The sequence below is a fragment of the Rhamphochromis longiceps genome, linkage group LG23 (genome assembly GCF_057381845.1).
Source record: "Rhamphochromis longiceps isolate RC_006_pf linkage group LG23, R_longiceps_female_GT1.1, whole genome shotgun sequence".
NCBI lineage: Eukaryota > Metazoa > Chordata > Actinopteri > Cichliformes > Cichlidae > Rhamphochromis > Rhamphochromis longiceps.
In genome coordinates, this window is record NC_140578.1 from 20479858 (window position 1) to 20761856 (window position 281999).

The following is a 281999-nucleotide window of genomic DNA, read 5'->3' on the forward strand; positions in this document are numbered from 1 at the left end:
TTTCCTTCTTGGGCCTGTTTTTGGTCTGGATTTATTCACCTTTAGTCAGACCATGGTGCCGTTATCAGCAGAACTATCAGCTTCTGTTTCTGACGTTGTCTTTGATAGCAAACAGGGTTTCTGTGTACCCCTAAAAAGTCTAAAAAAAGTATCTATTTTGACTTAAAAGGAGCTTTATGTTAGCCAAGAAAACTGAACTACAGTGATCATTCTGCTGACTGTGTTTCCACACAGCTCATGCTTGTACTCTATATTGGCTAAAACTGATGAAATACGCCATCATGCCATCTCTTTCATTTACTATTTACATTTTATTTTGATTTTTAAAGAGAGTTTTATGCTAATGGACAGAATCATTAATATGAATTCTAATCGATCTCATTGAACTGAAGGAAAGTTATTTTTGTCTCTTGCTAAAATTTGGGGGTTTATTAAGAATTTCTCTTGCAATAAAACATGATGAACTTCATAAACTGTCTTTGGAAATTTTGATGTATCATATCAGTGATTACTAACTCCAAAACCCCAAAAAACTTCCCAGCTGTTAGTAAAATAACCAAAGAACCAGAGTAAATTTGGTCCATAGAGACCAAATGGAGATGTGGAGCTCAATGCTTCTTTTTTTTTTTAATTTAAAAAAAAGTGTGGAGCCAGTTCTGCCTTTGCAGCTTTTGAGAACTGGACTAGATTTCAAAATTTGAGAACTGAGTATTCAGTGAGAAAATGGATAAAAGTACTCAGCCACCAACATATTACTGCTCTGCCATGGAAAACCATGCCTGGCACACAGTTATTGTGTTAAAGTTAATGCCAGAGAAGGTTTCACACACTATGTCCCTCTGCACTTGGTGGCCCCACTTTAAATTTTGTGGTTCTTAAATTCTTCCAATTTGTAATAACACCACCAAGAGTTTACCTGGGAATATCTGGGAGGGAATAAATTTCATAAACTGACTTGTTGGAACGGAGGCATCCTAAGGTCCCACACTCAAATTCAGTGAGGTCTCTAAAACAACCCATCCTTTCACAAATGTTGTAAAGGCAACATGGCCAGGTGATTGAGTTTATATATCCGTGTCACCAAATACACCCGAATTCAGAGTTTGAGGCCAATACCTTTGTCCATAAAGTGTAATTATGGTATGGAATCAATGAAACCAGTTCTAGAATGGGCACTGGCACCACATTAAAGATTTTATATTTACATGATTTTATATCATTGGAGCTCCAGTTTATTTCTTAGGTCACCACATGTCAAATATAATCAAAATTTTAAATAATAATTATTAAAATATTTCACTCAACAAAACCACAACCATATATCTTGTGGCAGCACAGATGGTAAATGGCCTGTATTTATATAGCGCTTTACTAGTCCCTAAGGACCCCAAAGCACTTTACATATCCAGTCATCCACCCATTCACACACTGGCCCGACAGCGTCTCTACCACCTCAGACGCTTGAGAGACTTCCAACTGCCCTCCAAGGTGCTCAGGAACTTTTACTCGTGCACCATAGAGAGCATCCTGGCGGGAAACATCTTAACCTGGTTCGGGAACAGCACCATGCAGGACAGACGAGCTCTACAGAGGGTTGTGCGGTCAGCTGAGCGCACCATCCGCTCCGAGCTCCCTGACCTGCACTCAATCTACAGCAGGCGGTGCTGGACCAAGGCCAGGAAGATCGTGAAGGACCTCAGCCATCCCAACAACAGACTGTTCTCTCTGTTGAGGTCAGGAAAGCGATTCCGCTCCCTGAAGACCAACACAGAGAGACTGAGGAGGAGCTTCTTCCCGCAGGCGATACGGTCTCTCAATCACACCACCACACAGTACTGACCCACACATACAGTTCTTACACACACACTGGACTTTCTGGACTTTGGTTTTGCACAACACTGGTCACTATATTCTTCATTTCCGGTTAATACTTGTACAGCTGCTGTTATTGTGTATATATTTATTTATATTTAGATTTCTTCATACATTCTTATATAGTTCTATATTGTGTATTGTGTATTTTGTTGTACAGTTATTTTATTTTCAACTTTAATTTATATATTTATCTTTATCTTATTCTTCCCAGTTAAATTTACCCTTCATTCTAATTTGTGTTGTACAGTTATTTCATTTTTAACCTTAATTTATATTCTATTCCTTCCTAGTTAAATTTACCCTTTTTAATTTTTCATATTTATTTCCTATCTTATTCATAGCCTTTTCCTTTTTTGTTTTCTTTAGGTCACGAGCAGTTGTCCAAGCATTTCACTACATATCGTACTGTGTATGACTGTGTACGTGACAAATAAAATTTGAATTTGAATTTGGTGATGGCAAGCTACATTGTAGCCACAGCCACCCTGGGGCGCACTGACAGAGGCGAGGCTGCCGGACACTGGCGCCACCTGGCCCTCTGACCACCACCAGGCGGCAACGGGTGAAGTGTCTTGCCCAAGGACACAACGATCGAGACTGTCCAAGCCGGGGCTCGAACCGGCAACCTTCCAATTACAAGGCGAACTCCCAAATCTTGAGCCACGATCGCCCAGAGGAATAGTGGGTCATCAAGTTGTATTTTAGTCTGAACAAAATTGGACAAACTGAATGGCTACAAATGTCCTGATAGACTCAAATTTCTTTGTAGTTGCACAACTCAAACAAAACGCACAAAAGAATAAGATTTAAGACCCACAGATTTATGAAATCTATTCTGTTTGTTATCAGCCTCAGTTACATTTCCTGGATCTCAGATAAAGACATGAATAAAGGCTGGCTGTGGGCTGTCAGGTCTTGTTTGTGCGCGTGAAGGCAGCTATGTGAGCAATGACTTGGGCTTCTGTTTTTAGTGAAGGCCATAAATGCACACGTTGTCAACTTAAAATCTCAAACCTTTCTCTGCCCACTGAGGTCTGTGATTAGCCCCCAGCTGCCCTGACCTTCACTTGCTGGGACACCAATTACCTCAAATGCTCCACGCTGTAATTGAGGGGGCAACAGCTGCCTTTTAATGGCACCTTCACCTGTTTTCAGCAGGATTGGTTCTGCAGACTAGTTTCATCTGAAGCAAAGGGTACTTTCTAGCTTTTATGCTTTCTCCACACCAATGCTCGTGATTCTGAAAATTCAGTATTTTTCTCATTGGCACCAACTGGGTAAAAAAGAGTTAGACTTATAAGGTTTACTACTATCTACTACATTATGTTCATCCTAAAGTTGTCATTTGACATAATTGCTTTTGGACTCCACATTTTGAAGAGTGCCATGCTGATTCGTCCATAAAGTGTACAGATGCATCACAAAGACACATATCTCTCAATCACTCATATGTAAAATTCCTAGAACTCAACAAAACATGGCACCACGGTCTTTTTACACACAGCAATCCAAACTACTTATCGCAAAATTGCATAAAAGAAAAAGAGAGACCAACACCCCAAACATTGTTCAGAGTTTTAATTCAGACTACAGTTAGCAGAAGTCTTGCAGAAACACAGCAGAATATTCAAAAGTGAATACTTTAAGCCAGATTATTGTAATTTTGTGAACTATGGAAAGAATATAATAGCATTTTATGTCTGACAATTAAAAGTCCATTCATAAGTCAAAGTGGCTTGCAAACAGTCATATCCAGGAAAAATGTAGTTTCACTATAACCTGACCAGTACTATAAAAGAAATACCAATTGTTGTGAATTGTGGAAGGACTGAGGTATAGATGCCAATTAATAAGACTGTTGGTCCTTCTGACACGTGACATAAAATTTATGCTTTTATGTGTTTTAAATTAAACAAACTATGCAAGCTATGTTTATATCAGTCACCTTGAATTAAAAGAATTAAATGCATCAAATAAAAACTGTTCTATATAGTGCTGAAATTTGAGATTGGAGACTTTTTTTCTAAATACAAATAAAATTGTTGTTTTTAAACTAGCCATATAATGCTCATGACCTCTGTCATTAAATATTTACTTCTTTTTTTTTACATGGTAACATGTTTTTAAATGTTGGTTTTCAAATTTTTAAACCAGCTTTAATCTTATCATATCCTCTCAAAGCACCACTGTGATTCTAGAGCTTCCAACAGCATCTCTTCCTGGTTTGATGAGGAGTGGGATGGAGGAGGAGGAGGATCCGCCCCTGCAGGAGCTTCACCTGTCAGATCACCATGTCGTTTAGAGGGAGGGTGGAAGAGAAGGAGTACTCCTCATCTGAATTTCAACACCAAGCTCAGCTAATCCCCAGAGGGGAGCAACATTAGCACATTTACTGGGACAGTAACCTAAGTCGACAATAATAAAGATACAGTGGTTTACATTAAAGACATTATGGCTTAAAATACAAATATGTCTGTTGATGTTTAGTTGCAGCTACTGTGGGACAAATGTTGTTTTTAATATATTGGATTTGATATCTTCACATAAAAAAAGAAAAAAATCCTGCAACATGTTAATGTTTCTTTTACTGCTAGCATGATTACATTTACTGTTTATCAATATATTCAGCTTTTCCCTCCTCCATCAGCCAGCAGGTTAACAGCTCATATTTACACCCAATGAATACAAATCCCTAATTTCTGCATTATCGCACGTCCTATAATAGGCTACGGTGTAATTAAACTGAATTACATGTAGTCCAGATGTTGATGTCTCAGCAGCAGCAGTAGCAGCAGCAGCAGCTCAGAGGAGTTTGTTAAAGCTCCAGATCTGTCCGATTAATCACTCATTACCCGATGCACTAAAGAGTCGTCAACGTAATTAGCGAATGATTAGAGAATGATCTGGAATTGCTGGAAATCTGACTTATTAGCGTAACATTAATTGCTTTGTTTCATAAAAGCCAGCTGGCTAATTGTTCTCTGCTCCCCCGAACGCTAATTGATCCAGAATGAAGGTGTGTGTGTGTGTGTGTGTGTGTGTGTGTGTGTGTGTGTGTGTGTGTGTGTGTGTGTGTGTGTAGGACTATACCGTAAAAACACAAGTCATATGTATACAGAAAACACAAATTAAAGCATATATGCAGCAAGAAACACATACACCAAACTAATTCTTAATATATCCTGTACTACTAAAATATAAATGAAGGATTTTTAGATTGTTTAAATTACAGAATATGCATTTAATAAATAACAGTAATATAGGTGCATTTTTTGAAGTCCATAAATTCTCAACAAGTTGTGAGAAATGTCTTTAACGCCTGAATTTACTCAAATTCTATCCAGTCAGTTCAGTATTTCATTGATTATGATTTTATAGGAGAAACAACTAATTAAATCTAGTAGATATTCTATTATTCCTATTCATATTACTGCTACTAAAGGTTAAGCTGTTATGGAGGCCTGGTCCTGCCTCCTGTCGTCAGCTCTGGCCTTGACCCCGCCTTCCTTCTCCTGCCTGCTTGATAAGGCGACCAATCGCCTCCCTGACCTTGCCACCTGCGACCATTACATGTCTCTGCCCCCCTGTCACTCAGGTGACACCCATGAGCACATCAAACACACTGACAGCATCCCTGTGTCATTTTTAACACACAAAATCGAGGTGCTGTGGCTTTGACCTTTGACCTTTCTGAGGATCATCTGGGGGACAAAACATTCACGTGATATTTGCTCATCTTACACAAAAAAAAAATCTAATTTTGTTTTGTTTCCTTAATGAACCTCACCAGCCCGATAACAGCTGGTCACTGTAATCAAGGAAGCAAAGAATTAACTTAATTATTTTCACTTGCAGCATATGAGACTGGTTTAGCGTGATTGAATCTTACAAAAAGAAACATAATAGTTAGAAAAAACAAAGCTTCATTTATGCAACACACAATGAGACTAAGGAAATGTGGAGCCGTCAGTTTTCTTCATACACAATACTGAGCAGTTGTTAAAATGTACCCTAATATGAGTATTTTTTTTGTTTTGCCGGTGTTCTGAGAATAAAGGTCAATCAAGAATCCCAAAACTCAATTAAAGATGATTCCTGAGCTTTAACCACATGGCTCCAAACACCCGGCACAATAAAAACTAAATCTTATAAAACTCAAACTACAACAAAGATGACAGATAAAACCTTTCTTTTTCTACTCATCATACAGCCACATGACTCCATCATGTTTCCTGTGCTTGAAGATTAAAGAGACTCGGACTCAGATTTGAAGTCTCACACCTGGAGACAGGAATCGGGGGTCTCACCGTGCGTGTCCCAATCCATCCCGCTTTGATTGGAGATGGCAGACGAGGCAGCGATCCAGAGGAGGCCCGAGTCTCTGCGCTGAATGATGATTATGTTTCAAGAGTTTCACGTGGTGAGCTAGAATTCATGTCCAGCCTTTAATAGCGCTCGTTTTCTGCCTTGTTCACTCCATTAGCGGCGAGCAGGGGACCCGAGTGCCGGGCTCGCCGCTAATTACGCCGTGAGGGATGATCGGCGAGGGCTCATTACTGGCAGTGCGGGCCGAAACATACTGTCTCTCTCCGGGCTAATGATGTTGGATCCACGGCGAAGGGAAGCTAGCGCTCACCGCTTCATCAAACATCCAGGGGTTAACGCGGCTGTTGACTTCTCTCTGTCTACCGCTGCAGCGTCTCTTCTCTGAATCCAAACCACCAACGCCACCTCATTAACAGGATATGTACACATTCAGACCATCAGTCACACGACTACAGAAGCTAAGGACGCCACACAACCCAGCAACAGGTTAATCCAAGAAACTAAACCTCTAAAACCTCTGCTGCTTCTTTCAATTTGTTGAAAATGTGATTTTCTCAAGACAAAATGCAGTGCAGGCATGAATTTACAAAATATCTACAGTAGTACAACCTAATACAAAAAAGGCAAATTCATAGAGATACCCTTAAGAACTAACTGGTCCAAAGAACTCGCTCTCCTGCAATGTAAAACAAGACAACATTATTAAATTTAAATTTTTGCATTTAACTTAATATAGTTTCATTATAGTTGTCTTATTTTAATAATTTTTACTAATATAATCGTTCTAAGTTTGAGAACACTCTCGGACAAACAAGGGCAAAGACTCAAGACATGACTCTGAACCTTCAAATCCTTAATTTGGTCACATTGTGATTGTTGTTTCCAGTATAAAGTATTAGCTAATAACATGTCATCAAGACTGCAGTGATATGTCATTTATATGTCCCAGACAGTGCACAGCTAAATACCAGTGTTCCTGTAACTGTGTACAGGACAGTGTAAGGAATGAAGAAATGCTTCACAAATAGATGCATTATGCTTATTTTATTAACACTTGACCAAATGTTAAAATAACTGTGCAGTGCATGTGATACAGAAAGACCTCATACACCATACAGTGTTGTTCAGAGTTAAGCTTGTCAAATAGTGGCAGTCATCACTGATATCACCTTTTCCTTGGATACACAAATAAATGCTGTTAACCAGCCATTAGTGCTACACACCAGTGGAGAGTAAAGGAAAGTTACATCAGCAAGGGAAAAGTTTGGAAGTTAGGAAGGATAAAATCTCCGCCAAATCACAATACGTGGATCAGTGCGCCCCAGGGCAGCTGTGGCTACAATGTAGCATGCCATCGCCAGTAGGGATGGGTACCGGTGTCCGGTGCCATGATGGCACCGGTTCTGACATAAACGGTAGTAACCAGACCGAAAAGCAGCGCACATTTCGGTGCTTTATTTCGGTGCTTTTTTTTCCTGAGCTGTGATACACTTCTAGCCAATCATTTTACGTTTCCGATAATAGTAGGCGGGCCCAGGTACGTACGTTCTGTTAGAGCAGAGCTACAGATTAAAAATGTCCAAGGCGAAGCGGTCAAAAGTCTGGCTGTACTTCACAGCAAAATATGCAAACTCAGCAGCCTGCAACAAGTGCTTTAAGGTGATACTGTGATACTGTCAAAGGAGGTAACACCTCAAATCCGATGAAACACCTGGCGACGCATAGCGTTTTTTTTAAAGCCGAGAAATGCGCCGTATTTGATAGCTTGCTGCGAGACCTCACACCGAGCGCATCTACTGCGGGTGGGTTGCCTGTTATGCAACATCCCCCAAAAACACGAAGAGGAGAGTCCTGGCCCCTAGCCCTGCCAGTGTAGCAGAAATGATGATGGATGATGATGCAGCAGCAGCCGTTCTTCTCTGCGTGAGTAGCTTAATGTTCGTGTGTAATTTACGTTGAGTAGGCTAAACACGTTATTACATTAATGCATGTAAGGTGAACTAGCAAACATCATCATAGCTACATGCGGCTGTCTTCTTGTTTGATGGCAGATACTCCCTTCACCCTGGCCAAAAAGGCTAAAATGACCAAAGAAAAAGTGGAAAACAGTTAAACATGAGAGGTTTTTGGACAAAGTTTGTGTTTTTTCCATTGTTTAAGCACTGCTTCCAGCCAAGAGTGATACCATATATGCCACATAGCTGCAGAAAAGGCTAACATTGTTATATTTTTACAAAAAAACAGCTGAACATGAGAGGTTTTTGGACCAATTTTGTGTTCTCTATTCTTTAAGCACCGGTTTGAGCACCGTTTGAGCACCGGCACCGTTTCAAAAGTACCGATTTGGCACCGGTATCGGATAAAACCTAAACGATACCCATCCCTAATCGCCAGTGTGTGAATGTGTGTGTGAATGGGTGAATGACTGAATGTAGTGTGAAGCGCTTTGGGGTCCTTAGGGACTAGAAAAGCGCTATACAAATGCAGGCCATTTACCATAATAATTGGAACTGGGACTGGGAAAGGCCTGAATGGAGGCAGATGATCCACTGTGGGAACTGCAGAGGGAGTTGGCAAAAATAAGACAACACAAATAACTGTTGTTGTCAAACCTAATTTTTTTCTATTTTGGGTGCACGTGAAGGTGAAGATTTAACAGACTCAAAGAAGAAAACACAACATGAACAATCTTTCCAGTCTGTCCTATCAGGGTCAACATGCAAGGACGACCACACTTCAGCTTCCTCACACTGGCTCTCTGCACTGATTTAGCAGTATCTAAATTGGCACATACTTATTTTCTGATATCTTAACCTTGCACACTCAGACCACAGGTCTAGTGAGGAGAAGCTTCTAGTTGTCCCAGTGTCCAGACAGAAATATCAGGAGGTCCTTTGCAGGAGCTACTCCTAAATTAAAGAAAAAAACTCTTCTTTGTGCAACAATAGATGTTTTTGGTGTTAATACCATGCAGAGTTCTGATATTATGTTCCTTTCCTTTTTAAATATGTTACTCTTTCAGTGGTACAGTGCTTCGGTCAGCATCTGTTTTCACACACTTAATTTCACTACTATCATTTGTATCTATAATCAAGAATAAAAGAACATGTGAGAGAAATATAGTCGCAAATTTCATCTTCATCACCTCTTCCTGTTCTTATTTCTGTACTGAATCTGACAGTGATGGTGCTAATGTTTTTCTTAAACGATGGACTAATCCTTTAATCTGTGCTTAGATAAAATTGTCTGTCTCCATGAGCTTCCGTGTCATTCGCTGCCTTCTGTCTTTCCCAACTCTCATTACAGGCTCTTACCTGACACAACGAAGCAGAACTAAACACTGCCTGATGCTCAGCCAGCGATCTGTCACAGCTCTTTCAGCTCGCCGCTCAGAGAAGAAAACCACAGAGACTCGAGCATGCAGCCAGTTCAACCGGAAATGTTTTACACCTAAACAATCCAACCGCTCGGAGCAGAAAATGGAGCTCTGATTTGAATTCAGCATTTGATGAAATCCAGGGAGACTTTCTAATGAGCCCAGGCTGATTTCATTCACACAGTGACCATTTCAAGCCTGACCTGCTGATGTGTACAGAAACATTTCACAAATAAAACATCAGGATTTTAATGTTTCCAGAAGACTTTTCTTATACTCAGGGGTTATAGATTTACCCGATGTATGCTTTTCTTTTCAAACCTGCTTCAAATCTAACTGCTTTTCCAAGGGAAGCTCAATTTCTCAAAAAAAAAATTTCAGAAAATCCTTTTTTAATCCCAAAGTCCATTTTTTAAACAATGTTTATGGTTGGTAGCCTGATATTTCACCAATCCACCACAGAGACACCCTCCAGTGAAAACTCAAAAGCTTTGCAAATAATAGAATGATTCTCTAGGAGGAGTGTGTAAAAGTACATTACCTAAAAAATACAAAAATCGCACCTGAACTACAAGGTCAGTTCAAAGTGGCAGACTTCCTGTTTGGTTTTGCATACAATTCTTTTTTACATTTGGGGATCTTACACAAGCCGCCCATTTTTGTACATGCATGAAAAGTAGTGCAAGGGCTTCTGCAGTGAAAGCTGTTCTCCTGCACCACCATTTTCGCCACATCTAATGTGAGTGCCTTATTTCATGTACTTATGACCATGACCGACACCTAAACATCAGCCTTCTGTTTCACAGCGATTCAGCACCAGAACGCGGCTTTCAGTAACAACTCGCAATTTTCACAATATAAATATAAAGAATCATGAAGAACTTTCACAACAACTGTGCACAAATGTGATAAATCTGCTACAGGAAGTAAATCAAAGTATTATCGTTGAATACTGGTGTGAAGATGTGTGAAGTCCTGAACTCTTGTCACATGTAAAGTCTGGAGCTGAACACATATGACAGAGTGCATTTGCTGTGTTTCACAAGTTCATGCAATGTCACATTTATTTCCATCCAGAATTTCATTAATATTTTTTTCCCAAGCTCTCGTACTGATGATGGGAGAAACAGAAAACTTTATATAGTCTTCTCCAACATCCCAAAGATTGTCAGTGGGGTTAAGGGCAGGGCTCTGTGGTGGCCAAATCACTTGTGAAAATTATGTCTCATGCCCGATGAATCCTTGCATTGTCATCTTGAAATTAGCCTAATCATTAGAGAAGAAAATAAATCCACTGATGGAAAAACCTGAGCATTCAGTATCTTCAGGTCCCTGCTGACCTCATTTTTATGGGCATGTAATGTTGCTGAAACTAGACTGAACCAACCGAAGTAAGCCCAGATCATAACACTGCCTCCACAGGCTTGTAGAGCAGGCACAAGGCATGCACCATTTCATCCACCTCTTTTCTTACGGTGATGCATCGCTTTGGAAAAGTGTCAACTCAGACCACATGACCTTTATCCATACAGTCCAGTCTGTACGCTCTCTGGCAAACTGAGGCATTTTTTCTAATTAGCCTCATTGATAGGTGGTTTTCTGTAGCCGTCACAGATAGTGTGTATGGAAACGTTCTTACTTCCACTATTAAACGTAGCCGTGACTTCTAATATTGATATTTATGATTTTATTTCACTAAACTTTTAAGTGTTCACAATCATTCAAGGTTTTTTTTTTTCCACAAACACATTTTTTCTTCCAAGATGATGGTTGACAACTATCCTTTCACATTTTAAAATTGCACTGAACAGTTCTCAGTCCAGTTTTAGTAGTTTCAGGACTTTGCTTGTTTTCTTTGCTTGGTAAAGATCGACAATTCGACCTTTTTGAAACAGATTAACAGCTTTTCCATGACCGTGGTCATACAAGTTTAAGAAATCAGAAGCTCACTCATTCACTGCAAATAACCTTCCGAGAAGAAACATATCAATCACCACCATAATGATTTAATGGAAGGACTTACCTGTTTGCTTATTTTCATCTTGGCTGTGCGCTGTATGTCAATTACAACAATATAAAATTTAAAACATTGAAATTCCCCACAGACATGCCTTTCAGTGAAAAGTTAAGAGGTAATAAGACCAACTAAATACGATGATCGTCTGATGAACTTCCAGAGGGAGTTCGTCAAACGTAATGTTGTTTAAATTGTATAAGGGACACTGTTAACCCCCTTTGAACCACCCATGAGAAGGGGACGCTGTGTGAGCTAATTTCTTTATTTTCTTATGTTTTATCCATTTGTTTTTATCCTCGAGCCATCATAGTTTCTTCCTCAGTTTCTGCAATGATGATACTCATGTATATGACTGCAGGACATAAGAAATACTGGAAATAACTAAAACTACTTAAACTCAGTCTTTCTCACGATGAGGCAGAAATCCCTGAGCACAGGCTGACAGGCCCTCTGATTCATATCAGTGACCTCTCAGCATGTCTGTGTTCATCCTGATGAGACAAACGAGGACAATCCAACAAGGAGAAAACACACCACACGCAGGCGATAAAGACGTTAAACCTGCGGGGCTGTGGAGAGGCTAAAATGAGACGTTTCTTGTGAGAAAACCAAAGGAGAGGCGTTTCAGAGACAAGGCGCTCATTCATGATGAGAAGGCGCACGGCGCTCTCACCCTCGTCTTTCCCTCACAGCAGAGCAGACGGGCAGATTTGCAGCGTTCCTTCATGTCACTAATGGAAGCCGACACGGTGAACCCAGAGGAAACCAGAGGCAGCTCTAACCCAATTTTAGTCGCCGTCTCCTCGCATCCTATTTGGGTGATTGTACCAGCAGTAATTAAGGCTGTAATAATTAAATAAGTCTCTTTTAGCCCGAGTGTGGGAGAGGAGGTGAACATCTCGACAGATCTAATTAGCTCGTCTGAAGCCTCTGTTGTTTTTTTCCTTCCTTGAGCGTCTGGATGGTTTGCGGTTGCCTCCGATTCTCTGGGAGTGTATACTTACCTGTGTGTTTGTCTGGGCAGAGGTGAAAGGTCAGGCTGGGTGCCTTCACATGCTTAAAGAGGGGGGACGGCTGCTTTCTGTGGGTAATAACAGTCTTTAGAGGGTGCAAGCACACCTGCTCCGTGCTGCTGCAGTGAGGGTTAGAAAGTTGCTTAAGTTTGACTAAAAACTAAAGCCCACCAGCAGCTGTCACAGACCTCCACATGCATTTTTCTGGAGATCATCGCTCTCCTTTGAAGACGTGCTGACACGCTTATAACCCAGAAAACTAGAACAACGTGAGCTACAATATGTTCAAACATGAACATGCAAAAATCATCTGGTTACTTGAATCTGAAGTTGCTCGTGTCCACCAAAAAAATGAGACACACACTTAGCTGTCCTGTCCACAGTTACGATGCACTATTATATGTCACATATGCTGTGCAACACCTAATAGAGCAGTGTACATAATACATATATACAGACTAAAACCTTAATTTAAACAGGTAGTCTCAATGAGGGTGAGATCTTATTTTCAAGAGAGACAAAAACATATCTAAGAGAAACTCCCCCAGAAGAGCATAGCTACACTAAAACTTTGATGTTTTGTGATATTTTTGTTACAACATGATGATGGGAGCCTGTTATGGCATCATTGTGATGTCATACGGCATTGGATTGAAAAAATAAAAAGTGTGTTGTGTGCAGCTCTCTCCATGTCCTTTCATATGATATGTTACTCAGTATGATTTCTTGAAGTTTCTTTGTCATGGTTAACTTTGACCTTTGGCGCTAACAATGAAGGTTAAGGTGCTTAGCAAGCCTAGGTACACATGTCCCCCAAGGTCTAGCACCTTGCCCAGTTTTCATCAGCTCCAGCTGTTATTGGTATCTACATCACACAAAATTTGAAACTGATATCTAAAAAACTGTGGACGCTAGCAGCACTTGGGTGTTACTTACCCTCTAAATTCTTTTTTGTTTTTCATGTTATTCATAAAACAGCAAAGTGAGATGAGTTTTAAAGTTGGTCTCTATACTCTGGCATCAGCCCAGCCAGTGTAACACATAGCCAGCTAACCCTAGCTTCATTTATCTGCCAGTTTAACCACTTCTGCTCCTTGACTTGTTTTTATGAGTAGGAGATAAACACTGATGTTCTTTCAGTCATTGTTTATGGCAGGGGATGTCTAAACATTTAGTGAAGAGTTCAGCTACAAGTTAGACGTTTTTACATATTTTAGATATTTCAAAAACTTTCTAATTATCCTCAGATTTGTCTTTGTGCTATGCAGATATTTCTTAGGTTTTGCTAAGGGTTTTTTTTTTTTTTACAGCAGGGGGCGCTGCAGCAGAGAGTGGTTTACACTTTGAACAACTGTCACTCATTTCAGGCTTTGGTTTCTCTCAAACTCCCTCAAGAAGTCATTTTGTTCATATTTTCTGCATGTCAAACAGCTCATTGTGGGTAATTAGTTTAAAACGAAGCCAGTTTGTTGCTGCCTCAGGACGAGCACTGAGGTCGAAACAAGACACCCGCTGATCTGGAAATGACTTTCTGCTCCGATTTTGTTCTTAATTTATGCTAAAAGACATTTGGCTGTTTTTATTTACTTGTTTTTTCCTGTTTAAAAGCTAAAATTCAGAATCCAAACAGCTCTTATTTACAGAGATATGTCATCACAAAGACACAAAGCTCCAAACCTTTCTAGAGTTTTTGTCACAATCACAGAGTAAAACAGAAAAATAGAGTCTAAGATCTACTTCAGCACTCCCAGACTCCCAGACCTGTATTTAACCGTCTGCGACCCCCCTGCTTGACTCCTCCGGGCTTCCATATTTAATCTGTCTGCATTTTCGGGTCCAGCTCACTCAAAGCCCCGAAGAGACAGCGAGATGTTTCCCAAACTCCCACAGCTATTACCGAACTGGAACCGCCCTCAGACAGAGGCAGGGAAGTCTGTCTATTTCTCCAAGCTCTCTGTCATCCTACAGGGGGCACTGTGGGTTAATTAGACTTCAATTGGAGCACGTTAAGTTTATTTGGTGGATTTTCTTCCATTTGTGTCAAAGTGTTTCATCATACAATTAATAAAAGTGGCTCGCTGTGTTTTCAAGTTAGAGTTCAATTCAATTTTATTCATACAGTGCAAATTACAACAACAGTTGCCTCGAGGCGCTGTATGTTGTAAGGTAAAGACCCTACAATAACAGAAAGAAAACCGAGGAAATCCCAATAATCACATGACCCCCTATGAGCAAGCGCTTTGGCGACAGTGGGAAGGAAAAACTCCCTTTTAACAAGAAGAAACAGGACTCTTCCAGACAGTGATTATGAGCTTTTAGTCATGAACATAATTATCAAAAAGATTATCAAAGACTCCTGTTGGAAATATCCCCATAAAGCCAGATATTACCACGTCGTCCCCGTATGGAAAGATACTTTTCATGTGATCGTGACGTCAGCTCTGCCACCTCTGAGATGCCTCTGATGATGATATACCAAAAACCAACAACACAACAAACTCACTCTAATCAAAGATATTTGGCCTCTCATTTGTACCACTTTTTTCAAAGACTCTTTACAAAATTAAGAAATACTTTCACCACAAGAGGGCAGCATTTTAGCTGGATCTTTAACTGTATAGTTGTCGACTCCTGTAGGAGTTGTAAAAATATATTGTCTAAGTGTGATGGTAACATGAATTCTGTACGACAGTTCAGCTGACACTAGCTTGAACAATGTTGGGATTTACTGTAATTTCAATCATGGTTTTTGGATTACTGAGCTCAATTTCTAAGCTAATGTCAGCTGTTGTTGCTCACAGTTGATACTGGAAGCCAAAGACACCCCAATTTTGGTGTAAAATTCATCCTGAGTACTTCACATATAAATCAATCCACAGGTTTTCAAAGACATTAATTTGTTACAAACTATTCATATACCAGCTATAAAAAAAATCATCTAAAACAAAAAAAGTTACATAATTTTCACATAAGGATAAATTTGGTTTCAACTTCTTTTCCTGAATAATTACACAGTAAATAAAAAATAGAGGTTATTCCAAGCTGGAAGCATGCACACATCAAAGATAATACTGAGGAAGACTAAAAACGAGGTCGAGAAGATTCAGAGGGCATCATGCGAAGAGGAGTGAGTTAAGAATAATAGTGTTGAGCCAATCCACCAACAGAAACAATCAGCTGTACATCCAAGAAACACAATGTCTGTGTTTCTTCTGAGCTGCTGTTCAAATCGATCCACATGAGAACTGATGAACCAAAAGACTGACCCTCCAAGAACTCCAAATCCTGTTTGACAGCTCTGAACAGCACATCTCTTCTTCTCCTTCTAAATAAATTAATAAATTCGGAGAATTCACCAACAGATACCTGGTGGAGATGTTAAATTATCATTCAGCAGCATTTTTGGTCATTTCCTGTGATTATTTGTTGATTTCCTGTGCATCGAAGAGCTGATTTTCCCTCTGCTCTCTGAGCTCGATACGAATATTAAACAAACGATTTGTTTGGAGGTTTTCTGCAGAGTGACGATCAATACTGACCCTGCTCGCTGCCAGAAGATACTTAAGAAACTCAATCCCCATCAGACCTCCTTCTCATTGGATGAGCCGCCGTCAGGGCAGGGGCGACCTCGGCGACCAATCAATCGAGCCCCTTTCAGCTCTGATAATCAAAAATCCAATCAGTGTCCTAAATGTTAATTGATCTGGGAGTAGAGCAGCTCAGACTCGAGTTTGAATCTCATAAGAGAGATTCTGGTGCTTTTTAGAATAAAAATTAGGCTTTTTTTTCTGTCCGTTGGTGTCGATCACCCCTAAAGTTTAAGCATTTTACTCTCGTTAGCTGTGATGCAGACCACTGAGAGATTCTGGGAGTTCTCCCTTTGTAAAAGTTTTTTTTTTTAAAGGCTGAAAACAGAAACAGTTACTAATCTCATGAACCTGATCATCTAATTTTCTGTGAATGTTCTTCAGTGGGATTTCTGAGGGCAGAGAATTAAACTAAGAACCAACTATTTGTTTTTGTCTGTCCAAAATGACTGAAATTTAAATGTTGAACCCAGTAAGATCCATTATCTTGAATTACCCCATTAATGTTAACCTAATCTTTGAGTGACAGCTCAGTCATGTGGGCAATTTGAAGTTCTGTGCAAATTTACTTTCTTTACATAGTGCCAAATGAAACATCTGCTTCAAGACACTTTATATTGTAAGTTTAAGATCCTACAGAAATACAGAAAAAACCCAACAATCAGACAACCCCCGATGAGTAAGCACTTGTGGGAAGGAAAAACTCCCTTTTAACAGGAAGAAACCTCCGGCAGACCAAGGCTCAGGGACCGGCGACCATCTGCCACAACTGGTTGGGGTTGACAGGAGGAAGACAGTAAAGTGAAGTAAAGCTACATCCACACTGGAAGTGATTCATGAGGTGAGCAGGACCAAAGATCAAGTGTTCTCTACTTCCAGGTGAGTGACTGAACCATCCTATAGTAGGGTCATAATGAAATATTAAGCCTATGAATAATTGGTCGGGTTTTTCTCTTTGATACCTATTTTTGTAAGGCATCACCTAGACTAGGGGTCCCCAATCCCAGTCCACGAGGGCCGGTGTCCCTGCAGGTTTTAGATGTGTCCTTGATCCATCACAGCTGATTTAAATGGATAAATTACCTTCTCAACATGTCTTGAAGTTCTCCAGAGGCCTGGTAATGAACTAACGACTGGGGTGCGACTGTGGCTCAGGGGTTTGGGAAGCGTATCTGTAACCGGAAGGGCTCTCTGTCCTGGTCGTTGTGTCCTTGGGCAAGACACTTTACCCTACTGGTGTTGGCCAGAGGGGCTGATGGCGCGATATGGCAGCCTGGCTTCTGCCAGTCTGCCCCAGGGCAGCTGTGGCTACAACCGTAGCTGCTTCCACCAGTGTGTGAATGCGCGAATGAATGAATAGTGGCATTGTAAAGCGCTTTGGGTGCCTTGAAAAGCGCTATATAAATCCAATCCATTATTATATTATCATTATTAATCATGTGATTCAGGTGTGCTGACCCAGGATGAGATCTAAAACCTGCAGGGACACCGGCCCTCGTGGACTGGGATTGGGGACCCCTGACCTAGACAAATTAACCTTGGTGACAGGAGAAATCAGCATCCAACTCGATCTCTCGAGTATCTCTTCCACCCTAACCACTGTACCACAGCAGGCTAGAAATTGTCAGATTTGGTCATGACAAAAGCCATCCTTTAGAAAAAAGGCACTACAGACTCTAGATGATCTCAGACATTACTAAACTCCAAATTTCTGGTCCTGAAAGCTGCGTTTTGCAGACTCAGGGCTTCACACGGCCTTCACTTCGTCTTCACTCTGCAATTCTCACTCCTGATGGCGTCTCTTTCCTCCTCCACCGTGTGAGGAAATCCGGCCTGGCATTTAGAGTCTGACGAAAAGGTTGATACGGCCACACTGCTCCACTCTGACTGAATGGTGTCGGGCAGCACTTTGGGCGGTGTCCCCCTGCACCCTTCATCTGTGCATCTGCTTCCTCCTCTGCTCTGCTCCTCATTGTAATTGCTTTTCCCGCCACATCCCCTCCACTTTACAACATGTGGCGCTAATATCAGCAACCTCTCTCAGATTGTGCCATTTAGCTTCTATTTAAATGCTGGGGGGAGGCAATGGTGGGTGCAAAGCGTGGAGGGGCTGAGGTCGGCTGTTCTTCTTCTTCTACATCAAACTGGTTTATCTCGGTAAATGCCCGCCGGCCATTCGCAGGTCTATTATCGCTGCTTGTTGCAGCAACTGATGATCCAACCAGGTAAGCAGCTCCTATTAGAGGAAGCTTCATTTACTGCAGTGCCCCCCATTCCCCCCTAAACCCCTGCCTCCTCCACCTTCAACCCCCTCCACCGCCACCACCTCCTCCTCAGGCCCATAATGGATGGTCGTGGTGCTCGACTTGCATGCAGGAGAGGTTTAATTAAATCATAGTCCAATCATAATCCATGTTGTTAATTAAACTGGATAATTTATAAGTACAAAAGAGGGTATTTATTAGCTGCTCTGCGGTGGTGGCAGAGCTGTAACGTGCACGCTCCCCGTGCACGGACACTTACACCTATGCTCCCCGGCCCCCCCTCTCCCTTCCTGCCTTCCAACCTTTTACTATTGATGCCCCCGTGTGATTGATAATGAGACAGAGACTGCTGTACTATTTGTCTAATGGCCGTGCAATTAAATTCCCTTGTAAATGACCCATGCCTCATTTCATCCTAATCTATGGAATTTTGATTGAATTTGTCAGCCCTAATTGAAAAATACTGCTATTTAATGTCTGCATTGCAGTTGCAGATCAGGCCGCCTTTAATGAGATCGTGTCCCAGTGACCCTGAGGAGGAGGAGGAGGAAGGGGAGGGAAGGAGGAAGGAGGAGGAGGGGGAGTGCCCTTGACTCAGCCTAGGAGAAGAGAGGAGGGTCCACTGGGAGATCCGCAGGAGGTCAGGGGTCACCGGGATTCATAAGATGGCCCGTGTGTTCGCCGGCGGCATCGACAAGCTTCGTATTAATTGATGAGGAAGCCATTACAGGATTCATTAGAAGGGAGCTTGATGCCGGCGTGCGAGCAAATATTGTGATTTAGAGCTGTGTTTTGCAGGAGATGGATCGCGGGATAATCACTCCGCCAACGACTTCAGACCTCATCAGGAGCCACGACAACACGAGCCAGAGGACGAGTCAGAAAAAAACAAACTTAAAGCAGATGGAAGAGGCGCTGATGGCAGGATTCAGAGGATTAAAACACAGAAATATGAATTCCCGTGTGCATGCATTACAGTATTTGCAGGCTTTAACATGTCTGTCATTTAAATGCTTAACAGCCTCCCACGCAGACAGCACAGAAGCATCATTAATGGATTAAACTGAATGAGAAACTTGTCTCATTAAATGTATACATTTTGTATGTATTTATTTATTTATTTTACACTGACTCTGCACCTGTGTGAATGGTCAAACTGCCAGATTTCAGGATGATAGGTGAAAGCACTAAATGAAGGCCTGCTTTAGAAGATCCTTCGATTAAATTAACACAACGTCTCATTTCACATATTTGCTTATAAGCTACTAATGTCTGTATAACCAGACTTCAGTTTTTGTAAATGAACAGCTAAACAAACAGCAAGGGCCTTGGGTAGGTTTGGTTAGACTGGTGTTAACCAGTAGGAAGCCCCCAGCTGGTCCAAACTAACTTTAAAGGGTAGATTAATATTGGCTTCATAATGCAGTGCTTTACATACATTTCCTTCACACGTGAAAGATCCCTGGTTTGAGGCCAGTAGGAGATGCAAATCCCTTTGGGGTTGCATCACGAAAAAGCATCCAGAGTAAAAATCTGCCAGATTAAAAATACAGTGAAAACCCTGGTGAATAAGGGATCAGATAGGAATCTTTAACGGGCATATTTAATGTTTCAGCCACTGATGGTGCCATATGTAAACACTGACATCAACATTTACACAAGCACCGGGGGCACGCCAGAACGCCATCTCTGAATGATAGCTGAAAAAAATCTTTGCATCACTGCTGGTACTGAGGAAACAGAAGTCTCATCTTTCCAAGCCGTTGAAGCGTTTCTCTCCTCATAAATCTGAAGTACCACCGAAATGGTGGTAAAAACTACACAATCGCACACTCCTGTCTTCAGCCTGAGAGACGCATGACCCACTGAAACAAAACCAGTGAACGTGAGGTCATGTTTTGCTGCCTGCTACCATTCACAAAGGTGACAACAGCAGGTATCAAGTGGACTTGCGCTAGCAGTGGTTCCTGAAGAATTGTGCACCTTTTGGACTCATACGCCACAAGAGAAATGTCAATTTAGTCAGTTATAACCAAGATTTTAAGGAGAATGTAAATGGACCTTGGTAAAGGTAGCTAAAGGCTTAATCTTAACCATCATTACCCACCCAAAGCTATAAATCAGTTGGCAAACCAAGAGATCATAAAACACAAGCCAAAAACAGAAAGGAGGAAAAATGTCAGTGTCAGTCTAAGTTATGGCTAATGGTTTGGGTGATTCATGTTTTTCTTACGTTTGGAAACATCTGGTTTATGGCATTTATTTTGGTGTCTGCATCATTAACATTTTGGATGATTTACTAGTGATACATTCTCTCAGATAAAGGTAAATGACAACAAACTCTCTGTTGTCTGAGCAGGAACTGACCTTTCTGATTATTAACTAATGACTGCTCAAACCAGAGGTGCCAGACAGGAGGCAGAGCAAACCTGAGTCAGTCTTCATTTAGTTTAAAGACTCACTGAAATGAAAATTGCTCACTCTGAAATTAATTCATGTTTCTTTATGCTAAATATGTGTAAAAAAAAAAAAAATTGTTTCAAGGGTGCAGTAAGTAAGGACGCTGAACACTTATGAGAGATTTTGGAACCAAGTGTGAGACAAACAAAACATTAACTGTGGGGATACATTTAGAAAAACACATTCATCACTAGGAAAATCAATGCCAAGGAGCAGTGAAGCTATTTGGACCTTTCAAAGAGAGTGCTCTTTTTTTTTTCTTTTAACATTTTACCCATCAACCCAATTATTCTTCAAACTTTTTGTCTTTGATGTTGTTCTGCTTTAAAAAAAATCTAAATTATGTGTAACAGTGTCAATTTTAATAAACTGCCCAATAAAAATTATAACTAGAAGTGTCATAATTCAAAGTCTGACCAGATGGTGGCGGAGCTGTCTAGCTGTTCAAACACCTAAACACAATGATACAGAAATGTGTCTGTTTGTATGGACGTTTGTTTCTACACAAGTAATATAATAATATCATAACTACAATTTTAAGTACTTGTACTTAAAATTTGTAGATACAGCATTTCTTTTATTACTTTGCTGAAACTATACAAATAAATGGAAAATGTGTATGAATATAAGTCCTAAAACAGTCCTGTTTGCTCCCACCTGGTGAATCATAAAAAGCTGCTCATTTTAAAAATGAATAAATAAAGTTTAATTGAGCTTTTGTGATTTGTGTTTCTACAAAGTATTTAATCTTTTTTTTTTAAAGACCACAATAATATAAGGACAAATATACTTACAGCAGTTATCATTTATACAGGTCTTATTCACATGAGTGCTGCTACTTTACTCATACTGGGTCACTCACAGCACCACCTACGTGAGCCATGTTCCCACAGCTATGGCCTGAATAAACGAAACAAAATTAGTAGTAGTAGTGCAAAGGACTTGGTTTGTGAGTGATGAGGGTTACTCAGACCATGGCTTAGATTGGTGACATGAGTGGGCGGGTAGTGGGGTGTGGGGGAAATAGTATTTGTTAACAGTCTGAATAGTTCAGGGGAAGAAGCTGTTTGTGATGAGAGGAGAAGAAAGAAAATTAGCTTCTGCCAACACTCAGACCATTTAAAGCAGCACAGCATCAAGATTTATATTCTGTTATTTTTTATTTTACTAAGTGGTGGTGTTCCACAGAGCTCCATATACGATTCTATTTTTGTTTGTTTTTTAAATTGTACAGCCTTCTACGTGGGGGCTTTCTGTGTGAATTAAGGTAAATGTCAGTTTATATGCAGATGATACTCTGATTTATTGAAACGTGTGCAAACATGCAGGATTGTAATTTAAATCATCATCATCTGCATATAACTTGATATTCACCTAATCACCAAGTGGGAACATGGACAATTAAAAACAATTTGTATTCTATGGTTTAACTTTTAAATGAGCTGGTGTTTAAAAAATGGTTCATCCTTATCAGGGGGCTTATGTATATCTTTATTTGCAGAACTGAAAATTTAATTAAAAAGATGTGGACCTAATAGTTATTCAGTTTTCCTCAATTTTGAGTGCATCTGAAACTCTTTGGGATTATTAGCACTACACTGTATGATCGATTTTATGAATACAATGCATCATGTTAAGCTTATTTAGTCGTGAATATATGTACTGCAAATGATGAAAGTTTATGACCTCTTAAAAGATAGAATAAAAAATATTTTAGTCCTAAATATTCTTTCAGTGTGCTTTTCTGTATTAAACCTGGGTGATAAAGTGCTGGAGCATTACAATGTGATATGACAACAAGACAAACAGACAAACTTCTGATTCATAGTGTCTGGATTTAGCTGCTGAAATAACAAGACAAGACTGCCGCCATCGGGTGAAACTACAAATTACAGAATTAATTCTTAGCACGCTTTTACAGAAAACCTTTCTCTATGCCAGCAGTCTGATCTGACCCTCCACAGAAAAAAAGTAAATTCTCTGCCATCTAATGTTTAAAAACAAACATATATGATTTGGTTATGAAAGGATGGATGTCATCACAGATGTAGGTGAATGTCAGGCACCAAAGAGGCTTTTAACTCTCAGCCAGAGAAGGACAAAGAAGCTTTGACTTTAAGCCTGCTGTCCAGCCTTCAAGGAGGAACATGAAGCAGCTACAACACTCTGATGAATGTCCAAGAAAAAAAATGAATTGAACTAAAGCATCTTTCCTCTGTGTCTACAAAAAGGCTCTAAACATCACCGTGCACATAAATCCTGCAGCTCAGGAGCTCCGATTATTTGCCGGATCACTATTACCTGGTGATTTATGCGGATTTTTAAATGATCTGTATCTGTAGCTTATTATTTACAATGATGTGTTTTCTCGGGCCTAAATGGCCCGAGGTTCCACTCAGTGTAATTGCCATTCATCCAGGATACCAAAGCCGCCCTATCGCGTCATCTCAGCCAGCCAATCATCGCGTAGAGCGCGGGGAGTGGGGAGGAGCCCTCTCGGAGAAGGCAGCGCAATTAAACTGAGGGGAGCGCAATTTAAATCCAAAACACTGCTGGACGCGCGCCGAGTGGGTGAAAAAACACACACGCTTACAGACACATACACCGAGGACACACACAAACCCACACCGTGTCAGCGGATGAGTAAGGGAGAAGAGCCCGCTGCTGTGACACCGGGTCCGGTCAAGTTGAAGTGGAGCGGCGCGGGACCCTGAGGTGCGCACTGTGCGTCAGTGCGAGCGGAAACACGCACAGTGGATTCTCTGGTTTTGTTTTTTGTGTGGAAACTAAAATCAGGAGGAAGAAGTGTTGCTCTCTCGGCTCCTCTTAGGGACTCTCTCTCCTCCGCCGCACTGATGGGATGCTCTTCTCTGCTGGGATTATCGCTCCTCTGAGCCTCTGTGGGCTTTCCTCACAACGGCGGTGACCCCCGCGGCTCCTCCGCCCGCAGCGACTCCTATCCGGTCTCCTCCGAGCTCCAGCGGTCGTTCATATGAGCGCAGCGTTCAGTCCGTCCTTCATGGTGATGCAGCGGCCACTCGGAAGCACCACCGCCTTCAGCATTGACTCTCTGATCGGGGGGCCACCTCAGCCCAGCCCGGGACACTTCGTCTACACCGGGTACCCGATGTTCATGCCATACCGGTCGGTGGTGCTCCAGCCGCCCCCACCGCCACCCCCGGGCCTCCAACAGGCGCTCCCCACCGGACATCACCCGCACCCCCAGATCCCGAGCCTGCAGAGCGGCTTCTGCTCCAGCCTGACGCAGGGCCTGACGCAGGGCATGGCGCTCACCTCTACCCTCATGGCCTCGCTCCCCGGCGGCTTCTCCCCGTCCCAGCAGCACCAGGAGGCAGCCAGGAAGTTCGGCTCTCAGGCACTGCATGCGGTCTTCGACAAAGCTCAGGAGCTGCGGCTGGACGCGGAGGACGGAAAGAGCTTCCTGCAGGGGAAGGAGTCTGCGGCGCTGCCGGGTTTCCACGACACGGACACGCCGGTACACGCATCCACAGGTAGGCGGGTTCCTCATCCCGTTTCCCGCTGAAAAATTCATCATTTTATCTGATTTCAGTGAAGGAAAAAAATCCTAATTTTAAAGACTTTAGTTCGTTTGATGAGATGTTATGTTGAGAAATAAATGAAGCTGAAACGCGAGAATATTTCCTCATTGTTTACAGAGTTTCACGTGTTTAAACAAAAACCGTCCAGGTTTGATCTGTTTTATTGAAGCAAGAAATTAACTAAAAAAAATCTGCTTTTTAACGACGATTTTCAAAAAGAAACTGGGACATTTAAATTTGATTTTCTTCAGTGATTTTAAACGTTTTTATTTGCGTTTTCAAAATAAATTATTCGGGAATTATTCGCAGGCCCAGCGCTCATTTTTAATTTCTGTAAATCAACATTTTAAAGCTTTAAAAGAAATACCAATAATAACAATAATTGATTAATTTTAAAAACCAAACTTCACAATTCTCATAAAAGTGGGATCCATGTGGGTCGATTTAATCTCTAATAATCATTGAAATTATTCTGATTGATTTTTGTCTTTGCCGATAAATCATCCTGATTTGAATGTTCACTGACAGGGGAGAAAAAAAATCCTGCGCCACCGCTTTTATTGCTTCCTCATATAAAACAAACACATTTGTTCCCTCTCGGGTCCCTTATTTGTGATGATCTCTGACACATTAGAGTGTCACGCTGAGGGGGAGGTGCGGGGGAAAGGCCGCGCGGAGACACTCCGCGCGTAATTACGCATGAAAATAAAAATCCTCACGGAGCGCGTTCTTTGGAGCCACACTAACCTCATGATGGATATTGACACGAGACACGACAACTGCACCCCTAACCCCACCACGCACATACCTCCACCCCCAACGCAGCCACCGTCCTCCTCACCCCTTCAGCTTCCACACGTCACAGTTTCGCATTAAAAATGTAAATCTAACCTCATATTTAATTATTCTAACAGCATCTCCTCCTAACATATCTCTCACAGAACTTTTCTTCTTAACATATTTAGAAAAATATAAAGTTTTTGGCTTTTACATGTTAATCAATTTCCCCCCAAACACGCGGAGCATTTAAAGAAATCTTAAATGCGCATTTTCGCTCATTTCTTACATGTAATAGCTGTAAATTAAACTTTGCGATTAATAAAAAGTGCAGATTGTGAGAGAAAATTATTTTATTGGGTCGCTTAATTTATTATTCAGAATGAAATAATCAGAAATCTTTTGTAAAGAAGCATCAAAACTGTGAAAATAAGAGGGGAAAACGGAAGAAGCGCGTTTAAATATTTTGGTGACTTTTTGTCACGTTTGTTTCTGCCTTAAACTGATAAAGTTTGTTGGTTTTGTCCTGGTCTCACTGGTGGTGCTGTGTGTCCCTCCTCTTCCTCACAGTCAGAGCACACAGCAAAGAAGACTCCAAGGAGGAGGAGTGCGGCCGAAAGGACGAGAGCTTCTCCATGGACAGCGACCTGGACTATAGCTCGGACGACAACCTCACCTCCATGTGCCACAAAGAGGACGGAGACGGAGGAGGGGGAGGTCTGGATGAAGGCCCGCACCTGCACGGGCCCCCCGGCGGCGGCTCCGGGACGGGAGGAGGAGGCGCGGGGGGCGGAGGCGGTGGGAAGAACCGGCGGAGGAGGACGGCGTTCACCAGCGAGCAGCTGCTGGAGCTGGAGAAGGAGTTCCACTGCAAGAAGTACCTGTCCCTCACCGAGCGCTCCCAGATCGCGCATGCGCTCAAGCTGAGCGAAGTGCAGGTGAAGATCTGGTTCCAGAACCGGCGCGCGAAGTGGAAACGCGTGAAAGCTGGAAACGTGAACAACAAGTCCGGGGAGCCGTCCCGGAACCCCAAAATAGTGGTGCCCATCCCCGTCCACGTGAGCCGCTTCGCAATAAGGAGTCAGCACCAGCAGATGGAGCAGGCAAGACCGTAGAAGAAGAAGCGGGAGGACCGAGGCCGGACTGAGAGGCCGCGAGCCGCGTTTAAGGGGGGAGGGGTTGTTTTATTGTGAAAATATCGGATTCAAGATTTTCAAAAATCGCAGAACTCATTAAAAAAAGGAAAGAAAGAAAAGAAAGAAACGTGAATGAGTTTAATGTGATGGGTTTATTATTTTTTATAGTTTCTATTTTAACAGATTTCTTTCATCGAAGCTTAGAGAAAAGAAAAAATATCAAATGAAGTGAATGAAACTGATCTGAAAATGTGACAAATTCAAACATAAAGGAGGATAATTCAAAATAATCATGTGATTATTTTTCATGAAGTAAAATCTTTAAAAATCTTCTCACTGCAGCGCTATTACTTTCGGGATATCTTTGCGATAATAATTATCTTTATTACATTTCATTTGATTTTTATAAAATAATTTTACATCATTGAATTGAGAAATCAGAAAAAATAAAAAGTAAAATCTGAAAATAATTATTATTCATCACTGTTTAAAGAGGTGCGATTCTTTTCTCTCTTTTTTTTTCTTTTTCAAACTGCGGCACCGATGCAAGAAAATTCCGCTTTTTCTGAACGGAGTTGGTTTGATCATAAAACACTGTGGACATCTCCACAAACTAGGAACCCGACTGACTGCAGAGGCTGACTCCGGACTTCTTCTTCTCTGCAGGAAGTTAAAAAATAAATAAATAAAAGAACACCTGAAGCCTGAGCGCGTGACTGAGCGGCACCAAAAACAAAAAAGAGACAGAGAGAAAATTGCGGCAGGAGGAGGAAGACTCAGACTGACGGGTTGTTTCGGCAACATGTTGATCAACCCACACCCTCTCCCCTCCTACCCCCACATGTACATACTTCCGGGACCAAGCAGAGGAGTCGTGTGTTTTGTTTGGATTGAATGAAGCTGCTAATTTATTTACACAAAACTTGTGACGAGAAACAAAAAAAAGATGAATTAAAGTGTGAATTAAAAGATGATCAGATGTTGAACAGCTGCAGTGTCTCCATTCATGCCCGGAAATCATCTTCATCTTCCTGCCACTTTAGTTAAACTAAATAAATAAAAAACACGGGCATTTTTTTTTTTACCAACATCATCAATGACAGCTAGGCCGGAAGTTTGTATTTTTTTTACAAAATAAATGTCTAGATTATTATTATTTTTTATTCTGAAGGCCTTAAAGCTGATTTCAGACATGAAGGAAACGCAACAAAGCTGAAATGAGTCAGAAAAACTAGGTTAAAGATTAAATTCTAAAACGTTTTATTATATTTATTTATAATTTGCTTTAAACTGCAGTTTGAGTGCACTTTAAATTTTAATTGTTAAAAAAATGAAAACAGTATTACAATGTCGTTAAACTTTGATGTGTATTCAGCCTGTTGCGCGGACTGAATTGCGCATTCTCGTAGCATATTAACAAAGTTTCAGGCAAACGGGAGCGCGCCATGGCGTCTCCACCGAGAGCATTATCCTAAAACATCAGCGGCTAAACAAAAAAAGGAAGAGGAGAAATTCACCTGAACGTGACGTCACCCCCCAGCTGCACGTGCCTGCATGGCGGCGATGGTGGTTGAGGTGGGGGGCGGCATGAGGCCTCACGTTCTCGCCTGATATCAGAAACTGCGTCCTGATTGGCTCTGAAGTTTACCTGAAACAAAATTAAATCCTCAGAGTGAAACCCAGGAGTCAGTTTGGATGAAGATGCGCCTGTGCGCACTGACGCATGCGCTGTTTAGGCCTATTATCACATTAAAAAAATAATCTCACCCTTAAAATATTCCCCTTTTCAGAGTGGCTTGAAGAAAAGGAAACATGTGGATACAGTTGCCCGTGATGTTTTTTGATGTTGAAGCCTTTTCAGGTATTATATTGATAAAATGAAAATTTATTGCACATTTCAGACTCTTAATGAAGAAAATAACAAATGTTCTTCGGGTTGTTTTCACTTGTAAAATTACAGTAATTTAACGTTTACTTAGTCTGTTTTTATACAGAAATGCGGGAAATTTAAAGGTACATTTCCGACACTTTTACTCCTCAAAATACTGGCACCGTCACACTCTATACAAGAAAAAATGTTCTCATGTGCAGCAGCCTGAGTCAAATCCATCATCTCACCCACAATTAGCAATTTGGCCAAATCTAAATGAATGACTGCATCTTTAAATCTAGTTTCTTTCTGCTCTAACGTTAGCTTCCCGCTTAAATTCTACAGTTTCTACATGGACCCTGGTTATAAGCGAGGAAGTAAAGGCTCTGTCTTCACCCGTTGCGTAATTGTGATGATTGTCGTGATGTCAGAGCTGTGGATGAGGAATTCTGAATTAATGTGACTCTAAGTGTCAATAAAAACCAGATGTGAGCTCAGAGTAAGGCGACAGAAACCTAAATCCGGACTGGACCCTGCATAGTGTGAACAGTCAGCGCTGCCTGCGACTCTAATGACTTTTTTTTCTTTTTTTGCAAATTGTAATCAACTCGAGCCGTCGCAGGCGACTGATAAATGAGACCCGGGGGATCAGCCTCAGCCCAGCTACCCCCGCCTCCCTGAATTAACACCAACTCGCCCGGCTGCAGCTCAGCTCCTGCTGATTAATTCTGACGTCAAGGAGGCCAAAACGCATCTTCTCCTTCTTCTTCTTCTGTGGTGGTCACCACAGGGAGATCACTGAGACTCCTGTAATTAAACGATTCCCAGAAGCCCTTGGAAAAGCTGACAGATTCTCTCATTCAAAACTCCCACTGAAAAAATCCCTAATTTTAAATTTTCATCAAGCAATAACTTGTTTGAGTTTGATGTAATAAAAACTTTTTAGGACCTAAAAAAACAACCCCATCCCTTCTCTCATTTTAGATTTCCATCCCACAATAACCGAAAACAAACAAGTGAGTTTCTAATAATGACAAAACAACAAATATATTGATTTCTGAATCTTTAACACTCTGGAAAATGTTAACTTTAGCTTTTCGAAGCTAAAACTTTTAACATGATTGAGTCTCTCAAACTCCAGTTAAAAAAATCCCTAATTTTAAATTTAAATAATTCAAAAATTGTCAGGTTTCTTATAGAATAATAATAATAATTTTGAGTAAAAAATAAACAAAAAGAGACTTTGCTTGAGTGTCACCTGCTGATGAAGATAACATAACAATGGACGAAAGATGCTAAAAATCTAGTAGATACATATCCAACAACTGAAAATTTTCTGCTTTAGTGGTGAGAAGTAAAACCTCATTTTGGTGTAAATCTAACACCGCATTCTGACCCTTCCATCTAAATGTCACAGCAGAAACTGAGGCTCATCAGACCAGGTAAAATTTATTTTTATCTTCTATTGTCAAGTTTTGGTGAGCATGTGTGAATTGTGAGCTGCTTTGGTCTTCTGCTGCTTCTACATGTTGTGTGGTCAGTGATGCTTGTCTACATACTGTGGTTGCAATGAGTGATGATTTTAGTTGCTGTTGCCTTCAAAGAAGTCTGGCCATTCTCCTCTGACCTGGGAAAAGATATTTTCTCCCAAAGAACTGCCACTTACTAGACTAACCCTAACCCTCACTCTTTTGGCCCATTCTCTGCAAACCTCAGAGATGGTTGTGGGGCAAAATCTCAGCCATTCTTAAACTTTGACTTGTTTCATCATTTTAATGATTTGTGGGCTAACCAGAACTAATGAACTTTGTAAAGTACCACATCAGAGTGGTTTATGTGGTTTTATGTATACTTTTACATTATGGTAATACTCGTTCGCCACCTCCTACACCACAAATAGAGAAAACTAATATAAACCAAAGTAAAATTCCCACAGGTGTGACCAGGAAATGAAAGAAAATATGAAATACATGCCTAAATATTGAAGAAATCCACTTCAAAAACACTGACCACACACACACTTCAAGTTATAATAAGAAGCATTATTCTTGTCTTTATTGAAAAGAGACACATTACAGTAGAAGACTCTGTATTAGGTAGAATTTTCATACAACGGTACTGTACATCAAACAAAAATTCAATAACAATAATAACAACAACATCAACAACAATAATAATAATTATTAGATTAACAGTGACAATAAGAACAATAATGTGTCTGGATGATAAATCAGAACAACAATAATAAAAAGTGGATGGAGAAAATTATACAAAAATGTAGGTTTAAGGGGGCCGAGTCTTCCTCGAGGGGTGCATTTATAAATAATGTAGTGGACAGCCCAGTTGGGTGGGGTTAAGGAGGCTACATGAGGTAACACAACTAGACATTGACCATATTATTTCTTCGTTCTGTTGATGTCTATGTACAAGTGTTGGCGGTGGCGAGAGCAGTGCAGACATATTAACGCAGTTACCATGACATAATTTATCTACACGCAGGCGGCTTCAGCCGAAAGATCCTAGGCTAGGAAACATATTGCGCCATGCTACTGGCCACTGAGCTAACTGACCGCTAGCTGGAGCTTCACAGCATGTTTTAGCTTCAAAATATACACAAAAACAGATATTTTCTATGTTTTCTCCTCAATTATGAGACTAAGAAAATGTGAACGGAACAACAGAAACATCTGTGAAGAGTCAAGTCTTCATACTCAAGGAGATACAGCACCCCATATGCTCTGCTAGCAGAGTTTAGCTAGCTGCTCTTCACACCATGTTTCTATTATCCACATATTGTTTTCATGTTCTGCTAAACTTCTAATGGAAAGCAGATGACTGACTTAGATTGTTTACTTGGAAGCTGGGAAAATCTTTTTTAAAACAATGTTTGTCACAGTTTGCATTTTTATGGTGGGAAGTTTAGCTTATGCCCCTCTTCCCCTCACTTAGCTTAGTTCAGTTAACATATCTACAGCTTATGAGCCTCGATGTTTCGATTCTCTATTCCTATTTCACTATTTATTTGATTAATATTTAAAAGGGGAAATGCACTGTTAACCTAAAACAATGCTGGCTTGCTCACTGCTAGGTGTTAGCTTAGGTGACAGATGACTCAGCAATTTTTCGATTTTAGCTTTGAGTCTCAAACCTGAATGAGCATAAATCTGCAGCAAAGTGACAACTAATGTTCACCTCCTCTCTATTAGCTATCACCAGCTAACTGATCTCTAGTTGCATTAACAAGCGCTTGTAAACGGAAACTCTAGCGCAATGCTCTCGTTAGTTTGTTTACTACTATCTACAGTTAGCATTATTATTAATTACAATTCAAATTTTTCTGCTCACACGATTTTAAAATAAAATAAATACAATTTTATTCTAAAGAAAACAACCTGAAGCCGCCACCGCTTAGAAAAAGCCAATGTCAGTTACTGACAGAACATAAAGGAAGATGGTAGAAGAGTTGTGTTTAAGATAGATGAAATAAAGCAGTAAATTAGTGCATTTCTGTCATAAATAAATGGACGTCTTTTTTCCCTGTCCTGTTTCTGGACAGCTGTGGGATGGGTCAGATATGAAAACAAACTAAAATCATCCAATAAAAATAATAGTCTTGGTTTGTCATTTACAGGAAATAGAACGGCGTCTTGAAGATGACTGGTAAGGAAAATGGAGCGTGACACATATAGCAACAACAAAAATTAGGAACATCAAGGCAGGCGTGCAAAAACAAAAAAGGCAAAAGGAGGACAAATGTGTTCATGTTGATAGAAAAACATTTGTTTCTTGCTTTTTGATCCTTCTTCCATTTCTACAGTGTGTTTTTGTGTTTTCATGTGAATATTAAAGCGATGTTAGCATACAAAGTTAGGATGTGAGCGTGAAGGTTTTTATGAATATTGCTTGGATACACAGTCGGGTTGAGAGCTGCTACTCAACCGCTGCAGCAACATTTACATTAGAGGGCGAAACAGGAGAAAGTTGAAGATCTGAGCTGAGGAGCAGCATACTGTCTGAATCATCACATAAATGTTGAGTTTGGGAAACTAGTTCCCCAACTATCTTCACCTGAAGGCCTTCATTCTACACATTTCAACAACCAACGGAAAAATCTATATCACCAGGATTAAGAAAGGTGTTTTTAAAACGCCTGAAATCAACCTGCAACCCTATCATTTAATCCAAATGGACCTTTGTGCCAGTGGTTCCCAACATTTCTAGCTCATGGTGATTTTAAAATATAAGGGCTAGTATGAAGTAAACTTCATCTTGTCTAACAGTTAATGGCCATGCAGACCAATTGGACAAATGTAAACACATCCATAAACATTCAGGGTAGTCTTAATGTATGCTGTCCACTGTCCAGCTTGACTTTGTCCATGTGCTCATTAAATAATCAGATTTGAGCCTGACTCAAACTCAACCACATCTAGTGCTATTGTGGCCCCAAATGCCCCCAAAAGTAAACTCAACACTTTTATACTGCGTCTTAACTTAATTTTTACCACATTTGTTAAAGTCAGGGTAGACCTAAATTTGAGAAGATGTAGACGTTTTATAAGCTTCCCTTTGGGTTTGTTCTTTCTCATTAAAAAAGCAACTTGGATCTGTATTTTCTGATTTCCTTTGCTGTAAACCGTCCGTTGACCCTTTAGTCTGTAAAGATTCTCATGTTGGGAACCACAGGTTTAGACACCTGCAAAAGTTTTTCTTCCTGGTTTCTTCATGGTTCAGCACAGAGCCAAAACCATACCATAACACATTAGAATAAACCACTTCCACTCTGCAACCTCACATACTCTAAGTACTTACTGTGTTCTCTAATTTACATGATGCTTCGAATAAAAGAGAGAAAGCGACAGAGAAAGAGAGGAGGATTATTTACAACAAAGACGTTTTCAGACCAGAGAAGAAGAAAAAGAAGCCCTTCTTAGTGATTCGCTGAGCAGATCAGGGAGACTGCCTGATTGGACGGGATAGATAAAAAAGTGGCGGTGATGGCAGGGGCCACCAACCGTCTCCCCATCATTGTGTCTGGATAGATAGCAAACATTAAAACCCCCCCCCCCCCCCCCCCCCCAAAAAAAAACCAAAACAAAAACACCTGAAGACAATAATTTCCCTTTTTTGCTCCGACAGCTGCTTCTGTATCTTTTCCATTTTTTTCCATTAATAAAATTAACTTCAGGGATAGAGTTCAGATTAAATGCTTTTTCATCAGGATGTAAACCAGGTTTGGGTTTAAGATGCTTACAGTTCACTCAGTTCAGACGATAAAACCTTCAGCATAAGAAAAGGTTTGAAATCCTACATATAGATGCTCATCAGCAGGTTAATTCCCAGCTGAGCCAGGATGTGGATGGCAAACCAAATTTATAAACCAACTTATGCCACAAACTATCGGCAACATACAGAAAAATGTTCAACCGCTCGATCGACCACTTTGCTCTTATGGTGATTAATGAATAATGCAACGAACATGTTTCAAAAAGTGCAACTTTTACGTTGAAGCCGAATGGTCCCCATTTCCAGCTTTTGTCGCACCCTTTGCAGTTTTACTATCGCTTGGGCAAGTAATTGGTCAGTGTTTGCAGACAAGGAGCGTCTTCCAAGCAATTGCAAGAAGGTTTTCAGTACAGTACTGTACACCTCTTTGCAACCACCTAGTGACTGCCAGCAACCTCTAGCGACCAGTTGCCAACCAGTGACCAGTGGCTGCCAGAGGGCCACCAATCGATCTCTTGGTTCGATGCCTTAGGCATCCAACCAATTAAGTGAAGCCAGCAATTTTGAGCAACTTGAGTGCTGAATGTAGTCAGAAGTAAGTGAAGTGAAAACAGGTTGTTTCATCTAAAGAACTCGCTGGGAAAAAAAGACAATGAGCGCTGACGATCGACAGTCCCCAGTCCCTGAGCCTGGCAAGAGCTTCTGTACACTTAATGACTTTATACACCCGATAGCTTAAAAAAAAGGAAAAACAAAAACCCTTCCCCTGTTAGCATTTTTTTACCATTGGTCCAGCAATGCACATCGAGATACAATATACACAGTCGAGAAAAATGCCTTAAATTAAAGTAGAAAAAGTGTCTAGGACATGCGATCTATCACACTTATGTTTTACCTCTAAGCTGATATTTTTTTTTAACATCAAGATTTTTTTCACATTAAAAAAAAAGAACAAAAATGTGTAAAGCCGGTTGGTTTGCAGAAAATTTAAAAAAAATGACAGCTGAAAGAAGGTGAAGAGGTCGTAAAGAATCCTCGAGAGATTTGCAGTGAAGATGATGTTGATGGGTGGCTGCCTCAAAGAAGATACGAAGACTTGAGTTTCCTTCTCATTGATTTGATCTCACAGTTTCAGGTTGTGGACAGAAGATGATATGCTTTGAGTTCAGTTTGTTGTTGAGTCTGAGCGGGAACTGGCCTTTGTAGTGTGAAATCTGAGGCTGTGTGACGAGGTACAATATAACTCATTGACCTGCACAAGTCGTGTGACCATTTCCCAAAATGCTTTGATGATCGTGGGCTATGTTTCCCAACATGCTTTAGACTTCTTCTCCCAAACAGACGCCTGGCCGCAGCGTCACCACTGACCTGTGATCAGTTTACTGGTGGTTGTCAGGTGAAGTGGGCAAAGCTAAAGTAGTGGTTCCCAAAATAAAACGTTCAGGATACTCCCAAATCGAAGTTTGTTTATTTTTCTCAGAGTCATCACAGGAAACTGTCTGGTCATATGAGCGCGGCACTGCCGGCGCTGCTGCAGCTGTTGTTACGATTGGTGTTGCGGCGTGAAAGGTTGGGTGTGGCCATTAGGGGGTTGCGTTCATCTGGGCAGCCATACTGAGCCAGCGTGTCCACACACTCCTGACAGCTGGCCTGGCGAGCATATGCCATTGCACTGTTGCCATGGGCGTCCCTTGCCATCAAGTCCACACCGTACTGCAGAAAGAATCAGAGAGGGATAGTCATCAATCATCTCCTGCCTCTAAAGCCCAGAATTACTGGAATACCAGCACTGTTTTTTCTTACCCAGATAAGGAGCTGCGTGATGACCACGTTGCCCTTGTGGCTGGCCAGGTGCAGCGCGCTGCGTCCATCTCCTTCTCCGCAGGTCTCGTTGACCTGCTGTCGGGACCCGTGAGCAAGCAGGAGCACGACTGCACGTAGATCCTCCTCGGCGGTTGCCCTCAGCAGCTGCTGGCCCAGTGGGAGATCAGTGCAGGGCAGCGACGCCAGAAAGAGACGCTGCTCGTACTTTGCCCGGATCCAGCGCTCACGCTCCTCCCTGATGGAGAAAAGAGAAACAGACACCTTTAAGAACTGACAGCTATCTAATGGCTGTAGCATGAAGTGTCATATTGCTGCCCGAAACATGAAGCTGTAAACAGACTTTTTTGCTTTTGATTTGGACGTAAATTTAGCTTTAATACAACAACTAAACAAGCGTTTTTTGCCCTTAAATGCCCTTAAACTCTTCCTTTGAGTGTAAAATAAGACACAGCGAGAGGCAGAGGGACAGACGTGGTGAAAGGCCAAAGGACGTGGACGCATTGTTCGCCGATCGAGTATCATTAACTGCTGATCTGTCTAATCCACAACTCTGATCGCTCTAATCTCTGCTCTAATCCCTCCGTGTAAACAGCAGCTCATTCAGCCTGCTGGGATTAGTCCAGAGAGAGGACAGAGAGGAGGGAGTGTGTGGGGGCCGAACAGCCCTAGGGGAGAGATATTGAGCTGTCCCCCCTCCTCCCTTGCCCCTCTACTCTATTCTCACCCAGTAACAACACATCCTTCAGGGGTGAGATGGGAGGTTGCAGGAAATGGAGAAAGAGTAGAGGTTAAAAACTCTTCTTACTGCCTCACTCATTTTTTACTGGCACCCAAATAATCGTTCATCTAAATTTGGCTTGACTGTTCTTTAGATTCGATTGGATTCCTTTAGATTATCGTTTGTTTAGGTAGTTTTCAATATCAACAGTGAACTGAACCACAACCATAGTAACATAGTGAAGCCTCGACTTTCTGTGGTTCAGTTTGGGTTTGCACGCTCATCGACTACCAACTTGTAACTGAGAAGTCTTTAGTCAGCAAGGTAAAGGACTGATGTGAATGCCAGCATGAGTGAAGGATGTTGCTTTATTGATAGATGATGGGGCACAAAATATGCAACCAGAGTGTCTACGAGTGATCAGCTGTCAGCTACATGCTATGGGCCTCAAACAAATCTCTTTATACATGGACAGTCATCCAATGCTTACACGTTCAAAGGCACTCTAACAAGTTCAAGGTTCAACCCTCAAGCAACCAACCAAGTTAAAATGACAGAGTATATAAAGGAATACTTTACGCTGATTTAACCCAACTCATCTGTCACTTTGGCCTCTATGTACCTGCTTTTTGAGCAGGAACTCTTGCTGCTTTAGGCCTTTCACTTCAAAACATCACAGATTAGAAAATAGAATCACAATTTCAGTGCCCCTTCTACTTGAGTCAATGTAAAATTACTGCAGACCTCTTGTTGATCTCTTACAAATCACCATTTCTGCACACAATCATGCAAATAAAGCTGTTTTTTTTTGCTTTTCCATTCTTTACCCTTGGACACACAACAGTTCTTGGATCTTAACTGTGATTACGGCACTTTCTACACTTAAGTCACCTGTTAAACTCTGACTCAACCCATCGTCTCCCGATAGAAGAATCTGTGTGATTATGAAATTTGGCGTAGTGTGTGGAGTAAAGTGGGGATGCTGGGAGGCTTGATGGGAGACAAACTGTGGGAACAGTGAGTGTTAAAAGTTTAAAAAAGAAGTTTTCAGTCAGTGTGGGAACCTGCAGAATCTCATTAACTCTCTTCCTGGATACCAGTGTGAGTGTGTGTGCAGGGGTGTGGTGGCGACGGCTAGCATCACGGAATGTCCCGGGGGCTTTCCCTTCCTGCCCCAGCCCAGAGAGAGAGTAGGGAGGCTGGGCTCCAGACTACGGCCGACAGCCCCCGGACAAAGCCTGGAGGTGTCGCTGGGTGTGTGTGTCTGCCTATGTTTGTTGGTGTGTGTGCTCAGCAGGGCTCTGGCCTTCTGTCCTCCAGAGGACAGGGAGGAAATGTGAGGCCACTGGACCCAAGAAACGCATGCCTTCCCCCGCCACCGGAGTTGCTAAGGGGCTGCAGAGAGCCGATGTAAGTCAGAGAAGAAGAGGGCTCAACCCTAGGTGCTCAAAGAGACAAACTGTTCTTTTCTGACTGGCTTCAAGAAGAAGCATGGCAGATTTTGTATTATTGCCATCATATTTAAAGAAGGTCTTCACCAGTATTTTGACCCAATGGTGTCCTTAACATGTCCTGAAATGACATGTCATTTACATTCAAACACATTATATATATCACTGTCCTGCCTTGAAATACCAGCATCACTGCTTTTTTAGATAACCTGTACCTGTTTTTTCACCAACAGAGCTTCAGTTCTGTCTTAGCACCCCCTGAGAACCAAAACAGGTTTGACAACCCAGTGAGGTGTTGGGGTAGAAAGCCCACTCTTGTCAGTGGTGCCAAATTAGGTGCCTGATATCAAAGACAGAATGTGGTCACCTCAGGCACACAGATCTGGATGTGTTTACTGTGTTTGTTTTGGTTCTGAATATAGTTGGTTGCTCGGTAGAAGCTTGAACTTTTAGAATCGATGTTTATTTTGGTACTGCTGTTGATTTTCTTTCTGTCAAAAGGGAGATATTCTTCCCACTGTCACCATATTTTTGCTAATAAGGTCATCTGATTGTTGGGGTTTTCTCTGCATTGTTGTAGGCTCCTTACTTTACAGTATGAAACACCTTGAAGCAACTGCTGGTGTGATTTTAGCACTATATAAATAAGAATTGAATTGTATCTTTCCCTATTTGTTTTTTTTGTTTTTTCTTTAGCATTCTTTTGGTTCTTCAATTTGTTTGGTGGTTTATTTATTTATGTATTTGGAATTTGTTTACTGTATGTTTGAGTGGTTATTGAGGTTTTGTTTGCTGGGTTATTGACAGTGTGTGCGGGTATTTGTTTATGGAGTGTTTAGTAGTTTGTTCACAGTATGTTTATATGAGTTTGGTTATTTGTTGAGCTTCTGTTCTGTGGTTTGTTTACTGCACATTTGATTTTGCATTTTATTCTTCCTGTTCGTTTGTGTTTTGGTTGGAGAGTTTTTAGCGTGTGAGTTTATTGACTTCTTATTTTTTGTACGAGTCGTTTTGTTTTGGTTATTGTTTAGCATATGTGTAGTTGTTTGTTTGGCTGCGTGTTTGGTGTGTGTGTGTGTCGCAGTAAACAGTGACTCTCCTTCATCACAAGCTAACGAGTCTTGAAAACACACAGCTCTGGACAGTGGAGAGGCTAATTGCACTAATTAACCACACAGAGCGTGTGTGTGTGTGTGCGTGTGTGACACTATGTGTTAACATGTGTCTGAATGTACGTGCTCATATTTTGTGTGTTAATCTGTGTGTGTGTGTGTCTCTTTTCACATCCCATTAGACAAAGAGCTGTGCCCCTGCACCAAGGCATGCTGGGTAGATAATTAAACATGAGTCCCGGTGAGATCGCTTGTGACAGGAAAACACACACACACACACACACACACACACACACACACACACACACACACACACACACACACTGCAAGTATGTCAAGCAGAGCCCAGAGGGGTTATAATGTGTGTTTGTGTGTGTCAGTCAGTTAAATTAAATGATAAAAACTGCACCAGCCAGAGGAAACAAGCCTTCATGCATCTACTGTTTCTACTGTCCTCACTGCTCCGTTCACACAAACTCGAGCTCCTCCTGAATGAGCTCATGTCGGACGATTAGTAGGAACACGACTCTGACCTTCAGTTTATGCTGTTTTCACAGGATCTCATGTGGGCTGTCCCTTTGTGTGGTTCATGTTTTCACCGTTTCATTGCTGTAATGCTACTTTAATTTTTATTATGGCTTTGGGCATGGCATCACTGGTCTGTGGTTTGGTCTGCTAATTTGTTCTTAATAAAAGCCGTAGCATCTAAATTTATCCCAGACTTTATTCACCTCAGATGTCCTGTTCTAATAGAATCTGCAGGTTTTTTTCACGAGGTTTTCAAATCTTCTCACAACTAAGATTTTCAGTACAAAGCTACAAACACCAGATACAAGTTTAAAAGCTGGAATTTTCAGTGAGAACGCTCCATCAAGTTGAATTTCCAAATTGGAAAGTTGCAGAAGTCACACCAGACCTGATTTGCAATCCAGCGAGTGTAAACTGGAGTTGTTGTGCATTTGTGACTTGCTAAATAATAGCGCACAACACAGAATAGAAGAGGCTCTGTCTGTCAGCACAGTTTTAAAGTGCAGAAAAACAGGCACTGAGTTGTACTTTAGGTAGTACTGTGGAGTAAAATAAACCTTTTTTTCCTACTACTACTATTGAAATGTGACCAGTGAGGTATGATGTCTTGACCCTCGAGTTAAAAAAATTCATTGTGACTTGGTAACATTAACTCCTTTGACTTTTGGCTTCACTACAGCGGATCATCTGCCTCCATCTCACCCACTTTAACAACATCCATGAATCTTCTCTGAGGTCTTCCTGTTTTCCTCTGGCCTGCCAGTTTCAATTATCCACCCTCCCTCCTCTGCACATGTACAAACCAATTCAGCCTCACCTCTCTAACCTGAGCTGTCCCTCCGATGTACTCGTTTCTAACCCTGTCCATCCTGGTTACTAACAATGACAATGTTAGCACCTTCAACTCTGTCACCTCCTGCTGTCTTTTTGTTCATACCACCTTCTCCAAATCAAAATCAAGCAGGAAGTGTGTAATGTTATCTTCCTGAGTATTTGGCGTCAGTTTTAATTCCAAAATCCAAACAAACTTTATAAATCCAATGTTCTGCTGACGTTAAACATAGTTAGATATTGGTCATACTCCGGTTTGTTCTGATAGAGGATAAAAATGAAAGAATCCCTTTGGCTAAACATGACAATCACAATTACATTATTTAAATAAAACCCTTTAAGTTAGTGTTTTGGATTGTCTTGATGCTAGCAGTGAAAAACAGAAGAATAAAACAGCAGAGTCAACTTTCTTGATGGAAACTGAAAATCTGAAGTTATACGGATGATAATAAACTTTTCAAGAGGCTTTGTGTCTTAGTGTAGCTGCTGCACCCTGTTGAAACATTAGCTGAGTGGACCTGTTGATTGACAGCTCCATCAGCGGCTGTGTTGTGGTGTTGGGTCTCGGTCTCTGTTGGAGACAGTGGGGCATAGTGTGATTTTGTTTGGGGGTCACTCAGGGCGCCACACTGGGCCCACTGTGCTTCTCCGATTTCCTGTCTGTTGTTTGAGCTCTGGAGACCTCTCATTGTGTGTGTGCGTGTATCCAGTGTGTGTGTCAATGTTACCCCTGAGCGGCCGCTTTGTTCCGCTGTGTTTACATACACACCGAGTTTCCTGCCCGGCTAAAGCCAGAGGCCCGGCCGAGTGACCGACCACCGTTGGACGTCCCACCAGCTGCTCCCCCACCGCTCTGTGTGTGTGTGTTTAAGAGGGTCATCTGCCCACGACCCCACAACACAGCATTGACAGAGAGCTGAATACCAGCACACACACCCCGATAATCACACCAGGCTAATTACCATAATTACCACCAAACAAAACCTGAAGAGACCTGACACCAGAAAGAGCCCGATGGATCCTCAACAGCAGAAATGAACACTTTGAATACAGTTTGATGGAAGCAAGAGCAAAGACTTCTACTTAGTAACTCAACAATAATTTCTCAAGTTTTAGGATAAATAAAATGTATCTTATCCTTTTTTATATTTATATTTGTCAGGTATAACAAGTGGAAAATTAATCTGATGACTAATTTTATTTAGAACCTCACAAAACCAGAAATGTGGCCATTTCAACTTAAAAAAAAAAAAAACAACAAAAAACTTTGATACTCAAAGTCAATACTCCTTTCTAATCTGTCTCAAATTCTACCAGCAAGAAAATCACCACAAACACAGTGAGGGCTAAACTGTCGCTGTTTGCTATCTTTTCTTTCACTGTTCTATTGTTCTGGCTTCACTGAGGCCTCCCCTCTGCAAATACACTGTCTGGATGCCAGATGACTAAAATATGCCACTCAGTGTTTCAGGACTCACTCACCAGCCACTTGGTTCGATACACCTGTTCATCAGTTGCTTTTAAAGCAAATATCTAAATCAGACAATCACACAGGAGCAACTCAATGTATTCAGGTAGATATGGTCGAGGGGACATGATGTTCAAACAGGGCATCAGAATGAGAAAAAGATATTATTTCCACCTTGAACACTCCTGGTTCCACCTGGTTGTTGGTCCAAACATTTAATAAACTGCTGAACTACCAGGATTTTATCACACAACCACTTCTAGGGCTCACAGAGAATGATCTGAAAACGAGAAAATACCCAGTGAGCAGCGTTTCTCTGAGAGAAGTCTGAGAATAACTCAAACTTTGAGTAACTCAAATAACCACCGAGCGCATCTCTGAAAGCAGAGCATGTCACACCCTGAAGTGGGTGGAGTACAGAAGTAGAAGACCACACCTGGGTGCCACCTTTGTCAGCTAAACAAAAAGATTGAGGTTAAAATTTAAAAACAGATTGGAAAAACACTAGCTAACCATTTAGGATGTGGTGGATCGGAGGATTCTCATCATGGATGTGCAGCCGATCAGCAGCAGCTGTGTTACGCTATCATGTCAATGTGGACCAAAACCTGTGTTTCCAGCATCTTTGTGAATCTCTACATTGCTGTAAAGCACAAAGAGTCCAACCCAGTAGGGGGTTAAACATATATCTAACAGATTTGGTAATGTCCTGTCTGAGTTTTTCATGCATGAAGTAAAAATAAAGAAAAGTTAAATGCAGATAAAAAGAGTATTCTCCAGCTCAGCTCAGCCTGCAGAGAGAAGCTGAGATGTATGAGCCACCACACTGCTGTTAAAGCCCGTCATTAATTACAGAGTGTGTGTGTGTGTGTGTGTGTGTGTGTGTGTGTGTGTGTGTGTGTGTGTGTGTGTGTGTGTGTGTGTGTGTGTGTGTGGGGTAATGAGCGGTAGGATTCGGGGGTTAAGAGTGACATGGTGTCAGTGGCTTCTCTTCTAGCCTAATTAGCCCTCTAATTAATAGATTAATAGATAGATAGAGAGCGTGGATAAGAGCATCAGCTAGCTGCCTGACCTAATGTGCATTTAAGATAAATCACCGTCAAATGGAGGGGCTTCTAACAAGGTGAGGAGCAAAATGAGCCACTAATTCTGCTTTAAATCCATGCAGAAAACATGCGTGCTTTGTTTTATCTTACAGCAGAAAAGAGAAGATGAGACGAAAGAAGAAGAGAAGAGGCTGAAATCAATTAGCCTTTCTAGCTGGTCGTTAGCTGCCCTTGGATAGGCACAGATAATTAAAGGGAGGGTGGTGGGGTGAGAAAGGTCTCTGTGTGGGGAGGGAGGGGTGAGTTGGGCTGAAGTCAGCCATGAGACTGTATTAGACAGATATGGAGGGGTTAATTCGGACAGGAGAGACAGAGATGATGCAAATGAGGAGAGAAAGAGTGGGAGAAGAGGTGGAGGAGAAATGGAGCAAACCGATGGGAAGCTGATCTCTGGGGTGAAACGCAATGCTCCAGTGATGCTGCACAGATACTGAAGGGGGGAGGAAAGGGGGAGTTTTCATAAAAAGAGGTGGAAAAGGAGAAGCAACCACAGATATAAAGGAAGAGACCCAAGGAGAGAGAGACAGCAGGAAGGTAAAAATATCAGGGGCATCTTCTCTAGTGTAAAAGAAATATCCACTGCATATTGCAATGATAGTAGTCCAGGAATGCATCAACGTTAGCTTGTCATGACCACAACTGGACAATGGAAACAAATCGGTCCAACACCATCTTGGAGGTAGATTATAAATCAGAAACAGGAGGACTCAACAAGAATAAAGTTCTGCTTAATTTGTAGCTGTTGAACAAATCAGGAATGTTAACTCGTTTCCGAACCATGTACGAAACTTTGACATGACCTTCATTTCATTATTCTCAAGAAAACACTCGTCCTATTGGGAAAGTTTCCCAAAGATACCTTTAATCCAAGGAGAAGACACTCCTTACCCTTTAATAGCATATTCAAAGCTGTGAAAGGGTAATTGTCTTGTCCTCAAATATCAGACTTCTCACAATTTTTAAAATGCAATTTCCAGAAAAAAAAAATCGATATCTGGGTTATAACAGCACCTTTTTGGCACTGAAGTCTGGCCCATTTGGTTTAGAGACATCTAAGATCTGACGAGATCACGATGATATGGCCATGAATCACATGTGAAGATGCCTTGAATTTGTCCATACATTTATATTCAGTATTTTTGACAATTAAAGAGCCTACATGTTTTATCTGAATCAAAAGTCTGCAAACAAAGATTAAACCTCTTGATTCTTTCATAAATAAATAATATTTGGATAAGTGGTTCTTTGATCAAGATGTAACAAGCCTGCACACTGTCATATTAACAGGTATACATACTGCTATTGGCTTTTAAAATAGTTCTCCCAAGTCTCAGCTATCAGGATACCACAAAAACAAACTAAACCCCTCCCCCAAAAATAAACCCCCCACTAAGAATAGGGTCACTTTTTATTACTGACTTTGCCCTAACAGGGTTAAACAGGTTACAATTATACCACAACAACAGTATGTAACCAGATGGATGCTCTATTCAATGTTGACTGCTCCTGTTGGGAATAACCTGACTTACTGTCTACATCAAACTGAAAAAGGCTTCCTCTGTGGGAATTTCAGGGCCTCCTGTCACCGGTCCAAAAGAGGAAGTGGCCTCAGCAAAGACAGTGGTGACCCTGAAGGCTTGGGCCTCGTGGCCGGGAAAGCCATTAACATTTGCTACTAGATTAGCTGGATGCAGATGAGTGGACCTGTCTGACCACAAAAGGGCGGGGGGGGGGTTAACGCAGTAACAGGGTTTGGACAGGACAAAGCCAAGAGCCAGATTAATCAGTAGCTCGATTTAAAACACATCAAGGTGAGATTTTATTGTAGCACAGGAGGCAGCGGAGGGGGGGAAAAAAAGGCAGCTAATGATTAAAACAGGGGTTTTACTGCAAATATTACCATTATGTACAAGATAAAAACAATAGCCTGATCTAAAAATACATATATTAAACATTAATAGACATTTAAACGGTGCAACAGCTCAGCTGATGCAACATTTCTGAGGCCGGTGATGTATCTGAAATCATCTGATATGGGTCTGTTTGTATGTGTCAGGCAAAGCTTAATTTTAACTTCTTTCATAAAGTAACACCAACTTGTGCTTTAAATACCTTTGTTTTAAGTGTCCTGTTACTCTGATTGGCAAATGAAAAAATATATTAAGTTTACAGATAATCAAAACTGATGCTACAGCTTCGTAAAACACGTAATTGATAAGTTACTATCAAAACATGTAGTTTCTCTAATGGCCACTAGAGGCAGGCTCCAAAAGTGAGTCCATCCGGTGTGATGAAGGCTTTAAAACAGGACTCTTTAAACCAGTAGGTCAGCGGTCCCCAACCCCTGGGCCAAATCAAATCAAATCACTTTTTATTGTCACATCACATGTGCAGGCACACTGGCACAGCACATGCGAGTGAAATTCTTGTGTGCAAGCTTCACAAGCAACAGAGATGTGCAAACACAACAACACAAACGAGCAAAATACAAGAATGGCCAACCTGAAACTAATAAATATATGTACAATATATAATAGTGTATGCATTTCTGGATGTGTATACTAAATATTTTCCTACGTGTGTGTGTGTGTGTGTGTGTGTGTGTGTGTGTATACACATTTTACAAATTAAATAGTAAAAAAAATAAAAAATAAAAAAAATAAAAATAATAATAATAATAATAATAAAATATATAAAATATACAGAGTTGAATATGTGCAAAACAAGTGGCATTTATATACAGTGTGGAGTGCATAATGTTGAAGTTCCAGTAGTGAAGCTGAGGTGTCTATGACGTGTTCAGCAGTCTGATGGCCTGATGGAAAAAGCTGTCTCTCAGTCTGCTGGTACGGGACCGGATGCTGCAGAACCTCCTTCCTGATGGAAGCAGTCTGAACAGTTTATGGCTGGGGTGACTGGAGTCCTTGATGATCCTCCCCGCTTTCCTCAGGCAGCGCTTCCTGTAGATGTCTTGGAGGGAGGGAAGCTCACCTCCAATTATCCGTTCAGAGCACCGCACTACTCGCTGGAGAGCTTTGCAGTTGTAGGCGGTGCTGTTGCCATACCAGGTGGTGATGCATCCAGTGAGGATGCTCTCAATGGCACAGTGATAGAAGGTCCTGAGGATGCGGGGGCTCATGCCGAATCTTTTCAGTCTCCTGAGAAAGAAGAGGCGCTGCTGCGCCTTCTTCACTGTTTTGTTTGTGTGTACTGACCACGTAAGATCCTCAGCCAAATGTACTCCAAGGAACCGGAAGCTGCTCACTCTCTCCACAGCAGCGCCGTTGATGGTGATGGGGGTGTGTACTTCTCTGCACCTCCGGAAGTCCACTATCAACTCCTTTGTCTTTGCGACGTTGAGGGTGAGATGGTTGTCTTGACACCAGTGGGTCAGGGCGCTGACCTCCTCCCTGTAAGCCGTCTCATCACCGTTGGTGATAAGACCCACCACTGTAGTGTCATCCGCAAACTTCACAATGATGTTGGAGCTGTTAGTGGCTGTGCAGTCGTAGGTGTAGAGTGAGTACAGGAGAGGGCTCAGTACACACCCCTGTGGAGCACCAGTGTTCAGTGTGATGGGGGATGAGGTGATGCTGCCCAGTCTGACCACCTGGCGTCTGTCAGACAGGAAGCTAAGGATCCAGCTGCAGAGGGAGCTGCTCAGTCCTAGATCCTGCAGTTTCCTGTCCAGCTTCGAGGGAACGATGGTATTGAATGCTGAGCTGTAATCTACAAACAGCATTCTCACATACGTGTCTCTCTTCTCCAGGTGTAACAGGGCAGTATGTAGTGTCAGGGCTGTGGCATCATCAGTGGACCTGTTGTGGCGGTATGCAAACTGTAGAGGGTCCAGTGAGTCGGGTAGTGCAGAGCAGATGAAGTCCCTGACCAGCTTCTCGAAGCATTTGCTTACGATGGGGGTCAGGGCTACAGGTCGCCAGTCGTTCAATGAGGAGATGGTGGAGGATTTGGGTACAGGGACGATGGTGGCCATTTTGAAGCAGGCTGGGACTACAGACAGAGAGAGGGAAAGGTTGAAGATGTGTGTGAACACTCCAGCCAGCTGAGCCGCGCATGACTTGAGGACGCGGCCGGGAATCCCGTCCGGACCAGTAGCTTTGCGCGCGTTCACCTTCCTGAAGCACTTCCGCACATCCTCCTCAGACACAGTGTGCGCACTGACGTCATCCGCGGTGCGCACACTGTCCGGTCTCATGGTGTTCGCTGCGTCGAATCTAGTGTAGAATACGTTTAGATCCTCACACAGAGAGGCCGTGGTCTGCGGTGTGCTGGTTTTCCCTCTAAAGTCTGGACCGGTTTGGTACCCAGCCGCGAGATTTTAGGCTCGGGATGAAATTGATGGTGTTCAGGGTTTTTATCGTTAACTCTGTTTCCCTGGGTCTTTTATTTTGAAATAAATATTTAGGCGTTACCAGCGAGCATTAAGGGGCAGAGAGGAGGATGTTACTCTCAATGTTTTTGGTGCATTTCAGGAGGACGCTGCTAATACACTTTTTTATAATACACAATTACACAGTGAATTCGCGTTTATTCTTATATTTACAAAATACGACCAAGACAAAAACTGTGGTATCGTTTTATTTTGTTGTATTTATCCGAGACACCTTAAAGGCCGGTCCATATAAATATTGTCTGACATTAAACCGGTCCGTGGTGCAAAAATGGTTGGGGACCACTGCAGTGGGTGATGTCACAGTAACTGTGTCCAATTTATATTCTTCAGATTTTAATATCTAAGGAATACGGTTGGTCATTTGTCTTTTCAATGTTCTGTTGGTGGGAATACTGATGGAAACAAGTCCTACCATTCTATTATTGAACAAGTCTGTTGTATTTTAATAGATATTTATGAAATCCAAACTCTTTAAAAATACCCTGAGAATTTAACTTCTTGGACAAACATCCAACCCTTTTCCTCACCCGAACAAAGTCCTCTTTTCTGTGCTTTGCTTTCATTTCTGAGGCATAAAACGCGTTCACTAAATGCATGAGTGAAAACCACAAACAAATCACTTCCTTCTAAAAGATGTGAACACAATGTGTGAATTAGCACAAATCACAAATAAAAGAGGACAATTTTTCTTAAGTGTATTGTCATGGCTCAGTGTTTGAAATGTTTACCAGCCGGCCGCAGCTCGCAGTGAACCCATTCAATCCAAACACATTACCGGCCGACGCGAGGAGAACTCTGTCCTCGAGTTTTTCCACCCCCTTTCTCCCTTTTCTTTATTGTATGAGCAATTTGCCGACTGAGCCAATTAGCCAAAGGGAGGAGGGGGAGCGGGGAGGAAGGGGGACTCGTACCGACGGCGCACAGATTCATTTCTGCTCCAGGAGCCAGCCCCCGCTGGCTTACGGCGAGCAGGAGCCCAGAGAATCCGGCGAGCTGAGAGGACGGACCGAGTCACGCATGTGGAGAGCGTTATTTATTTCTTCATTATTAAAATAAGGCAGGGGAGGGAGGGCAGAGGACAGCGAGGTTAATCTGATGACTCAGGCATAAAGAATGTGCATTTAGTTTGTGCTTTTAGCCCGCATTAGCATAACCTCGCCGCGATGACAAACGATGAATGGTCCGGTGATTGGCTCGTGTCAGCAGGCTTAATGTCAATAGTAAATTGGAGGGCTTGTTAGGCGAGTCGGGGGACGCGGTTACGAACAGCGGCGGGGCAGTCATGTACAAAATAATGTCTATTAGGACTAATTTAATCAAGGCCTCCCTTTTACAGATGAATTAGAATGTAGGGGCCAATTATTTTTCAACGTTTGCACTGGCCCTGCCTGTCAGGAGGCTTCCTCTCTGCGAGTGTGTGTGTGTGTGCACGCGCGGGTGTGTGTGTGCTGTTTAAAATGCAGGCCATGGGGCCGCCTCGGATCTGCAAGGGGCTGCAGATAATAACAGAGAGATGATGGTAGGCAGGATCAGCTAGTTATCCGCTGCAGATGAAACAGAGCCCGGCTCGATCTGCACAAATGGATACACGAGCACACATGTATGCAGATAATCCCACGCATGCATACGGATACAGAGTGAGTCCGGCCTCATGGGAGACACGGTGACATCTATTTCAGGCCTGACACTTCTGCCCACATGCATGTTAAATAGGGTGGCTGTAGTTCAGGTGGCAAAGCTGGGTGTTCACTAAATGCAGGGTTGGAGGTGTGATGCCTCATTCTTTAAACACATTTACTCCACTGCCTTTGGTGTCTGGACCTATTCTGCTAATTCACAGCTCTTAGACTAAAGTAGTTTTGATTTAGGGTTCAAAGTACTTCGTACAGCCCATCAGTTCATACTATTACTTACGAAGGGCAGACAAGTAAACTACCTCTCTCCAGGTATTCATACCTGAACACAGTAACAAAAAACTGCAGTAAACGAATTAAATATGATAGAAAATTTGAACTATGGGCAAATGTTTAGGGTTTGGATTGAGTTTGGTTCAGAAAATCGATGCTACATTTCAACTGAAGTCTCATATACTTTGGCCAAAAGTCCACTAACAGAGCAGGCTGTACTCGGCCCTGTTTGGAGCCCCTAAGCTCAACAGCACTCAGTCAGTCAGTCAGCAGTTTCTGTAGCAAAATGAGGCTAACATACAACAAATTAACAAAAATTTCAAACTGCCCCTATTCCTTAAAAAGAGCTGATGAATAATAGAAATATGTGATAATCTTTTGTGTTTTTATGCATGAACCGCCAACATGAATTAAAATGAGGTGGCCGCAAACACCTCTGACACCCGAGGGAGGCTAAGGACCTCCATCAGTGACTGGCTGTAATTAATAACTTCAAATCGTCCTGTATCACCATCTGATCTGCATGTGTCCATCTCAAATCACACCAGTCCAATCTGTGTTATGATCACACAGTAGAGAGGGGGAGGTGTGTGTGTGAGTGGAGGATATCAGTTTGGGTTTTATGGGATATGAAGCAGGGCTGTCCCCTCCTCCCCACCACTGGCTCTGACCCTGGGGGGCAATTATGTTGTGATGTGGCTGCCCCATTCCTCCTGGTCGCCCCATCTGGTCCCCTGAGCCCAATCCTGCTGCCTTGTCGGGCCGCCCGCTGCACCTGCACCCCGGTCCAGATTAAAAGCCCCCGGTCTAATTTTAAATCTGTTAGCGCTGGCCTTTTCTTAGGGGGGAACAAGACTAATCTGTTCCCATAAAGGGCCCTTTTTCTTTCCCCTCTCCTGGCTCCCAGCGCCGACAGACCTGCTGCTGAATTATTACTGGCCACGCATTTGTCATGCAGGCCCCGATGTTAAGTGCGTGGCGGCACCGCGATGCATGGCCCTGCGAGTTCATCCTTTTGCCGACCTCATTCACGCTCATTTTTCTACTGTCTAATTAAGGTGTGGCTCCCCAGCATCTACATACCTCTGCCTCCCCCTGTTGTTCACACTGAAAACTGATGTGACGGCTTTCAGCAGGACGTAAACTCTTTTTTAAAATCTGTTAACGAGCAGTGAATTGATAGTAATAATAAACCTGTTTGAATCCTTGATATCACCATGATTCATGATTCAGAGGCGCATATACTGCTGGTAGTATGGCTGCAGGTAACTGACTGGAAGCACTGGACAGCGTTTGGTTTATCATCTCCATCTCAGCAGAAGATCTCAGTGAAACAATGAACACAGGCTTTGAGCATACTCAGATGTGTGTGTGTGTGTGTGTACATAAACAGGGGAAGACGCTGACCCTCTGCGACAGGTCAGCAGTTGGCGTGAGAGAAGTAACGGTGGAGGGGGAGGGAGGGAGCCGCCAACCATGTTGCCAGCAATCACCTTCCCAGTCCAGTGGCCAGGAGCTTGGATTAGCGGTGCTGTCACTTGCTGTCCGCTCAGGCCTGCTAACACGCTGAGCCCGAGCAGGCCTAAGGTGCTGGTGTTGATGCGCCACTTGACACGTAATTAAAACAATGAGCCGCGGCGCCGAGAACCGGAGACTCGGGGTGTTGCGGCAGCAGTGTCGACGGAGCCTGCGAGGCCCCTGTGGGTGCTCCGGGATGGGCAGAGAGCCCAAACTTAGCAGCCCCTTCAGCGGTGGCCTCAGCTGGGCCGTGGCACCGGGCGACCACGCCAGCTGAGGTGATGACGGCTGACCGCGGGGCAGCCAGAGGTTAATTGGAACGTTTAGAGGACAACGGAGCCTTTTTGTGGTTTGTGAGCAGCAAGAAAATAAATACTTCTAACAGGATCCCTCTGGCGCAGCAGAGCTGGCACAGTTGGTGTTCATCCACACTGTACCCAACCTGCCCTGTTCCCTTCTTTGCCACTGCGAGCGACGCACGTCAACAAGTATCTCCCCTCACTGTGAAGCATTGCAGCGCTGAGCAGGCGTGGCAAGACCTTGCATTCGGCGCGATGAGCTCCAGCCCTAAAACGATTAGCAGCGACAGTACTCGCTCCTCATCCTCACCGCGACTCGCTGATGTTAATGAGACCTGGACCAGCCGTCGCTGTGGGCAGACGCGCGGGGAGGAGGACGAACCGGGGAAGATAAAGAGATGATGACAACAGCTGGAGATGGCGGGGCTCGGCCCTGTCACATATCTCATTGGATGGGGGGGCGACGCCACGGAGGTGAGGCGCGATCTCTCCGAACATAATTCCTCCCTCCGGTCCACCGGGGGAGTTGACAGAGGAGGGGAGGAGAGAAAAAAAATGGAGGAGTTTAATACTGACGGTCATACTAATGCGCCTCCTCTTCTCATCCATCCAACCTCCTCCCAGCATCACTTCTTTTTTCCCTCCAAATTTCTGCCTCCTCTTTGTTTTCTACCTATCTTCCCCTCACCTTTCGTTGTACCTCCCTCTTGTTCTGCCATTCTACACGCTTCCTCTTTCTTCCGTCCATTCCTTTCCTTTCCTCTAATTCTCACTCTTCCTCCTTCTCTCCACCCCCCCCCCCACCAAACCTCCAAACAGGACCTAATTGGGAGGCGAGAGTGGGGGGCCAGACCTTGACAGACAGGAGGTCAGCGTAATTGCTGCTGGCCATATTTAACATTAAGATAATCAGGCCATTAATTACCCTTTGGATCATTAAATCAGCCACTTGCAAAATGAAATTTCGGCCTCTATTACTCACTTGAGAGACCACGAGGGGAGGGCATTTTTCCATCTATCAGCCACCCCTCCCAACCTCCTCTTCCCTTACTCTCCCTCCCATCCCTCCTGCTGCCTGGACAAAGCCTCTGCCGGCCTTGTCTCGTTCCTCAACCAATTCCTCTTCTTTTACACAGGTTTTAGTCACGGTTCTTGTTGAATGTGGAGAGATTTATGATTTGGATGATGTTTTCACATATTTGCAGTAATTTAGTGCACAATGCAAGAGGACGTTAAGCCACTAAATGATGTAAGTAGATGCATTTCCATACCAAAAATGGTAAATATGTCAACAGCAGAGTGGGGCTCCACAACTCCTCATCCTCATGTCGATTTTAGGTTTATTTACTTTTGAGTGTAACTCAAATCTGGCCACATTTACACTATTTTCTGAAGTTACACAGTTTAACTACAACATTTCATTAATCTGATCGACTCTTCCTTCGAAGGCTACAGGACAGGACATGTTGGTCAAGCAATGAAGTTGTTCTTCATAGCACAAATGTTAGAATTTCAGGATTTTTACATGCTTGCTCTTCTCCATGAAGTGAAGTTGTGCCAGAATCGTGTGATCTGAGAAGGCAAATATGTACCAGTCCTCAATAGCTTCTCCCCCATGTTATTGTGGACTTCTATTTAAATCTAACAGTTAAAAATTTTACCTAAATGGGTGCCCAGAGGAATAAAACATAATGTTAAGTGGCTCCAGCAAGACCACCCTTTGACAAATCAAGGTAATTATCAATTTCTACTATATTTATATGCAGCTGATACTCTCTTGAAGGCTAAGAAAATATCATTGATGGTTAGCATAGCATATGATGTTTTTTAACCCCCTCCACACAAGTTTTGTGTTTTTAGTGCGACTGTATTGGTTTGTATTTATCAGCAGTTACATGCCTGTAACCCCAGCGATGGTTTGTAATTTCAGAGGAGCAGTAGGCGTTGAGTGAATGCAACCTCGGTGACACAGCTTCTACATATCATTTCATAGACCGTCACTGGCACTCCATAAAGCTGTCATAAAAGCTCCACGCCTTCCTCCCACTGTGTCTCAGGGAACGTGTGAGAGACCCCTCCATGGATAAATACTACTATGATGAGGGACAAAGGCAGCATTTTAGCACTTCAACTACATCCTGTTATACACATAAGTTTAAAAAAACCTGTGAGAAAATTTAAGAAAAATTCAGGTGTGGATTTGGAAACACAGATGCTGTTAAACAACCTTATAGTAGCCACTATCAGTGTAAAAATTTCACACAACACCCTGACTTATAATTTAGAAAAAGTGTCTTTTCATTTGCTGATTTTGTTTAGACTAATAGTACAATACAATAGGAAAATAAACAATTATTAGGTGAATGTCTTACTAGAGGGTTAATAATTAAATCTTGAGTAATTTTTGAGTGCCCAGAACAAAACAGGTTTCCAGCTTTAACATCGGGAGGGTTAAAATAGCCTTTGTGTAATCTTAGAGGTGAAATGCAGGACTAAAAAAAGCCAGTCACAGAAGGTGTAGAAGTCACAGGGTAAAAAATAGCAGTCAGAGGTGGAGAAACGATGGAAAAATCAGAGGAGGAGGAGTAAAGATAGAAAGAAAACCAGGATTTATGGAGGGGAAACGACAAACAGCGAGCCACTTAAGGAATGGACTGATAAATACTATCGACAGGACAGCGATGGGGGAGAGAGGGGAGGAGAGAGATGGAGCTGCAGTGGAGCGTCGCGGGTTAATTGAGATAATATTGACCTCCTCCTCTAATCTCTTCAGGGGGAAACATGCTTCAGATTCATAAATAAATAGGAACATGAGCAACAATAAAAGCATTAGTGCCCTGATGGAGGAGGGCTAATGGCACGTCGATATCCAAGGATCGCTCAGTGTGAGTGAGTGTGTGTGTTTTTGTGTTGTGTGTATTCAGCTAAGCAGATACAGTCGTAAAGCTGAACTCAAATATATTGACTGTAGGCATCTCCTTGTGTTTTTATGTCCAACTTTAACCTGGATTTTGATTTATTGTATACATATTTTTAAGTGCTGTATTCACTCGCATCACTTTAATTCTTACTGATATTAATTTGGCTTTAATGTAGTTATTTAAAAATTATTGTGAGTACGTTTACATTGTTTTTATACTGAAAATTTGATTTCTCATGCACACTAACCTGAGATTCAAGTCTTATTACTAGGCTGTGAAGATCTTGCATGAATATTTTTGTCTGCTTTTGTTTTTAGCAGAAAAAACCCCCAAACCATAAACTAGTTAAGCATAAATGTAATCAAGAATAAAATCCTTCAAGTTTCTCTGTTAGCTGAAAATATGAAGGACTTTGTAAATTTTGTTACTGTGATTGCATTGCAGTTTCAGCTCAATGTATGTTTAATTGATTAGGATGATGGGTCCACGATCAGGAATTTATATTTTCTCTGAAATTAATACAATTAAGTCTGACACATTTAAACCTTTGTTAAGAGGACGAGTAATAAGTGACACAAGCACTAAATCTCAAAAAAGCACAGCAGAAAGTATAGCTGTGTGTACAGTTTTCATACAGTTGTTGTGCTGCTTGAGTTGGCATGTTGAATATATTTCGGATAGCTGGACTCACTAAAGGAACACTGCTTTTAATATTCATTTGTTTACATGTATTTGTTTTGTCTCGGTGCATGTAGGGTAAAAATGTTTGTGTATATATAAGTGAGTGTGCATCAGTGTGTGTTGGAGGGGAGTAATTATAAAGTGCTTCTGTTGACTAATGAGCGTCAGGGGGGCAAGTGGAGGGGGGGAGGACGGGGAAGTCGATCTTCATGCGGATGGCAGTCAGCTCTAATTTGTTATGATGGCTGCTGGCTTCCCAGGGCTGCAGCATCCGATAATTACACAGCATGCACGCACACACACACACACAAACAAACATGCAGGTACATGCTGATCAACACCAACGTCACGCTGAAGTTCACCGATTTGTTACTATCCCCTGTAGTCTACAAGACAGTGCACACACAGAGGTGGGCTTTTTATTGTGTGACATTTCTGTCAATATCAACACACTCAGTGTGAACCCTGCTGAGCCACACACTGAAACACTGCTCCCTGCCTGCAGCAAGCAGCACTGCACTGATATCCAACTTTCAATATACAAAAAATGAGATCTAAGATCTAGCACAACAATGACTCACTTTATAGGAAGTAAAGTTTTTGCTGAATGTCTTCTCTCTTGGAGACAGTTTTAGAAATGGCGTTCCACAAGGCTCATGTCTGGGTCCTCGTCTATTCACTATTTATTTAAAAACAGTAGTACTTCCAACCAATAAGCAACGTCAGGACTGCTGCCCTGACCTGAGAGATGAGAGATTATGAGAAATTATTCCCTGTAGCTTCGATGTAATCCTGTCACTTCCTGCTGCACCAGAAACAACCACAGTCATCTTTAGAATCTCGTCATTCCTTCAGACTACACTTCCAATTCAAACCTCCCAGTGGAGCCAAACTCTTTTCCTTGGATGTTTTCTACATTTCCTACCTGCTGGCGTCCGGTCCAGGTTTAAGGCGTCCCTGAGCGTTGGCCTCCCACACGCTGTTGGCCAGCTCGTTGCCAATGGCCGACATCACCTTGATGAGCTCCAGCGGCCACTCATCCAGGTCTAGAGAGCGAACCCTGGACAGGTGAGTGCCCAGGTTCCTGTGGATTCCCGAGCACTCAATGCAGATCAGGGCCCCAAGATTCAGACTTGCCCAGTCCGGGTCTGAAGGAGACAAGTTCACTCTATTAAAGACAATATACCCTTTTTGGGGAAAAAAAAAAAAGAACTTCGGTTTAATTGTTTATGTATATAAATATGTATGTAAATATGTTATAACAAACAAAGATTATTAAAAGGGTTCCTAAAAAGTAAGAATTCTGGATAAACAACCTTTATTTTAAAGGTCAATGAGGAAGTTTATCTATTTAAACTGTGTTTACAGAGGAAGATCAAGACATGAAATTTAAACAGTTGGTAAAAGCCAGCACCGGACAATCATTGCTCTTTATTTGTAGGTAGAAGGTGGCTAACAAGGCTAGAAGAATTTTAGACCTTGGTCATCATTACAGACCTTCTTGGTCTGTAATCAATAACTGAAATCCGAAAAAAATCGAATTCGGGAACAAATGGACAAAACTGGAAATGACCTCCGTCATTTTATATCTTAAGTTCTTTCTTTTGGTTTCGGTTTAAATGTGACGTGATAAAGAAAGAATGTAGGCATTACTGTATTCTTCCTTCCTATTGTCTCAAAAATGGGCAAAAAGAGCATTTGTAAGAATTATGATCTGAGAAAAGCTCACAATATTGGCCTGCTTGCTGGGAGAGATTGCATCTCTAAGGCTACGTTCACACTGCAGGCAAAAGCGCATCAAATCCGACTTTTTTGACCCTATGCGACCCATATCCGATCATGGTATGACAGTGTGAACGGCACAAATCCGATATTTTCAAATCGGATCTGGGTCACTTTCATTTGTGGTACTGAATCCGATACATATCTGATGTTTTAGAAAGCGACTGCTGTTTGAACGGTCATGTCGCATTAAATCCGTCTTTTACGTCAGTGACACAAGACAGACGCCAATTATCAGCACCGGAGAAGCGACCGAGAAGACATCGTGAACGCTTCCTGGTCATCCCGTGTAGATGTTAGTGAAAGTGTTGGGAAGACAACGTTGGAGAAACGTGAACATTTTATTTGTACTGTATAAGTACATAGTACATAGATAGTTGCAGATTCTGACAGAAATCAGCAACTATCCTTTGAAGTACCGCTCCTCTCTAAAACAGCAATAAGGATAATTATTAGGCCATATGTAAATAACAAAATAACTTTATAACTTAAAGCAAAATTGGGAAACGTAAAGTCCGAAACAAGTCTTTATATTAACGGCCATCATTCAAATAATACTGTTTGGTTTGGGTCTAAACAGAGTGCGTTGTGTGTGACGTCTTTTTTTTGCGCATGCGTGCCGCTTTGAGCGTTCACACTAGAGCACGTTTGCTGTCACATTTTATTTGTAGTGTGAACAAGCAGACAGAAAAAATTGGATTTGATCAAAAAATCGGAATTGAGCATTAAGACCTGCAGTGTGAACGTAGCCTAAGTTGGACAGTGAGAGGCTGAACATCCTGCACAACAACCTAAAGGATGGACGGAGTTTCAGGAATTGGACTTAAATTATGCAACTCCTTGAAATAACTGGACCCATTCTTGGATGGTGTCACATTTACACATAATTAATCCTTTCAGTCTAGTTTAACTCTGACCATTAAGAAGATACTCAGAAGGCATTCTTGCGTGAACCCTAAGAATCATCTTTCTTGACCTGTCTGATGGTTTATTTTTAGGAAGTAAACTGAAGGGTAATGGTTGTGTTAGTGAAGGTTTTGTTGACACTGTGGGTGGTTTGTACTCACTCGGTGTGTCGCAGTCGGCACAGCGACCGTTCCCTCGAATGCTTCGGATCGACTGCAGAGCCATCGCCTCTGTCTGGCTTGTCAGACGAGACTGAAACAAAGAAGAAGAAAAAAAACAGTTCTGGCTCACGTCTTTTCTTGACTAAATGTTTACTTTACAGTTTGAGGGAGAAAAAAATAGGATTTAAACACTGATCAACCTCTTGTGTTCTTGACAGCGCTGTCTCTCAATTAGGCTAAAAATGTTTAAAACACTGAGCATATGTGAGTCGCTGCTGTTTTGGGTTATGAGCATCAATGTCGGAGAGTGAAGGAACAACACGATACACAAATGGAATTGGTGAAGGGAGGGGGGGCCGGCGTCTTTTTTCTTCTTCTTTCTTTTTGGGTGGGAGGGCAATAAAAAGGCTGAGAGCCTGAGGCGTAAACACATCAGGCCTCGAATGAGACGCAGCCGCCTGCTGCAGGTGGAAAATGGCAATGGCTGAGGCTCAATGTGAGCTACAGTAATTGCTATTTTCTAATTATGTGAGTGAACGCGCGTGTGTGTGTTTGTGTGCATTAAAGGGCGATTTCGCATGTTTGTTGGTCCTGATGTGGACAAATGTGAAAATGGTGCGATGAAGAGACTGAAAGGCTCCAGGAGAACTCTGCTCACCTTGTTCTTGCTGCTCTCGCAGGACTGCAGACTCGCCAGGATCTGGCTCTCGATGACCTGAACCCAGGCATCTCGCTCCTCGTAGGAAGTGGCTTCAAAGTGCCACGTCTGCCCCGTCAGCGACACGATGGTGAACTCAAAGTTCTCCTCTTGTTCTGTCAGAGAGAGAGAGAGGGAGAGATGAAAACACATCCTGACCTTACTCTGACCATTTTGATTCAAAAGCTTCGTCATCAAACAGTCGCCAAGCAGAATTTAAAAATAAGAACAACGTGTGGATGCTCAGCTGAGGGCTGTAACGACCAACTCTCTCTCACATTGTTTGACAGGACACCTGTTCTACTGACCTACATGACCCCGCCCCCTGTAGCCAGGATATCACCCAAATTAGATTAGATTAGATTAGATTAGATAGAACTTTATTAATCCCTTGGGTGGGTTCCTCTGGGAAATTCGATTTCCAAAAAAAGCACAGCACCGACAGAAGTTACAGAGTTATACACACACACATATATATAAATACAGAGACAATATAAATAAAATATACGAAGGGGATAAATAGAATAAATAGGAATAAAAATAAAAATACAAGTGAAAAAACAAAAATACAAGTGAATTGCACATTTCAAGTATTGAGTCTATTGCACCGTTGACTATTTACAAAAGTATTGCACAAAAGGTATTGCACAGTGAGGTGAAGAGGCACTACAGCTTAGTTGTTCCCCCCTCCTTTGTCCTCCTGTTTCCCCTCCCTCTCCCCTCCAGAGAGGAGTTAAACAGTCTGATGGCGTGTGGGACAAAGGAGTTTTTAAGTCTGTTAGTTCTTGTCTTGGGGAGAAGCAACCTGTCACTGAACAGACTCTTCTGGTTGTTAATGGCCGTGTGCAGAGGATGCCTGGCATTGTCCATAATGTCCATCAGTTTCTTTAATGTCCTTTTCTCTGCCACTGTCACCAGAGTGTCCAGCTTCATGCCGACCACAGAGCTAGCCCTCCTGATCAGTTTTTCCAGCCTGGATGAGTCCTTCTTTGCTGTGCTGCTCCCCCAGCACACCACAGCATAGAAAAGTACTCCAGCAACCACCGACTGGTAAAACATCCTCAGGAGCTTCCTGCAGATGTTAAAAGACCTCAGCCTCCTGAGGAAGTACAGTCGGCTTTGGGCTTTTTTATACAGGTGCTCTGTGTTGCATGACCAGTCCAGTTTATTGTCCACCCACAGCCCGAGGTACTTGTACTTGTTGACCACCTCCACCTCCTCCCCCTCTATCTGAACCGGCAGTGGACCTGCTCTAGACCTCCCGAAGTCCACAACCAGTTCCTTAGTCTTTGAGGTGTTGAGTTGCAGGTGGTTTGTGTGACTCCATGCGACAAAGTTCCTCACCAGACTTCTGTACTCCTCTTCCTGATCATCCCAGATACACCCCATGATGGCTGTGTCATCTGCAAACTTCTGAATGTGGCATAATTCAGAGTTGTAGCAGAATTAAGGGTCCCTGGACCATCCTGCCCTCTTCTCTGCAGACATGTCAGCAGGAGAGGCCAGTCATTACAATCAGGGCCAGCTGGAGGGGGGGGGGGGGGGGGGGCATATGGATCTGTTACACAGAACCCCCTCAGAGGTTAATGGGACAATCAGGAGCCAATTACATCAAGTATGTGCGAGCCTGTTGTGTGGATTCAGGGTCGAGGACACTTTTTAAAGCAGCACCAGCGAGGTTTGACAACATGTCTGCAGAGTCACACATCAATGGGACCGTTCACTCAAAATCACATTTTAGTAAATTCAAATAAAGTCTCCACACTGAGACAGTTCTAATGGGATTTACTGCAATAAAATGTATAAAAACCTCAAAAAATGTCACAAAATTAGAAAAGAAATTACAGCTAAACTACATACCAGAAATGAGCAGTAACCAACAGACCTCTCCAGCTGATCTTTAAAACAGTAACTGAGCTAACAGACTGAGCCACATCAATACGTATCGACTGTTAGAATAAACAGGATATTCAGACTAGATTTGAAAACCTTCACCAATTTTCACTTCCTGTTAAATAAACATGAATTAATTCTTGAGTTCAAAGACTAAAAGATCCACTTTTTAGCTCTTCAAAGCTTTTTTCAAACTTCAGATGACTCATGAGGTGAGCTTCCAGCTGCATGCTGGAGTCTTCCTCAGATCTCCATCTTTATGTTTCCAGCTGCAGTTTTTAGCAAACATGAGCAAACACAAAATCCTAAATGTTATGATGAGGTGAGTAGAAACCGTTAGAAAAGTCAGTAATGGGAGCTCGGCGTTACAGGGAGTGCAGAATTATTAGGCAAATGAGTATTTTGTCCACATCATCCTCTTCATGCATGTTGTCTTACTCTAAGCTGTATAGGCTCGAAAGCCTACTACCAATTAAGCATATTAGGTGATGTGCATCTCTGTAATGAGAAGGGGTGTGGTCTAATGACATCAACACCCTATATCAGGTGTGCATAATTATTAGGCAACGTCCTTTCCTTTGGCAAAATGGGTCAAAAGAAGGACTTGACAGGCTCAGAAAAGTCAAAAATAGTGAGATATCTTGCAGAGGGATGCAGCAGTCTCAAAATTGCAAAGCTTCTGAAGCGTGATCATCGAACAATCAAGCGTTTCATTCAAAATAGTCAACAGGGTCACAAGAAGCGTGTGTAAAAACCAAGGCGCCAAATAACTGCCCATGAACTGAGAAAGGCCAAGCGTGCAGCTGCCAAGATGCCACTTGCCACCAGTTTGGCCATAATTCAGAGCTGCAACATCACTGGAGTGCCCAAAAGCACAAGGTGTGCAATACTCAGAGACATGGCCAAGGTAAGAAAGGCTGAAAGACGACCACCACTGAACAAGACACACAAGCTGAAACGTCAAGACTGGGCCAAGAAATATCTCAAGACTGGTTTTTCTAAGGTTTTATGGACTGATGAAATGAGAGTGAGTCTTGATGGGCCAGATGGATGGGCCCGTGGCTGGATTGGTAAAGGGCAGAGAGCTCCAGTCCGACTCAGACGCCAGCAAGGTGGAGGTGGAGTACTGGTTTGGGCTGGTATCATCAAAGATGAGCTTGTGGGGCCTTTTCGGGTTGAGGATGGAGTCAAGCTCAACTCCCAGTCCTACTGCCAGTTTCTGAAAGACACCTTCTTCAAGCAGTGGTACAGGAAGAAGTCTGCATCCTTCAAGAAAAACATGATTTCCATGCAGGACAATGCTCCATCACACGCGTCCAAGTACTCCACAGCGTGGCTGGCAAGAAAGGGTATAAAAGAAGAAAAACTAATGACATGGCCTCCTTGTTCACCTGATCTGAACCCCATTGAGAACCTGTGGTCCATCATCAAATGTGAGATTTACAAGGAGGGAAAACAGTACACCTCTCTGAACAGTGTCTGGGAGGCTGTGGTTGCTGCTGCACGCAATGTTGATGGTGAACAGATCAAAACACTGACAGAATCCATGGATGGCAGGCTTTTGAGTGTCCTTGCAAAGAAAGGTGGCTATATTGGTCGCTGATTTGTTTTTGTTTTGTTTTTGAATGTCAGAAATGTATATTTGTGAATGTGGAGATGTTATATTGGTGTCACTGGTATAAATAAATAATTGAAATGGGTATATATTTGTTTTTTGTTAAGTTGCCTAATAATTATGCACAGTAATAGTCACCTGCACACACAGATATCCCCCTAAAATAGCTAAAACTAAAAACAAACTAAAAACTACTTCCAAAAACATTCAGCTTTGATATTCATGAGTTTTTTGGGTTCATTGAGAACATGGTTGTTGTTCAATAATAAAATTATTCCTCAAAAATACAACTTGCCTAATAATTCTGCACTCCCTGTAAAATTTGATTGGATTTCTGAGTAAACCTCGTGGAGCTGAAAATCCTCTGTGTTTCTGTACGACTGCTTCCATGCCTCACCACAGATGTTCACGTTTGTTCGTTGACATGTCAGCCACATTTGGAAACCGTTAGGGCGCACAGACGGGATGGGAGGGGGGCTGAGTATCATCACCACAGCAGATCAGACTACAAGCAGCTTCTGTTTACAATTAACCCCGATCAGCAGGGAAGAGGAGGCGACACCGGGTAATCACTTAATCAAAGGATGGCCTCCAGCGTGCCTGATAATTCCCAGGATTCCACCGTCTCTGCTGGTGTGACCCGGAAATGCTTTCCTCCATCCAAACCTGCGCAGCGTCGGGCTCAGACAAAATCTCAGCAGTGAGCTCGGTAATCACTCACAACACGGGCGAGGGTTTCTGGAAGCAGCCGTTCATGACGAGCGGCGGCAGCAGAAGAAGAAGATGATGATGATGAGGGGTTTAATCAGTCGGAGAGCGGTCACGGCCGGCCCGCCAGGGAACAACCATTTGCTCCTCCTCAACTCCAGTCATTTGGCTAATTGGGATCGTCTCAGAGCAGCAGAGCCGAAGCTCCCCTCCGGCTCTGCTCTGGATAATCAATGGCCTTGTCCGAGGAGAGGAAGGACGGAAGGTAAGGATGGAAGGAAGCGCCCCGAGGCGAACGGCGGGCTGAGGAAGCCCCGCACTTCCAGATGAAGAGATTGAAAACACCTTTGCTCTCCAAAGTTTCTCTACTAGAGATAACTGAGGATCGTTTTCATCTGTGAGCTGCTGCAGGCAGCTGACGGCCCGAGTCGGATGAGCTCACGTTAATTAAAACTACTGTTTACAAGGGCCGGCTAACGGATCAAGGTTAAACCGATCTGTGCAGTAAACCAGCCGCTGAGCGCAGAGATTCAGAGAAACAATGATGAGACTGAACTTTTCTCATGAAAGCAGTGAAACGAGAGGGACAAACTGTGAAGGAAAATATTTAATAAAAGGTTTTCTCACAGTGGAAAAAAGCTGGACATTTTTACCAAAGTGGAGCTTCAAGCTGCTTTTTTCCAGGTGATGTTTTTGGGAAAGGATCCAGAAATAAGTTTTTAGAGGAAGTGACCGAATTAATCAACATTAACATTAATGAAGCCTAATTAAAACCTGCAGGTCCAAACTGAAAATGAGTTGAGAATAATAAAATGTTCAAAAAGCAGCTAAAGGAAAGAAAAATTCACCCCACAAATGTCTGAAAACTTGTTTGAAAAATATAAATAAAATCTGAAGAAAGCTAGACAAAAAATTCCAGTTACTTTATATTAATAACCATTAATAAACAAAATCTGTAAAATGATATACAAAGAGGAAGAAAACACTGGTCAAACTAATATTTCTAAAAAATATATTTAAAAAAACTTTTTTTAAAATACAAAAAATTGGAAAAATAAAAAAATTTAAAGAATTTAAAAACAAAATGACAGAAAAAGGTGTCAAAAAAACCCTTTTTTACTTTTCTTTAAAAGATACATTAATATAAATACATTTTATGGAAAACATTTATTTTGGTGTCTAAGAAGAAGAATTGTCCCAAAAAGCAGGAAAAAAATAGAAAAAAGGGCCCCAGATTATCACGAGAAATATTGAAGATAAAGCACTTATAATAATTTCACTTAAACTAAATTAAACCTCCAAAAACATAGAAAAACATCCAGAGTTTCACACAGTGCTCGATCCTGATTCATAGCCTGGAGCTTATTGACCTTTGATTATTAACTTGATTGCATAAAAACATGAGTTTTATTTTAGGAGCACCTGTTGCTGTCCTTCATGATTTACGGGGACACTGCGTGACTTCAGAGCGGGTGCTACCATCATCAAACTATCTTCAGACCAGAGGAAGTCGAAGCTCTGCGTATGAACGTGTGTCTGATGAAGGGCAAACTGTACATAATGCAGGGAGGGAGGTGTTCGGAGCTCCTGGGTGAACACCGGGTGCCTCTTCGTTCTAAATGACGGCTCACCCATCAAGCACCGCCTCAGCCCTGCAGGGTCAAGAGCCAGAATCCCATCATAATTAAATTCCCATGATTCTCTGTTTTCAGGGGGAAGGGGAGGGGTGGAGGCTGCTTGACAATTATGGAAACCAACAATCCAGAAAGGCTCTGCCTCTCTGCAGCGTAAATTAAACGGTGTTTCTGGATTTAAATGCTGCATGCTGACCCAGCGCATTAAGCCCGCTAATGAATAAAATCAGGGGGGAAAAGAACCACTCCCACCACCCACTTTTACTATGAAACCCCTGCCTGGACCTCAGTAGCAACACTAATCTTAAAGCATGGTAGAAAAATTACTCTGTGGAGCTTTTTAGTCTCTTTTAGCTCATAGTTTCAGTTCTCTGAGCAGCCAACAGCTAAAAGAAACAGGATGTCAGAGCTCAGGAGGAGGTGGAGACCAAAAGATATTCACTGGATTATATTATGATAGAAACTAGAAATGGAAACTATATTCAATAGGTCAAATATGAAACGTGGAGCTTTTAGCTGCTTTATATCCAGGGTGAGGAGCTAGAAGTAGGGATGGGTATCGAAAACCGGTTCTTGTTGAGAACCGGTTCCCACTGTTTCAATTCCTTGGAATCGTTTGCCACTTTTAAAAACGATTCCCTTATCGATTCCAGTCGCCCCGAATGACGTCATCACGTTGAGTAGCGTCTTTTACCCAGTAGGAAACACGGCGCCTGAGCGGCACAAACGCTCAAAAGTTTGGTTACACTTTATGAGAAAGGATGACAACAGGGCAACGTGCAATACTTGCAAAGTAGAGATTTCATCAAAGGGAGGAAACACTACGAACATGCAAAAGCATTTGCTCAAAAAACACGCGATTGCTTTCAACGAATGTCGTGTTTTTGATCCGCTCCGGACTAGCGAAGCTCAACCCAGCAGCAGCGGTAGCGTTTCCACGTCCTCTCCCGTTAATACTGCAGGTAACTAATCAATTAGCATTGCATATTATGTTAGCGCGATTTACCTTATTACAAAACCTGCTATTACTGTGCGTTGCATTTAGATAACCATGATGAGAGAGACAGAGTCTGGCTGGCTCAGATGCTGGCAGTTGTCGCTGCAGTCTACCGGTAGCGTCTCCTTTCAGGCCAGGATAGACGAATGTCACCCAGCAGTGTCTAAGTTTGTGGTCAAAGGCTTCCACCCATTTGCCACAGCACATGCCCCCGATTTCACTTTGGTAAGTGAATGTGTTTAATTGTAGGCAGGACATTACTGGATATTCTTGTGTAATTGCTACAGAATAATTTATGTTAAACTTTGTTATTGCTACAGGAGAATATTTATTTTATTATTTTACATATACATTTTTTTCCCTGGGGACCCTGTGACACCCCATTGAAGAGCCGTAGGCTGTGGCTCTCTTAAGATCTCACTGTTGGGTTTGTAAGGCCATGTTACTCCTAAATTTCTATCTTGTTCAAAGAGAAGATATAAAACAAAGTTCTGAGCTAATTGACCTTAGTGTTCTCCTTTTAAAAAAAAAAAAAAAAGAATCGATAAGAGAATCGATAAGGAATCGAATCGTTAAACAGAATCGAAAATGGAATCGGAATCGTTAAAATCTTATCAATACCCATCCCTAGCTAGAAGTAAAATGTAAGTGCAAGGACTAAAATTAATTACCTTTAACATTAATGAAGCTTAATTAATGCTGAGAATGTGCAGCTTCAATTTGCAAACGGGCCGAGGGGCAGAGGATAATAAAAGTGTTCAATGTTCACATTGTCTTCTAAAAAAGGAGAAAATATAACAAGTTTTAAAAATATAAGAAAATATCAATAAAATAATAACATTATTTTATATTAGTTTGGAATGAACTCCCTGAGAAATATTTTAGAAAATTATGAAAAAAAGCAATAGGAATAAAATGACAACATAAATTGGAAAAAGATGATAAAAATCTCTGAACTACAACTAAAATTGCTGTAAAATACAAAGAAATTGCTGTTAGTGTTAGTAAATGTTAATAAATATGTAATATTACTTAAGTGTCATAAAAATAACAAAATGTCCAAAAAATTAACACAAAAAGATGCAAGCAATACAGTGGTCCCTCGCTACAACGCGGCTCACCTTTCACGGCCTCTCTGTTTTGTTGAATTTTTTTGGTGCAATTTTGCATGCTTTTTTTTTTTTTTTTTTTAAACAGCGCATTGTGTTCTGCGTCCTGATAGGCTGTAGACCAACGTCAATCAATCTTGTGTCGTGCCTCCTGTACAGTACAGAATGCGTTCAGCTTGTCAAATTTACATCAATCTCGATCGCTAGCAGTGTGACTCTGAAGTGCTGTACTGTGCGTTTGTAAGTTTTCTCCCCAACAAACACAAGAATTTCGACGAAACGCCATCACCTGCAGGTGCCTTTGGTTTCATTCTATAATACTGGACTTATTTTTCTACAAGTTTTAAACTTTGAGAGTGTTTAGACAACAGAGAAAAGTGTGAAAATGTTCATGCCTGACTGAGAAAAGTGTATAAAGTGTGTAGTGAGGGGTTTTACAGCCTTATACATCTATAATAATTATAAAAAATAAAGTTGGCTACTTTGCAGATTTCACTTATTTCACTTATTATCGCGATAAACGAGAGACCACTGTATGACTAGAAAGTGTAAAAAGAGACAAGTAAAGTTGATAAATCTTCACAAAAATAATGCTAAGTGTCTAAAAACAAATCAGGAACAAAATATGTCCAAAGCTGTCGCAGAACATGCAGCATGTTGCAGATAAAAGGCCAGATATTTTCCTCAGGAAGTGGAGGAGACCAAATACGGAGCTAAAAGTAAGAAAATGCCAGATTCACATACGTGATGATCGTGTTGATGAGTAACTGCTGCATGTGGAAACAATTTTTAAGAATTTACTTTCCTCAACTTTATTTCAGACTTTTTACAGTAGTAGTTCATTTCACTAAAAATAACTAAAGCTCTTTCATCGCACGTTCATGGGTAACACTGCTGTACGTGATTAAAATAAACCTCCAAGATCATACTGGATCTTCCAAGCACATTGGATTGGGTAATTTCTCATTTTTCTAACTAATTTAAGGACCATTTAGCTGTCAAAGTTACTTTAAACCCCAAACTTTGAAGGCGAAAACAATCAAGCTTATTTTTTGAAGAACTTTCTAGAAAATCGTGTCTTTGTCTTGACAGTTTAATTTGCTCATTCAGATTGGAAATGAAACAAAATGTGACTTTAAGCTATAAAAAGAGATTTTAAATCCTCTGAGGAAATCTTCAAAAAACTCCCCCTGATTTCTTTTCTTGCCTTGTTCGGCCTGTGTTTTTCTTTCTCCATTCGCTGCTGCGTGTGTCTAAATGTATGCACGAGAGCACAAACACACACAAACTCGGACGCCGACCACGCCGCACTGTGCGGGTAATTACTGCCACCGCTCTCGGCTACTGTGGGTGACATTCGCGCAGAGAGAGGTGGTGCCGAGGCAATTTGTGAACTCTGACACTGGCAACCTTTAACGGCAGAAAAGAACAAACCAAATATACAGCATTTACAAGACGCAGGGAGGAATGGCGGCAGGAAGAGGGGGAGGAGGTGGGGATTGGCAGAGGGTGGGTTGGTGGGGGTGGGGGGCAGGACATGCATACAAGCCTATCATCCATCCGGGGTGTGAGGTGTTGAGGCTCAGCGGGAGGTGTATGTGTGTTTGAGAGTGGAGGACGGGAGGTGCAATGAGAGGGGAGGCGTGAGGGAGACAAAAGGGGGCCTCGGGAAACACAAATTAAAAGCCTTAAATGTCACCGCACACAGTATTGCTTTGCGACACAGGTCATTACTCCCCATATTATTCGCAGCCTTTTACAACATTAATAACCTGGAAAATATTGCAGCCGATTGTTCAGAAGTCGCTCAGAGAAAGAAATATGTGGCTCTGTGTTTTTATTTTTTTTGCTCTTGAGCAGAAGACGGAGAGGAACCGAACCACAGCACATACTTCATGAAGGAGGAAATCACACCAGAAGATGCTCTGGAACACTATCGCACAAAACGCACATCACATTGTGGTGTATCATCACCTGTACAGCCCATGCTTCCAGGGTGGGGGTGTTTGGTTGGCTGTGTCCTCACAGGTGAGGCAGGTGGGGCAAAGAAATACAGGGGAAGGGAAAGACAGATGCTTTCTCCACTGGACCAAACACAGATGGACACACCGAGAAAGAACTGACTGGATGATTTGCAGCAAAAAGACTCTAAGAACTCTTTAGAGGTGAAACACATCCAAACTGCAGGATGAAAATATCCCTGTGTGGTTTATAAAGTTAGAGAAATATTTTTTTTCCCCATGGACAATACTGCATTACTCTCACATTGATTAAGACATATGAGGTGGTGAAAAAGATTTAAAATGGCAATTCCAACATGTTGTACATGGATATAAAGTGGACGGGAAGGTTAACTATGAGTCCAAGTCGGGCAAACATCCCATACTGACTGCAAAAATACCTTAAAACTGACTATGTGAGTCATAAATCCATAAAATTTACAGCAACATATTTAGTTTCTTTTAAAACTATATCAGGGTTTTTTCAGTTTTTCTTTTTTTTCAGAAGTAACCAATCCATGTTCAGTTTACAGCTCAGCTAGCAGCTCACTTTCAAGTTATGGTCCATGATGAGTGTTAAACTCTGTACTGACCTCAATTTTGGTAAAAAAAGAAAAAAAGGTGTATAATTTAATATTACTATATATTATACTACTAATACTATAAATATCACTAATAACTAATTTTCCCTCTTTGATCGAAGTTGATGATTCATTAAAGAATTAGCCTTCATGTTATAAAAGTGTCTCAGTGCTTCTTGCTTAAACATGTAAGTGACTCAAACCCAGTTTCATCATCTTTTTCTGCAAATCACCAACTCATTCATTCCTGGAATCAAAAGCACAAATCTCCAGCACAGGGGACTCCAACCCTGCAGTGGTGGGAGGGTCAGGGTGGAGGTCAGTTGGGGGTCTGTCCGTCCCACCACAGCAGTTTTTTTTTTTTACCTTCTGAGTTCTGCAGACTGTTGGTGTAAATGCTGCGAAGGCTAGAGACGCGATTTAGTTTCCAAGCTTTACGTTTGGCTGCATCCCCCGACGGCAGGAAGAGAGAGAGAAAAGACGGCAGCGAGGAAGGAAACAGGAATAATGTGGGTATGAAGGAAGATCGAATGGGGACCCAAAGGAAGATTGAAGAAGGAATGAAGGAATAACAAAAGCAGGTCAAGCGGGTATGATAGAGGAATGAAGAAGAGATAACAGGCGATCCGAACAGGAACAAAGGAGACAAGGGACAAGAGAAGAGGAATGAATGAGGAATGAAACATGCAGGACCAAAGGAGAGGTGAGGCCAGATTTTAGGAATGAGACAACAAATATAAGACATAGACAGTAAAGGGGAAGAGGGAGAGAAAGAGAGAGACAGGTGTCAAAACCAGCAGTGCAGAGGATGCTATGGAGGGGGTGTGGCTCGGTGCTGAAGTGGGAGGAGCCAATAAGCACAATGAAGGGATGGAAGTCCGTGAAAGATCAACAAAGTACATCTTTAATCCACTACAAATAAAAAAATAGAACTTGGAAAAAATCTAAAGATGTCAATCAAAAAGTTTCTGCTCACATTTATCTGATAAAAAAATAACCAAACTAAAAATATTCATGACACTTTAAACCCACTGAAAGTCAAACAACAAGAGCCTCAAAAAAACCTGCTGTTGAGCTACAACTCAACACTTCCTCGAGATTTTCACATTAAAAGATAACCAAGAAAGTAAGAAAACTTATTTGCGGGCAATTTAGAGCGAAATATCAGTGTGTGATGTGTAAGGTTTGAACTTTTATTTCCTTTTTAGAATTGTGAGCTGCTGGTTGGATAGAATAAAACAAAAGTCAACTTAAACTTTGAAATTGCATTAGACAGTTTTCAGTATAATCTCTTATTTCATAGATATGATTAATTATTTTAATTAATCACCTTTAGCAGAATATAAAGGCAACATTCTTCAAAAAATATGGTCAAAACTGTGATAATGTGATTTTTTTTAAGCATTAAATCAAACCTAAGTGCCAACAAATGATGGGACGATAAAAACGCTGAACTTCTGTAGCTCCTTTGTAGCTCTGATTCTTCCACAGGTTTGAGCTCTGTGACCTTTGACCTCTGCAAACTCTGTAATATTCACTCCCCCCTGGGGCTACTGCGAGCATTTGCCACCAAAGCAACATTTGCAGAGGATGAAATACAGCCGCGGCTGACACTTTAATGTTAGTCCGCTTTGTTTTCCTCGATCTGCCACAGGAGGCGAGGCGAGTGACGGATGGAATGAATCAGGGTGGTGTTAAAAAGGTCACAGGTTGGAGCCCCGAGAGCGCGAGCAGAGAGGCTGAAGCAGAGACCAGAGTCATGGATCTGAGATAAAAAACAAAAGCTAAAAAATGAATCAAGAGGCAGAAGCAGCTTCATGATATAAGACACCACAAAGTGATGGGACTCAGTTAAAACTGTCACTACACTCCACCTACATGAATATCCAGCCTGTTACTCCAGTATGAGCTTTTTTTCAAAGCAGGGGGACGTGAAGTGTTTTTCCTCTCAGTCTAACTCAGATATTATTTGCCTCTAAGTCGACTCATGGTTTAAACCATGTTGTGTAGCCTGCTGGATCATCTCCTCAGGGATCAGGGATCTAAGGAGGAACCAGGAGCAAGAGTTTCTCTGGAGCTCGCTGATATCAAAAATCGTACATTAGTGGAAGTTTGTGAAAGCTTGTTGCTTTCTTTTTCCTCATTTTCTCACTTTCTGATGTTATAATGTACACGGTATGAAGGTATGTTATGAATATAGTATAAGTATGTACAGGCTATAGCTGTAGTGAGTGTACAGGCTATGTCGATGTTTAATTTGATCTTTGAACGCTTTGAAGTTTATTTGAACAGTTTGTTACTCTTCATGTTGTATACTGGAGAAAACGTTAAAACATCAGCAGGTCTATCCAGCACTGACGATAGTCTTTGTATTTTGTGCGTCTCATTTAAAAAATCTTGTAAATGTTTCTCACCAACCTGTCTGAAAAAGCTTAAACATAAGTAAGTAAAGTAAAATTTATTTATATAGCGCTTTTCACAGATAAAAAAAAAAAATCACAAAGTGCTTTACAACACAAGAACATGTTTGTGTAAACTATATAAACTTGTGTCAGAGGGAGAGAGACTAAAACAAAGTGACTGACAGGTAACTGCAGGACCACCTGGTCTTTCCTCCACAGAGGCCCTCTTTGTTTCCCTTCTGTTTGACCCTCTCTGACCCTATTTGACCTGTGACGGAGGGCGGAGCCCACCTTCCTGATTAAGCTGCGACTTTAAAGGAATTCAAGGCCTTGATGAAGCAGTCAGAGAGCGGCGTGCTGCAGGTGCACCGACCACCTGACAACAATGAGGTGAAGCTCTTCAGCTGAGACACCGTCACACACGAATGTGATCTGAGAGGCGCGCACACAACTTAAACATCAGCTGTGAGCAGCTTTCCGTGTGAGGAATCAAAGCCACCGTTTCTCAACTTAAACTTCAGGAATGTGGCCACAGATTCAGCTTCAAACTTTTGAAGCTGAACGAAAGAGACTGAGGTCAACTTTCAAAGCTCAAATGGCAGCCCGGTGTCGAGGCTGCAGATCCACTCATGCTCTCATTATGAGGATGGCCAACTGCCATGACCAGTTGGGGGTGAGGAGAAGAAGATTGGTCAAAGACATGGTGTGGAAGAGAGCCAGAGATTAATAATAACTAATAATTAAATGCTGAGAGGTGTATAAACACATATTGAGTGAAAAAGGTGACTGAAGAAGAAATACTTCACACATCATAGGAATCCCCCAGAAGCCTAGACCTATTACAGCATAATTAAGGGAGGATTCAGGGTCACCTGATCAAACCCTAACTATATGCTTTAGCAAAAAGGAAAGTTTTAAGCCTAATTTAAAAGTAGAGATAGTGTGCGTCTCCTGAATCCAAACTGGAAGCTGGTTCCAAAGAAGAGGGGCCTGAAAACTGAAGGCTCTGCCTCCCATTCTTTTCCCATTCCCCCCACACTTTTAAATACTCTAGGAACAACAAGTAGGCCTGCAATGTGAGAGTGAAGCACTCTATTGGGGTCACACAGTACTATGAAGTCATTAAGATAAGATGAGCCCTGATTATTCAAGACCTTGTGTGTGAGGAGCTTTATGTATGTAAGACATTCTTGCATTTTAACAAATTGCTGTGTGTTATCTGACTTCATGGATAGAAGTTGGGTGTCATCTGCATAGCAGTGAAAATGTGTGCTATGCCTAAGGGAAGCATGTATAATGTAGAGAACTAACTCAAAGACCACCACAAGTAAAAATGAAGAGCTACATTTGAGCTAAAATTTTCAGAATAAAAGTTAAAACCAAAATAAGTCAAAAAATGCCTATAAACTTGACAAACCAAGGATAGAACTAACAAAACTAAGAATGTTTAAAGCTGAAGGCTAAAAGAAGTAATTCGCAATTAACCCCGGTGAAACACATTAAATTGAACTAATCAAACTAGAACTAAACCAAAAAAAACCCCACATATCCAAAAAAATTAAATAAAAAAATCAATAGATGAACAAGAACTCTACCAAAGACAATAAGCCAAAACCAAGTCTGAATCAAAAAAGCATTGTGAAGAACAAAACAAAACAAAGTACTGCTAATGAGCAAGAACGGCACAAAAGAAGTCGTAGTTTGATCCAAAAATCCAAAATATCAGAGTAGAAACACCGACGTGAACTTGGTAAGTCCTTGTCAGTACACCTATAAAACCAACAAAACCAAGACCAAGTTAAAACAGAAAACTGAAACAACTATCATAAATCCTAACCCAATAAACTATGAATGCATTAATTAAACTAAACTAGATCAAATGCTACACACTAAAAAAATGCCCTTAAAAATCAAGATAAGTGAAAATCAAAACCCATTCATGGGTTTATCCCATCCTATCCCATGGGTTTAGTCCAAATGTAAGCGTGACAGAAGTCAGAATCAATGGATGAACCAGAAGTACACCAAAGATGACACGCAAGAATACCTTTAAAAAACATCTTCATGAATCTGACAAGTCCCAGTCAATACACCAATAAAACCAAGACCTGGTCAAAACAGAAAACTGAAATGCATCAGAACGGTAGTAAAACATCCTCATGAGCCATGAAGTCCAAATCCAGGTGAATACGGTGGAGCTGCAGGTCAGTGAGTCATTAAAAAGTCACGCACATTAGTCTGGCCAGAGGTCACAAAAAGCCCCATCTGAAACAAAAGATACTGGTGGGTAGAAGTATCACCATCACCACCAGGAACTTCCACTGGTGCAGCAAACTAAGGGTGAGAATCTCCGAGTGTGTGTGTTGGTGTGGTCCTACCTGGGGGAGCTCGGCCGCAGAGGGCGGTTCCCCCTCATGAATTACGCCAGGCCTCGCTCTGACATGAAGATACTTCACCCGCCCGCCCGGCGTGACAGGCGGTGAGCCAGCGGCCGGCTGAGCACGCTCAGTGCTTAATGGCTAAATTGGGAAGACTGTTACTAATCGCTTATTGAATAATGAAAGTGACACAGCTGATAAAAGATTTCAATACACTGGATTATTTATAATATTTCACTTAAGCCTCTCTGGCTGACTAATGTGGGGGCGAGATGAGGGAGTCGGGAAGCGTCTGATAACGAGTGGCGGTCAGAGGAAGTGATAATAAAACGCTTGCAGAGGGGGAAAAAAAGGAGGAGGAGGAGTAAAGCATAAGGAAAACAGAGTGAAGGAGGAATGAAACAGATGAGACAAAACAACGAGGAACAAGATTAGAGGAGAAGATGGAAATGAGGACAAGAACCAGGAGGGGAGACTGAAAACGAAAAAGGAAGCATTGAGGGTGGATGTGAGGAAATAAAGGAAAATAAAGGGATGGAAATGAGCAGAGATGAAGGCAGATGCAGCGTCAATCTGTCACTCAGACAGCCACTTGTCCTGTCAGCTGCTTGATACCTCACTGATGGAGGGACGAACATTACACATCTGCTGCTGCGCCACATCTGTTCAACGAGCTACTGTGTGTGTGTGTGTGTGATAAAAGATCTCGATAATTATCACAAAAACATCAATAATGGTGATAAACTGAGGAGGAATTTAGGATGGAATCAGCCAATCAGGATACAGCAGCGGGCGGAGGTCATAGATGTGTGGTGCAGAAACAGAACAGAAAGAAACACACAGGTTGATGTTTAGCAGATCTTTCTAATGTATATATTTAAGTTTAATTTGTGGTTTTTATTCATGAATGAATCCATATTTTATTCTTTTTTTTCCTTTACGCCAGCCACTTTATTAATACTAAGAATTTTCTTCTGCTGTGTTTAGTGTGAAACACTTGATATGACGCTGCTAAACAAATTAATATTGGATCCAGTCTCTCAGCAGAAACGATCAGCAACAACCCATTAAACCACAATGTAAAAGGCTTACTTTAGAGTTTTCTTGCATTCAGTTTCCTTGATCAATAAAGAAGACGTATTATTGTTCTTCTTGTCATGAACATAATACTACAGTATATAATATATATATTAAGCATGGCCCAAGTTTCAGATACTGACGTATACAAAGAAAGTCTGTGAGAAAAAGAAAGTGGGCTCGTTTCAGAGTAGAATCAAACTCCAAGGCTTAAAAGTAAAGTACAAAAACCTGCAGTTCCTCTAATGTCCACTTGAGGCCGCCTCCAAAAGTGAATCAGTCTCACATTATAAGATGTCCACATGTTCACAGCAGAATTAAGCATGTTTACAGCCTGCTACAAAAATTGTTTGGGGTTCTATGGCTACATTCCTCCTTCACAATAACTGGATGGTGAATTTTTAAAATAATTTACCGGTTTTAATTGTATTAAGGCTTAAAGTTTGAAAGGTGCAATGCCACTTTGACTGACAGGTGTATAGCAACACATGTGGCTACAACTGCTGAACGGTCCCTGAATGGGACTCAAGCTAATTCAGTTGTTCTACAGACTATTATAAACAAAAGAAAAAACACCCCCCCCCCTACAATAAATCAAAAATCTTTAAACATAATAACAAATTTCAACATCGAATCTAACCCAAGTCCAAACATTCATAAGGAATTGCTCCTCTAACTGTCCAACAATGATCGCCAAATGGCGGATGTCTCCATGCACTTAAATGATGCCAACCTGTCATATAAGCATATATAGAAGCATATACAAAATTAGCCATTAGTTAGTAACCAGGTCTCTAATTGGCTTTTTGTAACTGTCTTTAAGATTTGTTCTGATCAACTTTAGCTTCATCAGGTTATCTGCAGCTGAATTATTACCAAAGACAATGCTTTTCATGTTTAATGTCTGCAGTATTAATATGAAAGCAGGTTTTTCAGCTGTTGTTGGATTCACTAATATGGAGTTACTGCTGTGCATGTACACACTCATTGATCCACAGACTTTACAGAGAAGAGGAAGACCAAACAGGGTGAAGAGATGAAGGGCTGAGAGAATGACAGGATGGAGAGATCCTTTCCTCATTGAGGAGGTCGAAAATCTCAGACAATCACATGACTGCGTTTCCCAGCCTAGGTCCCAAATAATCTACTAATGTCACTATGAACAAAGGTTCAGGGTTTTCTTATACACTCAACAAAAATATAAACGCAACACCTTTGTTACTGCTCCCATTCCCCATGGGATGGACGTAGAGACCTAAAATTCATTCCAGATACACAATATAACCATCCCTCCCAAACAGTGGTCACAAATCAGTCCAAATGTGTGGTAGTGGGCACATCTGCTATATTGAGATAATCCATCCCACCTCACAGGTGTGCCACATCAGGATGCTGATCTGACATCATGAGTAGTGCACAGGTGTACCTCAGACTGCCCACAACAAAAGGCCACCCTGGAATGTGCAGTTTTTTGCGCTATTGGGGGTCTGGGGACCCAGAACCGGTCAGTATCTGGTGTGACCACCATTTGCCTCATGCAGTGCAACACATCGTCGCATGGAGTCTATCAGATTGCCAATTGTGGCCTGTGGAATGTTGGTCCACTCCACTTCAATGGCTGTGCGAGGTTGTTGGATATTCGTGGGAACTGGTACACGCTGTCGTATACGCCGGTCAAGCACATCCCGAACATGCTCAATGGGTGACATGTCCGGTGAGTATGCTGGCCATGCAAGAACTGGGACATTCTCAGCTGCCATCTGCCCTGAACAATGTGAACCATGATTCATCCGTGAAGCGCACACCTCTCCAACGTGCCAGACGCCATCGAATGTGAGCATTTGCCCACACAAGTCTGTTACGGCGACGAGCTGGAGTCAGGTCAAGACCCCGATGAGGACGACGGGCATGCAGTTGAGCGTCCCTGAGACGGTTTCTGACAGTTTGTGCAGAAATTGTTTGGTTGTGCAAACCAATCGTTCCAGCAGCTGTCTGGGTGGCTGGTCTCAGACGATCTTGGAGGTGAACCTGCTGGATGTGGAGGTCCTGGGCTGGTGTGGTTACACGAGGTCTGCGGTTGTGAGGCCGGTTGGATGTGCTGCCATATTCTCTGAAACGCCTGTGGAGACGGCTTATGGTTGAGAAATGAACATTCAATGCACGGGCGACAGATCTGGTTGACATTCCTGCTGTCAGCATGCCAATTGCACGCTCCCTCATTGCTTGTGGCATCTGTGGCATTTTGCTGTGAGACAAAACTGCACATTCCAGGGTGGCCTTTTGTTGTGGGCAGTCTGAGGTACACCTGTGCACTACTCATGATGTCAGATCAGCATCCTGATGTGGCACACCTGTGAGGTGGGATGGATTATCTCAATATGGCAGATGTGCCCACTACCACACATTTGGACTGATTTGTGACCACTGTTTGGGAGGGATGGTTATATTGTGTATCTGGAATGAATTTTAGGTCTCTACGTCCATCCCATGGGGAATGGGAGCAAAAACAAAAGTGTTGCGTTTATATTTTTGTTGAGTGTAGCATCAATACACAAACTTTACAAAGATAGTGGGATTTAAGATTTGAAAACTAGAAAATAAAGGTCGGGTCAGTTTTAAAGATGATGTTTTCATTTGTATTTTTTTAAAGAACTAGGCGGGGAAAGTGCGAGGCGAGGGGGAGGGGAGATGGCGTTACCTTCCGCAGTACCAGAGAGGCCGTCGGCTTTGAAGTTACTGGTGCTCTTCTTCCGCCGGTGCTTCTTGCGGTTGGCGTGCGGCGATGGCGGCGGCTCCATCTTTGGACTGGTGGTGCTGGAGATGCTGGGACTGGAGCAGACGGAGTCTCCCAGGCCTGTGTCTGCAAATTTAACCAAATAAAATCACAAATAGAACTCTACACTGTTGCCATACTGCTCACAAGTGATCAATGGGCTTCTCTCACTATAATACTGCAGGATCTTTACCCATCAGTAAAATAACTGTTGCTGTAGACTGATGCCAAATATAACTAAACAGAACTACTTGGGGGGTTTTGCTTTCTAAAGACCAAAGAGCTTTTTGGTGGGTGGAGGATAGGTCGAGGCACCCATCTTTTTCTGCAGTGTCTTAAAAGGGGAAGTTTATGGTTGTGGAGAAAAACATTCAGAGATAATTTGAGATAGTTGTAAGTTTAATACACAAGTGGCCTTTCTTGTTTTATCTGCTGAGAACTTTGGACAGGTTTTAAGCTGGTTCTGGATTAAGTTTTTGACTAGTTTCATTTTGGTTTGACCTCAGCGTTTTTTGGTTTTTTTAAACCTTTAACATCTTCGAGGGCTTGTCACAGTTCTCTAAATTAGTCTCAGGGTCTTGGTTCCTTCATGTTACACCAGACTTATTTCTTACACTTCATAATGGGATTATTGGGACTTTCTTTTAAACTGGTTTAAAACTGCTTTCAAAATAAATTTTCCATTGGGTTAACTTAGGTTTGGGTATGATTTTAAATTTGGTTTGGTACTGGTTTGGAAGAACTTACAAGTTTTCTGATTTCGTTTTTGAGTACCCTAAAAAAGCTTTTGCGGTTGCTATTTTTAATAACTTCTGGGTTAGTTGTGAGCCTAATTTTGGACTCTGGACCTGGCTTTGTAGTTGACTTACAGGTTATGGAGGAATTGCTTCATCAGTGGGATTAAACTGGAGTCTTTTGTCTCTTCCTGTAATTTCACACTGCTGATATTGCGATCAGGATTGTGTGAAGTCCAGGCCATCAGATACAGGACTCCCTGCTCTTCATTCTGACTCTGGCTTCAGCTCTTGATCCTGCTGCACAGTTACCTTTGATACTTCACTAATGACCTTAATATGCATGGTGGCAAAACTCTTTGGCACAGAACAGAAGCTGAGTAAATCTGAGCGCAAAACCTCACACCTCGACTGCTCTATTTTATAAGCAGAACAGTAAATGTATAAATATGTATATATAATATCCGGAATCACCACTGACGGGGTCCAAATGGATTAAAGTAAACTATACTGAATCCCGTTCCGGTCGACATGCAGGCTCAGACCTGTGGGCGAGCGAGGCTATCAGCACAGTGAGTGGAGTCTCTCTCTCTCTGCCCTCCACTCTTCACGCCGGCTGCTGACAGCTGTGACTAGCGGCGGAATAAAATAACATTCAGCTTCCATCAATATCACGGCGCGGCGGCCACACTGACACGGGCGCGGTGTGTATCTGTGTGTGCAGATGGAAACACGTGTGCACACCACACACACACACACACAAACGTATCTTGTCGAGCGCTTGCTGGCCGGCGCATCCCCGAACGGCAGACAGCCCCAAGGACGGCCATAACTTATTTTACAATCGTTTAGTCTCAGCTCAAGTGGAAAATGTGACAACTTATCTCTGCTGACAAGATGCCATCCCCGAGCGCGCAATTAACCGCCGTGGATTAACGGCCCTCCCATCTGCAAGCCGCGCTCCATCCACGTCAAACCCCACCACCGCTGCCCCCACCCCCACAACCACCTCATCCTGCTGCACTCTCTCTCAGTCCAAACTCTGATTGTTTTTCTGTGGTGTATTTTCTCTCATCAACAGTTTAAACACCAGCTGCTCAGACCACACAAACCACCACAGAAGAAGAAGCAGCTGGTCCAAAGACTACAAACTTTTCTTTGTTTTATGCTCCAGAAGGTGGCGGCAAAGCACCTGTGAGCCTAATAAACCTCAAAGAAGAAGCAGAAACTGAATTTTTTTCATGAGTTTAATCTTAATTTTAGTATTTATTTATTGCAGAATTTTATTTATTTTTGCATCTTTGCACTGTTTAATACAAATGTTTTAAGCAGTTTTGTAGTTATTATTAACTCTGACAGTTGATCTATGGAGGGCAGACCCCACCTAATAAAATATAAACAGGAGTATTTCGGAAATGATTGAATCTGCAGTATTTCCTCCTATTTATTTAACATGCTCAGTTTATTTACTTCTGTTTTTAATTTCCTTTCTGTATTTTTAAGATGTTATATTACTACTTATCTTTTCATTAGCTTATTTAATATGTAATATCTTTGTTTTTCTCATTTTTTTCTTCTCTATAATTATTTCCTATCATTTTGGCCTCGACACTGCTTGAGAACTGAGTGATGAGTTAACACATGTAAGTCTTGACTACTCGTTTGTCCCAATTATTTTTTTAGATTTCAGATATTGCTGTAAGATCTGTAACATTTCTCAGATCTCTGACAAAAGAATTCATGACTTCATCACCATTTTTAAGGTTAATTAATATCTTACTCTTGCATAAAGTACCTTTTAAGGATCCACAGGGACCTTAAAGGAGTGCCCTTACACCTATAGAAACTGTGTGTTTGTGTTGCCCCTGGGAGCCCATTGAGAGCGTTTCACAGCTTTAAACGTTATTTGAGGAAGGCTGGAGGCCCCAAAGAAGGAGCTGCCACTCAAGCTTAACATCAGGCTCATACACAGCCTGACAGCTGTCAGTCTCAGCTTCCTGCTCTGTGTGTGTGTTTGGTTAATACTGGCGCTTTAAGTCCTACACACCTATACACACACACAGACACACACACCAACATACACACACAGACAGTCCATTAGCTTGACAAACAGTTAAGGCAGTATTAGAGGTCTGGCAGCTGGATCAATGGGAGACAAATGATAGTCCCCCTCGCGTAGCTCCACGCTGGGGCCTTCAGTCCCATCTGTGTAGCTTCTCGTGTGACCTGCGGTTTAACTCAGGATCACATGACTCTGCGTGAGCGTGCCGGTCACTGACCTGTGCTGACTCCAGAGTTGGCGATGACGGTGGCCTCGGTCCACTGATCGGCGCTGGAGACGGAGTACGAGCGCTGGTGCATCCCCTCCGTGCCGCGGCTGTTGAAGGACACCAAGCTGACGCCGCTCGCCATCTGCGACACCGACGAGCTGCTAGTCACTGAGCCTGAAACACAAAGTGGAGACGTCAATGCGGCATATAAGGAAGATTCAGATACCTGCAGTGTTCACTTATCACTCATAACTTCTGTGAGAAAAGCTGCGTTAGCTTCTCTTTAAGAAACCTCCTTCCTAACAGCTCTCTTTCCTCTGATTGGACAATGACAGGAAGCCTGACGATAGCACCATACACTGAATATACAAAGATGGACATAGCTGTCCTTTGGTTTGTGGACTCCATCACTGGAGGAAGGTGAGTTTTTGGATTGAATTTGTCACGCTCCCCTCTACAGGCTGGGAGCAGTAACTACGGGCTCCATGTACAGTTAGCTCGGCATTCTGATCATTTTAACCAGCTGACTGAAGAAAACTGACACTTGAGCATGTTTCTTATGACCAGAGAATCACATTTAAAGCCCGTGCTGCTATTTAAGCTTCAAACGTCCCGAGCGTGGCACAGATCATCTGCAGACCTGCTCTTCCTTCCTTGGCGTGCACGCACACTCTCATTTACTTCACACAGAAACACGAGGGAGCCATAAAAGGCAGCCTCTCACGAGCCGGCTGCTTAAATCAAACCCTCGAGTCGGTGAGAGGCTGTGTGGTCCAGCAGCAGGGTGAGTCACCCCCACCCTCCTCCTCCTCATTCTCTCATTACAGCTCATTTCTTGGTGCTGGCTGAATGGAGCCAGGACTCTGATGGCATTAATATTCATGACAATAATTAGTACATGGAGTACAGCTCACTGAATATTCATGCTATTAGCTCGGGCCTCCTGCACGCGCGCATGTGTGTGTGTGTGTTTGTGTGTGAGAGAGAGATTTAAGCCTCATAAGCGCTGCTTTTATGTGTGTGTGTGTGTGTGTGTGACACGCAGGATTACGCTCTACCTTTTGTTTTACGACGTCTTCCTTCAGGTGATAAGACACGTTTGCTTCGAGGCTGAACTGCAGATTTTTCCCCTCCTCCTTTCAATCAATCTTTATTGACTCAGAACGAACAAAACAACGCTCGTGTTTATGATGTCAGAGCGAGAGTGGCGATTAGAAGCACAATTAGGAAACAAGTGTGTTGATGACGGGCTAATCGCTGCTGAGTGGAGGCGAGACTTCATGTTCACTCCTTTATGTTTTCATATTTCAGCTCATTTTTATTACATCATTTCAATAACGCTGATTCAGTTTTTCCGTTATTTAACACAACGCTTTTACCTCCAAACACGTTGTTGGTTTCTACGTGTGAATGCTGACAGTTACATTTAAGCCTTTCAAAGACACTTTTAGAAAATAAATGCAAATTTCTTTTTCTTTATGTTAGTTTGTCTCAATAGAAATCTCAGTTTTAATCATTCTCCCAATAACAGTAGGAGAAATGTGAAAACCTATTGTTGTTATGGTATCATTTTACAAGAAATAGAAGATTTGGATGTTTAAAATAAAATGAGACATCTAAAAGCATGAACATGGAGTTTAAACAGGTATCTTACTTAATTACAGTGATTAATAATAATTTCACAAATTAACCATTAAACCTGGATATCCACATGAAAATTGACGTAAAGACTCGTTACTTTAAACTATAACAAATGGACTTCCTGATTGGATGTTTGATAGCAGGAGTGAATATTTTTGAAAACGTAAGTTGCAATAAACTAAATAGAAAACTTTTATTTAGATTTAAATGCATCCTGGTAAATTCCTTATAAGTAATTATGGCTTTTGTTTTGAAAAATTAGATACGTTAGAGCATGCACTTCTAGATGATGAATTCTGATTATTGTAAACGGGTGTTCAGCAGTAAAAAAAAAAAAGTTGAATTTCAGGTAAATCATTGCCGTCCAATCACAGAGGAGGAGGGGTGTGACAAAGATCTCCCTTATACCTATGGCTGAAAGGTTTGAAGGACTGATACAGACGCTCTCAGGTGTCAGTTTACAGGCCTCACCTGAAGTCTGTCCGAGCTGCAGGCTGCTCATGTCCTTCGTCAGGCCGTTGGTTTTGGGGCTCGGCATGGCGGCGCAGGTGGATACGGCGCGCGGTGGCCTCTTCCCCGGGACCTTCACCGTGGTCCTGAGCAGGTCGATTTCCTTCCCGTGGACGTTCTGCATGTAGTCCTGACAAACAGAAGGCAGCATTCAAACTTTATTGTGTTGAAGTCCCGTAATCTTTAAACCTACATGAATCTCAAACCCATTTTTATTCGTACGAGTATTCAGACATTTTACAACCGTTTAAACCAGAGAAAGCATTTTAAAAATGTAATTACATGCAATCATTGACCAAGCAGGCCCACTGACAGCAAACAAACACATGGGACAACACTTAGAGCACAAAACACAAAGCAAGTAAAATGAAGTGTGCGTGTAAGCGATCTCATCAACACGAGTGGGATTATTTGGGATAATAAACCTCCCAAATCCGTCAAACATACAATGAAAACAAAGCAACACTAATCCCTTAAAGCGGCACTGAAGTGGCCCAACACTCGGACTCTGATTGGCTCTGCCCGTTCGCCAATGTGCCTGAAACAAGAGCGACCACTGTCAGGGGCCTCGGCAGCCCCCCTAGCGAGGAGCCCCCCTCCGGTCCAGACCGGATGGATCAGACAAGAAGTGGTGTTTAATGACGAACGAGAGGCGCTTGTTAAATCCACCCCCACCTCTCTGACGGTGGCAGAGAATCAGTGGTGACCCAAGAGAAGCACGGCACCTTGGGAGGTCGGCCTCCTCTTCAGGATCAAGGTGGTGATGAGAAACAAAGCTTGTGGATTAAAAAGAGAGTCTGATATATATATTTTTAAGACATAGAGAAGGGAAATAAGTGTTGGTTTGGAGAAGAAGGCTATTACAAGTATATATTTTTTTCTATCTGAAGAAAAAATAATTATTTCACATTCTTAACCATTACAAAGAACTATCTAATGGATCCAGATGTTCCATAGCAGGACAATGAGTCGAGAACATCCAGCCAGTGAACCTCTACAAATTTAAAAATGTGTATAAAACCAAGCCCCAACTATAAAACAGGACAAAACAAGTCTAGATCAACCCAAAGCGATTCCCAATCCAAGCTAATAAATGAGTCTAAATGTAGGTCAAAACAGCCACAAAAATGGTTCAAAGCAAACTTTATAAAACCAGTTTAAAATATGTCCAAACCAATCAAGGTCAAAACCAGACAAAAGCAAAGCAATAAAAGCCAAAACAAACTATTTAAAACTAAGATAAAACCAAAGGGAAACACCGAACCTAAAAACACTCCAAAGACGTACCCAAAGCCAAGTACAAAACCAAGTGGGAGTTTGTCTAAATAGTGTCCAAAAACATAACCCAAAATCAGTCCAACGTAACGACTGAAATCCAACCTCAGAGCAGATACCTGATCTAAGCAACATGAAGTTATTTTGATTTACCTGAAAAAAAGAAAAACTGAGCCACAACTTCCTGCATCGCCTCCTTTTCACTATTTATGAATGTCGAAAAATTGTAATAAGCCATAAGACGATAACCTGTTCCAGTGTATTCTGGAAAATACCAAACCCTCTTTCACTTTCCACTTGGATTCCTCACCTAAACTCAACCAAAGCTTGACACCAACTAATAAAGTTTCTTTTTTTCCCCATTTTTGTCAATGTTGTGTTCATCTCTGACACACTACAGCTTTCATTAGAGCTGCGCTGCTCTATACAGTTGAAGTAATTACTGTTAAATGCAAACTGTTCGTGGCATTATTTCAGAAAGCATCCTCGGTTTGCTGTTATTGCACAGACTTGGATAATAATGCACACATTTATAACACACGCACACTCTTTCAGTGTTTCCCGCCTCCCTCTGGCAGCTCGGCTGACAAAAGGCCAATTCAAAGCCAAGTGCTCTCGACGGTGTCTTAACAAGCCACTGGAGAGCCCTCGAGCCAGGGGCCCGCTGGGTAAACCCTCCACACCCACACAAATGCGCACACACTCACATACACACCCCTCCGACAGATTGACCGAGGTAATTGAGTCTCCATTTGCATCTGAGAGCTTTCATCATCGGCCCGATCGTCCACACCACGCAGCGGCGTCCAGGACGGATGTGTGTATCGACCAAACAAACCGACAGCAGGTGGTGACGAGTGTGTGTGTGTGTGAGAGAGGACGAGAACATGTTGTCAGCTTATGAACGCGGAAGAAAGAAAGTGTATTTAAGAGTGTGTGTGTGTTTGCGTGCAGTCAGTATAAATGGACGCATTAACGGCAGCATCAGTGTGAAAAATGCAACATGAACTGAGAGCTGGATACTGCTGACGCCAAAGGAAACATGAATCCATAAAGAGCGAACTACTTCACAACACGATCGATGGGTAAACAGACGACAGCAGATAAATGAGAAGAAGAAGAAGCTCTGCGATCAGACTGAAAATGTGGAGAAAGTGATGAAGGTGCAGAGATGACAGGTACAAAACCTAATTTAATAACAGTTACAAAGACAAGTACAAAGTTGCTCCATAACTAGCCCGAACAGGTCCAAAACCAGGTCAGAACCAAATGCACAACCCAGACTAAACATGTCCAAAACAAAGTCACAAACCAAGCCCAAAACCCAGACTAAACATGTCCAAAATCAGGTCACAAACCAAGTCTAAAAAGTAGGCTGAACAGGTCTAAAACTAGGTCCCAAACAAAATCTAAACATGTCCAAAACCAGGTCAGAAAGAAGTGCAAAGGCTAGCCTAAACATGTCCACGTTGAAACCCATGTATAAAAATCGGTGCAATACCAAGTACAAAGTCAAAAACAAAACCACCTTAAATAAGTTTAAAACTAAGCCTAGGACCTACCTGAACAAGCCCAAAACCAGGTCAGAAACCAGTGTCAAAAAACCTGAAGAGATCTATAATCCATGTTCAAACCTAAAGCCTAAACGAACTTAAACACATTACATAACAGGTTTTTATGGTTTGTGTTATAAATTACATCTGTTGATATGCAAACTGTAAATGTACATTGCTTTTAATGCAAAATTATCTCAATGGACAGAAAACTGTAGTGTCTTCAAGTTATTATCTAAAGACTAAAAACTGAACTTGCATTTAAGATTCACTGAAGTTAGAACTTTCTATTCTAATTCTAATCAATTATTACTTTTACTGCTGGATTTCGTTTTGAACATTTGGATTTGGGATGTTTAAAAATGAATGTTTTAAGACCATCTTGGTTTCTATCTTGTGTTCACTCAGCGTTGGTTAGCTCTTTGCCTTAGTTTCAGGCTTATGAACACAAAAAAAGAAAAGAAAAACTGACTTCTAATCATTCTTTCTTGCACAAGAGTTTCTAAAAAATCTCTGCTCTTAAGTGCTCTTAACAACTCTCACTGCTCAGAGTCACATCGTGACAAGAGGCGATTAATTACTCTCGCCTTTTGTTGGCCTGATCTTCTCCTCTTTAGACTTTTCTTGGCAATTAGGTGGCATCTATTGCCATCCACTTAATTAGCGGCATTAATGTGATTTCTTTGCACATAGTCGGGCAATTAGTGGTGCTGATTGAGTTTCATTCGATTAGCCTCCGCAAACACGTTAATTGACGCCGGAGCTGCAGATGCAAAGCATTCAGGAAAACCTGGCTTTTGGTGCTGGAGGGGGTTTGTGTGTGTTGATGTGTTAAGTGATGAGTTTTAACACTAATTTACTGCATCAGCTGCTCTAATGGCTGATGGACGTGTGCAGTTTGGTGAAGTGTGGATATGTCTGAGCAAATCATTTGTGATTTAATGTTTCTGCAGATAAAACCAATAGTCAATTAGTCAAGAACAGCATAACAATAATCTGCAACTTCTAAAATGCGCTAATCATTGTTCATTTAGGTCATTTTTCAACCTAAAACAAATATTTTCAGGTTCTAAGATACTTTTTTGTCTGTCGGTGGGTTAAAACAAGAAAATCCAGGCAACATGGAGGGGACCTTTCATGCTTTTCTGATCAGCTTTGCACAAAACAAGCCATCCGTTGTCAAACAAAACAATCTGAATCCTGAAGAGATCAAACATGATGTCCAAGCAACCCTGAATCAGTGAAATGAAGGCTAAAACCAGTTCAAATAAGTCCAAAAAACCATCCAAAACACATAATTACTGAGCAGAGACCAACAAGAATGAAAAGAAAGCGAGCATACTCCTAAATTACAATGTTTCTAAATCAGATGTCTATAGAGTCCTTTACTCATTTTTTCCACAGTATTTTTCACTCCCATCTCTTGTAGTGACCCCAGCACTATCAAGTGGTCAATCAACTGTTTTCCAACCGCTCCATCCACCCCAACCTTATCCTGTCACCTCCAGTGCAGTTCATACATGTATTCCTTTATTGATTCAAAGCAAAAATATCGCCGCTTCATAAGAGATACAGTGGTCCCTCGCTATAACGCGGTTCACCTTTCGCAGCATCGCTGTTTCGTGGATTTTTTTTGTGCAATTTTGCATTTTTTTCCTTTTCTTTTTCTTTTTTTTTTACAGCACATTGTGTCCTGATTGGCTGTAGACCATTGTCAATCAATCTCATGCCGTGTCTCCTGTACAGTACAGAATGCGTCCAGCTGGTCAAATTTCTTCGATCACTAGTAGTGTGACTCTGAAGTGCTGTACTGTATGTTTGTAAGTTTTCCCCCAACAAACACAATCATGTTGACAAAACGTTTTGCACCATCAAAAGCAACCGTGGGTGGTTTCATTCTATAATACTGAACGTATTATTCTACGAAGGTTTGAACTTTGAGTGTTTAAATAAGAGAGAAAAGTGTGAAAATATTCGTGCCTGACTGAGAAAAGTGTATAAAGTGTGTAGTGAGGAGTTTTGTAGCCTTAACACATGTATAATAATTGTAAAATAAACTTGGCTACTTCGCGGATTTCACCTTGCGCGGGCTATTTTTAGAACGTAACTCCCGCAATAAACGAGGGACCACTGTAAACAGTATTTTTAAAAAATAATCAATAAATTTCATTTATGTTTAGTTTAGAATTTGCGATTTTTAGCTTCTAAATATGTGAAATTGGCTTCCTTTCTTTGTTATTTAAAACAGTTTCAGAAAATTCTTCCAGTTTTCGACTGATGAACAGATTAATTAAACCACTTTAAAACGCAATCTTGAACTGAAGAATGCCCACATGGAAAATACGATGTAATTAAAGAAAATTATGAATACATTTTCACAACAAGTAAGAAAGAAAACAAAGTAACCGTATTAACACTATTACACACTGAAATGCTTTTTGTGTTCATTTTTATGATCAAATTTGTGATTTTGTAAAGCACCTTTTTGCACAAAACAACTGTATGTCTACATTTTAACATAAAAGAAAAAGAAGTCAAAATAAAACAAACTGATATGCACTCGTGGCCAAAATTCTTTGAAAACAAAAAAAAAAGACAAAAAAACGTTAATTACACAACAAAAATGTGGCAAAAACCTATCAGAGGCAATACATCTAATCTGACTTCAGACTGAGCAAGAGGACAGAGAGAAAACGAGCAGCAGACAGAGTGAAAGACACAAAAAAGTGTGTGTGTGTGTGTGTGTGTGTGTGTGTGTGTGTGTGTGTGTGTGTGTGTGTGTGTGTGTGTGTGTGTGTGTGTGAGAGATAATAAAGCAGCGTCGGGGGCAGGATATTGTGCCAACAGGGCAGAGAGCTGGGGCAATTAGCAGAGACATTACAGATGATATTCACATCATCAGCGCCGACGTGGGCAAACAGATGACGAGTCCTAATTAATACACAAGCCATCAACACACACACACACACACACACACACACACACACACACACACACACACACACACACACACACACACACACACACACACACACACACACACACACACACACTCACACTCGCAGGGGAGAGATGAAGAGCAGCAGATAGATGGAGGTCAGTGCAGGCTGGCAGAGCGCTGCAGTCTAATAAGCATTCACAGTGGCTGTATGTGTTTGTGCAATTGTGTATGTGTCTTACGTGTAGGCTCGGGTGATAGGTGAGCAGACCGTTGTCACACAGCGTCACGTACTTCTTCTTCCACTCCTTGTTGAGGGATTTACCGCTCCTCTTCAGCAGCATGCCCTGCAGAAAACACACAGATAAACACACTGTCAGCACACGCCTTTCAATGCAGCTGTGCACTTTGAACATAAACAGCATCATCATCTGCAAAAGAAATTTCTGAACTCCACTATGATAATCCGCAGCCTCTCCGATAAGTTCCTCGGTATGTAGATGTACTCCATCGTCGCTGTCTTGAACGGCAGCTCTGCAGCGTCGGTGAGCTCGACCAGCTCTGGTTAAAGTGGCCATCAAGCGCCCAAGCACACCGACAGAGCAAAAGTAGAACAGCTGTGGCGCACCATTATGGTCAAGTGGGAGTACATACAGGGCAGATGCCACAATCCAAACAGGCAGTGTATGCTCGCTGTTGTCACCCAAAGTGAGGCCAAAATGGTCATGCAGTGAGCTCTGGTGTCATTTTTGTAACCTGACTAAATCTGTTAATAAAATACTTTGACGACGTCGCTTCTTTTCTTCATTTCTTGACATTAAAAATTTATAATAGCTTTGTAGAGATATTATTGAAGGTAATGAATGTGTTAATGGAAAGGTTGGAACAGCTGAAGGTGAACAGTACAACCATTTTGAGAAATGAACAGATTACCAACTTATTTGATGGTTTCAATGTTAAATTTGGTGATGATACAGAAATTACTGGTTTGATCACAGGAGATTTGACTCTTTACATGGTAGTTTTCTTCAGTTAATGAAAAAAGAATCTTTGATTTCAAAGTGAGCAGGAAGACATCCCAATAGAAAGTTACTGACAGTGAAGTCTTGCTGGAAATGAATGGAAATATTTAGGGACTCATTTAGGAAAACCTAGCTTTTTCGTGCTGGGGGGGATTTGTGTGTATGCTTAAGATCCGACTGTGATCCAGTCTTTGGCAATATCAAACAAACAAAACTATAAGCACACTTTAGCCTCAAATGTCTCTGTGATTTCACATACAGAACCAAAAAGAGAGTAAAAAAAACACAACTCCGTTCAAAAGTGGACAAAAAATATATGGAAATTATTGTCCACTTTTGAGTCCTAATTGTGCATTTTAAAGCCTCTCGATTCCTCGATCTTTGTGCGCGCTGGAGCTAAATGACGTCCAGAATCGGCTGAGTGAAGCTAATGAGCGAAACGAGAGAAACAACATTTAAAAGATCAGAGATGAGAGGAGCTGGATGTGAATAGATGGAAGGAAATCAGCGCTCATTTAATTGTCTGACTATCTTTTTGTTCGCTCTCTCTCCTACGCACATCAGCTGCGGCTGACTGACCGTTTAGGCCAAGCGATCGCCCGCTCACCGCCCACACTTCATTAGGAGAGAGAGAGAGCAGGAAGGTCAAAGAGAAGGCGAGAGAGCGGGATCAAAATAGGAGAAAGAAGCAGAAAAAAAAGAGGAGGCAGAGGGAAGAGGGGGAGGAGGGGGGATAAAACTGTCCGCTGATTAGCAATTACAGCCGCGCTGCCACGCGTGTCACTTCACTGGACCTCTACAACATTAACACTCCGACAGAGGGTATTAATAGAGTCCAGCCGTGAAGGGAGGAAGAGGGGGAGTTAGAGGAAGATGAGGAAGTGGGGAGTGAGACGGACAGGCCAGGCTGATGGACAGAAGCCTGCTCGCCGGCGCCCTGGCCGCTCAGCTTTCATTAAGGCGGTCAGTAGTGGTGGGATAGCGCGGTAGGCCCGGGGTGACCCTCGCCGCCAGTGATGGTGCATTCAGTGTAATTGGCGGTGACATAATGCCATGAAGAAACGTCTCAGAGTGACAGAAGCAGGGGAGGAAAGGACAAGATGGCGAGCTATGAAAGAAAGGAGACCAATTTTTACCCTGGAAGGTCTAAAATACATTTTCAAGAGTAATATATGAGACTGAAATTCGTCTTGTAAGGATGACACCAGAGGCAAAGTAGAAAATAAAAGATTGAATAAACTAGAAATACCCCAGAAAGGCCTTTAGTTTTGTATTAATAAAATAATACACCTCTATTACAGACAGTGAAACACAGAGTAAGGTTGGGTAGGACACCGTTTTACATTTAGAGACTGTTTAAAAAAAGGATATAACCCATTGTTTTCAGAAGATCCAATCTAAATTCTCAAGGCTGGTGTTTTGTCCACAGCCTTATTGGATTTTGGGGCCAGAAGTGAACAAGTTGATAAGTGATAAGTTTAATTTGATCGGCCAACTTCAGGAAACCTGCAAAGGGGTAGGTAGATTCTACAGTTTCCTGCACCAAACCTTGAGCTAACCTTCTAACCTTCTGTTAGTGCCATTAACAACACAAGCCTTTTTGTGTGACAACAACACAGCAAGCCAAATTAGCTACAGTTCCTCTAACGTCCATTTGAGTGAGTCAGCTTCAGACTCTAAGATGACCAACTTTACAGCAGAAATAAATATGTTTATGACATCTTGACATTCTACTTTTGCATCTTTTTGGCTACAAGATACCAAAATGACAATGGACATTAAGCTAAGCTATGTCGATGTCTTATTAACAGTCTGTCTTCAGCTCAGACATCAAGTGATACTTCAAAGCTGTTACTGCTAACAATGAGAATTAACCTACATTTGTCAGGATTATGTTTCATTTAAAATCATATTTAGAGCCCAAAAACACATAATAGAGACAGATAGAAGCATGTCTTGAGTGGAACATTCCTTTAAATTGTATAATTATATCACCATAAAACCCCCCAAAAATACAGTGATATATAATTTAGGTCATATCAGAATAGATGTTCAAATGTCCTGCTGGTATTACAGACAGTGAACTCCCCACAGACACTCGACAGCAGTGATTCCACTAATTTCAGCTCATGTCACGAGGAAGTGAAACAGAGCAGTGTGTATGCGTGTGTGTAACAACAGGGCTTCCCCACGGTGCGCTAAACACGACTTGACGAGCTTCCTGCTGCTCTGAAGTGAAAGCTGCCGGCAGCCGTGCAGCTGTCAGGCCAGCTGATCATCCATTACTGCCTGTTAGTGAGCGAGCGCCAACATGTTTCCCGGCAGAGCCAGCCAGCCAGAGAGGACGTGTGTTTACATGACGACCATCATCCAATAAGACTTCAGGTCAGATAACTGTGGTGCGGGCTTTTCAATTATAATCCATCAGACGGATCATTTAACAGATAAATCTACAGTCTCAACACTCAAGAGGGATTTTTATTGTCAAGGGACGGGTGATTGAAATTAGAGTCACTCATGTAAACTCACCTTGACAAGTAAACACTGGCGATAATCATTTGAAGCAAAGAATACTTTAAGATTGTTAAGAAAATATATTAAGATGCTGAAGGAAAGAAAAGAGGAATAAAGAACCTGTGACAGTAACCAACCAAGAAAAAAAGATAGCACTGACTAAACCTCTGAATTATTAGACACTTTAAGCCTTAAGAAGGCAGTTGGTGGAATTTGGAGTTGGTGCATGCAGCTATTTTCATACAGATGTTAGTTTTTATAAGTAGCTGTATGCTCAAAAAGCTCAGCTGTTTAGTTATTGTTTCTTCAGAACATCAAGCTTGTTGCAAAGGTCAGTGTCCTTTCCTTCAGTTCTTTATTAGAGCTCTGATTTAAAAAATAAAGGATACTATGCGCTGGATCTATTTTGTCTACACTTGTTGGAGATTTTCTGAGCGTTTGAGTCCAAAATGTGAATGTCTGGAAGCTTAAATAAGGTTTTCTTTAATGGTCTTTATATTTGATTCAGTTGAATTTTTCACTCTGAAATAAAAAGTTTTCTGTACATTAAATGGAAGGAAAACAATTTATTAAGCACATAAACTGCTCAGCTGTTTCTTATTTCACTGGCTTGAAAAGTCATGCCCTTCACCTGGATCAAGGATTCGACAGAGACCCTTTGGGCCAACGCCTCTTTAACCATCTGAGACCTGATATGTTGTTGCTAAAGATAACATGATAAAGGTGAAAACTCTATCTAGAATCTCTCCAAAAATGCTAGATCCAGATCAACTCCTAAAATTTATCACGCCTGTGGGGCCAAGTAAACCTTTGTTAAAAGGTTTTTTGTCCATAGCTTTATGAGTATCCCTGCTAACAAAAAAGGAAAGCAATAATAACTTCCACAGCGGATATGATCGTTCAAAATACCCCTGAAAAATATGGTTTAATATGGCAATTACATCTGTACAGACTGTGAAAGCAAATGTGATTAAAAAAAAAAGATACATGATACAAAATACATATATTGCAGAGCAATATTTAATTTTAAAGTGTAAAAGAGTAGGAACAGAAGGATCTAATCCCGCTTTTGAATTTCTGTCCATTTAAACAGACAGAAATTCCCTACAAAGCCCCAGTTTTAGCTTTTAAAGGGTCAAAATTGTTTTCTGCCCTTCAGTCTGTTTTTATCCTTTCTGGCTTAAAGTTAGATCACTACTACCTGAAATAATCCTCTAGCTGTTCTGTATAATTAATTTTACGGATATTTTCCACTAGGGCTGGGTATCGTCACTGATTTCTAGCATCGATTCGATTCCGATTCGATTAGAATTGGGGGAATTTTGCCTCAGACAGTCAGAATATTATAATTCAGATCATGCATCAGTACATTTCCATGTTTTTATATCTACAAAAAGGAAGCTGACACTTGCGAGACTTTATCAAGGGTGTAAGCATCACAGCAGATGCCTTTGTGTCAAAGTAACTGAGGATAAAACACAGAAAAACATGAAGGTGATTTTCCTGGCCTGGGATTTCTAAAAATATTCTGCAGTAGATCAAAAACCATGGATCAACATATGAACATTATGCTGCTGAAGTGAAGCAGAGCAAAGTCACAGAGGTTGGATTAGAGACACGGCCAAGCGTTTTGCAATTTTGCATAATTTAAAGTTTTAATTTGCTCAGTAGCCTTTTGAACAGCAGATATGAGGCTCTCTGTTCGGAAGTAAGTAAAAGGAAAAAAAACAGCAGCCGACATCACTGTAAACAACGGTAGACTTGTGCGTGACAAGCAAGTGAATAATGCAGAAAAAAGATTTTTAGACAGGAAACTGTTCTTGAAGTACACTGAGAGAGAGAGAGAGAGAGAGAGAGAGAGAGAGAGAAGTGTGATTTTATTGTGGTGGAAGCAAAACAGCAAAAGTCAGAGGGAGTCCATGACGATGTGTTTGTGAAGCGTAGTTTGGATCTTCTTTTGCTGCTGGTTCGGTCAATATTGTTTGGAGAGAGATAAAACCTACAGCTTCAGAATCAGCGCAAAAAGGGCGTAAACACAAAATCAGCGAGCTGTCGGCTTTCAGCCCCGACCGTGTCCGTGCCATCGGGTGAGAAAGGCGACATCTCACTGATTTGTGGGTTTTAATAATCGATTCATCGATTAAAAGTGATTCTGGCTTGGATAACGTGATATCGATTCATAAAAATTCTTTTTTATATAAATGTGTTTTTCCTTTTGCTCACTTCCCTGTATCCCCATGTAATGTCTGTGCTATATGTGTAAGGTCGGGGGGGGGGGGGGTCCCATTTCACTGCAGGGCAACCTGCATGTGACGAATAAAGCTTTGATTGATTGACTTCCGAAAAGAAAACCTAATTTCTGCCGTTCAATACTGAACAACTGTAAACTTTTTAAAATTATGCAAAATGCAAAACGCTTAGCCGTGTCTCTAATAAAACCGCTGTAGAATAGAATAGAATAGAATAGAATAGCCTTTATTGTCATTGTACAGAGTACAACGAAATTGGAGTGCCACTCCCTTGGTGCAAGTTTCAATAATAAATATAAATGTAAAATATAAAAAGTACAAAAAAAACAATCGTAAGTACTCAAACAATAGTATGTACAATATATACAGGATAGCAGCATTAATATAATGACAGTATGAATAGCAGCATAATATAATGACAGTGACGGTATGGAATAGGTTCAATTGTTTTTGTGCTTATTTACTACGGTGATAGCTCTGGGAAAGAAGCTATCCCTGAATCTGTTTGTCCTGGTTTTATGTGACCTGTACCGTCGGCCTGATGGTAATAGTTCAAACAGTTGGTTGCTGGGGTGAGAGTGGTCCTTGATGATATTGCCAGCTCTGCTGAGGTACCGAGAGTTTGCAGTGACCTCCAGGCTGGGCAGAGAGCAGCCAGTGATCTTCTGGGCTGTGTTGATGACCCTCTGCAGTACTTTCCTGTCCGCAGCTGAGCACCCTGCATACCATGTTGTTATGCCGTACGTTAGGATGCTCTCTATGGTGGCTCTGTAAAATGTCACCAGCAGCCTCTCCTCCAGGTTGTTCCTCCTGAGCACTCTCAGAAAGTGGAGACGCTGCTGGGCCTTTTTAACCACCGCTGTAGTATTTGCAGTCCAGGAGAGGTCATCAGATATCTGCACGCCCAGAAACCTCATGGAGTGTACCCTCTCCACACAGCTCCCGTGAATGTAAAGTGGGGCCGGGTCTGCTCTGCCCTTCCTGAAGTCCAAGATAAGCTTCTGTAGCTTCAGAGGTAATGTTCATAAATTGATTAATGGTTTTCTTTCGTTTTTGATGTACTGCAGAATATTTTTATAAAATCCCAGGCCAGGAAAATCACCTTCATGTTTTTCTGTGTTTTATCTTCAGCTACTTTGACACAAAGGCATCTGCTGTGACGTTTACACCTTTGATAAAGTCTTGCGTGCTCAGCTTCCTTTTTATAGATACAAATTATAATTATAATATTTCTGACTGTCTGAGGGAAAATTTCCCAGATTCAAATCGAATTGAATCGAATCGAATTGAATCGAATCGATTCAGGACCTTGTGAATCGGAATAGAATCGATTCTAGAATCAGTGACGATACCCAGCCCTAGTCGGCGGGTCCGCGCTGTGTGTTTACGTCTTTGTGCAGAATACCTGCTCTCATTTACTGTTTTAGCTGTTTGGTGGTTGTTGTAAATTGTTTGAGGTTCAACCTGAAATTCTGGCGTTTCGGGCAAAATAAATTTATATTAAAAGATCGATTCAGGATTTTAAAGAATTGATATCACGTTAGCCAAGCTAGAATCAATTTTAATGGATAAATCGATAATCAAAACCCACCCCTAATTTTCACAGCCTGACATCAAAAATGTATTCTGATGTGTTTTGGTTGCATAATAGAAGAAAAGAATTAAAAATCAGTGGGGAAAAAATGTTGCTTTCATCTACATTTTGTGTTAATAGACCTCTCTGCATTGAATCATATCTGTTATTAACCTCTGTCTCTCTTCCACAGCATGTCTTTCATCCTGTCTTCCTTCTCTCACCCCATCCGGTCGCAGCAGATGGCCCCGCCCCTCCCTGAGCCTGGTTCTGCTGGAGGTTTCTTCTTGTTAAAGGGGAGTTTTTCCTTCCCACTGTCGCCAAAGTCCTTGCTCATTGGGGTCATATGATTGTTGGGTTTTTCTCTGTATCTATTATTGTACGATCTACTGTACAATATAAAGCGCCTGGAGGCGACTGCTGTTGTGATTTGGCGCTGTATAAATAAAATTGAATTGAATACATTTTAAGATTTTACCTGAATCCTAAAACAAAAAGTGAAATATTTTTGCACTACAGGATCAAAAGAGAAAGTAAATTGAAACAAGACAATGGAGCATTAAGAGGTGGATGGTTGATCACCACCAAACGAAACTGAGAGATGAACCAACATCTTTCACAGACCTTCACCTAAACCCGGGTTTTGGGGAGGGAGACGTCAGTGGATTAATTTTGTCCATTCATCCTGAGGATGACAAGCGATCAGTTTGTGCGAGAGGAAGGCTAATTGAACGCCACGTTGAAATCCTCATGATGGGTAATATCTTTCATTATTCACCTCCCCGAGCTTAGTGACACACTTATTTTACCTTCAGGAGGAGGAGAGGGGGGAGCAGCTATGACAGCTCACAAGGTCTCCACATTGGAAAATAGATGTGGGGAGATAAATACATCCTCAGATATACTCTCTCCCCTCCGACTGAGGCACTTCTCCGCCCTGGTGAAGTATTGTGGGGTAGTGCTTAGGAAAAGGTCGCTAGCTCCAGGGAGCGGGAAGATGAAGTCATTTGTTAAGCAACAGAAAACGTCCGAGGGCATCAATGAGGATTCTTCTCTGGGGAACAAAACAAAGGGGCATGAAGGGTCTGTGTTGGGTTTCAGTCGGAAAGAAAGCAAACAAGGATGGATAGACAAATAGATGTAGACAGACAACCCCCCAAAAAACAAAACTCCCCGAGACACTCTCTACCTTCACTTCTTTGCCTCGGTTGAAGTATTGTGGGGTAGTGCTTAAGAAAAGGTCGCTAGCTCGGGGGAAGCCAAGAGATGAAGTCATTCGTTAGACGACGCATCGGAAAGGCTCGTACCTGAGGGTCTCTGATTAAAGACCACAGCTGTCACATGTCCGGCATGTTCGAGGACGAACATATTGCACAGAAAATGATTTCTGAGGCGTAAAGGTGTGCTCACAAGACACAACTTTTACCTCTTTGTCTGAAGCTAAAACTGAGGAACATGAACAGTAACATGAACCATAATTCCTTCTTCCATTGTGTGAGTCAAATTAGAAGGAAAACTTTTCTCCTCTTGGAGGCTGCCTGCCTATTGATACAGACTAATCTACTCTCTAATCACTCAATCACCCCCCTATTTTGCTCAGACAATGGACTCTACCGGGGCCTCCTGAGGAGTGTGACAGCGGATCTTGGAGGAGATACGGGGCAGGCAATATCACTGGACAAACCCTCCACAGAACAGGATGATCTCAAAGAAGCTAAGGCCCTTTTGTTCTTCAACGTCCCTCGAGAGCAGGAGGCTAAATTAGAGGTGTCACCCCCCGCCGACAGAGGAGTGCGAGGGGGGTGACGAGAAAGGGATCCCTTCTGTATCGTGGTGGCCATCTGATCCAGCCTGAGCAGCGTCTGCAGGTCATCTATCATCCTCTCAGACAAGAGGACAGAGTGTGAAATGTTCACTCCTCTAATCTCCAAGAAGACAAAAAGAGAAAATAAAGGAAAGGGGCCGATGCTGTCTGACTTACTCCAGGTAAATATCCTCTTTGTGGGAAGCAACTGAAAGCTCTTTGACCCCCTGCTGCAGGTCATAGTAGGTAGATCTTCTTCACAGTGGTTTAGAGTAGACTGGTGCCGTTTGTCACAGATTAGAAAACGAATCAGAAAATCCGGGTGGACTTTTCAAAGGCAGTCCAAAACTAAAGATCATGTCTTTATGGATGACTTGAAAGTGCAATCACTAGGTCCTGGAATTAGGCTCTTTTGAATGTAGGAACTTTTTTGCAGTTTTACTAATTGTTGAAGACAATGTTGCCTTTGAGTTCTTACAACTCAAATCTTTTTTCACCCTCCAAGATATGATGCGACACTGACAACTGTCACTTAAAGTGTAAACAACGACAAAACATCTAAACATCTGTGCTACCAAGATGGAAAATTAAACTGTAAGAACACAAAAAGTAATTTTGCTCTACCAACCACTGAACTTCGTGGCTCCCAATACTATAATTCCTGGAATTCCATATATCCATCGCCTTTGGTTTATCTGAACTTGGGCAGCAAGCTAATCAAAGATTTTTTAGAGATCCTTCTTTCAAGCTTCTCGCTTTCCAGTTCCTTCTGGGAAATTCCATAGCATTCCCAGACCAGAAAAGATATATAAACTCTTCAGCAGGTCGTGGGTTTACCCTGGGGTTTCTTCATATTTGGGCTTGCTTCTAAAACCACCAAAGGGAGCTATCCTAACTATAAACCTGAACTACCTTTCAACATTAACCACTGGCATTCTTATCTGGTAACTGTCTGCGGATGCTTAACCTCCAGGTATTTCCCCGAATGGCTTAGTCTGAACGTCGTCAGGGATTGGTTTTTAGAAAGTGTACAGCTAATGTGAGCATGCTAGCAGGTAGTCTTCCATTACTGTTCTCTTTGTCTCCTTCTCTCATCTTGCAATGTATTAATGTATTTCCGGTTTTCAAACTAAATATGAATCAAACATCACTCATTGATACCTGACAAAAACAAGCCCTTTTTGCTTTTTCTGACAAAAGGTTAAAAATGTGATAATAAAAGTCAAATTATTTATGATGGGTTTTGCTTGAGAATTGACATACAGGGTGTTAAGTGCCTGCATTTAGTGTGGACAAGGTTTTTTTCTTGTGTTGAGAAAGGTTAATGTAATTATTTTTGGGCTTTTATTTGACAGTGAAAAGTGAAATAAAATAAGAAATGTGGGTGGGGAGGCTATTAATGACACCACATGGAGTTTACATCTTGTTACTTTGTTCCCACAGATTCGTCCACAGGTTGGTGTTTTTGCACTTAAAATTGATTGAATATTCATTTTTCAGCCAAGACCCTATTTATGATTATTTCTTCGCAAACTAAGGATTAAAATCAAATTAAACTGTGAGTGTTCTGGATGCAGAGTTATTAAGATTTATTTTCCATGATTAAAACAACAAATAAAGGAAACTGAACGGCCCTGGTGGAGCTCCAGTTCTTTTGATTCATTTCTTTCCATGTGGTTCTTGACCTGATCACTACAAAGGATGACAGGAATTAAAAAAAAACAAGATTTGTTGCCTCGAAGTAAACAGTAAAAATCATTAAAAAACCACCACAGCAGAGGGCAAACCCCATAACTACCATCAAAACACACTGACAGCCACGCAGCAGCTTCAGGCTCCATGACAAGGTCACTGTTGATGAGGCAAGGACAGCGAAGGGCAAGCCCAGGGGAGCAAGACGCAGACCAGATCAAATAAAACACCACAGAAGAAGAGGGGGGCTGAAGAGGGGCTGATTTATCTGATAAGAGTTCTGGGTAATTAATTAGAAACTCAATTATCCAAACCTTACTTCAGCAGTCTCAATTCATTAGTGGATAAAAAACCTCGCCCCTCGCTCGGCTCGACGCTCGGTGAGAGACAGGATGTGAAGGAAACATGACTCCTCTTCCTCTGCGAGAACCCTTCAGGTCACCGCCGGGCACTTTTGTCCAGCTTTTCATCAAATAAGTGTAACAACACACCCAAACACACACACTTTCTCATACGGTGTGAAACAACAAAGCGACCACAGGGACACTTCCAGCGAGCTCAGAGCAACACCTCCGTGCCAAACAAAAACTCGGGATTGCTCCATGGAGACTGCCACGCAGCGGCGTAATGAGCACAGTCTAAAAATGCTCTTTGATTGACGCCTGTGTTCCTTGTTTTAATTATTTCTCAAACTAAAAAGGGAGAGACATCCCTCCAACACATCTTCCACCCACCGCCACCACCCCCCAAAAAATCTCATTTCCAGGGGTTAGTGTGCATGACAAAAATGTCATCATGGCCAAAATGGCTCCGAGCGGTGACAACCTTTCCCAGGGAAATGATATTTTTCCAATCCGGCGGAAGGCGGATCATGTCACCCTCGTTAAAGCCTTGATAGCAGGTCTTTAATATTCACCGTCTTAATTAGGGCTGCAGTTAATTTCATTAAATTCTTTGGCTGCTAAATGAAGCAGATTATGAGACATCTTTTATTGCGAAGCGTGAAATTACAGCCTGCCCGCTGCCAATGGCGGGGCGAAACTAATGAATTACAGGGTAAATAACACCCGAATTAACCATCCAATTTAACTCCTTACAAAGCGCCCAGCGCCGAGGGGGGACGAGTAGACTTGTCAAAACCACCCAGCCCCGTGCTCGTCTGCAACCCCGCGAGAGGCAATTACAAGCACGACACTAATCAGCTCCTCGCAGGAAGAAGGCGACAGCATCCAAAAGCCTTGAGACTTCAGACTCCAAGTGGAGCTCAGGAGGAGATGCAAAATGTTCATTTACAGGAGGAGGTCGTCTCGGTGGAGGTCAGGGAATCTATTAACAGTTCTTCTACAAAGCATCAGCGCTAAAGTAGGGATGTCGGACAGGTCAGAGATCTGTTTGGAGGTTGTAACATTTCTAGCTGCATACTTGGAGCTTAGTTTGAAGTCCTGGTTGGAGAGTTCTGAGGTCTAATATGAGTTTTACACATCTGTTTCCTCTAGGTGGGAAAACAAACAAGCCAGATATCTTAGGAAGTCTGGAAGACTCATCTGCAGATGTGCAAAAAGGTAATCTCAATCAGATAGATGAGGCAACCAACATGACAACAGAGTTACGATTAAAACTACAAAATGCAGCACAAAGGTCAAATACTGATAGACAGACTGCTGGGGAGAGGGATTTCTGTTTACAGGAAGCACATCAAGTAAATGGCAGTGAATCCGCATATTCAACTGACTGGAAGGTAGCTGGCATAAACATAAATGAACGCACAAAGAAAAATGCTATCTGTTGCTTCTAATTTTCTCTCTGAGAGATCATTTTAGATGTTAATACAGTCCACATCACAAATCTTTGTAGCTAGCAATGCAATGCAGAAAAAGAAGAAGCCCTGGGAGTTACAGTTAGTGAACATGTGGTCCTAACAGGCCGCTTTAGAGCCACTAGCAAAAGAACCATGCAAATTAACACGTAGTAATTTGGGAATTCAGCTGAACAAATAATTACTTATTTATCAATTTATTATTTTTTTCAATATCTGTTCAGGCATTTTCCTTATTTTTTTTAATTTCACTTCATTTTACTTTCAGTTTGCTTTTTCTTTGCATGCCCTTATTGTTCCTTAATAACTAGATAAATGACAAAGTAAATAAATAAAGGAATATAAATAAATGTAAAGGCAAATTAAATTAGGATAATCAATTTATCAACTTTTAATTTACATTAATTATTTTGATGCATTTAATAGAGTGATTTTTTATTATTATTTATTATTGATTTTGGCACCTGCAGTCCTCCATACTTTCCTACCTGAAGTTTACATGAGTTTTTAAGCAAGGTAATTATCATACTGATGACAGAGGCCTGTGAAACTCATGAATAAAGTAAGATAAAAAGGATCCAGAGAAATATTCAAAAATCAATTAGATAAAGTTTTAAGAATTTTAAGTTTCTGTTTTGATTTTGGCAGTGTTTGTCCTCCCTATTTCTCAGGTGAGTTCAGTGAACCTTCCCAAAGTAAATAAAGGTTTACAGAAAAAAAGAGGGGAAAAAAAACCCCCAACAACGAGCACCTCTCCAGTGTGTCCGGTCCCAGAGGCTCGGCTGCTGTGTCGAAGGAAATTAATTTGTTAGATTGTTGGTTTTCAAAGCACCTCGGTCAGCCGCTTGACAGAGACATGAGCGAGCCTCTCCCTCTCTCTCCGGTAATTATCGGCTAATTAGTGGCGTGGAGCAGATGTCGGAGGAACCCTGCGCCGTCAACAGCCTCTGTAAACAAAGCTGGACGCATCCGCTCACTTCAAAAAAGAAGAAGAAGAAGAAGAAGAAAAACAAAAAAACGACCAATCGGGTGTTGGTACAGCCAGCATTTCCCCTGTGGCTTCGAGTCGCAGTGGAGCATCTTCGCAGGAGGTTTCAGCTTCAACACCACATGTGTTTCCTGCTTTGGTTCATCGTGCAGGTGGCAGACGTGAATGTAATCCCTCAGAGAGTTCATTAGCATAAACATGTTCATTATTAAATCAAATATTCATTACACAATGGTGAGCGGATGGATTGGAAAATTTCCAGGTTATAATACCACATTTGAACGCACCACTCTGGAGCTTCACTTGCATTTGCAAACATATTTAAGTGGTTTACTCCTCGGTGGTTTAAAGAAGTAAAGAAGTAGGAACAGTTTATATGTCCTCTTGTTCCGGCTTTAGACAGCAGCTCAATAACCCTTCTTGTCCTCACAAACAGCACCGCATGATAAAAGTGATGTCACTTCCGCTGGCACAAGCCGTACTTTCGTGTCATTACAGCCCGTCATGTAGCTCTCAGTTGTTGTAACCTCACACGCTTTACTGTTGCTGCCAAAGAGGTGTACGGAGATCATAAATAAATAAATAAATTGACTGATTAAAAAATAAAATAAAAGCAAAGCTGAAGTGATGCTGTCACCATCTTCCAGTGTGGAAACAACAACATTATATTGTATAACAGGGACATAACACTTATGTGGCTTTGTATCACATTTAGACAGAGATCATGTTAGCAAGCAAGCTACGCTTAAGAAGCTAGCAGCTACAGTACACTTAAACATAGCAGGAAATTTGACTATCCAAGAAAAAACATGTTCAAAATGGGCAATATATTTGATTCATGGAGGGTTTGTTTAGTTTCAGGGATCAATTGCAACCCTGAGTTGTTTTTGTTTACGCTAATGCTAGCATGTCTGTTAAATGAAGCATTTTTAAGCTACGTCACATAACAACACCTCTGAGAGTATAAAACAGAAACCTAAACCTAAAGACCTCTGGTTGTATAGAAGAAAACAGCCCTCGTCTGCCTTGATCTCTGTCCTTTCCTGATCAGTTAAGGGGCTCAGTTTTTATTTTTAAGTTTTACTGAATAAAACATGATGTTCATTAATACATTTTAGTCTAAGTGTCAGAAAGGAGGATAAACTTCTAGAAAGGAAACCGAAGGTCTTAGAATTACTGTGTCCTGATTAACTGACTAATCACTGGATCAATCAGAAAAAAATGGGCCGGTTTTCTTTGTCTCATGAAACCAAACCAAGTGTCTTTACTTTTACTGACAGTCTTTGTGTCATTTTTTTACACTGAAAACCAGACAAGAAAAAGAAAAACTAGAGACAAACCTTCGCTGCTGTGAATGCTACTCATGACCAGCGTGTTTACGTGTTTGTGTGAATTTGTTTTGGCTAATAGTGTCAGAGTCGAGATCCGCCCTGTTCTCATTACAGCCACAGTGACCTGGCCTCTGTCTCTGTGTGTGCGTGTATGTGTGTTGTCTTAATGAGCTCTGGACTCTCTTAACGAAGGCGTTCCCCTTTAAGAAGTGAACCGCCGTCACCTCGAGTTGTCGAGTGTCACGCTAAGAGTCGCTCTAATGAGATCAGGGCGGGCAACAAGTGGCTCAGACACACACACATTCAGGTACAACACATACACAGGTGACACTAATAAACTGGAAAGAAGAAGAAGGTGACTGGTGACAGTGAGAAGACAGCTACTACTCCAGAAATTCTACAGAAACTCTATAGAAGAAGACATTAAAGTCCCCCCCTCTTTCTGTTTGATTGACAGGGCAACAAACATAATAGAGGTTTATTCATTGAAACATTTATTATGAAGCTTCGATTTCAGATTTTCATTGTTTAGTGAGGACCTTGATGCTGCTTTTTAAGGCCAGCTGCCTTCTACCTCGACAGTACAATGTTAATCAGAGGCCAGTTTAGTGGTCATGAGATCAAGATGGGTTTTGCAGAAAGATTTCAGACTGAAAATGTCCCTGACAAATTTAATTTAAAGTAGGAAAAGTTATCACAGCCAGTGAAAGAGATGTTGTATAATTTTTACCAGCAATTTGAATGGTGTGAACTGCTTCTTTCTTAAAGATGAAGCTTAAACCTCCAAAAAAAAAAAAAAAAAAAAAAAAAAAAAAAAAATGAAACTAAGCACCAGAAATTGCCCTTTCCCTAATGTCCACTAGGGGCTGGCTCCAAAACTGAGGCAATCACCATGTTCAAATATCTAACTCGACAGCACAAATAAACATTACAGCTTGTTACAAAAAATGTCTTGTATTCTATTCATAATGGCTGCAAAGGGGGTTAATTTGACTGTGTTTGGATTGTTGTGTGTAGTTTTGTAATACATAGAATTACATCATCAGCATATAGTAATAGCTTATGCTCAGTCTGTACCTTTCAGGAGATTTTTAATGCAGTTATTCGTAGCATTTTAGTAAACAAGTTAATTACTAACAACTCACTAACTATCATCTGTTCCTGTGTCTATATAGTTTATGAATAGAGCTCGCTAATCAGGCATCAACATGGTCATAGTCATAATTGAGGTTTTATAAAGCAATGGGTGAATCCACACCTCTGGGTTATTAAGATAAAAGCTACTGTTTTGTTTTTTTTAATTTAGAAATGTTTTATTTTATTTTTTTTGTCATGAAAATTTGTAGAGTCAGCAAGGCGCCTTCTATGGGTAAAGATGCCAAATTTGAATAGTGGCTTCTACTAGTTACACACAATTTGCCAATTTTTGCACATTTCAGGTCAATAGATGGTAGTTTAATTTAATTTTGTTTTATTTTTAATTTCAGTGCAGTTTAATTTAATGTAGCCTGTTTATTTTCTCTTTTTATGAGCTTTTTTAAATACTGAACATTTCAAGGTGCAAGCAAATAAAATAAGTTTAGTAAAACACCTGGATGAGAAAATAATGGGTTCGTGCTTCGAGACTAAAAGGTGAGGGAGAGAGTCTCATTAAAAACAAGTGTGAGTACGATGCTAATGACACACACACACACACACACACACACACACACACACACACATGCAGACACACATACAGAGAGTAAAATGGAGTGCAAATGGAGCAATAATGGGGAAAAGGTAGTTGAACCTTGAATGTGAAAAGCAGCCTCTTTCCTAACACACACACTGTGCATTTAAAACACACGCGGTGTAATGAGGCAGCAGGTCAGCGGTGTGTTGAGCCAGTGTCGACACTGAGGAGCAGGCAGGACACGAGGCGAGAGCGGCCACAGGGAACCATCAAATCAATTAACGTCCACTTCCAAAAAATACAACAGGAGGAAGCTCTGCGCTCAGCCTCGCAGCGCCTCCTCCTCCTCTTCTCACTCTGCTCTGGAGGAGGCGGAGTCTGCGTCCAGCTTTATTAGCATGAATTTGGATAACGAACAGTGGTCCTCTGACTGTGAGGTTAGGATGTGAGGCGAACAGAAACATTTTTCACCTGATGAAATCTGTAGTTTCATGTGTTCACTACATGTTAATATTTCTGGATCGACATCAAGCATCCAGAAGAAATGAAATAATCTCAAAAAATCTCAATATTCAGATTTTAAATTTCTCTAATGCTTCGAGAGTTATTTTAGTTATTATTATTATTTATTTAAAATAAAAGGGTGCTGGCGACACCTTTTTATTTTTTTATTTCACCAAAAATTATACATTTATACATTTTCTCGCTGACACTTCAATTTTAATTTGAGTAAATTATCTTTTTTTCATGTTTTTGTTCCATAAATTTTTTTAATTTTGAACTGAATTGGAATTAAGTCAAGAGAATATAATTGTTTCCTAAATTTTTAAGATGCTTAAAAAAAGTTGACATAGTGAGAAAATCTAATTTGTTGTTAATCTTTGAGTTTTTGTTTTTTTAATTGAGTTTTTCCCTCACAGTATATAGCCACTATTATGTTTTAAACCAGTTATATGATCCTCTGATAGCACACACATAGTTAGTACTGTTATGATCTCAGATAATTACTGTAGAATAACGTCTTAGTGAGGATACTGGAAACACAACAGCTGATTGACATTAAAATACTGAAAAACCAGAGATAAGTAAAATAAATTTAATTTGGAATGAAGTAACCAGTGATTTAGCAGAAGTCATAATTCCCACATGACCTGAACACAGCATAGACTAAAGCAGCAGAATAATCTGTGTGAACATAATGAGGTGCTCGTTTAAAAATGAAACCTGGCACGTTTCAGCTGAGCTCCATTTTCAGATGATTAACAACATAATGTAACGTCTTTCTGGCGCTCAAACAGCCCGCTGAGATCCACCGCTGCATTACCACCACAGAAGAAGAAAAAGAATAAGACGACGAAAATGCAATTGAAGCCACTGGGAGCTGAAGAGGGATTTTCACACGTTCTGCTGCAATTACTGTCGACGCCGCTGTGCGATCACAGCGGGCTCGTTTCTTAAACGCCGACCCCGAACACAAACAGCAGCCCCTCTCTCGCTCTCTCCTGTCGAGGCGGCGCCTAATCAGAGATGCGATTTGTTCATTAGGAGAGTACAAACGAGGCCGCGGCAGCGACTCGAGAGGCCACGATTAGAGCTCGCTAATTGCCTGATTTGCTCGTCAGGAGACCCCCTCCTCACTCTCTGCTGCTCCACACAAGGGGAGCTTGTTTGCAACAAATTAAGAGCCACTTCAGGTGCTCTCCTCGCTGTCGCAGCAGGGACGTTTCGCAGTGGAGACGGTCGCCTCTTTCCTCTCCTTCTTTCATTCCTTTAAAACGGCGCGATCAAGCAGCTCAGGAAGGAGAAGAAGTCCAGAGAAAAGGAAGCGGCTTTGAAGGGAGAAGAGAAGCGGGAGATGAATGGATGAACAGAGGGAGGGGAGGAAGAAACAGGAGTGACGGCGAATCCGTCCCTCTCCTTCTCCTAATGATCTGGTTGGAGGACCCAGGAGAGCCCCTCACTCTAATTGATGTCAAGTGTGTGATTTCACTGTTAATCAAGGCCGAAGCTTCAAACACACAGAGCGAGCGAGCAGAGTAGACAGGAAGTCTCACCTGTTTGATGGGGATGGCTCGCCCGCTGCCGATGCTGTCGGCTCGAGCCTCCAGGCCCTTCTTGTCCTTGTCCGCCTCGTTCGCCTTTCTCGACTGTGGAGAAGACCAGATAAGAAGAGTTAGTATCAACACATCAGGCAAAAACCACAACATATCAGTTTAGTAAAAGTCAACAGCTACTGCAGACATGTCTGATATGTAGAGTGATTAAATCATCTTTAGTCAAGAAAACTCTAAAAAATCCTGGAAGAGTTCAAAGAGAAGGGACTAACTGATGATTCAGTTACTAAAAATATACTGATTCCAGTTGACTGATTATTCATTTAACATGTCATCAAACAACAAAGGCCAACTTGGGCTTAGACATAAAAGTACCAAAAGCTGCTACTCGATGTCCACTAGAAGCTGGCTCAAAAAGCCAGTCAGTCCCCATAGACTCACATATTAAAATGCCCAACTTTACACCCAAAATATATGATGGCTGTAAAAGCCAGCTACAGAAACTGTTTTGATCTCAAAAAATATATTTCCCCCATCATACAGGATAGGGGGTGAATTTCTTTACAACTTACCTGTTTAAATTGTATTAAGTTGAATTAAAGTGTTTTTTATTAGGTGCAGCTGTAGCTGCAAAGCTTTACCTCAGATAGCTGGAGTCCCTGAAACTGGACTGTGTTTGAACTGATTGAAATTTTATAATAAACAGCATCGCATCATCAGCATACAGTGACAGTTTACTTTCAGTCTGTGACTTTGCTCTTTCAGTTCGTGCTCAGTAAAATGTGGAAGATATTCACACCAGCTATTTTCCAACAGCTGATGAATCTCATGTGCTCAAACTGGAAGCTCTGAAAGATTTTACAGTAGGAAAGAAAAAAAGAATGAAAGAGCGACTTTTTTACACGACTTTAGGGAGTTTTAAAACATGTAAACATGATCATTTATAAGGTCAAGAGGACGTAAAGTTCTTTCTCAATACCACAGACAAAGAAAAAGAAAAGCCATTTGTGCATCAAGCCATCAAGTCACCACGCAAAGCAGTTTGGTTAATCTACAGGTGCTTCCAAGCCTCACGGGTTTATCATGAAAATGTAACAATCAAATGCTTGGGAGGAACAAGAGAGTAGACACACGCACACGTTTCACATTTGATGTCAGAGAAAATAATACTCTTTTGTGACTTTTATACTTTATAGCAGAAGTCATAAAACAACTTTGGATGCAGTCTATGATAATCTTATGCTATATAAAACTAAAACAATTTAGCTTTAACAAAAGACTATGACTAAAACTAACACTAAATTAGCTGTTACAGTTAACATTGCAAAACTGAAACGGGCAGCAAACTGCAATCGTGCTTTATTAAAACTATTTCTGGGACTCCCATATAGCGAAAAATCAGGTATTTCAAAACTGTTCTTGGATTTAAAATCAGGCGTAATAATGAGAACATTGAGTGGGAACGTTTGAACCTGGACAGATTCCTAATATTTAGTCTCTTTTTATAAATTTACACGCAAAAGCTTTGTGATAGATTAGAAATGATGTCCATAACTACAAAACCGGAAGTCTGGTGCAATATTTTTTTCCGTGGCTTCTGTGGGCTGCGTGTTTGATGGCGACTCACGGTGAAGAGGTTGGAGCGGCGTTTAGACTGCTTGCGGACGGGTGTTGGCGTGTTGGTGGTCTGCGGGACGTCGATACGGAGCTCCTTCTGGCTGGTGCTCGGTGTTGACGGCACAGATGACGAGTAGTCGCTCAAACTGCCGCCACCATTACTCGTCTGAAAGGACGGAGGAGCAGAAAAGCAGGAAAAGATCAAAGGAGAGAGAAGGAAGCAGAGTCATATTGTTTTAGGGTGAAATCTGAGAGTGTTTTGAAAATGGGGGGTCATGGCTAAGGTGCAGTTTCCTGGAGTACTTGACAGTAATCAGACAGAGCTGAGAAAGCACAGAGGGCCGTCTGTAAGGACAGCGGAGAGATAAACGCCACTCTCTTGGGGGACGCGGGAGCTGAGCGATGGCTTTTTAATGAGAAATCGATGCAGGACTGAAGGATGAGGATCGAAGTGTTTAACGGCCTGAAGCTCGAGCTGCACACAGTGTGGTTCAGGCAGATGTTGGAGCAGTTTGTTTGTTGTTCATGTTCTCCAGGAATGTGTTTGATTTTTGATATAGGCGTCTTTGCTAAAAGCTATGAACACTGAGTGCAAATGTCTCTTTATTTCAGAAAAATCTGATTGGTTTAATTGATCATTTAGACTAAAGGTCCACTGAGGATTTTTTTTCCAGAGCTTTCAGCTTCATCTCACCATGCTTCAGCAGAGATAGGCTGTGATTTACTGCCAAGACCAAGATTTTATTGCCCTTAGTATCTAGTTAAATCAATTCATTCACAACAACAGTCTCCTCAAGCCAGAGGAAACCCCAACAGTAAGATGGCCCACTTTCAGCAAAAACTTAGTGACGGTGGAAAGGAAAAACTCCATTTTAACAAGAAGAAACCTCCAGCAGAACCAGGCTCGGGTATCTGTTGCGACAGGTTGGGGATGAGAAGAGGGCTCTAACTAAAAAGCCCATTTAGCAGCTGTTCATATCGTCACATGACCTTCATCAGCTCAGACACAGTTCACCAGGTCAGCTAACTCATTCAAACTCTATGGGCTGGTATGGTAACACCTAATGTTACAAATTAACCATCACAAGAAGGATTCATCAGCTCCATTATACTAACTTCTGTATAATGTAATTAGTGCAATGGCACAAAGTGAAGGTGTTCAACTACAATCAAAGAGGCTAGCTGACAACATGTGACATGGTGCCTCTTTAGCTGACTGATGAACCAGCAGTGCTATGTAATGACTGTAAACCAATGTAATGCAAATGTGACTCTGTGTGACCTCTGACCTGGCTGATGTGGACGGCTGACACTTGTGTGGCGCAGACAGACGAGTGACTCGGGGAGTTGGGGAGTGACTTGCAAGGCCCGATGGACAACTGCTGTTTCTTCCTGGTGGCCACGATCTTCTGGGCAACTGCAACACACAAAACACACACAAATCAGACCAAAGTACACCGAAACACTCAGTGAGGTCCAACAACCAGTGAGGTGACTACAAAAAGAAAATATCAGTGCTCAAAGAGGAACATGGTGTCCCCCTTTTAGGTTTTAAAAATCAGCACCACCTACTGCCTGCTGTCATCATCACATCCTCGGGGTGAAGTGTGTTCATGTCTGGCATCATGTAAAAAAGAAAAAAGCGTCTGTGTCTGGTTTTATTGAGCTGTAACCAGCCCCTCTCTCAGTTTGGTGGTTTTATTAAAGTGTATATAAAGCTCAGAGGAGCCGTTTTACAGTCTAAAAGCAGCTAAGGGTTTAACCCAGGAGCCACAAACAAGGCAGTGAAAGTCACCATTTACATTTTCACTTTAATTTAGAAAAAAAAAAAAAAAAAGGGGGGGGGGGGGGGGGGGGGGGGAATCACCTTTTGTCCATTAAAACCCAGAATACGTCTGAAACAAACGTGTCTGTTTGAATTCCTAATTCTTCTGTCATTGTTTTAAATTAGGCATCTTCCACATTATAACCACATGGAGTCTCTTAACATCATTAAGTGTGCCTATGCGAAGGCACACTTATTACTATTGCTCGGATTTATTATTATTATTATTATTATTATTATTCTTTTTCCGCCTGAAATTTTGGACCTTAACTCGCCCCACAGTTTTGAGACAAGGTTCACATATGATATATCATTGTGTGCGGCTGGAGCTGGAATGAGTTGCTATGACTTTTGGTGTTTATTACTTCTATAGTTTTTTAAATATGAATATTTTAATGCAAGTTTTTTCCCATTGAAATGAATGGAGAACAAGAAAACTTCATTTGTGGTGTGCTGGCTCACTCTAGTGGTATGTCGGGAGTAATGCGAGGCGGCCACTGTGTCCCTGTGGACGCTTTTATTTTGTATAACTACCGGAAGTAGTTCCTGTGTACTGACGCTAGCTGGGTAGCTAGCGCCGCGTCGCTTAAAAAGCAGCCGGGCTTGTCTTAAACTTAAGAGGCTGACACTCGCGAAACCACCCGATCGCTCGCCAAGCGACTGTTTCACACTGGACTTATTTTTCGTTTATATGGGCTGATGATGCTGGTCGATGAGGAAAAACTAACTGAGTTGTTTGGTGGTGGCTAACGCGGAGCTACCTAGCCACCGGTATGTGTCTCTTTCCCCTCATATGTGGGGAAAGAAACATGTGAGGCGGCCGCCGATCGACCGGTTTTCAGGTGAGAATGTAGGTGTGTAAACGTCAAATATCTGCTCGTTTTGTCAAAACATCCCATATTAACAACAGATTTCTCACGATGTTGCTGCTAGCCGGCTAGCTAGTTTGGCCGGCCGGCTAGCCGGCTAGCTAGCTCGGCTAGCTAGCGCCGCTTCGCTCAAAAGCACCCAGGCTTGGCTTTCAGTGAGGCGTCTCTAACTCCTTTCACCCCCGATCGCTCCGCAAACAGTCTTTGTCTTAGCTGGACTTATTTTTCGTTTATATGGGCCGATGATGCTGGTCGATGTGGAAAAAATAACTGAGTTGTTCATATACCGGTGGCTAGCTAGCTCCGCGTTAGCCACCGGTATATGTCTCTTCCCCTCGTATGCGGGGAAAGAAACACCGATCGACCGGTGGTGGCTAACGCGGAGCTCAATCGTGGATAAGGGAAACCCAATGCAGGAGAAGCAGGCGGCTGGTGAACTGAATTTCAGGTAAGACGTTATTAACTGCACTCTATTTGGGTCAGATATAAACCGAGTTTAGGTGTAGTTTATTTTCGTTGTGCTGACAGTTACAATAACTGTACTGCGTGCTAGCTGGCACGACGGAGTTTCTATACAGCTGTGCGCGCTAAGTTACTGATTTTGAACTTTATGACAGCCTCCCCTATTTTCAGGCGAGAATGTAGGGGTGTAAACTTCAAATATCTGCTCGTTTTATCAAGAAGTGCCATATTTTATCAAGAAGTCCCATATCTCTCACGATGTTACTGCTAGCGCCGCATGGCAGCTAGCTGGCTAGGGCGGCTTGGCTGACACCTAGGCCGGGCTGACTGATACCCAGGCCGGCTCACGCTCTCGTTTCACCGCCGCATGGCGGCTAGCTGGCTAGCGCGGCTTGGCTGCCACCCAGGTCGGGCTGGCTGACACCCAGGCCCGCTCACGCTGTCGTGTCACCCCTAGTCTTTCGTGATGACTCTTGGTTGGCTGCTGGACTTATTTTTCATTTATATGGGCTGGTGATTCAGTATGAGTGTCCGGTGAACTGAATGTCAGGTAAGACGTTATGTATATGTAAGGTAGTGACTGGAATAAGTCACAAGGTGTCGCTGTTGAGCTGCATATATGTTGTAAATTTTAGCAATTTTGACCATTTGTCCTCTGCAGGACACCGTAGTTCAGATTTCTCGTTCGCGTGGGCGCCATCTTGGTTCAGTGTTTACTGTGATGTGCAAAGGTAAGCACTGTCAGTGGCGAACTGCATTGGTTTTGTTTAAAAATAAGTGTTCCACTGTGTAAAATAGCAGTTTGTCATTTAAGCCGAGCAAATATTTTGTTTATTGAGAGGTTCATGTATTGTCTGATGAGAGTATGAGACAAAGATATACTTTTCTTTCTTACTCTCATATAAAATATTTAGCTTTTATTAAATAGTTATCTGAATCTTACAACCAAAGTTTGTATAATAATACACAAGATTGGCTGTAGACCATTGTTAATCATTCAGAACACTGTGTAAAAATAACAAAAAACAAAAAGTGAATGAAAAGTGCATTAAATATTTATTTTACGTGTTTGATGTGTGTGGCAGGGCGTGGTCTGCAGTGCCGCTGCAGGGGAGGTGGACCCACCTCAGCGGCATCTGCAATCACGCCTCTCAGGTGTAAAGTCTGTGCTCTCTCTGCTTTTTTTTTTTTTTTTTTTTTTTTTTTTTTGTGTATGTGTCGGGCTATGAGATGAAAAGCTACAGCCGGCTGTGTGGGTACAGCATCTATGTGTGAAAAGTGGTCCATAACGTAATGCTTCAAAGTGTGTTCATGCAAACATTGTCGGGTCTGCTTATGAACCTCTGCGCACAGCGTCTACAAATTGGGGCTGTACGAAGTCACCTCATCTTTACACAAAACTGTAAGCTGTCATCTGTGAGGCGCGAGCGGTGTTTGGTTTTACCATAGTTCATGGTGGAGAATGGCTGCTCCGGTGAGTTTTGCTCTCTGTAGCCGTTTGAATGGCAAACTATACTGATTAGCGGCGGCATAGGCACACTTAAAATTTCTTCAGAAATTTTCGCTTTCTAGTTTCTACTGATGTTTTTATGATCCTCAGTACAACTCAAGTCAGGTTGAGGCAGGGAAGATCCAAGCATTCTCTCCTCTGATTGGCTGCTCATAATGGCTGGGGGAGGAGGGTTCTTCATTGACTGACGAGGACCTTTTAGGATATTAATGGGAGAATAATGACTGCTCGGCACTGTTGAGAGTGGTGGAGGGCTTCAATGTCAGATTTATGATTTAAAATCATACAGTGGTCAGACTAAACCGCACTCTTTCACTTATAATGTTGAACGTCTTCACCAACATCAGCTGGTGTCCTGAGCACCACCCTGAGGGGACAAAGTACTGCTACATTATGACAAAAGTTTACCTCTCTTCAATCCAATGAAGTGTTTTTAGCTCAAGAATCAGCAGAAGTTTGATTTACACCACTAAAAGTAAGTTTTTGGAAGGCTAGCAATTTTCAATTTAAACGGTTGTTTTATTTGTTGCAATCTGGTGGTTTTATAGAAGGTGATATAAGTTCAAACACCTACTGAAAGGGGCTAACTGGTGGCAGGCAAAGTATAGCTTATATATAGTCCTAGAGACCGGTAGCTGCTTCCATGTGAACAACTAGTTGCTAAGTTGGCAATTGATTGTTGGCTGTTGCCGGGTGAAATCAGTTTCAAAGAGAGTGCTGCACAAAAAACCTGATTGCGATTGGTTTGGTCACCCGTAGATGCAATTGCAATGCCAGCAACCTCTAGCAACTACTTGCCAACCTGTTGGGGACTGCACAATTTTTTCTAGCCGCCCATGGTCGCCATGGAGCTATTAACTGGTCTCTAGGCTTGTGTGTCTGAGGCTGTATGTGGCTACAGCTGGTTTAGCCCTCAGCAGTATATTTCTCACGTTCTCTTCCTGTTTTTCTAATATGCAGGCTGACAGTAGCAATCTAATGTTGACATATATAATTAGCTCCCAAAATCAATGAAAACGTTAAACATTAAGTTGGAATAAACATAGGATAGCGTAGTACTTATATTATTATATTTCAGAATTTCAGAGATTTCCCCCTAAATATCGTCTATTTGTATCACGTCTTTTTGTTTTTCTAGTATTAATTAAATCTTTCGAAATTTCTTCTGTTTTCTGACAACAGTCCTTTACAACTCCTGGAGGAAAACCTGGTCCTTTCAAACTGAAAACAACAGTAAAGGTCTTTGGTTGAATGGTGTTCACACAGCGCGCTCAGTCAGTCAGTCTCACCAGCCTCCGTAAATAATTACACTAAAATCTGGTCCCAGCAGGTCAGCACCAAAGCTCGGAGCGATCAAACTGTTGTGTCTGTCTGATGATGTGCTGGTGGAGCCGAGTGTTGGACAGGAGACAGGAGAGAGTTAAGACTTTAGTGACTCCATTATCTCTGTTCCAATAAACACTGGCCTGTTTCATGCTCTCGCAGATGAAGCCATTGTTTTAATTGGGCTCGTTAAAGGCCCCGGCTTCGTTAATGAGGACCCAGTCGTAAACATTTACCTCCAGGTGACACGGGGCCGAGCCAAGGGCAGCAAAGAGAGAGAAGAAACTCGGAGGTGTTTAAAAGAAGCCTCTGCGGCACGATGGAGCCATTCAGAACAAAAACAGACGATGAAAGGGAGCGAGTCTGATCAAAAATCGCTGCTTTTAGCTCCACGGGATCAACGTTAATGCTGAGACGGTGATTAGCTTGTTTGATGAAGCTTGGACACATTTGGTCTGACACTGATTGCGGGATTTTTCTACTGAATTCGCACCAACAGTTTCTCCTTGATAAGAACACTTTTGTAATTGTCCTCTGCAAAATTTAACAAACTTTCACCACCAGGGGGCACCCATTTACCAGTGTGTGTATCTTGCATAATAAAGGTTACATATCGTATCAGTTGTTATCTTGTGGTGCAGACTGGAATTACAACAAAGTACAGTCTACATCACATCTGTCATACTCAACGCTTGGGGGCCAAATCCAGCCATGTGGCAGATTTAATCCAGCCTAATGATCAATTTAGGTTTTAAAAAATTGCAGAGTTGCCATTTTTATATTTTATGTCGATTCATGTCATACTAGAGGCCTCATCTGTATGTTGCATGTAGACTACAAAAGGTCAAGATCCTTTTATCTTTACTATTGTATTGAAAATACCCACAGTAATCTGATTTTCATTTTCATGCCTTTAAGAAAAAGAAAATTAAAGATTGATTATGTTGGCAGTAGATTATTGTTTGATTAAATTGTTTAATGGATAAACGACTGTTCGTTTACTGAGGCCCTTTTGGGATATGCAACATCATCCAGGACAGTGGGGATGGACTTGTAGACTCCTGGATGGATGGACGGATCTCCTGCCTTTCAAGTGTGTCCCTTTGTAAAAATGAGCTTGACAGCCCTGGTCTAGCTCAGCTTCAGTTTATCTGATTTTGATCAGTTTCTGGAACGTGTGAAATGATTTTGAAGTTCTCAAATCATCTCATATCACCAGAGATTTTCACTGTTGTCTTTATGTGAATGACTCTTCTTCTTCTTCTTCTTCTTCACCAACACATTTTTGTTTTCTTCTGGTTTCGTATCAGCTGCACAATGAAAACAACATCAACGTGCTAACTAACACTGCAAAATCAGTGGACGAATACTAGCTCTGTTCTCCAGTGGAGTTTGTGCTGACATAAAGGAAGGATAAACACTTTTTTAGCATCCGTTCTAACAAATTTAAACATTTGCACTTCCTTGCTACATAATATTTATAATGGCAAAACACTCATTAGTAATTCCTACTACTTATTTCAGTTATTATTGGTATACAGGGACACGTTCCTGGATGTGGTTTCACTTTTGATAGGCTCATGGCGGCTAAAGATCGTCCAATATTCATGTTCATCTAATTAATAAATCCATCCCAACAGATTTTTTTTTTTGACAAGGGTAAAGTAAATAGATCATTCAAGTGTTGGATCATTTAACATCTTTAAATTTCTTGTTTTGTTTGAGCAACAGTCCAAAAACGAAACATCTCCAGCTTTTACTAACACCATTTTTTGGAGTTTTCGCTGGTAACGATGTACTGATAGTGACCAGTGGTCAGTTAATGTAGCTCCAGTTAGACTTTTGGCCCTGATCAGAACAAAGTTTGAATCCCAGAGTGAGAAAGTCACAGAGGACTGAGCCTCTCACATGCATGTCAGCGTGTCCGTCCTGCACCTGGCAGGCTGTATATTACTTTAAGTGTTAAGAACAGTTATGATAAGGCTGCGCTAAATATTTAAACTGCACGGTTAATGCAATTTAACTTTATCCATCAATCTCAGTTCTGCTCTGAGAAGCTGCCATTTCTTCTAATGGAAACGTCTCCCCTTTGATCAGATTTATGACGGGGCTGCACCGCCAGCTCACACATAAAGATGAAGGGGAGGGGGGCGGAGCTGACTGCAGCGTTTCACTCTTTACATGTTAAAGTCAAACACCGCAGCTGCTGCAGGTGTGCTATCTGAAGGTGTGGTGCTTCAAGGTCACATTAAAAAAAGAAAAAAGAAAATGCTGAGCCAAATGTCACGAAACTTGTTGGAACGGTGGATCATGGTTGGAGGAAAAAGCCAGGAAATTCTAGTATGAATCCAGATCAGTTTTCCTAAAGTATCAAAACAGGAAATTGACTTTGGTTTGATGTTTGTCAAATGACAAAATTATCTGTTCATGTTTATGTGTTTGTTAGAAGTAAAGCTTTATTCAGGAGTACTTTAACTATTTAAGAACAGCCAAAGGAAGAAACCATTAATGTTCAAATCCAGATGACTTGAGCTCGGGTGGGAGACTTTTTTAATGCTGTTTTTGCAAAGGTTTAAATCCATTTGTTTCAAAGGCTGTAAATGTAATTTTTGGTTTACTCTCTACTTTTATAAACCCTGAATTTTCAAATCTGATGTGCAGCACGTCTGCTGTTGTTTGGATGACAGGAGCTGCATAAAGGTCCAGTGTAAGATAAGCTACTCTAGTATAACCCAAAAATAAAAACTGTGCAGTCGGCTATTTGCAGATTAGTGTGTTTGTGGTGTCAGTGTGTGAATATTTACACACTGGATGTGATTTTTATATCGCAGGAATGTTTCTGAGTGACTGTTTGACAGAGCGTGTGTGGTCATTAAAGCTCGTTAGTGAGCGCTAACGAAGCATCCTCAGTCTGCACTCTGACATGGACCAAAAAGAAGAAGAAGGAGAAGAGGAGGAGGAGGACCCGCGCGTGTGTGTGTGTGTGTGTGTTGGGGTTCACATCGGTGTAATTAGGCTAATTAAATTAGTGCGCTGATGGACGAGGGAGTGCAGGGCTGTCACCCTTGTGCTCCTCCCCCCTCGATCCCTCACACAGAGGTCACCCCCCCTTGCCCCGCCCCTCTCTGACTGGACCAGGCTTCACTTCCCATTACAGCAAATTACATGTTAAACATGTTAAACACACACACATGCATATACACACACACTGAAGCCCAGCAGAAAACAAAGACGACTACAGATCACAGCACAGTTGATTCAACATCATTTCAACTCAGATTTGCGCTAAAATTTAACAGTTTTAATTTAAAAAATGCTAAAAATTTTAACCAATTTTATTTTTTTATTAACAGCATCATTTACAAAATCTTATTATATTTAGGAATAGTTTCATCATGCTAGAAAAAACTTGGAGTTTAAAATGGTTTCTTATATGATTAATGTCCAAATGGTTTTGTGTAATTTTTAGAGCTAAAATGCAGAAGCATAAACAGGTTCCAGCAAAGGTGTGAATGTAATTCTGCATTTTATGAAAGTTAAGTAATTCTGGTTAAAAGACGACATGCAGTTTAAACACAAAGGTTTTTAATCTTTTGGCAGGTTTTTCTAGTACTGACTGGTCCAATGTTTCAATATAACCAAACTCAGGAGGTGAAACATCTGAACTAGAGAAGCTGAAATGTCAAAAACTGACAGGTTCTCTCTCAGATGTGAATACTGTTTGGTTTTTAATGAGGGTAAATCAATTTTAGTAGAACAAAATAACCTATTTAAACATACAAACATAGGTTTGCAGCATTTATGAGAAACATTTTAGCTACTTCCTGACATTACTTAGACACTTTGGTCCAATTTTTTAATAAAACCACATCAGGGAACCTAAATGTTTAACTTGAATGTGAAACTTTTGCTACAAAATTGTTAGAATTGATTTTTTTAAATAAAAATATAAAAGCTGTCAAACTGTTAAAAGTAACTTTTTTCAGCTAAAATGCCCAAAATGAACCAGCTACAGTTCACATGTGATTATTATTGGATCTGTTGGATCATTAACTAATTAGATTCTTACAAGTATCCATATATAATCATACACGATGATATTCTTATGTGTTAAAATTTCAGGTTCATCAAAGCTTCGGTGGGTTGAAATAAAGTAAAATGATGGTTTAACGGCATAAAATACAGAATGAAACCTTCCTCCTCCTCTTCCTCACCCCTCCCTAGCTCAAAAAACGTCATTACAACAAGCGGGCCAATTATGTTTAATGCTAAGTGTTGTGGTCATTCATGCAACTTCCTCATCTCGGTGCCGCCGCTGCGACTCATCAAAGCCTCTATTACATTTAACACACACACACACACACACACACACACACACACACACACACACACACACACACACAAATCAAGTCAAATCAGTGCCAATCAGCATTTCTGCACTGCAAGCTTCTGCCTGTCGCCATGACGCCCCAGCTGACTACGAGGCCGAATATGAGCATTGGGTAATTAAAGCCCCGCCCCCATCTCGACCACTGGGCCAACCGGCCGCGATTGATGGCGTCTGAAAGCGCAGCGAAGGTCACTAAAGCACAATCGATACGCTCAGAAACATCAGCTCCATCATAAAGTGTGACCTCACCCTCCATCGACATGCGTGCAAAATGTCATTTAAATCAGAGAACAAGAAGAAAGTTTGCAGAATCGATCAATAAATAAATGCATCGATCAGCCTCCAATAACAGCTATTACACTGCTGTTTTAAATCAATCAATCAATAACAGATATTTCACAAAAGTAAGAATACGGTGAAGAAAAGTGTATGTAGAGCACAAACATCTCCCACCAAAGTCCATTCAAAACCTTCAGCATTTAAGAAAATCTGCTACGTAGGGTTTTTTTATTTAAGGTTTTTAATATAATATATAATGTAAAGTATTTTTCCTGTGTGATTGATTTTTAAATAATGTGTAAATAATTTTGAAGTATTATTTTTGTATAAATGAAACTTCCTGGTGATAAGATGACGTCTCAACTGGTTTAAGTTAACAACTACATTAAAACAAAGCAACAAATAAAATAAAAAACTATACAAATTTAATGCAAGTAGGTTTCAGACATTATTTGTTCACCAACTTCCTGTTTGTGTGCAGGCTTTTATTTTGTAAACAGGTGAACCAACAGGTGATACTGGGAATCAGCTCGACGGCAGCACGATTGTAGCTCACACAATAAGATAAACATTTACATACACACCATAACGTATAGACAGGGGTGTGTCCAAAGACAAGCCAAAAGGTGCCCCTACCCCATATAAACCCATGATAACAACAACGATAATAATAATAATAATAATAATAATAATAATAATAATAATAATAATAATGTTAGAAATAATAGTAATGATAAAGTCCCCATTGCTGTTTCACGCTCCTGTGTCTTCTTCTCTGTCTCTAAATGGTAAATTATACTTATGTTGTGCTTTTCTACTCCTACTACAAGCGTCATTCACACACACACAAACACACACACATTTATATGAGCGCCTTTTTCTTCCCATAAACACGTTTAACATAACATCCACACACTGACACACATCGGGGCTACTCAGGGTTCAGCATCTTGCTCAACAGCCAGGAATCAAACCACCAACCTTCTTAGCTGACAACCCCACTTGAGCCATCTGTCACACATCTGACCGACACACTGCAGTTAAAGCGGACTCAAATTTAAACCCACAAACACACACACACAGTAAAAATATAAATACCCACTAACACAAACACACGCACGTACTCAGAGCTGCAGGCTGCTGCATCGTTCTGCTGGGTGATTAGAAAACTGATTAATTTGGGATAATGACGAGAAGAATACAAGGAGACAGTGTCTCACACACGCACACACACACAGACACACACACACACAGAGTGGAATAATTAAGAGGATAATAAGGCAGCGTTTAGTGTGGAAAGCTTCCTCCTGGGCCGACCGCACACACACACACACACACACACACACACACACACACACACACACACTGCAGCTCTTCTTCTCTTACAATTAAAAGTCTGCAGTGTTTCGCTCCTCTGAGGATTCGACTGTTTCCTGTGCTCGACACAGCGAGCCTCTGCTGCTGCTGCTGCACTGCCCCCTGCAGGACACACTCAGCAATGACTGCCCACAGATGATGGATGAAGACTTGTGTCTGTTCCTTCTCTGGACATGCTGTCTCATCACACACAGACACACACACACGCTGCACTTTACAGGGACTTCATCCGCCACAGAAAGTAGTCCCCATAGATGAACTGCACTGAGCGTTAAACTATTTCAACCTGATTTGAAGAAGAAGCCGATGATACTTTCTTATATCCTTTACAACATTTTTGTCTGTTTTGAGTTTATTTATTAAAAATAAATGCAAAAGCATGAAATTAAGAGATGTAAGAAATACTCTTAGTTCCCCTGAAATGAGGCGACGCTGCACAGAGGGGATCACCTGCCTCTTTTTCAGCTTAACTTCTGTTTCCGTACAGAAAAGTTTATATATGAGCCAAAGATCTGCGGGAGATATGAAACAAGCAGGTTAAGAGGTGATCATGTCACCTGATGTGATGACTACAAGCTAAAATTTACATATGAAATGCCCTTAAATCAGGGGTGGGAAACTCCAGGCCTCGAGGGCCGGTGTCCCTACAGGTTTTAGATGTATCCTTGAACCAACACAGCTGATTTAAATGGCTAAATGAGCTCCTGCAGTTCTCCAGAGGCCTGGTAACGAACTAATCATGTGATTCAGGTGTGTTGACCCAAGGTGAGATCTAAAACCTGCAGGACACTGGCCCTTGGGGCCTGGAATTGCCCACCCCTGCCTTAAATCATTAGCAGGGCTTTTATTGTTAAAATCTGCATCCAGGATCAAAACAAAGCAATCAAACGCCTTATTTCGTCACGTTCATTCCACCTCAAACCATCGTCAGGTTAGCTCTGGATTCAGCCTCATATCACAGCATGGTTGGTCACCTGTGGGCGGGTCAACACTGAAGAGAACGTCTCTGAAATCCAGAATCAGGAGTTTGAAAATGAAGTGTTTAACATCTGGGCTCCATCTCAGTACATGAAGTTTTCTGCACTAACATGCAGTCTATCTACCTCACCTTGACATATTTTTATTTCTGTGACTTTGATTGCTAAATGTCTGCTTCAGGCTTTGGTTAAGCTGTGAATCATTAAACAATCGTAAAGCGGACGACAGATTTCCCAGCTCTTCGTCGTCATCAGTCAGAGAGCAAACCTGTAACCCTGTAAACCGAGCCTGAGCGGCAGAATCTGATCAGACCCACTCAAAGTGAAACTCAGGTGGACGCGAAAGAAGCCAGAGGCCGTCAGAGTCGCTGCTAATTAACCGCTGAGTCCGTGTCATCCATTTCTCTCTCTAATTACAGCCGTTAACCCCGCGCCTGCCGACCGGTCGCCCGCCCGCCGCTTCATTAACGTCTCTGCTGCCTCTCTTCTTATTAATGTGCTCTCAGAGTGTGAAAAATGAGCCGCAGGGTTTACCATTTGCAATAAGAGAGAGAGAAAAAATTTTTTTCTCCTGAAACCTTTCTGCCGCTTTTTTGTTTGCTCCTGTTGATGATTCAGCTTCACAGATTTGTGTCTTTCTGTCCTAAAACTGTTGCATTCAGAGCGATCAAACATTTGAAAATGCTCCTGTTGAATGTCTGAAAGAGGTTCAGCACTGCAGTCACACAGCACAAAGCAGGATGGGTAAAAGAGTAGCAGCTAAAGGCCTTCATCACTCATTGGTGATGTCAGAAAGCCAAACAAACGATCATCTGGGTGATTCAGTCCAATCAACCAAAGACTTCTCAGTCTTAGGCAGGCCTAAGATTTCTGTTTGGTAAAGGTCCACTCTACTACTGCTGCTGCTGGGACGTAACACAAGCAGTGGTGAAACATAACTGGGTACGCATACTCATGTTGTAGGGCCAAGTTCACAGTTTGGTAAATCTTTGTTGGTGCAGCAGAAATAAATTATGACGTCTTTAGACACTTTCACACATGAACTGGTGGTTTCCAGAAATCCTGTCTCGATGCATCCTCACACTGGAAATAGAAATGAACGTGTTACATGTGGAGAGCGTGCAGGAGGCAGGACAAAAAGCTGAAACCACAGGTGCAGGTGGTTTTTCAAAAACAGCCCTCTTGGCTCCTGCCTGGAACGTCCATTATCAAATGATGTAAGACAACTTCACAAACCCAGAACTGAAACTCAGTAATGAGATGATCATAAGTCTGGACCTCCATAGCACGACCTCTGCCGTGCTTCACGTCTGGGTTCATAAGGCTTCAGTCCAAGGAAGTCCCAAACCATATCAAACATCCAGCAAAAATCAACTCGGGAAGAATTCATGGACACAAAAATTAAATGTGGATGAAGGAGCATCACAAATTTGGGCTTTCAGATCCAATGAATCACCAAGAAATTGCCTCAGACAAAATCACAAACACAAAGAAAATCACGGTCAGGACTCGCATCACAGTTTGGGCCCAGAAAGTCTAATACTCAACCAAACATGTAGCACCAAACGACTTAAGATGGTGGAGGTGGCATCGTAAGTTTGGGCCTTCAGACGCAATGAACCTATGAACCAATACGTGAAGAATGGCCGAGGCAACACTGTAAACTGGGGGCTTCAAACCAAGGAAGACGCCAAACATCAGGGGATATACTTCACAAACCTAAAGCTCAGTTACATTGAGGTTTGAGGCTTCTAATTGGGACTTAACTAAAGATACGTCACTTTTTATGGCTTCTTCCCAGTAACTACACCACAGAATGACTTTGAACAGGGGAAATCCACCCTCAGAAATCACAGGTTGCTCTTGTTCAGTAAAGGTTGTTAAACTGTTTGTCAGTTACGTACGTAACACACTGTGTCTTTGTGTCACTGTGACTTAGACACAGATCAGATCACATATTTATTCACTCATTTAATGCAGATGTGCATGCAGTGTCTGGGTCAGTCAGGACCTTGACGGCTCCGGACACTCTCCTGCTCCTCCTCTTTGTCCTTCCTCCCGCTGTAATGTCTGATTCTTTTATTAATCCCGTTGGGGAATTGTCTCTTTTTGTAGCCCCCCACCTTCCTCCCCCCGCTATGATGAAACTTAATTGCTGTTCGGTTTGAGCTAAATAGCTGAGCGGGTCCATTTAAGTCTTAATTGATGTGTGATTAAGAGCGTTCGAATGGCTCCGGCCGGGACGTTGGAGGAGGAGGAGGGAGTGTGCCGGGGAGGAATGTCACCTTCCCAGAGGACTGGACTCTGGTTTCCCGGTCGTGTTGGACACTTTTCCCTGACAGATGGCTGCTTACCATCCTGGAAGACTCGCTCCACGTTGAGGCCGTAGGTGGCGCAGGTTTCATAGTAGGTGCATCGTTTGAGGTCGTTGGAGAGCTTCCTGGCCCGGGTATCGTCGATCACCCTCGGGTTGGTCGAGCTGATGGCGTCTGAGAGGGAAATGACAAAGAAAGAGCTTGAGTCTAACTTTAAATCCACATTTTACAGTAAAAGAAAGAAACTCAAAGGCACCAATCTATTTTTATTCAGGCGTTTACCCTAATGTAGGTATATAAGGTGTCATAAATATAATAAAAGCCGTAAGACTGACTCAGTCATGTATTTTATTAGATTTCTGGCCTGTAGAATCAGAAGGAACGCCTCCACATCAGCGCTGTGGCTCATGAAGGTGAAAAGAAACAAGAGCCCAGACTTTAACTAGGAAAACTTCAGCAGTACTCTGGCGCCATCTGCTGGTTATGAGAGTAATAAGCACGTTTGGATTAAGCTACTTCCAAGTGCAACAAAATAGGTAGTAACAACAGCTCTAGAGAGGACCGGCTCATGCAAAAATCTGCCAAATAACATCTATTAGTAATATTTGTAATTATTTATACGAGAGTATTTCACTTTAAGGAATGAACGCCTCCATGAACAACACTAGAATTACTTTAAAATGACTCAGATGTCACTGGAGGTGACATGAAGAACCTGTCCTGTGTTTAAAGACGTTTCCTCCTGTTTTAATGTTTGAGGGACCACATGTGTCAAAGTAATTGCTCCTGTTATCACTGTACCTGCCTCTGTTTTATTTAACCTATCTGCTAAAGAATGTAGAACCAACTCTTAGATGTGCTGGCTGTTAAACTCAACATGGGTTCATGTTGGTTTTTTCAGGTGAACACCAGGAAAAAAGGATGACAGAGGCAGGCAGATGTTATACAGGTAACTTTAACTGCGGCTGGAAATGAATATCAGAATGTGGAAGCGGCGTCCTGAGATGATTTCAGTGATTACACAAACACTGGGTCTTTATTGTTGCTCGTTTGTGGAGAATATTTGTGCTCTCTGGTGTTTCTCTCCGCCTGCAGCTTACAGGGACAAACTCAGTGAGACTGTAAATACATTCATACATACAAGATTTCAGCTCAGTAACAGCACAGCAGGACTCTGCTTCAAGAGTCAAGAGTCGTCAACACAGCTAGGCTTTCATTGTTTTTTGGCTGACTCAACAAAACCTAAAACCCCAGCAGGAGATAACAGGTATCATGCTGGTGGTTTTCATCTTTCTTTGCTACCTGCTTCAGGCTCTCTTCCTCAGAAAATCATCCCTATGAGTGCCCCTACACCAATCAGACATGTTAAAACTAGAGATGGACCGATCCGATATTACGTATCGTATCGGTCTGATACTGACCTAAATTACTGGATCAGATATCGGAGAGAAATAAAAAATGTAATCCGATCCAAAGTATCACAAAATCACCTCACAAAACACGCTACTTGGCATAACCCAGCTCAGCGCATCGGAGCAGTATGTGTCACGTGATAGAGCGGCTGTTGTCTGCGAGACCTGTCGGTGGTCTGTTGGAGCATTTGGAGCCTCGCTACATGCTTCCTAACCGCGGCATTTCATCTCAGCGAAAACTATCCCAGAGAAGTAAAACAAGTGGGAAGCGATTTGTCTCGTACTTCAGTTAGAATTAAAAAGTAGACACAAAGCTGGAGTTATTCTGTCTTTGCTGCGCAGTTGCATCCACTTCTCTCATTCACTCCCCCTCCCTCTCCTGTTATTACTTCAAACATGAAACTGATCAATGATCAGCTGATCAGCTTTTCTGTCGCAAGTCCCGTCTTTCTTGTTTGTTTATCGACCACTTTGCGCTAGAAAGAGGAGACCAGCGGATAAACAACAGCAGCACGTTTAAGCTTGATCAGCTGTTGTTAGAATGTATTTAATGCTACTTTCTAGTATCAGCTGATGTTTGCTGGAGCCACAGCTGTAAAAGCTGCTGGTCATGATATGTGTTTGTATATGTGGTGAGAGGGAAACATGAAGATGAAACCAGGAGATGTCCTTACTGAATCATCAGCGCTGAACAGGTGATGGAGAAACAGGTTTACCTTTTAGGTGACATGAATGAGTTGAAGGGAAGTTATGAACTGTTTCTGAGAGACAAATAACACCAGGATCCTTTTTTAGGTAGCTGACAGCTGGTAACTGTGCAGGGGCGGCTCTAGCAAAGTTTTGTCGGGGGCCAGGTAGGGCATTAACAGGGAAAGGGGGGCAAAAAGAAATATTTTTCTTTGTTATGTCATTTAAAAACTTTGAATAAATAATTATCTGAATCTTACAACAAAAGTGGTCATCTGATTAAATGTATAGAAATCCATTATTGCATATAGTAACTAATAAGTCTAATACACACCCTAGTAAGCTATAGTATTTTTTCCTTTGGGAAGAGACCATCTGTGTAGTCTGTAATTCTGTTGAAGAAAGATGTTGAATCTATTTAATTATTGTAGAAAAATAATTGATTTCTGTGCATTTGTTTTACACATGCATTAAATTAAAGGTGATTATTAAGGGCGGACGTTGGTTCCCTAATATTTTTGCTGGGAGTTGGCAACCCTATTAGTTAGGTAGGTAAGTACTCTATAAAAAGCCAGAATAGGGAGGATGGTGTAGGTTTAAATTTATTAGATTGATCAGTGTTGCTGAACTATAAAATGTTTTGGGTGCAGTGTATTTTTTGCATACAGGTATAACAGAATAGCTTCAGTCTCTTGTTTTTTAAAACTTGAGTATAAACTTATACAAAATGCAGCAAGATATTTATTAAAAAAAAAACAGTTTTATTCATTACAAAATGCGCTATATCGGATTCATAACGGTATCGGCAGATATCCAAATTTATGATATCGGAATCGGTATCGTGCCATCTCTAGTTAAAACACATTCTTCCAGCAGAGAACTTATCAAGTTTATTAAAATCATGCTGTAAATAAAAATGTGCTGCTTCCAGATTATTTTAAACCCAAACATAAAATCACCAGGTCAGGAGCAGCATCAGTTACCATGGTGAGCTTTGACTCAACTGTTTATTAATCAGATCATTACTTTATTGGATTAACTGATCCATTAAGAGTAAAACAAATGAAAATGCTGCCTTAAAATGTCCAAACAGAGGAATAACTTTCAGTTCAGACTGATAATAAAGACAAAACTGTAACGACAAAGAATTATTCATGTCCTTTGATGCGCGGATTGGCCAGCGTTCAGCCTAAACACTCTACAAATCTACTGATGTTTTCCTGCTGTGTCTTCTCAGTTTTATGGTTCCTATATCTGGATCTATGTAGAATAACGGCAGTTTGCAGGGCAGACATTTTTTCTAATACTTTTATGAGTGCATAAAATACAAATAAAGAAAAGGAGGAATAAACTTAAAATTAACAGCAGCCACAAAATGCTAATCAGAGGCAATGAAGTCAAGTTTACAGCTGCAATTAGGATTGTGCACCACTAGGTGGTAGCAAAGCTCTAGAAAAGCAGACTGTTCAGAGAGAAAGAGAGAGCTTCCTGCTAGGGACTAAAAATAAACCCCTTCAAGTAGAGTTTTAAACAATACAAAGATTTGGTGTCTATACAGAGGCTAGTGTGTGTGTGTGTGTGTGTGTGTGTGTGTGTGTGTGTGTGTGTGTGTGTGTGTGTGTGTGTAGTACCTTGTGTGCCGACAAGCACCAGCGGCAGGTCAGCGGTGTTCCTGTAGTTGGCGAGGCGGCTGAAGTAGTGATAAACAGTCTGAAAGCTGATCTCGTCCTCCAGACTGAAGACAAAGATGACTGCGTCCACCCATAACGCAAACTGCACACACACACACATACACACACAAACAAGGTTGTAAATCCAAACTTTATTTAAAGCATAAAATCATTATTTCTCACAAATATCAGCCTAACAAAAATGCCGGGCTCTCTGGGCTCACAGTGTTCTCACAGTCCAGTCAGAAGGAGGTGCAGTACCCACCTGTGCTTCCGGGGGGCCTCCTTCATCTCTGATGAGCAGCAGGTGACTCTGACCGTCCACTACAATCTCCTTCTTAAAGCGCCCGCCTGCAGAAAAGACACACAGGTTACTAACAGCGATGCCAGCGGTGGGAGGAGGTCTGATCTACAGGGAGGTGGAGCCGATCATCGATTGATCCGGCTGATCGAGTGTGAGATGATGAACGCTACACAGGAGGGAGGTGATTGGACAGGAAAGTAAACTAATACATATGGGGGGCTGACGGAGATAACCAGCAGCTGAGAGCGAAAAACACTAAGGGTTAAAAAAAAAAAAAAAAAAAAAAACACAAAACGGGGTAAGCCATCTTTTATGTACAGTCTGTGGCTGTGACCACATTTAAGCAATACGGAAGCCTCTCAGTGCCTTACACTGCTCTAAAAACCAGCTTCAAACAGGGTCAAAAATCCAGGGGGGGCAGAAGGAGGAGCTTCCTGCTCCCACCTGATGTTCTGCTGTAACAGGTGCCTGCAGATGACTGAGGACCTGGAACATCTCATCAGGAGCACTGATGATCCGACAGCTTCTGCCTCTTTCTACCGTGAACTCGTGCATTTTGTTGTGCTCTGACCGTTCATCTCCGAGCTTGCTGTTGCTTTAAGAAACTCCACTCTGACACAAATATAAACAGCAGTGTGGCAAGTCACTGTGGGAACGAGCGTCTCTTCCTCAGCATTTACAGGAAGTCACCGGTGTTATTTCGGGCTCTCTCTCTCTCTCTCTCAGCTGGATCAGCTGATCTTGGGATGGCGTGGCCGAGCTAGCGCAGCTGCAGTAATAACACAGTAGATGTTTAGAGAGCGGCGAGCACAGGAAGTGGACATGTTTCCATCACTTGCCCTTTTCTTTACCCTGACGTTAAATATTTGCGTCAAGAGGAGCTGATTTTTGTGAGAGGGGCTGCCTTTCACAATAAAAGCCCTCAAAGCTTCTGAGGAGTGCATCAGCACAACTTATGACAGTGGATGTCGATCTTTTATTTACAGTGTGTGTGTCTGTGGTCATTCTGCGATGAGTCCAGCTTGATAAACTGATTAATACCTTTAACATGTAACTAATGTCTTCACTGATCAATACAGCCATCTAGTCATCTTACTTCTGCACCATTATAGGAACAAACGTACGAAACAGGATCATAAACACAGCTGACTGATCCCCACATGCAATTAAAGTCTCCAGTGTTACGATTTTCTCTTTAATCGGTTAATAGAATCACTTATTGATTCTTTAAAGACAAATAAAAAGTCATAAGTTCATCCTTTGGAGTTTAAACAGGCAGAAAAAGGAAAGTGAACACGGATTTATTACTAAACATGAAAAATGGTTCACTAGTGATCTGAAATTAATCTAAGATCGTTCACCTTTTTTGATCAAGATGGAAGAAAATCAGTGAAGCAGGTGAACATGATGAGGATGGAGACGAGAAAAAATATGATTAGATAATGAGGGGGCGGAGCTACACATTCAGTCGCAGCAGCCAATCGAGTTCAGCTTCAGGTTCAGCAGCTGGAAGCATTAAATAATCCAGATGTTTCAAATCTGACTTGATGAAATTATTTGTACAAACATGTAAAAAAACAAAAAACAAAAATGAAAGATGAAGCAGTTAAATCCCTGGAGACGTGCAGCGTGATGTTTGGCGGTTGTTTGATGACGCGGAGATGAGACGCAGTGCTGAACCCGAGCTGATCTCAACGTGCTGCTGTCTGAACCAATGAGGCGATGGATCGAAGGATAGAGGGATGGACAGGTGAAGGAGAGAGGAAGGATAGTTACCTGCATCCACGTCAGCTATTGTACAAGATCAGCCCCGAAGGAAGAAAGAGAGGAAACAAAAAGCAAAACAACAGCCACAGTTAATGCATGCACAGTCCAATCAGGAGACAGCGAGGAAGGTGTTTGAGAGAGGTTCAAAGAGAGGACACGAGAGAGAAGAAGAAGTAGAAAGAGCAGTAAAGAACAGTACACAGTTTCATTTGCAGTCAGCTGGAGGTCAAAGCAGTGAATAAACAAACACGTAAACACGAGAAAAGCTCTGAGAGGAAGAGGAGGACAGAGGTGAGAGGAAGGATGGACCGCTTTCCTTCATGAGTTTGGGTTCATTTATGTCACTGTCACCACCTCGTTACTGCAGATTTATACAAAGACGCTGAGTCATTAGACATTGCTGAGGTCACATTAATCACTTTCAGCAAACTTGGAGCTGAACGAAGACGTTTGGATTTCTTTGCCATTCTGTAACATGCTGAACGTGTTTTCTCTGTATGAGTAATGATGTGGAAGAGCCAGCGGAGTACAAAGCTTTAACATGCTGCCCCGCCCCAGCATTACACTAAAGATACCTAATGGCAGCAGGAAATCAACCTTAGACTGTTTTCATTATCAACTATGTTTTGGGACCATTTCAGAGTTTTTTCTTTATGTTTTTTCCTAAATGTTTTGCATCTGGACTGTTTCAGATTTACAGTTTACTTAGTTTTCAGTTGTTTGAACTCGACTGTATTTAGAAAGTTTGACTTTCTGAGTTGTGGTTTTGGTGAGTAGATTTTTATTTATTTATGTTTACAAAAAAAAAAAAAAAAAAAAAAGCTTTTTCTGGCTTGACTTTAAGCTGCTTTTAGACTCATTTAAAAACCGACTTCATTCTACATTTTGATTATGGACTATTCAGGGACATGGTTTGGAAGATTTTGGACTTTAGTCCTCTGATTTGGGTCTGTGTTTGAACTGTTTTAGACTTACTGGGGACTTAGTTTTGTGCTGTTTGAGTTATTTGGAACTTGATTTAAGACTTTGATTTTGGACTGTGGGTTGAAATTATTATTAAAATTAGTTTGAGGCCCTTTAAAACTTGCACTTGGATTTGAAATTTTCTGGGAGGTGGCTTTGCAGCATTTGAACTTGATTTGTGACTTACAATCATCTGGTTTTGAATTGTTTTAGACTTACTGGAGATTTAGATTTGGGCTGTTTCAGTTACTACGGGACTTTATTCAAGACTTTGATTTTGGACTCTTTAAGAACTTGATTGGAATCATTTTGGACTGTTTTACATTGACTTTGACTTCGTTTTGTTGTAAATTTTGGACATTTTTCAGTTTGGGATTCTGATTTAGTGATCTGGTTTTTGGACTTACTTTTGTGGTGTTTAACCTTGGGACTTGATTCAAGACTGATTTTTAACTCTTTAGGGGTTTGGATGATTCTGAACTGGGTTTTGGTTTGACTTAAACTTAATTCGGGACTTAGTAAGTTTTGGATTCAATTTTGGAATAAGTTTAGGACTTCTTGTAAATTTTTTAGGTTCAGATTTGGAAATTTTGGGAGGTGATTTAATCTTTGCCTTGTGTGGTGGCCACCATACTCACCTGTCACTGCTTAGATTCCAGTCGGAGACACTAATCCCGTTTGAGATTGCGTCAGGAAAGTTGCCCAGCATAACAATCTGCCAAATTAAACATGCAGAGCGATCCACTGTGGTGACCCCTTGTGGCAAGAGAAAAGTTTTTATGGGCAGGATTAAATCTGAGGTTTTTAAATACACGTGTGTCTTCTATGACTCCTTGATGCTGAGACTCTGTTGACTTCTTGTAGCCGCAGATTGTTTTTCGTGACTGGATGTTCAGAGCTGTACTCCTGCTCCTTCTGGTACGATCACTGAAGAATAAATAATAATGAACTAAACTTTTGGGGTGTCACCTTCTTTTCTGACAAATCGCAGACTGAACCAAAGCTTGCCTCTCCACATGTCTGTGTAAACCTGACAAAAATAATAATAATGACTGTTCTGGAAAGATTGGACTGGAGACTTTGTTGATGCCTCCCAGCGTTTCTTTTTCCGTTAAAGCCACGAGAACAATAGAATCTGTGAATGATGTTTGGCTGCTTGTGAGAGCGGCAGCTCCTCAAACCACAGTCAGCAGCATTAGTTTGGTGGCTGTGGGTGATTTCCCAACCATAGCTCCCCTCTCTCTCCCTGTTGTAATGGATCCCATGTGCTGCTGTACAAACAGTCTCAGTCGGACTTTTTCTCAAACTATCAGTGCTGCTTCTGCAGGATTTCACTCTCTGCAAAGTGTCAGAGTCTTTAGAAATAGAAATAAATCTGGGCATTTCTGACAGTCCTTAAACGCACCACAGAGGTAAATCTGGGCAACCTGCATGTTTTTGAGTCAGCGATGAAGCTTTTTTTCCCTCTGCAGCAGCGAGGCTCCAGCCTGCAGCCTCAGAATAGTTCTGGTCGGTGGCTTCATGGCGCTGCGGTCGCCTCGCCGCTCGCAAGCCACCAACTCCGCTTCCAATCAATCGCCATGGGAATCCAGGCAGCCGGCGTATTTTTAGATCCGAGGAATTTCAAAACAGCTTTCCCCCTTGGGCTGCTTTTATTTCTCTGTGGTTATGCAACGATTTCAGAAAAGCTTTTTATCTCCTTTTTTTTTATTTAATTGGACTTGAATCGCCGCTTCCTCGACGGGCAGTGGTGCCAAGTAATTCGATAAGAGATAAGGGGGAGCCGTTGTTTGAATGTGGTATGTGGACCTGCTCGAAAAGCCGTGTCGTGTTGCTTTTGGCAGCACTGCAGTGTAATTAAGGCGGGAGGCCGCCGGGCATTTAGCAGCACGACACTGAGGAGAACGTCACCACCGTGGAAGACTTTCTCATGTTTTAGCGTGAAGTTATCTGCTCTGGGATTCCCCATCGCCACCAACTCTCTTCCCAGCTGTCTTTGCTCTGCTTGTAGTTTTTTTCTTTTTTGTGCTTTAATGTAGTCCCTGGGGTCCCCTCTTATCAGCTGACCTTTGATCGACCTCTCTGCAGGCGTATTAAATTAAAAAAAATAAACCTCCTCCTCTTCCTGCCTCCCACACTTCGAAGTCTCTCCGCAGAGGGACCAGCAGCTAAAATTGGTCTGCGGGCTGATTTCGGGGTGGGTCCCCACATAACAACATAACAAAAGCAGCAAAGGTTTCTTCTCAAATAAACCATGTTTGATGGTTTTCAAGGCTTTAAATACACAAAGAGGTCGGCAGGGGGTAATTAGCTGCAGCTCCACAGCGGACCCTCAAAAGTAGCCAAAGTACTTCTTTGACTCTGTTCCGTCTGAAGACTTCTGGCTGCAGCATTTTTAATTAGACTGAAAAATTCAAAACGTTCTGCAGAGGTTTTAAAGTAACGGAGTTTCATCTGGTCAGCCAACTTAAAGCTTTTAATGTGAAAGGACAGCAAAAAGAAGGGTATTGAGCACTAACGCAACTAAAACCAAAAACAAGGAAATAGTGAAGAAAATAAAACTTTCTTTAAAAATATGTTAACGTTACTGAGCATAGACACGAGTTTTGAAAATATTTATTGAAATATATTAGACTGATTTTTACTGCTTTTAGACTTTGTTTTGGGGTGTTCGGGACTTATTTTGGGTTCATTAAATTGGACCATGTAAGAACTGATTTCAGACGGAGTTTGGTCATCATTTTAGACGTTTTTAGAGTAATTTGATATTGATATTTGATATACAAATTGATGTCAACGAATTTGGGCCTAATTGTAGACTTGTGTTTGGATTGTGGTTCTGACCTGATTTTTGCCATTTTTTGTTAATTTTGGAAAATGGTTTTGGACTAAAATGTACAGTGAAAAGATTAAGAACAAAAAACCCAAAAAACATTTACAACAATAAAACGTTCAGGCAATCATGGTAAGTAAAAGCAACAAAGAAGAAATTAAACAATAAAAGATCTTGTTTTAAATTCTTTTGTGTTTGTTTGGGGACTTTATGGACCTGGTCTGGGTTATTTAGAGTTTATTTTGGACTTTAATTTATATATTTACTAGTTTTAGACTGTTTTCAGACTTGATTTGAAGCTGTTATAAACTTTTGATTTTGATTTAACTATTGGATTTTCATCCTTTGCATATTCTTCTTTTAGCTCTTTTAAAAACTTTTTAAAAACTTGGTGTCAGGCTTCATAAATATATATTTTTAGTTATGCACGAAGGACCAAAACTGCCAAAATTAAAAAAGAAATAAAAAACACTGATGATAAAAATAAATAACTTGCAAAATAAATATAAAGATGAGTAAACATAAAAGCAGCTGCAAGATGAATTTAAAAGTTCTAAACGTAATGACGTACTTATGTATAAATAAAGACAGATAAATTAAAAAAAAAAGGAAAACAGAAAAAAATAATACATAAGAAAAAAACCCATTTATGTCTCATGTGAAAGACGGCAATCATTTTTAATATTTTTATAGGTGCATTTAATGGCATAATTTGTGTTATTGGCTTGCTTATTTTGGCAAGTTTGGTCCTCCATACATGCCATTGATTTCTTTATACAGGCAGAGGTATCGCCCCTGTTAGTTATCAGAAAGATGCAGTTTTTTTGTTGTTTTTTTCTGAGGGAATAAAGAAGCTTTTTTGCTTCAACTAAACAACTCGAGCTTAAAGCTCCTCACCAGTGGTTTGAACTGTGAGTTCGGTGCACCACCTCTCTGGACAGTAGAAGGATGAATGAATGAAAAGTAAAAGCGCTGCAGCGTCTGTCGGTGTGATTGATAAAGGAAAGTGAGCAGAAAGTGCCTTGGCTGTGCGTGCAGGATCCCTGAGAGGAAACAGCTCATGTGCTGAAATATTAAAGCGGGTTTCGTAAAGTGGGTCTGTGCCTGAGGACCCTGCCGTCCTGTACAGTAACAGTGTGTGTGTGGGCAGCTTTAATATTACATGAGGAATATGGCCGTCCCTGCAGGGCGTGTGAGTTGAGACACCGGAGGAAAGTAGGGCTTCATCTTTTCTCTGAGACAAAAAGTCATCTTTAAAGTTTCATAAGTGATTCTGGGTCAGCCAGCAGAGAAGTTTAACCTTTTGGGTGTTCACTGTTTCTCAGATATTAAGAAACTGAGCGCGATGTTATGCTTAAATCACTTCTTCTTCACTTTTTAAATCCACGCTCACGCCCCAAAGAGGTCAAATTTGTTGGTTTTTCAGTAAGCAGAACAAATATCTAATAAAAGTTTGACTTTTTAATGTCACTTTCTGCTGTTTTCATCTCACTCAGTATTCATTTTCAGTCACTCATTGCTTATATTGATATATTTTCCCTCTAACAGGCTGACAGATCGGCATTAAACCAGCAGATCTGATCATTTAAAGCCTCCTGCGGTGATTCAGCTCCATCTCAAACTCTACAAATGTTTATTTGAACCCAAAAAAAAACCACTTCAGCTTTCTCCCAAAAGTGGAGTGAAATCTCTTTTTAATGCGACTTGGAAAGCTTCTGAGCCTGACTGAGGAGCTTTTTTCGCTCTGCTGGTTAGGCTTGTGCTGTAAGGAGGTTGTTAAATGACGTTTAATCCGCTCATTATTTTCTCCTCTGTGTTTTAGACTGATTCAGTCTGAGAAGGCGGACGACTGCTCTGCCATTTTATTAGAAGAAGAAGAAGAAGAAATAGCTGGTCCAGCCAAACAAAGACAGACATGCTATGATGTTCTTACCCTCTGGTGACTCCTCCTGGACATACGTTCCCGTCAGGTATCTGTGGACCAGCGCTGACTTACCACTGGCCAGATTACCCACAATGCCCTGAGGGGGAGACAGAAGGGAAGTTAGCATCTCCTAAAACATTCAGCAGACTGTAATCACTCCATCAACAGGAACTCATACTGGTTTTAAAAGTTTTCTAGTGTTGCTGGTGAAGATGATATAATTCAAGCACATGGAGCTGTTACTGCTTCTGTGAGTGGACAAACAAATGCTTCAGCAGAAATGAAATATGAATCATAGTTACTCGCAATTTTTTATTTGTTAGGCCCATAATAATCTCAACTTAAATTTTAGTTAAATGAAAATATTGATATTTTACTCTTAAAATATTTATACATTATGTGAATATTTAACTTTTATCTTGAAATTTTAATATTGTGCTATAAAAGCTTTTTTTTTTAGTCCCCAAGTTATATCATAATTTTGACATTTTAGACATAAAATGTAATATTTTACTTTTATCTCTGAGCTTAATATTTTGGTCTTATAGTTTTTATACTTAACGTAAATATTTGACTTTATTTTAACATTTTGCTTTTAAAGTTTGCTTCTCATGGTTGTGATGTATTGTTTTAATTTTGATGTTATAATCTCACAACTTTGACATTTTACTTTCATAATTTTGACATGACCTCATAGTTAATCTCATCTAATCATTTTTACTTTTGAATTACATTTTCAACATGTTTTTAAACTTTTATCTCAAAACATTTAACTTATGAAATTTTAATCTCACAATTTTAACATCCATCATTTATTTTATTTTATTTTATTTAATCTTCAAAGTTAAAATGATCAAAATTGTACATCTGTTTGGTTATCTTCGTGTATTCACTTCTTGTAGTGTCCTAAAGCCTGCAAGTCAGGAATCGTGAGACAGAAGTCCAGGTTGGGTTTTTAGAAGTAACTAAATCTTCAAAATAAAATACTTAGAGCACCTTTACATTGAGTTGCTCCCCTGAACAGCAGCCAATCTCGACATTTAAAAAATAAATCTCTTTAATGTTTCTGTTTGTTGTTTGTTTGTTGGGATTTTTGTTAAGTTTTGGCAGGAAATGATCTCCATAGTGGTATGCCATCCCGCTGAAGCTTGACTCTTGGACAGGTGACCCCCTCCCCTTTAACGCTCTGAACTCACCACTTTGAGCTCGGGCACCGTCCGACTCAGCGTCCACTCCTGACTGTTTACAAACGCATCTGGAAGACACAAAGAAAGGAAAAACACACATTATTAAACTGTGAGGAACATGTGATGCCTTCAGGGAAAAAATGGAATTAAAAATGCCTGATGGAGTAACGAGGCAGCCAATCAGCTCCTCCTCAGTGGTGTCAAGGGTGACAAAGAGGAAGAAGAGGCTTGTTAAGGGTGACAAAGAGGAAGAAGAGGCTTGTTAAAGCTGACAGACGACCAACACCAGGCCAAAAGTCACAGCAGACTGAACACGATAACAGGACACGATCAGAAATACCGTCATGGTACAGAAGAACCATGAAGAACCACAGCTGAGAAAATACAAAGGTTAAAAGCAACCAAAAAATAACACTATATAAAAACGTACAAGTCCATTAAGAGGGAGATCAACTTACATTAATCTATATGTTCTTTAAGCACTTTAATCTTAGAATCAATCAATCAAATGTTAGAATCAGGAAATAAAGACAAAATCAGTAGATGAGAAAATATTTGTATTCTAAATTCTTCTAAAGGTTCCCCACAAAATAACTCCTGCAACCATCTGAGGTGCCGAGTGTCAGAGGTCATGGGAAATGAGGAGGGCGGAGGCCAAATGATGTCAAACCACACACACACACTTGCACTGTGTGTGCGTGTGTGCGTGTGTGTGTGTGTGTTATTGGAGTGCGATAATGTTGGTATTATCAGGGAGGTCGTTTCCACTCACACTGCAGAGACGGCTCTCTAACAAAAACACTCTGTGGTTTTAAAAACAAACACACACACACACACACACACACACACACACACACACACACACACACACACACACACACACACACACACACACACACTTCAAACAGGACAAAACACCAGCAGTGAGAAAACACAGGCCCGTGGACCAAATCTGGGCCCTCCTACTGAAAGAATGTGGCCTCTTACAGAGAGCTGGGTTTGTTTGTTTTCTACAGTCAGCTAAAAACCGTACAGTAAAGGTACTCTAACACACCTTTAAAGTATTCAATATGGAGCTGTAGTTCTTTAAGTTCTGTTATCAAGTAAATAGAAAATGTTTCAAAGCCTCAAACAAACTTTACTGGATAAGATACAACAAATAAAATCAAAATATTTAAAGTCACATTTCAACTCATATTGAAATCACAAAATTGGGACATTTTAATTTCATCTATATTGAAACTTAGTCATAATTGGCATTTCAATCTAAAAATATTTCTATTTATACAACTTAATTTCAATACTTTGACATTAACATGTCTGTGGTCACATATGGGGAATCTCTTCAGTCTGCATAGAGATGTGCGACCTTTAACCTCTGAGTTTATCATTAAAGAAGCTGTATTTCAGTAACTGCTGATGAACGCCTTTCATAAAAAAGAAAACGTGAGGCGTCCAGATGTTTTCTGTAGTCGTCATCCCACCGCAGGCTCCTTTAAAACTGCTGGACTCTGAGACACCTCGGGCTTGCCGTTAAGTAGGCCAGTGGGCCAGAGCCACTTAGAGCCTCCAGCCCCTCTTTACTAATTCATCTGCAGCAATCTGTGTCAGCCTGCAGACCCTCAGACTACAAAGTACTGACAGGAAGTGCTAAAAGCCCCATGAAACACTGGTTTTCTAACGCATTGATACCTGAGACTCACACTGACAGTTTTCGTGCAGAGTGTGCGATGCTCCCTATGGAGGAAAAAGACTGACAGAAAACTAATAAATATCTCAATAAATTTATTTTCTTTTGATTCAGCTGGTTTCTGATGTTTTAATGTAGTTTCTTTTTTACATTTTTGTCTCAATTCTGAATTTTAACCTCCTAGGACCTGGCATCCTCCTAGGCCACCTGGCATCCTCCTAGGGCCTTCAAATCCAGAGACAAAGAGGAGTTGAAAAGGGTGCAGAGAGAGCTGAGGGGACTGATAAGGAATGGGAAGGAGAGCTACAGGCAGAAGATGGAGAACCAGCTTCAACAAAACAACGTTGGTGAAGTCTGGAGAGGCCTCAGAACCATCTCGGGCCACAAACAGCAGAACTCTCTGCCTGGGAGGGATGTGAGATGGGCAAATGAACTGAATCATTTCTTCAACAGATTTGATTCAGCCATGAGGCAGTCTGCAACATCGGCTGCAGACTCACCCACCCCCACTGCTGCTGTTCCACCTCAGACACTTCACACCTCCTCTATTCACCCTGCTCACTCCCCCCCACCCCCAACTGTAGCATCCAATACACACTCAACACAAGGCTCCAGCCTGTCTCTCTCAACCACCCAGGTTAGGAGGGAACTGAGGAGGATTAATGGCAAGAAGGCAGCGGGTCCAGATGGCATCAGCTCGAGGGTCGTCAGGTCCTGCGCGGACCAACTGTGTGGGGTGATGGAGCACCTCTTCAACCTGAGCCTGAGGTTGGGAAGAGTCCCACAGCTCTGGAAAACCTCCTGTGTTGTACCAGTGCCAAAGACTTCACGCCCCAAGGACCTCAACAGCTACAGGCCGGTGGCTCTGACATCCCACCTGATGAAGACCCTGGAGCGGTTGGTCCTGGCTCAGCTTCGGCGCCTAATAAGCTCATCACTGGACCCACTTCAGTTTGCCTACCAGCCTGGCATTGGAGCGGATGATGCCGTCATTCACCTCCTACATCGTTCCCTCGCTCACCTGGAGACCGCTGGAAGCACTGTGAGAATCATGTTCTTTGATTTCTCCAGTGCCTTCAACACTATTCTTCCCTCGGTTCTAAAGGACAAGCTGGTGAACTCTGGAGTGGACCATCACCTCACTACCTGGATCCTGGACTACCTCACCGACCGACCACAGTATGTGAGGACTCAGGGCTGTGTGTCGGACAGGGTCGTCTGCAGTACGGGGGCCCCACAGGGAACGGTTCTGGCTCCGTTCCTCTTCACCATCTACACTGCAGACTTCTCCCACAATTCCACCCAGTGCTTCCTGCAGAAGTTCTCTGATGACTCTGCAATAGTCGGCCTCATCACTGATGGGGACGACAAGGAGTACAGAGGTCTGACCCAAGACTTTGTGGACTGGTGCCAGCAGAACTACCTCCAGATCAACGCCAGTAAAACCAAGGAACTGGTGGTAGACTTCCGCAGGCACAAGCATTCTCCACTGCAACCACTGAACATCCAAGGTATGGACATTGAGGCTGTGGACAGCTACAGGTACCTTGGTGTTCATCTGAACAATAGACTGGACTGGACTCATAACTCAGACGCCCTCTACAGGAAAGGGCAGAGCAGGCTGTACCTGCTGCGGAGACTCAGGTCGTTTGGGGTGGAGGGCCCACTCCTGAAGACCTTCTATGACTCTGTTGTGGCTTCTGCTATCTTTTATGGTGTGGTCTGCTAGGGGCGGCAGCATCTCTGCTGGGGACAGGAAGAGACTGAACAGGGTGATCCGAAGGGCCAGCTCTGTTCTAGGATGCCCTCTGGACCCAGTGGAGGTGGTGAGTGACAGGAGAACGGCGGCTAAGCTGTCATCCCTGTTGGACAACATCTCCCACCCCATGCAGCAGACTGTGACAGCACTGAGCAGCTCCTTCAGTGGGAGACTGCGGCACCCACGGTGTGGGACGGAGAGATTTCGCAGGTCTTTCCTCCCCACTGCTGTCAGACTCCATAATAAAGACTAACTGATCAAGCACACACATCCATACATATGCAATAATACTAAGTGCAATAATCCTTTCTGTCATCGTTGTATTTTTACTCAGTTGTATATAGTATTTGTATTTGTATTCTATTTTTATCTTATTGTATATTTATTTTATTTTATTCTACTGTATATAGTATTTTATTCTATTCTGTACAGTTGTGTACTGTATTTATTCTTATTGTATTCTAATTTTTGCCTCATAACTTTTGCACTGTCCACTTCCTGCTGTGACAAAACAAATTTCCCACGTGTGGGACTAATAAAGGTTATCTTATCTTATCTTATCTTATCTTATCCACATATGTGGACAGCACGTTTTCGGTTGTCTAGACCAAAATACTTAATTTTTCTCTACAAGGGCCTGATGTCCACTAACGAGGACATTATACTGCCACTGTTCTAACGAAATTTAAAACTAATGTCCTCATATGTGGATCTCATTTTTCTCAGAAACAAAAATTAGGCAACAAGCAAAAATCTGGTAATTCTTTGTTTTTACATTTATCAGGTCCCAATCAGCCTAAATAGCAAAGAAAAATTAAAAATGCATGCCATGATAGAGTTCGGGTGTTAGGAGGTTAATCTCCTCATTTTAGCTTAAAAACCACTGACTTTCCACCACACAGCATCCTGACTGCTCCTCTTTCCTCCCTTTAATGAGCCCAAACTGCTGCTGCCAACATCTCATCTGTCTGGAAACCATCCAGAGAGGAGCGTCTCGATTGGTTGGCGGGCACACAGAGGGGGACATTGTTCACCCACTCAACAAACGGCGGCCTGTGTCGGGGCCGACCCCTCCCTCCCTGCCAGGCAGGATGTTGACCCAGCTGCTTCCTGTTTTCCATCACAGCCCTCCAGTTCCCCTCTGCTGGTTCCCAGTATGATGCACCAGCAAAGCGAGGAGATGGTTAGCGGCTGACGAAGCATCAGCTGGTGGTTGAACTGGGAGGTGAGGCCGGGTTTAAAGGAAGAAATACGACAGCTTCAGGCTGCACTGATCTACCTTTGGAGCTGATTTGGGACTTTTTTTTATGCCTGAGAAGACCACTGACTAACATCTGCACAGTGATGATGCTTTTTCGTGTTTTGTGATGACCGCCCTTAGCTACGATCTGGTATTTTTAGTCTACTTCCAGGCTGCCGAGGGGTCATCACAGAAACAGAAACACAAATGTCGACTGAAAGAATCTGTGCTGCAAGAAGAGGGAAAGTCCAGATGAGATGAAGCGAAAGCATCTGGGAGCGCGTGGGAGGAACACCTGAACTCAATCAATCCGTCAACGTGTCGTATTTACGAGGCTGAGAGGAAGAGGGAGACAGAGGGCCTGTGGGTGGATGATACGACTCCATCACGGCCTGACTACATGAAGGCGGAATCTCCAAAATTAGGTCATGAGTTAGAAACCCAACACACCTCCTTTCCTCCACTACAGCTTCACGCTCAATAAAAGCAAACATCCACTAAGTGATTTATTGTTTACCCACTTAAAGGCAGAGTGAAAGGTTTATACCACCACAGGACACTTTTTTTTGTTCTTTTTCTGATGTAGCAAGTCGAAATTCTTGATTTCCAAGACTCTCAAACATTCTGAGATTAGAAAGTTAAAATGATCAGATGAAGGTAGAATCATAAGGTAAAGTAAAAAATCTGAGATTAAATTGTCAAAATTATGAGATGGGTTCATCACTTATTCTGATTACTGATTACAAAGTACTCCAGATTATGGAGTATGAAAGACTTCACTCATTTCAAGACCACACTTTAAAAAGGAAAGCCTTTTAACATGTAATGGTAATGTAATGATGGTAATAGGCCTGGGCTATATCATACCGTTCACGGTAATACTGGTGTAATGTTGGAGAAACAATAAGAAAATGAAATATCGCGATAGAATATGGGTAAAGCGCGCATGCACAGTGCCTTTGTTTTCCTAGGCACATGGCGGCGACGCAGAATGAGAAGGGCGAAAGCGGATCGTTGAATGAAACAGATGAACCAGAATTGGTTTGTGAAAATGCTGCAACTTCAGTGGTGCGGAACTGGTTTAGCTTTCATCCATCAGAAAAACAACAAAGCACTATTTTTGGTAGCGCATGCTAGCGGGCCGTCGTTATTACCGTGCTTTTTGGAAAATACGGCACACTTAAAATCAATCCTTTGATTTTTCTGAAAATCGACAGTGTCCCTTATAATCCCGTGTGCCTTATGTATGAAGTCTGGTTGTGTTTACTGACCTCGAAACGATTTTATGTCGTACACGGCGCTCGAAAATCTGTCAGATGTTTTAGTACGACTTTGCTAAGCTACGAAGCCGCACCGCTTGATGGCTTGTCAGAGCATTACGGCTATCGTAGGCAGGAGCCTCGCAGAGTGATCCGTACTGTGCTTCAACATAATATTACCGTATTGTGTGTGTATAACCTCTTTTTAAGTTTTGTGGATAATATACATGGTTATGCTGAGGATATGTCGGACAATTTCCACTGGAAATGCCTTTTGGTTAAACTGTCACATCAGTTATATCGTTATCGCAAATTTTCATATCGTGATAAATATTTTTGGTCATATCGCCCTGCTCTAGATAGTAATAATATGATGTAATAATGGTTAAGTTTTAAAAGCGTGTGTTTTGACCTTGTAAAAACACTAAGATTGGATTATGTGGAAATGCAACACAGGCAGACTTTGCTTTATTTTAAAGTGTCATGGCTGTTTTTTGTTAATAGGATAAAATAGCACAAAGGAAGAGAAAGAAAGGGTGGACCAGATGACAAGGGGGAAATGATTAAATGCTAAATGTGCTGCATGTTTTAACCTAATCACATTTGAAGGATGATTAGAAAAACATGTTATTCTTCCACCTGAAACAAACGGAGGAGAAAAGAAGAGGACAACAGGTGAGATACGAAGGGGAAAAGACAGCAGATGGAGTGAAACAGATGGACGAAGACCATGGGAAAAGGAAATGGAGAGCTCCTCTGCTTCGTCATCACTCAGGGAGGAAAAACTTGGAAATGAGAGCGAGCGTCATGGGACTAAAACTCTCCTCCATCACTCCATCCCTCTGTGCAGAGAAAGAAAGGAAGGAGGCCTTCAAAGTGAGGCATCAGGACTCCTGGCTCTCTCCAGAATAATCTCCTTCATTAATTCTCTTTCATTTCACTCGTTTGTCTCTATTTTTATGCTCCGCTCTCCCTCAGAAAGATGGGGAACATGTATGAGACGACACATCTTTGTTTCTCTTTATAAAGAGGAATTGTTTAACTTCAACATTTACCTTCAGTTCCGACCTTCAACATGAAGAAGCCAAGGTTGTTTAGCTTTCTGGTGATACACTTTCAACACAAAACTCTCAAGAAGCCACGTCTCTTCAATAATTCAAACATCTGAACCCTATTTGAACAACCCTAAATATCAGAGTTTTAAGGAATAAAGCAAGAAAAATTATCTCTAAGAGGTGGCTGTACCTCAGGAACTCTAGAACTAAACCAGAACCAAAGATTTTAGATCCTGAATACAAAGAACTAAAGAGCTTTAAGCTATAATAAATACAAGCTACAGTCCCTTAAACATAAAATTTGCAGACTCCAACAGCTTTCACCTGAAAGAAACTAAACGAAACCATGAAACTGAATCCAAGATCTTTCCCTGGATTCAGATTGATGAAATGATTGGATTGAGTAACGGATTATTTCCTTCTTACTCTAGATTGTATTTAACATCAAACTAAACACGCTGCAGACTTTCGTTCATGTCCATCCTACCAGTTAGTTTTAAAGTAATCTCTGTGAGGCTGATGTTTGAATTCCTATGTAAAGGTCAAGGTGTTTGTAGTTCTAGTATTAAATCACATTTTGAGCATGATTGGGTTACATGCAGGCTAAAATGAGCTAGCCTAAAATCTTTAATCTAGATTTTCAAATAATCTGGACTGGCAAACATTTTCCCTGTAAATTTACGAGGAAAGAAATATGAGAATAAAGCAATAAATTAACAAAAATGAACCTCCAGAAACTGTTTATTACAACTGTATGACTGCAAACTTTTATGAAGTAGAAATAAAATCAAACATTATTTGAATAAAATGGTAAATCTATGAGGAAAAGCTCAAATATTTACAAGAATAAACTCCCAGATTCAGTTGCAAAGAAAAAGTTCTCACCACTTTACAAGATTATAAACTTAAAGATTTTTCCCAATTCTTGATTTTCTAAAGAAAATTTCTGAAAATTAGGTGTACATTTACAAGATTAAACTCACAAATGTACAAAATAAAATTTGTGCTGGTACTGATCCTGAATGTGGCAGTGATTTAGGAGCTACCTTTTAATTCCAAAAAGCTTATGTAAGGACTAGTTTAAACTAAGTTATAAACAGTTGCTAAAACCAGGTCCCGAACCTTAACCTAATGAATAAAAAAATCTTAAAGCTGACTCCACTCTAACTTTATGGACTTTAAAGGCATTTTAACCTGATCCAGAACTCTTTTAATCAATGAAAAATGCAAACCTGAAGGCAAAAAGCAAACAAACTGCTAAACTCAGCCTCGGTTCCTAAATATTCACTCAAACTGAGAGACATATTTGTGCTTTTCAAAGGCCACACCACGTCAGTGTGTTTAGATGAAGGCAGCTGGAAGACAGAAACATGGCGACAAAGACACAACAGCAGAAAACAAGATAACAAAGACAGGTCTCTAAGATCTGAAAACCTGCTCCAACAAGGTCTCCGAGTCGCAGCCGAGGTCAAACTGAGGGTTTCAGACATGCACAGCGAAAAATACGAAAAGGGAAATGTAGAGTTTTAAAAAAAGACAAAATGAGGCAAATAAAAGCAGCTGGGCTTTATTTAATATTTAGACGTTTCGTCTTGGATTTTAACACCAACAGAAGTGCTACGATTACAGCTCAACTTTATCCACAGAGACAGAGATTTTGTGCTTAAATGAACTCTAACAGGACAAACTGAGATCAGCCTGTTGTCAAAACATTGCGATTCCAGACTGAGGCTGACATGGACGAGTTACCTGGAACACAACTGAAACTGAGCGCGCTCCAAATGTCTATAAAAAGGCAGAGATCTGCTCAGAAGGGACAACAAAGCAAGACAGTCGGGTATAAATGAGGTGCGCCTCGGATGGTAATCCATCTGGAATTGATGTTGGCTTCAGTCAACTAAACATTCAGAAGTTTGGACTCAATAAACCAGCAACACAAAAAGAGCCTGGGCCTCTACAAAGACTAAAACCAGCTCTCTGCTGGAGCACTGTACCGTTTTCCAGAAGCAGGTAATACTAATAAATATTACTTCATCATAAATCACAGCGCTGACAGTCTGTCTTTGTTTTGTTCCAGAAACTCTTTGAGGACCTTCTTTTAACCCTGATCTCTTCCTTTTATTAGTTTGTGGAGAACATCAGCCAAAGATTTGGGGATTGGAGCCAGAAATATGCAGGCCAATGAGCTTCAACCAGCAGATTAATTAGTAATTATTAGCTGCAGCTTAACTAAAGTGCTTAACTATATCTATAAAGTTTCAACGAATAGTGAAAACAATCATTTTTAAAACTTCTCATATATCAAGCAGGCTGAAAACTACAAACAGAACCCCAGGTCAAGGTGCCAATACCTGCAGTTTCTCTGATGTCCATTTGAGGTTGACTCTAAAAGTGAGTCAATCCCCACAGACTCCAGTGTTAAAAATATCCAATTATAGAAAAGCAGAAATAAACATGTTGCTGTGTGACTAATTGTACTAAAAGACTGTTTAAGTAGCCTGTGCTCCACTTTTGAAGAGTGAAATTTCAGTATAGCAGAGTATTTATTTATGCTATTGTATAAGGAGGCTAAATAACAAAAATATGCAAGTGATTCAATCAATTTTACATAATTAAGACAAAATCATTTCCTTTCAGTAAATTTCTTTTGTTTTAGGGTCTAAAAGTTCTAAAACTTAACCTTAAATGCAAAACATCCAACGACTAAACCGAACCATGGATTTGGTGACTTCTGAGACTCCTACTTTACACTCTGTGTTGTTTGCTTTCATCTCAAACTAAATCAGCTTACATGATTTAGAAAAACAAGACAGCTGCTGCAGCACAGCTGGAAGCAGGCCAGAGGGATGGAGGGTTAGAGGATGGATGGACAGACGGAGACATGAGAAGAGAGTGTAAATGAAGAGACAGATGATGTAACAACAGGAAAAATGCAGTGACTGATGTAGAGGAGGGCACAGAGGTTAGGGAGGGGAGGCCGCTTCAAACAGATGAAGAATGCAAGAAGATGAGGGAGCATCGAAGAGGACGGATAAAAGAGCAAAGAGGCAATAAACAGCAGCTGGCAACCGGCCAACACACTTCTCTCTAACACACACACACACACACACACACACACACACACACACACACACCACACAGAACTGCTCTGTGTGTGTGTTTCAACACGCGATGCTGCTACTTCAGGCCTGTCGTGTGCCGCCGCCGCCACAATGATGACGTTTTTGTTGTTACACAGATGCAGCTTGTTTCCTCATCAAGAATCAGAGGTGAAAAAAAAAACCAAACAAAAAATCCCCCAAAACAAATACTAAGTCAGACAATATGGAAACCCATCAGTGCCAATCATATAACAAAAGAAGGTTAAAAAAAAAAAAAAAAAAAAAAAGGTACTCATACTGAGTCAACATTTTTATGTTTGAAATGATCATATTTCTTAATGATCCACTTTTTTTCCATTTTAAATTATACATTTGAAATTTATTTGGCTGTTGGGATGACTGTTTTCCCTTATTTATACCCTACTTTGTATTTTTTTTTTTATAACTGACACTTTATTTGCAGATGATACTTACAAATCTGGAGTTTTAACATCATAATTTGTATTCTCTATGCTCTTTACCTAACAACCTATCAAATCACAAAAACCATATGTAACAAATTGATGCAATACCCAAGTACCAAATCAGATATCCCAACATCTAGTGCAATATAAATAAAACTCTATTACACTGAACAATTTTAATGACAAAAATGTTACATTTGTCGTTTTTTTTGTTTGTTGTAGGAACTGATTTCTCTACTGATTTCCAACTAAAAGATGTGTGTACTGACATTATTTATTTTATTTTACTTTTCACTTTTTCTCATAAATGTCCTGCCTTTAGATGAACGTGTATAAATAGACTTAAAGAATGAGGTAAAACATTATCTCATTTTTCATTGTGTCTCACTATAATTTTCCCTTTATTTTACTTAACGCAATTTTTCCTTTATGTCACATTAAATGTTTTTGCTCCTAATGCTGACAGTGAAATATGAAATGAAAAGTAAAACTATGATCTTAAACTATTATGGACCACTTTATCTCATTGTTATGGTTTCTTTTGTTTCTTTTGGCAGGCCTGAGCTTCCATGATTCACTGTCTTTAAGACAAAGGACTTGGCTTGCTGGTTATTTGTTAATTTGCATTTCTGTTAAATTGGCTGCTGCCCGACTTTGTGTTTATCATATAAATGTGAAACCAAACAGTCCAGCATGATGTCAGGACTGTAAAGAGCAGGAAGCAGCGGCCGGCGAAACAGCTGGTCATAAAATCAGACTTCATCGTCTCTGCCAGCAGCCAGACTCGGACTCGACCTCTAAATGACCGTCCGCCACTCGCTACCCGCACAAACTGGTCAGCCAAAACCTGGCCTCAGTTGGCTGGTAACTGCTGGTAATTACAGCGCACTGATGCCAAACACCCACCGACACCCGGCGGCTTTTGGCCCGGATCGATGCTGGCACCAAATTGCTGCAGCTGTGACACTTGAACACTCAAATTCTCTTTAAATAAGCTGTTTCTTCATCACATGTAGATTAGTTTGTTTCCATCAGAGACGATCAAGGTCAAGACCCAACATGTGTGAGGGCACATCGCCCGCAGGCTACTGAGCACGCCCAGCAGACCTTAGTTCAGGTTCAGAAGCAAATGAGACGTCAGTCAGCCTGGACTAGGTTTTAACAGGAAATCAAACCATTAAAAGGTGGAGCACAGCAAAGTTCAACCCAATTTTCTTGGTTTTGGCTGCTGTTAGTATACAGCAGTATAATCAATGGTTTTAAATCATATTTCTCTGGTGGTTTATTATAAGAAAAAACTCACTAGATAAATACTAATATTTTTAAAGTATAATATGGTTTCCCCACCCAAAAAAAGTAAAAACATTTATGAGTAAATGCCTAAAAAATTCTTTAAAACAAAGAAAAATCTGTTTCAAAACATTTTAAATTTCATGCCCTCCAGGTTATAAAACTATTAGAACTACAACACTGATTTAATTCTTTCATCTCTGGAGGTGTTGTTCAATTCATTTCAGCTGAATGATTCAGAGAAGCTCAGACACTGAAGAAAATGTTTAAAAAGTAAGATTGTCAAACATTCTCTGAGCTCTGCAAGCCACTTTGCAACCAACCTGTCTGATGTTTTTATAGAGGTTTATTTGCTTTCTTTATTATAGTCCACATGCTACGCCACAGTAAATACAGCTAATCCACCAAAATCAGGCTTTGCACATTTACTTCGGTGTGCTTGTCAGCCCACAGTGACCAGTAAAGCCAGTTCGGTGCTGGCTTTTTGTATGTTGTAACCTGGTTTCACTGAGTAATCTCAAACCAATATCATGGTGACATCACAAGAAGCTCAAGCTTCATGTCAAACTAGTGGCGTGTGCCCTGAAGCATGCTTGGAATGTGAGCGTGTGAGGAAGCCGTCCAGAAAGTAGCTTCTGATGGCAAAAAGGTGACGTTGCTGTACTGTTCTTGCACGCTTCGCCGCACCTCATCATGCCTCAGTTACAAAATACAAACGCTCCTGCACGATGATATCTCACAAACGGGAATGCAACATGTTGTCAAGCCACCAAACAACCAACGTCAAAACACCGGCGTACACCGATTACTCTGATTCACGCTGTCGATAAGACCTGACGTATTCACAGTCAAATACACAACAGCCTCATTATTATTGTTTCTGTTACAAACTCAAAGGTCTTTTTATGCTTTAGAACAGGGGTGTCAAACTCAAATATACAGTGGGCCAAAATTCAAAACTGGAACAAAGTCGCGGGCTAACATTAATATTTATTGAAAAAAATCTTCCTCCAGATATAACAAGGAACCTTTTCTTACAGACTCAAATAAGTTTTGCTGAAAAACTGAATATGGAATAAGCAACGCTTAATACTGAACGATATATAACTTATATAAACATATATAACTTAATATTGCACACTTTCCCTCGGCTTAACCACCTCACCTCTGTGTGATACGGCACGTCTCCGTATTCCGAACCACACTCCTCAAGAAAAGATTTGAATTGGCGGTGATTCAGACCTTTGGCTCTTATAAAGTTAACTACTCGTGTTACTGCGGTCATAACATGTTCCATCTTTAGGGCTTTGCTACAAAGTGATTCTTGATGTATGATGCAGTGATAAACAGTCAGCTCACCTGCACAGTTCTCCGCTCGCATCTTCTCCCGTACCCTGCCCACCAGTCCGCTCCTTTGACCACACATCGCTGGTGCACCATCTGTCGTTAACCCCACAAGTTTTTCCCATGGCAACTTCATTTCAGTTAGACATTTGGAAACCTCTTTCAAATATTTCCTTCCCTGTGGTTGTTCCATGCATTGATTTTAATCCTAAAAGTTCTTCCGTAACACAGAGAGTTGAGTCCATACCACGGATGAAGACTGAAAGCTGGGCAGTATCAGAGGCGTCGCTGCTCTCATCCACAGCGAGGGAGAATGCAACGAAACTGTTTCCCTTCTCCATCAGCTGGTTATTTAGATTGTTGGCAAGTTCACGTGTGATCAGCTACTGTGTTTCTGCTCAGGCTAACATTTGAAAATGCTTGCTTTTTCTCTGGGCACACAACGTCGCAAACTTTCATCATACAACTTTTCACAAACTCCCTCACTGAAGGGCCGGGCTGATTTTGCGATCTCTGCTGCCACAACAAAACTAGCCTTTACAGCAGCCTCACTTTGCGATATGGCTTTTTTGGACATAGTCTGTTGTGAAACAAAACTTCTTTTCATCTCTTCTGCTTTCCGGCGCCTTTGAGTCATGTCCAGGTCCTTGTACTTCTCTTGGTGTTTCGTTTCATAGTGTCGTCTAATGTTGTACTCCTTGGTTAAAGCCACATGAGCTCCACATACAAGACAAACAGGTCTGTCTTTTACATAGGTAAACAGATATTCTGTCTCCCACCTGTCCTGAAAGCTCCTGTTTTCGTTCTTTCTTTTCGCCATTTTGTGAGAGGTAGCGCGGCAGTATTCGCGCGGTTGCTATGACTACAGTCAACAGAGGAGAGGGTGTTAATGGGTCCTGTCCTGACTGACGCGCCAAAACGCCAACAGAGCATTCTGGGAGTTGTAGTATTAGCAGTACATGCGCTGTATAAGACCGGCGGGCCAGCTCTAATAGTAATTTGGTATGGCCTCGCGGGCCAAATGTAATTAGGCTGCGGGCCAAATTTGGCCCGCGGGCCAGAGTTTGACACCTATGCTTTAGAAAAAAATGACTGCAGTTAGGTTTTTTAAGTACAGAGTAAAAAGATGCCTAGACAAAAAACAGATAAATTACACCATATGAAATGTTTTCATTTAGAAAGCATATGCAAATGCCTACGTTTGCTTGTGATTTCTAATTAGGAGTCTATCATTTTTACTTTGGAAAGTTGGGTCCTCCATATACTGTTTTTTTTAACTGGTTGTACAGGTTCAGCATTTCAGTCGTTTCTCTGATGAAGTCTGGCATGTTTGTTTGTTCAGCTGCTGCTTGTTTGCTTATTTGTTCTGACTGTGGAGTGAAACAAAACAAATATGGTTTAAATTGGTTTTAATAATTGATTATTTGGTTGATAAACTGATTAGCTTTGCATTCTTTTTTTTTTAAATTAACTTCTACATAAGTATAAGAAAAAGCAGCCAATCTAAGAGCCTGATTACAGACGACTGAAAACTGATTTTCACTTCCAGACTGTGAAGACGCCAGCTTTATTAAACCAAACCATTCACACACAAAAAGAAAAAAACAGACAGACTTATTTTTTATTTGCCTTTTCACAAAATGGAGAAAAAACGTCTCGTTAATAAGGAATAGCTGTGACTGAACCCAGGTTTAACCTGCTGATCATGCGTCACTCCTCCTTATTGACATTTCAGGCATGTAAATCTAGCTTCACTGGAGATTTTTCATGGAGTCACATTCCTGAGCTGTCAAACACCACACGTGATGTCTTTGACGGCAGCGGTGTTAGTTATAGTTTTAACGTCAGCTGGGAAACACCCCGAGGTCAGCTCAGAATCCACTTACACAATAAAAACTTGACAAACATGTCATCAATACCCAGGTAATCTCTCCTCTGTACGGAGGGTCTAAGCTGCCAAAATGCTGTGTCTGTGTGTGTGTGTGTGTGTGTGTGTGTGTGTGTGTGTGTGGGGGGGGGGGGGGGGGGGGGGGGGGGATAAGAGATAAAGCATTATATTACAAGCATTAGGAGGGGGCATCGATTCAAAGTGTGTACTTTCAGTTACAGCTATAGCTTATAGGTGAACTATATGAATACATGGAACATTTTATAAAGTTAATAAATATATTTATGTCACTTTTTTGGTGCATTTAATGGCACTTCATGCTAAAGCATGTAATTAAGTAAATAAGTAAAGAGAAAATAAAGAAAAAATAATAATACAGAGCTGTTATAATTTTGGGCATATATTTCTTTTAATTTCACCATTCCTTTATTTTACTTTGATTCTGGCTGTGTTGGCCCTCCATACCACGCTCCTTCAGGTGGAAACGTTGCGTCTGCTGTAGTCTTAGGTCTCTTGTTTGTTTGACTTGGCGTCCACCACAAGCCCACCAGCACTCGCAAACAAAACTCGTGTGTGGTTTGTTTACTCGACAGGACGCTGACACGCTTTCATCACACAATATTTCCTCCTTCTGTGGAGTTTTTACCAGCTTCATGTCAGATCAGAGTGAAGATTAAAAACCAGAAGTTTTTTTTTTCTATACTTATCAGATTATTCTGTGTGAAAACTGATATTTCTGTTTATGTGTGGCTTGCTTGCTTGATTTTCGCATTAGAATGAGACTCCTAAACTGAGACTTCTTCTAAGCCACACTGAAAACGGGTGAAGCAGCCATGAATAGATGATCTTTGCTGCAAATACACTAATGACACCATTGTCTTAACATGCACACACCGCGGGGATCATGGGTGGAGCGCTGTTTGTAGCCTGAGGGCAGGGTGTACATGTCTATAGGAGTGTGTATGTGTGTGTGTGTTGGGGGTTAAACCGTCGTCTGACTGTGACAAATCAGAGTAGCGCCGGCTCATCAGTCACACACAACATCAGATTATCGCAGTGTTCGCCCTTCATGCCATTTGTCTTCTCCTCCTCCTGCTGCTGTCTGCACCATCATCTTTGTCTTTCTGACTTCATCTGGAGTTCGGCCGTCAGATTCAACAAAGAACTGCAGCCAAAAATTTAAATGTTTGGACTACACAAAGCCTAAAATGAGCTCTCTGTTGTAGCACTGCCCTGTTTAAACTAGGGCTGAACGATATATCGCATTTGCGATAATATCGCGACATGATCAAGTGCAATTTTCTAACCGCAAAGGCTGCGATTATACTGCGATTATAAGGCGGTCCAAATTACTACCATATCCCAGAATTCATAGCGCGGCCCAGCCAAACTCCAGTTTCCAGCAATGGCGGCCGCTACTAAGTTTTAAAATTACTCATACTAATCTTTCTGGGTCACAAAATAAACTTTTAACATATTTTCAGGCGAGAAAGTAGTTGTGTAAACATCAAATATCTGCTCGGTTTATCAAGATATCCCATATTTGCAAAAGTGCTTCGACGTTTTCAGAGGCGTCTGCTACCCACCAGCTCGACAGCTAGCCGGGAGCTCGAGGATTACTGATGCGGCCGAGAACGGCACAACTCCTGGCACATCATTTTCAGATCACCGCGGAGTTTCGCTGCTCGGGTTAAACGTAATATATAAGTCACTTAGACAACCTAAAAATGTTATTGTTGGGCTTTTTTCAGTGTTTTGTTTGTTCGTGAGTAAATCGGTTTGGCTGAGATTAAAGTTATTAGATTAGATAAAATAAAACTTTATTAATCCCCCGGGTGGGTTCCTCCTTGGTTTTCACACAGCTGACTAAACGTCAAACAGAAAACTTATTAAACAGAAGTATGAGACAGTCGAGAATTTACACCAGTGTCTGGTTATATTTTAGATAGCAAGAAGCAGACGGCCGAGTTTATTAAACTCCACCGAGACAGCGGTGACGCTAATCAGAACTAGCCTTCTGATTCAGAAGGCTAGACCGTCCAATTTCACGCCTTTAAATTTTAAAGGCGTGTTTGTGTGTGTGTTTATACAATTGCTATTATGTTTGCACTTTATGTGTAATGTTACTGACTGCAGAGATCAGTAAGATGTGTGTATTTTTTATTTATTAGTTTTATTTATTTAATATTATTTTTTAATTGAATGACTGTCTAGTAGTTCACAGATGTCGAAAAACTGAGTGTGGTAAAGCCACTGATTTTTTTTAATGTATATTTCTGCAATCTGCACATTGTACTGACTTTCATTTTAATGTTTACACCAGGGTTCCTTGTCAGCACTTTATGCTCAGATGTTTGTAAGCTAAAAATAAACTATTGTGTATGTTCAAATATACTGTTGTGATTGAAGAAGTTAAATAAAAATGTCAGTCATCAATTCATGCATCACCTCATGTCATCATAACAGAGGTCTGTCTTCCAGGAAAGAACAGTTTAAAATTAATGTAATATAGTATTGGCCATACTATATGATGTATTGCTTGTCTTTGTTTAATAATACAGAAGACAAAGACCTTAAAAAATAATCGCATATCGCATCGCAATCGCAATATTGGGGCAAAAAAATCGCAATTAGATTATTTTCCATAATCGTTCAGCCCTAGTTTAAACCCAATAAATCTAAATACATCATAAATTACAGCACCGGCTCCATTATTTTTTTCTTGCCCAGATTGTTCTATATACACAGTTGTGTCCCAGAAGCCCTTTTTTTGTATTTTAGCTTTGGTTTGACATGACTTTAGGGAAAGATGGTGGGAAAATCTAGCCATAAATAAAAACCAAACAACCACAAAACTAAACTCAGAATGGGTTTTTAACCAACTTATGGATTAATTAAGAAAACAACCAGAAGACTCGCTGATAATTATTAGCTCAACAGAGTTCAATTTTTCTGGTGTCAGGGAAATACTGTTTTAAAATCAGGTATCCAGAGAGGCAGTTGAATGAAAGGAAGGACTCAGGCTACCTGGTTAGCAGCGACTGGGCTGTCACTATAAGAGCAAGAAGATCAATAACAGGTAAGTTCATTTCCTTGGACAGGGTGAAATAAAGTCTATGTTTACAGCTACTTGCCTTGTTCAGTTTTTCTATGGGATCAATCACAATCCCGGGTGAACCCCCAATTAATGTAACACCCTTGGTCTGCAGAGGTGAAGAGAAGCATTCAAGTAGCACTTGAGTTTATCTACTTAATTTTTTCTGCTTCCCAGATAAACCCCTAATTAATGGTAAATGACAATGGACAACTTATTTTTAAATGCCTTTCTACTCTACCTGAGCACTTAAAGTGCTTTATACAATATGCCTCATTCATATAATTTTTTTTTTCCTATGCTTAAATGTTTTCTATCCAACATTCACGAATATTCACACTCATCAGAGAACAACCTGGGGTTTAGTATCTTGCCCAAGGTATATTTGGTATTCTGACTGCAGCAGTAATAAGGGATTGAACCACCAACCTTCTGATGAGTAAACGACCTTCTCTACCTCCTGAGTTACACCCGCCCTAAATATGTACCACCCCAGCTTTGCAGGGGTGAAGAGAAGCAAGATAACCAGATTTATCAAGCTCATTTTCTGCTCAATAAAAAGCAAAACTACAAAACAAAACTTCCCATAGAGCAAAAAAAAAAAAAGAAAGCTAAATTAAAGAAATAAGGCTCACTAAATGTAACAAACTTAGAGTGAACACAGATGGATATCATGTTATTACAATCTGGTTAAAACCAAAACGGTTTTAAGTAATTAAGATGTGGTTAATTCCACTAACAGACCTTCCAAGAAGTCTGTGGGCAGCTTATCCAAAAAAATGGTCACAAAACCCCAACAATATCACAGACACCAAAACGCTAATACCGAGGCTTTGCAAACCAATAGGTTGCATCACAGTGGCTACTTCCATTTTTATACACAGGTCTGTGGCATTTCCTGATTTTTATTTGTTTTATTTGATAATAAACCTTTTAGAAAGTAGCTTTAAACCAAGCAGGAAAATACTTTCCACTGTTTTCCAGCATTGTTACAGAGACCAAACAATTAATCCAGGAACTATAACTAGCAGTAAATACTCCTTATTTGCAGGAGACCCACTAAACGCCTGTTTCTTGTGACAAATGAAGCCACATGTGGAAGAAATTACGTTAAAAAAGAGAACTATTTACAGCCCCTTTAACGTCTCTAAAAACTGGCTTTATGAGCCTTTAAAGTAGCTGGGAAATAAGGGGCTGCAAGGTTAGATATATTCAAATTATGTCAAGAAAAAGCAATATTTTGGAAATATTTCTAGTGTTTTGTTGGCTGTATTTTAACTCAATTGTTGGTTTAAATGCTGTTTTTAATATCTTTTCCGATATTTGCTGCTGTGCATTAAATTTAAACCTTTAAAGTTGTGCTAAAGCTCCTGTGTGTATAAAGTTTGGATTGATATCTACTGATGGATTCCTGCACGTGCTTCTGTTTCCGTTTGTTTTTCCAGCTGTGATGAGCTACATTATTCAAAAGTGTCAGAGTAGTAAAGGTGCTTTTCAATTTGAACCCTCACTCGCAAGTTTGGTGAGGACAGCTGTGTGTTTGCATGTGTCACCGCTAATTAAACCTGTCTGACAGGTAAGGACACACCTGCTCACACGCAGACACACACACACATTTGTTTCTGTCCTTTGATGAACAACTACATTTATTTTCCAAAACAAACAGTTATTCCTCGTGTTTGCAGGACGTATCCACCCTTAAAGGGACACGCCACTGAATTTTCTAATAAAAACCGAGCAGATTCAGATAAATTCTTCTTCGTTAGTCAGCAGAGTCGACAGCTTTCATAAGAGGTGCTTTAGGGTTTCCACATTTTTCATTTGAGCTCAAAATCCCCCGAGTTTCAGGCCTGCAGGCTGCTGCCGCCATCCCAAAGAGATCATTAGAGGGGGGAAGGATGTAGGGAGGGGAGGAGCGTGGGAGCAGGGAAGATAGAGGGAGGTGGGAGAGGAAGCAAAGAAAGGATGAGAAGGTGGTGATGAAGGAACAGGAGGGATGTAGGAAGAAGAGAGGTAACAGAGTCTTTGCCATAAGTATACGCGGAGCAGTTGCGGTCATCCCCAAAGCCTGTTCTGAGCTGGATAAAACCCCAGGATGGTGGTGAGGAAGGAAAGGAGGAAGGATAGGAGGTGTACCCACACTGGATCCTGAGCCAGTAAATCAGAGTTTCACAGGAAAAGCCATCCATACTGGAGGATACCTAAATATATAACACACAGAAGCATTCCCTGCAAACACATTACATCACTTGGTCATAAATTGCTAAGTTGCAGAATCACCCGCTTGTGGCACTGTGACAACATCGCTGTGTGGTCACAAAATGACCACAGTTATTTTGTGGCTTATATTTTTGGGCTTGGTTTTAGACTGGGTTTGAACTGGTTTTAGACTGGTTTCTGACATGGTTTTGAACTCTTTTTTAAAAAAAAGTGGTTTAAACTGTTTCCTGGGCTTGGTTTGCACCAGTTTAGCCTGGCTTCTGATGTTTTGTGAAGTTCTTTTAATCTGGTTTTGTTCTGTTTTCTGACTTGATTTGCACTGGTTTTGGTTGGTTGGTTAGTTTGGTGTCTGACAAGTGGCTCCATAGTGTAGTGGTTTACACATTCACCTAACAAGCGAAAGATCCTCCTGTTTGAATCCAGGAGAAGACAAAAATGCCTCTGCGCACTCCTAAAAACAGTTGAGGAATATTTAGGAATTGCCGAATAAAACATGTGGAGTTACCCGTTGTGAAGTTGTTTTAGCCTGACTCCTGATCTTATTCTAAAGTTGTTTTAAACTGGTTACAGACTGGTTTTGTTCTGATTTTTGACGTTATTTTGTTTTGGGGCAACTGCTTTTTGAGTGTTTTCTGAATTCTGCAATTGCTTGGTCTAAGACTGCTTTTTTGGACTTGACTTTAGGCTGGCATCTCGCATTGTTTTGTTTTTACTTTAACTTTGGTCTTCTGTCTCTACATGTAATCCAGTCTGACTGAATGATGTTGAGATCAGGAGCTTTTACATTGTTTACAGAAAAAAATGATTACAATAAAGAAAACAGTTCTCCTGAGATCCAAAGCAGGATAAAAATAGATAAGCAATATCCAGAGGATGTGATGAAGGAAAAGGAGGAAAGATAGGGGGAAATGAAGGAGAAAACAACTTTAAAGCGCCACTGAAAACGATAAAGTCTGATACAAACACGCACACACACAGAGAGAGAGAGAGAGAGAGAGAGAGAGAGAGAGAGAGAGAGAGAGAGAGAGAGAGAGAGAGCGAGCAAGCGCGAACGTGTGTGTGCGTTTAACCTTCATACCTGAGATTAATGACTGTGGGGTTTTTATTAAAAAAACAAATCTCCTGGTATTGTGAGTATTTCCTCCAGATGTGTGTGTTAATCTCTCTCTCTCTCTCCCTCTCTCACACAGACACGATCTGATTAAAGCTGCCTGAGGGAAAACCAGGAAGTGGCGGCAGGAAGACGATGGCAGGCGACCAACCGTGGACGAGTCGAGACAAAGAGGCCGTGTTGTGATTGGACAGAGCTGATGAGATTGTAAACAAAGACAAGTTAAGCTTCCAGGCGTCGTCGAGCCAAATGTTTGAGGGGAAACCTGAAACTGTTTGATCAGACGTGGTTGAACAGACCAGGGGTGTTTCAATATGTCGACGTGTCGCTTTATGGCCGACCTATGAACGTTTTAGATGCTGACACTTAAATCACTTCAGCCCCTTTCAGTACGTTATCTGGAACTGATCCTGATTGGAGGAAGTGATCTGAGCTCGAAGCATCTGTAACTCTTCACTAAAACTTCCAACTTTCTTCAGTAATCCTACAAAACTTCAGCAACACTTGCAGTTCCTTCACTGCTAACAACTAAACGCAGCTTTAAGATGCTCTTCAACTCCTTTCAAATTTTATTAATATAGAAATCAGTCCTAAAACTCTTTCATCACATTCATTTGACCTGCCACTTCAACTTCCTTTAGCAATGATCTTCCTCTCAAACAACACTTTGCTAGTCTCATATATATACGGGGACCAGCATTGGCTCCAGACTCAGAAGCTTCAGAGATTCAGATTCAATTGATGCTTCAGCTGCTTTCGGTTCTCAATCTCTAACTTTATCCTGATGTTTTACTTCACCTGAAACTTCAAATTACTCTTTAAAGCACTTTCATCACAACTTTTTTCACTGCTGACACTTCAACCTCAACAGACCCTTCAGCTCTTTTTAAAACTTTCAGTTTAATCACCTCTTTACTGAAAGTCTTTATCACGATCATTTAAACTGTCCCTTCACATACAGTGGGGCAAAAAAGTATTTAGTCAGCTACCGATTGTGCAAGTTCCCCCACTTAAAATGATGACAGAGGTCAGTAATTTGCACCAGAGGTACACTTCAACTGTGAGAGACAGAATGTGAAAAAAAATCCATGAATTCACATGGTAGGATTTGTAAAGAATTTATTCGTAAATTAGGGTGGAAAATAAGTATTTGGTCACCTCAAACAAGGAAAATCTCTGGCTCTCACAGACCTGTAACGTCTTCTGTAAGAAGCTTTTCTGTCCCCCACTCGTTACCTGTATGAATGGCACCTGTTTGAACTCATCATCTGTATAAAAGACACCTGTCCACAGCCTCAAACAGTCAGACTCCAAACTCCGCCATGGCCAAGACCAAAGAGCTTTCGAAGGACACCAGGAAAAGTTTTGTAGACCTGCACCAGACTGGGAAGAGTGAATCTACAATAGGCAAGCAGCTTGGTGTGAAAAAACCAACTGTGGGAGCAATCATCAGAAAATGGAAGACATACAAGACCACTGATAATCTCCCTCGATCTGGGGCTCCACGCAAGATCTCATCCCGTGGGGTCAAAATGATCATGAGAACGGTGAGCAAAGATCCCAGAACCACACGGGGGGACCTGGTGAATGACCTGCAGAGAGCTGGGACCACAGTAACAAAGGTCACCATCAGTAACACACTACAACGGCAGGGAATCAAATCCCGCAGTGCCAGACGTGTTCCGCTGCTGAAGCCAGTGCATGTCCAGGCCCGTCTGAAGTTTGCCAGAGAGCACATGGATGATACAGCAGAGGATTGGGAGAATGTCATGTGGTCAGATGAAACCAAAGTAGAACTTTTTGGTATAAACTCAACTCGTCGTGTTTGGAGGAAGAAGAATACTGAGTTGCATCCCAAGAACACCATACCTACTGTGAAGCATGGGGGTGGAAACATCATGCTATGGGGCTGTTTTTCTGCCAAGGGGACAGGACAAGTGATCCGTGTTAAGGACAGAATGAATGGGGCCATGTATCGTGAGATTTTGAGCCAAAACCTCCTTCCATCAGTGAGAACTTTGAAGATGAAACGAGGCTGGGTCTTCCAACATGACAATGATCCAAAACACACCGCCCGGGCAACAAAGGAGTGGCTCCGTAAGAAGCATTTGAAAGTCCTGGAGTGGCCTAGCCAGTCTCCAGACCTCAACCCCATAGAAAATCTGTGGCGGGAGTTGAAAGTCCGGGTTGCTCGGCGACAGCCCCAAAACATCACTGCTCTCGAGAAGATCTGCATGGAGGAATGGGCCAAAATACCAGCTACTGTGTGTGCAAACCTGGTAAAGACCTATAGTAAACGTTTGACCTCTGTTATTGCCAACAAAGGTTATGTTACAAAGTATTGAGTTGTATTTTTGTTATTGACCAAATACTTATTTTCCACCCTGATTTACGAATAAATTCTTAATAAATAAACTGGTGCATGCGTCACACTGTGCACCACGTTATTGTTTCGGTGAAATGAATTTCTACAATACTGTTACTGTTAATTCTACTCTCTGCAGTGTTTCAATGCTTACATATACACACAGTTACTGTCCCTCCACACATACGACTCGGTTCTGCTTCTATGCCCCAGCTTTGTTTACTTTTTCCCACCGAGGCTTCTAGACTTCTGATTGGCCAACATTTCTGCACGGTTAGGAATCTAGCGCCACCTGCTGCTTTGGCATGTTCATAGCAGCGTTTTCCTTCATTTCTGCCTTTATGTGTGGACGGGATTATTTTTTAAAACGAAAACGGAAAATCTCCGTTTTCAAAAATACCCGTGTACGTGTGGACGTAGCCTCAGTCTCTGACTGGAAGCGCTAATTCGTCATTCGGCTTTTGTCAGACTAAAGTAACTGTTAAAACTGTTTGAAAAGCTCAGCTATACAACAAGGAGAGATTGAGAATTTCCTTTTAGTTCTCAGTTTATTTGATATTGACAAAAGTTAGTCAGTTTTGTCTGTTCTTCTGTAAAACAAACTAAGATTTATTTTTAGAATTAATATTTTGTTTCTAAGTGGAATTGACAATTTAGTCTGTTTTGTTTGTTCTATTTTGAAACTTAAACGCTTTAGCGGCTGCCTTTTGTGTAGTTTGCAGTATTTGCCTTTATTTATCTGAAAAAGTCTCATGTTCCTTAAGTACATCTACCCTGTTGAACTTATTATGGGAAATAAATATTTAAATAAAAACAAGCTGCTGATTATTTCACATTTTACTTGTGAGAAACGGCACATTTAAATCTTACAAATATAGTTATTTGGCTTATATCGTGATAGATATCGTTATCGCCTGAAATGGAAAAAAAAACATATCGTGATATGAAAAAATCTCATATCGCCCAGCTCTACTATATGGGAACTTTTATAGCAAGACATCTGTTGTTCTGCCTTGCTTAAGGACACTTCTTCGGTCTCTGACATATGTAAAATCATCCTTTTGGTGCCAAGAATTGAATCAGCAACTACAGCAGGACAATATGACCAAAAATATTTATCACGATATACATTGGAAATTTGCGATATAACTGACGATATAATTGACACTAGACAAAATACTTTACAACTCCACAACTTTATTAGTGCAAAAAACCCAAAACATTAATCTATTTTCACTTAAACAAGCAGCTGTTTTTTATGTGCATTAAAGTTATATAAAAAATTTACAGTGCAAATGCAAATTCCTTGCTGACAGTTTAACCAAAAGGCATTTCCAGTGGAAATTGTCCGACATATCCTCAGCATAACCATGTAGAATATCCACAAAACTTAAAAAGAGGTTATACACACACAATACGGTAATACTATGTCGAAGCGCAGTACGTATCACTCCGCCAGGCGCCTGCCTACGATAGCCGTAATGCTCCGACAAGCCATCAAGCAGTCCGGGTTCGTAGCTTAACAAAGTCGTACTGAAACATTTGACAGATTTTTGAGCGCCGTGTACGACATAAAATCGTTTTGAGGTCAGTAAACACAACCAGAATTCATACATAAGACACACGGGATTATGAGGGGCACTGTCGATTTTCAGAAAAATCAAAGGATTGATTTTAAGTGTGCCGTATTTTCCAAAAAACACGGTAATAACGACGGCCCACTAACATGCTCTACCAAAAACAGTGCTTTGTTGTGTACCTGACGGACGAAAGCTAAACCAGTTTCACACCACTGAAGTTGCAGCATTTTTACAAACCAATTCTGGTTCATCTGTTTCATTCAACGATCCACTTTCGCCCTTCTCATTCTCCGTCGCCACCATGCTTTTTCCGTCATGTGCGTATAAAAACAAAGGCACTGCGCATGCGTGTTTTACCCAGATTCTATCGCAATATTTCATTTTCTTATCATTGCCCAACATTATACCGGTATTACCGTGAACGGTATGATATGGCCCAGCCCTACCAGCAACCTCTATGATTGAAGTGCAGTCATGACCAGGCAGTTTTCCATCTTTACAGCTCAGCAGCTCAACGCTTTTACTGCAAACGGTTTAAGTTCTACATTTCTATTCACTTCATGAAAGCAACGGGGGTTAGATGGAGCTGACCTCCAACCCCGATGGCCTTCTGGTGCGAGTAGTATTCATGTCAGCACCCAGGTCTCATGTCGCACACATTTTCGAGTTGAATAGAGAAGCACACACGTGCATTTAGAGGGTAGAAAAGGCGGAGGTCAGCACACGATGAGCTTTAGCAGGACGGGAAAACCTGAGAGGACGGAGCGGGAACAGAGGCCGGGTCTGGTTTTATAAAACGCCCACATGCTTTCTGTCACATGCTGACGCTGACAAAACTTCTACAAATGTACAAAAACATGCAAGACGCAAAGCAAACGGCAGTCCCAACTTTGCTGCTGAATGATTTACATGATCGTGCACGGGGGGAAGAAATGTCGTTGGCTTCTCCCTGCAGAGACAAAACCGGTTAAAGTCCTGAAAATAATAAAGCCAGCATTCAGGAATGACTGGTATCATGAATCATTGAAGGAGAATGTAAGCATGTAAGGAGCCCAGTTAACCTGCAGCTGTGTTAACTCTGAAACTCAGTGTTTTCTCTCTATGTTCAGATAAACGCTGAAAATATATTCCATTAGTATAGGGAGCTTAGCTCGAGTACAAAGCTTCAGTTTACCCACTGATCTAAACTTCTACGCTCACCGATGGCCACGAGCTGTCAAGAGAGTCCGAAAGTGTGAGATCGAGGACACAAGGGATGAGATTCGCACGTTGAGCACTGCTGTGCAGCTGATGGTTGGAGTCTAGTGCACGTTCAGCATTTTTTCGATTTCCATTATTTGTATATCAACAAATCGTTAGTTGAGAAAAGTTTAATTTGGGAACCTCCCAACATTCTGGTTGTCTCTACAAGTCGCCGAATTTTACCAACAGTCCAAAATTTGTGGGTGCTACATCACTGAGACACCAGCACTGATGAAGTTCACTCCAGACGAGGCTTCAACAAAATCCACATTTTAGAAAAGACCCAGAGCAACTCTTTGATTTCTGGAAACAGCACTGGGTCTATTTTTGACACAAGCTAACCTCAAAATAACCCGGTGCCTGAAGCCTGGAGTACAGTCTGATGCGGACACAGCCACAAACAGCTAGAGACTCGATGACCGAGTACTCGTTCCCGGTGTGTTCCCAGGGAGAGGCTGAGGAGCTCGGAGAAGCTCAGGATGCCAAGGGATGATAGCAAAGGTGTGATCTGATCCTTCGGTCCAGATCGATGCTAAAATATCCTCAAATTGCTGCTGAAATAACTAGAAGTCATCCTGCTGCCTCAAACCTTCTCGCTCAGTGATCACTTTACATGGAAATGTGTTTGTGTTGCCCCGGCTGGGAAAATCAGATTATTCAAACATTAAAATGTAAATCAGTTTAAGAGTATATTGTGCTGTTACACTGCAGTGTATTCAACATTTTACACCAATAAAAGCTTAAAGTTTCATATCTAAGAAACAGAATCAGATCTTTCACCTTATCCTATTGTGTGTCTGCAGCTGAATCTGTGTGATGATGTGTCACTGCTTTAGTTTTGTTTAATAATTTGTAAAAAGACGAGAAAGAAAACTGAGTCCGCCTAGGGCACCGCTGCTGCGCTGCTTTAAATACACTGAATGTGCCTTCATCAGCACTGTAAAGCAGGAAATATGCTGACATACGAGCAGTTTGTCCTCCAACATCATCATTATCATCTACACTTACAGCCCGGCCCCCTCCGCTGACCTCAGACTTGTCAAAGCTGCTCAGTTCTGTGTACCAATGCTGCATTGGGGGTGTTATTAGTGGGTTTGAGATGGTGGGGATGGGGAGGGGACGGGGGGTCTGCAGATCCATCGCAGAGAAGCTGGGTTTAAAACACAGAGGTTTCCACTCGGGGCACGGAAACCTGCAGAGCCTCGGACAACAGAGAGCTTTGTGTGTTACCACTCGCTCAGCTGTTCCCCCAGGCCACAGGAGGGCAAAGAGGAAGTTGCCACGGCGATAGCGGAGCTGCTGGCACGGGGACCCAACGGCAAGGCTTTGGAGTGAAACGAGTCTCAGAGATGCAGCGCCTGCAGGTGTGTTTCTTTCTGACAGGGCAGCTGTGTTCACGCCTGAGAAATGGAGACGCAGAGCGAGCTAATCATCGGCATCGCTCCTGCAGGAGCACAGTGACACTGTGAAGGGTCTCGTCTGACCTGCGCTCAAAGGAGGCAGCAGGGAAATTATGCAAAACTGTCCAACGGACTCTTTGTGGTTTGATCACATGCTTACGAACCTTTGCATGTGAGTCACAGACACACAGATGTTCACCTGCTGCACTTCCTTCACTGTTAGAGCAAAGATACTCGGACAACCCGGACCCTCAGCTTAGACACCATGAAGGAGTTCACTGGCTCTTAAGCATCCAAATGTGAACATTTCACCCTCTAAACTGGAAGAACTTCAGTTCATTGATAAAAAGTGTTGCTCATGCAAACAAATAAGGGGAAAAGGTGTTTTAGTTGCTCTGTTCTCACTTCCACGTCCTCTGAATACCTCCTTAAAATACAGTGTGTAAACACAGCCTGGTGCACAGAAAATTCACAGATTTGGTCTGTTGGTCTTGGCTGTGTCAGTCATGACTTCTCAGCTGCACCGAAGTCCACAAAATTCTTTCTTTTTTGCAGGATCTTTTTACAGCTGATGGTTTATTTATGGCAGATTTTTAAATAAGACGTGTCGAGCAATTTCATTTTGGTTAAAAGGTTAAATCTGATCTCTGCACGTCACACAGAAGGTTTGTGCAAGTTGGAAAGCTTGTGGCTATAAAACAAAATGTGCCTCTAGCTCCTGCTGGTGGGCCCTGGGATTCAGGTGTGACAGAAAAAGAAACTTCTGTGTATAAATTTAGACTTCATGCTTTAAACCTGGAAAATCTTCCATTTCTAGTAGATATGAGCCCAGACTGATGGAAATTGCTGATAAAAGAGGGGAGGGGTGTCACGTCCAGGAATATAAGTATAAATCTTGGGATCTTGTGCTGACAAACATTTGTACCACTCCTAGTTTCTCTGAACTTTCACAACAGAGGTTTGCGTTCCAGTTTATACTTGTTACTGGGAGAAACACAAGGTTGAAATCAACTGAAATGATTTGAAACAATGAAACGTCAGTAATTACAAGTACAAATGTGGCTTCTCTCCAATCTGACCTTCAGCTGCCCAGATTATGTCCAAAATAAGTTCTTGCAACGTCTCGTTGGACAAAGGCATTATTTAAAGGAGAGAAGCCTCCAGCAGCTGTTTTCAGGGCTGACTGATGACAGTTATAAAGCTTTCTGGTGCTATAAATGCAGTTTTTATGTCTCAGTGACCACTGAAATGAATTCATTTAGATCAGACAGGATATGGAAGTATCATATGTTGGTTGATTTTAATATAAATGTCAGTTTGGACCTCAAAAATCTGAAGATGTCCAACATGAAACCTTGGAAATCACCAAGAGACCCACTGTGGAGAATTATTACATAAATATAAGTAAATTAATTATTTAAAAAGCAACTTTACACAGTGAGAGTGAGCTGTGAGGCGGAGCTGCGTCATCGGTGAGCCGATCAACGGTGAAATAAAGTCCTAATCGATGAACAGAGTCCATTAATAGACTCAATATCAATAAGCAGTGCTCGTCAGACTCACTGTCACCGGCTTAACACAAACACACACTGACCCAAATATCAGCCTTTTAATCAGTCCAACACAACCATCCCCCATCACACACACACACACACACAGTGCTGGTTGGCTGGCAGCACGCCGGCCGCTCTCATCCTCATCTCAAATCAAATAAAGCCGCCGTCATACCGCCGGCTACAAACTGCTGCACACACACTCTGAAACACACTCATGGTCAGGAGTTCATTTAATCAGAGCAACGATGCTGCGTCTGTGCATTTAGGCCCCAAAACAGAAACAAACACGTCTGAGAGGCTGTAAAAGGCTCCGAGTGTTCTTTCATTAACAAAAGCTGCTCATTAATTAAGGGGAGTAGCAGTTTGATCTTACACACTACAGTAGCTTCAGTTTACCTGAATAATCTTTACATAAGGACTGGAAAGACGTAACTCGAGCCTATTAACACACCACATGTTTGTCTAACAGTCGAGGATTACAGCAGGTATTAAATGGCTGAAGTGCATCAGTATTCTCATTGTAATGAAATGCTCTCTACAGTGAGACAGCTCTTTAACTGAAGCGCTGTCAGAGCAAACATAATACCTTCACCCCCATCAGCCAGACTACAGGCGGAGGCTGCAGAATAAAGACAGAAGTGTGGGCGGGAAGGAACTTCACCTGGAAACAAACAGCCTTAAACTGCGCTCCAGCCTTCATCTAACGCTCACTCTGACACACTTTGACACGTTCTTACACTCAGATTTTTCCCACTGCCTCCTCACGTCCTCCTCCTTCACCTCTATCTCCTCAAAAAAAAAAAAAAAGCATAAGGTTACATTTCCCCCCAAAATATCCTCTTGATGGGACTGCAAATAGGTTATGATGAAAGCGCTGCCTTTTCCGAACCTTCACAGAGACACTTTTACAGCCCGGACCTCAGAAAGGACACCAGGATGTAGGCATTGGTCTCTGGTGAGAGTTATTGTGTTTTGAACACGCACATCAGCCACCCTGACCTGCTCCTACCAACTCTGAGTAGTTTTTCATTCATTTAAAAAGGTGTGGAAGGGTTCGCCATTGGTGACTAAACTCAAGTAATCTAGGCCAAGGTCACGCCGTTTGGATGTACAGGAATGCAGACTCTAGGAGACGCAGTCATGATCTTGTTCATGTTTTCATCATCAGTGACTACATATATGTCCACAAAATATTTAGACTATCAACTCATAATGTGTTTAGAGAAAATGCGTCTTAACTGTTCCTATACTCCTGACACATTCGGGATCACTACAGGTTTTCGCTTAGGCAGCAGTTGTCCTTTCTTTAGGCGCCTTCCCAGCTTTGACAGAAGTCCAGCTGGGATAACCACATTTACTCAGGGCCTTCTTGATGTAATCTTCTGCTTCCCTGACCGCTCTGTCTGTGGGGATGGTGTTCGCACTATGTTGTAGCGTCCTGATGACACCCAGTTTGTGCTTCAGTGGATGATGAGAGTCAAACCTTAAATCTGTATGCATTGGCTTACAGTACACATGAACTTTTAGATGTTCCCATTACTGATGGAAATCTCACAGTCTAAGGTTTTTGCTTAGGCAGCACTTGTCCTTCTCTCCTGGATCTGTCACAAAAATGAAAAGCCAAAGGATGAAACACACAAATAACCATCAGCAATCATCCACAGCAACAATCAGTGAAATCCACGTGTAGGAGTCACTCTGTACAGAGGCCAAAACACTCTGCACTCTGCCAAAAAAGCCACGTTTCCATCTTTATGTGTGAATCTGCTTCCCTCTCGACATCCACTTGTCTGTCTACAAAATGACTCATCTTTAGGCTTTTCTTATTTTTAGCTACTGAAAACTACACACAATCAGGCAACAATCAGATACAGACACTAAACTTTAAACTGACGTGAGGATTCAGACTGCAGAATAAAAATCTGTTTGCTTATTAATGTTTGACAAGAATCCTTTCAGAAACCACTTCAGTTTGTTAAGGCTGTACTGAATTTAGGAAACAACATTTTTGGGTGTGTTCTGACAGGAAGATAGAAGACTAATGAAAATGAACCCAAACGGTTTTATTTACTTTCTTCGTTTTAGTGCCAAGACTAAAAAAATGTCCCAATTTAACTCAAGACAAAAAGCATTGGAGGGAGAGGTGAAGTAAAGAACTGGTCTGAGTCACAGACCAGTCTGTAAACTGATTCCAGGTTTATTAGCATCTTTAGCTCATCAGTTCGGCTGCTCTGCTCCCTTTGTTCTCTAAAGAACGGAGGAGGAGGTGTTTGTTTCAGCGTGGTTACATCAGGCGTTACCGCCGTCCCGGATGCATCTCAACTTTGGCTCGCTCTGCTGCTGATGCTGCGTATCAGAGGGGTGATTCAGAGCATAACAGCGAGCGTCCTCGGATGGATTTGAGCCTTATGTAAGAGCTGTAAGCTGCAGGGAGGGGAGGGGTGGGACTCCAACCGGCACGCCAACGTCACTGGGCCAGTCGTGGACTACAGGACACAAACAAGCTAAGCTCAGTCAGCCAGTAACTGATATGAAGAAGCCTGAGGAGTGTGCAGTCTAACACAAAATGATCATCTATTAAAATACAAGAGAGCCAAAATATTAGGAACACACCAAGCACCACGACCTTTGGATTTTGGTCCATTTGAAAACCATTACTGATCTTTTATTAACCACTTAGACTCTAGACGTTTATTATATTGACCATTAAAGTGACGAAGGCCACATTAAATTTAGTAAGAAATAAATCGAGATTTTATAAAGACTGCAGTGTGACCGGGCCCAGGACCATTTGAGGCTTTATATGCTTAAGTTAGGGATGCAAAGCTCCAACTTTTTCCATCTCTAACACCTCAGCTTTTGGTATCTGCTGATCCCATGCCGATAATAAGTTAATAGGTCATATTGCTCAGTGAGGAAAAGACCAGGCTGATATTGATCCAGGCAAACGTGGTGAACATCAGCAGGACCTTCAGGTCACGTCTGGTTTAAACTAACACAATCAATGACAAATCAGCTGTCAGCTCTGTGATCAATGGTTTTCATTGCACACAGGTGGACCGTGCTGCTTCACGGCTCTGTTCACAGAGGCCACAAAGCCTCGCCACACGGGCCAACTTGGCTCTGAAGAGGAAGTGAGGAGGAGGACAAGCAGGACCCCTGAACAACCTCCAGCACTGAGGCGACACAGCAGCCAGCTAATACGCTGCCAGCGAGGAGGGAGCGGCAGAAGGCCAAGGCGTCGCTGCTCTAACACTGAAGGTTAGCAGTGAAAACAGTGTTACAACATCGACGCGTCTCCAAGCTCTTTAATGAGCGAACAGCTCCGTCACATGCTTATGCAGTTATTTAAAAACACTGCAGAGAAAAGAGGGAAGAGCTTGTCTCTGCAGCTGTGAAACACAGAGAGTCCTGTCTGTTAAATGCAGTTTTCCTCACAGACTCTGGTGCGAGTGCTGTTAAAAATAAAGAAGGCTGATGGTTTCCAGGCCGCGGCCTGAAGTCACACTCGGGTCCGGTTATTTTAACACACCACACTCCGCCGGCCTGACCCGCCTGCAGTAATGATACAGCCAGAGTCCCCGCCGGAGACCCAGAACCAGGACAGCATCTGGCCCACTTCTGCTTCCTCGGCTCTGCAGAACAAACTCAAATTAAACCTGCTCTGTGTAGCTGTATCATGGACTATAATGCTCTTTACTGGACCTAAGTGAGAAGAAACTGAGCCAGCTTTAAAGACTGAATGGCCTGCGAACTGACCTCAGCATGGACAAATGGAGTAAATGGAGCTTTCAGGATCAAATCTAACATCTTCTTTCTGTCTGGAGTTCACTAAACTCATCAAGGAGAGGAACACAAGGAAGGAAGCAAGGAAAGAAAATAAAGCAAGGACACAATAAATAGAAGAAAGGAAAGAGGAGCAGATGAAGGAAATTAGGCAGTGAGAAAGAAACAAGCAGACCAGAGGATGGAGAAAAAAAGGACCTGAAAAAAAGTTGAGGAAAGAAATTAAAAGAAAAAAGGAAAAACTGGGCAAACGAAGAAAGAAAGCTAGGTGGGAAAAGGAGTCAAGCAAAGACAAATGGAGGGATAAAGGAATGAAAAACATAAGGCAAAAAGAGAAGGAAATAAGGACCCAATGAAGGGAAGATTGATAAAAAGGAAACAAGAAATAAGAGTTAAGGAAAGGAAGAAAAAAGAAAAAGATTCAAGGAGGAGTTAAGGAAACAAGAAGGAATTAAATTAGGAGCACACAAGACTAGCATGCAAGGACAGAAGGAAACAAGGAAGGATGGAAAGGTGAAGGAATGAAGAAAGAAAAGAAGGATGAAATGAAGGGATGAAGGAGGAGAAAATTTAGCAAGGAGAAAAGGAAACAAGAAAAGAAAACGAGGTAAGGAAAAGTAAGAAAGGAGAAGAAGTGGAGTTACAGAAAGAGAAGAAATGTAGAACAAACGAGGCAAAGTTAGGATAGCGAACAGGTGACACTTTAAGGAAGGAAACAGAAAATGATGTCAAATAAAGAGAAGGAGACGAGCAAGGAAAAAAATAAAAATAAAAGGAGAAATGAGGAGAAGGAAGTAAGGAAGGAGAAGAGTCATCTCTCCATCATCCCTCCATCTCTGCTGCAGCATTTCCTCTAATAGGATTTTCTCCCTATTATACCCATTGTAGTGAGTGTGTGTGTGTGTGTGTGTGTGTGTGTGTGTGTGTGTGTGTGTGTGTGTGTGTGAGGTTTATGTATGGAGGCAAAGCAGAGAGGAGGATCAAAGCTATAACTGAGAAACAGCTCGACTCATCTGGAGGAGCTTCAGCTGCTGAAGAATCACGAGTGTGTGTGTGTGTGTGTGTGTGTGTGTGTGTGTGTGTGTGTGTGTGTGTGTGTGTGTGTGTGTGTGTGTGTGTGTGTGTGTTGGGAAGATAAAGAAAAAAGCAGATAAATTGATGCAAACGTAGACGCAGTAATTGGCATCCAAGACTGAGTGTGTGCATTTTTACAGCCCATATTACTTCTGCATGGCTGCGGATGTAGGTCAAACACACACACGCACGCACACACACACACACACACATTCCCCTACATTTACTCCCAACAGACACACACACCAGTCGAGTCCATTAAGACAGCGAGGTCAGGGGCCGTCTTTATCAGACAACAATCCCTGGCCTCGGACAGAAAAAAAAAAAAAAGTTCCCCTCTGTACACTGATGAGTAGGTGCTCTGAAATCACCCAATCAGGACGCAGCAGCAGGATGAGGTAAGCGCATACAGGTGTTGAGTCAAATGACAAGAAAAAACTGATCGACTAGAGAGATTAGAGTGGCACGTCAGAGCAAGACGAGGAAGCTGTCGCTCACAGCGTCCAAACACATTATTTCCTAACTATTAAACACTAATTACAGTTATTATTCTTATTAAAATGATTACTACGGAGAACATGGAATCTTAAAAAAAGGTAACATGAGCTTGTGAAGTCGACATTTCACCACATTTCATACCTCAAACAGACCGAAACATGGACTAAAAGAGCGCAGAGCCCAACAACATTTTCTAAATCATTTACAGCACTTCTGGTTATTATGATTAGTGTGGAGCTAATGAAGCCAAACACCCAACGAGAAGCATGTATGTCGACGCTAGAAGCTCATTTAGACCTAAGAGTCTAGCCAAATTACACACACACACACACACACACACACACACACACACACACACACACACACACAGAAAAATATTTAGTATACACATCCAGAAATGCATATACTATTATATATTGTACATATATTTATTAGTTTCAGATGTAGCCATTCTTGTATTTTGCTTGTTTACATTATTGTATTTTGCACAACTCTGTTGCTTGTGAAGCTCGCACACAAGAATTTCACTCACATGTGCTGTACCAATGTACCTGCACATGTGATGTGACAATAAAAGTGATTTGATTTGATTTGAAATTAAACAACACAGATTATTTTCTTTAAATGCGCCGTTCCTGGTTATTATTATTATTAGTATCATCATCATCCAGCCACTCCCTGAGGCTGCTTCTGCTGGGGGTTTCTTCCTGTTAAAAGGGAGTTTTTTCCTTCCTACAGTTGCCAAAGCACTTACTCACAAGTGGTTATGTGATTGTTGGAGTTTTCTCCGTTATTATTGAATAGTCTTTACCTACAATATAAAGCGCCTTGAGGCAACTGTTGTTGTGATTTGGTGTTATATAAATAAAATTAATTTGTTAATATTACTGTGTAGCACGGCATGCTAAACAACCAATATGAGCACCAAAGCGCGGCGGTGTTTCTGATAGGAACACTGAGCCCTTTTTTTTTAAACTTCAAAACTGACAGAACGCTGGCCTGAAAGCCGCGTGCAGCATGTTAAACACAAGCCGTAAGAGTGTGTGCGCTCTGCGGTGAGGAGCCGTTGTTAAAATGCGCCGCAGCATTTTAAACGCGATGCTTTGTGCCTTCAAACTAGGAGTTAAAAGCCTGGCTTGCCTTCGTCTTGCGGAGGCGTAAACCTTTGAACGCGCTGCCAGAAGAGAGAATCAAGTCATTCAAAAACCAAAAGAAACAGAAGTTGAACGTTGAACTTCAAAATAAAGGCCTCCCTGCTGAGGTTTTCTTGGTCAGTGTGAACATGAAAGAGAAAAAGTAACAAAGTAAGAAATCAGGCTGACAGATATTTTCTTGATTAATCTGCAAAATGTGAGGGAACAATGAGAAAAGCAGCATTTAATTGTTCTGCTGCCTTTAGTTATTTTAATTTGAAAGGTTTTCCCACACTGCTGAAGGTGTGAACAGCCACACTTCAGCCTCCAGTTTCAGGACTTCTCTCAGGACAAACAGGTCGTCTGCAGAAACAACAGCTTACCTGCCAGACGCCGTCATCTAGCAGCTCGCTGGGTTGGGGGGTTAACGCCTCAGGAATCTCAAACATGTGAAGCCATGCCCTGCACCACCACAACCATCCACCCACCCCCACCTCCTCTGTGTGATCAGACTCTAAACCTGTTAGTCCACCTCTGAGAGACCTGCAGAACCCAACGCCTGTGGAAAGGTCACAGAGACCCTAAGAACAGGACAAAACAGAGCTCCTTCAGAATAAAAGCCTCTAAACAAACCTTGCATCAGCCGAGACAGCTACAAATGATTTCTGCTTTATGTGTTTGTTTCTGTGTTTAGTCTTTGTGGTCCTGCACGGACTCATTTATGGAGCCTTTAAGGTTCCTCTGCAGAGGACAGAGGCTGATGGAGAAAACATCCATCTGTGAGAACAACAACTAATGCACTTCCTCTCATCTGTCATGTTTTCCACTCGTCCCCTCTCCATGGAAAGAGGATGCTGCAGATAAAAGTCAAACTGCTCCCTGTTCCTACTTCCTGTCTGACATTTTTAACCCTTCATTGGCTTCTGTCTCACCATGCTTTGGATGGAGGTGATGGCGCTCTGCCTCGTGTTGAATTTGCTGAGCTCCAAGTAATGAAAGACAAACAGCAGCAGAGTCTCAACCAAACACCACCCTGCTGTTTAAAACAAACACACACTTCACACTCAAACATCCACACACTCAAACCCTTGTGGTCACGTGTTTACCGTCAGCGCTGCCTCCGTTCATGCTCTCCGTGCTGGACTGCGACAGCGCCGTCCTCCGGCTGCGGCGCAGCGACCTGTTGGTGCTAGGGCTCCCCACCGGCGTGGACGTGGAAGCACCGTCCCTCCTGGAGAAGATCCCGCTGAAGAAGCGAACCAGGCGCCGCTCGCTGGAGCGTCCCCCACCTCCCCGCAGCAGGAAGCCTCCACCTGCTGCCCCGGCAGCGTCCTTCTCTTCCGCCAGCCGGAGCAGGTCGCTGTTGTCCAGTGTGCGGTTCTTGCTGCCTTGCGCCCTCTCCCAGCGGCTCAGCTCGGACATGGAGTCTGTCTTGTTGAGGACGGCGCCGACCTCCAGTGTCCTGCTCTTCTCTCTGGTGGGGTCGAGGAGGCGGGCTGTGGGGAGCGGCGCAGCCGGCTCATCATTCTTTGCGGCGTCCTGGCCAATGCAGCCGGAGCTGCTGTGGTGTTTGTCTTTGGAGAGCGCCCGCAGGCGCAGCAGCTCACCACCGCTCCAGTGCCTGAAGCTGAAGCTGCGGCGCAGCAGACCGGGTGGGCGCTTCAGAGGAGGTGGAGTCTCCGGGGGGCCTTCTGTGGATGGCGCCCCGTTACTTTTAGAGTGGGCCAGCTTCCCGACGCTGCTCACGGGCTCCGAGCTCTGCTCCTCCACGCTCTTCGCCTTCAGGAGCTTCTTCTTCTTCTCGCCAACACCACCGTTCTCCACCAGCGCCTGTGGTGCTTCCTCCACCTCCCGCTCGCCGCCGTCCTCCTGCCCGGGCTCCGCCAGCGGACTGGTGGCCTTGGCGCCCCGCTGCAGCAGCTGCTTCCGGCAGATCTTCAGCCTGCCGAGCTCCAGCTGGCCCGTGCTGAACGTCCTAAAGTTCCGCATGTAGCCGTGGGAAGAGGAGAAATCCTCCGACTCGTCCTCCACCTCCTTCAGCTGCTCCAGCAGACCTCCCCGCTGCACCTCTGCCGACCCCTCACGCCTGAAGGCGCCCACCTTTGGGTTCTCTGCCCGCCGGGGCACCGAGTCCTCATCCTCTAAGCTCTCCCTCTTCACCAGCGTGAGTGAGATCCGGTACACAGTCTTTCTCTGAGGAGCTCCTCTCTCCATCCTCTCAGAGCTGCTACTGTCCAGCAGGTACATCGCCTCCTTCAAAGCTCATGTGAGAAACTGTGAACTGCTCCTTTACTTTAAAATATTCGGATTCAAAGAGAAACCGTGAACTGCTCCTTTAGTTTTATCCTCTGAGCACTAACCTCTGCAGGCTGCTGATGGGTCTGCGGGTAAATCCAGTAAACTAACATGCATTAACTCCATAAACCAGCTCCAAACCCAGGCTTTCCTCTTCATCCAGATGTGTAAACAGCGGTTTGGAACGCAGGAGACACTCGGGGTTCATCCCAGCGGGATTCACGACACACAGGCGCGTCCTCCGCGGCTCCCACGGGGCTCGCAGCTGAGCTCCTCCCGGTGTCTTAGGCGTCCTGCCCGGTCAGAGGAGGTCCTCACTCCGCGCTGAGTCCCGGCTCCAGCTCCGGTGTCTTTACAAACCAAGCCGGGCGGGGAGACGCTGTTCGAGTCCCGGACGGTCTCCCATTGTGTGCGCACATCCCCCGCAGCGCCGCGCAGCAGCCAGCCGGGCCTCTCGCTCCTCAAACCCGCTTCACTTGTGCTCCAAATGCCGCTGAATTTCCAGCTGAAGATCCGGACCTCCGCTCACACTTTAACCCGCCGACAGTAAACACCGGACCGGACAGCCACCGCACCGTCCTCCGCTGCACTCTGAGCGATCTCCGCTCCACACACACAGACACACACTGAACACCGGCCAGCGGCAGCAGCAAAGGATGATGGGGAAACACGGTGCGGAGACCTCACAGGAGCCGGAGTGTTAAACCACGTGTTTATTATTTACTCTTACAGCAGAGCCTGGGCTATTTTAGAAGCTCTGTTAGCGGCACCAACACTGAGAAGGACACTTTTCTCCTCACTATGGCTAAAATATATGGAGGCCTGAAGCTGCCAAAATAAAAACAAACCAAAAAATTGAATTAAATTAAATTCCAATTTAAAGAAAAACTAAGTGCAAACAGTTTATTTATTCACTCATTCAAACACATTTAAGGAGGACTGAAAAACCCAAATTAGAAAGAAAGAATGAAGTAATAAAATATATATATGCAACAGCTTATTCATAAAAAATATACTAATTGACATTTTAGGTGTTAATTCACTTATTCACTATTTTACTTTTGTGTTTATTTTATTGGTTTGTCCATTGAAGCTTGTTTATCTCTATTTTTGTAATACAATTCTTTTGTCCTGCAATATGAAAAACAAACAGGATGGCATTAAGATTTTCTTATGGAGGACCAAAAGTACTAAAATAAAAAAAATAAATGTGTTAATGAATATATAAATAACAAATATAAATGCAACAACAACAAAAAATTAAAAAACATTCATGGCTATTAAATAATTTATCAAATTTCACATAAATGAATGCTTCCGATTTGGTTTGCTCCTGTATGCATTTCATTTTAAATAATACCTGCATTTATTTACCTTCCTGTTTAAATTTAGATTTTCTTCCCTTTTTTCTTTTATTTACATAACCTTTTGAAGTACAGCCCCCTTTTTGCAACAATGAATAATGAATTAGAATACGCACACGCACACATATACATACATATACATATACACATATACATACATATACATATACACATATATACTTGCAATTATTTTGTTTTTTAATTATCTATTATCTATTATTTATTATTATTTTGATAATTTTTTTCCCTTTTCTGGCAGTTTCAGTCTTCCAACTTTGGACACTGAAGCATGGATTTTATATTCTGGAGCAGGTTTCTCCCTTCAGCAGGCTGGAAACTTTCCTAAAATAAATGCTGAGGACCTGATGACCCTAAGCTGTGGCTTTACTTCCTGCTCTGATCTACATGTAAGTCAGCTGGGCAGTAGCGGGGTCACGCGAGAGCAAACTCCAGCTCTGGTTTTACCGTCTGCACCGCCTCCTCTAAAGCAGGGGTGGAGCCTCCTCTTTCTCCTCTCTGTCTGTCAAGCTCTTTGAAGCCTCCCGGGCAGCCATGGAGGCAAAAGCTGCACCCACAGGGGCACAAAATCAAATTTGAGGTGGAAGAAGCAGCAGAAAGAGGAGCTGAGGAGCTTCTGATGGTGGAATACACACAAACATTTAAGTGATGTTTAACTGAACCTGAGTGTGCACTGATTTAATCCCAAACAGTAAGCAAGAAACATAAAAATAAAGACGCAGAAACTGAAAAGTCTGAAAGAGGTCTCCATCTCCAGAGGAACCACTAGATTCCAACATAGATCTGAGTTTCTCCCTCCTGTTTTACAGTCCCTGAAACACCGGGCTCATGCTGATGATCGCAGTAATAACACACTAAGGAGTTCCGCCTTAGTGAAGTTGAGGAAGTGATTCTGCCTTTAGGCTGGATATCTCCCAACCTATGAAGTTATGAGGACACGAAAAAGATGGAAAAGTGGCTTCCTTAGATCTGCACACTGGAACAATATGAAGCTGCGGGCTTCTGGGCTGTTAAAGAGCAGATTGAAAGAATAAATCCACCTTAAAAACATTGTTTAGCTTCAGGTACCTCACAGCAAAGATTACACATATGCTGTGTTTAGGGGGGTCCTCTTGTGTTTAGACCCAGTGTCACTATGAGCATGTGCAGCTTCATCACCGCTCCAACTTTGAAATATTTAAGGTGGAAGTGAGAAGTGGGTCTGCGGTTGCTGTTTGTCACGTGACCTGCGCCTCTTTGATCAGTTTCTAAATTAAAGCGAAATCCTGAGTGGAAACTTGTTCTCTCAGCGCTTTCTTTCATCACGACTTCTCATCTCTGAAGTGCCTCCCTTCATCTCCGAGGAGGAGGAGTGCGGGGGAGGATTAACTCACCCTCCTCTTCCTCACCGTCAGGCCTCGGCCTCTGACGCCGGGTGGATGATTAGTGGGATTAATCGAGATTAGACGAGCAGCTGAGGGCAACTTTCTCCTTCCACTTTTCGATTGGGAAGCACATAAAGGTAGTTAATGTGCTCCCCCCCCCAACGAGACACCGAACATCAAACGCACCTCCACCTGACGACAGAAGTACGGAGAGGGTCGCTGCCGCTCAAGCACAGGTGGAAACAGCTGGACGGAGATGGGTAAAGGCTGCCGTTGTCACACGAAGCTGGAAACATTGTGCATCAAGGTGAGGAGGGGGATGGTGGAAGCAAACTCCACGCCGAGATGGCAAATTACACGCCAACGCACGCTGCCCCTCCGTGACATCAAACACACCTCGCAGCCTTTCATCCCGCAGCAGCCTCGGACTCAGACGTGAGATAACTCGAGTGATGTCACAGCCACCAATGCAGCTCCTGACTCCGGCGGCGGAGTCTGTCACGGCAGGTGGAGACATGAAAACCGTCCTCTGCATGTTTGTCAGCGAGTCCTCGTGTTTCTGAAGGTTTGGTTCTCAAACCGGAAAAAAAAAACAGCGACTTGTCCTGAGGGACAGTCTGTGTCCTGGAGTCTGTGTACAGCTCAGCTCAACACCTGCAATCAATTTATTCGTCCAATCGGGCAACCATGAGGTCAGACCTTGGTCTGGACATGAGAGCTTCAGTTCATGGAAACAAAACGTCACGTTTTTTGGGTCCATGAGCACAAATGTGTAAGTAGTGTATTTCAACAGTAAGTATATTAGTGTAGTAATCTGTTGTGGTGAAGATGGAGCTGAATCTGTCGACTTATTGGTCGATCTACAGTCCTTCCCTCGCCCATCAGGTCGAGGATACAAGCAGCAGAATTGAGCTTCTCCATTTAGACTGATGCTCCACAACCTTAATCCACATATTCAGATATTTTGTGCGCAGAATAGAACGTCTTTGGAGGGGTCCTCATGGCAACCAATCTTTAAAAGACATGGCAACCGATGCATTTTAACCCAAACCTAACTCACCGGTTTTTCTTCCATAATATATAATTTTCTAACCCTAGAACACTAACGTGAGTTTCTAAGACTTTAATGAGGAAGAAAATCAAGTCCAGAAACTAATGCAGCTTTCAAATTAATAGGTTTTAAAGGCTTTAGGTTGCTGGCTCACTAACTGGTACAAACACAGTGAGGCGCTCTCCCTGTGAGGGCGCCCTCCCTCTTAAAAGGTAAAATCTGCAGCAGAAAGCAAACAAAGACTGAAATTATTGGGGGGGGGGAGTGTCTTTTTCTACCCTCTGCAGGTAAAAGAGTGCTCAAGGGCACTTTGATGGTGGGTGCTTTTGGTCAGGAAAATGACAAGGTCTCGTCAAAGTCAGCGCTGTGTTAATTCCAATCGATCAGCTCGATCAGAAACAGATCAGAGCTGTCTGCGGTAAGAGGCTGCTTTATCTCGACGTCCTCCAAAATGAGCTGTTAGCTTTTTGTGTGTGTGTGTGAGGATTTGTTTTCTCTTTCCTCTCGTTAATCATCTCGTGACCTCCCAGATTTATCTGGTGACCCCGTGTGGGGTCCTGACCTCTGACAGATACCAGTGAGAGGGATTTATAGCCGGCGCACTTTGAGGAAGGTTATTTCTCATTTTCCTGTGAGTTTAAGCTTCCTGGTGCAGGCTGTTTGCAGTAAAGTTGGAATCTAAGTGTCCGCAGAGGTCTGCAGAGCTTTAACCTGTCCTTTAAGCTTTAATCTGGCTCTCTGGGGACCCCGCCGCCGCCACTGCCCTTATCGGGCCCTGCAGCACCCAACCCCGGCAAGAGCGTGGACAAACACCGCCACATCAGAGAGGGTCACTGCGGCGAGGTTTATAGAAGGAGACACAAAGCAGCTGGATATTTGAAATGGTGATCTGCGAGCACAGCGGGATTAACCGGGGGTCAACTGCAGCCGGCAGGTGGAGACTGAAAACCGATGGAGGAAAAGATGGAGACATGGCTGTTAAATGGGATTACCAAGAAGTGTCTGGAAACAGCTCTGCTGCTGCATTTAAGGCAAAGGAAAAGCCTTAAAATAACATTTGAAGCCTTGAATGAATAGAAATCACCTCTTCAGAAACACGTTACTGCTCCTAAGACACTATACACGCATCTTTTTCCTCGGTTTTCAACAGATCTTAAATTCACATCTTCCTTATGGTTTGGGAGCAACATTGGGGAAACAAGCCTCTTTCTTCTTTTTCTTTTTCTTTTTTTGTCTCTTTCTTCAAGGCAAATTTCACTTTATCTTCTTTATTTTAGTGGCTTAGAAACAGGATGACAGCTATAGGTTATCTTTAATATAGACTCAACACATGTTTAGTTTTCTCTGAGGCCTTTGGAGATACAGTGAGTGCCGATGTAACCCGTCCAACCTCGCTCTCTAAAAAGGGATTTTGAGCAACTGCCCTCATGATTATTGGGATTATTGGGAAAATACTCCTCACTGATATCCTGCAACTATTTACAGTTTAATAAAGGCCAAAGCTAAACCCTGCCGGAGTCCTTTCAAGATATATTAGTTTTAGATTTACTTACATTTAGATGTTTCAATTCTAAATGCATGCAGACGCCCTTTAACAGAGACGATTAAGCAACACTGAAAAGGTTTGAATTAATCTTTCTGTGGATCATATTTCCAGCTCTTGATCCTGAAATGACATAAACACCCACACATGCAAAATCAGGCCATTTATTTTATGGGTTTTACATAAACACACTAGAGTCTAGTGTGAAGAAGTCTTAATAATATACTTTATAACTAATAGCAGTCATTTGAATCTACTATGAATAGACTCTGATCTGTTTACAGGCCAGTCACTTCAGTCACTTTGGGTCTCAGCGAGCATTACACGAGTACAGATGCATAAATCTATATAAAGTTATAAAACAAGGCTCATTTTAAAGCACTGATACTGATCAATACATCAGGAACAGGCGAGCTCAGAGGTAAACTAAGAGAGAGAGAGGTGGTGTGTATCTGCTGACTGACCATCCCAGCATCCATCTGCTGTGTCGGCACGCTCTGGCTGCCTCACATGAAATATGTATGCAGCTCTGCAGACACTGCCAAAGCGTGTCTGACATGCCGCACCACCACGAGGGAGAAACACACACCTCTGTATCTGGAGTCGAGTCTGCCGTTTCTGGGATTAACTGCTCGGCCCTTAAAACGTGTTAAAATGACCAAAACAGCCGGAGACGTTTACTCGATACGCAACGCTAGACAGATCTCATCAAACTGCAAATATATGTTGAACTGTGGTGGAGGATTTCAGCTTGACGAATTATTTTAAACTGTCAGAGAAGAGCCGATGAAGCAGAGGCGGCGTATAAAAACGGTTTACCGTGAATAAAAATCAATAACATAGCTGTTTAAATTAAACCTGCATTCAATCAGTTTTAATATTTCCATCTAGGGCTGCTCGATTATGGCAAAAATGATAATCACGATTATTTTCACTGAAATTGAGATCACGATTATTTGACGATATTTATTTAACCCTTTAAGACCTACTATAGAACCAAGTCCACCAGAGCTTATATTATTTTTTTACATGTTGTAGTGCCATTTGTGGGAGCATTTCAAGTTGCTATACATCAATACAACTGTTATAGCCCATATTTTAATAATATGTATGCATTAAGTCCATAGTAATTACATAAATTGCAAAAAAGTGCAATAAACTACAAAAAAAATTGAAAATCGCTTTTGTTTTGTTTACATATATTTCTACTTGGAGAAATTTAAGAGGTTTATCCCTCAAAACTTTAAATACAATAAAGTTGCAAAAAATAGTTTACAACAACAGGAAATTTATTTTGAGTGTGTTCATAGTTTTATTTTGGAGATACAGCAATTTTTATATACTGCAGGAAAAACAAAAAACAATCCTATGATGCAAATTTGCAAAGAAAACAGCATGTGCATCATTTCACTGTGGGAAGTGTTACGAACAGCTGATAGGAACGGTAAAGCGTGTTTCTGGAATATTATGTTTTTGTTCCTGCAAGCGCTTTTTATGCAATTTTTGCAAAGCTATATGTGGAAGGAAACCGTGACCGAGGACAAGCTGATGGCATCAGATGTAAGTACAACTCCTCCGGTTTCATATGCAAAACAAATTATTGGCTAGCTTACACGGTTCAGGTTCTACAGGGATTTAAAAATAGTTACGCAAAACGGAGCGTGCTGCTCTGACCGGATTTAAAGGGTTAACAATGACTTTAAAAAAATAATATAAAATAGTGTGCAACACCACTGAAGTTTTTTTTTTTTAAACTCTCTTTTCAACCAACGGCAGTCACTCTCCAAATAACTTCTGCTTAGCTTTCCGAGCTTCCCTCGGGTCCTCTTAATCAGCGGTCTCCAACCTTTTTTGCGCCACGGACGGTTTATGCCCGACAATATTTTCACGGACCGGCCTTTAAGGTGTCGCGGATAAATGAGGGAGGGGCTAATAATCGGCTCAGTCATTTTTAATGATCGTTGAAAGCCCAGATCGTAATCGTGATTAAAATTCGATTAATTGAGCAGCCCTATTTCCATCATTCTATTTTTGTCTCCAAGGAAACATCTCGCATTCATAAAAGGCTGATGAACATCTTTGAACACTCACAACTAATATTCAGAGCTGCTCGGCCCGCCCCCAAAGTTCCTGTACGTAGAATTTAATTTACACCGGGGTGCCTTCAGCCCCCCAAAACCTACAGAGTGAAAATGTAAACAAAAATGGGCACAGTGTCAAAAGTTTTCAACAATAACTCTTGAGTATTCTTTATAACAATAATAATAATAATAACTAGGAGTTTGTAGGTACACATAGGTTCCAGTCGGATAGAAACCTGTTAAAGTTACAGTCTGTAGACGATCGTTTGCAGTTCTGTTTTCTTACTCTTCCTGTTGCTGTGGGACAAAACATCCCCAAAAACATTAAATTTAGACTGTACACCATAGCTTTTCCCATCTCAGTAGAAGACTGTAAGCCTGCTGTTTACCTCAGCTGTCAATACTGGGTGAAGAGCCTCCACCTGTATTTAGTCTGAAAGACGGAGTACAACTTTGTAACAGAAGTCTGACGCAGGTCAATTAGTCAGAGAAGATCATCTGACTAATGACAGCCATTAGTCAAATCACCATTAGTCACGTTAGTGAGGACATCCTGAACTTTTCTGTCAGTAAGGCAGCTGTTGTTACCACTGAGTACAGTACAGTACATTTATGAGTACAGTATCCTTTTTTCTTCCTGTTAAATAACCTTAAAATATATTTGACTATACCTTTAACGCAAACAATCAGGTCTGCAATGATGGGGAAAATCACTGGTGTATTTGTATTTGTGTGAAAAAGCCAGTAAAAGAACATTAGTTTTACACTTCCTGACAACAGGTTAAAGACGAGCTCCTGTGACAATCATGTTTAGCAAACACCCAGCGGGGAGCACTCTAATCAAACATGACACACACACACACACACACGCTCATCTTCCTCATCCTGCAGGAGTTCAGGGTTTTTCTTCTGTATCAAAGACTTAGGGAGCAGTGGGAGGTACAACACCCTCCCTTCCACCTACTGCCTCACGTTCTCCCTCAACCCCTGGAGACGGGGGAAAATGGGTCAGTTAGCAGAGGGGGGCGGAGGAGGAGGGAGAGAAAGGGGGGAGCAGGCAGGGAGTGTCCCCCTCTGGTAGGAGGAAGGAAGAGGAAAAGGAGGTGCTGCACATCTGCACACTCATAAACATGCTTCACTTAAAGAAGCCAACTCAGCTTCAACAGCTAAAATCTAATGACTCAACAGCACAGAGGTCAAAGGTCAAACAGCAAATAAAGGAGACATTGTCCTGTTTTAGGCTACAGAGGCGACCAACAACTAAACGCAGCGTTACTTCTCTTACCTGTGATTGGAGGAGGTGGACAGGTGAGCCAACATCAGGAGGACATGAGGAGAGAGAAGAGAAACAGTCACAACATGCTTCAGTAAAAAGGGATAAACTGCATTAGTCACACAAATTACAATGATGTTTTGCACATGTGGAGACATCTGGAGAAATAAATCAGGTCAGCGTGTTGTGTTGCAGATTTCAGTTTTCTTTCATTAAGTTTGAATGTTAATAATAACAATATGTTTGAATAATAAGAACAACTGTGGAGGTACATACACAAGTTCACACAAATAACACACGAGAATTTTTTTAAAAAAAAATTACACTATTGATACCTACCAGACTTCATTCACAAAAACTGATTTTTCCTCACAGAAAACAGGAGCTGCTGTGTGATTTTTGTTTTTGACCCCTTTATTCAGATCCAAACTAACTCTTTATAACCCCAAGTTCATACAATTTAACCAACTAAACAATCAAGGCAAAAGTAGGCAAACAAATTCTGTTGTGAGGCAAAATTCCTGTTTTTGTGAATGGAGTCTGGTGGAGAGGAGCGGCTTCACTTTCTTGTCAGAAAGAGCAAAGAAATTGGTGAAACTGATCAAAACAGAACATCCACTTAAGCCATGTTGATTTTTTTTATTGATGCCAGACCTGTGCTCCTTGGAGGCTTACTCTAGTGCCACCTACTGCACATAACACACAGACAGTGGCTCAGATTCTGATACAACCTCACTACAAAGAAACGGGGGCGTCCCCAGCTGTCAGGAAACAGTTTTGACTCTGAAACAAAATGATTCTGAACACTAAATGCTTTTAAATATGATGTATGACATTATCAGGCACTCGTGTGTAGACCCTGCCCTCTCGGCTTTAATGATGTGTGGGGATTTCCTTTCTTTGGTTCCCACATCATTAGGAAACCAAACACACATAAACTCCCATCGCACAGGTGACCTTGAACAGATTTATGCAAATCAAAAATGGAGATGAGTGAATGTGGAGATAAGGAGAGGGAAGAGAAACCTGCCCCACCCCACGCTCCAGACGCCCAGTCTGTTGCCATGGAGATGCAAATGGAGGGGCAATGAGAGGGGATGGGAGGGGGCCGGGCGATGCACGGCTGGCTTGGCACCTGAAGGGTGTGTGTGTGTGTTTGCTCACTGAGCATGTGCAGACACATAGGGCAGCTTCTCTCCAACAGACATGAGGATCATGTGGTTACCAACCTCAAACCATTAAAAAGCTATGGTGGTCTTTGACATCGAATCATATACACGAGCATTCATCCCTGTGCTTTTACTCATAAACGCTTTCTCATTAAAAAGACAAAAACTGCAGTTCCTCTAATGTCCACTAGAGGCTGGCTCCAATGGTGAGTGTGTCCATCAAACTTTCAAATTTTCCCCTTCATAACAACTATATAGTGAGTGAAGCTTTTTATAACTGTATTAAGGTTAACAGTTTCTATTATTAAGGGCATGGCCTCCTTGACTTACAGAAATAGACCTGGACCACGTTTGAACCGATTTGTGGGATTTGGTAATAAGCTGAATCATGTCATCAGCGTAACGTCAAAGTGTATGTTTGGTCTGTCCCTTCTGGAGCACTTTTGAATCCAGTTGTCTGACAAGTAATTTGGCTTATTGTGCGGTTAATTATACTAACAGACAGTCCAATAAGTCTGTGCTCCGGATGCAGCATCCTAAATAGACTAGTTTAAGTTACGTGACAATTCAGTCCTACACATATATGATCACTTGTGGCTCCACAAAGGAGAAATGGTGGTGGCTATAAAGCTACAGAAGGTTCAAAACTGGACTTAACAATATGTTTGGTGAAGTCCATGTTAAGCTCCAACTTTGGTGGGATACAAAGACGACAATAAGGAACATTATAATAACAGAAAGTAGTGCTGTAAAATGAATTAATCTGAATTTACAAAATGGGGTGAAATTGACTACTTAATCACTTTTAAGTTAAAAGATCACCTTTTTTTGTTTTGACAAGAGGCTATAGAACAACGACAGACCAATACTTTGGTTTAATAGTATTTTAAAGCTTAAAAAATAAGTCAAAATTTAAAAAAAGAAGAAAAACTGGCTTAATTATGGTTTGTTTTTGAGGGATTTTCCAACTTCTTATAAACAAAAGAGCAAAATGAACATTAAAGAGACAGAAAACGATGAGAAAAATGCATCCGATATGACCAGCAGATGTTTAAGGAAAAACAAAACAATAAACAGCATAAAACTGGCAGCGAAACGGGATGCTGCTGCAGCACAGATGGAGCCCAGCTGATTAAGAATTCGTGAATATCTGAAAACAACTAAAAATCACAACTGAAACACACACCTTCAAGTGTGTGTAAGTGTGAGGGAGTGATCGGGGGCTGCAAACAGCTGATGTCCAATAATCCCACGAGAGGTTTGAGTGCACACAAGCTACTGCACATAATGTGTTTTAATCTGGTTACAATAGCTGCTCGACCAGACACTGGGCTGAAGTTATGCTGCATTACAACGAGGCCGGTGATTGGTTCATGGCCAGGAAGCAAAGAGTAGGAGGAGGAGGAGGCAGACCAGGAAAGGGGGTGAGGAGGAGGAGGAGGAGAAGGGGGCAGCTGGGGGTGAAGTGATAACAGCACTAATCCCAGATAAAGAGAAGAGGAGCAGGTGGAAACTGGCATAAGAAGTGGAAAATATCTTCAGCTATTAAGAAAAGCTGTAACCACTATTTATTGATGATCCGTTGGTCCACAACAATAACTCAAAATGACAAAAAAGAACCAAAGTGATGTCCTCTGAATCATTTTCTTAGATTAAAGACATGAATGACAAATGAATACAAAAACCAATAAAATATAATAAAATATCACCAGATGTCTCTACATGAAATGCTCAGTCCTGCTAATTGACAATCTTGCAATTATTTTGATATTCTTTTTTTTAAGTTAAAATGTGAAAAAGTTCCCAAAGAATAAGATCTGGTGGTTTCTTTCTTTATGTTGAGGTTTGGGATGGGAATGAAGAACTGGTTTGAGTTAAGAGCCTGCAGAAATCCATGTCCGATCCATCAAAAGTGTTTTCTTTTTATCAATGATGACATATTTACATGAACATCAAAACATTTCAGACAGAAAAATATAATTATTTTGGGGGGAAAGCTTAAATATCATAAAAGAAATGCCCTCACTTTTCACGAGGTAAAGGTTTTAATATTTTGACTTGAAAATGTTGAAATGTTAAAAAAGGAAAAATTTAAAGTGGGAAGTCCAATATTTGAAATGTAAGTTAAAGGTTTTGAGACTGAAAGTAACGCTACAATTAGAAAGCTGAACTATTTAAACAGTGAAAAAGGTGTTTCTGTTGATTGTTGCCCCTTTCAAACACTTAACGACATTTAACTCCTGATTGATCTGATAAGTTACATAAGAGAAGAGATCATTTCTTCATCACGCTGCGAGTGTGTGCTGCAGAAATTCAGCAGAGACTCTGGAGACGTGCTCGCGATTCTCTGAGAAAATGTCACACAGGAAGTGTGTGCGTGTGAGTGTGTGCTGTGCATCATGAGGCACATACATAACATGCACACATGCACATACATATGTAATAAATGCCCTAGAGGCATCATTAGAAAGTAGAGAGGGGGATCCATTAATTATTCAGAGCCTGTGAATAGTCCCGTGTGTGTGTGTGTGTGTGTGTGTGTGTGTGTGTGTGTGTGTGTGTGTGTGTGTGTGTGTGTGTGTGTGTGTGTGTGTGTTAGTGACAGGGATCACAGGCAGCTAATTGGTTCCCACCAATCACAGAGCACCGTGCATCAGAAAACTGTGATCCCGTCAGATTAACAGCAGCAGCAGAACAGTTGATTAATTCAGCAACTTTTAGGGCAACATTTCTGCCTGGTGACAACATTTTTACATAATTAGACAGTCAGATAGTTTCCCTGCAGACATCAAATACACACAGGGCTCTTCACAGTTAGTATTTTTTACTCTTGTGTGGAAAGAGTTACAAAAATACATACACATGAAATACTAATAAGTACACAGGGATAATTTACAAAAGCCAGTGAACTATGTTGCAAATTTAAAGAATCTAGTCTCTTTAATGGGATCTTCCTCAACCTTTCCACCAAATTTCACAAAATTCTGCTCAGAAGTGTCAAAAGATCACAACACCAAGTATTCATACATGAATTTACCCTATTTTCCCTGAAAAGTTGATGCATGAGCATTATAAGAAAACTACTAGAAAAATATTACAGGATTATTTAATGCACATTTTAACTTTTTTTTCTTTAAACTTTAGGATCCCCAAAGCTCTGTGTAGATTCCACTTGGAGTGAAAATGTAAAACCAACTTCATAAAAGCAACGACTGAACAAAGACAACTATTAATTAGGGACTGGTTTGTTTCTCCAGCTGAACATTAAAACCAACAGGTCCTTGACAGCATGTGTTCTGGGTAGGCTAACCCACTGGAACTTTGCATTCAAACATAGACATTTTCAGAGGTCTGGACCATTGTTTAGGACTGCAGTGAACTGATTCCCATTCAATGTTTGAAAAACTGTCTGTACAAAATTTACCATGCTTCATAAGCACTGCACTCACATTTGGTACATCTGGTCTAAGCATCCAGGCCACTGTATTTTCAGATTTGCACTGCAATGTCTGACAAAGTAACAGGGAAAGTCCTACTTCCCTTTTATTTAAAAGCAACAAATGCCCTTTTGCCCATAAGTCTTTGGTACAGGAACCCTGACACAATTAAACATTAATATAAGCAAAAACAATTCATCAAACTTTTGTCTTTACAGGTTTTCAGATATGAAATGTTTACATTTTTATTAGTTTTACACAAAAGAAATTGAGAATTAAAGCATTTTGGATTTGGGATAAAACAAGACATCTGATCAGGTCTTTCTGGATTATTGTTTTTTGTTTATAGAGCCCAACATTAATTGATTAGCCAATCAAAATAACCCTTAGATCTTTATTAAAGTATCCCTGTAGGAAAATATCCCAACTCTGTTAAGTACAGCAAAACTAAAACGTGCTTTCTTTGAGTACAGTGACATATTTTTCAGTAATAAATTACTTTAAATACCAGAAATATAAGATTACTTGAGGACTTGAACCTTTGATTTCTGGGTGTCTGTTAAACTCTCAGTATCTACACACTCTGTGCCCACACACATCGACCCAAACACACACACACAGAAAATTCCCAGCATTCCTCCCATACCGAACGCACCGCAGCTCACTGCTGCCACCTGCTGTCCAGCTTTCAGCTGACTGATCTTTCATCAGAGTGTTTATCTGCACAGATCTCAGGTCACTCTGCCAAGGTCCATTCAAAAAGTGGTTGATTTATGTAAACAGAGGTTGCTGAGCTGTTTTAATGTCTTTATCATTTTATTGAGCCATAAAGCTCCACTTTCTGCTCCTGTGTCAGATTCTGCTCTAATAAACTCAGCCAGCGTGTCAATAAAACTCTGTCGTGACTCGGCGGTCACTCACTGAAACTTGTTGTGGTGAAACATTGCGGTTGTCACGGCAATTGTAGTTTATTATCATGGTAACAGACACCACTTCCCTGAATGAAGCACAGAGAGGAAGTGAGGAAATCTCGACTTCCTTTGATTCTCTGCCGAACTTCATTCACGACATGTGACAAGCTGATTCCTGGTGGTCTTGCCGCTGGACGATGCATGACAGATGATGGTGTGTCAGATGTTTAAGCCCAGCTCTCAGGCTCTTCGGGTCTTACAGTTCACCCATAAAAGAATATGAGGCAGTACCTTAATGAAGTAACATTTGTAGTTCATCAGAGCTGAAAAACCAGGATGAGACATATTTCTTATGTTTTTGCATTACAGCTAATCACCCGTTACCCGTAAATGTTTGTGTCTGTTGCCTGGTTTCAAATGTTATTTTCAGGAAGTGATCCCTCCTGAAAACCTCCCTTAACCTTTAAGTGACCGAGCCGCTGTGGTATTTTTTAATCGTAAACATGAATTTTTCATGAAAGCTACTTCTCCTGCTGCGTTTCATCAGTTTTACAGGAACTGGTCGATTGGTGTGTTGAAGAGAATAGAAAGTAGTGTGCTGTAATCGCATAGTTTTTAACACTACAGGCTTGGTGTTGACTTCAAGGTGTAGGCAATATATGTAGTTTCAGACACTTCAGTAATCTAAATAATTTGGATGCTTCAGCACAAAGTATGTGAAAGATCAAACATCTACACATCAGATTTAACCTGAAACAGCAGCTAGAAAGAAGGAAAAAAAGATCAAAAACTGTTTGACTGTCAGGACTTAATTGTAAATTCGTGTCGATCGGTTTCTTAGTTACACCATCAACTCGTTAATCCAATTATGCCATCAGCCAATTACATGGCAGCAACTCAATATATTTGAGCATGTAGACAATCAAGGCGAACTGCTAAAGTTCTAACTGAGCATCGAAACTATAAAGAAAGGTGATTTAAGCGACTCTGAAAGTGGCACGGTTGAAATTGCTGATCTGATGGGATTTTCCCACACCACCATCTCAGTGTTGTGACAGTTCTCTGAGTGAAAATGGCTCGTTGATCCCAGATAATAGTCAGGTAACTCTTTGTTACAATACCGTATGCAGAAGAGCATCTAACCTTGAAGCAGACGAGCTACAGCAGCAGAAGACCACAGTGTGCGCCACTCCTTTTAAAGGAAACTGAGGCTACAATTCACAGACTCACCAACATTGGGCGTTGTTTAACCTCAGCCTGCGTGAGTATTGTGCCTGACGATGTCCATTCGTTCATGCTCACAGTATCCATCTGCTTATAGCTTCTTCCAGCTTGACAGCACACCTAAGCCTCTCAAACTGGTTTCTTGAACTTGACAATTAGTTGTCTGTATTTAAATCTCAATCCAGCAGAGCACCTTTGGGATGTGCAGCAGCTGTGCGACACTATGCCATGAAGTATTAAAGCAGGTCTAACGGCAAAAGAGGCCCACCTTGGTGTAGTAGCATGTGTACCTAATAAAGTGGCTGGTGTGAATAAGTCATATATATGGCTAGCTTTCTTTTCTTTTTCGAACTTTTCTCCTTCTTGTGATTTATTTGAAAAACAAAGAAAAGAAAAGAAAGCAATTCTCGGGCGTGCTCAGTGAGCTCTCCTCATCTAACATTCGGCCGTGTCCTTTTTGGAAACTCTTCATCATCATTCAGTCGTTCAGTGAGTGTATTTGTGTTAATATCATGCTCGTGTTTTGCAAGAAGTAACAGACAGGGACTGTGTAAATAAAAGTCATTTTGTTCACATCATCTTTTTTTTTTTTTACTTGTTTTTGCATGAAAACTTTCCTTAATGTCATCAGAACATTTAAGAACAACTGCACAGATAAAGGATACTCTGTAAGTATGACAAAAAAAATTCCTATATAAAATATACTGAACCAACTTCATCACTTTATCTCCAACATTGCTTGGTTGTTATATTTCTCTGCCCTCGGCTTTGCTGTGTGTGCGGCTCCTCTTTCAGGCCTCTCAGACCTTCTTTTCATCATCAGAGACGCTCTGAGAACCTCTCACATCAGACCGCCTCCAGCTCCAGCTTTCTTTTCTAACTTCTTTCCCTTTTCTTGTGACTTACTTAAAAATAAATTAAGCAAATCCCGGGCATGCTCAGTAAGGGCTCTCCTCCTCAAAAACGCAGCCGTGCCCTCTTTGGAAACTCTTTATCGTCTTTCAGGGCCGACAAAAGCTGTGAGTGAAGGTGAGAAAAACACGAGCCGACAGCCGTGACACCAAAGAAATCCACAGAAGAAGACAGAGCCTGAAATCTGCTTGTGAGGAAGAAGACGTGAGCTTTTTCATCAACAGGGGGCGCTGCTACACTGTGAAAACACTACACTGTGTATCCTGTAGTTTAAATATGATTAAAGCCGTTTTTTCTCACAAGAAGGATGAAATTATTGTGAAATAAAAAAAAAACCACATCTTAAAGTCTCGAAATAAGGAAATAGGTAAAGAAGTGAGATTAGGGCATTAATAGTCACAATAACTCAATTTATTAAAAATACTGGCTGTAAAAAACCTCCACAAGAATCACATTCAATAAGGACTTTGCTTAAATAACACCAGATTTTGGATTGAAAGGGATTAAAAATATGAAACTAAATAAGTCAAATATGAAAAATAGGATGTTTAGCAGCCCAAAACCTACACCCAGACAGAAAATGTGGATATTTTAAATCTATTTACAGGAAATTTTACACTATTTCAGGATGAAAACACCACAAAAATGCAGATAAACTGTCAATATCGGCGGTAAACCATAAAATGTCTACTCAATACTGTAATCAATGATTTTAAGGTGAAACCGCACGGTCAAGCATGACACTTTTTTTCCCATAAGACAAAGCTGTAAGGTGAAAATTGGATGCTGTGGCCTGCAGAGGGCGCTGTGGCTCCGCTCTGATTTACTGGGTCAGGCTCCTCTGTGCTGGTTAATCATTAAAAGCGTGTGGTGGGAAAGAAGATGTAGGAATATTTATCCTGCACTGGGTCAAAGTGTCCTCCAGCACTCAGCACCAGCATGTGTCTCATTAAACAGGCACTGACGGTTTCACGAGGCTGTAAAGCTTTAAAATGTGCCCGCTTTATGTGCCTGTTAACACCAGCTGACCTCCTACAGCTCCCAGAATTCCACTCAACAGCTCAATGAATGCTGTAGTCTAGTTACAGCATCTTCTCTTAGACCATGGAGGCTTTTGAGCTGGATTTTGTTTGAAATTGGCCCACTTATTGAATCATGCATGAACAAAGGAGAAACTGACAGGTACAATTATCTACAAACCTCCCATAACCTCCTACATGTCCCAGAATTCCACAGAATGACCTAAATAATAGTATGTGTAACAATGACATCATTTCAAAGGCTAAAATGAAGAGTAGTTGTATCAGTGAGTTAAAACAGCAGATTTCCAATGGAGGTTTTGAATGGGATTTTGTGTGAAATCAATTCATTCATCATCTGTCCTAAACCATGTATGAATTCAATTTAAAGTTAGCTATATAGTGCCAATTCACAGCAACAGACACCTCACAAAGGAGAAAAACAATGAGGTGTATCATTCCTTTGCATCGCCTAGTGAATGCCTACAACTCCCAGAATTCCCTTTATTAACCCAAAAGAATAGTGTGCTCTGGTTATGAATTCTTCTCCTCTTCCAAAATGAACAACATTTGTATTTGTTTGTAAAACCAGCAGATTACCAATGGAGGTTTTGAACTATCCAAGGCATGACTGCATAATACTGAATCAAGTATGAACAATCCTATCATTGTGCCAAATCACTTGGTCACTGCCTACAACTCCCAGAATTCCACAGAACAACCCAAAGATTACTCTAACCTATTTACATAATTTTGTAGTCCAAACTGGGCAACAGTTCCATATGGCAGTCCAAAGGACCGATGGTGTTGGTGGAGGTGTTAAAATAGATTTTGTATGATCACCCCATCAAGCAGAACTCAGCAGATATATTTACCTTCAAACCTTTCATCTGGTGACCTCCTACATCTCCCAGAAGTCCACTCAACAACTCAAAGAATATATAGTTGTAGATATCCCGTCATTTTGTAGTCCAAACTAAGCAATACTTCCTATGTGTTAAATGACAGATTTCTAGTAAAACCAGCCCACTCATTACAATAACCGAATCATGCATGCACAAAGCAGACAGGCGCCACGATTTACAAACCTACCATGACCTCATGCATGTCCCATGATTCCATTGAATGACTTCAAATAATAGTATGTTTATCTATGACATCATCTCACAGGCCAAACTGGACAGTATTTGTATCTGCGAGTTAAAACTGTAGATTTCCAGTGGAGGTTTTGAATGGGATTTTGGTGTGACTTAGGACAGGTCCACAACAGTCCAAACCTGATTATAGCCTTATTATTTAGTTCAACAGGATAATGTGAATCAATCAGAGCGAGTCATCTATACCCAAAGAGTGTTCTTTTTTTAAGGTGGAATTTTTTTTTTTTCACACACACACACACACACACACACACACACACACACACACACACACACACACACACACACACACACACAGAGAGAGAGAGAGAAAGGAATAAGTGCAAATGCAGAGCGACAGATACAGAATCACAGTAACAGCCTTGAGCCAAACACACAAACACACACACAATGAAACAAATAGAAAGACTCAAACATGAAAGGCCAACCTCACACGCACACTCTCATGAATCACAAATGCACACCTGTTTCTGCTCGTCCACTCGATACCTGAGCAAACAGGTGATCAGAAAGCGTTTACAGTTTTCCCTAGAAATTTTTAGCCTTAACTCAGAGCAGACTCGCGTTTTTATTCACAAGTTTACAACTATAAAAATATTATTTTTTTTCATAGAAAAGATTACTTTTTTGTAATTTATGACATTAATTTTGTTGAATATTCAAATTTATTCTAATAAATTTACAACTCTAATCTCAGAGAATCGTGAGGATGCTTTCCCCCCCAAAATGAGGCCTTAATATTCAAGTGTTTTTCTGTTAAATTTACGACTTTAATCTCATAAACACATGATTTATTCCCACAGGTTTTCTCTGTGCTCTGTATTTATTGTCATTTTAATTCTGCCTCAGTACGCCACTGTAGCACCCATTCCAGACGACCTGTTGCTCCCTCACAGGTTCAAAGTGTCATCTGTCGTGGTGGAAATATTGGTCACCGAGTCATAAAAATCCACAAAGTGCTGCCCCCAAAAAACAAGTCGATAACAGAGTAATCCTGGTCCCTGTCTAAGGATATTCTGGAAGCTTACGCCCTTTTCATTAATTATGAATTCCGTATTTTGGAATGTTATTGGGAACATTCAGATGCCGGAGGGCTCCTCTGACTCTGAGATCAACATTCAGTCTTTTCTTCGTTCGTGGTGTGAAAAGGTTTTTGGAAAGATTCTTGCAGCTCTGCTCATCATTCCTGAAATGACTCCGCAGAGAAGAATCGAGGGTCTGTTTGGCTCAAACGTTCGAGGCAAACAAACTCAACTGGCTGATGTCTGCCGAGGTCAAAAGTCACTCTCGCTCTCTGCAGTGTTATGAAACTATAATGATGAAAAGTTTTCAGCCTAAAGCAGCAATGAACTCTGCGTGCTAGTTATAATTACTGCTAATTTTGACAGATAAATCTGTAAGGTTACATTTAGATATTTTTAAACATATTTAATGCATAAAACTGAACTTTCAGTGACATTTAAGCTCATATCAGCACAGAGGCTCACATTTTTAGGGATGATAGTGAGGGGTCACTGGTGATAAAACCTTCATGTAGAAGTATGTGCTCCTATATTCTTACATGTACAAGGGTGAGACCCTGAGGGCGACTTAGAAGGCAACTACGCCAATTTTCTCAGATATAGCACCACTAGTACTACTCCTACGTCTAGTAAGAAAGCACCTTGAGAGCTCAAACTGAGTAGACAAGAACTATAAGTACCAAACCATTGACCATCCAAGAAGAGACAAGCAGTTTCATATAAGAGCCAATCATAGAGGAAATAATCTACAGCGGGACTTCTTACTATAAGTAGTCGTTTTCTACTTGTAGTAAGAAAGTACTTTGAGTGCTCAAACTGAGTAGAAAAGCACTGTATAAGTTACTAAACCATTGACCATCTATTGCCTTTTCCACTAGCACCTATTCGACTTGACTCGACTCACTTTTTAGGTTTTCTATTACGTGGTACCAGACATCATTAGGCCCTACTCGCATGGAGTTCCAAGCAAGCAAGTTGCGCCAAAAACGTGACATCAACAGACTGGAGAAATCTGACTGGGCAGGGAGTGATGTCACTGGATGAGTCATGAGAGCGACTCCTTCACAAGAATCAAACCCGCCATTTTTGAAATCCCACAATGAGGAAAATGACTGCACACACAAACCAACACTGTGGTCAAACGACATGGTCGTTTCTGTGACAGGTACAGCATTGCCTCGATGTCCTCCATTGTTGTGTTGTTTTTGTGTCCTATAACAATCACACCCACGTTGAGATGGTACAGAAGCAAAACCAAGTAGATGCTGGTAGAAACGAGGCGTAAGAAGAGACGAGCAGGGATGAGGCTGTCCGGGGATTAGAAAGTGGGCATGTACTTCTCTCAGCTTTGGTGTAAGTGACTGAAGCGACTACCTTTACCCTGGCCTGTTAGTGTGGGCCCAGTTTGATGTTTTCTGACAGTTTGTTTGTTTTTTTCTCTATAGTCTCCAACTATTAGAGATTAATCCACCCATTGGTTTATATGGTACTATAATTATTCTGTATTGTGAAACGGTAAACTCGCCCAGCAGGTCAGTGTGGGATTCCTTTATGTTGGTCATATTGTTTCTGCAGTTCAAACAGAACCAGCAGCTGGATAAGCGTTTCCTGTCTGCGGTTGTTTCCGTGGGTTTTTTATCACGTCTGTTGCTGTTAAATCAGCTGTTTAGTTTGGCTTCTCCCATCAGAAAGTCGGAGCTGCGAACTGAGTTTCCTTCCAGCGCTCGCTGGCAGGTGGATGTTCCTCTAAGGCAGCTGCTGTTTTCTGATCAAAACATCTGTCCCTGAATATTTTATGGACTCGCTCTGACAGACTCTACTCTTCTCACAATGCCTCGAGTCCTATGGAGTCTGTGTAGCCGTCTTCAGTTGCTGGTTTTCTTCCTCTCGAGTCAACTTTGGAATTCGGGGCTTCCCACACAAGCTGCCTTTCACACAAGGCCTATTTTCTCCCAGAATGCCTTGTTGTTTCACGTCCTCCTCATCCCCTCTTTATGTCAGACCTCTGCTCCTCTTCAGCAGAGGCAAACATCGGGAAGCTTTCAGCTTTCTGTCACAGAAATCTTTCTGAGTTTCAGGCGATGGCTGATTCGTTCCCACGCTCACACAAACACCATTCGTCAATATTTAATTCCTGACTCTAAACGATTATGAAGAAAATGTTTTTTACAGCCTTTCATAGCCACTTAAAAGAAGCTAAACCTGACAAGGAGGAAACCAGAAAACAGCAGAGGAACTTAAAAGAGACAAAGAAACAAGGAGAGGAAACTACAAAGGAGAGAGGAATCAAGAAAATAAAATAAGAATATAAGGATATAAGAAGACGAAACAAACAGAGGAAAAAATGAAGGAAATAAAGAAAAGAGATGAAATAGAGTAAGAAGAGAAATGAAGGAGAGGAAAGTGAGGAAAGAAAAAACAAAGGAAACAAAGTGAGGAGAAGAAACAGCAAAGGACGCAAGGAGAAGAACTAAAATGAAAGGAAACAATTTAAACGACAAGGAGAGAAGAGGAAACAACAAAAGAAACAAAATGAGGAGAGGAAACAACATAGGAAACAAGAACAGGAAAAGGAAATAATAAAGGAAAGAAGATGAGTAGAAAGTCAGGGATAGGAAATGACAAGTAAAAACAAATAGGAAAGGAAATAAGGAAAGCAATTAACTAAGGATCCATGGAGAGGAAACGACAAAGGAAAAAGGAGAGGAAATGGACACAGAAAGAAAGCAGAGGAACAACTTAGGATACAGTAAAAGGAAATGACAAAGGAAATAAAGGAATGAAGTAAGGGACACAAGAAAAGGTGAGGACACAAATAAGAGTAAAAAACAAAGAAACAAAAGAAGAGGAGAGAAAGTAAATTAAGGGAATGAGGAAAGGATATATCTATGGAGACATGAAGAAGAAACAACAAAGGAAATATGGCAAGGTGTTTCTTTTACTTCCTGTCAGATGAAGGAGATGAAAAGTCAGGTTGAATTCAGATTTCCTGCAGTCGTTTGATCTCATAAATCTTTTTTCTTCTTTTGGTTCCTGTGCAGAAACATTTTTGGGGGGGCGGTGTGACGCAGCGGGAATTTCTGCTGAAAAACTGCTTCATCCATAAAAGACTGACAGAGAGCCAGAGGCTGAGTCATCATAAAATCACAGAGGAGAGCGATGAAGAGCAAGGACAGGAAATCATGAAGCATCCTTTCAGTATCTTCAAATGTTTCCTCAAGGACAGAGGAGGCTCCTGGAGGAGCTCAGAGAGGAAACAGCTCTTATGGAGTGACACAGCTCCATGTCATCAATAACACCACAAAACCACAAAACAAGACGTGTTCTACTGACAGCTTTAACTCCTCATCCTCACATTTCTTTGCCACAACCCTACACTGTCTCCAAGATGAAGGAAACAGGAGATGAGGAAATAAGGGCAGAGGAAAGGAGAAAGGAAACAAATAAGGAAAGCAAGGAGAAGGAACAAGGAGAGAAAACAAGAGAACACAAAAAGGGGACACAAAAGAGAGCAAATAACAAAGGATGCCAAAAAGAAAGAAAAAGGAGGAAAAGACAAGAATATTCCTAAATATTTGTCAAGAATATGAGGAAATAGGGAAGAGGAAACAGCAAAGAGAACAAGGAGAAAAAATATCGAGGAAATATTAAGACGACAAGAAGAGGTGTAATAATGAAGGGAAGGGGAAAGAGGAAATAAAGGAAACAAGCTGAGGAAGAGAATGAAGGAAATAAAGGCACAAGAAAAAGAAACAAGAAAACAAATGAAAAAGGATAGAAAAGGAAATAAAAAAATATGAAGGAAACAACTAAAGGAAATAAAGAAAAATATGAATATAAAAGGAAATAATTAATGAAAGGAGGAGAGGAAACAAAGGAAACAAGGAGAGGGATAAGGGAGAGGAAATATTGGAGGAAAAATTGGAGGAAATGGCAAAATGAAGAGAAACGATTAGAGGAAGCAATGAAGGACACAAGGAGAGACAAGGGAAGGGGAGGAAGTAAAGACGAGTGCATCGGTGCTCTGATGGCTGAAGAAACTTTCTCTCTCTGCTCATTGAAGCTCAGCCGCCCTGCAGCTCTCAGGATGACTCACACTTTGTCAAACCTTCAGCTGCAGGCATTATGATCACTGCAAGTTATTTTTATCCAGAGACGCCACACACATCATCCAAACAGCAACACAGACCAAGGGTGAAAGTGTCAGAGGTCAGCAATACATTTTGCAGTGCCTCAAACTGAGTTTTGAGGGGTTTAAAGTCATCCATATGCCTCACTTTGGTCTTTTTTGGTCTCTGCCTCTGTCCAAACCTCGATCAATGACTGCATGTAAACCAGCTTACAGCATTAACAGCCTCAGTGAGCCAGAAGCTCTGTGACACTGCCAAAAACCGAGGCCCTGCGGTGCTGCAGGGGTCAGAGCTCTTGTCCAGCTACAGCAGAAGCACATTCATAACCCCTCACTTAAAATGAAACTATTCATGTGGCTCGCATGCTGAATGTGATGAGAAGTCTGCAGTTTCAAACGGGCATGCAACTGCAGCATCAGGGCCAAGAACGACTGTGAGACCTACCATCTCTCCATCTTCATGTATGTGGAAACAACAAAGCAAAATCTGCTCACTTACAGCACTTAAGGCATATTTAGCTTCTTGAATAAATAAAGCTGCAGCCTAAGGTTACGTAAAGCTAATTAAACTGTGTTGTCACAATGAATTAGACCATGATACAGTGGCATTTAAAAGTGCTGCAGGATGCTGACACCATATTCTGGGTTAGGAGTCCAGAATATGCCCACACATGCTGCTTTACATCCCGAATGCTCTCATAAAAAACAAGGTTATTGTGGTGGGTAAACAGCTGACCCAGGTTTATAACATCCATCTGCAAATATGACAGACATTGGCATCAAGTATGAAAAATTGGAATACAGTATGTTCAAAACCTCACAGTTGGATACTATATTCTGCAGTGTTGCAATTAATGAAATTATAGCTTACTGGAAAGTATAAGGCTAATAATAAAAACAGAAACCTTAATAAATACACAATTTCCAAATAGTATTGTTTACCTGAGTTTTAGCATCACATTCTGAGCCCAATATGAACTACTGTCCTGATTCTGCAATGACTTTGGCTCTCAACGATGGATAAGAACAGTAACACTGTGCTGGGTTTTTTTTGTGGATTTCTTTAAAAAAAACTTTAAATACATTGGTTTTAATTCAAACGTTATCAGTGAATTATTCATTCAAATACTTAACTGATAACTACTCGTCTTCTACAAGGTTCTGTTTTAGGACATTTCTTTTTACCATTTATATTAATTACACTGTTTCATTATAAACTACTTGTTACATACGTTTATATGCAGATCGTGGGTGGGCAAGTCCTGCAGGTTTTAGATATCACCCTGGGTCAACACACCTGAATCAAATGATTAGTTCCTTACCAGGCCTCTAGTGAACTTCAAGACATGTTGAGGAAGAAATTTAACCATTTAAATCAGCTGTGAAGGGATAAAGGACACATCTAGAACCTGCAGGACACCAGCTCTCGAGGCCTGGAGTTGCCTACCCCTGATGTAGATGATACACTACTATACTGTGCTGAAGAGTCTCATCTACTAGTCATGTAAAACCTGGAACATTTGATTCAAACTTGTACTCGATCTAAGTTTAACCTGTTTTAGGGCAACAGACAATCACATAATTTAAACATTTCTGCTGTTTATGGATCAAATATGATGATTTAGAGTATACCTCCAAATATTGATGGATGACAATCGTCAAAATTCAGATATTTTGAACAGTGCAATAGCAACTGATTTGTGAAGGTTTTCTTGCTGAAACAAACAAACTAAAAGAGATATTTTTGGTGCTAATCCATAAATCCATGATTTCCGCTGGGTTTTTTTTTTAATTGATTTTAACCTACATGCTAGTCAATTAAAAAAACGACAACAACAACAACATGGCTGTGGCAATCTATAAATATTCTTCTTCTGAAACAATGATAAAAGTTGATTTACTTCTACAGAAATGTCAAAAATGTCTCTTTTTTATTATTATGAAAGAGATTCTTTTGGTTGCTGTTCTAAGTGATTTACATCTCATATCCTTGATTAACTGTTTTGATTTAAAGTTTGTTTTGGTTTTGCGAGTTCTCTTGCTTCATATCTTTACTTTGATTCCCTTTAAACTATTACGCACCACTGTTACTGACTATACAGATTTAAATACAATACAATGAAAACAATGTACCTGTCTGTGTCTACATGAATAAGTGCAGTCGTAAGTACTGGTACAAGAGGAACAACAGTTTCCTGATGAGATTGTTATTGATCAGTGATGGCACATATGCTTCCTCAGCAGCACAGGGAGGTCAGAGGTCAGTGACAGGATATCTTCAGCTGATGGCATGTTTACTCTCACAGGCTTTTAGGGTAAAAGAGTAGAACCAGCACTGAAAAGGAAAACTCGGCACACAGGAAGTACCAAACTGGATCCACCTGTTCTATGAAGGTTTTACGATCCACTCAGCCTCTCAGAGCAGAGAAGCCAATCCTGCCAGATGGTGACCTCGCACAAAGGCAGCGTGCTCTGAAGACACTGAGGGAACGATTGATTTTTCTGGATGAAGGACAGATGGGGAAGACTCTGTAAAATCACTTTCTGTTCTTTGTGTCAGGTTTACATCCCTTTGAAGGACACCATAACCCACCCTTAGAAAAGATGATTCAGGCATTCTCAGCTTCAAAGTCACCACTGTGCTGCAGGTCTGATCATCATGCTGACTATATCCTATTTTTACATAATATGAGCAATCAGAGGGGACTGTAAAACCTATTGTGCTGTCTGAGCTAATCTTCTGCGTGCATTGTTCTGCCATTTTTCCTAACAAAAGCAATCAGAAAACAGAACCCTCGTTCAATGCACATATGGTAATGAAGCTTTGCAGAGTCGATGGCAATCCCATTTTATAGTGACAGTTTTAGTAAAAATTTCTAGAAATTGAAAGCAGAACGCTCGATTTTTTCATTAACTGACTAAGAATGCAGTAGAGATGAAGTCTTAAGGTCAATACGCTCCCATCCAAATAAATCCTCATTCGCTGGCTGAGTCAGCGAGTCAAGGTCAAAACCATTTCCACAGCTTTCAACTCCTTCAACTTAACTACAACAGCTATGTGTCTAGCTGTTATTAGCGATAGAGTGGACTCCAAACTAATTAATGCCATGTCAAAGACTTGTTGTTGTGGCTGAATTTGGTTTGAACAGATAGCCAAGAAGTCAAGCCTAAATGTTACAGCGGGCTATATAAAAGACACCACGTCACCAAGATGTCAACCATTGGTTTTAAAATGTCCATTTTTGAAACCTTGAGCTTTGGTCACCATCAGCTTAACATTTTCAAACCAGACATAACAAGTCTGGACTAACAAAATGAAAATCAACTTTAGCCAAAAAGACTTGAAACTTGAAACTGAGAGTGTTTACTGTGCGATCAAGTCCAAATTAGTATTATTTCCTTATACACTTCAGTATAATCAGATGAGGTCACTTTACAAACAAACATTAACCCTGCCAGCCACTGGAAGGTACATCCATACTTTATATTGGCCTGAGATAATACCCAGCTTTTTAAATCAACAATAAAAAGCCAGATTTAGAGAAATGTAAACATAGTATTCTTATTTTTAACGTTTCTTTTTAGATATTAAAAACATCAACAGGTTTTGACTTAGCTTGATGTCTAAAACATATTACATAATTTTCATTTATGTAATATTGCAAAAATGTCATGAAATACTTTATTTGGGCTCCAGTTTATACATTTTTAAGCAAAACTAGTAGAAAATATTGGAATTTAATAAAAAAAATGGGTACATTAAGATAAATATGATGCTATTCAAATAAAGGTAATTAGGAAGGTCTTATCAGCACTTCTTGGATACCTTCAGCCTTCATGGGGACAGTACAAGGGTCTAATTAGGCTGGATGATGGCAGTGGTGGAGGAGTCAGATTAATTAGGCAATAAATCATTTATCGGTGAACATGGCAAGGCCCCGAGGGTCTCCCAAGCATCTGCTGCACGCTTCAGAATCATGCAGGACCAAAAAAAAAAAAAAAAAAAAATCAAAGCCTCACGCCGACACTCCGTCTCCAGAGCGCTGCGCCTTACCAGAAGAGATCGATGTAGCAGGAAGTGACATCACCCACCCCTGGGAATTGGGTAGAGATGGATTGCTGTGTCCGCTCATCCACATCTTCCTCGTCTACTTGCTCTGATTCGCTCGGTAACTCAATATTCTCCGATTTTAATGAGCTTTACTGAGTTTTTTTTTCTCGCAGGGAGCAGTTTATAATGTTAAGAGTCTCATTTTAAAGTCACTGCTTCATGCCAACAAGGCATAAAAATGTGCAGAGCATTGATAAGCAGAGGACAGGAAGCCCATGAACAGGCAGCCTATTTTTATACCTGGCCTCGGCTCGGCCATTGTTTTGGTCAGGTCAGTGTCTGTAGCTTCCTTCATAGTATAGAGGCCCGCTGCAGCTGGACGCCACAGCTGCACAGACACAAGTTGCTGCTTCCGCATCATAGACGTACAGAAAGCTAGACGGTTATTGTTCACACCGCACAAAGACAAACACTAACTCTGCCAGCCACAGATTCAGTGTTCGACCTACTTTCCTGCATTCGTCAGTAACCAGTTATTAAACAAACAATATAGACTTGAGACAGCGTTGTAACCACAAAGGAACTCATTAAGAATCCATAAAATGACAAGTCAAGGACAGATTCACCACCAAAGACGGCCCCAAGGCAATCAACGTTAATTAACTAACTTTATATCTGGGAATAAATATGGATTCAGAGTAGCATCACAACCAAAAACACACTTAAACAATAAATGTGCAACAACAAGTTGGATTATTCTCTAAAGAAGGCCCAGAGTAAAAAGATGTTAACACTGATTTTACTTTAATATTTCCACAGGTAACTAAAAACTAACCTCGACTGACTTTAACAGAACTTTCCCAAACATGATCCATGACCTCATCCCCGATTCTAAGTAGTTTGTGCATTACTTTTGGTTTTTTTGTTGCTTTTGTGGCTTTTAATTCAGGTGGTTTTAATTATATTCAGAGCAACAAGTCTGACTCGCCCTAACCAGTAGAAATCTTGTTACAAGTCTCTAAGCTTTCCTTCAAAAAGAAAAACTTCATCAGATTTTAGGACACTTCTGAACTTACTGTGTGATCACATTTTTTCTAGACTAAATCTTTATAACCTAGGAGACTGTTAGTGTTGCTTTAAGAACTTTTAGGCCAAGATTTTATTTTCCAGATGTTAAAAGTGAACCTACAGTCTTTCTAATGGCCAGCACGGGGTTACTCAGCATCTTACTTCAACTCTTACCTTAATAAGCACTTTACTGGTGAGTTTACGGTTTCAGTTGCTAGTTTTCATCCCCAACCGGCCACAGCAGACGGCCGCCCCTCCCTGAGCCTGGTTCTGCTGGAGGTTTCTTCCTGTTAAAAGGTAGTTTTTTTCTTCCCACTGTCGCCAAAGTGCTTGCTCATATAGGCTCAGATGATTGTTGGGATTTCCCCTGATTTCTTTCTTGAGGAAACTGTTGTTGCAAATTAGCACTATATAAATAAAATTGCACTGACTTGAATTTTTAGTCTTCCTGAACAATATCTGATGTGTATTATGTAATTTCTTGTCCTGCGAGAGTCAAAAAAGACAAAAAGCATTTAACTATGGCTCTTTAGCTCTAAATTTCAAAACACCAAAATGGCACCGACCAAGGACACGGTGATTACATCCATCTTTTATTCCTTCATTCAATTTCTTCATTCAGTTCCTTTCAATTTCCTGGTTTTGTTCAATTAAAACACAAACACTGTATTGTTTATCAAATTAAATTATTACAATGACAAGATTTATTATCCATGTAAAAGTCACATTGAGATTAAAAATCAATTTTCCATGAGAGACATGGCTCAAAGTTGATGGTACCTTCACAAACGACATATTTCTGCTGCTACTAATACCAAAAGCATACATTTCCAGTTGTAAAAGTATTGCTTAGCCAGCATACATTTGTTTGTAGGCCTTCAAAATAAAATGGTAAATGGCCTGTATTTGTATAGCGCTTTACTAGTTCCTAAGGACCCCAAAGCGCTTTACACAACCAGTCATCCACCCATTCACACACACACATTCACACACTGGTGATGGCAAGCTACATTGTAGCCACAGCCACCCTGGGGCGCACTGACAGAGGCAAGGCTGCCGGACACAGGCGCCACCGGGCCCTCTGACCACCACCAGTAGGCAACGGGTGAAGTGTCTTGCCCAAGGACACAACGACAGAGACTTTCCAAGCTGGGGCTCGAACCGGTAACCTTCCGATTACAAGGCGAACTCCCAACTCTTGAGCCACGATCGCCCCCAAAATAAACAATCAGTGCCAGTGTAAAATCAGTGTTTGGTTTCACACATGAAATCCATCTTTAGGACATTGTGGTGACATTTAAGACCTATTGGAGGATATGAGCGATTTCAGATGTCATCGTATCAGTCTGAGCCAATGGTTTCATGCAGGAACTTCCTGTCTGATTTGTGGTGAGTTTGGATCATAATGAGGAAGCTCCGTGAGACGAGCCGTAAACCTTGTCTCTTTTTTTTTTTATGAACTGTTAGAGAAGTGAGCAGTTCCTCATGGGAATGATGGGGATGAAAAAAAAACTCAGACTGAGGCTCCGGTTTTATGGTGATGGTAACAGAAGCTGCTTTTAGTTCAGCAGGATAAATCAATCAAATCATCTTCTCCTGCACTCATCTAACTGATTTCAGAGTTTCTCTTTTATTTTTATTTCTGCAGAAAGAAATTCCTGCCTTACCTTTTGCCCAGCAAATAGGTTTCAAAGGAGTTCAAATAGGCCTTAAAATGATAGATCGGATGCAGGTGAGAAGGGAATTAGAAGAAGCAGCTACAAATTTGAAGCATTCATCTGTTCATGAAAGAAAAACACTCATGCATTTGCCTCTCACCTGCAAATTTTTCAGTCTCTTATTCAGACAGCCTGCCTGACTTAATGATAGATATCTAACACACTTTCTCTGTGAATCACCTAGTTCATGAACCCAAAGATCCTAAGCAACCAATCAGAATACATGGCACACCTTCTGTGGTTCCCTGAAGATGTGCCAACAAGCAACTCCAAGTGTGCATTGGGATTTCATGGCTACCGTAAATGAACATTACAATATAAAACGACACAAAACGTTATTAATGACTTGGTGACTTGTTCATGAAGCTTGTTTAAACAGTTGATGGCAGGAATTATGAGAACCAAACACATTTGAGGCAGATTGTCAGCAAATAGGACAACAAGCAGGACAAAGCCTGGACTTGATTGCATCATCTGATGGGAGGAGATGAAATCAAACATCCCTTCTAGAACAAACCAGAGGCAGCGAGGCCCTTTTGTTGAACTGTGTGAGGTGTCAGCGTAGCTCTGAATGCCATAAATGGGCTGCCCAAAGTGTGACAGCTAAATGAGAAAAGAAATGGGGACACTTCACAAGGCATGACGGCTATTTTGTTCATGTCCCTTAATAAAAAAGGTTGGGCCTGCTCTCTGGTGAGTCTTTAATGCTTCTGAACATGACGTTTGATTACCATGAAAAGAAAATCTTCCTCTAGTACCTGTTCAAACTGACCTGTGAGGGTCACACAGAGATTAGGCACGGTTTCATTAGCACAACTCCCGAGGGAGGAAAGGAGCAGGATGGACAAGTCAGACACCTTTCTACAACCTAATGCAGGTCAGACGGAGAGCTCCTTCTCCTCCGGTTACAATTTGTGTCCGAGTCATCAGTGCAACACATGCAAATTTCCAAACCCTCTGAGCAGTGCAGAGATGAGTGGGTTTGTGTTGAACTCATTGTTATGCAGCTCTGCAGGCACAGATCATCTCCCAACCACAGAAAAAGCAGCTCTGCACAGATAAACGCATCCAAATCTCAACTTTAATGTCTGAACACGGAGGATTTCTCCAGGCGGTGACACCCGGCCTCTGATGTTTGCTCGCTCAGTGACTGAGCCGTGACTCAGAGCGACCTCTGACCTCACACTGAGCAGAGCAGGAAGCATTTTTGGAGGACAAAATGTAAAGAAAAAAAAAAAACTCTGAGGGAGGGGTAATGGATTTTTTTTTAAAGAAAAAAAGACGAAAGGCATTGGGAGATATAGATCAGCCTATCACAGAGGAGATGCTGAACCAAATTTAGCAGCAAAGCCCCGAGCTCTGCATTATTCAGACACAATGACCCATTAAAACTGTTTCTGTGAGTGAAGAGGAGGGAGACCGACTGACAGAGGAGCACAGATACTAGTATATGCTATTAGATAAATTGCTATAAAGGTAAACACTCCATAGGCACACCTGTAAGACTCTGCGTGCAGCTGATTTATGTGCAGAAAACTGACAGAAAAACCTGTTTATCATCATCCTAGAGAAAGAAATTAATAACCTTTTTATATGCTTAAAGGCTGTAAACAGAAAACTTCAGAAACAGCAATGTGCTGCAGCTCTGCTTGATTTAACCCTTCATCCCCTGCACTGTTTGGTCTGGAAAAAAGGGGGGTCAGAGGGGGAAAGTCTGTGGACGGAGGCTCTGATTCGACCAAGCAGAAGGATTAATAGGACACAAGCAGTGGCGTCTCGGTGGGGGGTCCCCATGAGACGACACAGATTAGACAAAGAGAAGGGACAACGAGCCGACAGTGATCAGCCAAAACATCTCCAATAGGTAACAAACAAACAATCACCAGGTTTGAAAAGCTCTGCACAGACAAAAACGTGGAACCAATGAGTCACAGCTCGGCCTCATCTCAAATTTTAACAGATATCTGCACATTTTTAGCATCTATGAAGGGTCGTACTCAGATTTCCACCTGAAAACATCAAGTAGCCAGCCACGGCTCGGCGTGTTCGCTGTGCTTTGTGGCTGAGCAGAGAGGCTGTGATTAAAGGCAGAGAGAAGGTCAAGACTCAAAAGTGATGAAGGGACTCACAGAGAAGAGTCTGTCCCTGAACCCTCATCTCTCTGCTTCCTGTTTCTTTCTGTGTGTTCCCCGCGAGCCCATCTGAAAAGAATCAACTCGAGTGTTTTCACTGTAAAGAAGCAGCTCAGTGTTTTGAAGGGGAAATCCTCCTGTGCAGTTTCATGTTTGTCAGAAAGCTCCCACACCCACAGTCACCACCACAGATTTAATGTGCCATTAAAGTTCTCCTATATCAGATATGAACAATCAGCAGCTTGCACGCCACAGGGTTACATGTTTTTATTAGTGCACCAAAAATATGAAAATAAAAATAAATCAATAAATAAAATACAATAAACACCATGTTAAAATGGCTCCACAGTGTAAAACAGGATGTAGTAAAAACCAGCACAGCAAACGTCAGATAACATTAAAGTGTTTCAGCATTACAAACAGAGCGTTAGGTCTTATTTCTGAGTGTGTGTTTAAATATACAGACATTTTCCTTCATGTTTTATGCCTGTGATGAACTTTGAACCTTTACGCTACAGTCACACAATCTCGCTGACTTTGACATGGTTGCTCGAAGATGAGGACGTGGTCTGCAACCATTTGCAGTCAGCTGGCATCTTCAGAACAACTCTGGTAAAACAGCAACAACACAAAGTCTATCTGCAATCAGTCTGTAACTAAATGAGGTCAGGTTGGCAATTACATGCAATCTGTTTGTGTCAACTTTGACAAATCATTGGAAACTGCAAATCTATTGTCATCTGCATACACAGAAATTCACACTGACTGCTTATATTCAGAATCCAGCCAATCTGAAAGAGAAGTTCAGATTCCTACACAAATAATCATGCAGTCACAGCGGGACAACAATTTAACTGAAAAAAATGACACAACTAGCCGGCAAACAGTAGAGCTGAGACCTCTGTTGCAGACAAATTATGATCATCACTGCAAATTGACTCAGACTGACCACATCATATTGGCAATCTGTCTGCTTTTATCAATTAGACGGCAGTTATTTGCACACATTTGCCAATCTGTCTGAGAGTGATTCAATCTGAATCTAGCTGCAGTTGTCTAGAGACCGGTTGGCTCACTTGAGGCACAATCGCCTTGCTATCCGGTTGTTCAGTCTGACGTCACTAGCCGTGTCTGGACCTAAACTCCGCTGCAGGTCCATATATCAAACGATCACTATGGCATTACTGAGAGTTGAAAAACTGTCTAAAGTCTTTCATCTTTAATAAAATGATCAGTGTTCTGCTCTACCAGGAGTAACAATTGAGTTTAACATCCAGGCATCCATGAAAACGGAATTTATGACATTTAACGGAGTTAAAAGTTAGCAGGGAGTTAGCTCGCTAGCTTCTATCTAAATACAATATAGCATGTCCTGACTGCGGGGTTTTGGAAACAAATTCAAACGTACAGCTCTGTTATCACTTCCAGCATAAATGAAGACAGAAAACTAAACAGCAGTGACGTTTGTAGGGTTACTGAAGTTGGGCTAGCTGGTATATAATGATGTGCTACGTGACCGCTAGCGACACAGCTATGTTAGCATAACATAAACAAGCTAACTTTTTTTCCCACTCGATAAAAGTTAACGTGAGTGTTCTCGGTGGTCAGGAACAAATGTAATCGCATGGCAGGATGCTGTAAAAGGACTTCAGCCAGGAGAACAACTGAGATAATCCATCCACAATACGAGGTTAGTCATTCATATACTGCTGCATGGGCTGGGCTGTAGTTACATCCTAAGGTTTTAAAAACTGATCTTAAATAAATGATTAGCGGTAATAAAAGCCGAGGGAGGTCAACAGGGATCACTGACTGTTTTAGGAGCTTTTTGAGATCAAATAGAAGAAAATACATAACATTAAACATGTTAACAACACAAAAGCCATATTAAACGCAGACTACTTTAGACCCGGAAGTAGGATTCGTCGCGTCATCACTGAACAACCGGATTAGAAGTGGTTGAGGGTGGTGCACACTCAACCTCTGGGCAACCAGTTGGTCAGTGCAGCTACTTTCAATCTATCACTAGATGCAAAAAACAAAAAATGAATGCAATCACCATGACAGCACAGGTTTTTCCTAGTTGCAAGGAGGTAGCCGTCCTGTTTTCACTCTAGCTCTAACATGTGATGTTGACCTTTATAGATAAAACAGACTTGACACTTTTAGGTTAAAATAAACTGCTAAGGTGAGAGAACAGATGTTTCTCTGCTGGACAGATGTGTTGGGTTGTACAGAGTTTTTGCATAAGTTATGAAAGGATTCTAATTTGTTATTATAAAAAGCCACAACACTGAAATGTAAAACTTTTCTTTTTGTTATCATCTGGTTTTTTTTAGGCTTGAACAGTCATAATCTGCTCGCCTGGGCAACCTTAAGTACAAAGCTGGAATCAGATAGTCAGCGTAGCTTAGCATAAAGACTGGGAGTGATGGTAAGCAGCTAGCCTGGGAATTCTGGGATTAACTCATCCATCTTTCTGGTTTGGGATTTTCTCTCCCTGGGTGTAGCCAGTTTTATTCTGGGGCCATATGCAAGCAAGAGAGAGTCATCTTTAGCAGTCTACATTTACACATGTACAGACAGCTAGCATTTAAGTGCTGTAATACAGGAAGATTCTGAACTAACTGTTTTATATGTCATTGTTCTATTACAGTAAAAACAAGCATTATACAAATCAGATCTATTAGAATACAGAGCAAGCACAATTTTAATGAAACCTTCATAATGAAGTTTATATCTAATAAACAGTCAATATTGGCCTGAAGTTGCAAAACAGATCTAAGATAATATCAGGAAGGTTTTTCTCTGATTTCTCTGGAGGTTTCCTTTAAAAGTGTGAGTCAAACTGAAGCTAAGAATGTGTGTCTCATGTGTTTGTGTTCAGATCTGACTGATTTATAACTGCACAAACCTCTAATTTGACTTTCCTTTTTATAGAGCAAATGTTCAATCAAATATTCTCAAACTTTATCTTTAAGTCGGTTCTCCTGAATCTAAATCTGTCCTGTTGTATAATAAAAGGCTGTAGCTCCTCGGGGCTCTCTCATTACACGACTTAGAGCCTCTCCTGCCTTTAAAACACAACAACAGTGGCGGACAATCGTACAGCTGACGTAAAGCACCGCTGCATTCGAGTGCAGTCATGTGTTTGGATATCACACACACTGAGGGATGGATGATAAGCACATCACCCTAATGGGGCCCTGCAGGCAGGCAGGCAGAACGACAGTGGGGGTATTTTTAGCATCGCTAACAGGTGACCCTCCCTCAGCTGAGCCCAATTACAGCAAACGAGGAGAGACGCCACCGTCTGGATGTTTAACCTGTTACTGTCCAACAGTTTTTATTGGATTTTCATCTAAATGGAAACACTTGGAACAGAAAAACTGGCCTTTTTAGACCCCATCTGCATTTGAGCCGCAATAACTTGAACATGATTTACAGCAGACCGGTGAATAATCTCCACGCATGTTTTCCATCCTGTTGTCCAAAGCTGTGCAAAGTTTCAGACATCAACAGCCAACTTTACATGAGACAGACAGGCATGAGTACAGCCAGCACAAATAATTAAGTCTTCAAACATGAAGGAGATGAAGTGGGATGAATAAACAAACAATGATAAAGATGTGAGAACCTAAATCATCAGAATAAGCGAGTGTCTCAGGCAGAATATTTTCAGCCTTAAATTCAATCAGTGAGACCATCTGCTGAAGATTTACTTCAAACTGAGGAGGGGGAAGCTGCACAATTTAACGCCCTTTCTCTAAATTCAGCGTGAGCATTCAGGGCAGACAGAAGGAACAAATCTTGACACAGAAGAAAATAACTTCCCACACTTTTCTGACAGATGGAGGTCAGGAAAATGTGGAGACATGGTAACAATGGCCCTATAAATAAGAATAATACAAGCCGAGCACACGATGTGCAGCAGCAGGTAAGTGCTTTAAGGTCTGTGATGAATCTTAGTGCTGCAAATTTAGTGATGTCATCATATAAACTTTACGCTAACGTCACCATAATCCAGAGAAAAGCAGCTTCCGTTTAACTGTGATACTGAAAAGCAAACTGAAACACTGTGAAGGCTATAAAACCTCCACAGTAAAAAAAAAAAAAAAAAACAAGGGAATCCCCCGTGTACGCATTCAAACAGCTCGGCTAAATCCAGCCGAACTACCCACAATTCCTGCAGGGGGAATCATCGGCTGTAATGACACTGAAGTTTTCATAACCCCAAAACTGAACCATTTATTCTTCATAAAGACATTAAAAATGACTCGAAACAGGATGAAATTACATCTTCAAAGCCAGATTAATCAGCTGCAACACGAGCTTCCCTCGTAATTTATCTTGTTTATCTTTGCAGAGGCTTCAAATCAGAGCAGGCCAGCTACAGGGAGGTCTGGACTCAGCTGGACTGGCAGCTCATTTGAACTGGTATTTATCTTCCTAATGCGTGTTAATCCATCTGTGACAGTAGGATGCAGATCACGGCACGGCTCTGACATTTTCTCCCGAGTCGATATCCCCCCCTCCACTCCCCGCCTCCCTGAGATGCTTCCTCTGCAGACCAATCAATAAGAGCATCCTCTGGGCTTAATGACCATGAGGACCTGCTCGGGGATCCTGGTTAACTTGTTTATCTTAAAACACAGCGCGAATCAGTGCGGGATAAATATTTGTGTTTGTTCCAGCATTTCAGTGTCAACTGCCTATTTATACCTGGCTTCATTTAAAGATAAAGTCGATATAGCACAGATCACGACAATGGTCCCTGTTTTTGGAAATCAGGTCAGCAAAAGTGAGAGGAAATAATTTTAAATGACTTATTGCAGCTTTCCTGTTGCACATTTGGTGAAACTGGCCCCTAAAAAACAACATCTTCAAGACAAAATGTTCAAAAGAGTTAAAGTTATCAAAAAGATAAAGTTAACAGGCACATTTTCTGATGTTTATTGGCATACTCTTATGCTACACAGGTGAATTCAGGAAGCCTTGCCATCAACTAAATCCATGTTAGATTATCAGGACTTTAAATACACACAAAATAATGTGAAATTGGTTTTGTATTTGGATATCGTTAGCTTTAAGTCAGCAAACAGGCCACTGGAGTTCTAACATAGCATTTACTCCCCAAATTAGGTGTGGAACAAAAAAAGGACATCCCCCAAAAGAGGGTGGAGCCTAAACAAATTATTCTCTATAAAAACTTAAAAAGTTAAAAAGAAAAATAGGATACAGGCGAAACAAATCTCCAGAGAAAAGGAAAAATGAGGTTGGGGTAGCCCTAAATAAAAGCACTTTGGTGAAAGAAGCAGAAGTTTTATTATTTTGCTTTTATTTTGGTGTAGGAAACTTCTATATTCTGTGGTAAGCCTACCCATATGGAAAAGAAATAGTAAAAACATATATGATTTACTCATGAAAGTGGCCACTTTCTCATTACTTTCATATATTGTTTTAGGAAGTATCCAAAACATACAAGTTTCATTATATAATTTTTCAAGGGATCTTATATGTGTTTTCACTCTTGTGTGCTTTTCATACAAGTTTCACACAAGACAGATACAAACTTTATAAGATTTATATATATCTTTTCCATATGGGTAGTGTTGAACAACCATATTTGGGTGGGTTTAAAAGCTGAACAGCTAAAAAGGAAGTGTACTAAAGTTAGTTGAGGTCATAAAAGGAAAAAAAAAAAAAACACCATAAAGTGGGACCTAGAAAAGCAAAACACCCTAACCCAAAATAAGGTGGTATACCCTAAACAAAGCCAAAACTGAGTGGAGTGAAAAAACAAAACAAAAAAGAAAACAAAAAAAAGAAAACAAGCAACATCCAAAGGAAGGCGGGTCCCTAATGGACCAGGGGGAAACAAAGTAACAAAACAAATTAATAAATCTGTGAATCTTGTCACTAATAAAAACTATACTGTAGACAAAGAATTAGAAAATTAGAGGAATCCAGAAATAAGATGTTTACTAAAAGAAGGAAATTTATATAACTACGTCTTTAAAAAAAACAAACAAACAACAACAACAACAACCATTTTAATGGTAAGGTTGGGTAACTGACACTGTGCATTAAAACTGAAACTATCTGAACAGGTATGTTTTTCAGGAAAGAGTACTATATTTGAGGTGGATGACCTGCTTTGGAGAGTGGGAGTAAGAGCCAGTATGAGTGGGACTGCGCAGTAATGTTGGAGCTGGTTTTGGCTGCATTGAGATAAAACCACAGCTAAACTGCAGAACCAAAGCAGGACAATGTTAGACATCTGCTGTTCTACAGTCAAATAAATCTTTTACATGATGTCCAGTTTTATTTATCTGGCCGGGAGTTTAAATCTGCAGCTCCACCTGTCAGAGTCTGAAGCTGCAGCTTTTTTGCTGTTATTGTTTTTACATAACACAGTACAGATGTCTGTGTGATTGTTGGAGGAGGGTGGGCAAAGCTTCTATCCTCAGGTTGGATTGAGTTTGATCTCAGCAGACGGAGGCTCGAGAGTAAAAATAAACCCCCACAACTGTTGAGATAATCCTTTATGATCGCTCCACGTATGAAAGGGGGTGATCAAACCTTTAAAAGTCTTTCCTCAGGTGTCGTATCGATCACTTTAAATGCTCCCAGTGGCTGCACATTATCAGTTTGTGCTGCCTGAGTGCCCGCCCACCTCCACTGAGAGCGCTTACTCCACTCCACTGATGATGACTCACCTCAAGCATTAATCGTAATGAAAAGCAGGAAAACAAATGAATGTTGGTAAAAAAAGAAAAGAAACAAGAACATAATGTCAGCAGTTGGCCCTAATCTGGTGGAGTCAGCAGGGGTGGAGGCGGAGCTATGAGGGGGGGACAAAAGGTGCACAGATATGAGGCGTAATATCTCAGGACAGACTTCAGCGGCGGTCAGCGGGCGCAGTTATGCAATGGCTAAAAGCCTCGTTTAAAAGCATCCCGTGACTCCTTATTACAGTTATTAGCGGCCGTCAATCAGCCGCAGTGTTACATCACAATCACACTCTGAGATCGACCATCTGCCAGAGTAACGCTCACTGAGCCTTACAGAAAAGTGCTACCGTCAACAAACAACGAAACAACTGACGCACATACCCTCACTTTGAAGATTACTTTACAATCAGTCACGTAACAGATCATTTCACTAGAAAATGTAAGAAAACACAGAACAGAAGTTTGATATAGCATTAATCATCAAATCTTTACAGGACAGACTCTAAAAACTTCTCAATTTTATCTTAAAAACAACTACTTAATCATCTAAATGGTTCCCTGTTAAAATTCAGGAAATAAACTAATTATATAATTATAAATCAAATAACTGCTGTATTTCTGCCATCAGTATCATACAAAAATATCTTAGTAAGTAGTCTGAAGGTGAAGATCCATCATTTAATTTTTTATGAGCATATGGTGGCTTAAAACAGCCCTGTATTATTGTCAAGTGTTCTTGTATGTATTTAAGGTGTTGCTTCACCTTGTTTTTAATCCAAGAATAAGAATAAAAAGGGCGGAATTCTTCAAAAAGGAGGAGTAGCCCAAAAAGAATGTGTGGTCATAAAAGAAAAAAAAACATCGTAAGAAAGTGGGACACCAGGAAAACAGAAGAAGCCAGAAAATAAGAGGTCCAATTGTAATATAAGAAGAAATAGACCCAAAATTGGGCGGGATCAAGAAAAAGGTCAACCCCCAAAAGAAGGCGGGACCATAAACATCCTTAAATAAGGCAGGGTTGCAAAAATGACTTCTTTGTATTTAAAAGGGGTGGGGTTCTTTAAAACCTACCAATGAAGAAGCAGATCAAAAACATAACATGGAGAGAAAAACTTTTGACCTTTTTTTACTCAAATATCATCAATTATTTGATTTTCATAATGATTAACCATTAATATTCTGCCAGCAAACTAATTTATCAACTACTAGTTGCACTGGTTGTCATTATCATCAACCAAAAGCACTCTATAACACAGGCGGTTAAATCATTTTCCAAATGGTCCCTATAAGAAGCTGGGACTGGTGTGGCCCTCTACAATAGTTCCAGCTTCTCACATGGCCCCTTTGACAAAATGAATTGCCCAGTCATTGTCTAAAAGGTGATCTGAAGTTGTATTTATATAATTTTTCTTTCTACAACAGTTTGAGATAAATAAGGATTATTTTGGACTAGGGCTGCTCGATTATGGCAAAAATGATAATCACGATTATTTTCACTGAAATTGAGATCTCGATTATTTGACGATATTTATTTAACTCTTTAAGACCTACTATAGAACCAAGTCCGCCAGAGCTTATATTATTTTTTTACATGTTGTAGTGCCATTTGTGGGTGCATTTGAATTTGCTATGCAACTGTTATAGCCCATATTTTAATAATATGTATGCATTAAGTCCATAGTAACTACATTAATTGCAAAAAAAGTGCAATAAACTACAAAAAAATTGAAAATCGTTTTTGTTTTTTTTACATATATTTCTACTTGGAGAAATTTAAGAGGCTTATCCCTCAAAACTTTAAATACAAAAAAGTTGCAAAAAATAGTTTACAACAACAGGAAATTTATTTTGAGTGTCTTCATAGTTTTATTTTGGAGATACACCAATTTTTATATACTGCAGGAAAAACGAAAAAACAATCCTATGATGCAAATTAGCAAAGAAAACAGCAGGTGCATCAAAATAAACTATTTCCAGCAGTGCAATTTGAGTTCTAAGCATCCCAGAAACTATTCAGAAAAGTCAAACATGACCAGTATAGGCTTTTAAGGCCTACAAGTAAAAAAAACTACATTTCCGCGAAAATGACGTCACTTCCAGTTTTGGCCAGGAAATGGCGGACATGCGATAGTTAGCGGTGACGTCTGTTTCACTGTGGGAAATGTTAGGAACAGCTGATCGGATCGGTAAAGCGTGTTTCTGGAATATTATGTTTTTGTTCCTGCAAGCGCTTTTTATGCAATTTTTGCAAAGCTTTATGTGGAAGGAAACCGTGACCGAGGACAAGCTGGTGGCATAAGATGTAAGTACAACTCCTCCGGTTTCGTATGCAAAACAAATTATTGCGCTAGCTTACATGGTTCAGGTTCTACAGGGATTTAAAAATAGTTACACAAAACGGAGCGTGCTGCTCTGACCGGCTTTAAAGGGTTAACAATAACAATGTATTGAATAATGACTTTAAAAAATAATATAAAATAGTGCGCAACACCACTGAAGTTTTTTTTTTTACCTCTCTTTTCAACCAACGGCAGTCACTCTCCTCTCCAAATAACTTCTGCTTAGCTTTCCGAGCTTCCCTCGGGTCCTCTTAATCAGCGGTCTCCAACCTTTTTTGCGCCACGAACCGGTTTATGCCCAACAATATTTTCATGGACCGGCCTTTAAGGTGTCGCGGATAAATGAGGGAGGGGCTAATAATCGGCTCAGTCATTTTTAATGATCGTTGAAAGCCCAGATCGTAATCGTGATTAAAATTCGATTAATTGAGCAGCCCTATTTTGGACTGTAAATCATGCCAAGTGAAGCTAATAGAGTCCAAAGGGAATCTATTCTGCTAATTTTGAAGTGTTGCAGTGTTTCCCATGCAAAGGTCTAAATATATTTTACAAATTAGCTTTATTTTTTCATCTATCAAAGAGAATAAGGAAACTTATTCAACTAGTGTACAGGCCCTTTGCTCTTATTTTGAAAGGCTGAACCCTTTCCATCTCTGACAAATTTGCTGTTATTTTAAGCTAACACTGGGGAGGATTTTTTTTTTCTTTTTTTGGTTGGGGGGGCTGTCTAAACCCTCTTTGAGGGGCACCAAAAAATTTCCACATGCAGTAAAGAAAAGAAAAAAAAAAACCCTGAAAGTGTCTCTCAGACCTTGTGCTGATATTTGGAACTTTTCCAGCTACTCTGCCGCTTTGATTTCCTGCTGCAGTCTGTTTTATAGCTTTAAACCATGATTTATTTACATTACAGAACATGTGATTCACATTTCTTTCTTTATCTCCCTCTGGTTTTAGCATACAGTGTCCTTCCTGGCATATTACTGTTCTGCCATTTTAGCCTAAAGTGATTTTAATGTTTTAATAAAAGGTCAAATTAAGCTAAACTATAAACTATAAGCTAAACTATAAACTATAAGCTAAACTATTAACTATATAAACTAAACCATATAAACTATGCTAAAAGCTAAACTGTAGGAAAATGTTCTCAGCTTGATGACAGACAAAGACCAAAATGACCATCATCATCTGCAGCCATCCTGGCAGCAGGTGACTAAAAACAATGCTTAGGTTCAGGTTGGTGTCAGTTTCACCCCCTGGCAGCCCTGCGAGATTTCTTTTAACTGAGTCCCAAACCCTGCTTGCCTCTTTATCTCCGCTCGTCCCTGAGCGGGATGGGCGTTGCGTCACAGTCAGTCCTAATGGCTGAAACATGAGAATGAGTGCTGCGTGGGCACAATCATAATAACTGAAGAGAGAAAACACAGAGCAAACACACCGTGGTGAGGCTAACTGGGTCACACGGTGCGTTCGCTGACCACAGGCTGGTGGAGTGAGACAAAAGCCCGAGGCAGAAAGTAGACGCCGGTGTTACTGGAGAAGCACTCGGACAAAGGAGCAGGAGTGATTAAATAAAAGGCTTGTTGCACTCCACCACGCAACTGTTCAGCTCACCTCCGACAGGTAAATTCCACAATATATGAATCACTGTTTGAATCTGATGCAGGACTTTAACCTGCACAGTTTCACATAAACACTCAAAGATTACAAAGAAGTCTTTATTCTCTTCTTTGTTGTAGTTTCTGTGTCTCTCTGCTCTTAATTAGCTCTTTTACAGCCTTTAAGTGGGACTCTGTAGCCTCTGATGCTGGTTAACCTCCACTCCACGCTGGCTCTCCTGCTGTGGGAGGATGAAGTGAAGGATGTTCACAGCGTGGGTTTGGTTTCATTTCATGCATCCACAGCTGTGAGGCCAAACACAGAGAAAGTGGGTCAGTGTCACCTGGCTGGCAGGGCATTGCCCATCCGTCCTCGCACACGCCTCAAATGCAAATGAGCCCCCACAGAGGCGTGCAGTCAGAGCGCCGTAACTGGGCCGAGTCACGGCCCACGGGAGCGGTGAGGACGGCAGCCTCCGGAGCCGAGAGCTTATGTAACCCGACGTGAATCTGAGCGACACGTCCAGATGTGCACCGAGAGGCAGAGACAGAGGATGACAGTGCTGCCGCTGCTGTTTTGGGTTATTTCCAGCATGAGTCACCATGTGAATTCAGGCAAAATGGAAGTGAACAGAGCAGGAGCGAGTCAGTGCTTGGACTACTCAGCTGACAGCTGCGAGGCCACTGAATGCCTCCACCCTCAGCCCTGTGCTGCCGACTGTAAGGACTGCAGCTGGTCCAGATGTCAAATGATTCAATTAAGACTCAAATCTGACTCAAAATCCTCTAAAAACACACCAAACCCCATTCATTTTACGCCAAATTTAACAAAAACAACTATACTCAGGAAGAAATAAGGTATAATTACGACACTTTTATTTCAACAACAATACTAATTTGACTTGCTGAACTATTAGCATCCCCAAACCACCCATGCTGTTGACTATAAAGACCACAGCAGATGTTAAATGATTCAATTCGGACTCAAATCTGACTCAAAATCCTCCAAAATACACAAGAAATGCAAAAACTAAACCCCATTTATTTTAGGCCAGGTTTATGAGAAATAACAAGCCTAAGAAAGAAATAAGACACAATTACTGCACTTTTCTGTAAGTGACAATATTGATTTGACACTCTGAACTATTACCAGCACAGCTGGACTATAACGTCAATCATTCTGTTAGAAAACTCATCAATGGTAAGCTTTCAAAACACAATGAAACCTAGAGAAGTTCAACATATTCTTTATTTCAAATTTTGTCACATTTTCTGCTGGAGAACATCTCACATTCAGTGGTTCAGATCAAACTACTAGAACATTACAGATCAGGATTACACGAAGAAGTATTTTTGAAGCCTCAACAGATAGACAGCGTGCCAAGAAAAAGTATTTTTACCCCCTCTGAGTATTCTATATATACAGATATCAGTGACTGTGGGAAAGGACAGATTTTTGTGGTGCAGGAAATAATATTCTTTAGTAAGAGTAATGCCTGACTGGGTTTTGGATGCATACACATTAACAGTCTATTTGGAGAGCAAAACAGATGAAGTAGTCCCAAAAGTGGGCAGGGTCAAGAAAAAAGGGAAACCCCCAAAAGAAGGTGGGGCTTAAAATCAAGACTGGCAAAGAAATAAAGCCCAAAATAAGGTAAGGTTACAAAAAATAAAAATCCCATAAAGCTAAAAAGTGAGTAGGCCAAAAGTTAAATGGATCATAAACGATAAATGCAAAAACATGTCATAAGAAGTCAGGGCCCTAGAAAAGCAAAACAGACCACAAAACAAAGCGATGTACTGAGACAAAATTCAGGTGGGTCGACAAAGACAAAAAAAGCATAAAACCTACCCGGTCCTATGTGAAAACATAGTTGCCCTCCATGTTATAATTAATTAACAGTCACATTTTTAAACAGCTCAATTTCAAGTTCAATTTCACCAGCCTGACTACCGTCAGAGCGGTTGAATCAATAAATCATTAAAATAGAACCTGACAAAGTTCAGTACGCTTAAAGATCTCAAAACGCAACACATGACACCAGAAACTACTGAGAAACAAATCGGAATAGATCAGAATTATCCTCACTGCGCATGTATGTTGTATCAGCCATACATTCACACGCTGTAATTCTGCCTTTAAGGCAGCTAACGAAAGACGTATATCCAACACAAATATTTTCATTTTAAGGCAAAAACATGAAAGACGGAGAGACTGAAATTTGGGCCGCACATGTAAATGTACGTGATCATCAGATTGCCTTATTGACCATCATCACAAATAGTGAATTTTAATTAGATGAATAAATTTTGAACGCATTTTAAACATGGCTGCTGTTTCTTGAGCTCTTTGCTGTGTTCATTAGAAGAACAAGCAGCAGTAACTGTCTGAGAGGAAAATGCGGAAGGTTTTCTGCTGCTTCTAATGTCCCTGTCAGTGATTATTTTACCCATAAATCACCTGAAACCACAGCACAGCTATTATCTTTAAATGTCATGAGTGATGTAATCCCTTTACTCTGCCAGGATCCTTTAAAATCACACTGAAAAACACTTAACCAGCTGTAAATCCTCTTTTTCAATTATTTACCTTTTTTTTTTACATCATTAGTTGCTTTCTGCTTAATGTATGTCATTACAGATTGTGTTGGTGTTGTTCCCTCGTCATCATAAATAATGTTGTTCCAGGTTCAACATTGCAAGTGACCTTCTCAATCACCTTCTCTTGACGTCATCCGCGACCTCGAAAAAAAACAAACGCCTTCAAAAAATCTACTTCACTTGCGAGAAGAGAAACCACCTCTGCAAGGACGATATGTATAATGCTTACCGTTTATTAAAGAAAAGTATCCTGAAATGCAAAGAACTGAAGTTCCTGGATGGGCGGACAGAAGCGGTTTCTCTTCTCGCAAGTGAAGTAGATTTTTTTAAGACGGTATTTTTCAAAGGCACAAAAGGGGGACGTCACAACAATGTGATTGGTCACTTGCAATGTTGAACCTGGAACAACATTATTTATGATGACGAGGGAACAACACCAACACGAGGATATCAGATCATCCATTGCTACTAGTGTTGCAATTTGTTTTTGTTGTTATTTTATTTAGTGTGTCAGATCGTATCATCTTATTTGCAATAGCAGATTCCATCGTTATTCTTTCTTTCACATTTCATCAGTTTGTTTTCATTGAAATGACAGTAGCTTCATATCGTCATCCTCAGCATCATTTCCTTCATCATGTGGCCCAAAGGAGCAAGCAGAAACTCCACTTCTCAGGTCTGAAAGAGTTTCACTTCCAGCTGTAACATCTCTGAATTCCAGCTGCTTCTCTCTGATCAGATCGTTTCTGTTTCAATGTAATATCTGCTTATGTTTGAGCTGGATTTACAGGATTTCTGCACCAATGTGTGGTTAATTCACTGGATTAACCACCAAACAGCAGCCATCTGGCTCTCACTGCCTCTTGTGTTTAAAGGAGAAAGGATCATGTCAGATCGTTGCTGCTTCCCCATCAATATCAATCAATAAATCAATGCTGAGACACTTGTACTTATGGAGGCTGAAACAGCTGTTCAGCACAGGGTCTTCTGCTAATCTGACAGAGGGATTAAGTTATGAAGCCGTTATGTAAAAGTGTAATCCCGGTGATGTTGTGAATTACGAGGAATAAATCTGTTCCCAAACTACCCGATCCATCGAGAACGCCTCGAAGGTTATCACTTTCTTTGATCACTGCTAGCAAGTTTATTTATCACCTGAGTCAGGTTTGTGTTGAGACTCTGATAATAACACTAAAAACACAAAGAAGATGTAAACAAAAGGCTTTGTTATCAATAACGTCTTTTCGATAACTAGTTCAGTCGGGACAAAACCCACTGAATCACTGGCAAAAGCCTAAGGTACAAAACCCACCAAATCACTTTAATTTTCTCCATTCAATTGATCATTTACATTTTAGCAGCCTCTAAACTAATGTAACTCTAATGTAACTCCACCCCCAAATTCATAAAGTCTCTCCCCCAATTTTCCTCTTCTTCTTAGTATTTTCTACTTTTAAAGGGTGAAAATGTCCACATTTGGACACTGAAGGGATTCATGGTCGAGGGAATCACTAACGTTTGATTTTCAAGTATGTATGTAAATTTTGACTTACTTAAGTAACTTGAAATTTCAACATAAGTAATTCAAAACTTTAAGATTAAACCCAGAAATTTTATGATAAAAGTCCAACATTTTGAGATAACTCTAAATCCTAGCTTAGAAGTAACCCCTAATTTTTAGATATTTAACTTAAAACCTTAAGAGAATAACTCACAATGTTGAGATGCTCAGTTTTTAATTCTAAATTTTGATATTACAACTTAAAATTTTGTGATAACTCAAACTTTGTTGAAAAAAACATTTTGTAATAATAACTAAATTTCAATTTACTTGAAAGTAACTTGGGATTTTGAGATATCTCAGACAAAAATGGAAAGATAAAAAACCTGAGGTTTTGAGACAATAAATACAAAATTTGAAAACAACTTCTATCAATATCTGTTTCTACACTCATTTTGTATGAGTGCTTAATGTTTGTTGTATATTTGCTGCTATGACAACTCAATTTCCCTCTGGGATTAATAAAATTTCTCTGATTCTGAACTTAAAGTGTTTCAATAATCATTCTGAATTTGGAGATAAAACCCAAAATTTTGAGATAATAACGTTCCAATTTTTTATTCCACGATAACTTACTTAGGATTTTGTGATAACAGCTCAAAAATTTGAGTTACCTCCCTGGCCATTTTCCCTATTTTTAGTGGCAGAAACAAACTTTCGCTGTTTAAAATAAAACAGTTTGGACTGGTTTTAGACCTCAGTTTTCTTGGTTGCCACAGTGACACATCCCCTCCACTTAAGAATCTACACAAAATATGTTGGATGTTGTACAATATACATCCAACAGTAAAAAAAAATAAAACTATATTTGTTGTTAGTGAAGACCAAACACTAGCAACAAAACGCCACCGGCAATTCAATCCACACCCACAGGTGTCACTATTAACAAGGTTTTCTAGAACCATACAGGATCTTCTTTAAAGAGTGCTACTCTGTGTTCATGAGGACTCTTTAATGAGTGTCTCACGGTGTGATAACTGCTTTGTTTTTCCCTTGAAATACGGGGGACTCAAACATGACAGCTTTCACAGCCTGAACACGATTTCCCGAGAAGAGAAAAAGACTGTGGGAACATTAAATAAACTTTCCCACCAACAATTCAGGCGGATTGTGCAACATCTAACAGACCATCTCCGGGCTGGAAATGTAGTCTGCTGTCACCCATCTTTCACCAACCCACCCACATACTACCAGCATCCATCCATCCTCCTCCTCCATCCCCCGGGTCCTGTCCTACCTTCAATGGCGATGACATGCTCCCGGATCTGGTTCTGTAGCAGCGGCTCCTCCACCCGCTCCAGCAGCTCGTAGATAGAGTAGATGTTGGGGTGCACGGACTCGAACCTCTGGATCTCATTTCGGATAGCGGCCGAGTTGGCAAGGTGTTGCTGGTAGTTCATGGCTGAAGCAGCAGAAGAAGAAGAAGAAGGTGAAATCTGTGACCTCCAGCAGCCTTAGAGCACACTCATACTCCAGCTGTTTACCTCCAGATGTGCGGGGAATTTAAATCACAGTGTGGGTGCAAGGTTTATGCCAGCAGCGAGGAGTGGAACTCTTCTACATGCCTGGAGAAATTCATGGAAGTGCTGCTTCCAGAGCAGCTTCCAGAGGAAGAGACACACTGCTCCTACTGTCCGGTGAAGGCAGCCGTTTCTCGGGGTGTCCCGCTTCCAGATTCCGTTGCGGTGACAGATGTGCGGCAGGCTGAGCGCCGCTTCCCCATATCCCCCCGCAGTCCGTGCGGGATTAAAGCGACACTCGCCCCGGTGTTGCTGGATTAAACTTTAAAAAAGGATTATTAATCAGAGAGGAGCAGGAGGATAAAAAAAAAAAGAAAACGGCCTTGATGCTAGGTGGCTAGGCTAGCCGGCTAAAGCTAACTAGCTTCCAAGCTTTAGAGAGCGGGAGGTAAGGAAAAAGTAACCGTTTTCCAGGTGTGAAAGTGGGCTTTATTCACCAACTCAGAGGGGGGTCAGAGGCCGTGAGAGGAGTTTTCAGAAGCGGGCAAGATCAGAGCAGGTACCCGGCTGGTAAACAGTTAGGTGGGGGTAGTTAGGATGCCTGCTCCGGTCCGTCTGTTGTTTATGTCTTGGCTGAATAACGTCCACCTGTCCGGATTAAACCCCCAACAGCTGGACTCCACAGGAGCTCGCGCGCCTCTAAAGTTAATCCAGGTGTGTGAACAGCAGGTATCTCTCAAGTAAGTCCCGCACGCGGCGCCCAAACACTCAGCCGTGCCCCCCTGTCCGTGCGGCGGTGAGGTCCATCCCGTATAGACTGGAGCTGCGGTATCCCGGCCGGAGAGCTTCCTCCCGGAGAGTCAGGCTGTACACGCCGCGCAGCAGAGTTCCGGTGATGCTTTCAAAATAAAACGCGACACTTTTAAAAAACGTTTTACAGTTTTTTCTCTTATAAAACAGGCAGAAACCGTATATTAGTGTAAAAGGTGTAGCTGAGGGATTTTCAGTCATTAATTTCTGTTCCTTATTGTTCTTTAATTTAATTTTAATTTAATTTAAGTTATCTGTCATTTGTTTATGACTATTATTTTTATTGTAAAAACTGTAAATAATAACCAAATATAATAATCATTATTTAATTTTTTAAAAAGCTATAACAATACAGTCCGAAGATGACACTTTTTTCTCATAAACACTTTAGTTTGTTCCATTAAATTAATTATTTTCTTGTATTTCAATTTTGTTTTTTTTTCTCCTTTCTGTAAAGCATGACAAAAATTACGTTTTTCTTATTCATCAGTGACCCCGAGACACCAGCCAGAGTTTACTTAATGGAATATAATTTCAATTTTTTTAAATATTGATTTCTATCATTTTTGCTTTTTTCATTCTTCTATTTTATTTTATTTTTCTCAAAACACCCAAACAGATATTTTAAAAAAAAGTTTAGAAAATCTTCTGTTAAAATTGTCAGTCGTCAATTTTATCTTTTATGGTAAGCACATTGAGTTTACATGTAATTAAATGTGCCATATAGATATAACTGACATTTTGTAGTCACATATTGGATCTAATATTACTTCTTGTAGAAAAGGCTATTCTATAAGTGAGTCTTACCAGTCAGCTGACATCTGGGGAATATCTGCAGGCAGTTATTTGGGTAGTCCTCTTTGTATCATTGCACATGGAGCTGTAACTTTGACTTGAACAGTCACAAAATCTGTTTCAAAAGTTTGGTGACTTTGGTTGGCTGTTTGGAGGGAGGGCAACAACTGCCATCTTTGATTTGGGGTGGTTGTCCTCCTTACATCAGACTTGATGATTCTGAAACACCTTCAGGACTTCCCCAGCTTTCAAACATGCTTTAACAGTTCAATCACATGTTATACAAACCAGGGTTTCCCAAACTTTTACAAAGTTTGCAGAATCTATTCACATTTCATTTACAGGGATTTCAGCTCAGTCACATGTGTTTATTGAAGGTTTATTGTTTCTCACCAAAAGGAAAAAAAAAAACAAAAATAACGATTACAGAGCTGTTGCTTTATGACCCCTCTTATTGTCTGTGAGTCTAACAGCTGCTTTCCCAACAAATACATTCATTCTTTTATCAGAAAACAAGAAAAAAAATTACCAAAACATTAAAGTTATGTCAGTCCAAATCTCAACTGTAGGACAAATTAAAGAGATAAACCGGCATATTTGAAACATTGTTTTTTTGTTTTTGTTTTGCTTATTTACAAAAAAATTTATAGCTCATAAAGAAAACTCATTACACAAAGTGAAATATTTAAAAATGGTTAAAATTTCTGCCCATCACCGACATCAAACTGAGACATTAAAATTATTATTTGCATTTCCTTCAGTTGAAGTTTCCTTAGTCTTTAGTGCACTGAGTTTGATATTACCGATTACCTTTAGACAATAATAATAATAATAAAAAAGACAAACCTTTTTTGTTACACTTTTATTTTGAACTTCGAACCTTATTTGTTCCGGTTTTCTATTACTCAGCTGCCGCGTGCTTCACGCATTGAGGAAGGTAGTTGATGCGTGGAGGCTGCGCAACAAGAGCCACTCCTTCAAAATAAAAGTGTCACCAGTACCCCTCCATGAAGCTCGAGCTGCGCATGCCAGAGTTTATTCTTCACATCTCCAGGAACAGATCTGCTTCTAAGTTTGTCAGGAGAAGGTCTCCATCCTGTGCCGCTGCATTCAAGCACCTCAAAGAGCGTCTGAAAGAGGAGCTCTATTGCGTGGACGCTGTCACTCTCTCGCCATCCAGCAGTAAATAGTGCACAATGCCGCTCTTCTTCTGTCCGCCGCTCGCTGCCTTGATGCAGCACTCGTGCCCGCCGACCATGAAGTGCGTCTCTGTGCCGTCGTCTACAAACTCTCCCTGAGGACAGGGCATGAGAAACAATGGAGGCTTTTATTTTGTCAGCATTCATAGCTTTAAAAACGCGCTAGGAGTTTTATTTTGAAAAATCAGAAGATTATCACAACAACATAAAGAAAAACAATAACTTTATTGCTTTTCTGGGGCCCGTTCTTCGTACGTCGCTTACTACATCCAAGATCAAATGACACATCCAAGATCAAATCATCGCGCTAACTCTGAGCTCGCTATTCCGGTTCCCCGAACACACCTGTTGTTGACGATTAGTATAGCTGGATGAAGTAATGTGAGATCACTGGGTGGCCCAACAGGGGCTACGCATCGATAGTAGAAACATTGATCGGCAACCCTTTGATTGGTCGGCGAAAATGTCGAAGGAGCGCGCTCGGTATTCTTCGGCAGCAGAGCAAGAACTCTTGAGTGAGGGATTTTAGGAGTTTCAGAGTCTAATTAAAACGCAAGGGAACACTGCAAAGGCTGCAAAAGCAAGGAGAGAGGGCTGGCAGAAAGTTGCTGACAAATTAAACTCGTAAGTAATTTAATAATAACAATAATAATGGAGTGGATCTATATAGCGCTCTTCAAGGCACCCAAAGCGTTTTACAATGCCACTATTCAGTCACTCTCACATTCACACACTGGTAGCTGTCACAGCTGCCCTGGGACAGACTGACAGAAGCCAGGCTGCCATATTGCGCCATCGGCCCCTCTGGCCAACACCAGTAGGTGGTAGGGTAGATTTATCATATCACACCATATTATCCAATATTATATTACATTATATTATATTACATTATGTTATATTATATCCCCTTTCACATTAGAGCCACAACAGGACCCACTAGAACATGGGAACAAGTAAAAGTGAAATATAAGAATATTCTACAGAATGGTAATATTGATCACTTATATTGCTTTTCGTCTCTTGGACAGAGACCCTGAAATAATCTGTTTGTTTGTTTATAACAGCAACCAAGAAAAGGGCAGCGCAAAAAAAGACAGGTGGTGGTCCTGCACCCCCTCGTCAACAAGTTGGTTAAGTGAATAATATCCTCACGGGAAAATCGATATCTCTCTATGAGCACACTGTCGCGCTGAGCTAAAGGATCCTGTCTGTCCCGCAATATACGCTGAATTCTGAGGACTCTCCTTATCAATCTTGCACCTTCCGCAATGGGTGGCTCGCGTAAACGGACAGGACATGGCTGCGACAGGCTTCCCAAATCCACCTTCGCTTTTATAGCCGTGGTCTCTCATCTTGATTACACGAAGTAATTTACAATTACTACTCTGAAATATGAATTACATCTGTAATAATCACATACATGTAATAGAATGTTAATAGTACATTTCCCTTTTTTAGGAAATGACCTGTATGTATCTGTGTGACATCAATAAAAGGATCAAGTGCTGCATTATCTTTAGTTACATTGATGTTATTTATTTATGGTACAACAGTGGTAAAATATCGCTGTTGCTTTCGTATACATGAAGCGGAAATACCTGAGTGGCCGCGATCTAATCCTGTTTACATAAAGTAAACCTGCTCCCGAGCAGGTTTACGCTTACGGCTCTGTTGCTATGACAGCAAGTCCCGGATGGGCTTCGAAGAACCGAACGATCCAGGATCACGCGAAATCGTCAACAGTCAAATCCGGCTAACTTACTTAGCGAGGTACGAAGAACGGGCCCCTGGTCTCCTACTTTGAAAATTAAATAAATAGTGCTCTCATTGGCTAATGAGCTGTGATGGTGAGTGAGCGATAACATCACCTCCAAACAGCTTCAGGAAAGTATTTGCTGGGGTCATAAGTAAAGGGAACCGAGGGCTGTTTTCTCATAAACTTCTACAGGATCACAAATCTCTTTAAAATGCATTTTATTTTGAAAAGCACCCGCTCTTTTTCGATTTAATGTTTCTGAGAAGTTGATACAGGAACACGTTCACTTCTTCTTTTAGCCACACTGCTAACCAACTCATCATGGCGTCCACAAATATACACCTGTTTCAACTGAAGCACATGCATCTGGCAGCAGGTATTGCTCCTACACATGTAGATATTGTTCAGCATTAGTGGGGCCCTCACAGATCACTAAGTTACCCCTGCCATGTATACTAATGTTCCCTCCCTGGTTTTCTTTGTAGCCTCAAACCTGACAGCACAGTTTCCCACTCCTTTATTGAAACCAGCAGTTACATCATATGTTACGTTTATTTTCAGGATAGTGTGTCTCAGAGTATTCACCAGTGGCGCTCACCGTGGTTTCCATCTTCTGCCCGTTGCACCAAACATCCATGGTGTCCTTTTCTGTGAGAAAGAACAAACATAGATGGTTAGTTTGTTTAAGCAACACCAGTGGCTGGTCTTCCTCTTTGAAATAACACACAGCTGATCAATGTCTGAGATCAGGTTACGAAGCAGCTGGCACAGATATGTAAAAGGCTCCCCATGATTCCTGCAGAAACTGTGGTCCCAGCAGTGTTTCTCAGCAGTTTGGTCATTTTCCTTTAAATTTGGTAATTTTTCGCTATTTTTGGTGTTTTGGTGGTAATTTGACATCTAATCTTGGAGATTTTGGGCCTCTTGAGTCTTTTTGCATTTCAGTTTTGTTTTAATCAAATGTTCTTGTGTAATTTTGATAGTTTTGCTTTTTTCTTTTTTCTTTTTTTAAACCTTCTGCTGCTTGTGGTCATTTTCCACAAGTTTCATTTTAGCCATTTTGGATTGCACTTTATTTCATTGTGTCTTCTCAAGGTCAGTTTGTGCTGTACTATGTTGATCCTTTTGTGTCTCATTTTCACAGCTGTTTTAGGTATTTGACATTTAGTTTGGGTTGTTCTGCATCATTTCTGACAGACTGGCATCTTTTTTGGTGTCCTTCTGCTCATGATGCATTTCCATTTGTGTTCGATTTTAGTAATTTTAAATCATAAATGGTTGATTTTGATCATTCCTTTGGTCATTTTGGGGTTCATTTTCTATTTTTCTTTGGTCAGTTTTTGTGTGTTTAATAATTTATTGTACTTTTCTGTATCATTTAGTTTAACGTATTTCCCTTTGAATGCAATCCATCTCATTTCCATGTTTGTTGGACCTAAGTTACCATCAGGTTCTCTGTTTCTGTTCGAGGTCTTCTTTAATCCACCGTTACGTTTTGGTAGTCTAACTAGGTTGATGCTGGTTGCTTCCTTTCCAAATATAGCTACACTGACCTCACCCTGAGCAGATTAGACTGCCCGTCCTCACCTACATTTCCTCCTGCAAACACCGGACTACAGCTTGCAGCTACAGGTAAAAACCTGAGAAGGTGAGCTCACCGAGGACGACCCTGTAGTCCTCTTCGCCCACTTTGAGCAGCCAGGTCTTGGTGGTCTTGGCTCTGTTGTCGATGAACTTCTGCAGACTTTTCCCAGCGATGTTCAGCGAGTACTCGTATGCAAAACCGCTCACGGCCTCGATGTTGATGGTGGCTTTGGTGTTCGCACCTCCCACCATGAAGGTTTCCTTTCCAACCAGCTTGAACATCCAGTCTTTTCTGATGACTTCCTGTTAAGGAGACATGGCTGCTTTCAATAAACACCTGCTGCACTGCTTTCATACACTCACTTTTTTTGAACAGGTTAATACAGACAAAATGATCATGGAAGTATGGATTCACTGAAGTATTAAGGGTATTACCACAGTGACACAAAAAACAAGTACTACATGCATCAGCATGAAATGTGCTTAAAGTACTAAAAGTACTGATTCAGATAAGATTGGCTTATCAGCTGGAGGCCTTAAACAATTCTTTGGAGTCATTATTTTAACAAGCATTTGAAATACTAATTAAATTATGCTGATGTGCTGTTGAAAAAGCTTTCTCTGTAGATTAAACTCATGCCTCACTTCTTCAAATGACGCGATAACATCAGGATTTGGAAGATTCAGATCTCGCTGCTTTTTATGCACCTTTGGAGGCACAACAATGTGAATGATGTGACCAATTTTCCCGCCTGCCCCCTGCTGGAATAGCAATAAATTTTATCGATAAACCAAAGATATTAATGATTTACTGAAATTTTCACACTTTTCACAGCTGTTCAGAGGGGCGGACTGGATCACGTATAGAACCAGTTCAGTCCCCACAGGTTGCATGTTTGATGGCTATGTGTTAAAAGAAGATTTTGACCTTTGTTTGGTCCAGTTACAGTTAACCACGTGACGTATATACTACTGACAACTGTTAATCTATAATAACTGGTACTTTCAGTATCTTTTGTAGCCAGTTTAGTCAAATGTTAAATCATTTTAAAGTATTTTAAACTGTAGTATTTCCAGCTTCATTAAATAACTGTATTAAATACTTGTTTAAAACATATTATTTTTTACATTTAAAATCAGCATGGGCTTTAAAATGATTTTAGATTAAGCTGGTAGTTCTCAAATCAATCACCATGAGGTGACAAAATGCACAAACTGGCTTACAACCTAGGGGAAAAATTTGGTCAGGGGCCAAAACACACTGGGAACCCCCCTCTATGCTCTCCCAGAAAGAAGCAGGACCTCACCTTTCCATTGACAAAAACAATCCTTTTTCCAGTGGTGGTGCCATGAGCGAACTCGATCCTATAAACGCCGTCGCTCAACGCCACCTCCCACACGGCCACCACATCTCCGCCTAACATCTCTGCCTGACCTCGGGATCTGGTCCTGGATGTCCAGAAACAGTCAAAAAGTCCGCTGGAAAACCATCTGTGGGAGTGAGGACCGTCCGTCCCGCGCAGCTCTGCCTCTGTGGTGTCGGCTCAGCAGTAGGTGAATTACTGTAAGAGGATTATGGATGTGAGCTCACTATATAGTGCCACAGACAATTAGGTCAGGCTCTGGTTTTATCTCAGGCTGGCTTGAGGCAGCAGAAATGTTAGCTGGGGCTTTAAAAGTTCAACAATTGTTTCCTGAAGCTGGCACTTTTAGAAATCCAGCCAATATTCACCTTTAAGAAGCTTGAGTTTGTAATGAGGCATTGAAACGGTTGCCATTAATTTGTCTGTCATTTAACTGATTAATCCAACAAGCCCTCAAACCTGAATAAGCCTATACTAGATTACTGGCTACCCTCTACTTAGGAGTTATCAGTCAATTTTGGGGTGGGCTGCATCTTTACACGGACCTCACCTGTAGAACCTCTTTCAGAGTTGTTTCCTCTGAGTACAGCAAGCACCATGTTTATTATGACTCAGTGGGAACTGATATAAAGATGTATTTTGACTGCAGGACCACGTTACCTGTAGATGAACTTGATATGTTCTGACTGTTGGAATAGTTCCTAGGCATCAGAGAACCTTAAAGAAAGTGCAGGAACTTTTCCTATAAACTGGAAACCTTTGAAACAGCTTGGATTGTTTTGATTATATGAACCTACCCCAGCAATTAGGAGCCTTTCGAGGAACTCAGTATGTTTGGACTGTAGTACCTTTTTCTGAAGTTCAAAACTTGGTTTGTTTTGATTGTAGAAACCTACCCCTGGAACTAGGAACCATTAGATGAAAACAGTATGTTAGGACTGTAGGACCTTTTGCTAGGAACTAGAAACCTTTAGAGGAACTTGGTATGTTTTGATTTTAGGAACCTACCCCAGTAACTAGAAACCTTTAGAGGAACCATTTCATTCATTTATCTATTTTTAAATTGTCATAGACAGAGAGGATATCCCTAACGAACATACCGGGTCATATTTAAGATATAAACAGCATGTTCAGCAAAATGTTTTAGCTCTCTTATCAACTCCAAACTCCTCCCTTCTCTGGTTTCAGCATTTTTTTTTCATTCTTTCATTCCATCTTTTCATCTTTTCATTATTAGATTCTCTTCCCAAGTCACATTTCACAGGGATTTACATCACACGGTGTTTGAAATCTTTTGAGCTGCCCAGATTCTGCAATTGTATCTGTATTGATTACATGTTTAGACTTTCTCTGTATCTGCAGCTCAGACTCCAGTCTCAGCGTTTTAAAGCAGAAAGCAGCTCTGCCGGCTCGTCCTGGCGCTGACTCACACAAAGCTTCTATTGTGTCTTTGTTTTCTGGATCTTTGCGCTTTAATGTGTCTCATATCTGAGCCGCAGCCAAAAACACGCTACTGTGAAACTCAGTCACACAGAGGGGAAGGAAGTGATTAAAAACCGATGCATGTGCGAGGACGCCTGTCAGTCACAGCTCTGATTTATTTCACCTCTCTCTCTTATAGCTCAGGCTGTTTGATGCTCTTTAAAATTTCTGTTCTTATCTTGTGTTTAACTTAATTTAAAGACAAGACATGAGGAAAAAAAGAAATGATGACAAAGCACAAAGAAAAACAAAAAAGAAAAGGATGACTTTTGCTCAGATTTAACCCAAAACATTGCCTAGATCTTATCTTTCTATCTAATCTAACCCTGTAAGTGACTCAGAGATGTTTCTGATTGCTTTAAAAAAATCTGCATGACATATGACAGAGCTATTGAAACAGGGATTCTTTTTTTTTTCTATTATGCAACTTTTTTCTTTACATTTAAAATGACTTAAATTAAGTAATTCATTTAATTCAAATCTGTGGATAATATCAAGGTTTTCGTTACTTTTCACCTTCTTAACCCAGATTTAAATGTTTTGTGGCTTTGAGCTGTCAAATTAACCTGTCAGATACATGTTATTAACCCTTTATAATGATAAGAGTGCATACGACAGGATAAACTGAGGGTTTTCTGTTTTTTTGGCGATGTTTGATGTATGCAGCCTGAATGAGGAAGCTTCTTAACATAATCTGAAAAGTTTCCTGATGTGTTTATGAAGCCTGGTGGAGCAGAATCTGCAACCTGAGCTGCACGAAATGAGCAGAAACAACAAGACAAATGTTAAATAAACCCCAAAGAAAACAAAAGTGGTCAGGGAGCAGAGTGACTAATGATGATGATGAGGAGGAGGAGGAGGAGGAGGAGGAGGAGGAGGAGGAGGAGGAGGAGGAGGAGAGTTTCAGGTTGGACGAGTTCGGCCTTCATTGTTGTTGTGCAGCTTTAGTCGGCGTGTGATAAGAGCAGAGATCCAAACTCTTCTGTCAGCTATTGTCTTCACCTCATTGCACATCACAACAAGTTCATTTTGTTGGTTATTTAAGAGTTAAGGTAAAAGAGTTTTAAATTAAGATGAATCTTCAACCAAAAACACCACAAAGAAGGAAACAAGGATCAATCCCACGGTGGCAAAAAGTACTTTCACTTTTACAAAACGCAAACTAGAGACACGCTGCTGTCAAAGTACCCAGCTTTTAGACCGAGCCACGATTTTGAGTTGTTACAGCGAGCCGACAGGAAACAGGTCTGACAGCTGGATTTCACCTGTCAGGTGTCACACGTTTACTTTAAAGGTAAAAAATCTCATCACGATCGTATTTTACCTAAATTCCTTCATTCATGCGGTGCTAAACATGTTGAAATCGTAACACATCTAAACATGTTTTACGATTGTAACAACTCTTTGTGACTTCAAAGACAAAAAAACCCCCTCACTTTAAGCTTTAACTTGGATTTATTTTGGTCATTTAAGACGAAAAATGTTAAAAGCAGAGACTTTTAAACCTGCTTTTATTTATTTTCAGAAGAAGTGTTACGTCCCAGCTTAAACGCCCCAACATAAGGTGAAGAAACGTTGGTTTGATTTTGAAGGATTTAACTGCCTTAGCAAAAGATAAAAGACCACATGACGAGATCCACACTTTGTCAAGTGTAAAGTAGGTGTTGGAGAGGAGCATAAAGAAATGGGTCCTAAAGAAATGACGGAAAAGCCACTCTTGAGTCATACGGTTCTTCTGCACCTGAAAGAGCAACAGGGACAACATGTTGTAACCCTGGAAAGAAGCCTAAGACTCCGAAGCAGGTCATGCTTGAGCATGTCTGAGGGGCACACAGCAAAACCAAGAGTCTCAAACTTCACTAAACATACATGAGGCTCATACAATAGTAACAGTGGTCACCCATTGTCCTGTACCGCAACAAGTCACCATATCAACAAAATTCAGTGACGCAAATGTCCTAGTAGCCAACCACAAAATGTGGAACCATGCCCATTCAATGATCTTCACAAGTGTGACTCAGCGCACACAAAGCACAGTTACTGCCATCACCCAGGCAGCAAGTGGACCAGGAGCAGCATCAGGAGTCGCCAACCTCTCCTAAACACTAAAGATTGTGGTACAAAAACACCCACCTCACTACAAAGCTGTAACTAAAGCCCACTTTAGTTCGGCTGAACGTCTCCCTGATGAAACCACAAGACCATAACTATCAAATGATCTCAAACCACTCTCAGAATTTCCAACAAAATTCAGTATCAGTGGTTTAACTTTGAGCAAATCTCAACCTAAGACACCTAAAAACAATTAAACTAACTTCACTTACCCAGCCCTCAGTGGTGTACCAGGCTTAAAAACTGAACTTGTGAGCTGTAGTTTATTGTGAAACTCTGAAGTTTACCTCCACCCAAGATAGCCAAACACAATAAACTAAAACAACAACACAAAAAACACAAACAACTGCTTCAGTGGAGATCAAATGAACCTCAAATAAACTTCTCACCAGGAGAGTCCAAAACAACCCGGACGAGCCCCCAGTTATGTTATAACCTCGATCAAAAGCACCATCAAAAATTTAAGACTGATACCAAAGTTTACAGAGATGTTGGTTTAATTCTGAACTATAACCTCAGTAAAAATGACAACCTAGAGAGTCTGAAGGCAACAAACAGTCAGGACAAGGGGGGAAAAGATCTGGGTTTAAGCATCTTTAACAAATGTAAACAAAACTTATTTGTTCAAATTCAGTTAAATAAATGTGATAAATGTAATGTTATTTAAACCACATTTATTCCTGATTTTTCCTTCTTCTGAAAACGGAATATCTTTTCTGTATTAGGAATCATCCTCTGATTTCATGTAGTCTTTGCTCAAATGAAGCAAAAATATTGAAATACACAAATTCTTTAAAAATAATTTTATTGCTTATTTTCCTTAATTAAAAGGAATATCTAATTAATTTGCACTGGATTTTAAGAGCCATCTTCTGATTTCATGATTTGAAGAATTTACAGAGAAATAATCTTCATTAATGTCCACTTCACTGTTCTTCAAAGAGGCTGGTGTTCTCTGCTGTTTCTAAATGCATCAGTCAGATGTAAAAAAGGGGGAAAATAAGAAGCCTGCACTAAGTGCATGTGACTCTTATGAGTTTAAAAGGTCTGAGCGAGGCTCAGTCAGATCATAAAGTGACTGAAAATCACCAAAATTGTTTATAATTTTAACCTGCTAAAGATTTGAGGACAGAAACGTGGTGACTAAAGGCAGCACTTTAAATAAATGCCTGGGCAGTCACAATATGTCTATTTGCTTTCAACACAAAACAAACACGATTTTTATCCTGAAACCAGAAATCAATCACCAGAAAATCTTTAATATCATGAGGTAGATGGTTGCTGCTTTCTTTTCTTTCACTTTAAGAGCAAACGGATGTTTAAAGCTGATTTCTGAGCCTTTGCCCACTTTTATTTTCAACACGTGAGACTCCAGTTAGAATGAAGATGATGGTTTTTTTTTCTTTTTCGCTTCAGATTGTTGTGGTGATCAAAAAATGACGTCAGGGTGCCATCTAGTGGCCGAACATTGAAAATACAGAAGCTAACTGGCTCTCTCACCTCAAGACAAGATAAGAGAATAGAAAAAGAATAAAGGTAAGAGAATAGGATAAGATAAAATAGAAAAACATACAATACAACAAGAATAAAATACTATATACAATACAATAAAGTACTATACAAAAAAGAACAAATACTGTACAAAACAGAATGAAATGCTTTGTTATAGTAGGAAAAATTGCACTTGGTAATATTGCACATCAGTGAGGCAGTTACAATTGTGTATGGGATGTGTGTGTCTGTCTGCATGTTTGTGGTCATCTGCTGAGACCATATTGTGGAGTCTGACAGCAGTTGGAAGAAAGACCTGCGAAATCTCTCCGTCCCACATCGTGGGTGCCGCAGCCACTGAAGGAGCTGCTCAGTGCTGTCAGTCTCCTGCATGGGGTGGGAGATGTTGTCCATCAGGGATGACAGCTTAGCCACCGTTCTCCTGTCACTCACCACCTCCACTGGGTCCAGAGGGCATCCTAGAACAGAGCTGGCCCTCCGGATCAGCCTGTTCAGTCTCTTCCTGTCCCCGGCGGAGATGCTGCCGCGCCAGCAGACCACACCGTAAAAGATGGCTGAGGCCACCAGAGAGTCATAGAAGGTCTTAAGGAGTGGGCCCTCCACTCCAAAAAACCTGAGTTTCCACAGCAGGTACAGCCTGCTCTGCCCTTTTCTGTAGAGAACATCTGAATTGTGAGAATTTTTTACCAGTGACACCAATATAACATCTCCACATTCACAAATATACATTTCTGACATTCAAAAACAAAACAAAAACAAATCAGTGACCAATATAGCCACCTTTCTTTGCAAGGACACTCAAAAGCCTGCCATCCATGGATTCTGTCAGTGTTTTGATCTGTTCACCATCAACATTGCGTGCAGCAGCAACCACAGCCTCCCAGACACTGTTCAGAGAGGTGTACTGTTTTCACTCCTTGTAAATCTCACGTTTGATGATGGACCACAGGTTCTCAATGGGGTTCAGATCAGGTGAACAAGGTGGCCATGTCATTAGTTTTTCTTCTTTTATACCCTTTCTTGCCAGCCACGCTGTGGAGTACTTGGACGCGTGTGATGGAGCATTGTCCTGCATGAAAATCATGTTTTTCTTGAAGGATGCAGACTTCTTCCTGTACCACTGCTTGAAGAAGGTGTCTTCCAGAAACTGGCAGTAGGACTGGGAGTTGAGCTTGACTCCATCCTCCACCCGAAAAGGCCCCACAAGCTCATCTTTGATGATACCAGCCCAAACCAGTACTCCACCTCCACCTTGCTGGCGTCTGAGTCGGACTGGAGCTCTCTGCCCTTTACCAATCCAGCCACGGGCCCATCAAGACTCACTCTCATTTCATCAGTCCATAAAACCTTAGAAAAACCAGTCTTGAGATATTTCTTGGCCCAGTCTTGACGTTTCAGCTTGTGTGTCTTGTTCAGTGGTGGTCGTCTTTCAGCCTTTCTTACCTTGGCCATGTCTCTGAGTATTGCACACCTTGTGCTTTTGGGCACTCCAGTGATGTTGCAGCTCTGAAATATGGCCAAACTGGTGGCAAGTGGCATCTTGGCAGCTGCACGCTTGACTTTTCTCAGGTCATGGGCAGTTATTTTGCGCCTTGGTTTTTCCACACGCTTCTTGCGACCCTGTTGACTATTTTGAATGAAACGCTTGATTGGTCGATGATCACGCTTCAGAAGCTTTGCAATTTTGACACTGCTGCATCCCTCTGCAAGATATCTCACTATTTTTGACTTTTCTGAGCCTGTCAAGTCCTTCTTTTGACCCATTTTGCCAAAGGAAAGGACGTTGCCTAATAATTATGCACACCTGATATAGGGTGTTGATGTCATTAGACCACACCCCTTCTCAGTACAGAGATGCACATCACCTAATATGCTTAACTGGTAGTAGGCTTTCGAGCCTATACAGCTTGGAGTAAGACAACATGCATGAAGAGGATGATGTGGACAAAATACTCATTTGCCTAATAATTCTGCACTCCCTGTATGCGGTGCGCATAGATGCACACCTTTCAGCATTGATGGTGCCTTTCCAGATGTGCAACCTGCCAGTTCCATAAGCACTGATGCACCTTCATAGAGAGATGTAGGCTTTGAACTAAGCGTTAATAACAAGCCTAATGATGCTATCCTCTTCAGTCCAAAGTGTGTCTAAACATTCGATTTTTCTTTGTTCTAATGTGAACAACATATGGGTTTGTGAGCTTTCTAGATCCTTTCATTCTGTTTATACATTCATTTTACACGGTCACAGTTCAGTTTCCCTCAACTCAAGCACTTCAGAAAATTATGGAGAATGTAAAAGTCAGTAGTGAGGGCCGTGCAACCTTTCTCCGTCATGTCTTCCTCTTCTTTCACTGCACTCACTGTTACCAACAGTTGGGTGTCACTGCTTCAGCCTTGATCACATTAACCACACACTGCCTAGATTATCTTAAAAACTCAACATCACAGCTTGTCTCTTGTGTTTTCAGGTCCAAATGATCCTTCAGTTTCCAAAATCAAACAAACACTTAGAGGCAAAACCTGTCCGGACTCATTCAGCTCGAATGAAATGATCGATGTGGTCATTCTGCCCGGTGTTACAATAAAGTTTAACATCAAGGTATCCATGAAAAAGATGATTTAGGAGGTCTAGCTGATTAAGATGACAACGTTTCTATTTATTCTCTATTCTGACTGAACCATTTCTTTAAAAAACAAACAAAGTTGTACACTTCTGCTTTCATTTTGGACAGAAACAGACTGAAAACTAAGTATCAGTGACTTTTGACAGATGACAGTGTGCTAGATGTGGAGCTGTGATTATGCTAATCTCTTTTTTAATAAAGCAAACACTGTAAATTTGATTATTCATTTTATTATCACATTAAGAAGAGTTTATCTACAAGCCGACAGCAACAAACACATTCCAGCTTTAATTGAGCTAAATGTGTAATTAATTAGAGTATATGCAGATGATGCAAAGATTTAAAGGGCTGATTCCCTTTGAAACTTTGATTATAAATTATGACTTTATTCATAAAGGAAGTGAAAGCTTATTACAAAAGGAGTGTCTGGAAGTGGTATAATCAGATATGAGGAATGTCTGATACTGTAATACTGAAAACAGACATACAAAAGAGCTAAATAACGAGAAAAATTAGGTTTTAAAACAAGTGGGAGCACAGACACCAGTTTAAGTAACAAAATTCAGATTTGAGAGAAAGAAAAACACTCTGAAGTGTACGAACCTGTTTGTTCTCCACATAAAAAGACTGTGTGCTTCCTGTGAACTCCAGTTTTACAAACAATTGACGGACCTGCTTCTGTTATTGAAAAAAAAACAAAAAAAACCTGTGGTCTTCTACATGTGCCATATGTTTGTGGACACAGCTGGCAGTGAGGAGAGTTAAAGTAATCTGATTGTTGTGTAGATAAAGCACGATTTCAATCTGCCCCACAGCCCTCAGATGCTGACATGAGCAGCACGTTAATACCAGACATATAGCAGACGTGTCCACATACTTTGGGCCATTCACAGCTGTGCACAAAGAGTGAGTAGTATCATGTGGAGAACAAGCAGACGCCAAAGAAGAAGAGAAACAAGAGTGTTGTGCTCTGTGTTTGGCAAGTGAGGAGTGAACGTATCGAGTGCATTTGCAGCTGCTCATCTGAAGCTGCTTCAGTCTCTCTCAGAGAAGTTTTCCTTTTCTTTGGTTTTTGGCACACGGTCGCGTTGCCGCTGAGCTCAGAGTACGCAGCAGTGCTTCTTCTTCTTCTTGCCACTCGGCCAATTTTTGTCTTTACTCTCAGACATTTTCTTCTTGCGGACCTCCCTCATGAGGTCAAAGAACACCTGCAGACAGATTACATGGATTAACTGTTGGTCAGAGCCTTGTCTCAAAGGTCAGAGCTCTTTGTTTTGTTTCTTTTGTTCTCTACCTTGTCCACATTGGCTCTCGTCTTGGCTGAGGTCTCCACGTATTGGACGCCCCACTCGCTTGCCTTTGCCGTGGCCTCTTCAGCAGAAACCTGCCGCCGATCCTCCAGATCTGACTTGTTCCCCACCAGAAGGAGAGGGATGGCCTCCTCTTCTTTCACCCGCAGGATCTGCTCCCTGAAAATACAAGAGAGATTTTCAAAGTACAGGTCACTCTACATTAATGGTCCTCAAAGTTTCTTTGAGACAAGACTATTAAACATTGATGCCCTCATTAGTCTGTTAAAGTAAATATTCTCATTTTATCAGTGGTAGAAAATGAAGCTGCAGTTCTTAGAATGTCAACAAGAGGCTGGGTCCAACAGTGAGTCAATCTCCACTACAGATGTGCAGTAACGCACTACAAGTAACACGTTACTTAATCTAATTACTTTTTTCAAGTAACGAGTAATGTAAAAGCTTACTATTGCAAAAAGTAATTAGATTACTGTTACTTTCCTGTAAGCATGCTGCGTTACTGCGTTACTAAACTGTTGTGATTTTGTTTGTGAGAGTGTCTCATGACAATGACGTAAGCGCGTGCAACGCCCATGGCAGTGAAAAATCAAACTTCAAATCTGAGCAAGCATGTAGCAAGCCGCCATGGGAATGTGAAAATCACAAACCCCAAGATCCCCCTGCTGTCATGACCGCTGCGGCACCAGGCAACACTCCACCCTCCCCACTCCTGCTAAACAGGTGACAATAGATTTAAGAGCGACGGGGCTTAGTATCGCTGAATCTTTCATTTTATTTATTTTTTGCTGTGTTTTACATGCATCTATTTGAAAGAGTGTAAAAACAAAACATTATTTTATTTTATATGCTGGAATATGCAGAAAATGGTTTTAAATGTTAAACAAATGTTTAACATTTAAAAGTCAAACACAGTTGCACATAATTTAATTTTTGCTTGAAGCAATGTGTATAAAGTTAAAAGATTAAAAGAAGTTTTAAAGAGAGGCTTTTTCATTTGATTACATTTTATATGATAGATTATGCAGAAAAAGTAGAATTGGGCTGAAAGGTCTGTTGCTTTATTACGTATTCAGGTTGTGTATGAAAAGTAACTAAGTAACTCATTACTTTTGAAAATAAGTAATCAGTAAAGTTACGGGATTACTGTTTTGGAGACGTAATAAGTAATTAGTAACTAGTTATTTTTTTTCAAGTAACTTGACCAACACTGATCTCCACAGATTCCCACGTTAAAATGTCTGAATTTACAACAGAAATAAACATGTTTACAGCACTCTCCAAAAAAAAAAAAGCAAGCAAACACTTTTTGTTCTCTAATTTTCCGTCACAACAGCTGTACAGCAGTGATTTCCTCTTTTTTATGACTCACCTGTTTAAACTTGGATCACGACTTAAAGTTTGCCTTTCTAGTTTTTACTGAAAGCTGTCAGCAGTTCTTTACTGTAGCTGCTAGCTGTGTGCTGCGCTTGATCTAAAGTCCAGCCTTTATGGGAAGGAATGGGAGGAATCTGTTGACTTAAAAGCGACCTGTGTGTGGTTCTTTTGAGTTTAACAGCTCAGTTTTCGTGTCAACATGTAAATGTGATTTTTTTTTCCCCAGGGCTGAATTTTTAAAAATGTTTTAAACACAGTCATTTTCACTGCCTGGTTGTATATTACTGTGGAGATTTTACTCCACATAAGTCGATTAAAATGTACCTCTGCTTGTTAAGAAGACTCAGACACTGACCTGAACTCCGACGTTGCTGTGAATGACTCGTGCTCTGTGATGGAGAAGACGAGCAGGAAGCCCTCGCCACTGCGGAAATAGTTATCCCTGATGGCTGCGTAGTCTTCTTGACCCGCCGTGTCCAAAATGTCAATCTGCACGTCCTCGCCGTCCAGCACCACCTTCTTCCTGTAGCTGTCGGCTTTGGTGGGCTCGTAGTCCTCCACGAACTGCGAGCAAAAACAAGGGTCACGTGACTGGGGAGAAGAAACAGCACAGAGGGAAGGGCTGATGGAAAATGTAGTTCTCGAGTCTCACCTCGTCATACATGAACTGCAGGGTTAGGGCTGACTTCCCTACACCGCCGCTGCCCACCATGATCACCTTGTGGAGAACCAGAGAGCTCTGGTTTTTGTTCTTACCAGAGGCCATGACTCTGGTCTAGGTCAGGTGGCTCACAGCTCTGCTCTCGAGTTCTGACGACCTGTAGAGACCAGCAGAGGTCAGCAGGAAAGGACATGAAAAGACTCACACATTCATTTTGGGACTTACAAAAAACCCCACGTTTGGTTTGGCACAGATTTTTATGCTGGATGCCCTTCCTGACACAACCGTCACAGCGCTTTGCGTCTCCTCCTGAACTTGAATTGGGGATCTCTCATGTGTCAGGCAAACTTGTTAACCACGACACTATAAGCCACTATATGATGTGCACCTTCCTAGATATGCAACTACACGCTGACACAGATATAAATGCAATGATGATGTTGGTCACTTGCGCAGGCAGCGTCACAGAATCTACATAGGTTCAATGCAGAAGTATAATTAAGGTGTGACGCAGTCTTGAGATTCCTTACCAGGTGATTCAACTACCACTCACTCCTTAGCAACTCATATGATGACAACAGGATGGGTCAACAACTCATAGGACAACCTGTGACTCCACTGTAGGGTGAACACCTGGAACTACCAATCAGCTTTTAGAGCAGATGAAACCTCTCAATGAGATGAAAACCATGTTCAAGAACCTTAAAAACAAAGAAGCCAAGTTCTCTTCAGCACAAATGCCTAAGACTACCAGGAACCTGCTATTTCTAAGACCTGGACACGCTGCTTGAATAATTATTTTGGCAAATATTGGGATCATGATTTATCAGGAAAGCATTGGCAAAAAGTCAAAAGAAAAGTATATTTTTAATAAAGGGGATTTCCTGGAATCTTCAAATAAAATTCAGATAAAAAAATAAAGAAATTAATCACTGTGAAGTTGTGATTTCAACCTATTAAGGATGGGGAATTAATGAAATGCGTAAAGTCAAAAATGGCAAAAATGAAGCATTATTGCTTTAATTACAGTCCTGCTCTACATGTGAACGTTTAAGGCTTCTCCACTGTGACCTGCAGACTGTACTGTTATTATACATTTATTACAAAGTCATGAATGTGTAGATATGTTGTTGAAGATTGAGCTTAGTTTTAGTTTATACTGTTCATCATCTGTTTTATGACATACTCACTTTAACACTTCCTGCTGTCTTTCTTTTTTTAGAGCAGTGGCATAAACCAGCATATTTTGCTTTGTTATTATCAGAATCATGTGTCTTACAGTTGCTCCAAGGTAGTAACGGTAACAGACTAAACTATTTAAATAATACAATGTTACAGATTTTACAGATTTAATAAATAGCACTAATATACACAAATCACTCAATTATAAATATCAAGGATTAACAGTGATGATTATAAATAAATATCAAGGATATTGACAAGAATATTACAGAGTAGAAAAGAGCATGTGCAAAAAGGATGTAACTATTGCAGTGTTTACATGTTTGAACATGGAAAGGTTTTGAGGTTTTCCCTTTAAATGCAGGTTGTTACGCAGTGGTTTCACTGGTCTAGCCCACTTTAGGTCAAATTGGGCTGTTTGTGGACCAGGATCTATGGTTAATTTGCCGCCTCTGCTCTAGAGGATTCAGAAAAATTCAAACACACAGCTGAGTTTTTATGCTTTCCTCTGAGATCCAAAGAAACTGGTACAGAGTGACGCCGTTTTTCTGTTTCATATCCTCAGAGACGGACAGTCTGTGGTTTAAGTCAGCAGTTTGAAGGCTTTACATGTACATGCATATGCTTATGCTCTGTTGGTTTTATAAAGAGGTTAATGCTTTTATTTTGAAAATTAAAGTCTGGGTGCTTCTGTGTATGCTTAGACACATATGTGATAAACGTACTTCGATCACTATGTGAGCTGAAGCTGCATTTGCACCTAATTTAGTGAAGACTACAGATTTGGTGTGGCGGGGCGGTAATATTTGAATATTTTGTCATTTAGCTTGTTGTGATTATGGAGCTACGTCTCCTAACAAAGGTTCTTCTAAAAATAAGAACCTTACTGTGAGTAACGAGATTTTTTTCAGGTGCCAAACAAATGAGCAGACAGAGGAAACAACAGGATGCTTTCCATTCTTCAGCTGATTGAGATAATCACATATTTATCTTTCTGAGAGATATTGGCCTTGCTGCGTTCCTCTTGTGCTTCAGTTTACGTTCGCGGCCCTGACACAAAGACGATATGGTTTGGTAGCAATGAAGACGTTTCAAGAACTCCTCAATAAGAAAAATCTCCTGGTTTGTTCGTGCTACAGTTTTCACAGACATTTTGAACATCGAGGTCCTCGTCTTCGCTCCCCTGCGTTTTGATTATGAACTCACCAATCAGACTTTTTCCACTTGCAATTGGATGGAGTTAACTTGGCTGTGAATATCAACTGTAGGTTACTGACAATGTAAAGATGTATTTGCCTCATTTACTGTCCCCTGGCTGATTCCAGCTCAGTGTGAGAGTCTTCACTGCCGTTATTTACAGTGTTTGTTAAGTTCCATTCACACAAAAAGCAACATTGTGCTTCGCTTTGAAGGGGAGTATGTTGTTTTCGGCATATAGCCAAAAACAACATACTCATGGGTTAGTTTTAAGAAATAAAAAATAAAAATCGTTCAGCCCTCATGTCGCTAGATGATATTTCAGGCTTCTCACAAGGCAATCAGTGGTCTCCTTCGCCTTTACTGGTAGCGGCTTGAGTGGACGTGGCTTAACATCGAACAAACGTTCTACTAGACCAGGAATCTCAAACTCATTTTTACAGTAGCCCGTAAGTGTGCCAGCTCAGTGAAACTCGCCTTTTTTGTCAGTTTAAATAAGCTGAAGCACACATGTAATCCCAGAGATATCTTAATGTAAGAAACAAGAAGTGCAATTTCATCAACATGTCTCAGTTTTTCTACATAAAGAAGTGTTGGAATAAATCTGAAATTCTGACATTTAACTGCTTATTTGTAACTTATTTACTCTGGTGGCACATGAATGGCTACAAGGAGGTCTTTATCAGCGGGAAAAGCTGTAAAACCTGTGAAAATACAGGTACAAGTCCAACATTTATGCCCTTCTTCACTTGTTCCAAAAGCTGTTCAGTGGGGCCGATTAGAGCCTTTGCCAGGCCGATTCTAGCCCTCAGTGCCTGATGTTTGACACCCCTATACAAAGCTCTAGTTCTTACAAAGTCTCTGCTGTTAGCGTGCTTCACACTGTGATAGCTTTGTGGTGTTGTAAACACAGAAAAATTGCAGAACTGAACTCAACAGATCGACTGATTGTCACCGATATGCGATCCAAGTTTCTGATTCAGGATTGGACAAATAAGTGATCAACATTTGTAATCACTGACAACGTTACATCAGCTCTAACATCAGACAGAAAGTAGAGCCCCCTTAAGCACACTGAGGGGTAAAAATCCAGCCCTGAAAGTGTCTGCACTGCTGGAAAGTACTAGGAGGAGAGCAGGGCCAGTTCCTTAGAAGCTCATGGGGAAAGTTCCTGCCGTGGAAAAGGGTCGTTAGCTTCAGGTGTGAGTGATACAGGTCTGTACACCCTGCATGAGTGATAAGTATGGGAGGTATGTGGAAAAACCCTCTCGTCAGTGACCTTTCCAGTTGCTCGACATGCGGGCAGTGATAAGCTGGAGCTGTAAATAAGCTCCGAAATTAGCCATAGATTAATAACACGGCTGGCTGAGCTCAAAGAGGAACTATATGTGCTCCTATCAACACTCAACTTCAGCTTCCTCTCTGTCCTAAACAGCTGGAAACGAGTCTCAACAAGACACTAAACAGACACTGCTCTTCCCGGTTTCTGCCCCCGTCCCTCAAACGTCATCTCTGATTGGCCTCGGGCGCGGACAGGCCTGTTGTCATTGGTCGGTCGCGCTGCCACTCAAAGCTGCCCGTAAAGCAGCGACAGATAACGATTTCTGTTCCTCCACAGGGGGAAACTGAGCGAGAATCCGCCGTTAAAACGCTGCCCGCGAGGCAGAGGCGGACCGTGCCGGGGTGAACAGCACGGTCGGACTCCACTCACTCACCTGCTGAGGTGTTTTCCTGCCGTTCACTCAGAAATCCGCTTCACGCACAACTTTTACAAGTTCTCCAGCAGACTGTGCGCCCCACCTTGTACACGGACTCGGCGAAGATCGTCTGTGTTCGCGAGGACGACCCACTCTTTCAGCTAATCGCAGGCGGCCGCTCAGCGCACGCGCAAATGTTACCAGGGCGACTGATGTACCACTTTACCCGCTAAACAAACACCAACACATGTTATTAAGCATCTTTGAAGGTTATACGATTCAAATAAAGTCCACAAAATGTCTGGCCCTGTTATTTCTAGCAGAGAAACCCGGAAACAGACACAGAGTGACACCTCCTACCTTTACCTTTACCGTCTTGTCCTCTACAGGATGTGACGTCACGGAATTCCCTGTCTTTATTGTTACTGAAAGAAAACAAATATTCATTCAGTAATATTTTTATAGGCCACTTTGACACTTCACTTTATTTACTACTATATATATATAGGTGTTTTACTCTGATTTATTTTTACATACAAATTTTGAAGCGCTAAATATGGGAATTAAATTAAAGCTCTTCCATAAATCTGCTTTAGATCCTTTTATTATTTAGTTTTTGTGTTTGTTATTACTTAAATGTCATATATCATATTTAACTTTTTTCAGTCTTTTTTTTGTGATTTACGTCTTTGCATTTGAGCTACTTTACATTTTTATCTTTATTTTTTCTTTAAATTTCATTAATTTTGTTCTACATACAGCTGACTAAAATTTGTGACCTTTGAACTTGAATAGATGGGAAACAGAAATTTAAAAAGGCAAATAAATATGATGACTGTTTTGTTCCCTTCTTAGATCACTGCAGTGAAGTAACTGTGATCCATACAGGAGGGGAACAAATGATGAAATTAGAATAATTTTAAAAATAGAAAAATAAATAAATAAATAAATAAAAATAATCTAGTAATTATGAAGCTGGATAACCTCACACTTTTTTCTTTTGGGACCATGATGGCCATAACTCATGAAAAGAAGCTGCTTTCTTTCAGTTCCCTTCACCTCTGATGACTTTATATTTTATATTTTTCAAAAAAAAAAAAAAAAAAAAAAAAAAAAAAGGGAAAGAATGAATCGGTTCTTAAATATCAGTCTCCCAACACCCCCAGACAAACTGATGTGAAGGTCTTTACAGCAGTGTTGAGTTTGTTTCTAAACCAAAAAAAAGAAGAACAATGAGCAGCCCAGACAGGACTAACAATTCTGACTATTCTGTAAACTAAGAGGACTGTGGCCTGCTTTGCTTCAGGATTTTAGTTTATGCTTATGATACCATCAGACGTCTTCTGCAGAGGAAAAACAGCAAAACAGGAACACAGATTTAAAATCAGTGATCCCGGTTTAAAGTAAAAAAAAGTTCAGTTTCTGAATTTCTCCTAGTGTGTGCCATGACCCTCTGCTGGACTGTGAAGGTACTGCAATGATCAATTATTGTAAGTAGAAAGCTACTTTCAGCTGCTCCCTGATTCACAAGGGCCGAAATAGGTTTTATGTCGGATGGTCTTCCTGTTTCAGCCCCTTCCAGCGGATTTATGTCTCCTCCCGGCACTGAATCACTACACTATGAGGCCAAAAAATGTAAATCTTAATTCTAACAATATGTTACAAAATAAAACCAACAGGAATATAACGTTTTAAAAGTCACCTCTTTAAAACTTTTATATGATTTAATGCTGCAGCATGAACTTATAGGATCAGATGCAGTTTTATAGGCTGAGCCAAATGATCACCCATCAATCTTCAGGACCAAAGCAGAATGCGGTTGGTTTAATTCTTATGAGACTCTGTAGGACAAAGTACTTTGGAAGGATTATTGAAACACATTTTTTCTCTAAAAAATTTCTTTGTTTCTTGGATTAGCTTGGAGACCTGTCCAGGGTGCTCCATCTTCAGACAGTAACAGCTGAGTTAGACTCCGTTTGGAAAGTAAAGCTGCAGACAAACAATTAGAAAAGCAAAATGAAAACAAAGGAAACAGCTAGATTTTCTCCTGTGTGATGATCTGAGGTTTGGCCAATGTTTGATTTTCTTTTTTTTTTTTGCCTGTCCCATTTGGTTATTTAGCCATCAGAATTGTTGTCTGAAGACCAACAAGGATACCCAATGGATTTACTTTGCCAAATGGATCTTCGTGGCATTGCCGTATTGGTCCATTTGGTCGATCTTTGTTTTTATTATTTATTATATTTTATTTTCAGATGTTACAGATGGGACAGACATGAGTGAGGGCAATGTTTGATTTTCACATGTCAAACTGGGCTTCAGTCTAAAGTCTGGTAAGTTTGGCGACTTTAGAAGAACCAAAAGCACAATGAGGAGATCTTTGACTTTCAGTGGAGCAAATTTTCAATCAGTCTGTGAACAAAGAGAATAATTTCCTTCACAGCCTCATCAATTTTATGTTAACTGTTTAACTTTTGTCCCCTTTTCACTTGGATAGATCCCACTTTTTAGGTTTCTGCTGCAAAATTTCAAAATCATACATTTACTTACCTGGAAAGCATGAACATTTTCTTGGGGTGCAAAACTATAGAATTATTGAAAGATTTTATACATGATGTAGTTTCAGTGTTTGGAACAAAGATGGCGCCATTTCATTACTTTCCTCACGCATGACAAGGAGGAGCGGAGATCAATGACTAAAGTGCCAACCTTTATTGAACTGGTGCTATATGGAGCTCCAAAGTTAAGTAAAACCTGTTTTTAACCTTTTATTTTATCATATTTAGGATATATAAAATAGAATACATTTAAGAGTTCGTATTAATTAGAAATTATGATTCATGTGGTCATTAACTGTGAGGATAAAAAGGGAAAAGCAGATTGTGTCTGCTCTTCAGGTTGTTTTGCCTTGTGATAATCACCAGCTGAAAGGTCAAAGGTCACTGAGCCCAGCCTCTCTGCCTATCTCGCTAGTGCTGGCTGTAAAGGGGTGTGACGAGCTCATTTGGTTCTCAGTTTTACTAACAAATGTTGTTGTCCGGACTTCCTGCCGTGTCATTAGGACGAGCTGTTGCGGATCATGTTCCATTTGACTACAAAGAGCGAGGCTCTCCGATTATTTGAATGTTCTTTTAGGGCTTATCGAAATGAGCTTGGCTGAAAATGTAACGCTGTGGTTTGAGCTCCCATGGTGCTTCAGGGCGTTTACGTCAAAGTTTATCCACTTGCAATAACCCCAGGTGTTTATTTTAATACATGTGGCAACATTTGTTTGAATTTCCAAAAGTATGTGGTCACATCTTAGTTTGAAACAATAACACATGAAGAATAAAACCAGCCTTTTTCTATACAGCTGAGAGGAAATATCAGGGTAAGTCAACATTTTTCCATCTATGTTGTTTTTTGCCTGCTGGTCACTGACTCAACTTGAAAATCAACCGTTTTAAAGAAGCTAAAGGACACAAAACAACAAAGTGTCTACAAAATCACTTTTATGGACCATTAACGTTTAATAAGTTTCTACAGGACGAAGGCTGTAAAGAAAAGCTTTGATGCACATTAAAAGGTAATCCAGGCTTTATATTATAGCTACAACATATGGTACAACTGAAATGGTGGTATTTCCATACTTTGGGTCACATTTTTCTATCCAGTTGTAAGGTAATGTTATATAAACTGATTACCATATACATATCTGTGTTATGTTGTCTTTCTGAAGGCTGAGCATTGATTCAAGTTCAGCTTATAACAAACGTCCTTTGGAAAAAGCCAGATTTAAGGATCTTAAAGGATATAAAACAAAAGCAAAGACTATAAATTTCCTTTTATGCACCAGAAAAACTTTAAAAGTTAGTATGAGAGTATTAAACACAGGCTTCTGCCACTCTTATTAAGATTACAGTTTAATCCAGACTTTATGTTTTGCTGGGTCTTGATGTTTTATGTGATTTTTCCTTGTTTTTCCTCTTCCTTGTACTCATCAGACTGCAAACACCCTCCCCAAAGTTAAAGTGTTTTCCCTGTTTTATTTATTTTAAAGTGTGCTCCTGGATGATTAAACCAAACTGTAGTCGTGTTTTAGCGGAATCTTCTGTGATGTGACGTCTTAAAAGTCCACGTGAGCTGAAGCACTGCAGGATACAGGATACATAGACAAATAAACAAAAGCGTTACAAGTGGTATTAGAAGAGAGAAAAGGGTAACACCGAAGTCCACTGAATGTTCTTACTGTCCACACAACAAGTATTTTACATGTAAACACTTTCATTTTGAGTATTTCCTTTTTTTTTACATTACAGAATAAATATTGCAGCTTTTACTCAATTAGTCGTACTGTACATCGAAACTCTACATGAGCATGAAAAAAAAGTTGTGTTTTATCTCTAAATTTAGCAGTGGAATGTTTTCAGAACTGAAATAATATGACTACATGCAATAAATAACATTTGATTACAATGGCGATCGTGGCTCAAGAGTTGGGAGTTCGCCTTGTAACTGGCTTGGACAGTCTCAGTCGTTGTGTCCTTGGGCAACACACTTCACCTGTTGCCTACTGGTGGTGGTCAGAGGGCCCGGTGGCACCAGCGTCTGGCAGCCTCGCCTCTGTCAGTGCGCCCCAGGGTTGCTGTGGCTAAAACGTAGCTTGCCATCACCATGTGTGTGTGAATGGGTGGATGACTGAATGTGTAAAGCGCTTTGGGGTCCATAGGGAAAGTGCTATACAAATACAGGCCATTTACCATTTAAAGTACTCAAGAGGTGGTAATCAATAACGAGAAAATTCTCCAAGTAAATAGATAATTTTTAAGAAATCCAGCTAAATAATCAACTTGAACATTTATGTTTAAAGTAGTAAATAAATTAGATGAACTCAAGCAGATCAAATACAATTTGTGATGATCATTGAAAATAAATCACTCAAAAAGAGAGAAAGTGACACATGGCGACTGAAACGAAGTACAAAGAAAATAAAAGTTTTGACTATTTAATCCAAATAACTACTTATTTACTAACATGGTCCCTTCTTTAATTAAATTAGGGCATTTAACTTAATTCATTTTGATCTCCAGTTCCTGAAGTTCACTTTCTTATTAATTTATATGTACTTTTTATCTGCATACACAGTTTTAAATACTTGAGAAATGGCAAAGACCACCAATGTACAACATTATAACCTTAATTTATTTCAGGTATATTGTGTTTGGACTTTTAGAAGTGTGGCTGTGTAAAGATTTAGATATAATAAGGACACCAATCCTCCTGCAGTCCCATTCAGTGTAATAAAAACATGTTCCTACAAATGTGCGGTGTATGGGTCACTGAAGCAGCCCTCACTGTGCTGTATGGGCCACGTGAAGGTGACAAAATACAGATTTTTTAAACACATAATGTAAATATTAAAAATGTTCTAAAATAGAATAGAAATAATCGATGTTTATAAACATAAAACTGAGTGTAGCTGAGATTTTTTTTGCTCTACTGTAACTTGATGTGATATCTCCTCATTAAGCAAATTTACTGTAACTCACCTTTTGTAAGGTGCAATAAGTTTATTATACATCATTTACATTTTTGTTACATTTACATCAAATAAAGTGAGCAGCATAAATTTCAGCTGCTTTTTTTTTTTAGTTTTTGGCATGTGTAGAGCACATTTCTTCAGAATTCTGCACAATTCAGCCCTTCCCACAGCTGTTTTGGGTAATCAGATTACTTTAGCAACAGAGGAGTCCTGTGGTTTTCTGTGGGCGGAGGAGGGCAGAGGGGTGGTGTAAACCTGTAAACAGCTCGGGTTTTTAGAGTCTGCCTCCCTTTAGGGCTAATTTCCCCACAGGGAGTTTTTCAGCAGTGAGCACCCCTGGCGCTTCTCTGACTCCTCGCTAGCCCCGCCCACACTATCCCCCATCCCAACCCCCTCTCCTGTATATAAGAAGTTTTGGGAGACTGCAAGCTCACACGGCAGAATGGAAACGCTGCTCGGTGCGCTCACAGGCACGCCTCCCTCTCATCTTCCTCCTCTTCCTTTTAATCTTCTTAATTGCGCGTCGGCACTCCGGCAGCAGCAGCACAGCGGGAGTCACGAGCAGGGCTGCTTGTAGACAGTGAGGATGATGATGATGGTGATGCTCACAGACTGAACTTTGAAGATGCTCGTGGAGGACTCTGCGCGTCTTCTCCGCTCTCTGTGGAATACGTGGAACCTCCTGCGGGGCCGATGCTGATTACCGTGATGCTTTTCGGGTGAAGCTCCAAAAAAACAAACAAACAAACAAACAAAAAAACTGCACCAAACAAACGGATTATCGAGAACTGAGCTCCGCACTGCTGACAGGCTGCTGGTAGCGATGTGATAGAAAGGTCTCCTGCGCACACACCTCCCAGTGATCAGAGCCGTGCGGGCTGCCGTTACGCGCGGAGGCTGCTCTGCGCTTAAGGAGCGCGTTTCAGTCTCCGTGTTTGAACTTTATGATCTGAACTGTGACAAAAAAAGAGGGAGAAAAGTTTTTTCTGCTCCTCCTCAGACAGAAAATGAGTAGCTGTCTTCTCAGACTGGCACTCCTCGTGGCTTGCGTCCTCTCCATCCGCTGCACCGCTGCGCCCGGTACCGAGGCGGAGGCGCGCACGGCGTCCCGGGACACCTGCGCGTCCTGCGGCGGCGGCGCTCTGCCGGAGGAGCCGGAGTCCGGGCGGCTCGACGGGGACTTCTTAGAGGCGGTGAAGAGGCACATCTTAAGCAGGCTGCAGATGCGGGAGAGGCCCAACATCACGCACCCGGTCCCCAAGGCGGCCATGGTGACAGCCCTGCGGAAGCTGCACGCCGGGAAGCTGCGAGAGGACGGGAGGGTGGAGATCCCCAACCTGGACGGGCATCCGATGAGCAACGAGGTGCTGGAGGAGAGTTCGGAGATCATCAGCTTCGCGGAGAAAGGTGAGGAGTCACTCACGCCTCACTGTTCTCATCATAAAGTCGTTTCTTTTTTAAATTTTATTGAAACTAATTAAAACCAATCAGATCACCTGTTTTATTTAGGTATGAAAAAAGAGAACACATTGATTTTTCTCTCCGAGGTGGATCTGTGCTTTTGTTTCTATGCAGAAAATAAGTTCAAGGTGAAAGTCTTTTTTTTTTTTTTTTAAAAGATAACCCTAAAACTAAAATATTTCCCTATAAAAACTAAGTCTTTATGGACTTTTTAAAAGTATGCAGGTGTGAAAACAGCAGAAATTTATCAACAAAAAGCACTAAGTTTTAAAAACCTTTAAAAAATAGATTTTGATAAATCTTTATGGCTGCAGGTTTGTATAAAGCAGGCAGGACACTTGTTCTCCTAAAATTCAGGATGTGAGCTGATATTTGATGTATGCAGAAAGGATCAGGAGACACACACACACACTGAACTTCCTCCAACTCTGCTGCTCTGTGTGTGTGTTTGAAGTGTGCGTGTGTCTTTATATACTGACTGAGTGAGAAACAACCCAGAGAACATGCTGATGTTGAACAGATGTTGGTGCTAGGACCTGAAAACCCCGCCAAAATAAAAGCAGAGGGGCCAGCTGTAGCTGTAGCTGCTACCTGAAGTTGTTCTGTGAATCGAGAAGCTTGATTTCTTTCTAGAATCAACCCCTGGGGATAGTTTGGGACTGTTTTTGACCCCAGTTAAGCTGTCATCACATGTTGGCTGTTTCCACTGTAGACAGTCTCAAAGTAAACCAAAAGAAATGCTGGTTTTGCCAGATCTAAAAACTCATTTCATGCATTTTCTGCACACTTTAAGTAAAGTTTTGTGATTCTTTGGGCAGATACATTACAAATCAGGCACATTTTGAATGGAGTTTGGTGGCTGTTGCATTCATGTGAGTGACAGAAAGTGGGGACAATCCAAAGTGAGTGCTGTGTTCACTTCCCTGTAAAAAATAAACCAGTGTAAACTCTGCTCGGTGTCGGCGGAGGTTTCACTCCCCGCTGAGAGGCTTTTATGCTCTCAGATGTTTCTCTCTGTGGCCGCTGTGTTGCAGACCTTCCACCTCGGCATCACCCACTTGCCAGTTGGCTGGCGTTGAGCGGCGCTGAGCGGCTGCCAGTGGGGACATGGCACGGCGTCAAGGCCCACAGGAACAGTTTTGCTTTATTTGAAAGGAGCAGGGCTGAAAATGATCAACGACACCACCTGCTTCGCCCACGTGTGTCTCTCAGCACGCTCGCCATCGCTTCTCCAAAACATCTGCTTTCTACATCAACAAATCACCACTCAGAGTGTCTCTGTGTTTGTGTGCATGTGTGTGCATGTGTGTGTATTGATTATATCATGTGTTTGAGTGTCATTTATCCCTGCCTGTTTTGGAGGATTTGAGCTTTTGTCCAGCTTTTCTGTGAGTGCCTGCATGCACATGTGTCTGCATCCAGGATACTGTGTGTTTATGTGTGTGTGTGTGTGACACAGCAGGCCTGTGTTGAATCAGTCTTCTCAGTATAAGGTCAGAGCTTTTGTGCTGGTTGTCGTGCAGCCTGAATGCAGATTGACGGGCTGAATCCTGCAGCCTGGCACCCCATTAAAACTCATTCCGTGTGTGTGTGTGTGTGATCTAACTGCAGCCTCTAAAAACACAGGGACCCGAGAGCATGGTGTTGGTTTGTTAGCTGCTGCGTCACAGTGACACACAGTTTGGGTTCTGACTTTCAGGCTAACTTTCTGTGAGTGTGAGCTCCATTAGTGGCGATGCCTTCACTTGCTGCTGTATTTATAAGCTCACTAGTGACATTTGGGTCACTCCCAGAAACAAAGGGTCCTGTAAAAATCAGTAGCTGCCCCTGTAGGTGCACCAATGTACCTCTTAAGCTTGACGGTTGGATCTCAGGGCAACTTTGTAGTACAGATTTGCACCTCTTTATATCCACCAGGTCACTGGGGTAAAGGTTAACATTCACCCAAATAAAAAAAGCTTTTAACAGAAAAACACCAAAAGACTTTGTTTGAAGTTCAACATCTTCTACTTTATGAATGTTTTAAAGTTTTTCTTCTGCATGTGTATAAAATAAAAAACAAACTCAGCCCCTACTCTTGCAACCTAGTCACTGCTAACCTCTTAACATCCAACTAGACGAGGGGTGGGTGACTCTAGAAGCTCATATTGACTTAGTAAAGCAAAAGACCAAACAGTTGTTCACTGCACAAGCAAATAATGCTAACAAAAACATTCTCCAAAATGCTGCATGAGCATTTAAATTATCTCACATATTGCCATTTGGATGAAATGCGTGACTGAACAGGTTAGTGATAAAACAGGCTGAACTGGAATCAAGTCCTTTTTTCCTCCCCTCACCTCCACCTGGTTGTGGCAGACGGCTGCCCCTCCCTGAGCCTGGAAACCCCGTAAAAGGGGAGTTTTCTTCTTCCCACTGTCACCAAGTGTTTCTTCTCTGTGGGTCGTCACATTGCTGGGGTTTCTCTACAATACTGTAGAGCCTTTACCTTACAATATAAAGTGCCTTAAAGGGACTGCTGCTGCGATTTGGTTTGAACTAAACTGAAGTAAATGGCAGTTTAGAGTATTTAGTATTTATTTATTTATTGTCATTGTCAAGAACAATGAAATTGCGTTTGGGGCTTCCATACAACCCAAAAAAAGGAAGAAAATAATAAATACCCCTTAAAACCCAAGTGTACATATTTAACCCAGTGTGACTCCAATGCAATAAGACAATCCTTAGCAATAATGTTCGTAGAAATTCAGACAAAGACCTGAGAAACATGACAAAATACAACAATGCAACCCATTCAATATTATTGTACTGTGAGATATGATATCAGATATGATAGTTATCTATTTAAGAAAGAGGAGGGGGGGGGGGGCAGGAGGGGGAAGAGAATAAAGATATGATGCACCAATGCAGACCAGTTCATTGCTATTAAGAAGTTGGATATGGTTATTGTCCGTGAGAGGGGGGCAGAGAGTTCAGGAGCCTCACAGCCTGTGGATACAGGCTGTTGGCCAGTCTGGATGTTCTGGCCTGTATAGACCTGTACCTTCTCCCTGAGGGCAGCAGATGGAAAAGGTGGCGCGCAGGGTGATGTTGGTCCCGCAGGATACTGTGCACCATCCTCAGACAGCGAGTGGGGAAGATATTACTGATCTCTGGCAGACTTGTTCCAATAATTCTGCCAGCTTCTTTCACCACCCGCTGGAGTGCTTGCTGATCGGCCTTGGTGCAGCTGGGGAACCACACTAGAAATCCATACGTCAGAACGCTGCTGATGGCACAGTTGTAGAAGTTCAACATCAGAGATCTGGGAATGTGTGCGCTCCGCAGTCTCCTCAGGTAGTAGAGGCGCTGTTGGGCCTTCCGTACAACTGAGGTCCCAACAGCGCCTCTGCGGTCATTTGCTTTAAGATTGTTTGGCACAATGCTGTCTGTGGTTGGTTTTTCATGGGTTGTTTTCAGGACATTGTTGGTAGATTTAGATGGTCTGTGGGCCGGTTCTAGTCCTCAGGCTGGTGGCAGACATAGAGTTGCATTTCTAACCACATGCTACAAAATACAAGATGTTACCTTCCCATCTACTCAATTCAATTCTGACACATTTAGCACCAAAAAGTCTTGCCTGATGGTCATTTCAGTACATTATGAGGACCTTTTGATCATATCAAATGATCTCCATAAAATAGCAATGTGTAAAATAGTGTTTATTTGACAGTTTTCCCCCTCAAACATGAATAAAATTGCTGTACTGGATGGTTCATTTTTGCCCATTTTTACATATTTAGAGTAAAACATTTTGTAATCAACGTTCAACATCTTATTTAGTGTAATTTGTTAAAGCACAGGATGCAAACTTCATGTTGCTGAAACACACGAGTTTCCAGAAAAAGCACAAGCTCAAAATTTCTACGTCAGGATCTGGATCTTTTAGTATTATTATATAATAAATCACAAAGGGTCATTCATTGTTTTAAAAAAAGGAGAAGTAACTGAGTTTTAACAGATCTCTGTTGTTTGACCACTTTGACGGCAAGAATAGGATTTGCTTATCTTCCTCTTTTCATTTTGGCGCCACTGATCTCATAACCACAAGCGGGTCAGCATTTCTTGTAGCCACAGATTTCAAATGAAAGACCATTCAGAAAATGTCCAGTGTCAGCAAATGTTTGACAGGAAAACAGCAGATAAGTGAATTCAAATGAAAGTGGTTACATGCCGTCACGTCGGCTTATTTTAGCTTGAAGTTTTAGTTACTGCATTAGAAATTCTTTTTGCAAATTTGCACAGTTGGGCCACTGCCACATCACAGCATGCTTTATTCATCTGTCTCTTAATCCTGACTAAACATTTGTGGCTCTGACCACGGAGAAAGTAAGATAAATAAATGATAAATATGTGCCAGATGTAACACCGAGCCAGTTGCTGTCTTTCTTTTCCAGCGCATGATGAGCAGTTTATTAAAATAAGCCTGTTTGGACACTTTCAAAGCATTTACCATCAAGCCGAGCTTGGTATTGATACCAGAGTCCTTTAATCTCTGGGTTTATCTTGTCCAGAAGAATCCACGACTTCCTTGGTCCCATCAAAGACAACGCAGCTGGCTCATCTAACAATGCTTGTAGATCTCATCCCCAAACCAACGCCAGCCCGTTCAGACCCCTCCTGCCACTGAGTGCTTGTTTATATCTGCATCACAGGCATTTTAGCTGTCGCTTTGATCTCTACAGTTTAGAATAAGTGAACAAGCCGAGGGTTTTAGCATCTTGATAGAATATGTGGTGACAGACGAACATAAACCACCTGTGAAATCTGCGCCTGGAGCTCAACTTAACCTTTGTTATCCTTTTGTAGAAACTTTACTTTATCATCCTTGATTTTTATGGTGACAGCAGCGGTCTAATCTGCGGGCAGTGTTTGATGTAACAGCCAAGTTGCTGACTCAGAGATGTCCTTGTCTCAAGATGGATGAGGCGAAGCTTGTAGAGTTAGAATGTCTTTCACACTGTTTCAGATTTATGTTTTGTGTACTCACAAGCCTTGTATCCAGTTCAGGGAAGCTTTCATGGTATTTGGTTGGTCTTCTCCTTTTTTTTTTATGGTTAAAGCTCTCGAGGTTCATTCACTGAAGTCTGTGGCCTCCTAAATGCTGTCAGTCTCAATTCATCCTGGTCAGCTGCACTCAGTTCAGTTCAGGAGGTTCAGACCTGATTAATGGCACTAAGCGTCTTCATCTGACATCCGTCAATCAGCTTCTCATTGGGGCATTTAAAATAAAAGCAAAGTTGCAAGTTCTAGGTTTGAAACAGCCACTGAAAGCTCCAGAAGCATCTCAAGATAAATGACCCCAAAATGTAAAACACAGTAGATTGATTAGACCGTTTCTTCTAGTCATGAGAGTGTGGAGTACTGTTTCACTCCACCATCAATTACTCAAGAGTACTTAAAGGATATTTACATGTCTCTGCTCCAGATCAAAACTTTATCCTTCGTTAATGGGCAAACTTGCTTGCAGAATAAATCCCACAAGAGAAATAAATGAGATGGATTGCAATCCATACAAAGCAGCCCAGACCAAACAATCCTGGCATTTTGTTGTAGTTTAAGTACTTGGAATACTTCTAAGACCAACATGGTGGTATTAATCTGTCTAGAGGTATCATTGGGTTTGAGGGGATTTGAGGATTTGTATTTTTCAGTCACAGTTCTTCAAAAGAGCTAATAGTCCTTAAACCTGTGTCCATGTGCAGTGTCTGCACAGTCTCTGAGAAAAAGCTAACGCCATGGAGATAGTCTTTCTTGTGTCTCCTGAGGCTTCATAGACCTGTATTGCTCTGTCAGGCCTCATTGTAAGGACAGTCAGGCTTTGTATGATTTTATTTTCTAAATTAGTAACATATGATTTTATTTTCAGCCTTTGCTTTTGTGAGGTGCGTTTTTAGGTGCCAAACTAACTTATCCCTCTCCTTTCTATATCTAGATCTTTCCAGTCACTTGTTTCTCTTTTCTGAAATGAGCAGCTTCTGTCATCTTCAGGACTGCTTCAGAAGTTTATCAGAAGTTATCTGCCTATACAGCTTACTAGGGCTAATCTTGGAAAAACCCAGAACCTGTTCTCGTGCTTCTTTATTGATATATACTGAAGTGTCAAAACTGATCATTAAGGGTACAAGGGAGGTCATCAGATGTTGCCTTTATGGGGAGAAAGAGTTATATCTTAATATAAACATTTACCCATGAGCTGGTTGTCACTGCCCTTTACTTTCAATCGTCAGTGGTCTTTCCAGATGGCGTATTCTGAACAGTTACTTGACATCATTGTTAATACCTCTGATGTGTTTTTGCTCCTTAGATGATACGGTGACATCCCAGTCCAGCCTGTTTTTCCTGATCTCCAGCGAGGGGAACCAGAACCTGTATGTGACGCAAGCCACCCTATGGCTCTACTTTAAGGTGCTGCCGGCACCTTTGGAGGTGCGTGCCAGGCGTAAGGTTACGGTGAAGGTGTACTACCAGGAGCCCGGCCTTGGCAGCAAATGGAACCTGGTGGAAAAACGAGTGGAGCTAAAACGCAGTGGCTGGCACACCTTTATGCTGACTGATGCTGTCCGGTTGGTGTTCGAGAAAGGTGACAGGCGACAGAACCTGGATATCCGCTGTGAGGGCTGCGAGGCAGAGGGTGTCTTGCCCATTTTGCTCAATGTCCATGATGAGTCCCACCGGCCTTTCCTGGTGGTACAGGCGAGGCAGGCTGACAGCAAACACCGGATCCGGAAGCGAGGACTGGAGTGTGATGGCAGCAGCAACCTGTGCTGCCGGCAGCAGTTCTACATAGACTTCCGACTCATCGGTTGGAGCGACTGGATCATTGCACCGTCAGGCTACTACGGGAACTACTGTGAGGGGAATTGTCCGGCTTACATGGCCGGTGTCCCCGGTTCAGCTTCATCCTTTCACACAGCAGTGGTGAACCAGTACCGCTTGCGGGGGATGAGTCCGGGCTCCATGAATTCCTGCTGCATCCCCACAAAGCTCAGTACCATGTCCATGCTCTACTTTGACGACGAATACAACATCGTCAAGCGTGACGTTCCAAACATGATCGTGGACGAGTGTGGCTGTGCTTGAGTATGTTTTTCCTGTTTACTTAAAGTGGAACTGAAGAACTAAACAGATTCACAATATTACAAAAAAATTAAATATTAAAATATTTATGGACGACGGAGAAAACATGTGCACGCACAACCTCATCCACACATATCTACACACCCTCATATATGCCTGCACAAAAACTTGTATATATATTTATGTTTGTTGATATATTCATAATATGAGTTTGAAGACTTAGTCTCCTGCAGACAGAAATGAAGAGTTCTCTTCCAAATCTTTAAAAATCCACTTGGAAAACAATCAATATCTGAAGTTCTTCATTAATTATCTCTAAGATAATGAGGATCTGGTTTGTTAAATTGTGTAAGACTTACTTAACCTACTAGCCTTTACAAAGCAGCATCATCTGATGTAATTTTCTGCTATCACTCAAGTTGTTAGTATAGGCGCCACTTGAAACTCTTCATGAGTAGAACATAAACCCAACCTTGAATGTTAAAATGCTGTCTCCAGAGGAGGTAAAAGGAGCTTTACATGAGTAACAATGAAGGTTGGGGGGTGATTCTGCTATGCCTCTTTCAAGAGTACTTTGGACAAACACTGAAAATGTCTTCACACCACTCAAGCTACACCAACATACAGCACTTCTGGCTTGGATCGTACAGCACTTCTGGCCTTAACAAAGTTTGTTCCATAATAAGACCTGCAAATTCCAGAAACAGATTTTTGAAATGAATGGAAACATATTCTATATTCCAGCAAACCCCAGTAAACAAGGTTTTTATTACTCCAAAACCATTCAATAATTATCCAAAATACAGGTAGAACTTTGTGAGATGTCACAACTGAAATTCAATGGAATATCTGCTTAGAGGCCATGTTTCTGATATGCATTTCTTCACAGTTTTCCATTAACTTTAGTGCTGATCAAACATTTTGATTTGAAAATTGTTTTACCCAGTAGAATCTGTAGATAAAAAAGAAATGGGTTAGTAGCTTGTCCAATTAATGTTTATACTTAATTAGCACTTAAGTAACACTCAAAGTGTCATAAGTTTATGCAAACTTAATTTTTGACCTCTTCTAAAGACTTTGGATGAGTCAATCAAACGCCTTCCCTTTCTTTTTGGGTTTTGTACCTCTGAACTTAAAAAATACATCCTGTAGTTGAAATCTTCATCACCAGTAGAATCTGTACATCATAAACTAGCAGCTCAACCAAATTCTACCCTTCTTTTGGGGAATATGTACCGTTAAAAGTAATAAACCCCATCTTTCAGGAATCCACCTTAATTTCTCATCAAAGTATGTGTCACATTTTGCTCCAATAAAAATATTTGTATCTGAGAGTAGGGCAATAGCTCATCCAGTCAATATATAATGAGCACCCATTTACCAACTAAAGTTCCACAAATTCTATGATATAATATTTGGTTTTCCCAGAGGTTTTGGCTCAGTCAACCAAGCTTCTATGCTCCCTTCTTAAAATCTGTACTACTGAAAGTAATAAACCCATCTTTAAGGAGACTATCTTACTTTTGCACTCAGGAATGTTCCCTCAAACTATTGCCCCCAGAGAAATCTGTAGATCAGAACGTCAGTAACTATGAGCTTTGATTTACCATCCGAAGTTTCAGAAATTCCACGTTAGTTTGTTTTGAGACCTATTCAAGATATTCCTGTTAGGGTGAAAACTTCGACCCTTTCTTCTTGGTCTTTGTATCACTGAAGTAAAAGAAAATCCTTTTAGTTGACGAACCAACCTGCTCATTAAGGTGCCAGTCAAACAAATATTCCTTTTCAGCATATCAGGAATGACCTCACAAGCAAGATATTTCCTTCACTTTCCTGCAGCTTCTCCTTGAAATGGAAGGTTTGACCCCTTCCTTATCAAAATACATTTAATGTAACTCTTATTTCCGTCAGTGAAAGTGAAAAGTTGCCATATTGCTCAGTTAAGAGAAGGTGCAACTTTGCACTTCCTGACGCACACTTTGATAGCACTTGCAGATTGAAATGCCTTTAATGAGCCCTACGTGGCACATCTACGCCCACAGTCCTTCTAAAATAAATAAGTGCCGCATGAGCTATGCAATGTATAGTATTTACCCATATATCAGACAAGATGAACTTAAGCTCTAGTGACAAACTATCACCAATACTTGAAGTAAGTGTGGCAGGCAGTGGTGTGTTGGGCTTCAGGTGGGAGGCTCTGATGAAAAAACATTCCTTCTCTTTTAAGAAGGAAACACTATTTATTTTTCTTTGATTTATGGTTAAAGAAGCAACAACAACAACAACAAAAGCAGGGCAACAGTTTGACTTATTCAGTATCCTCAAACCTAAAAATGCACACACCAAATCTCTGTGTATTTGTTTGTTTGGAAACTCCTTCAACATGACCGGGAGTTGAGCAACCAAACTTTGTACACTGATATAGCTTAGATGCCTGAAGGCCCATATATGTATATATATTATGTTGCCTAGCAACTACCTATCAACATGTGAAAATGCCCAATTTTTAGAATATATGCACAAATAAATGCTTTTAAAAGCATTGCATATTTTTATTTCTCAACATTAACATAATTTGTAGCCACAAAACTTCAACATTTTAATGACTCTATCACGCTGCCTGGCAACCACCTACCTAAAATGACATTTACATAGCAGCGAAGGACCTGAGTGTTACAGAGTACCCACAAAAATAGGCTAATTACTGTACGTTAATACATTTTCTCAGAGTGATGAAGTGTATCACTTTGCCAACAGCAAGAACAGACCAAACAATAGCATGGGCACTAGTCAGCTGTTGCTGACTGCTTTGTGGTGTGTGTATCTAGTAAAAACCAATGTTTGGAATTTTATTTAAATAAATGTATTTACTCTTGCAATTTTTTGAGATTTGGTTGGCTAAATATTGAATATGTTGCACAGTAAAATTGAACCAACACAGCAGCTTAAGCTAATATATCTTCAAGTCCAAAGGTTCTTACGATGGAGAAAACTGTCCAAGGACCCCCTGGTACTCCTTCCACCAATATAACTTTTTAGAGTTTGGTGTCAATTGATGTATTGGTGTTGGTTCAAAAATAATATTGGAAGGGAGTAATCTTGCTGTATTGACATAAAAGGTCCACTTCTGCATATATGCACGTTTTACTGATACAGCACACTGTTTACTTTGCATGTAAAATATGAATCAGTGGTTCCAAACAGCACCAACATTCGTTCTACAACTGCACATATAATGTACAAGTTTGTTTCAATGTCATCCGTACATTGCTATACCAGCTCAATCCAATAATCTATTGGAGTTTTTTCTTCTCTTTCATCTAAAAAGGTTTTACTGCCATTAGAAAAATAATCATCTGAAATGTAAAAAGAGGCTAACTGGGGCTAACTTTGACCCAAATGCGATGCACGAATAGTGATTTTTAAATAAATGCATCCCAGCGGAATTCCCATCGCGGCCTGTTTGGCACCATAACACACTTTGAGACACACTTTCAGGCCTCAGTCACTTTGATATTTTCAGGTTAAACGCTTCAGCGACCTGTTATTTCACAACCTCGTTACACATTTTTCTCTTATTCGCTGGGTAAAGAGAAATACCTGAGACTTGATACTGCTCATTATCTCGTGTTTTCTCCAGCCTCCTGCCCGATGCCCAACCCTAGGCTCACCTGCCACTGTAATCTTTTGCTTATTCTTCAAAGCGAATGGTTCTTAGAGTATTTGCACTGAGGAGTTGCGTGACTAGTCATAAAAAAATGAATAGAAACTGCCATTGAAAAAATAAAAGTTATTTTTATAGAAGCAAAATTGAATTCTGTTCAAATGTATTATACCTAATCATGGAACCAAAGAGGCCAAGAGGTTTAGCTATTGAAAGATGGCAATGTTGTCATGTTTTGTTTGTAAATGATGTTGTGACAGTTAAGAGGCCTAAACACTGTATCAGGGTATAGTATCAGTCCATAATCTGCTTAATCCTTTTTCTATTTTGTACCTAGACATGGAATATTTCATATTTTTTCATGAGATGACTTAAATATTCCTAGTTTCCTCGTTTTGTTAGCATCCTTCCATTTAGAGTAAAGCCCACACCATCCAGTCTCTGTACAGTCGATGTAACATATGAATATGCTTTTGAAATATTTTGTTCTTTGTTATTGTTGAAAAATAAAGTTCTTATTACAGATTGTTTGGGTTTGTTGTTGTGAGCACTTCCAGGTATTTAACATTGACGGCTGACGTGACATCTTCTTCTGAAAAACCTCAAGGTGCGGTTAATTTGGATGGTTGCCATGTTTGCCCCTATGGAATGACACGTCTGCCTTCCATGATGTGGGTGGTGCCCCTAAATATCTCACAAAAATTCCCATACTTGTTATTATAAGGAGAGATGATGATGCCTGAGGGTTTTTCCCAGCTGACTGCCAATCATCTCATGTAATACTTGATAAATATTAAACCGTTGTTGGGCACAAGGTGAAACTGTTCTTATCGAAATATTTAGCCATTGCATTACCCAGACCTGTATGAGAGAGTTTCAGCTATTTGTTGGAGTAATGTGCCAAACTTCCTTATATAATGATCTATAATGGATAGATGTAATTAAATTAATTTAAAAAATAGGAAAAAACTGGGCTATGATTTAGAGTAAGTTTCCTCTTAGTATTTTATATTGAGTTACACTTACATTTTTTATTTAAAAAACACATAGTAATTTTTATAAAATGTAGTAGGATATTAAGATTATTCAATTTAAAGCTACAAATTATTAATCCCCACCTACTTTAACACAGTTATGGATTCTAACATTGAGTCAGCATCATGTTTTCTTGGTCACCAGTTTTGATATTTTACATGCTGCTAGCAGTATGTTTTGACATGAAACTTTTGACTAAAATGAGAACAAAAACATCCAATATCCAGACATGCAATAGTGTATTAATATTTATAAGTATATAAGGCTCAAAAACAAATACATTATTACGCTTAATTAAAAAAACAACAAAGAAATACAAACTTCCTAAATTGATTTTAACACTTCCTAAAGCTAGAAAGCCTCAGTCACACAGCCCTAAAGACGTGGTAAAGTCTAAATGTGTATGAGTGGTTGCTGAAATCAGTTACAAAGAGGTACACAGTGCTGAATCAAAAATCTACTTGTGATTCTTTTAGTTTAGTTTATTGTGGCCTACTCTGTTCGGTATGGAAGATGCTGACTTTTCAGCAATTAGTTGATATTTTAAAGTTATAAACAGTTTGCAAGTACTTAGACTTTGAAACGTGTTGTTGCAGTCTCTGTTTCTAGGTTGCAATGCATTTAATGTTTTAGTACCTCTCAGAGAGTTGATGAGTTACTGTAGAGTAGTTAGGGTCTCAACTGATAGTTACCATGAGATCACTGACTGGTCTCTGGGTCATGTGACTGAATGTTTTATGCACTTGGCTAAGTTATTTATTGCAAGTAAAACCCCCCCAAAACAAAACAGCCTCCAAAATCTTGCTGCAGATAATGGCATTGGCTTACCCCATGTTATAATTTTCTTTCCAAACAGGTAAACTTTGTTTTAAGGCATTTGTTAGCTAATCCTATCTGTTATATGTTAGCCAGAGATGGGCAGTAACGCGTTACTGTAATCTGATTACTTTTTCAAGTAACGAGTAAAGTAAGGGATTACTATTGCAAAATCGGTAATTAGATTACCGTTACTTTCCTGTAGGAATGCTGCGTTACTGCGTTACTAAAACCGTGATTTTTTTGCGAGAATGTCTTATGACAGTGACGTAAGCGAGTGCGCCGTTGGTGACAACAGCTGTGTGCAGATCAACAATGGATCACATATCGATTGTGGGAGAGAGTATGAGCGTGCAGCGTTTAAAGCGTGGAAGTACTGACCTTACTTTGAGTTTGATTCCATAAAAAGTGACAAAAACATTAGCGTCCATCGTGCGTGGGAAGAAAACTTTTTACAGCGAAAAAAACCCCTAAACTTCCAAGCAAGCACCGAGTGCGCAACGACGTAATGGGAAACTCACAGAGAAACTCGCGGATTCTTCAACTGACCGCGGCACACCTGCACCAGGGTAAACCTCCGCCAACCCTACTCCTGCTTTACAGGTGAAAATAGAGCAACAGGACCGCTGAGTCTTTGACTTTATTTATTTTCTGCTGTGTTTTACTTGCATCTATTTGAAAGAGTGAGTGTAAACACAAAAAATATTTTATTTTATGTGATGGAATGTGCAGAAAATAGTTTTAAATGTTAAACTAATTTATTCAAGTCAGAGAATGTTGCATATAATTAAATTTTTGCTTGATGCATAAAGTTTAAAGATTAAAACTGATAAAACAAGTTAAAAAAAGAGACTTTTCCATTTGATTACATTTTGTATGATGGATTATGCAGGAAAAAGTAGAATTGGGCTGAAAGATCTATCGGTTTATCACCTCTTCAGGTTGTAAATCGTGTTTTTAAAAAGTAACTAAGTAACTAAATAACTAAGTAATTAATTACTTTTGAAAATAAGTAATCAGTAAAGTAACGGGATTACTTTTTTGGGGAAGTAATCAGTAATTAGTTACTGATTACTTTTTTCAAGTAACTTGACCAACACTGATGTTAGCATCACTGACTTTGCTAGCTAAACTTATCAGTTAGCAACCCAGCGAGTAGTCCATTTAGGCTGAAACCAGCACAAACATCCATGTCAAAAGTAGGAAACTAACGTTTTCTTACCTGGAAATAATAAATGAAGGCACTTTAAAGTCTTTGTGCTCTTAATAGTTATTCTGCCTGTCGTTTTTTTCTTTTGTTCCATCTCTGCAATCTATTCTTGTGTGGACCCCTCTTTAGATACTGGTTTTAGTGAACTAGCTAACACTTGCACTGAGAGCCTAGCTAGCATTGTTCTTGGCACCTCTATAATTTATTGGAATGCAAAAAATAAGCTTAAGGCATAATTTATATACCTGATAAACTAAGACCTTACTTCTGAACAAGATGAAGTAGCATCCGCCTGGACCTCAAAGCCACCACACTGTCTCTAAATTGGATAGACTAGTTTTTGGAGCCAGCCTCAAGTGGATGCTCTTGGAACTGCAGCTTTTTAAACCTTTTGTGTGTGTGTGTGTGTGTGTGTGTGTGTGTGTGTGTGTGTGTATGTGTTTCACCACTAGGACCAACACAGTATATACAGTGCTGGTTGTCCTTGAAAATGCTCTCTAGCACTGGGAGTAAGAACAGACCAGAGCTCTCTGCACTCACCCAGGCGTACAATGGCTCCAAACAACCCTAACTATATCGAAGCAAATCTCAGCAGGACTTCAGGGGTTAAGTGTTTGACCTTTAGGGTCACATACTACATGACTGGGAGGAGGTACACAATCACCTACTGCTGGTGTTGGGTTGACGGTAAAAACATGATCTTATGCACTTTCTGTGCCTCCGAAGGCACTTGCATAAAGAAGAGGTAAACATCAGGAAGAATAAGAACCACATAGAGGTAAACAGTGTGACATGCAGGTATCAATCATGGTATAACTACCCCTAAAAATAATCTGCTAAGTGTCAGCTGAAGATGCTTAAATGAGAAATGTTTTTGTTAAGTGGTGTCAAATGATATGTTTCAGTGGGAACACAGTTGACTCTTGCTTTGACAGGTGATGAACTGACGAGTAGACTCTGATATTATCTACCACCGCTACAGCCATGAGAAAAGGGAGACAAGAACAAAAACGGAAAGGCATGAGGCAAAGAAAACCAGAAAGTCAGGGACATGCCTGTCAGAGGCTTCAAACTGAAACTCTGGGAAACAGAGTAATGAGTCAGATAATGTCGGATTGTCACTCACTGTCTCTCCTATTAATGATTATCTGCATTTCTCTGATGGATATCACCGTAAACTCAACATGTTTTGGCTCTACACTTAGGACGTAAAGAAAATGTGAACATTTAATCCAATGTAGAAGGTAATAAAGCCAAACATTGATCAATAATGACAATAACTGTTATGACAAACACTTCACTTACATCAGTATGAGCAGCTGTTTTTGTACCACGGATATTAAGGATTGTATGACCTGAAATTGCAAAGCATTTAATGACTAAAATATATCATGACAGTGCTAAAGTTTGCCTCGCTAGGCCTGAAAAGGATGTAAGTGGCCTCAATGACGAGATTTGTGTCCCAACAACAGCGACTCAGACCTTGTAGGGCTAACAGTTTGATTACCGAAGTTTAAATATTTTAACACTTTTATTCCCTACACATCACAAACTTAAACATTTTTTTATTTGGCGTTGTAAAAATAAAATGTGAATTAACTACCCAACAAGGTAATTTTTGGATGCATACTTCTGAGTATTCCTGGAGGCCCCATCTAGTGGTCCGTAGAGGAAATGCAGCTGGAAGCACCAAGCGGTTCAGTTGAGGTTGTAGTTTCATGAAAAACATTTAAAGCCTTCTTCATAATCAAAACAGCCACAAAGTCCAGAGATTCTTCAGACTAGGAGGGGATTACGAGGCATTTATGGGATGTTTTTAGCGCCACGGTAGCGGGCGTGTGGAGGAATTAAGCCGAGTCAATTATAGAGTAAAGTTTGTGGCCTAGTCAGGTGACACGCAAGAGCTGTTTTATCATGTTGCGCAGCATTAGCTGGTCTGCCACAAAACACAGGAATGTTAATGAACGGAGCCCCGGGGCACGCTGCACGGCGCACACTAACCTCAGGTAAATAAGTTGCCGTAACGTTTGGCAGGTCTGACAGGTGAGGAGCTTTGATACCCACAACCAGCGCTGAGTGTGTTTTTTTTCCTGCTGATTTATGATGAATGAGGTGCAGATGTAATTTGTTTTGGGAGAGGGAGAGGTCATGAATCATCAGTCATACATTTACAGTATGTGACATGTTGGTATTACCTGTTGCCTTGAGAAACGGCTATAAAAAGGGAGCTCACGTGTCTTCAAACTGTAACTCCAACATCTCAGATCAGGTCTTCATTGCATGCGTTTAGCAGAAATGGCTGAACATGAAAGAAATAAAAATGAAAAACATAAGAAAAACACATTCTGTGCCATGTGAACAGTCAAATGATCAAAGAGCTGGTAGAGTGGCATATAGACAGTATACCCAAATATTAAGTTATAATGCCATTTAATGGACCTCAGCCAACTCCCGTTACATAACCTGGCATAAAACAAACTTTTGCAAAGAAGAAATGAGCACCAAAGGCCTCAGTCACGCAGGAACCTCCTGGCAGCCTCCAGTTGGTAAGTACAAATGTGCATTTCTCAGCTGGTTGGTGTAAACTTGCTTTGATTGTTAGCAGATTTTCACAATCACCTGTAGTTTGCATGAAGTACACTAACTTGTCAACAAGTTAGTGTATTTTAGACAACCAGCTGCCGAGCAGTAGTGAAACTTTAAACTCAAGAATATTTATTTTCAAAATAAAATATAGTTTTTTTTAAATGACTTTTCACACAGTTTGACTACCACATGGTGAGAAATTGATGACTGTTTACAGACAATTCGGCATCTTCTGTGCAAACTACAGCTGACCGAAGAAACCTGCAGTTGAAACGACATTTTTTGTGTGACACCAAATATACCTTTGCGAACAATTTTACCTAGTGACTGCCAGCAAATTCCAGGAACCGGTCAAGAAACATATATTTTATCCTGGTGGCCGGGGGCTAGCTAACAGCTGTCTAGGCCATTGTCTTTGGGTTGGATAAAGCAGCAGAAAACTAAGGACTTAACTATCTGCTTGGCTTCTTTTTTCAGTAATGTGGACTTGGATGTATTTTTACTGGGCAGTTTAGTCTAAGGTGCTTTGTGAGGCAGTGGAAAAAAAATTTCAGTGACCTAAAACTGCTTAGAAAACCTTTGGCCGGGGCACAACAATGCTTTACTGTCAGCTGCATGCTGAATAGATGAGTCCTCTCGGTCCATTTTGGGTTGATGTTCCATCAGAATATTGATGGGGTTTTCCATCAGAAAGAAATTCTGGGGGAAGCTGATGCACTCTCACAGGAAACTGCGGTGTTTCAAGGCCATGCGCAGGTAGATGATATCAAAAAGTCATTTTCATGCATTGAGTAGATTTCAAGATGTGGAAAAAGCAGGGGTTTCAATTTATTTTCCAATAAGACTGCATGGGAAAGAAGCATTCCTAGAAGTTAATCTCTAAAAGACTTACCGTTAGTTTGTTCCTGTTTAGTAAATCACTTTGTTTCTTCCTCAGGTGTCAAAAACTTGCTGTGGTTTAAAGGATTTGAGCCCTGGTGTGCGGTGTTTCCTGAACAAAGTGTTTGTATTCACAGGCACTTGGTTGGTTAAAAGTGCCACAGGGTAATAACAGAGACAAACATCCCACGCTGAGCTCAGAACGGAGGCTTCATTAACATGGGTGTGGAGATCTTAGTACACCAATCTGTTATTACCTTTTCTTTGGAAGTGTTATTTATTAACATGACTCCAGACTATGTGGTGACAGACAGATTTTTATTGCATGCATAATGTTCTTCGTATTGGATATGTATGAATACCTGCATGGATACTAGTGGAGAGTATAAACGCTGATTATTATTTCATATTTCATGTAAAATTAAGGCTTTATGGCCTTTTGTATTTGGTCTTTACACCCCTTTGGGACACGGTCTGGGTATCCTTAGGGACACTATATACTACTTCACGTGTGGTACAATAGTTCAGGGTGCACTCTGCCATTTGCTCTATGACATATATATGCCCAAGCAGTTAAGATGTTTGTGCCATTTTTGTCTAAACTGAGCTGTTCTTACATTCTTTTTCTCTTATGACTAAACTACAAAATGTAAAAATGTTTTAAACTTTGGCCATTTTATTCAGAAAACAAACAAGTACCATTAGAAAAATCATGTTTGAACTCTGTATTAAAAAGTTTTGTCTGTGAGCCAATAAGTGCTTGAAATCAAACCTCAGAAGGTCAGGTGAGGGAGAAAAGCACCAGACAAAGGCAAAGCAAAAAACAACAAAAAAAAGCAGTGCAAAGAGAGAGGAATAGGAAACTGTTTAAGAGTTTGATTTGTTATGTGGTGGTATGCCAAAAATGTTTTATTAATTTACTCTATAGCTTAATTATTATTTTTTACATTAACGTGAGAACTGTTAAAACTTTGATGTTTTTATGCAACATGGTTGCGAAAGGCACCGGGTCTCACCAGCGCAGCCAAACGAAATAACAGAATAAAAGTTTTAGATCCATCAGAACCTGAAATAAAATATATCAGGAGGACGAAAAACTACTTCTACCAGTACAGCAAATATGACTATAACACAGTAATTCACAATTTGCTGTGAATCACTAACAAGTCAAGTCAAGTCATCTTTATTTATATAGCACATTTAAAAGACATCAAGTGTCGGCCAAAGTGCTGAACAGAGGGATAATATAATAAAAGAATTAAAATAGAAAGAAAACATTTTAAAAAGAATTGTAAGACATGTAAGAGTATATAGCATATAATGTACATGCAAATATGCACATACATCTATAAAACTGTACACATTCACACACAAGCACACATATGTGTGAAAATATGGAGCAGGCCGTGTTTCCAGCTTCCTAACTATAAATTTAAAATATTGTTGCATGTAAACTTTGTAAACAAAAAACAAAAAAAAAACTGAGAACAAAAAGCTGAGACTCATTCTCAAACATAAAAAGACACAGAGACGGGGACGACGAATCAGAACGTTTCATCTGCACTTCGTTCAGAAAAACAAAACAAAACAAAAAGTGTAGTTACTCACATCAGTATCATCTCAACATAGTAGGCTACAAAGTGTGAGCAGTTTTATCTGGACACATATGGAAGATAAAGCCAGACACTATACCCAAGAAGAACAAGAACAACTTGCATGCCGAAACCTTCTGTTTGGTCAGTGTCCGTATTTTCTCTATTGCATTTAGTCAATCTAGACCAGGGCTGCCCAATCCCAGTCCTCGAGAGCAACTATCCTGCAGCTTTTAGATGCATCCCTACTCCAACACAGCTGAATCAAATGGTTTGATTACCTCTTCAGCATGCCATCATGTTTGGCAAAGGCCTGATAACAAGCCATTCATTTGATTCAGGTGTGTGGGAACAAGGATGCATCTAAAAGCTGCAGGACGGTAGCTCTCGAGGACCGGGATTGGGCACCCCTGATCTAGACCCAAGAGGGCTGAGAAAATGCACTAAATCTGTGACATCTACATCCATCTCACCCAAATGGAGGGTAAGATGGATGTAGATGTGAAGGGTAGTTTCACTTTCACAACAAACTGTTTTTACACACACATTTCCATGTCATAGAATGCATTGCATTGAATTTAATTATACCTGTGGACACTGATACATCACTGTTTTCCTGGTTTAAAACTAATCACAGTTTAATTGTTTTTAATCCTTAAAGAATCTGTGGCTGTTTTCACATTTTTGCAGTTTGAACCTTACAATGTGTTACAGAGTTTTTTTTTAATACTTGTTCAACAAAAATTACAAATGCAATAGGATTTTGATATTATAGATGTTTTTATAGATGAACAGCAGATGCCTGCCCCTCCTGGAACCTGATTCTGCCAGAAGTTTCTTCTTGTTAAAAGGGAGTTTTTCCTTCCTAGTCTTGCCAAGTGGTTACTTGTAGGGGATCATCTGATTGTTAGGTTTTTTCTTTATTATTGTAGGGCAGGGGTCAGCAACCCTAGCCACGAAGGGTTAACTGATGGCACGGCCATAGCTGGACTGGCCATCGGGCATACCGGGCATTTGCTCGGTGGCCCGATGATTTTTTTTTTTGTAACGGTATAAACAATGAAAGGTGGTGTATTGGCCAGATGCTGGCCGGTGTGTAAAAATATCTCAATTGTTTGGTGGTGGCATCGCGGAGCTTCCACAGATTCAGTAAAATTAACAAGTGGTGGAGGCCAGCAGGTGGATGAAGGAGATCGGAGGCAGGACGAGGAGAGACCCGAGGCGGCCGCTGGTCTGAGTGTCAGGTGAACTGAACTTCAGGTAAGAAGTTATGACCTGCAGTCTATCTGGGTCAGATATAAACCAAGTTTAGGTGGAGTTTATTTTCGGTGTGCTGACTTTTTACAGTCAGTTACAACAACTCGTACTGCATGCTAGCTAGCATGACGGAGTTTCTATACAGCTGGGTGGGTGCTATGATATTACTGATGTTGAACTTTATTTAATTCATAAGGTTAGTTAGTAGAGTTGCCAACCGTCCCGTAAAAAGACGGAATCCTCCCGCATTCAGAGAATATTACGCGTTTCGTGTTGAGCTGAGAGGGGACGCAGTTTGTCCCGGACTTCAGCTAGAATGAAAAAAGACACAAAGCTGGAGTTATTCTTTGTCTTTGCTGCACAGCTGCCTCTTCTTCTCTCATTCTCCCCCTTCCCTCTCCTGTTGCTAATTTAATCATGAAACTGATCAATGATCAGCTGATCGTCTCTCTTGTTTGTTTATCGCTCACTTTGCGCCAGAAAGAGGAAACCGCCGGATGTCGCGCTAAACAACAGCAGCACGTTTAAGCTTGATCAGCTGTTGTTAGAATTTATTTAATATTAATTTCTAGTATCAGCTGATGTTTGCTGGAGCCACAGCTGTAAAGCTGCTGGTCATGATGTCAGTTTGGTTATTTGTTGAGAGGGAAACATGAAGATGAAATCAGGAGATGTCCTTACTGAATCATCAGAGCTGAACAGGTGATGGAGAAACAGGTTTACCTTTTAGGTGAAATGAATGAGTTGAAGGGAAGTTATAAACTGTTTCTGAGAGACAAATAACACCAGGATCCTTTTTCTACGTAGCTGACAGCTGGTAACTGTGCAGGGGCGGGTCTAGCAAAGTTTTGCCAGGGGGGCCAGGTAGGGCATTAACAGGGAAAAGGGGGCACAAAGAAATACTTTTCTTTGTTCTTCTCATTTAAAATGTCTGGCTGTTATTAAATAATTATCTGAAGCTTACAACCAAAGTTTTTATCTGATGTAAAATGTATAGAAATCATACATATACCAACAAGACTGTACATCACTGTCACAACAGCATTTGTTTTCATTCAAAGGCTTTATGGCTTTAATACCTGGTGGGCCGGTCTCTATAGTCACAATGCCCGGGCTGTTTTTTTGTCCCAGTCCAGCCCTGGGAACGACACGCAGTGAATTAATCTGAGAAGGTGCATTAAAAAATAAATGGCCGTGCCAGCGGTGCACATCGCAAATCAGCTCGCATAGACACATTAGTTGTGCTGCTTCTTAATGACTGTATCTTAGCTAACAACCCCAACTACCAGATTCAACTTGTAATTGGCTAAAAATAACTTAGCCTGCTGGTGAGAGGGACGTTGCTAGCTTTCCACATTCCGACACTTCAAAAGCTTCAGGAGCTTTCCGCTCAGCGCAGCATCAGCACCACGGAGATACACGGATGCATCCATAGACTCGAGACACAATGCATTTTTGGGACTTTCAGGTTTATGGACCAATGTTTTATTTTCTGATCAAACCAGAAAGCTTTAATGAGCAGGTGGATTTTTGTCTCGCATTAACTGGCTGAGTTAATGCCAGTTAATGCAACATCGAAGCAGCTGGAATCCACAGCTGTGCGTGTTTATGGAGCTGCATTTTCACCAGCTGGACATCACTACCTGACAAATTTAACTGTCTTCAGAACATTGCAGAGGCCTTATTGACAGTATTTGGCTCTACATATCTGTGTGAGCAGATTTTCTCTCACATGAGTGTCCTCAGGTAGCCATCTGAATGCTGGACACTCGGAGACCTGAGTCTCTGAGTGGGAGACCAGAGATCATATTAACATGTGTGTCTCTGTATTAACAAACATGCCATATTGGATTAGTTTAGTTTTCTTATCATTCTTGTGAGGAGACCATAAATAGCATTTGTATTTTCTGTTGTACAGTTCATTTGCTGTTATGGATAAAAAGTGTCTTTTTTTGTTTCAAAATAGCTGATAACTATTCGCTGATAGCTGCCAACATCTGCCAACATCTGCAAACAAATATAAATCTATAAAGTGGTTCTATATATTGTGTAACTGTTAATATAGAGCATTATTAAATTTATTGCTAATGCAATCATATGGCACACTGACCTCTGAGGAAATTTTAAATGGCACTCGCCTTCAGAAAGGTTGCCTACCCCTGCTGTAGGGTGCCTTACTGTCACCTTACTATATAAAGTTGGGTCAGTGATTGGTTGTTTTGTTGGGTGGCTCAATCTTTGAATTAACAGTTGGGTGATTTGATAGCTGGTTGGTTGCTGGCGGTCCAACTGATTGGTCCATACCAAAACAGTTTGGCATCTGCTGGTTAGTTAGATAAACTCGTGAAGACTTTAAAGACACTCAGAGGATGATGCACTCTTAAAATAAGCTCACCATCTAATTGCAGGACTTTACCTTGTAAATTAGTATTTTTCCATTGCAGTGTTGCTAAATTTAGACCAAATATTTGGGTTGTTTTTCCACTGCTGGTTTGTTGTAATGTGGGTGAAAAACAGCTCGCTGAGCCACTAAACAGAAACACAAACACATTAAAGTGCCTCTCAACATTTCAGACAAGCGGAAACTTTCTCCATCGAGGCCCTTTATGGTGACCTTCAGTGAGTGGGAGGGAGAAATGATAAGACAGCAGGTCTGAATGAGACGCTGTGATAGAGAGAGCTGCAGGGGAAGAGAAGATGAGGGTCTCACTGTGAAGGGCGTCGCTGCTGCTCGCTCTCAGGAGTTTATGGTGGAGAATGACTGGAATGTTCCACTGCACTTATCAAAAATATGCACCATACATCTTCAGGTTTTCTTTCACCCGGGGCTTCAGCAGCTTCTTCCTCAGCTTATCAGCTGTCTGTGGTTTCTTTAACACGCTGTAAAATTAAAGTGGAGGTTGGAGCCAACAACTCACCGCTGATATAAGCAGTCCTCGAGGGGATGGTACAATGATTGATGGAGCTAAGACTCATCAGAAATGAGGGGCAGTAACACTTTCACATGCTGATACCTCTACAGGTGAAATAGCTTTTTGAGTGCTTTTAAACCGAGTGATCGTTTTATGACATGGAGCTCCAGGTGAAATGAGAACTCATGATGGCAACCACCGAAATAAACAAAGTGAGACTCTCACTGCAAGGAAGGATATATCTGCTAGAAACATGCAAATAAGGGCCTCTACCAGCCATATCTTTGGGATTGATAAAAGCTGACGAAAAACATTTAAATTGCAAACGACATTCAAAACAGTTTAGCTTATATCTTAATTTAATTTTCAATACAACTATTGTGATTTTTACTCAATTTCCTATACCTTTTACAGCATTTATCTGTGACTTGTGGCATAATTGGCTTTCCATAAACTGCACTGAGTGAAAAATGACAGCACATTTAATAAAATGATGCCTCAGACAAAACACAGGACCCCCTAATGCCCTAACAAACGAGCAAAACACGATGGAAAAACACAACAGAAAGAAACTTAATCAAATTTGGAGAAAAGGAATGTTTTCAGGGTTTAATTTAGATGTAGCGAGGACTATGAAGCCCACAAATAACAACTGAATTTAAGAAAGGAAATGAAAACATAAAACAAGAAGTATAAATCAACATGAAAAGAAACCAAATTAAAAGCACAACTGGCTTTTGTTTGGCCTAAAATCCTCAGCCGGCATGCTAATCGGGTCATTTAAAGGTTCACCCGAGTGTTGCATCCTCTTTGGGAAGGATTCAGGTGCGACTTCACACGTCTGAGTGTGCTCTGTGGACTGTGACTCGTGGCCGGTGGCTGGTTTCTGACTCACGCCTCAGGCATTCCACTTCAGCCACAGCGTCTCAGGTCTCTGAGACCCTGAACACTCATGGATGCTTTCGTGACTCATAGGCTGCATGTGGTAAAAGAAACCACAATCACAACAACCACAGCAGCTCCTCCCTGATTAGTCAAGAGGGCACACAGGACTCCTGCTGACCCCTAACAAGGTGTAACGGCAATTATCACAAACAGATGGGTAAACAAAGTCGTTTTAAACCTAAACTGGCACCAAAGCCACAAAGTCTTAAACATATTCAGTTTTATCATTCCTGCTGTGGGCATGTGTTATTTACCTTCTCCACATAAGACTGAAAATATATAAATTCAAATGATTGATTTCAAACAAAGGATTATAAAAAATTTAAATACTTATGGTGTTTTTTTTCTGAACATTTTCGGCTTTGTAGGTCTACCCTGTCCACAAATTTTGACCTACATGTAACATATGGGAAAGAGCAATTTTTTTCAGTTTTAAAAATATATTTAGTTCCATCTAGCCAACCACTTTCAGATCATCCTCAAACACTTCCAGGCATTCCCAAGCTGAGTGACATGATCTCTTCAGTGTGTCCTGGGGTCTGCTCACAAAACACCACCTATCACAGAAGCGGCTCATCCCCTGGGCTTGTCCTCCTGTGAAGGACAATCGATAATTTGGGTAATTTTAGGTCTTATATATGCATCAGAAAGGTTATATATATATATATATATATATATATATATATATATATATATATATATATATATATATATACGTGTGTGTGTGTATAACTATGCAGCTAAGTGCAAAACAATATCAGCTCCTCTAAGTCAGACACCTTGGATTTTAGATGGAAAATTGTGGAGTTGCTGCCCTACGTTGAGGAGTTCAGGAATCAAGGAGTTTTGTTTATGAACGAGATGAGAGTGGAGCTGGAGGTTGACAGATGGACTGGTGCAGTGTTTTCCAACATGTGGACGCTGAACTGGTCCAGGTTGGGATGAAGACAGAGCTGAATGCGAAAAGTAAATCTTTTGATTTACTGGTCCCACCCTCACGAATACCTGATGAGCTATGCCACCATGAGCTGTGGTCATCATAACTGCAGGACAACCAAAGTCAGTGAGAACAATGCAATGGTTGCTAACATGAATCATCCAATATGAACTCAGACGTCGTCAGTCGCGTTCCAGTTGGTCAAAGAGAGATAAACACGGTAAATAATGAAGGCTTCAGGAAAATGGTTGACTTACTGGACAAAAGATGTTATCACCTTGTGCAGTTATTTTTTTCAAGTCAGCAAAACTCACAAAGACTAATAAAATAGTATTTTTGTACCAACAAGATGATTCTCAATGAGCTATTAGCTGAAAACTTGGCATATCTCAGCATGGTGTGCAGTGTGTAGTTAAAAAATTTGAGGAAGGTGGACTAGTCAAGGACAAAGAAGTTTCATCCCTAAAAAACTACCTACAGCATAAGAGCAGTATCTGTCCTTAAGATATACACAGGTTCTGCTTTCTTAGTGTTTTTTATTTTTGTGTCTCAGAAGAAGATTTGGTTTGAGGAGCAAACAGGCGATCTTTGACATGTTTCTTTTCCACCTGATTTGTTTTCCCAGGACTCCTTCCATTTCCATCACTGACACTCTTTCCAAGCTGGACTATAAGCTTAGCACATACAGTCCTTGACAGAAAAGGTTATGTGACCGCGATAATGACATTTCAAGGTTTATTTTGCTCTGACAGCTGCATTGAAATGTTAATGAGGCGTGAAGAAAGTGTCTTTACTTCCTGAAGGCATTTTTCCAGTGAAGCAGTTGAGATTTTAGCGGGAACTCATGGTTAATCAATTAAACCCCCATTTACAGTACAGCTTACCCCCCCCCCCCCCCCCCCCCCCCCTCGGCACAAACATATCCTCCAACCACACACACCCATATTTTGTTTTCAAGTTCCTTTGCAGTTTATTCCACACCTCAAACCTTTTGTAGACAATTAAACAAATAAAAGTTAACTGCAATAAATTAAAGGTTGCAATTAAATAAACCTCTTTTAAATAACAGAAAAACAAACCATCTTTATGGTGTAATTGTTAAACCTTATTAACCTGTTCATTATGCTAGCAGTGTCCAAGCGTTCTTTTTAAATTTTTTTTAATTCATACCGCGCCCCCCCCTGCAGTGGCACTGCACTGGCACTCTACTGATCAACTCCTGATGAGTTTATGGTCTCAGTCAGTAGTTTCTTTGTAGGAGAATAAAGCAGATAAACGACTTATTGCAGGACATGAACCAATGAAAGTGCAGTAAATGCAAAGGCTGAGCACAGACACCCTTCAGAGGAAACAATCAGTGAAAATGTGTTTCCTAATAAAGGTGACTGGGATCATTCTCAAAGGATGAAGAGGTTGGTCATTTAAGAGGAATTCAGAGTAGAGTGATCACATTGCAAACAGCCAGTTGAATATTAAATGAAATTGAAATTTTTAAATCAGTATGGCTCAGAATATGACCAGGATGCCTCCTAGATGAGGTGTTTTGAGCATGCCCTACTGGGAGAAGGCCCAGAAGACAACAGAAGCTTTGGCTCTTGGCTAGCTTGATGTGCCCCCACCAATAAAAGTTGGAGGAAGTCGTGGAGAGAGGGAGGTCTGGACATCTCTGCTTAAACTGCTGACTCTATGATAAGGACCTGGATAAGTGTCTGAAAGTGGATGGACGGATGGAGTGCCCTTGATTTTACAGTCAGCTAAAACGGGCACAAACATGAGCATGAATTAATTGAACAGCTATTTGTTTAAAACAACAACAACCCAAAAACAGTGATTTTCTGTTTGTCTGGAGTGGTAGGGGGTGTAGTTAAATTCTGTCAAATTTGTAATAACAATAATGAAGATAAAGTTTATTTGTATAACAGTTATCAAAAGCAACGTTACAAAAGTGTTTCATTTGTGTCATTGTAAAGTCATACAATGTATATTGAAAAAATAATGTTTGAAAGAGCTCAAACAAAGAAAGTGCTTATGTCCCCAATGCCTAATACATTGCTTTAAAATTTGGAGATGATCCAGTGAATCTGAAGGTTTTTCCTTATTCATGTGACCCTGACCTTTGACCTATGACCTTGATGCATTACATAATAAAGTGGTGTATTTTATTATAATTACGCATTTGACTGGAGCAGAATTTGCTGAAATCTTTGGCTTTTATAAGTTGTAAAATATTGAAATTTTAACATACAGTATGAAGTTTATGGCATCATTGTAAAGTTATATAAGTCACATTAGGAAAATTACAAGTGTGTTGTACAGCTCTCTCCATGCCCTTTCCAATGATCTATTACTTCATATGATTTCTTACATTTTATTTCAAGGTCAACTTTGACCTTGAGTGCTAACAATGAAGGTCAACCAATCTTTAGTGTTGATTTAAAAGAAGAAATAAATGAGTTGAGCTGGGAAGGTCATTCCACAAACTGATGCCTTTTTGCCTTTATGTGTGAGGCAGGAACAGCTAACAGGTTTCTGCCCTCAGGATTCTCGCTCCAGTCGCTACGGGAACAGCAGTGAAAGGCTTTAAAGATAATAAGTAAAATCTTAAAGGCAAGTGCAGCGCTATTAAGGCAGGAGAAATATGCTCAATTTTCTTGGTCTGGCCGTTGCCTTTTGCAACACCTGAAGTCGATTTACTGTTTTCTGATTGATAGTTGTTAAAAAGATCGTTACAGTAAACTAATCAAGAGGAAATGAGACCATGAATGATGGTGGGAGTGTCACTAAAACTCTGATTATATCATTGTGCTATTCCTTTGGTGGCAGCAGCACAGCTGCCTCACCTTGTTAGAGTCAAACAGCCACCTCAAAATCTGCACTGAAGTTTCCAAAACTTCTGATTAATCAAAACTGAAAGTGCTGCATCACTAAACGCCACATTTTTTGATTGGGAACATTCAGACACTCTTTGGGCCCCATACTCTGAGGAAGCCGATGTGATGGAGCTAATGCCTGGGAAAGGGCCGCTTTGATCAGCTGATTCAGCTTCCATTGAGGAGAAATTGAGCGACGGCGTCCTTTCACGGGAGTTTAAGCACGCTGCTTCTCATTGATGTAATTCATGTTGTACTTTATTTTATGCCGGTGGCTTGCTGGGGTGCGGTAACATTATGCTCCCTAAATGCTCCAGATGGTTGGTTAAGCCGGAGCTGCTGCTGGATCACTGCGTCCGACTAACCCGCACGGTGCAAGCATCCTCCCTCCCATCATGTATATTCATGGGCTACAGAAAAAGAAGAAGAAGCAGGCTGTGGAGAGAAAACGGGCCGGGCCTCATTAGAATATTCATACCACAGAGAGCAGGTTCACCAGAATGACGTGCCGGCCTTATGACTATTCATGAGATGGCTCTAATCTAATGGTCATGAAGGGTTTCCAGCCCCCACCTCCAGTAATGAGAGCCTCATTCATAAGTGTACAGTGAGCAAGCTGCCATTTTTGTTGCCTGATTAAGCCTGATGCTTATCCCTGTTTCTAGGTCAGGGAGAGGCATACCAAAAGCATTAGAGCATCAAGAATCAGGCGGATGGTTCAGTTAAGAAAACACGCCGGGGCTTTATTTAAGACGAGCAGCTTCCTGCAAATGCAAGCTTCCAGGATTCATACCTGTTTGTTTTCAGGGTTAAAACACACACACACACACACACACACACACACACACACA

At 41.2% G+C, this 281999-nt stretch overlaps 5 protein-coding genes across 10 annotated transcripts; 2 read left to right on the forward strand and 3 right to left on the reverse strand.

The window, feature by feature from the left end:
* Positions 1 to 23444: 23444 nt before the first annotated feature.
* Positions 23445 to 27504, forward strand: gbx2 (gastrulation brain homeobox 2). The gene is made up of 2 exons (XM_085397805.1): positions 23445 to 24430; positions 25826 to 27504. Exons 1-2 carry the CDS (start codon positions 23911 to 23913, stop codon positions 26368 to 26370), a joined length of 1065 nt encoding a protein of 354 aa, XP_085253931.1. The 5' UTR covers positions 23445 to 23910; the 3' UTR covers positions 26371 to 27504.
* Positions 27505 to 30288: 2784 nt separating this feature from the next.
* On the reverse strand, positions 30289 to 224512 carry agap1 (ArfGAP with GTPase domain, ankyrin repeat and PH domain 1). Of its 6 annotated transcripts, XM_085397803.1 has the most exons (20): positions 223707 to 224512; positions 223460 to 223624; positions 136315 to 136373; positions 135128 to 135215; positions 129408 to 129422; positions 127593 to 127678; positions 127289 to 127430; positions 123598 to 123732; positions 109521 to 109648; positions 108242 to 108397; positions 106615 to 106707; positions 88142 to 88246; positions 82095 to 82263; positions 79992 to 80156; positions 76904 to 77065; positions 57773 to 57927; positions 57115 to 57205; positions 55191 to 55413; positions 35291 to 35546; positions 30289 to 35200 (listed from the first exon to the last, which is right to left on the reverse strand). In XM_085397803.1, the coding sequence occupies exons 2-20, from the start codon at positions 223620 to 223622 to the stop codon at positions 34991 to 34993; spliced, it is 2601 nt and encodes an 866-aa protein (XP_085253929.1). In that variant the 5' UTR covers positions 223623 to 223624; positions 223707 to 224512; the 3' UTR covers positions 30289 to 34990. The 6 variants fall into 6 exon arrangements, with proteins under 6 accessions (XP_085253929.1, XP_085253925.1, XP_085253924.1 ...); XM_085397799.1 differs by lacking the exons at positions 223460 to 223624; positions 223707 to 224512 and adding an exon at positions 173561 to 175433 and having other exon boundaries at positions 76916 to 77065; XM_085397798.1 differs by lacking the exons at positions 223460 to 223624; positions 223707 to 224512 and adding an exon at positions 173561 to 175427.
* A 1138-nt stretch (positions 224513 to 225650) lies between these two features.
* Positions 225651 to 231308, reverse strand: LOC146641823 (fas apoptotic inhibitory molecule 1-like). Its single transcript, XM_085398510.1, has 4 exons — positions 231134 to 231308; positions 229901 to 230129; positions 228841 to 228890; positions 225651 to 226581 (listed from the first exon to the last, which is right to left on the reverse strand). Exons 1-4 carry the CDS (start codon positions 231248 to 231250, stop codon positions 226432 to 226434), a joined length of 546 nt encoding a protein of 181 aa, XP_085254636.1. The 5' UTR covers positions 231251 to 231308; the 3' UTR covers positions 225651 to 226431.
* A 7825-nt stretch (positions 231309 to 239133) lies between these two features.
* LOC146641824 (ras-related protein ralB-B-like) lies at positions 239134 to 246546 on the reverse strand. The gene is made up of 5 exons (XM_085397817.1): positions 246363 to 246546; positions 242260 to 242425; positions 241963 to 242171; positions 240218 to 240392; positions 239134 to 240131 (listed from the first exon to the last, which is right to left on the reverse strand). Exons 2-5 carry the CDS (start codon positions 242371 to 242373, stop codon positions 240024 to 240026), a joined length of 606 nt encoding a protein of 201 aa, XP_085253943.1. The 5' UTR covers positions 242374 to 242425; positions 246363 to 246546; the 3' UTR covers positions 239134 to 240023.
* Positions 246547 to 252314: 5768 nt separating this feature from the next.
* LOC146641825 (inhibin beta B chain) lies at positions 252315 to 264569 on the forward strand. Its single transcript, XM_085398701.1, has 2 exons — positions 252315 to 253272; positions 259673 to 264569. Exons 1-2 carry the CDS (start codon positions 252873 to 252875, stop codon positions 260446 to 260448), a joined length of 1176 nt encoding a protein of 391 aa, XP_085254827.1. The 5' UTR covers positions 252315 to 252872; the 3' UTR covers positions 260449 to 264569.
* The last annotated feature ends 17430 nt before the right edge of the window (positions 264570 to 281999 follow it).

Bases quoted from the DNA above. Each gene is read 5' to 3' on its own strand.
- gbx2 (XM_085397805.1), top strand. From the start codon at position 23,911: ATGAGCGCAGCGTTCAGTCCGTCCTTCATGGTGATGCAGCGGCCACTC. The intron at 24,431-25,825 runs GTAGGCGGGTTC...TCTTCCTCACAG, and splicing joins GCCGGTACACGCATCCACAG to TCAGAGCACACAGCAAAGAA.
- LOC146641823 (XM_085398510.1), bottom strand. From the start codon at position 231,250: ATGTTAGGCGGAGATGTGGTGGCCGTGTGGGAGGTGGCGTTGAGCGAC. The intron at 228,891-229,900 runs GTGAGCTCACCT...TCTTTCTCACAG, and splicing joins GGACTACAGGGTCGTCCTCG to AAAAGGACACCATGGATGTT. The intron at 226,582-228,840 runs GTGAGCGCCACT...CCCTGTCCTCAG, and splicing joins GGCAGAAGATGGAAACCACG to GGAGAGTTTGTAGACGACGG.
- LOC146641824 (XM_085397817.1), bottom strand. From the start codon at position 242,373: ATGGCCTCTGGTAAGAACAAAAACCAGAGCTCTCTGGTTCTCCACAAG. The intron at 242,172-242,259 runs GTGAGACTCGAG...TTTTGCTCGCAG, and splicing joins TGCAGTTCATGTATGACGAG to TTCGTGGAGGACTACGAGCC. The intron at 240,132-240,217 runs GTAGAGAACAAA...ATCTGTCTGCAG, and splicing joins CGAGAGCCAATGTGGACAAG to GTGTTCTTTGACCTCATGAG.
- agap1 (XM_085397798.1), bottom strand. From the start codon at position 174,701: ATGTACCTGCTGGACAGTAGCAGCTCTGAGAGGATGGAGAGAGGAGCT. The intron at 88,247-106,614 runs GTGAGACTTCCT...TGTTTTCTGCAG, and splicing joins GAGCCATCCCCATCAAACAG to GGCATGCTGCTGAAGAGGAG. The intron at 57,206-57,772 runs GTGAGCAGAGTT...TCTTTGTTTCAG, and splicing joins GCGAGAGCAGCAAGAACAAG to TCTCGTCTGACAAGCCAGAC.
- LOC146641825 (XM_085398701.1), top strand. From the start codon at position 252,873: ATGAGTAGCTGTCTTCTCAGACTGGCACTCCTCGTGGCTTGCGTCCTC. The intron at 253,273-259,672 runs GTGAGGAGTCAC...TTTGCTCCTTAG, and splicing joins CATCAGCTTCGCGGAGAAAG to ATGATACGGTGACATCCCAG.